This window comes from Ammodytes marinus (assembly GCF_949987685.1).
Source record: "Ammodytes marinus genome assembly, chromosome: 1".
NCBI classification, from domain to species: Eukaryota; Metazoa; Chordata; class Actinopteri; order Uranoscopiformes; family Ammodytidae; genus Ammodytes; species Ammodytes marinus.
Window position 1 is genome coordinate 13,493,675 of NC_137230.1, and position 228,648 is coordinate 13,722,322.

The 228,648-nt window shown below is 40.4% G+C and overlaps 14 protein-coding genes across 20 annotated transcripts; 6 read left to right on the top strand and 8 right to left on the bottom strand.

Annotated features, from left to right (window-relative positions):
• Positions 1-1,169: 1,169 nt before the first annotated feature.
• On the top strand, positions 1,170-32,611 carry cdkl5 (cyclin dependent kinase like 5; the record flags this gene model as incomplete). Its single annotated transcript, XM_080052722.1, has 20 exons — positions 1,170-1,212; positions 3,410-3,444; positions 16,225-16,270; positions 16,363-16,499; positions 16,941-17,061; positions 18,549-18,608; positions 19,556-19,646; positions 21,534-21,636; positions 22,811-22,897; positions 23,435-23,515; positions 23,638-23,813; positions 24,998-25,845; positions 26,223-26,569; positions 27,360-27,461; positions 28,092-28,197; positions 28,761-28,896; positions 29,422-29,527; positions 30,169-30,330; positions 31,437-31,715; positions 32,183-32,611. Exons 1-20 carry the CDS (start codon positions 1,176-1,178, stop codon positions 32,609-32,611), a joined length of 3,489 nt encoding a protein of 1,162 aa, XP_079908848.1. The 5' UTR covers positions 1,170-1,175.
• A 3,844-nt stretch (positions 32,612-36,455) lies between these two features.
• On the bottom strand, positions 36,456-42,388 carry rs1a (retinoschisin 1a; the record flags this gene model as incomplete). The annotated part of the gene is made up of 6 exons (XM_080041874.1): positions 36,456-36,608; positions 37,372-37,567; positions 38,484-38,625; positions 41,363-41,489; positions 41,885-41,910; positions 42,334-42,388. 6 exons carry the CDS (start codon positions 42,386-42,388, stop codon positions 36,456-36,458), a joined length of 699 nt encoding a protein of 232 aa, XP_079898000.1.
• Positions 42,389-50,302: 7,914 nt separating this feature from the next.
• Positions 50,303-60,570, top strand: ppef1 (protein phosphatase, EF-hand calcium binding domain 1; the record flags this gene model as incomplete). The annotated part of the gene is made up of 18 exons (XM_080024765.1): positions 50,303-50,366; positions 51,118-51,150; positions 51,469-51,596; positions 51,698-51,758; positions 52,878-53,041; positions 53,147-53,261; positions 53,737-53,783; positions 53,993-54,159; positions 54,257-54,293; positions 54,407-54,556; positions 55,348-55,499; positions 57,293-57,518; positions 57,823-58,008; positions 58,364-58,506; positions 59,157-59,263; positions 59,361-59,527; positions 59,985-60,069; positions 60,344-60,570. The coding sequence occupies 18 exons, from the start codon at positions 50,303-50,305 to the stop codon at positions 60,568-60,570; spliced, it is 2,259 nt and encodes a 752-aa protein (XP_079880891.1).
• Positions 60,571-64,382: 3,812 nt separating this feature from the next.
• Positions 64,383-80,143, bottom strand: LOC307271549 (phosphorylase b kinase regulatory subunit alpha, liver isoform). Of its 4 annotated transcripts, XM_080054054.1 has the most exons (34): positions 80,012-80,143; positions 79,811-79,906; positions 79,596-79,685; positions 77,315-77,473; positions 76,614-76,661; positions 75,811-75,979; positions 75,487-75,569; positions 75,185-75,265; positions 74,944-75,042; positions 74,636-74,782; positions 74,449-74,502; positions 74,173-74,295; positions 73,953-74,048; positions 73,289-73,396; positions 73,024-73,102; positions 72,690-72,824; positions 72,479-72,588; positions 72,246-72,390; positions 71,706-71,784; positions 71,432-71,580; positions 71,160-71,327; positions 70,859-70,968; positions 70,608-70,744; positions 70,334-70,496; positions 69,923-70,002; positions 69,739-69,817; positions 69,514-69,643; positions 69,329-69,430; positions 68,739-68,857; positions 68,420-68,443; positions 67,877-67,930; positions 66,184-66,417; positions 65,558-65,758; positions 64,383-65,101 (listed from the first exon to the last, which is right to left on the bottom strand). In XM_080054054.1, the coding sequence occupies exons 3-34, from the start codon at positions 79,671-79,673 to the stop codon at positions 64,928-64,930; spliced, it is 3,717 nt and encodes a 1,238-aa protein (XP_079910180.1). In that variant the 5' UTR covers positions 79,674-79,685; positions 79,811-79,906; positions 80,012-80,143; the 3' UTR covers positions 64,383-64,927. The 4 variants fall into 4 exon arrangements, with proteins under 4 accessions (XP_079910180.1, XP_079910181.1, XP_079910182.1 ...); XM_080054055.1 differs by lacking the exon at positions 68,420-68,443; XM_080054056.1 differs by lacking the exons at positions 67,877-67,930; positions 68,420-68,443.
• Positions 80,144-81,533: 1,390 nt separating this feature from the next.
• On the top strand, positions 81,534-85,567 carry LOC307248694 (AP-1 complex subunit sigma-2-like). The gene is made up of 5 exons (XM_080025149.1): positions 81,534-81,671; positions 82,172-82,350; positions 83,018-83,126; positions 83,245-83,382; positions 84,199-85,567. The coding sequence occupies exons 2-5, from the start codon at positions 82,172-82,174 to the stop codon at positions 84,244-84,246; spliced, it is 474 nt and encodes a 157-aa protein (XP_079881275.1). The 5' UTR covers positions 81,534-81,671; the 3' UTR covers positions 84,247-85,567.
• A 50-nt stretch (positions 85,568-85,617) lies between these two features.
• Positions 85,618-91,069, bottom strand: zrsr2 (zinc finger (CCCH type), RNA-binding motif and serine/arginine rich 2). Its single transcript, XM_080024793.1, has 11 exons — positions 90,825-91,069; positions 90,058-90,137; positions 89,864-89,945; positions 89,643-89,751; positions 89,125-89,211; positions 88,671-88,709; positions 87,871-87,992; positions 87,284-87,497; positions 87,006-87,061; positions 86,795-86,904; positions 85,618-86,676 (listed from the first exon to the last, which is right to left on the bottom strand). Exons 1-11 carry the CDS (start codon positions 90,866-90,868, stop codon positions 85,769-85,771), a joined length of 1,851 nt encoding a protein of 616 aa, XP_079880919.1. The 5' UTR covers positions 90,869-91,069; the 3' UTR covers positions 85,618-85,768.
• A 911-nt stretch (positions 91,070-91,980) lies between these two features.
• LOC307248693 (transmembrane 6 superfamily member 1-like) lies at positions 91,981-96,813 on the bottom strand. Its single transcript, XM_080025148.1, is given in 11 exon segments — positions 91,981-92,584; positions 94,198-94,317; positions 94,394-94,486; positions 94,679-94,774; positions 95,092-95,237; positions 95,444-95,526; positions 95,763-95,862; positions 95,958-96,042; positions 96,046-96,059; positions 96,333-96,436; positions 96,562-96,813. Coding segments are annotated over 11 exon segments (1,125 nt in total). The 5' UTR covers positions 96,654-96,813; the 3' UTR covers positions 91,981-92,392.
• A 766-nt stretch (positions 96,814-97,579) lies between these two features.
• LOC307248543 (BTB/POZ domain-containing protein 1-like) lies at positions 97,580-103,348 on the top strand. Of its 2 annotated transcripts, none has more exons than XM_080024954.1 (8): positions 97,580-98,165; positions 98,972-99,128; positions 100,233-100,338; positions 100,430-100,627; positions 101,122-101,314; positions 101,424-101,511; positions 102,304-102,450; positions 102,582-103,348. In XM_080024954.1, exons 1-8 carry the CDS (start codon positions 97,741-97,743, stop codon positions 102,738-102,740), a joined length of 1,473 nt encoding a protein of 490 aa, XP_079881080.1. In that variant the 5' UTR covers positions 97,580-97,740; the 3' UTR covers positions 102,741-103,348. The 2 variants fall into 2 exon arrangements, with proteins under 2 accessions (XP_079881080.1, XP_079881081.1); XM_080024955.1 differs by having other exon boundaries at positions 101,185-101,314.
• An 8,788-nt stretch (positions 103,349-112,136) lies between these two features.
• LOC307248539 (uncharacterized protein) lies at positions 112,137-114,597 on the bottom strand. The gene is made up of 3 exons (XM_080024950.1): positions 114,502-114,597; positions 114,058-114,249; positions 112,137-113,250 (listed from the first exon to the last, which is right to left on the bottom strand). Exons 2-3 carry the CDS (start codon positions 114,246-114,248, stop codon positions 113,040-113,042), a joined length of 402 nt encoding a protein of 133 aa, XP_079881076.1. The 5' UTR covers position 114,249; positions 114,502-114,597; the 3' UTR covers positions 112,137-113,039.
• An 884-nt stretch (positions 114,598-115,481) lies between these two features.
• homer2 (homer scaffold protein 2) lies at positions 115,482-142,728 on the top strand. 2 transcript variants are annotated; one of them, XM_080031005.1, is made up of 9 exons: positions 115,482-115,899; positions 123,891-124,047; positions 132,219-132,350; positions 132,662-132,754; positions 133,714-133,856; positions 135,264-135,420; positions 135,994-136,104; positions 139,274-139,354; positions 140,881-142,728. In XM_080031005.1, exons 1-9 carry the CDS (start codon positions 115,895-115,897, stop codon positions 141,067-141,069), a joined length of 1,068 nt encoding a protein of 355 aa, XP_079887131.1. In that variant the 5' UTR covers positions 115,482-115,894; the 3' UTR covers positions 141,070-142,728. The 2 variants fall into 2 exon arrangements, with proteins under 2 accessions (XP_079887131.1, XP_079887132.1); XM_080031006.1 differs by having other exon boundaries at positions 133,717-133,856.
• A 935-nt stretch (positions 142,729-143,663) lies between these two features.
• Positions 143,664-157,203, bottom strand: whamm (WASP homolog associated with actin, golgi membranes and microtubules). Its single transcript, XM_080033685.1, has 11 exons — positions 156,567-157,203; positions 155,244-155,417; positions 154,891-155,041; positions 154,119-154,288; positions 151,993-152,200; positions 149,582-149,766; positions 149,071-149,157; positions 148,854-148,949; positions 147,656-148,058; positions 146,702-146,844; positions 143,664-145,057 (listed from the first exon to the last, which is right to left on the bottom strand). Exons 1-11 carry the CDS (start codon positions 157,152-157,154, stop codon positions 144,899-144,901), a joined length of 2,364 nt encoding a protein of 787 aa, XP_079889811.1. The 5' UTR covers positions 157,155-157,203; the 3' UTR covers positions 143,664-144,898.
• A 751-nt stretch (positions 157,204-157,954) lies between these two features.
• fsd2 (fibronectin type III and SPRY domain containing 2) lies at positions 157,955-165,360 on the top strand. The gene is made up of 13 exons (XM_080030810.1): positions 157,955-157,992; positions 158,584-158,842; positions 159,328-159,423; positions 159,706-159,939; positions 160,066-160,088; positions 160,784-160,905; positions 161,381-161,545; positions 161,723-161,857; positions 162,223-162,376; positions 163,013-163,146; positions 163,548-163,680; positions 163,765-163,941; positions 164,734-165,360. The coding sequence occupies exons 2-13, from the start codon at positions 158,597-158,599 to the stop codon at positions 164,981-164,983; spliced, it is 1,869 nt and encodes a 622-aa protein (XP_079886936.1). The 5' UTR covers positions 157,955-157,992; positions 158,584-158,596; the 3' UTR covers positions 164,984-165,360.
• LOC307252819 (KH homology domain-containing protein 4-like) lies at positions 165,060-174,156 on the bottom strand. Of its 2 annotated transcripts, none has more exons than XM_080030620.1 (14): positions 174,018-174,156; positions 172,895-173,165; positions 172,619-172,789; positions 172,333-172,409; positions 171,884-171,936; positions 171,549-171,748; positions 170,931-171,139; positions 169,187-169,247; positions 168,874-168,931; positions 168,424-168,659; positions 168,049-168,153; positions 167,474-167,559; positions 166,853-166,971; positions 165,060-166,439 (listed from the first exon to the last, which is right to left on the bottom strand). In XM_080030620.1, exons 1-14 carry the CDS (start codon positions 174,044-174,046, stop codon positions 166,306-166,308), a joined length of 1,809 nt encoding a protein of 602 aa, XP_079886746.1. In that variant the 5' UTR covers positions 174,047-174,156; the 3' UTR covers positions 165,060-166,305. The 2 variants fall into 2 exon arrangements, with proteins under 2 accessions (XP_079886746.1, XP_079886747.1); XM_080030621.1 differs by having other exon boundaries at positions 165,132-166,439; positions 172,670-172,789.
• Positions 174,157-175,674: 1,518 nt separating this feature from the next.
• On the bottom strand, positions 175,675-219,525 carry pde8a (phosphodiesterase 8A). The gene is made up of 22 exons (XM_080053933.1): positions 217,999-219,525; positions 196,835-196,891; positions 193,684-193,874; positions 192,899-192,955; positions 192,593-192,647; positions 192,216-192,304; positions 191,912-191,990; positions 191,452-191,592; positions 190,494-190,582; positions 190,283-190,334; positions 190,154-190,190; positions 188,809-188,886; positions 188,546-188,616; positions 187,122-187,286; positions 183,901-183,952; positions 183,664-183,796; positions 182,837-183,035; positions 180,828-181,045; positions 179,877-180,009; positions 178,702-178,866; positions 178,469-178,598; positions 175,675-177,812 (listed from the first exon to the last, which is right to left on the bottom strand). The coding sequence occupies exons 1-22, from the start codon at positions 218,149-218,151 to the stop codon at positions 177,706-177,708; spliced, it is 2,451 nt and encodes an 816-aa protein (XP_079910059.1). The 5' UTR covers positions 218,152-219,525; the 3' UTR covers positions 175,675-177,705.
• Between the last annotated feature and the right edge of the window lie 9,123 nt (positions 219,526-228,648).

The following is a 228,648-nucleotide window of genomic DNA, read 5'->3' on the forward strand; positions in this document are numbered from 1 at the left end:
TTGGATCACAATTCTTATCACTGGATCAAAAAAGTACGTACGAAATGTCATGATAATCCATCCAACAAGTTTTGAGACATTTCCCCAAAACAAAAAAAACCTTCAAAACGCAAGTTGGTGTTGACGTAAGAAAAAAGCATTAGGGGATCAACAAAATTAAAAGGCTTTTGTTGTCTAGGAACCAAGATTGTTTGTAACCGTAACTGTGCCGTCATCTGGTAGATATGTTACTAAGTACGTGAAAACTTTGACTAGCTGCTGGTCCTGGAGCAATTGTCCAGAGATCCCAAAAGTCCTTATGATTCATCAGCTTGGCACTTCGGATAATGGTACCAAATTTTACAGCAATTCACTCAAGAGTTGTTAAGACAAGTCAAAAACAATTTGCAATCTCATGGTGCCACTAGAGAAAAAATTCAAGGTCTCAACAGTAGGACAGTTCATCCTCTTGGCACCATCAATGTCGGTACAACATTTCATGACTAAGCAACCAATTTTCATTGTGAAAGTTCAGACTGGATCAAAGTGAAGGTCCATCTGAACTACAGTGTGAGACCTGTGCAAAGCAGACATGGCTTGTTAGTTCTTTCAGTCATTATAGTATATTGACTCTCGACTGCCACCCTTGCAGCATCCTCCAGATTGAATGTGTGGCTGAGGGTAAAATGGGTAGTGTGTGGAAGTCATGCTTAAGTCATCCATGATTTAAATGTGTCCTCAAGGAAATTCTGCCTCTCTGTACATCCACATGTCCTAGTTAGCATGCCATCTGTGCCCGGAATAACACTAGTGTGCTACTGCTTGTGCAAGGAATGATGGGAAGTTGGACCTTGGAGTGACCCTGCATATTTTAAAACCTTGCTTCTCTTTGTTTTTGTCTTTGGTCTTCCAGATACGATCGTGTGGAGGTTTGGATAGATGTACGAAACGGACAATCTCAAGATAAAGAATAAAGGAATTTCTGAGAAAGCTGAAACGGCTCGAGTCAGAAGCGTAAATAAAAATAGAAAAAGAGAGTGAGGTACAAGAGGAGTGAAGATGGAATGTGGGCAGATGCCTGCCACATGTCTCCTGGACCCTACAGTTCGCTCAGTCAGCCACTGGTCAAAGCAGGAGTCTCTTTGCTAAAACCACCGTTTTCACCTGCTGGAGGAGCCCCCACCCTCGGTGATGTGATGAATAAGTTTGAAGTCCTTGGCATTGTGGGAGAAGGTAGGTGGTTTTTTACACAGCAGCTCTTACCTGCATCTTTGTAGAACGGGATACCTGAACGTATTGCTATTAACCCACAACTTTGAGCTGAGACATCATCTTCATAGGAATCTAAGTGTCCTAGCACCCTTACGTGCAGTTCACAACATATAGCTGACACCTATTACATCACTGCTGTCAAATTGTGTTCCTCCATTGCAAAGGGGACCGGAGAAGTTGAATAAGATTCTCACAGAGTAGTATGTAATCCTATCAAGACCACTCTCTGAAGGAAACCAACATTAGTCATTTGTTTACCATACATTCTCAAGTAGTTTCCATAGCCTTGGTTGACCTGAACTCTAGAGAGAACCAGAGGCCTTTATCTAAAAACAAGCTTATATTAGACAAGCCTTTATTACTATGCATTATATTTCTACGTTAATCTTAGTCAAAGGCATCCCTGTAACCCTTACCTTTTCCCATTTTACCTTGCTGTTGATGCAAAATATGTTTTACCTGAAGAGTACGTTTCCACAGCACTAATTTTATCTTTGCCATAACAGAGTTATGTCATTCTGACAGAGTTTTTCCTCTCTAAAATAAATACTGTTTGGATTCTCTCTATTCTAACAGTTGCTTCAATTTGGCCATTTTTGTAGTCAAGCATGGATAAGTCACCATTAATGAAACACCTGTATTGTTGTTTCATATTGAAAGCCCTCCAGCAGCTTAAATGTCATGATCCACCCCTAGGCTTTTAATCTGCCTGAAGTGTTGAGTTTTCTTCACGGACTGTAACTAACACGAAGCATGAAGTAGTATCTGTAACTGGAAATAATCAGTGAAATAAATCAATATTTTGGTTAAAGGAAAAGAGAGAAACTCGTAGCAGCAGAGTGGTGAGTGTGACATGCCTCTATAGTACTGATTAACTTAAGTGCTGTGGAAATGTTCAATATGGTCACCCCTTATTACTGTTTTTACCCAGCTTTTATTTGGCTGCCCCGATTATTTGAGAGACTGACATTATTTGAAAAAACGAAACTAAAGGAAAACAAGAGAATGACTCCACACACAAGTCCTTCACACATCCAACCGTGCTGCATTTCTTTATTTCAGTCTGCAGTATCTGTAGCTGATTTAAGCGAGTTGGACTGACTCCCATCCCTGGCATCCCTGGCTTCACTCTATTGTTAGATGAGTGCTTATTGTACTGTTGATAATTCTCACAAAACTGTGATCTACATCAGTGCACGTCAGCATACATGTATCACACAGTTATATACACATTGGCTATGGAAAAGATACTGTAAACATTTTTACTTTTTGAATTGTGGAAACTGTCTCATTAAATTTACAAAATGGGATAATTTCCTCTTGTGCTAATTTGGACTCATAAACAAACATTCTTGTAACCTATGAAAGAGCATGAGCTACGTAGAGTAGGACACATGTGACTCAGAGTAAACATGATTTGTGAAAGTGGTGCTATTAAGAGTTTGCAAATTACATTTCTGTTTAAACAACTCGCAACACTAACAGCATCAGTTTGGTCATAGAGGTCTGTTTAATAATTTCTGAAAAGCTGAACTGTGTTCCTTCCTTTCTATGCATATGAAAATGTGTATTTACTGGTTCGTCATAAAGACCTTGTCCATTTAACAAACAATTCTCAGTCTTCAACACATCGCACAACACAGCGACGATGAGGACTGTGGAAGGGAATACTAAAAATAATTGTTGTTTGATCTTATTATAAAAAGTAAAAGTACCGCATTAAGGAAAAGCCCTTTTGTTACAGATGCTAGAGGCAAACTAGGAAAAAGTGACCGTAGCATTCCATAAGCCAAACACAGCTTTAAATCCCAGAAGAAATACAATGGCTCAATATATTGCCTAAATGAATTGATGGATACTTGTCTCCAAGCTTTTAAGTCAAGTTAAGGAAAAACATTAAATGAACTACAGAATTTCACTTATCCCCTGAGCCAACTGGGACAATTACAAACTATACCTATGTGATTGATAGTATGAGGCTGTGTCCTCAAGATGATATCCATTTGTAAATTAGAAACATGATAACACTTGGGGAGGAGCTACACCTTGATTTGTGGTTTATTCATTTGTTTATCATGGACAATATCTCAGATTCTCTCACGTCACGGTCCCTCTTTTTAATGATTTTGTGTGTCTTTCACTTTGTTTCTCCGTGCAGGAGCATATGGAGTGGTGCTGAAGTGCAGGCATAAGGTAAGACCGCATTTCTCCTTTCTGTCATTTGTACGAAAATATTTATGGTTTGTTTAATTGTGGTATGCAGCATTTGTGTTGCATTGTATGTTAAAATCAGACAATGATGCAGAATCATATTGAATTATGTAGACAACGACACTAGATTTGGAGTGTCGGTCATATAAAACTTACATTTAAGGACAATGCTTTGTATTTTATCAAAGGGCATGTGAAGTGACATCGGCGGGTACTTCTGATTGAAGCTCTGTCATACTTCTTTTTTTTCATCAAGTTTTAAGCATACTTTTATCATGCATTTTTTATCTGTATACCGCCTGGAGACAGAAATCAGAGACATTTCTTAAAGGTGCTGTAAGCGGAATGGTTCTTTTAGCTAACTTCCTGTCAGTTACTGCAGTTAGCAGTCCCCTCGCTCGTTCCTACGTCACCACATTAATGCACTGTGGTCTTCAAGCAGCAAGTTATCTAGCATCATCTCAGATCCATAAGTGTGATAAAACATGATAAAAACCATCAAAACAAACATTGGGAAGGATTTGTACCTGCTCCGCCATTGTAGGCGCATACACATTCACCCATCTGTTGCTCTGGCGTGCACCGGCAGTGAGACCATGGAGTGTATATACTATGAGTGAGACGAATGTAGATTTGTAGCGTTCTCTCTTCTGATTGGATAAAAATTTCGGGATACTCCAATAAGTTTATTTGCCGATTACATGGAAAGCAGCTGACTGAGAGATCGGCTTTATGAAACGCGCACAGTATGTAAAGTGTTCACTGTATGAATAAAGAGCGATTTTACACTTATATTAACATAAATAAACCGCTTACTTCACCTTTAAGTATGCAGTTGTTGATTTGATATGATTTTCTACTTCTTTACATTATATTCATACAGTATATTAATCTAGACAATACTCATCATAATTTTAGATTCTGAAAATATTTGTCAGTTAGAACCCTAAATGAAAAAAAACGGACTGATGATATATAATTTAAGTTGTATGTGCTTCAAGTTAATGTAAAAAGTAAGTACTGTTTATCTCCAAAAAATGCATTGAAGCATTGACATTGGCATAATCTATCTTAGAAATAGAAAAGGTCTCTCTTTACTGATGTGTTAGATATCTTCTGTCCTGCCTTACTGTCTGGACATATGGGCATACTGTCTACAGTATCATGATGTCACTAGCTGCTTGCTGTGTGCGAACCCATAAACCGAAGTTACGTGGTACTGACCTACTCTCTCCCATGGTTTATTTATGCACATAGTATGCATGAATCTGAATGTTCTCGGAGGAAGACTAGTGAATAATGTGGGTTTCAACGGTGGCTCTCCAAAAAACTATTTAAATGTATGCCATTAATGTGCTTGGTATGCATAAAACTGAGGACTGCTGGTGTGACTCATCTGGCAAAACCTGCCTTACATGACTGCATGGTTCCCACTCCCAGCGTATGTATTGCTACTGTGTGTGCCTCTACTTGCGGTTCCCCTGCAGTGTTCATTAAGCAAAAGTAATGTTTGCAGTCTGTGAAGTTGCAAATCCTAAAGTTCCTAAGTGATTTATTTTTGGGGGAAAAGCTAAAGAATAGAAAAAGAAAAGAAAAACCTAATAGCAATGATCAAAATAGCTCTTAATATTTTATGTTTACTTAAAAATAATTATCCCCTGAACTTACTTGTGCTAATCAGCAGCCACTGTGTAAACTTGCGACAACTGTTAGATAACAAGCCTTTAAAATGACCTAATCCTTAGAAAGCTTCACAAAGTTCAACTATTCAAGAACATCAGTGAATAGACTTAGGAAGAACCTTGAATGCTGATTATCTTTAAATCCATCAACATTGTTATGACTGAAATAACAAACTGACAGGAATGAGGTTAATGGCATCTAACTGCAACTATTTTAGCAGCTTCATTCAATGCCCCATTACTGAAGTGATGTTAACTGAGGGTGTATTCACACATGCCGTGTTTAGTTCGGTTGAAACGAACTCAGATGCAGATTCTGCCTTCGGTGCGCATCTTTCAGGCAGGTGTGAATACAGCAATCGCACTCGGGTGCGGACCAAACAAACGCTCCGAGACCCAGCTGAAGAGGTAGTCTCGGTGCGTTTCCAAACGCACTCTGCTGCAGTTCGTTTGTGGTGTGAATTTGTTCGGACTCGATCCGACCCAAATGCAGGAGGCACTGTGCCTTTTCTTTCTTTTCTTTTTTAATAAATAGCCGTCAGCTTCACATTATGGGAAAGTGTTGTTGTCGCCATTGTTAGGAAGATTAGTTATGGTTTGACCGGGAGCCCAGAACAATATATTACATTTGATTGAGAGGACGCGTAAAAATGCTGAATGTGTTCAGCGATCAGATGAAGGAGAGGGTAGCGTCTCCCGCACAGTGCCAACAGGTTCACGCTGCGCAAGAAGTGTGTGTTTTTATTTTGCTCCCCATGTACGGGACCGTCAATACTGACCCCGTGTCAGTTTGGAGCTGAACTGCGCCGACCCAGCTGATACACAGCTTAATCAGCTGAGTGTCAGCTTGAGCCTATTCTTCTTGCGTGACGCGCGTCCAGCACCAAAAATACAGTAAAAATTATGTTTCACATCGTAGGATACAAGCCACATAACGTGGCATTGACATAGGGCTACACATTATAACCATATGAAACAACAATAATTTGATGTTTTTCCTCTTTATTTATATGTTAGATGTAGGCCCTTTTATTATTTTTAGCCCTATATTATATCAGTGTTTCCCCCAGCGCTTTATAGCTAAGGCGGCCGCCTTAGCAACGCCAGCCCCCCGCCTTGACTACCACCCACCCCCCCAAAAAAATAAAAATAAAAAATAAAATTATTAATTTTTTTTTTTTTTTTTTTTTTTTTTTGTGCTGCACAATTAATGTACTAGCAAGCGCGATGTGTACTTATACATGGTCATAACTGCGCGAAAGGTAAAAAGCATGTGTCTCCAAGCGTTTCTCTATCAGCTGCTCTGTGTCCGCGGCTTTGTGCGCGCGACCGTACTGCACCGCGCGACTACGGCATGCACGCGGGAGAGTTAAACGAGCAGAAGCAAACCGACATTTAACTGGTGGCGATAATAAACGCGGTGCAGTTCTATGGGGATATTTAGCTGAACAGAAAGAAGTGCTCTGCAAAGCTAGAACAGTTTAAGACTCCACATCACCAGGCCCGGATTAACCCCTTTGGGTGCCCCAGGGTGACTTCACATGAAATGCCCCTGTCCTTCAACTTTACACAACATTTTAAAATGTACTATGGCATTAAGGCCACAGATTTACAGGAAAGTGTAGCTAAAGACAAGTACAGACTCACCACACAGACTACTACAGAAACATTTAGATCCAACCAAAAATCTTGACACTGACAGGAGTCTCATACTAGCCTTGAACTGATGCTCAAATCAGAATGCAACACCCATCACCATGCAACACGTCATGATGAATATAAATATTTCCATAATAAATGACCTTAGGGCATACAAAGAAAATAATTAGCATGCAGGTTTAACTCTCCTGCATAGATTTATTTAAAAGTGAAGACAACCTAGAGTCACATTACTTTGTAGTGAAGTGATATCTTTATACCATACCATCATAGCCTAATTGACGTTGATCTAATTCTAAATGGTCTCTGGGAATTGTAGTAGGCTATGTTAAATGTTAGACATCAGCATAATAAAGTTCATCATGTTCATCTCTAAAAAAAGGGATCTTTTATTAGGCCTTGTATAGCCTACACTTCATCAACGTTACATTCTTATTACTGAAATTACTCTGTATTGAAATTTAACCTACTTTAACTTTCTTTAGGCCTATCATATTTGTTATGCAAAGGGAGAAATACTAAACCTCCTTTATTTGGATCGAAAAGTATTGTTTTATCACTTAAAAGTAGACGTATCTCGTGAAATAACAAGAAAGATGTGTGGGGAATGGGGATATATCTCGTTTCTTGTTTAGAAAATGTCCCTCGCTTTTGAATTGTTACTCCTGGTTTCATATTCTGCTTCTAATCGATTGTAGTAGGCTATGTGTAGCTCTTCTACGAATATGTTTCTAATAGGCCTTCAAAATAATACTAGAAAAATAACTGCATCCGCAATAAAGACGCTACTTCCGACGGCACATGCAAGTCGAGCCAACTCGGAGCTGTCGGGTTTCAGTCAGGCTTTTTGCTCACTCCCCTGTCTGGGCTCTAATGAGCCTAGTGTCTCTCTCTTTGCACCTGTCCATACCTTTGTGGCGTCACATCGGCTTATAAACTCACCACAGCTACACATTAGCAGATAGAAATAATGGCCGATAAGCCTTACCTTTTATAACTTATTCCTCCATTTCTTGCTGGCAAAAAAAAACTTCCGACTGAAGGAACATTTTGATCCGAGGCTTTTGTTTACATAAATTTGGCGCGGTTTGGCGCCGCTGCCGCCGTGTCATTGTGGACTGGTCCATGATGGGGGAGGGGGGCACTTTGCTTACACCCAAGTCAAAATAATAATAATTTTTCTCATTAATAATCTTTACAATGGTTCATTTTGTACATGTTTGTGTATCTTCCAGTATATGGCCGATATACAATTAGAAAAAAATGTTTAGGGTCTAATCATTGTCCTGATCATTTGGTGCCCCCCTAATGGCTATATTTGGCTGGTGCCCCAGGGCACTCGCCCGATTCTTTATATGGATAATCCGGCCTTGCACATCACCGTGGCAACACAACCTATCTATCAGCTCAGACAGCGCAGAGAAAAGTTTGATGAATGCATGAGAGTGATGGCCCAGCCAAGTTTCAGTAAGTGTTTACAGAAGTGCCACACTGTTACTGTCTTTGACCTTTGGAGAAATGTATTTAGTCATTTTAAGGGGAAAACACATTGTATTTATTATTTCAACTATTGAGTTATTTTTCAAACAGCATGCTAGTGTAGGCCAAGAAGATTTATTTTCTGAATTTTCAATGCTGCTTTATTTTTATGTTTTAAATTTGGAAATACATGTTAGAAAACGACCAATAAACTCTGTATTTAAAAAGAAATCAAGCAAGTAGGCTAAAAACAACCATTAATGAATTATAGGCTATCGCATCACAATAGGCCTATTGTCCACAATAATCGCACAACAGCCCCTCATCCAAAAAGGAACTTTAAAGTTGAATTTTCACTTTTATGTGCATACACATGTTGAGTGTATGGTCCATTATTTGTATTTAGTGTGTCTGTATAGTATTGCACCAAAACAGTAGAAGTTTTCTTTAATTGTGCTTTGTACTGCATGTTTGCACATCATTTGTACCTGCACATAGCAAACAAAATTGCACAACTGTAAGGTCAGTGTCTGTTGTATTCAAATTAACAGTTTATTTCTTTACTGCGCATTGGCATCTTTGAGCAAAATACCCCCCAAATTTTCGACGCGCCGCGCCTCCGATGACCCAGGGTAGTGACCACCTTGACTAAGCCATTTTCTGGGGGAAACACTGTATATCAATGATATATATTTCGCAGTTTTAACTTCGTGCTTCCTGTTTCTCTCCACCCCAGAATGTCTGTCCAATGAATGAATGACCTCAGATCACGTGTGGTTTTGCTTCGTAATGCTGGTTCACTTGCAAAAGGGGCAATATGAAAGTGGACCACACCAAACAAAAAAAATCAAAACTCTATTTGGTCTGGACCAAAGCAAGTGCACTAGCGGACTTTCCCAGTGTGAATACACCCTAAGAGTTTAATATGAATGAAAGGTTGTCCATCAACAATCATAAAAGCCATTTTTCATGATTCATCCTAGGCGTGAGCATGGCACACCTGATTTGAAATTAATCAATCCACACTGTGCAGCTCTGACTGTTAAACAGAAAATAAAGTCTGCACCAATCAGTTCTGCTTATTTCGTTTAGTGCATACTAATAATAAAAGGTGACTCATATCAACATTTTGATATACTCTGATCTGCGCTCATATGGATTAAGCAGTAAGGGAACAAAGTTCACAGAGACTCCAGTAAGAAAATCCACATTGAGACTATAAAGGGCGACAAAACATTTTTGTGGGGGGAATGTGAGGGGGACGTGTTCCCCCCATCCCTATTGGAATTGACACCCTTGGTTAGCTATAATTGGGTATTGTATTTGTAGGTGACAAGGTCGGTTTTGGCTCTTGGGTTCAGTCTACACTGAAGTCTGCGCTGAAGTCCCAACTTATTCATCAACCACCATGCACACTTAGTTATAACAGTTAGTTAATGCTTTATAAGAATTACTCTATTGTAATAGCAATTACTAAGCATTAATTTACAGTTAAATAATGTTCCATTATTGTAAAGTGTTACCGAAACACCTTACTCCACCAGCAGAGCGAGAAAGAGGACCTACATTTACAGCCACGAGAGAGGATAGCGTAAAAGATCGAGAGACATTTTTAAACATTGATGGTGCTGCTCTTTTAAAGTTGGTTTCCTTAAGGGAGGATTTAGAGGAAGAAAGAGTCAATCATATTTCATTCATGGTCATCATCATTGTTTACTGCACTCGCTTTGAAGTGAAAAACAATCTAGATTAATACCACCTCCATTGCATGGCAGATTAAAGGTAAATTCAACTAAATTCGTCATGATTCATAATTCATTACTGTAAGTGCTTGGTGTCTGCCCTATGGTCCTGTGAGTTCCATTTGTGCATGTTTTTTTTTTGGCTCTGCATTTGTCCCTAGACCAAGTTCTGTAATTGCTTTGCTTCATGAAAATTTCACACGAGACATAAATTATATACATTTGGAACCCAACAGATTCAGGTATAAGCTTAACTAATGGACTAAATGTGGAAATCCTTTTATCACATTTCCTAGTATCATCTCCCACATATGTCTTTCTGTAATGAGGGGAAAGCTGGGGTGTTGGTTTCCTGATTAAGGTCTTTGTTAGCTAAAGTTGACCGCTGCATTTGTAAAACACACTTTTTTCGATCTCTTGTTTAGAGAGGACCAAATGTATTGTGTATATTTTTAGATGGCTGACAAATGAAAGGAACAACCTGAATAAATAAATGGAGAAACCCAATGAATGCAAATACATCCAGGCAGGTGCATTGCACATTCAAATTAAGAAATTAACATCCAAATATACTCTCTCTGTGGCATCTAAAATGCTAAGCAGACCCAGTGTATTCTGATTTTGTATCAAGATGGCAATAGGAGAAGATTGTAAGAGGCTTTAAAAGAAGCTAAATTGATGTTGAAAGGGTGGCAGGAGCCTCATTCACAAACTGCTGAACTGACTCATGTTTCAATAGGAACAGTGAATTAACTGACATCTGCAATTAGATCTATGGGAAAGACATCAACAAATAGGGTCGGAAATTGAGGTCAACATCACACTTGATGACCATGATACTTGTGCATTAGTGCGATATGTCAGGAAAAACTGACGAGTTACATATAGCAACTCAGGTGACTGAGATTGTCAATGTAGGATGAGGTCAGACTGTGTCAGCAATAACAATCTGTCCACAATTACATAGAGAGGGATATTAAGTAGGATTGCAGTGCATACACTCTCATTTACAAAGATGAATGCCCATTTGAGAGTTTATTTGTAAAAAAACTGGAAAAAACAGGGGCACTTGTCTACAGAGATTTGGAAAATCAAATGTTATGTAAGATGGGTCATCCTTCACCTTATTCTCCACAATTGTGTGAGTGCTTATGTGGTACAATGATACAGGCCTGAATGCTTGACACCTACAGTGATGGGCACCATTGGTCCTGCTATGTTGGTGGGGGACACGTTGTTATATCTCGGCACCAGATGGCGCTGTCTGTGAAAATGTGGTATGGAAATATCCAGAATCTGGATCAGAGGTCACCTACAAAGTCCTCTTTGGAGTAAGACAGTTGTATTTGAGGTGAGACGACTTTATAGGGTTCTTACCCTAAGTGTGAAGGGAAAGTTATAGTTTAGCTTGTTGTTAGCTAGCTAACTAGTTGTTAGATGGTTGTAAACCTTGATACTAGCAAGAAATTCCAGTTGGGGTTGGTCGTCACATTCTCTTTGGGGTTGGTTGTCACATGTTTTCCAAAGGCTGCAGCCAGGAAAGCAACCCAAAACGAAAGAAAATGTTAAGCTGTATCCTATCTGACACCCCAGAGATGGAGAGCATAGAGCAGGAAAAGGCAGCTAGCATGCAATCCAAAAGACAAAAAGGGCAACAAAATAAAATCAACACAGTGCATCCCAATCTAGAGCTGCCAGTGCCAAGGCTACTGCACACCAGTGCACTTTACCCCAACTGGGGAAGAAGAAACAGAAGAGAAAGAGACATGATGAGGAGGAGTCTTCATCAGATGAAGAGGATAGTTTTTGTTTGGTTTGTATGGAAACGTTCTCCAACAGCCGTTCAGGGGAGGTACGGGAGAATTGTTTGATGTGCAACCAGTGGGCACACAAGATCTGCTTAGTTGGAGTGAGCAGACCCTACATTTGCCATCACTGTAACTCAGGTAGTGCATGTGTGTGCCTAGTTGAGTAGGCTATTGGTGTAAGCCCTATTTGTTTTGTTCTTTATGTTGTTACATAGGGTGGTCTAAATAAGGGTTTCCTGTTCGTCTTCCTTGCTCAATTTTTAAACTGTCAAATATAGTTCTGCCTTCTTTTTAAAAATGTTCCCATTAAGATAACATTGTGACATAGTATGTGGCAATCTTCCCAGGAATTCACACTAATGCCCTCAGGGCGGCGCTATTATTTAATCAGGGCAAGAACAGTGAAGTACTCCCACTCTTTTATCCCTGCAACCATCAGGTCACTAAATGATGACAAAAGTCAGGAGTAGGTGGAGAGCACACCACAGTGTTGCTGGGTGTTTCCAGGTGGTTGTTACTGACAGGCTGAAATGAATGTGTTTGTTGTACTGTGTTGTTTTTGTCTACCTCTTACAGCTATTTATAGTATTTATTAAATACTAAATTGCCCATCTTGGGATAAATAAAGTTTTTCTGATTCTGATTCGTGATGGGGTTGGTTGTCACAATGTGTCAGGGTGTCTTTAATGGTTAATTACTTCTTCATTACAATAATTTGGAAAATGAGAGGGATACACATTTCAAGCCAACATATTAAGTTTCAATTTAATGTAGGAATGACTATTGAAAGATGTCTTGGTGATGAACAAATCTCAATAGAGTAAAGAGTGTGCCTACTAACCCCGTTCTCCCCTATATTATGTATAAAATACTTTTGTACTTTTACTTAAAGCTGGGGTGGAGGATTTGGGGAGAAAATGGCAGTTGGGATAGAGATTGGAATCCAAATACCTCAAACGCTCCACTTCTCTTTGGTCCCTCCCCTATGGTCCCTCCCTGACACGCTCTACACCAACTAAGTTGTGCCAAAGTGAATGGACAGTCCCAACAGCCAATGAGAACAGAGAATTGGAGCCTCGCTCTGATTGGTCAAAGTGTACAGCTCTTGTTAACTTTGACCAATCAGAAATCACATACCTCAGCTTTAAGTAAAATTGTAAATGAATAATTTTTCCTTGTAACAGTAAGAGTGTTTCTACAGTAGTATTGCTACTTTTAGCTATGAGTACTCCTTTTATACTGTAGTTATTTATTGAATTCTAAAGTGCCAAGAGATGTGTCAAATTGTTCAATTACTGCGAGAGAAATAGCAAAGAACGTCAGACCCAGCAAGTACAATTACTTCAATCGTTTTAATAAGAAATGTAACACATTTAGGATGAATTTAATTCTCAGCAAATACATCTTCTTTGAATACCAGCTTTGAAAGTGAGGTTATGTTGAAGCCAGTGTCCTTTCTGATGCACTAAGTTACTACTAAAAGTGAGTTGTGACATGTTTCCAACTTCCACATAAGTGTAGGGGATTCATTTTCACACATAGAGCTAGAGACTCAGACAGTAGCAATAAAAGGTTTTTAGCTTTGCTGCAAGAGAGCAGTAGTTATTTTTACTTTTCTCCGCTGGAAGCAGGGCACAAGAGAAAAAGGGTGGCGGAGAGAGAGAGAGAGTTTGTATGAGTGATGGAGGGGAAGAGATGTAGAGGGAGGTATTGAATATGGAGCCTATGCTGATGGTAAATGGGTCACCCCATTAAGACTCTACAACAGACATGTGTGTGTGGTTGAGGGAATCTCAGACACTCTGAGGACTCGGCTTAAACCCAACCAGGTGGCTCAGAAGAGATTCTAACTACGAAGAAACTAAGTGCATTTGAAGATCCTGTATAAATGATGTATACCTTTATAGTACCAGTATGTGTTTGACAGGACATTTAATAAGCTGAGCGAATGTGTGCTAGCCTTTGTGCCATGTACTGCCACTTTATGGAAGTGTTTGTATTTGCGTATGTGGGTGTGTGTACGGACTGGAGGCTAAGGTTTTATCTTGAATTTGGGTTTTTGGAGAGACAATAGCTCAACCTACACGCTAGCCAGTGTTTCCTGGTGCGTGTACAGTATTTATATGCTTAAGCGCTGAAAGCCCATGTTAAGTAACTATTGGCAGTTGATAATTAAGTAGTTTTTAAAGTAAAAACTCAAAACAAAGGAAAAGAGACTGTGTGCATAGGATCCTCATATGCCGTTTTAAATCTCTTTTGTGAGGTTTGACTGATGTCTTGATTAGATCTTTGAAGAACAAATGGATGAAGTCTTGGTGGATCTATCATGGTTGATGTCATTTTATAGCACAATATTGATAAACATTTTGATAAAGTATTCTTTCTGGAATAGTAAGTGGATCTCAAACTTAAATTGTTTTACTAAGTTGAGAAACTTGAATTATAAAACAGATGGAAAGGTTTTACATGTACTGAATTAAATACAAGACAAATCAAGAAACGTCATCACGTTGATACTTAAATCCTGAATCCCCTTTTTTCCAATTTAGTATTCTCACAATGAAATCTTCTTAACGGACATTTATTAGATGTTGAGAGACATAATTGCAGCAGCTCTGCATTTCTAGGGGGCTTTTTTTGCATTTATTATGCAACACTATGGTAAAACATACATGGCGGACCTTTCTGTGGGGAAAAAAGCTAAATGTTCAAGTCACACCTTCAGTCACATTTTGTCTTGTTGGAGCTTTAAAATCCATTTAATTAATTGAATTTGTTCCTCGAGTGAAGAGAATGCATTGTATTAAAACAGCGTGTTCAGTCAAACAATCGCCTGTTGTCCAAAGCTTAAACAAAAGGACAATAGAGGAACATGAGAGTATAGCAGCGGACAGAGGACGACTGGCCTGCATGATGTAATTCCCTCTGGGTGTCTGTCTTTAAACACCCCAGCCTCAGCATCCAACAATGAGATCAAATAGATGTGGACACATGTCAGAGAAGCAGATGGATTCACATTTAAAAAAAATAGAATTGAACTTGCAAAACAATAACATTTGTCTTTTATAAATATATTTTTACAGGACGCTATATGACACACAGCACGTTGAAGCACGTCAGGCAGCTAGCAGCAGTAACTTCAACACAGCTGAAACAGTAAAGTAATTACTGCAGGTGATAAAAGAAGAGAGCAGCACAGATATGAATCAGAGGCTCCACTCAATATCAGAAGCGTGTATACAAATTTGCTGCTGCTGTCAGCAAAATATGCCAGACGTGAGATGCATTGTGACAAAAGCTCGTGATGTTAGAGCAGGCCTGCAGTGAACGTAGGCAAAGCTTCACTCACACATGAAAAGAGACTGTGTGCATAGCTGTGAATTACTGATAAAAATCATACCAGCATGACGCACTTTCCGATCAAGGCTCTTGGTCTCCCTCCTCATTTATCAAGGTATATATATAGCCTCACAAATATTTGCAATGTTCTTTAACAAGGCCATAAACACAGAGTTATATCCTCTTAAACCACATATTTCTTCTTTACCAGTTTATTTTAAAAATCTTCCGCTGCATCAATTTCCAGGGCTCTGACCGCTGACATGTACAGTATGTACATGTCAGCGTCCCCTTTTGTTGTAGTTTTGCACTGGTATCAGACAGCTTGTTGGGTACTCACCAAAACACAGTATATTGCATTGTAAAAAAGTATGGTTACAGTTGGTAGTTATTGTTTACTCCAGCAATGATATAGCCGGTAGGGATGTGTCCAACAACCTGATGTTTATTGAACACTCAATTTCATCTTGACCTGTGTTTAAACCCTGTGCAAAGTTGCTGCAAAATGACAAGTCTCCCCAGAACTAAACAATTTTTATGTGTTTTCGAGTAAACATAACAATAGATTTATTACATTTGTAAACTGTAGCTTTTCAGCAACTGCACAGCCTTTGATGCCATGGTGAATCTGCAATCCTACCAGCTTGTAGAACTCCGGAAAGGTCGATCAAGCAGGAAGAAGCTGAAGCAGAGCTAAGATGCATATAACTATGCCAAGGATGTGTTGTTTTTTTATGTGTGTAAGTGCCCTGTGGTTAAATCATTCAAATGAAAGCACCAGTATGGCTCTCCTGTCCGCATTGCCATCATTTGGGGACATGTTTTTCTCTTTATGTTGAGAATGGGCAGGAAACCAATTTTATTTTTTTAAACCTTTCTCTTTTTCTTATTTCTCCTTTTCACCTTTCGTTCTACAAATACTTTACTTACTTCTATTTTGATCTCCGTGTATCTTTGTATCCATCTTAGAAAGTGGCAGAGGCACTTTGTTTGGCTCTATACGTGGCTGTTCTTTTTTCTTAACACAGCTCACGTTCTAATTTCTTTTCACAGGAAACCAATGAGCTGGTGGCCATCAAGAAGTTCAAAGACAGCGAAGGTAAGTGAGGGAACGTAGGGGAGGGAGGGAGGTAAGGAAAGAGGAAGAGCCAAGCAGCCATATAATTTTCTGTCTCTTCCGTTTCTGCACAGAAAATGAGGAGGTCAAGGAGACGACTCTTCGGGAGTTGAAGATGCTCCGGACACTGAAACAAGACAACATCGTGGAGCTGAAGGAGGCTTTCCGCCGGAGGGGGAAACTCTACCTCGTCTTTGAATATGTCGAGAGGGTCAGCCTATACTCATTTATATTTCACTCACCCGTGCTCATGTTATTCACCCATTATTTCTTATATACCGCTGTATCCAGAGTGGAAGTTTCAAAACATCGAGCTCGATCATAAAAAAGAGGAGCATCACCATGGCAACATATGAACTATGCCATCAGTGAATAATGGTATTCCCCACTGTGTTGCCAAGGTATCCAGCCAAGTGCTTGTTTCACGACAGCTTTTTATTTCCATATTGTACTCTAGTCATTTTAGCAGTGTGTCCCCCTCTTGCGCCGTGGGCAGGATCATACCAAGGAGAGGAAATCCCCCCACTGTAACAATTATCTCAGAAATACTTGAAAAAAGGGGTCCACCACATTTTTTTGTATTACAGTTCAACCTGCAGCTACATGTTCTAGCTCTTTCTACAGTTTCTACAATATTTGTTGTGCTCTGCAGAACATGCTGGAGCTCTTGGAGGAATTGCCCAATGGCGCGCCGCCAGATAAAGTCCGCAGCTACATCTACCAGCTCATTAAAGCCATCAACTGGTGTCACAAGAATGAGATAGTACACAGAGGTGAGTTTTACTTTTAATTTTTTTTTTTAAATCTATTGCCTATAATCTTTCTGCTGCACAAAAATATCACTTATTTTGGTGTGGAGTCTCAAAATCACTTTGTTCTGTAAACAATTTGAGGTGTATCGCTCGTTAGCTGAGCACGCTAGCTCTCCAACCAGTTAAACGTTCCGAAAAAAAACTCCACAGTGCATAGATGGTTTCTATGAAGTTAAATGTAAAAACAATGCTTAGCAATAAGCCTAAAAAGAAAAAAAATCAACACATGCAACAGAAAGGAAACACTTACAGACGTTGCTTTAACAAACAAGATCATGATGAACAGCATCGTAATTGAAGAGCTGATGAAAGTGCTTATCTAGCATGCCTCCACTCCTATGCCGACACTTCCTGTCACCTGACCAACTGCCCCTGCCTAGGAGCATTCCTTTCTAAAGATGCAGGTACCTGTGCTACACACATTTTAAACAACATAAAACTTTGAATGTTTAATCACAGGGGCAGAACAAGGGGATTGTGAATTCTACAATCAAAAAATAATAATTGATTCGCTCTGGTGTTGTGCCCATTAGAGTAGCTGTTTACCCTCTTCAAAAAATGTGTAACACACATTAATTTGTTACATCTTGATTTTTTGATAAAATATTATTTATAGATATATATTGTATTTAAAGTACATTTTGTATCCTAAGTGTTACAAATGTATCAGATCTTAGTTGGCGAGAATATCAGTTGGACCATCCACCTCCTATAAAGCTAGCTAGCTACCAATGCAAAGTAGGGTTTGTATGAGATGACTGCAGCAAGAAAAGTTGATCTAATCTTCTAATCTTATTTTGACAGGCAGGTTATGGGGAAAGGATGGGAAGCGTGACACTTGATCATTATGAAAAATGTTTGAATGTCGACGAATATTCTTAGACTTAAGATAGATTTTGGATTTCATTATCGTAATCATTTAACCAAACTATTTCCCTGACATTTTGTTTTTTCTGGGCCGTTTGTTGGAGGCTTTGAAACAGCATTAAGATGTCCATGTAGGAAAATATTAAAACTAATTAAAACATTTAAAGAGACTTAATTCTTCTGTTACTTGTTTTTATTGGTTGTTGAATGCTTTATTTTTCAATTATACAATAATGACTTCTAAAATCATGGCTACAGCCCTGCAGGCCTGCATTGTTTTTGACTGACTATATGAAAGAAAAACAGATATTCAGGTCAACACTTGACTTACCGGTAATTACTTGTTATGGAGTATACTTTGTAATACATTAATAATATTTCTTCATGTAAACATAAAAGACATCTTGGAGTCTTTTTCACAAGATAATTGTGTTTTTTAAAGGAACGTTAGAGGATTATGAGGGAAGCGAAAGTCATAATTTTTATTTTATGTTTCATAACAATGCACTGGAGCAAGGTAGGAAAGTTTTGCGATTGAAACCCTGTTACTAAGAGCCTATTTGTCTGCATCTCTCCTCCAGATATCAAACCGGAGAACCTCCTCATCAGCTCGGAGGATGTTCTCAAACTCTGTGACTTTGGTGAGTCTTTGGTCTTGTCCTTGGGTTCTTTACACCTGTCGTATTGTCACGTTGAGTTGTAGAGATTAACATGTGCACTGCAGTAAAAACAAACAGCTCACTTGCCTTGTCAAATAAAGTAACTGCTTGTGAAATCAAGGAGTTTGTTTAACAGTCTCAATGGGCTTTTTTTACTGCTGATTTATCAGACATTGTACCATGTGTGTGGATGTCCATCGTAAAGCTGTCAAATCACGTGGGTTTCTCTGCAGCTATTCATTTTGGCCAGTTTGGTTTCTTGTGCTCAGTTAACTGAAAAAAAACCCACCATTAATTCATCACCTTTGTAAGCTGTGTATCAGAGTGTTGATCAATTCTGCCCCTGGGAAGCTGCCAAATCGGCCCTATAAAATGTTCTGCGGTGGTTGTTATCGCAATTAATCTGCCAAAGGTGTATTTCAAGGAAATCAGGTTAATGATGGGCCCCTTCTTCCACCTGTAATATACTTATATATTCTATTGAAACAGCACAGTTTCTTTTCTATCTTTCGCTGTACAGTTTCCCCCAGGTGTATATTCCACATTTGGATGAGTCTTTGCAAAATGACATGGTCAATTAGCTTTGCATAATTGGCTAATGCCAAGCTGGGGTGATATTGGTATGTTATTCACTGTTGGTGCTGGCATTCTGTTTATTGTGATTTTCCATGCCTAAAAATGGACTCTCATGTTCATCAGTTATCTGAAGCATGGTCACAGCCCACCTGCAGTGCATTTACTAATTAGAGTCCTGGTAACAGGAGATGATGGCCATGCTGTTACTGTAGTTGTCCAAACTCTTTCTAACTGGCTTTATACCTTTTTGTGAAAAACTGTAAACGGTCTGAAAATGATCACAGAGAGCTGGATGTCTGTGATATAGTATTAGGTGTGAGTGATTTATTCATTTTCTTGTTACTCTGGCTCAGGTTTTGCTCGTAACCTGTCAGAGGGAACAGATGCCAACTACACTGAATATGTGGCTACAAGGTGGTACCGCTCGCCTGAGCTGCTGCTGGGGTGAGTCTGTTTGTGTGTGTATGGGTGCACGTGTGGGTGGGTGGGTGTGTGTGTGTGTGTGTGTGTGACCATGTGAGAAACAAGGAGAGAGAGAATGGACCTCATATTATTGACTGTTGCAAATCATTCTCAGCATTAATATTTTTTTTTAAAGCATCCGACAGGTGGAGTTTTCACCAGTACCTAAATACAGGATATCAGCCGATACAGAGTACCCGTTCATTATCGGTGCTCTCATTTCCCCAATTTCAAAATCTGTGAAATTCACCGGAAGAACTCATTAATGTCTCTGCTTTGACAGGTAACATGAGGCTAGGGATCGCTGTGGCACTGGAAACTTAAGTCAAAGTGACAGCGGGAACTCATCAGAGTTTTAAAACGATTCCAAAGAACCTGTAAATAAAGCAACACACCAGTCATCGCAAACCCACACCCACGATGATGCCAAATCTTTCATGCTGAATTCTTTCCTAGAAATTGCGTTAGCATTGCAGAGCAATGCCAAAGGGCTCTGGGTTGTAACCTGCAGTCATTGGGTTTCTTCAGGGTGCATCAGTTTCTTCCTACAGTCCAAACAAATGCAGGTTTGGGAAAGTGGTGATGAATCGAAAGTCAAGGTGAATGTGAGAGTGAATGGTTGTCGGTCTCAGTGTGTGTCAGCTCTGTGAATTAATGGCCTGAGGCAATAGGGTTACTAAATCTCCGGGGATACATGAGGGAAATAGAGGAAGTCACTAAAATAATGTGCAGCAAAAGTTACCAATAGGATTTTCTATTGGCTGTCATTCCTAATACATCACCTATACCTTCAGTACAGCTTTACAGTTAGTGTCCGCTCCAGCCATATGCAAGATATTGGCAGTGTCTTGTGAAATCATGTGTGTCCAAAACACAAGTGAAGAGACCTGTTTTTTCAGCTTCATAACCAACTGGGCCATTTTTCTTCTGCATATAATACAGTGGATTTCCATTTGCTCTCTAGCTGTGATTGCTGTTGACAGTTCTTTTTATGCCACACAATAACAAAAACAATCTAATTTGTAGGATGACATATTGAACTTTTTTTTCGACTGGGAATGACTGTTCGGCTAAATATAGTATTCATACAGTATATACATATATTTGTTGAGTGTGGGATATTTCCTTATTTGATTTAATGACAACGCTTTATTGTCACTTTGGTATTTTGTCACCTTCATCCAATGTGCAAGAATGTCTATATTATTTAATGTATTGAGAGTTATGTTATTGTCAGGTCCCATTAATAATTTTTTGTGTAATTTTTGTGTTCAACCTTTTCATCCTCATAGTTTTAAAAAGATCAGATCACTGGTTAACAGCTTTACTCTTTTCCCCTTAAAAAGGGGGCTACTTCATCATGACAGTATAACCATCGTGTGCACACTGCATCCTGAGACCAATTGTCTGTTTCTACTGCAGCAATTGCTTTCCATTGCTTATGTTGTTTCAGATGCTTTTTTTGCTGCATTGAATGTCCATTCTAGTTGTGGAGACAGCTGAACGCCATGTAGCCTCACTGCTGTAGCCTGATTTAGTAAATGCCCTGGAACATTTATTGAGACAGCATTTGAATGCCGCCCACTCAAATACTCTCTCCCTCCAACACCACCGCTCCTCTGCTTCTCCTCTGCCAGATCTCTCACCATTTCTAACCAGACTCCTCAAGCTCCGATCCCTCAGACATAGCCATCTTCTTTATGAGCACCTCCATCAGAAAACACAGCATCTACTTCTCTTTATTTCACCGCGCACACACACACACACACACCACTAGTAATGTTAACCCCATTTGTCATCATTCAAATCTTCATCTGCTCTTCCAAATATAACATGAATAATATTTTTTTCTCTCTCCACCCATTTCAGCGCTCCCTACGGAAAGGCGGTGGACATGTGGTCGGTGGGGTGTATCCTTGGGGAGCTGAGTGACGGACAGCCCTTGTTCCCAGGGGAAAGTGAGATAGATCAGGTTGGTGAGCCCCAATTAGCCATGAAACAAGTTCAACATGAATGTATCATCAAGTCATTTAAATAAGTTTGTGTGAGTCATTTGTCAAATTAAAACCTCAAGTATTTTTAGATCCTAGCTTCTCCACTGTGATTATTTGCAGCCTTTTCGCATGAAGTTATACAGGGAAATTATTCTATTTCTCTATTGTAATTTTTTTAAAGTGCATTTTTGAAGGACTTTTTTAAAAAGTTGAAAGCCAAGGGCTGTCGATCTGAATTTGTCCTTGACTTTGACCTTTTGTTGGCAAAACAAAAAGTCCAGTCACATTTATTTTTAAACAGCCCAAAAAGTTTCAGAGCTTTTCTATCTGTACAATATTGAAAGGAATATTTTCTTTCCAGAAATAATGGTATGTGAAATGAATGGAAATAATATGGACAGGGTTAATACATTGGGACAAGCGCTCTCTGGATTTCCGTCGTAATTCTTTCTTTGCCTGCAATGACGGAGATAAAAAGCCAAAGAAGGGTTCTTGTTTCTAACTTCCCAAGTTACCTGAGTGAAAGTGTGCAATAGTTTCACATCAATATGATATTAATGTGTCACACATTTTCAGCCCATCGGCAAGTTGGTGTTACTTATACATTAAAAGAAACAAACTAGACATGGAAAAAAAACTTTAACACGATACACTAGTAGTGTGCACGTATATCGTAAAATCAACAATATATTTACTTTTCAATAAACAGTATAAATGAGCAGAATAATTTTTTTCTGTATTAACAATTGATCAAAACTATCATCTAACTCCGAATTTCAAGCCAAAGTCTCTTATAAATAACAAATGCTTCAAACAACTTGCTGGTCTATTGTAGAGCATTGAAATTAGGGACGGCTGTGCTTCCTCAAGGTACCGATGGAGAGGAAAACATAAATTAGCCTTAAGGAGAGTGACTATTGGACTTGTGCATATCCAGAACTGGACACAAACATGTTTGTCATATCAAAATCATACGGGGATAGTATGTCAGTGTTGTCTTTGCAGCTTGATGTGCTTACAAAAAAATCAATAATGAAAATGTTCAACTGGGGTTCATACATTGTCCATAACCCGATAGTCTTGTTGGTGAGCGAATGCAGTTCAGTCTACTGTCGCACCATACACTATGACACTGCTTCATTTTATCTCCAGCTCTTCACCATTCAGAAGGTTTTGGGGCCACTTCCTGCAGAACAGATGAAACTATTCTACAACAACCCTCGCTTTCACGGAATCAGGGTAGGGAACATTTTCGCTTTTCTCTTTGATCCTCTTCTTCTTTGCTTCTCCTTTCCTTCTACTCCTCCTTTCTTTCTCTCTCTCTCCCTCCCTCTCTTTTGTGGCAGTGTTCCCAGCAGCATGACTGAGTGGATTGGCTATGACTCATGAGATAGGTGGTTGGTGTTCAGTTTAGCAGCAAGTGAAAATGTCCCAGAAGGCTGAACGAGCCTTTGTGTGTGTGTGTGTGTGTGTGTGTGTGTGTGTGTGTGTGTGTGTGTGTGTGTGTGTGTGTGTGTTTGGCCTTTTGTTTAGTTTGATCGAGTAATGGATTTCTGTGTGATTTAAAAATAAACTTTTTTACGTGCAGTACATCTTCTGTATGTTGGTAATCCTATAATAAATAAATAGTAATTTTCAACGTACAAAAAAGTTCATTTTGGATAAGAATTTGATCGTGTGTGTGTGTGTGTGTGTGTGTGTGTGTGTGTGTGTGTGTGTGTGTGTGTGTGTGTGTGTGTGTGTGTGTGTGTCTGTGTGTGTGTGTGCGCGCGCCAGTTTCCCTCTGTTACTCATCCTCAGACTTTGGAGAGAAGGTACCAAGGCATCTTGAGTGTTTTGATGTTGGATCTCATGAAGGTAAAAAAACAAGGAAGCAGAAAAATCACTTGACATTGACGTGATGTGTAACCCATCCATATTCTATCCACTTACATTCCTGTTAAACTTAAACTATCCACGCACGTGTCTCTTCCCATCAGAGCCTGTTGCTGCTCACTCCTCCTGAGCGTTTTCTGACGGATCAGAGTTTGAACCATCCGGCCTTCCAGCCTCTGAGGCAGGCAGAGAGAGAGAGGCCTTCTCCTGCATCTCCCATCCCTCCACGCTCCTCCAAGAGGAAAACACACCATCACGGAGAGAACACAGTTCCTACGAGGTTCCACTCCTTTATTATCTTTCTGTGTCACAGCTTTTACTGGCAGTCATCTTACAATGAGCAGTTTGAATTTAACTCGGTAAACACTGGGACTGGTTTTGTTTTTTGTTAAAGAGGACCTATTATACTACTTTTCTGGTCTTAATTTCTTGTTTTACACTGCTATAGAGCAACCTGACACGAATCACATCACAAAAAAACTATGTAGATTTTTGGGAAGCTCTTTCTCTTATTTTGGCGATCCAGCACGTCCTGTCAACACTTGAGTGTGTGTGCTTCGGCAATCTCCGCTCCCTCCGCCTGTGCATCGGCCATCTCCGCTACCCTCCCCCCCCTCCTGCAAACCCCACTCCGTTGTGATTGGTTACCTTCCTTCCGGAACACTTTCAGTGGCGGGAAGCGCGAGCATGGACCTATAAGGGCGCGAGGCAGATGCGAACAGGGAAGTGACAGCATTACCATACATGGAAACATCCGCGTGGTCACGTCACAAAGTATGCGACGTCACAAATTATGAAAGGGTAGACAGCTTTGAAGACGTGACTTCTCGACTGGCTAGAATAGTGTTTAGTGCTCTGCACAGACACCCCAGACGGTCAGCAGGGAATACTTCGAAATGCATGTAAGTCATTATTTGATAATTTAGTATGGTTAAGCATGACTATGAATCATCATAACAACGTTTATAGGTCATAAAAGTCAAAAAGCATCATAGGTCCTCTTTAAGGGAAAGTTAAACTGACAAAACAAAAAACGTGTTTGAAGCCAAAGCTTTTGAACCTGTTTCACGAGCAGTCCCTTTTTTTTCTTTGTTCAATTTAAGAAGGAGAACAAGTGTCATGCCCAAATCGGCTCCTCGTCAGGAACAGAGGCATCATCATCATCTTGATGATGATATACTGTATGGGGAGATGTCTTTTAAAAGGATAGATTTCTCAATTTAAGACACTAACTCAAAGGACAGACGGACAAGAGACGTCTTCCTTTACAGAAGTTACATTTAACAATTTTTGAGGGACTATTTGAACATTTCTTAGATCAGCTGCAGTAGGATTGTTGTTATAAGTGCAGATTCTTGCAACACAAATAAAAAAGTTTTCTATCCAAAAACAAAAAATGTATGAGCATAATGCCAATACATTGTGAAACCCTAAACCCTTGACTAACCCTATCTGCCTGTCCAGGAGTCACACTAAGAGCACCAGCCGTCGCTCCAACAGCAAAGAATGTTCCAGCCTCCCTCGCCATGGTGACCTCCATCACCTCGGCAACAAGACTTTCCTCAATGGTAACAAACCGCCCCCGTCCAGTTTAAGTCCTACACTCCACCCCAAGGGCCAGTACATGTCTCAGACCCTCAATCGCTCTGCCTCATCCAGCAAAGACCTGGTCAACAACAACCTGCCACACCTCCTCAGTCCCAAAGAAGTCAAGGGCAAGACAGAGTTTGATTTCAGCTTGGGACCTTCCCCAAAGCTGCCAGACCAGGGACATGGGGTGAAGTATGGCCACAGCAAACCTGGCTCCTCTCGCTCTCAGCAGCAGCAGCAGCAGCAGCAACAGCAGCAGCAGGCCGGCCGCCACACCTTCTTGGAGAACAAGACCAACACACTGCAGTCTGCAGCCGAGAAACAACATGGACGACATTCCCACAGTATGGCAGACTCCGCCCACGGGTCCATGTCCTCCTCTTCTAAGAGTTCGGCCTCTTATCTCAGCCTGTCCAAGAGCCACAGCGCTCTGAGCGACGCCAAGTCTGTAGGAAACCTCAGCGATGTTCGACTGCACCCGGACGAGCCAAACTCCAACACGATAGCAGGGGTGGGACCCGGCGCCCGGTTCTTCCCCGCCAGCTGTTTAGACTTGAACTCCCCTACAGGTCCTCCGGGGCCGCCCGGCAGCCCTTCTGCTCGACACAGCGACCGCTCCGGACACAGCCCCGCCTCTCGTAGCAGCGGCAATGTCCGCATGGAGAGCAGCACGCTGGACTCCTCATCCAGACACAAATCAAGACACAAGTCTTCAGCACCAGGTAGGTTCAAGAGTCATTGTCCACTGAATGTAAAATTGCCTTTGGTTACATTCAAGCTATTGCCAAACGAGTTGACACAAACTTGATTAAGCCTAGAACACCTGGGCGTACAGCAGAAAGTATAGAATCCAGGCACGATTACCGAAGGGCGCAGGCTTACCTCATCTAGATGTACAGATGTCATGTCTTTCTTATTTCATCTTTCATCTTATGGAATTCCTCATGGGGGGGGGGGGGGCAGTAGTTACGTCCTATAGCTTTAAAGTATTTATAGCCAGTGCATCAAACACTAGCTCACTCACCCTCAATCATTCCTTGAAGCTCTTAATGACTTTGATCTTTTTTCAATCTTCTCCTGTACTGCGCTCTTCCCCCAGAGGAGGCCAATGCTCCGGAGCTTTTAGACCCAGGAGGAGCAGGGATGCCCTCCGCTCACACTCTGCCTTCTCCACATGAGTCTTATCACTACGGCCTGGGCTACACTTCCCCCTTCTCCTCTCAGCAACGGCCACAACGCCACTCTATGTACGTGAGGAGAGAGCGCCACCGACCACACGCTAACGAGCCGGCCGGCGTGGCTGGGGGCCTGCCTGCACCGGGGCAGGCCATACCCACACGCGCCAGCAGCCTGCAGATCCTCTCCCCTCAGCTGCAGCACAGGACCACCCTCACTGGACACTCAGTCAGCTCTTCCAGAGAGGACTGCACCGATGACATGACAAGGGTTAGTGGCAGACATTTCCTGTGGGACACTAGAACACGGATAAAGGGGGTCCATTATATTATATACATACATATAAATCTAATGTCCGTTTGTTTTCTGAGAAAAAAAATGTGTTAAACCGTTGACAAAAAATTCAAGCCAGCTCATTCCTATAAAAGCACATGCCACTGAATACTCCGACCACAGAATAGTATAACTCACATTGTAGAGAAGGTTTTAAGAAACATATAGCCTAAACTTAAATGTATAGTAGACCAAATAATTACAATTTTAAATTATGAAAATATGAAATTCGGAAATGAAAGACAATGTCTTAAAGGAATAGCAGCTGGCTGGTTTATAATTCTGGAGCTTATGCTGAGTTTACTTCATACAAGTAACACAAGTAATCATTAGGTTTAAAACTTCAAAGAGCAATTATTATTTATCATGGAACCATGATGCAATTCAACCACAAGGTGTTGAGTTTTATGAACCTGTAAATGTAGGAAATAACAAGGAAATAATAATGATAAATAAGAGGGTGAGAACGATGAGGTAGGTCGATGACTAATGTGTACACTTACCAACCATAGCACATTCCCTCACCAGCATTCAATCAAACACATCCACGATATTGATAAAGTAATGTTTAAGATGTGTATCCAAAAATGTGTGTGCGTTTGTTTGCCAGTATGAGTATTTTACGTGTGTGCAGGGACTGTCACTGTCTGTCTCTCATTATCATTGCCTCTGCTTCACCATGCTTCTCCAGTCTGCTTTGACCGTCGCCTGTCCGTCTTCTCAACAGAGTGAACCTTCCCCTAAAGAAATGAACCACCCTTGTGCAACCATCAAAGACTCTACGAGGGACAACACTGCTGCTTTTCATGCACAGCGCTCTAAAAACGAGGTCCGACCCCCTGAATGCTCGCTGGTTTCCATAGCTTTTTTTTTCTGTTTCTACTCAGGTCAACAGCTAAACTGCACGTTGTCGCTGGTATAAATGTAACCTCACTGAAAAGTCCTAAGATTGAAAGTTATAGCTAATGATGAGTAGGATTAAAGGGGGAGTCAGCTATTCTGGAGAATGCTAGTTGTCAAAGTAGTTTTGTTCAAAATGAGTGAATATCTCATCACGATCTGCTACCTGTCCTTACTGTGTCCGCGCTTTAAAAAAATCCATTGTTAATACACAGCTAATATGCTCTGTAAACGGGCATGTTGGCTAGCTATGGTGGCCCCCCTTTGTTTACATACCAGTTTATAAGGCTGTGTATTAAAACTGGATTTCCTTTTACAGCGCACACACAGCTAAGTAGGTTACAACTCTGACTTTGCTATGGAAAACAAGGGTTCAATTCTCAACAAATCCAGTTAGGGTCCTTAGGCAAGGCCTTTTACAACAAGCGTTCTCCAGAATAGCTGACTCCACCCTTAAATGGAGATCATCTGTCACCAAGCTGATACTGAGGAACTCTCTATGGTCCTGTGTCCCTGTGTGTACTTCTGGGTTTGCGTGTGCGTTTGATGTGTGTTTTAGGTCATTATGTACCACGACCCCCATGGAGAGGATGGAGGTTCCTCCAAGGAGAACCGGATGATCTTCACTGAGTCTATGCCTCGACGAGTAGGCAGCTTCTACAGAGGTGAGTAACAGGAATCACGAAAAACTGTGTATAGTTTGTCTTCACAACATGCAGAATTATAAAAGTAAATGTTCAAGCAAGGCAAGTTTACTTGTGTGGCACCAAAGGCAATTGAAAACACAAGGTAAAAAAAAAATCGAATGAACAATATAAAAAAAAATCAATCAGTCTGAACGTCAGCATGCTAACATGTGCTTGTTATTACAATGCTACTATGTTTATGTGCAGCAGTTATAATGTTAACCATATTCACAATCTTACAGTAGTTAAGAGTGGTAGCAATGTAACATCTGCTAACAAGCACATAATGCAAATAACCCTAAACAAATTATTTATGAAGAGGCAGTGGCAAAATGAAAAGTTTAAAGCCTTAATTTGAAAGAACTCAGAGTCGGAGCCAGCTTCTTGGTTTTTGAAAGTGGTGCATAGCAACTGCTTCTGCATGTTTAACTTTGTCCATTGGGACAGTAAGCAGATGTACTTACAAAATGTACTTAATAAACTGCAGCAAAACACATTTAATATCCCCCCACCCCATTCATTTTACTTCTTTTTTTCTCCAGTCCCGTCACCCAGACCAGATAACTCCTCGTCCTTCCATGACGGGGTTGGGCAGGCTCGAGGGCCGGTCATACCTGTTGTACCCGGCGACCCTGTTGCCATGTCCAACCACTCCAAACGGCAGACAGCTTTTGACTGGTGATTTTTTTATTCATTTTTATTGTCAAAACATTTTTCTGGGCTGTAACTTCCTGCAGCGCTGCAAAAGACAAAAGATGTAGATTCAAGGTTGTGTCAAAGAAACAGTTGTTGATTGTTGAAAAAGAAGCAACATGTATGGTCTGTATTATCTGTGTTCTTAGTTGTGATAAACCATAAGAATACATACCTAATGGTAAGGGAAAAAGAAAATGTATGACGGTTTCCACAACTTCCTTTTAAAAAGCCGCCAATCTGCTTATTTTTTTCTTTTCTTTTTTTCTTTTTTAAAAGAATGTTAAATAGTTGAATTCAAACTTAAAATTGAGAATTATCCAAACATCATCAACATACATTGTGCTACTGGGGTCTCTTCATACTGTATACCTGTTAAATTCATTACATTTTCTATTGTAGTTTTTGCACTAGAAAATGAGACACACCTGTGAAGAAGTCACGACTTAATCCTGAGCTCGTAATCACAAACATGAGTCATATGAACAATTTTCCACATTTTCCTCATAGGTCCACTGCGGAAGCGATGGTCATGAATCCTCCAGAGCCCATCAAAGAGAAGGAAAAGCAAGGCTTCTTCAGAGCCATCAAGAAGAAAAAGAAGAAGACACAAATAGTAAGAGCATTTAAGTCCTCACCTGTCATTTCATCCAGCACATGTAAAAATAGGTCCTTTGGTTTGATGTGTTTTAGTTTAGTGTGCAGTAAATGATGCTATGCTTTTTCAACCCTGTGCATATGAACATGATTGTGGAGCATTTTAAAAATAATAATAAAACAATAAAATCTGTGCACAATTTAGCCACTACTATGCAAATATGTAAATATTAGCTGTTGAAGATTAACACTTGGTAGTGCTTATGCCTTAAGTGTAAAAACGTTTTTGGGATATTACACCTTTTTTTTTTTGCATACTTGAAATAGGCATCCTGTGCAATTAAAGATAATTATCGAATTGTAGAAGCTTCCTTGATTTTACCTTGCTAACTTACCACTAATTACTCATTTTATGATGTTGCCCTGTCAATTCCTTTGGCTGGTAATGTTGTAATAACAGAAAGAGAGAGCATGAGTTGTAATAAGGCAGAATTATCCTTTAGTGCAGGTCTGAATTGCTGCTCTGTTTTTCAATGAAATATTCAGCCTAGTATTGATTTTGTTTCTCTCTCTCTGTTGTTAAGTGATATATGTCTTTAGATAGCTGTCAGAAAGATGTTGTGTTGAGCGTTGTGGTTGTGGCTGTCTTCTGCTCCACAGACCGACATGGAGGACAGGAGGAACCCGCCCATCAAGAAAAGCCTTTTCCCCCTCTTTAGCTCTAAGAATAGCTTAAAGCACAACTCAGCTGTCAAAGTCCTACCTGTAGTCGCCTCGCCTATGGTACAACACCAGCCACCCGCGCCCTACCCTGCCTCACCAGTAATCTAACCTCTAACAATCCAGCCGCATGTTAACTCACACTGCACTCACACCCGAATGGCCGCTTCTTCTGAAATCCTATCACGCGCATGTTGACTTTAAAATTCCAAATTGAAAGGATTTCAGATATGTTTTGAGTCTAATGCTGCACGCTGTTTCTGCATCCATTTTGTATGCCTGTAATATATGTCAAAAAGCAGTCACCTTGCATTCACCTTGCATTGTAAGTCATTGATTTCACGCCGCGGTGTGTGCTGTTTGTGTGGCCCACACGTTGAGACTCATCCTTTTTCAAACAAATCATCACTGTATCTCACACATTTGCAAGCACATGCACCCACACATGTATCCAAACTCATACTGTAGACATGTAGGCCTACGGAACCTGTGCTGTTTATTAGTTCTGATATGAGAGTTTATTAAAGGAATAGTTTAACATTTAGGGATATGTGCCTATTTACCTTACCGCGGAAAGTAAGATGAGAAGTTTAGCACCACTTTTATATCCGTCTGTTAAATAAGAGGCAGCTGGTTAGCTTAGCTTAGCATAAAGACTGGAAAAGGGGGGAAACTGCTAGCCTGGTTCTCTCCAGTTAACAAAATCTGCTAAAAACTCTTTTCATTTAGCTAATTGAGAATTTAAAACTGGTTTAAGTTTATTATTAAGGCATCAATCTCTCAAAAGTGAGAATGTGCTGCTTTTATTATTTTATTACTAGCATTTATTTTAAATGTAATCTCTGTTAGTCCATCAGCTTGAGTTCTAGAAAATGATAATGGGCATTTCTCACAATTTTCGGATGTTTCATTGATTTGATGTTCAATTAAACAATCAACAGTTGAATTGATAACAAAAATAATCGTTGTTGCCCTGAAGTAGGAACACTCTCAGACACAAAACATTTGGATAACTTGCATTTTTTTTCATATAAAGTCATCACAAATCACCGTCATCACTTAATGTGTTTGGTCTGGAGCTGCCAGAGGGTTGCATGAAGAACCTCTCCTATTAAAACAAATGAGTGTGCTAACCCCGCCGTAGAGAACAACATCTGAATAAAGGTATTTTAATGTGTTGTTGTTGTTTTTCCTCTGAAATGCTATAGGTCCCTGGTAACGGACAAGAACACCTGTCCCTGCAGAGGAGCTCCAAGTCATCCTCTCACCACGGCAACCGACGGAAAACCCGCGAGCGATCCCGGGACAGAGACCGGGAACGAGAACAGAGCCGGGACCGAGACAGAGAGAGAGAGAGGGAACGGGAGAGGGAACGGGAGAGAGAAAGAGATAGGGAAAGGGAGAGAGAGAGAGAGAGGGAAAGAGGGCGGGAGAGAGAGAGAGTCAATGACTGGCAACCGGACAAACCAGTGGACTCACACTCTCAGGTACGCACACACACACACACACACACACACACACACACTCACAGACGACTCTGGTGTGAAGATCATGGCCCAGAGCACATCTAGCGACATATTATAATTTCATCCGTGATGAAGAGGTCAATCATTTTTAAATGTTATTTAAGTCACAGTAGCTATTTGATAAGGCCATAGACAGTAGTTCCACTTCCACATCTCAGAACTTGAGCCCAAATTCTGTTCAATTAATACCGCATGAAATTTGAAAGACTCCGGATGTATACCGCTTTGTATATACAGTATAAAAATCAGACTAGTGCAAAGGCATTAATAATAACTAAAAATAGCAATGTTTTCGCTGATGGTCTTGTTTGCCGTATATTTATGGTCATCAGATACATTTTTTGTATCTGTTTCCTAAACATTTAAAGTCTCTTGTCATCATCATCAGATCATTGGTCAGCTGTGTCTTTTTCCTCTCCTCCTAACAGAGTCAACCACTCAGGTCCCTCCGCCGGCTCCTCCACCTCTCCCCTTCTTCCTCCAATCAAGGACAGCCTCCTCTTCCTCCTCCCCCTCCTGACCTGCGCTTCCAACAAGCCCCGCTGCCCAACCCCCCGCAGCCCTCCTCCAAAGCGGGCTACTCCGACGGTCGAGGGCACCCAGAGAGCAGGGGGCACCCAGGGGTGAGCAGCAGCAGCAGCAGCAGCTCTGCCCAGGCCAAGAGCCGCAAGCCCAGCTACCCCCTGCCGGGACAGATCGAGTCCAGCTGGCACGTGTCGGCTCTACAGCGGGCAGAGGGCGCTCAGTTCACCCCCGAACAGCTGGGCATCAAACCGGGCCAGAATGGACCCACATTCACCCGGGCCTCCCGCACCAGGATGCCAAACCTGAACGACCTGAAAGAGACTGCGCTGTAGTAAACACTCCCACACACACCCCCTCACCTCTCACCCCTCAAACCACACCACCTCTACTGTGTCTCCATCCTGGAAGTAAATTTGCCAGACGCAGACATCATGGTACTGTAGTAAAACGTTTACACGAAAGCCTATTTTCACTGGATCAAGTCCTCATTCAAAAACTTAGTTATTTTAATCGATTGCTCATGTCTCTGAAATCTACAAAGACTGGACGCTGACAGGTCAAACACAAACACCAGTGACAGTGTTGATTAGGGAAGGGATGCAAGTACTGTATGAGCTGTGTGTGTGTGTGTGTGTGTGTGTGTGTGTGTGTGTGTGTGTGTGTGTGTGTGTGTGTGTGTGTGTGTGTGTGTGTGTGTGTGTGTGTGTGTGTGTGTGTGTGTGTGTGTGTGATTGTGATTGTCGCTCTACCTAACAAGGTCAGAACGTCAGAATGAGCCGATCTTTCCTGTCAAGGAGACACTGCCCGTGTGGCGTCTTTGCTGCCATCTTCTGCTCATACTACACCACTGCAACACACCACCACACAGCCGCTGTCACACCAGTGGCCAATAAACTCAAATGTTTTTTCAAGCTCAGATATTTGATAAGAACTAAAAAAAATATATAATAATAAAAAAATATTTATATTAACATTATTTACTAGATATTTATTTGTTTTGAATTCAAGGATATAAGCTATAAATGACACAGTATGTAGGCTATATGAAAATAGTATAAGGTAATATAGAATTAAATGTGTAATTGCGAGAGCTTTAGTTTTCGACACAAAGAAATGCAAAGATATTAATGTGTTGATAATACAATATGTCAGGAGGAATATTTAACAATGGTGAATGTCCTTTTTTTGTTCAATTTGATATGTTATTTACAGATTTTCACTTTACATTGTGCCATTTTTAACCTTTTATTCTGTTCATTCCATCCAATGTAAAGAAATATTGATAATATACTTGTCGCCCGAAGTTGAAAAAAAGTGCAAAACTGCCCATAACCCCCCCATGACATTTTTGTGATGAGTCGGGCTATATGTCAACAGGGTTTGGTAGCAGCACAGCCAAAGTCAGACTGTTAGGCTATGTGATTTACATGCAGTAATTGTCGGTTCACTCTATGTCCCCACCATTTTGAAAGTAAGCCCCATTTTCAGTCTCTCAATTAAATGTGTTAGTGACAACAGCTTTCAAGCTCTGTGCTGCCATGTTGGTTTTGTCTGCAGCCTTAACAGCAAGTAACAGGCATCATGACTTTGGAACCCATCGATGGTGAAAAGTCAACTTTTCTATAGAGGCTGGACTAACTCAACATTTATGTATTCAAGATAGCAGGAGAGCACTCTGCAAAAAATGGCATACCTCATCTGCGACCTTTAAGACCTTAAATGTTAAGCCTGGTGGTATTTTTTTATCTTCTCTTTTAATGAAAAAAAAAAATAACCCACGAAAAGACTAAAACCAACTATGTTGAATTGAACTCACTAACAACTGCTAGCTTTGTATCCGCGAGCTGATACAAGTTATTGCTTGTTGTCTAAAAACGTTTAAAAAAATACACACACATTAGTGAGTCTTGCATGGGCACGTTGTTTTAAATTGATTGACCATAGTACACCATCCTGCTGCTGTAAATGCTCACTTGAGAAACAAATGTGTATTGATCTGCAGTTGAAAATAGTCCCCGAAAATTAACTTTTTTACCCTGTGGTTCCGTTAGGTGGAATAACACCAGACTTAACCTTTAATGTGTGTGTGTGTGTGTGCGCGCGCGTGTGTGTGTGTGTGTGTGTGTGTGTGTTTACATTTTTCTGTGAGCATTTTAAAAGCTGGCATTATCAAAGTTTTTGCAAATGCCTTTTGTAAATCTGGATTTTGGTTTGCCTCCACATTACTTTTACATTTCATATTAACAGTCATGATCAGGGATGACTTTACTTTAGCTAGGTTATTCATACAAGCATTCACTTGTCTACTGACTTGACCTGACCATGATGATGAAGAAAATTTGTTGTGTAAAAGAATACACTATTTACAGCCTAGGCAACATATACGGCATAGTTTTTCTTCCAGTCTGTCCTTCGTTCCCTCCTCTTCCTCTGCGGTTTGAAAGCTTAACTTAAAGGTGCTACGAGGAACTTTTAAATATTTCTGAAACAGTCTAATTATTCCTATGATAATCCTAAATGACATGCAACAGCAAACGAGACCATCAGTGCAGAGAATGCTATATTTTTTTATAGTTTTTCTTAATGCCTTTGTCATGGGTATGCTCACCCAGGAACAACAGATGACGTAGTAAAAACACTACCGCTTTTGTCCAAATTAACCTAAACTGAATGTTCCTATGAACACCTTTTAAAGAAGTAAAACCTTTATATCATAGGGAGGAGGGAAGGAGAAGGATGGACGCATTTAAGAAAAAAAATCTTAATTCATTTTTTGGCTATGTGGCTGATTGAAAGCAATAACATTCAGAAAGAGAGTGGGACTGATGCAGATTGTGCTAGCCAAATCAGTGGCCAGTTAATTTGGAGCCAAATATAGAATAGAGAAGGGTTTTCCAGTAGTAGACTGTGATTAAAGTGTCCATGTGTACATACAAGACATCGCTCTGCAATACATTTTTTTCTTTATTTTCAAACTGTCCTTGAACATGACCCTGGACAGGTAAATCTGCCCCATGCTGTGTATTATGGGAAAATCCTTGATCACTAAATGATTGTAAAATGACTGCTAATGTGGGTTTGTCTACATCATTAATGGGACAGAGTGATGACAAAGCTTGCCTTGCCAGTGACCCGAAGCCTTATATTAGCTTAACTGACTCAAGACTTAAGATGGAAAATGGAGGCTTTCAAACCTCCCTCCCCAGTATTCCTAAAACATTTTTTTTTCATTAAGCTGTTGCCCAATTCTTACAGGGTGTAAATACAAAATAATAAGAGTGTATCTATACTGACCAAAATGATAGGGTCTCATAATAAAAAGCCAACTGTACATTTTTGAATGGCTCATGTGCTTAGTTTTGTTGTTTGCACAGACACACAACATGAGAACATGCATTATACACATTCATTTAATCAAGGAATTACATTAAAGATACAATAAAGATTATGACAAGCACCATGGGTAATTGAGTTGAAATGTTAAAGAAAATAAATCAGGAGTTAACCACAGTACTAACCCACATCTTAATGTTAGTGACTTTTCCCCCCCTTGATATAGCACAGGGGTGATTTTTTTATTTTTCTAAAGAAATGCCTGAAGGAAGGAAGTGAAATCTTTAAAATATTTTAAAGAAAAATCCTGGCATTAATACTAATTTGTGTCATTATCAATTAAGCCCATGTAGAGAAGCAGACAGAATTTCACAGATCAGTCACAGAAGGACACAAATGTTTTGGAAGAGTTTTGTCTCAGACTGATGGATCCAACCTTCCATAGCAACACTGCCTCTCCCCCGTCAATGTCTAATTATTGCTTTGAATGTATGCCATTTCCTTGCCAATGAAACAATCTACTGAGAACACACATTACATTGAATCCCCCAGTGTGAGACCGGTTTTGACACAGACAATGGAGAGCGGAGTGAATGGAAGTTAATTGAGCATATCAAACAAATATTTGAATGAAATCAAACAAGTGTTTTTGTTTGTATCTTCAAAAAGCATTTTAAACAGGACAGTATTGTGTCAACCTGCGGTTTTATACATGTATCAGGAAAAGGGGGGGCCAAATCTGTGGCTTAAATAACGGGAGGACACAGTCTCACGATGGGGCTTTTAGGATATGGATGAAGTGTGTGGACAAGGCCTTTGGGGACAGCGGGAGGAAAGGTGCGTTCACATGCATTTGCTCATGCAGAGAAGCAGCTCCATGCGCAGGGCAATGCGCGTGTGCCACCCAAGGGGGATGATGCGGATGTAGCGCGCCACGATGGGCGGCCGAAGGAGGTTCTGCACGGACGAGGAGCGGTCCGAGTTTCCATAAAACACCTGAGGGGAGAGGGAGAGTGAAATGTCAGGGAGGATTAGTTAACACTGACACTAACACTGACTGAACCCAATGGAATAAACTGCTTTTCACATTAAAGCTCCAACTCATAACAATGCACATGTAATATTCTGTCCCAAGCACGGGTATTTCACACTTCATGCACTCTTGATATATTGTGGTCTTACTGTGTATTTAATTTTTTGTACAGCCACATTGAAAATCAGGGCTTGCCCTCAGTTATACCTCTGAGAACTAAATAGAGGTTGATTGGTAGATTAATTGATTGATAATAATGTGATAATGTAAGGCGGCAGTAAACAATTATTTTCATTGTTCATCTATCTATTAATAATTTTGAACACATCAGACAAAGAGTTCTTGATGCAATTTAAAAATAGTTTGTTCTGTCAGAAAAAAACAGGCCAAGAATAACCAACCAACCAAAAATAGAAAGAAAACATCATAAACAAAATGCATTGTCCAGTAACAAGTATCTGTAATGTATTTTAATATTTAAAATCTAAATTTGAAAAAATATAATAACTGCTGTAACTACAAAATATATTTGATGTCTTCACTGATCAAGCCAAGACAATAACAGACCATCAGATGTCATCGGAATATGATGACAAAACAGAAATCAATCAATTAGGCCATCCCCAGTAGGCGATGCTTTAAATCAAGTTCCATCAAAATAAGATCAATGGTGTCTGAGATCTTCCCTCATGCTTCACTTTGTGTTTGTATACTTGTTAAACTGACCCTGTTGTTTCCGGTATTGTCTTTGTAATAGATCCAGTTGAGTTTTTCTTCGGTACGGTACTGAACGTTGTACTTGGTGATCCACTCGTCAGCGTCGCAGCGGCCCTGTGTGAGGACCCCCGACACCACCTTCACCTCCCTCAGGTCAATCTGCAGCCACTGGTTACTGTCCTGAAACTTAGACAGCCAGGCACACCTGGAGGAGGAACACACAAACACTGGAGGTATTGCAGCAGCTTGTCTGCTTATTTTTGACGTGTTACAGAAAGAAAAGCACTTCTTTTTTTGTTGGACTACGTCACTGTGGGGAGGTGAGGACTGGAAGTCAGCAAACACGTGATCTCTAAGGGGTTTTAAAATTACTCTAAATATTGGTAGAATCCAATATATCGGGATGAGGTTTGATTTCCGGCCTTGTGCATAACACATAACAAGTCCTTTATGTGACTTCATAATACTGGAGGGAAAAAACAATTCAAGAACATACATTCTTCAGTACTGAACATAGTAGCTCCTCAGTGGTTTCATTTCTTGATAAACAATATACAGTGCTCTCCAAAAGTATTGGAACAGTGAGGCCAATTCCTTTATTTATGCTCTAGAGTCTAGACTGAAAACATTTTGACAATAGATCAACATTTCAGCTTTCATTTCCAGGTATTTACATTTGGATCTGATATACAACAGAGAAGATAGCGTTATTAACGAACACCACATTTTTAGTATTGGAACAGATAGACTTGAAATTAATTTAAGACTTAATATTGTGTCGCAAATCCTTCGCTTGCAGTAACTGCATCAAGCCTGTAACCCATTGACATCACCAAACTTTTGCATTCTTCTTTTGTGATGCTTTTCCAGGCTTTCACCGCAGCCTCTTTCAGTTGCTGTTTGTTTTGGGGGGTTACTCTCTTCAGTCTCCTCTTTGACAGGTAAAACGCATGCTCTATAGGGTTTAAGTCTGGAGATTGACTTGGCCAAAAACATAATTTTGTGAGATGACAGTAAAACAAATCTCAGCGAACGTTGCCAGAGATTCAAAACCTATGCAGATAACTCACTCATGTTCATTATTTTGAATAAGTAAGTCTATTGTGTTGGCGTTTACCTACCCGAAGCCCTGAGTGTTGAGGCGGGCCCTGTCCGGGAGCCATGAGGAGAACCAGCCGGTGTACTGGTCCTGGTTGGAGCAGGTGATCTGGTCTAGACCCACTGATCCGGCCTCGAAACCCATGGGCTTGTGGTATGGACACTCTGTGGGAGGATCACAGGCAAAGTTATATATAAGGTCACTACAGGACATGGTCTGCCAGGGGCTAAGCAGTAAAACACTGAAATGATCATCACTTTAAGCCAGGGGTGTCAAACATACGGCCCGCGGGCCGGATCCGGCCCGCGAGATGATTTGATCAGGCCCGCGACCTGTAGAGCATAAATTTCTGAGTATGTCAAAAAAAAAAGTAAGTCTCTAGCCCATTCCTGTGAGGAGTTATGAATTTTTAAAGAAATAACCGAAATGCTCACTCCTGCCGCTAGGGGGCAGCCTAAATAAAAAAAGCACATTTTAGCAACGTGGGAAATGGTAAATGGCAATCCTGCTTCACCGCTATTAATGTTTCCTACAGTGCTTTATGGCAAAGTAAAAACCAAAAAAAAAAAAACATTTTTATTTTTAGTACATTTATTTTATTACTTTTTTATAAAAATAAAACTATTTTTATTTTTAGTGCTGAACAATTAATGTACTAGCAAGCGTGGTGTGTCTGCGGCTCTGTGTGCGCAAAACGAGCAGGAGCATGCTAGTGTAGGCCTACAAGATTTATTTCCTAATTTTCAATGCTGCTTTATTTTTATGTTTTAAATTGGGAAAAACGAATTCCAAAACAACCAATAACCTCTGTATTTAAAAATAAATCAAAACAGTAGAAGTTGCACTTTTATTTAATTGTATTTTGTCTGCATGTTTGCACAAAATGTGTCCCTGTACATATAGTAAACAAAATTGGACAACTGTAAGGTCAGTGACTGTTGTATTTGTGTATTCAAATAAACAGTTGTTTATTTCATTAGTGCACATTGGCATCTTTGAGCAAAATACCCCCAAAATTTTTGCTGCGGCGCTGCGCGCCGCACCTCCTATTCCCATGGCCGGCAGCAACCTTTACTAAGACATCTCCTGGGGGGTACAGAGATCCCTTGTGATCCGTGATAATGTAGGTTACAAATGTAGGCTGATAAAGCATATTACTGAAAAACAAAGTTAGGGATTTGGAGTTATTTTGCCATTATTTTACTAGTCCGGCCCACCTGAGATCAGAGAGGCTGTATGTGGCCCTCGAACCAAAATGAGTTTGACACCCCTGCTTTAAGCCTTTCTAGGTGCTTAATTCTCCATCTCTATCTTTTCCACTCTCACCCCTGCTGACTTCTATCCTCGCATCCTCCCACTCCCAAACCCCCCCTGCTGTTAGCAGCCCCAGTGTGACCCATATCCCTATCCTAAAAGCCTGCAGTCTAATTCTCCACAGTGAGAGATCAGCGAAAATGTCCATTAGGGCGACAGATGGGCATGTTCTACTCTCCACAGCTTTATCTCCATGTTGCTTTCATGTTTTGATCTGTCCCTCTGCCCTCTCACTTACACTAAAATCGCCCTTTATCGACCTATCTTGTAGAAAATGTAAATATATCAATAAGAGAGATACGATGGCTGTGAGTATTTTTTCCCTCTTGTTTCAGACAAAAGCATCAGCTGTGGAAACATGGTGCCAACACCTGCTGTGCCTTTGTTTTACTACTGGCTTAAGCCTATCGTGCACAGGGTCACATCCTCTCTAATCGCAGTATTACAAGGTGCAAACAGAAGCCGCAGGAGCAGCGTCCGTGTGAGACAGGAGATAAGTGTTTGCATAACATCAATGTGAGAGACTCTGTAGTCCTCCCTAATATGTTTCCAGGAATAAAATAAGTATATAAATAAAGTATATTCAGGCAGCTGAATTAATGGGAAAACCCAAGAGGTGAGACACCAGGTACTGAGGCCCGAGCGAGAGAGTCTGTCTCACTCATCATTCCTAATCAGCAGGTCCATGTTGTGGTAACCACTGGTTTCTGTGATTGTGCGATCGGCACAGTCTATTACGAGCCCCATAATCTGTGCATCGTGGTCTGAGATAGTGATTATCCGCTGAAATGCTTTCTCCTCTCTGTCACCGGTTGCCATGTGATTTGTAGCTCAGTTGACACACACAGTGATTCACCGAGGAAAACCCTGTCACTACTGTACATCCATTCTGCTTTACTCATGCTCTTCAAAACTTGACACAATTCATGTCTGATCGTTAAATCTGGCGGACAGTGAGGCTGCCACCAGTCCTTGTTGTTTGCTTGTGTTTGTGTATTTGAACATGACATTCTGCTCATACTCGAATAAAAAACATCTATCCCATGACCATCTATAATGTGTGTACTTTGATTCAGAATTAGATCTAGATGCATACCACATTTTCTCTCAATGCAGGAGTGTGTAGCCTCGTTTTTAGGTATTTCTCTTTCTTTGTCATGACACCATCTGCATCACCTTCTCAGGGGATGTCCAGTGGACCATGTCCTCCCTGTGGCGTCAAATCTGGAGTCTAATGCAGTGATGCATGTGCATGTACATATAAAGATCCAAGCTTCTCTTCTGTCTTTGTTTCTATCTCACATTCAAACCCTTCCTTCATCTGCATTGTAGAGCGTAAGTAATGAAAATGAACAATCTAACATCTAATAAACAAATGTAATTCAATAAAAAGTCAAAGGGTGTCCTTGTGTGGTGAGGAAACGGAAAATCCGTTATAAATAGCAAGAATCCTTTAGAGATGTAAGTGCACTTAATGAACATTCATTTTGCTCTGAGTGTATTTTTAGGAAAGTTTACAGGCACAACACACATGTTTTAGTTATTTTTATTTTCTCCAGAGAGATGACTGTATTTGATGTTTCCTACCTGGCATGCAGTCCACTCCCCGCACCCCAGAAGAGCCAGACGCAATGGAGGAAAAGTCAGTCGGCGTTTCTCCTCCTTCACAATCACATTTGCAGGACCTGCTGGGCCACGTCTCAGACACTCCCGCCTCATGTAGAAACACACAAATTACATTTAGTAGATGCAACCCAAAAAATAGAGTCATCAGAAATACCAAAAAATAATCAGAGAGTAATATTGAAATGAGGCCTGTTTGCAAAAGAAAAGGATACGATAATCATTTCATTTCATTTTAGAGAGACTCAACCTTCTAGTTTTATCATCTCAATCTTCAAGCGTTTTTTCAATGGAATTCATTTGACATTGACCAATGCCATCAGCAGAGAAATAGCTGAACTCCAGGCTGATAAGAATCTGATGTGGCTGATCTAAAACTTTTCTTCTTTTTTTAAACTCTGAACTGCATGTTATGCCAACACAGCTGATCTTCACACTTTTAGAGTTAAATCATCTCTGGCGTTTTGCTAAGGGCTTTATGTGTACCTCTTGAGCATGACTGCTGATGAACACTGTTCAGGCAGATGGACAGAAAGACCAAACCAATGCCAGCAAGCCGACGAAGCACAGAGAAGAAAAAACAAAAGACTGTTAGGACACAGTATTCACCCATTGTAGCAAACAAAATCTGTGCATCAATCTGTCAGATTAACCACATTAGAAATAGGCAAATAAGCACAACACAGACAGAGAATCCAGTACGTTTTCCCCTTAAGAAAAACCCTGCCGATAATCTATAGGATTACTACAGGAAATCTGCTATATTTGTCTTAGACAGGAATTAGTTTGTCCTTTCAGATCGGGGTTTGAAAGGTTTTCAACTTGAGGTGACTTAAACTCCAAAGATTTCTGATTTTACAATTAGTTCTTCAAGTCCTTACGAATCTCACAGAGTGTGGGTTTACAAGCACAAGGAGTAAAGGCTGAAATCGTACCGTTAGCTCCCAGAAGAAACAGGGCCAGCAGGAAACGCCGCACGTTGAGAGCCATCTTACTACCTCCACCAAACCAGACAACAAGACTGTAGACTGAGCAACCAAGCCAGCAGTGATGGAGAGGATTACAATAATCCATGGGTCACTAATGGCCTTACCTAATGCCGTCCTTATCTGACAAAGCCCCTCCTACAGCTTTTCACCCACCACCATTAACAGACACCAGCATACGTTCTGGAAATCTCTCCACAGGGGTCAAGTCAAAAATCCTGAGATAAACCCCCTCCAAAAAAAAACAGTGTGGTCGGCCGTTATGTGATAGATTTGGATTGTTAACAGTCTTGTGTGTTGTAGTGCGTGAGAGAATGGGGGGGGGGGGGGTATATGCTGGGCCTACTGATCCAAATAATTGACCAGAAGGTCTTCTTTTGGCTGAATATACAGTATGTCTCTCCTTATGTGTGCTGCATTTCCCTTATGCATTATCATGTTCATTTTTAATATATAATAAGAAATTACAAGATAGCTTACTAAAAACAAGGCAGCCAAACATCTGTAGTTTGAAAAATAAATGTACTATATACAGGAAGCAACATTTAATTTCCTTAGGGGTGGTTCCTCAATAGTCCATCTAAAACGTGAGAAAAAAAACACGCTAATAAAAAAGATGTATGTGATAATAAAAAAACACATTATTTCATCACCAAAGAATATATATCATATAAGTCCAAAGTAGGGCGCAAGTGATAAAATTGTTATAATCTTTTACAAATATATGTCGGCCAATAATTAGCGAGAAGTTTTAGCAGATAAAGTTTGTTATGGAAATGAAAACGCTCAGACAACCTTCTTCTTGTATATTAAATGTCAGGAATGGAATGTTATGCTAAAAAAACTAGAAGAATATCTGCTGCTAGCAATTTGTTTAAAACTCTTAAATATTAAAGGTCACATATTATAATAATTTGCATGTTCAAAATTGTAATTTTGGCCCTGAATCTAACTACCGGTTTGAATCTAAAATAGTTAGATTCAGGGGTATCTGAGGGTTTGCTTATCACAGCTGGAGGAGGTAGGGCTAAGTTATTTTGGTAATGGGGGTGTGGTTTCTCCCCTTATGTATGTTTTCAGTTGTTTTTTCTCATACTTTAGGAGTCTCTAGTCACAGCGAAGACCCATATGAATGTTGAAAAAACATGGAAAAGTGCACTTTGAATAATAGATGACCTTTACTCTATCAGTATCAGGCCCAGTCATCCGTTATTGTTATTTTGACAAGAATCAAATAATTGGATTGTCACATGAAGATTTGGACACATAAATAATCAAAAACATGTCTACCAAAGTAATTGCATGGCAAAATGTGGATTCAAATGTGATGTTAAAAACTAAATAATGGATTGTCACATTCCTATTTTTATTGACTTTTGTTGGGACCGGTCAAGCTGCTGGTTCTTTTATTTTGACTTTTAATTCGGAACCTTAAGCCATTACTCTGAAGGTAGCATCTCTCCACTCCAATCACGTCCTGTGTTTTCTAAAGCCTGTTGGGTGAAAGTAATTAAGCATAATTAAGCAAACCTGTTGTCAATTTGTGTTCATATAAAAACAACCTTTTCACTCCTCAAAGTTATGAATGTCCTGACCTCGTTCCTGGCAGCCTTTAAAAAGAAAAACTTGTTATAAACTTCATCTGGTTATTTCTGTTTGAGGGGGCCCTTTTGACAAAAACTGAGCAAAATGAAGGCTTCTGTCCGAGCATCACGCAGGGTTCCTTCACAAACAGAGAAGAGGATTCAAGCTCACTCCACTCTCCTCTACAGAGCTCATAAAGAGGTGAGAACGACAGGACAAGCTGCAACTTGTGTCATGTGGTGTTTAGAATTCCTTGCTTTCCGTGGGATGCTTATAATAGTCAATAGGTCAAAAACATTGTCTTTCTAAGTGGACTTAAAGGTGTAGTCAGCAATTCTGGAGAAGGCTTGTTGTCAATCACTAAACATCTCTTTATGATCTGCTACTATACTATACTGTCCATACTGTGCGCTGGGGAAAAAAAGATCCAGAGTTAATACACAGCATAGGCTCTGTAAACGGGCGTGTTGCTATCTTATGGTGGGTCCACTTTTGTTACATACCCTTTGTTTACTGATTCTTTTTTAAGTACATTTAAGCACTACAGACAGGTAGTGGAACTTGACAAGATTTTCACAGAGTGACAACAAGCGTTCTCCAGAATCACTGATTCCACTTTTTTTTTTGTGCTATTGCAAACCTCCTGTGACTTTCCCCCTCTCCTGTAGGTTGGTGGGGCTGGGATGAGGAGTCCAGACTTTCTGACTGGTCGGCTCAGTTTTCCCAAACCAGTGCTGCTAAGACTGGTGAGCTCGGAGGCTTCCCGTTTGTCCAAAAGCAACAGGCTCAAAGTCATCACACTGCAGGAGATCAGTGCTGCTGTCACAATCGTCCGAAAGAGGATTCAAACAAGGGCTGCTGCATGAGGAGTTGGACTTGAGCTGAACAAGAATTTTATTATTTTATTGACTTTTATCATTAAAGAGATTTATAAATGTTTACCTGTCACTTTTATGCAAGATGCAAATTCAACATGATGGGTTTTGTTGCACAATATTGTTTGTGCATGCTGGGACTAACCATGTTTTCTCTGGTTGCATTTCTCAGATTTGGTGCACTTGACATAGTGAGCTCATTTTACACCCCTTTTAGTCCAGGCAAAATAGCATTTTACGACAGACAAATTGTAAAATAATTTTTTTCAGCTCAGATCATTTCTATGAGGTGTCCAGAACAACATACTAAAAGTCCTAAGAAATCCTAGTTGAGGAAATATGTTTAATTCTCATCAATCCATGGTGTGTGCCAATAAGGCGAGACACCAATAAATCCCAATAGGGCTATTTTTTTTCCTTTAGTCCTATCAAAATTAAACTTTACACAATGAAAGTATCCATGATAATTAAAAAATGTTGTATTACAAGTTTCTTTGAAAATTAATTTTAATATGCAAATGAGCTATACACTAATCGTACATGCCCAAAATCAACCCAAATAGGCTTAATTTTTTCCTTTACTCCTACCACAATACAACTTTACATAGTAAAAGTATACTAGAAAAGTAACTTTTTTTGTATTACAAGTTTATTTTTAAATGCATTTGAATATGCACATGAGCTCCACACTTATTGAATATCCAATCATCCTACTGCCAATGGGTGATGGCAATACTGCTTTTAGACTGGCCTCAAACCTGAAAAACTGCCTGGCTTACCTGCCAGGGGTATAACAGGTGCCTCTCATGAATTAGATTACTCCTCCCCTAGCTAGTGTAATTTTTTACTTTTTTCAGTGCCATTCCCTTTCCTATGCCAAATAGACGAGACTGAAATGGAATGGATAAAGAGGAGATTGTCACACACCTTGGGACCAAGTAACTCCTTTGTCTACTTTATGCAACATACAGTGCTGCTTGAAAGTATGTGAACCCCTTGAGCCTTTATGAATTTTATTTATCAATACCAGTATTTTTAAATGAAATAACAGATTTTTGTTTATCAATTCAACATTTTTATTTTCCAGAAATCAATTGTTAAAACAGATTAAAAAAAATTATTTGCCAACTTTTGTATGTGCAAAAGTTTGTGAACCCTGAGCTGCATTGGTTAACAATTTAACCAATGCAGCTCAGGGTTATGTTTACCTGCTCAATAGCAGGTAAACATAATCAGGTGGGCCAAATTGAGTGATGAAATGGACCAATGTAATGAGAGATCTTTAGGGAAGAAATTGGGTGGCACTAGATAAAACAGAGATCAAACCAGGTCAGTGTAGGCCCACCAAAGTGAACCCATACAGATCAGACTTGCCACAGATCAGACTTGCAACAAGAGTACTAACAAGTCTGTGTCATCACCTACTGAGACTGTGTCTTTTGTTCTGACAGAGGCAATGGCAGTTTGGACAATGAGCACATCTGCATCAGCTTTGCATGGTTTGTGAAACACCATTTTTTGTCTTACAAGTTTCTTTGAAAATGAATTTTAATATACAAATGAGCTATACACTTATCAAATATAGGCTATCCGCATAGGCTTAATTTGAACCTTTACTCCTACCACATTAAAACTTTACACAATGAAAGTCTAAATGAAAAGTAAAACATTTGTATTAGAAGTTAACCTATAATGGTCAAGGCTTTCCAGAAGGGGTTGGTCGAACGTCAGAACAGGGGTCACATCATGCTGCAGAGCTTGAGTTGCCACAAACCTCAATGTTGAGTATATGCAGGATTCATCACTGGGATCAAGATCAATCATTGGAAGGAATGTTACTGAAGCTCTTCCAGGGTGTTCATCTAGAAGATGCAGGATCTGCATCATACCAGACCACGATGGCCTTTGAGAGTGAAGGAGTAGGGATGTCTTCCAGAAAACATCCAGCTGTAATGTTTTGTTATCTGCTGGCAACAGAGCCAGTGGCTGATACTCAATAGGTTCACGTATGGGAGGAATCATAAAGTACTGAATGTGTATGCGACCAACCGCAGCAATATCTGCAGCAGTCACTTGGATCTTTAAAGGAAAAAATTAAGCCTATGCGGATATATTTTGGGTAGCCTATATTTGATAAGTGTATAGCTCATTTGCATATTAAAATACATTTTCAAAGAAACTTGTAAGATAAAAATGGTATATCACAAACCATGCAAAGCACGATGCAGATGTGCTCATTGTCCAAACTGCCATTGCCTCTGCCAGAACAAAAGACACAGTCTCAGTAGGTGATGACACAGACCTGTTAGTACTCTTGTTGCATCATGCTGATCTGAATGCACACGAGCTGTTTATGGCACAAGAACCAAAGAAAGCAACAAAAATAAGACGGATATGGTGCATAAAGTAGACAAAGGAGTTACTTGGTCCCAAGGTGCGTGACAATCTCCTCTTTCTCCATGCCATTTCAGGCTGTGATTCTACATCTGGCATAGGAAAGGGAATGGCACTAGCCTGTAAATCCAGACCTGCCACTAGGCGCTGGCAAATTAAATGTGCTGCGCCTGTTGGTCTGGGCACTCTCCATTGAAGCTCATTAAATATGTCAAGAAATCCTGAGCTACATTTCAATTGGTTCTATCTGATATGGGCGGGCCAGAGCCCTATGTATGGTGCTCTGGGGCGGACGTAAACGGATGACGACAGTGCGCCGTCGAAGCCGTGATAGTAAACATCAAAGATGGCTGCGGATATGTTGTTTGAGTTTGAGATGGCTTTGGCCTCGACCCTTAACGATTTGGAAGACGGCACTCAAATCTTTCATTAGCAAGTAAGTGGAATTTTCGGTTTTGCAGACGACCACGGCAAAAGTAAAATTTAACAGTTAATCCCACTGTTCGCTGAATGAACGGGGCTTAATACGTCACATTGTTCATTGCTCTGATTGGTTGTAGTGCTATCAAATTGCGTGCAGTGGCATTTGAAGAGACAAATCTAATTCATGAGAGGCACCTGTTATACCCCTGGCAGGTAAGCCAGGCAGTTTTTCAGGTTTGAGGCCAGTCTAAAAGCAGCATTGCCATCACCCATTGGCAGTATGATTGGATATTCAATAAGTGTGGAGCTCATGTGCATATTCAAATTAATTTAAAAAGAAACTTGTAATACAAAAAAAGTTACTTTTCTAGTATACTTTTACTATGTAAAGTTTTATTGTGGTAGGAGTAAAGGAAAAAATTAAGCCTATTTGGGTTGATTTTGGGCATGTACGATTAGTGTATAGCTCATTTGCATATTAAAATTAATTTTCAAAGAAACTTGTAATACAAAATGTTTTCATTTTCATGGATACTTTCATTGTGTAAAGTTTCATTTGGATAGGACTAAAGGAAAAAAATAGCCCTATTGGGATTTATTGGTGTCTCGCCTTATTGGCACACACCTCGGATTGATGAGAATTAAACATATTTCCTCAACTAGGATTTCTTAGGACTTTTAGTATGTTGTTCTGGACACCTCATAGAAATTATCTGAGCTGAAAAAAATTATTTTACAATTTGTCGTTTTTTTGGCCCAAAAATGGGTTACTTTGCCTGGCCTATTTTCGTTAGATGGGGAGACCATATCTGGCTTGTATTATAAGATGAATTGAAAACGGAGGCAGAAACTTAGCTCTCACTAAATTCCAGGTCAAACACAGTAAAGTTTGCGCTGCATTTGAATGCAGGGTTTCAGATTAGCAAAAAATGCTAATTTATTTTAGCTTGCTGTCAAATTGTTTTTCTCTCAAATCTCAACCTTAATCAGCTAGTAGGCCTATTGGTTTTCCAATCAATTTGTACATTTTAAATTAATCATAAATGGGCTACTTGGTTGTGTAACCTATGCATAAGAGGATGCTGACTTTGGATTTAGATCTCTGTATTTACCATTTAAAAAGGCTGTAAACAATAGAAAGTATTAGATTAAAAAATTAAACGACATAGAATTGGCATGGGGGCGGTGCCAGGTTAGAGTTAATTTAACTCTAAGGGTGTGAAAATCAAAGCCTCACTGGCTATATCACCTTGAGTGAAGCCCATGTCTGTCAGCCGTATTTGAAGGAGGACCAGCTAGCCCTCCCTTCTGTGTTGTGGTTTCTCTCCACCTGGTGGTAACGCCTCCTCTGTGCGCTCCTCTCTTCCTGCAGCGTACGCAGCTTCTCTGGAAACACTTGCCTGTTATTACAGCATCTTTACGCTCAAACCTTTTAAAAGTCAATTACAGGTGCTGTTGTGCAACCTTTTGCCTATTGTCGGTCTGATACCCAGACGCGTTTTTTTTTTTGCGCATCACACGTATTGTGTGCCATTCATGATTTCCGGATCGCGCTGACACAAGCAGGTAGGATAACTCATCAATGGATGCGTAAAATAAGCATGTCGTTGGAATACAATGTGTGGACGTGATGTGCAGTAGTCTAAGCAACACTTTATTCTTACTTTGGTTTTGTTCTTTACAGTAGCCACTACTCTGATCAGTTTATTGGCTGTTCGAGAGTGTTGAAGCGTTATGAGCAGCCATGACTAGGGTGGTTATTTAAGGGATTCGTGGCGTGATTGTGTCAAGTTGTAAACTAGCATAATTGTCATGCACGTTTGCTTGCCATCATTACAGAGTTGGAAAAACTGAAAATAAAACTGCTCTTAAAGCTGTAGTGCGTACCTTTTTCATATTAATGAATTGTGGTTACATTCAACCCACCACCAAATGACAATTGATAAAGTTGATTAAGCCTATTGGCTCCACAAAACTCTGTATTTCTCAGTATGGCAGCCTTTACAAACTGGTGTCACAATCTGACACTGGCACAGCCTGCCTACGAAAAATTCCAAGAAAGGTTTCAGTTGATTCTACTGCTAAGAAAATACGCTACCTGGACATAGGCTACAGCAGAAGGTATGAAATCCATGCACTATAACCTAATAAGGCTTACCTCATGTAGATGTACCATCAGTGTTGTTGTAGTTACTTAGAAATCCTCATGGGGGCAACAGAAGTGAATCACTATAGCTTTAAGCCTTAACCTTAAGATTTCTCCAATGATTGAATCAGTTTTCACTTTACATCTGTAGCTTGATCCTGCATGTTCATATCCCGACTACTAACCAGATAACCTTACTGAAGATTAAGAAGTGGCCCAACAAAAGATGATTGTTGTTGGAGTCTCCGGACTTAGGCTACTGGAGAAATCCTTACTGAAGTAAACCGTGTGTGTGTGTATGTGACTGACTGGAAGAAGTGTTTCCAGGACAATAGAGAACTGTGACATCTGATAGCCTCCACTGGCTGATGCAGCATGACAACACTGATGTTCTCACTACTTCTTGTCATAGCAGCAGTCACACAGCATTAGCCAGATGTGACACAGCAGGGGAAATATTGACTGATCTGACCTCGGGACATCCTTGTTGGTCATCATGGGATGTGGCACCTCCGTTGCTACGGAGACTAACCCTATCCCTGGAAAAAGAGTAGAGCCAGGTAATTATGCTATTATGGTCTCTTCAATTAAAAAAAAAAGCCTTACGCATGTTTTTCCATTTTGACATTAAAACCTGACGAGGGAGAGGTGTGAAAACAACACATTGGCATGAAATTAGAGGTGACATGTTCACAAACCTGTCATGTGAGAAGAACATAATAGGCTATCAATGCAGGGAGAACAAAGTAATTGGAGTGCAAGCTCAGAACTAACTTTAATGAGGCTTTAAGGATGATTGATGGTAAGCCTACAATGCTCTTACATCCCAGTTTTAAAGTGACCGTATTTTAGATCCTCACATCTTGTCCATATTTAAAATGTCGATCGACAGTTTTGATAATTTATTAGTCATTTGTTATATTTTGTTAAAGCAAGAATGCATTTCATGAGAATTGTGACCTTGTAATTAATAATGACAATTATTTGTTGCAGGCATCTTGTTGATCTACTTTGTGAACCATTTTTTAACAATCCTTTTTTTAAAGTGCTGCTTGAATAGTGAATTAGCAGCAACACACTTAATGGTTGTAGTTTTATGAGTTATGTTATGCATCTCAATGTCACACCTTGTATTTGTACGAATCTGATAGTAATAATTTTTTTCCAGTCCCACTCTTGCTCACGCTGTCCCCTGTGTCTTGTTATGTGTCTGACTGTGGGTGCGTGGGTGTATGTTTGTGTGTAGCCTTGCACACCATTCTATTCAATTACTAATTTCCTTATGTTGAATTGTAGTTTTTCTTCTCCCAGATGACCCAGTGAAGACCCCTAGCCCGGCTCTGAGTAAGAACCTGTTCCTCTCTAAAGACCAGTCTGTGACATACATGACATGACATGCATCTTTGCACGCATCCGTTTGTGTATATCTGTCTGCATTTTTACATTATACGTACAGTATGTATCTAATAAGAGCTATTTTATAAAATATGCTGTAGATTTTAGAGCTTTTGGACCAGAATCCGTTCTTGAAATAGAAATACAGACTTAAGGATATCCTGTAGAGGGCCTCACATGTCATATTCATGGACTTGAATAAGTGTGTTATTTATTTATTAAATAATAATGCAACAGCAGTTTACTTTGTTGATTTTTTTCTTGTAGCTATGAAGGCAGCTATTTTGATCCAGCGATGGTATCGGTGCTATAGGGCTCGTCTGGAGATGAGACGCAGGTACACCTGGAACATCTTCCAGTCCATTGAATACGCTGGGGAACAGGACCAACTACAGGTGACTGCTTCAAAACTCAGTAGACATGTATGCTCATGAAGAAGCAGCATAAAGCTTTAACACTTTTTTGTATCATGTTTTTTTTTTTTTTCTGTCCTCAGCTCTCCAGTTTCTTCAGTTTCATGCTCGACAACTTCACTCAGCTGAATGGAAATGGGCCAGGTGAGGAGTGGAAATATGTAGGCCTACGTATATACATCATATTCAGATTAGTTAGCTTTATTGACATTGAAAACTTAATTGATTTCATCCTTGCTTAGATGGAAATGTGTGAGGTTATTCTAAGCCATATATACGATTATGTATTTTGCACCTCCATCAAATTAACTCTGTATTTTAGTCTAGATTAGAGAACCCATTGACCCATTGCATATAACCTGTTGCCTAGCAACTACTGTGAATGTGGAGGCCAACGTGATACTGTGTTTCACTGACACAGCTGTGGCTTGAGTATGTATTGATCCAATTATCCAGCTAAAAAGCCCTATGATCCATTGACAAACTAATCCGCAGGTCAGCTCTTATTGCTGAACATCTACATTGAGTCAACAGTAGTGATGCAAACAGCACCTGTGTTTGTGAATGTGACACAGAACGGAGGAAATGAGATAGAGACTATGGGGGAAATAGACTAAAGGGTTACAAAAGAAAAATAGGCCTGTAGGTAGATGTCTGTCGGTTCATTAGCATATTTGAGTGGTCTTTTCATACGACAGTGAGGTCCCACAGCGCAGGATGTGGTGTCATCTCAAGCTTTGTATTACAAGGAAATACAAATTAGAATATTTATTTTTCAGTTCAGTGGGTAAAGATATCTAAAAAAAACAATTTCATCCATTGTTCTGATTGTTGCAGCAGTGCCCTTTTCTTTTTCTTTTTTTTTTTAATGAAAAACAGTGGAGACTACTTAAACTTTGAGGGCCATCATATAGTGTGTCTCTAACAGGCCACAGCAGGACAGCTTTATACCAATACTGGATTGCATCGAAACTTGATATGCCTGGTTAAGCTGAAAAAAAAAACGCCATTTCTGTCAGTGTCAGCAGTAGTATATCGTAAATCCTCCTAACCCTTTCGAAATTAAATGCCTGCATATAGAATTTCCGTGTTGGTCTATGTCTAATCCAGAACATATGCCATGCTGCACCCTAACACTGATCTTTCAACTACATAAAATGTTATGTTTGTGGACCTCTTAGCTTTTCATTTCGGTCAACAACAAAAAAGCATCAGTGAGAATAAGTCAAAGTGTGTCACATCTTCTCACTTTACTTCTTCCAGACTTGATCTCCCAGCTGCTGGACCCGGTGGTGGACCCCTGGTTGATCAGAGAGACCTGCTACCACTTGATCCCTGTCCCAGAGTCCTACGCTGGGCCCCGGCTATCCTTTCCTCTCTCCGTTTCCGATACCAACGCTCTCCTCAGTGGATTTAAAGAGCAGCGGGTACAGAATATGGATATTCTTTGGTGTTTCTCTCGCAGTATACTTTTGATTGTCTGGTTTGAAACTCGGATTGCTTTTAGGGCCTTTTTCTTTTCTTCTATACAGCCTCTGCATGCCAGATATGTTCTGCAGCTGCTGAATGAGACCAAAAAGCTCCTCAAACAGATGCCCAACATCGTCCACTTGTCAACGTCCTACACCAGAGAGATCACTATATGTGGTGGGTGACCTCAGTTCCACATAGTAATTCAGGACTCTTGTTTGTTTTTGTTTGTCGTATTTCAGTTCACATGAAAACATTGCAGTTACCTCAGAACCTTTTGCTGCGTGTGCCTGGTACATTGCATAGTACAGCGGGCTGCTAAATAGATACATGACTTCTTCTGCTGCTTAAATGATCGCTGATGTCTTTAAATGCTTTTGTAAATACAGTGAAGTTTATCTTAATGGCCAGCGTTCCAAGAAAGGAGGTGTTGTTTATTTGCACACTGATCAGGCACTTGACTCCTCCTCCGCAGCTGTCTCTTCTTCAATCGCATCTCATTAAAGTCAAGAATACTTGACTTAAACTGAATATCGGCACTGTTTGGTTGTTTAGTGGTTGAAGTTTAGCTATGCACCATCATTATCATACCAATCAAGCTAGGAATATGATTTCAATTTCTCCAATTGCTGTGATTTGCCTTTACGTACAGGTGATTTGCACGGGCGGCTTGATGACTTACTGCTCATATTTTATAAGGTAAAGCTATATTTTGTCATCATGAACTCCCATGCACTATTTTACAGCAAAATATGGTTTTATGCAAATACTCCTTATTGTTTATAAACACACAATAGTTAGACAAGCAAATGTGGAAGAAGCACACACCAAAGACCTCTCTGAGAAGTGGTTTGATTTGTTTGTGACATTTTCTTTTGATTTTTTATCGACATTTCGCTGTGGTTCAGAATGGCCTTCCCTCTGAGGAGACGCCATACGTTTTTAATGGGGACTTTGTGGACCGCGGGAAAAAGTCTATCGAAGTGATCATGCTCCTGTTCGCCTATCTTGTGCTTTACCCCGACCACATGCACCTGAACCGAGGAAACCACGAGGACCACATAATGAACCTCAGGTGGGAAATAATATGTATCCATCCAGGTTCAAACATGGGGGTAGTGCAAATAAAATATCTTAATGGAGTGCTTCTTTTTTTTTGTGTGTCCTAGCAGATATGGATTCACAAAAGAAGTCATGCAGAAGTACAAGGTATGGTGAAGTCCAGACACATGTCATTATTCAAATTATATTAACAACAGAACGCTTACTGCTCATTGTAGCGTGTAACTCCTATTGATATTTTTAACCATGTGTGACTATAGGTTCACGGCCGTGAGATCCTCCAGTTGTTCCAAGAGGTTTTCAGCCTTCTCCCCCTAGCGACAGTCATCGACGGAAAGATTCTGATTGTGCACGGCGGAATATCTGACCAGACCGACCTGGAGTTTCTCAGCTCCATAGATAGACAGAAGGTCAGTGGGAACATGAAACCTGCCTTCATCCTCCACCCGCCCTACTTTCCAACTCTTGAACCAGCAATGATCACGTTTGGCCAATAGGGGTCATCCTTTTTAAATGATGGCAAATACTCCAGCCTCCACACGTCACGGTATTGATCATTGAAAGATTCTTAAAAAAACTGTTGGCTGCATTAATATCCTGCCGCCAAGTAGCAACATAAACATTTTGAGGTATGTTTCTCTCCATTCAAAAAGTCCAGTCCGCAATTCTGGAGAATGGTTGTGGTCAAAATACCTTTTCGTCAAAATCAGTAAATATCTCTTCATGATCTGCTACCTGGGCCGTACTGTGTTTCGCTGGAAAAAAAACTGTGTTTATACACAGCCTATGCTCTGTAATCCTACATTTTGCTAGCTACAGTGGGCCACTGGGCCCCTTTGTTTACATACCAGTATACAGAGGCTTGGCCCAGATTATTGTACGGACAGGTAGCAGATCATGAGGAGATATTCACTGATACCACAAAAAAATTATTTTGACAACAAACGTTCTCCAGAATCACTAATTTCAACCATTAGGTTTGTTTTAGTTTGTGACTGTCAACTGCAAGGCCGGAGTAAAGCAATAATAATAGCATTGTGTGTCAGCTTGTTTGAAAATCACAAATTTCCCTCGAAGACCTTTTAAACATTCTGTACTCTTTATCCTTAGACACCCGACATACATCAGTTTGAACTTCAATTGAGAGAACAATTACCTTTGTTCCTATTTTATTGCTGCCTTTCCTTCTTTGCTCTTCCAGGTGAAATCTGCCCTGAGGTTTCCCAGGCGCAGTTTGGAGCAGCTGGACATCAGTCAGTCTTGTAGGCAGGTGAAGAGGATGAGATCCACAGACGGCTCTCGCCCCGGCAGCAGCCGCAGCCACAGCAAGATCCAAAAGACCCCGAACCAGAGGTCTGACAGCAGCACATGTTTCCAGATGTTACATGGTTTTTAATTAGGTCTGTGCACAATAAGACTCACTGTGTTTAAGGTTCAGACACTGCACGCGAATAGGGTTACCTTTCTAACATTTAGATAACACCATTCAACTTTGTCAGTCGATTACTTACATAAAAAAAAGATTGTGTTACCATTCTTTCAGAAATAATTGAATATATATAGGGGAGAACGGGGTAATCTGAGCCACTTTTTAAATTTGCTCCCCTCTAAGCGAGCTAAAATGATTTATCACTCAAATTTACACATTTCCCATTGATTCAGGACGTTTCCTAGAAATGGGCATTAGCAGAATTTTTTCAAGACAAAGGGCAGTCATGTGGCTCACTTTACCCCAGCTGTGGGGTAAACTGATCCACTTACTTTTTCCACTCTGAAACTACCATAAAAACGCATATTGTAACAGTAAGAATCCTGAAAGCTAGCCACACATTCCAGAACTAATGTCGGACTAGTAAAAGAATGACGGGGTTTGGTCAATTAAGCAAAGCAAATTTTCTAAACACTTGAAAGTAACTCTGAACAAAATCAAATACAACATATTATAATTCAAAAGGTTTTAATAAGATTCAAATGAAAGATAGAACCAGTTAGATTAGAACACAGTCTGGGGGTCAGAACACAGGACCCTTAGAGCCAGCTAGTTTCTGGGGGTCAAAGCATAGGAAAATCAGAACCAGCGAGAACAGCCTGGGACTCAGAACACAGGAGAAGACCCAACTGGATTATAACATCAGCCTGTCATACTCTGCAACTAGGCCTACTCTACATTCCAGTCCTGAAGGTTACATGGAAAGATTAGAAGGTGCTCTTTCCGTGTGGTTGCCCCAGGTCGTCTTCCTGGTGTATTTCCTTGGCATGATGGCTTTTCTACAATGTGTATGACATTAAAATAAAACACGTTATGTAATATTACATTAAAATATGTTTAAGACTAAACTTAACTTGTGCCTCATGGTGGGGGAAAGTGAGACAGTGGCTCACTTTCCCCCACAGCATTTGGCTCACTTTCCCCCACCACCACAATTTGAGAAAAAACTACCTCTCTTAGCATTTCAGGCTAATCTTCAGTTATCAGCATCACATGGTTTCATATGTTGGTAGTTCATCAACACGTATGATAGAAGTTTTTCTACGTGAATACATTTGCTTTGGCACAACAGTTGATTAAGTTGACAGCAAGAAAATGTACTTTTACATGCAAAATACCTATTTTGGTGAAAAAACATGCTTACCACAGCACCATCCTCTCTTTCAGGGCCATGGGGAAATGAGAGGGGCTTGAAAACATATATCTCACATGACCACAAATGTTTTCCGTTGCCTAGATACAGGGGGTGGCTCACATTACCCGATGCCTCAGATTCCCCCGTTCTCCCCTATGCAGATTTTGCGATATCTAATAAAGTATGCCACCATTTGCGTCTCTTTAAAAATAAATTGATGTTAGTGCTTGAGAAGTTGAGATTTTTGTTTCAAAGTATTGAAGAAAACTAATGTTGAGAGATAATGGCCGTTAAAGGTGGTTGTATAGGGGAACTATAAAGACGCAAACAAATAAGATATAGTAGAAAAAAAACCTTAATGTTCATTTTTGACCTTTTATCTATAGAAGTATAAAAGAAGAAATGTTGTGGCAAAATAGCCAAAAAATCTCAAAATTGACCAATGCTTGGAGAAAAATAATGTTTGTGCCAGCCGTGTCTCGCCTTCAAAGTGACTTCACTTCTGTCCCTTTCTTTGCGTAGAAAGAGGCAATGCAGTCGCCAGGACAGCGCCGTCTCCACTACCTCATCATCCTCGTCCTGCTCTTCCCTCTGCTCTCCTCGCACTCAGTCCTGCCTCACGCCTCGCCAGTGCCCGGCTACTCCCAGCATGCCTTGCGCCGTCAAAGTCCTCCAAGTGCCTTTCCTGGACTCTCTGACCTCTGTTCCCCCTCCTTTAGCTCAGGAGGATGATCAGGAATGGAAGCAGGTCAGAGGAGATGATTCAGTTTATTATCATTCTTCACCCACATTGATCTGCCTTTTTTTATATACTTTATTGTGGAAGCAGAAATAGGTTGTCATCTTACTGTTATTGTTCACTTTTTGTTCATTTACAGTATCCAACACAAATAAAAAATAATAAAAAATAATAATTAAAGAAGATAAATACAAATGAAGGAGAATAAAAAGTTATATACATACATATTAATATTAAAAAAAATATATATATATAATATAAAAAATATATGTCTTATTGAGCACTTTCATTATCCTGCTTTTGCTGTGTGCAGATAGTGGATATACTGTGGAGTGACCCTAAATCTCAAGAAGGCTGCAGTCCCAACACATTCAGAGGAGGAGGCTGCTACTTCGGCCCCGACGTCACCCAGAGACTGCTGCTCCAACACGGCCTCCAGCTGCTCATCAGATCCCACGAGTGCAAACAGGAGGGATACGAGCTCTGTCATGGCGGACGGGTAAAACCAGATGCAAATTAATCAGAAAAAAATCGGACTGTCCAAAACGTGTTTTAAGAAAAAGTCAGAGATTCTGGAGAATGCTTGTTATCAAAATCAGTGAATATCTCCTCACGATTCGTGTTAATACACAGCCTAGGCTCTGTAAACAGGCATGTTGCTGGCTTTGTTGGGCCCCCCTTCTTTATGTACCAGCTTACAGAGCATAGGCTGTGTATTAACACAATCATTCATTCACTGATTTTTTTTACAAAAAGTGATGTTGACAAGAAGCTTTCTCCAGAATTGCTCACTCCACCTTTGAATGTTTGAGGCTGGATGGAAAGATAAACCGGTCCATTGATTATTCTATTAGGTGATCACCATTTTCTCAGCGTCAAACTATTATGAGGAGGGAAGCAACCGCGGTGCCTACATCAAAGTGGGCAGAGAACTGGTTCCCCGCTTCTTCCAGTACCAAGTCAGCCGCACGACACGCAAGCTCACCCTGACACAGAGGTGCGGTTAGCCACAGCCGGGCATTTAGAAAATGTTGACGTTTGATTTTTTGTTTGGTTAATTTATCAATTGGTTCAACCTCTCCAATTTTCTACCAATCATCTGTTTGAAAATGTCATTGATTGCTTAGTTTGTTTTTTAGACTGCTTGCAAAACAAACACTTTGAAGGAGAAAACCTAACCTGTCTCACGGCAGTCTAAACCCAGCTCACGTTCCCTATTAGTGAGTGAACAATCCAACGCTTGTTGAATTCTGCTTCACAATGATAGGAAGAGCCTGCATCGAAAAAGTTACCACAGAGATAACTGGCTTGTGGCAGCAAATTGTTCATTGAGACATCGCATTTTGATCCTTCCATGTCGGCTACTATCATTGTAAAACAGAAATCACCAAGCATTGTTCACCCACCAATAGGGAACGTGAGCTGGGTTTAGAATGCATGCGATGGGTTAGTTTTACACTACTGATGATGTGTTGTTGCAATAGTAATACAGTAATTTTCCAGTTGTATAGACATGGTATAGCCTGAAAATTAACAGATTATTAGAATCGTTTATTTTATAAATGTATCAAGTTGAAAACGAATATCTTTCAATTGTGTATGAAGGCTTAATCTTTGGTAATGCCATGTGTGCATTTGTATCTGCAGAGTACGAGTGGCTGAAGGCTCTGCTCTCAGGGCCCTGAAGGAGAAACTGTTCACCCATCGCTCTGAGCTGATGTCAGGTTTCCAGCAGTGCGACCACAATAACACAGGTGAGCTCTTCTCACTGCGTTTGCCTTACTTACTTACCTATTATCCCAGGTAGACATGTGTAGTTGTTATATGTAAGCCCATGGTTTTTTTTATCAGGTTGTGTTTTAGTCAGTGAATGGGCTCTGGTGTTGGAGTCTGTACTGAGACTGGACCTGCCATGGAGGACACTGCTTCCGCTCTTAGCCCGACAGGCACAAGATGGCCGTGTGGCGTATCAGTCCTGCTTCGAGGATATGGAACCAGGGATTCCTCTGCTGCCTCAGGTGAGGGTGGAAAGCACCCTAGAACATTTAATCAACTACTGCAACCACTGTCCATAAGGCTATATTTTGAAATCCTCATTTTGTACACTTAACTTACATAGTGTTTTAAATTTTAAAACCTCCTAAAAATATGTCATCCTAATCACAGTTTATTAGTTGGTGTTTATATAGATTTAAGTCTGAGAATTTTCTTGAGCATGCTTAAAAAATTTAAATTTACCCAAAAACATGAGGGTTAGTGAGGGTCAGTAATCACATAAAGAAAATTGGAGGGGAGCATTTGAATGCAGAAAGGTGAAAGAGTATATACAAAATCAGAAATTAGTAAATTTTTATTTCTGCTGTTATTTCATTAGTACTTTTAGAATTCTAGTCATTATTCTTCCACCGCTGTTATTAAACAGAGCAAGTGGTTGTTGAGTCTTCTGTTTTATTATTTCTTATTTTCTCATTTTAGGTCACTCCAAACTTGGCTGAAACCCTGTTCAGATACAGGACTGACATTGAGATAATATTCAACATTATAGACAAAGACCATTCAGGTAAAATTACCGAAGTGTGTTCGAAGACAATGTGTCAATAATTCAAAATGTATTACGTAAAGTTGCTCAACATGGTGTGTGTGTTTGTGTGTGTGTGTGTGTGTGTTTGTGTGTGTGTGTGTGTGTGTGTGTGTGTGTGTGTGTGTGTGTGTGTGTGTGTGTGTGTGTGTGTGTGTGTGTGTGTGTGTGTGTGTGTGTGTGTGTGTGTGTGTGTGTGTGTGTGTGTGTGTGTGTGTGTGTGTGTGTGTGTGTGTGTGTGTGTGTGTTTTGGCAGGTCTGATCTCCATCGATGAGTTTCGTCACACCTGGCGTCTCTTCAGCGCCCACCTGGGGGTTGCCATCGACGACAGGGCCATCGATGACCTGGCCCGGAGTATCGACTTCAACAAGGACGGCAGTATAGACTTTACCGAGTTCCTAGAGGCCTTCAGAGTGGTGCACAAGCTGGACAGCAAGGATCAGCAGGGCAGTGGAAAGACTGATGGAGACAAGTATTCGTGAAAGGGAAGAATCCGAAGACTAGATCAGTAAAGTCCTCCATGATCAGCAGAGAAACTAATGGAGTAAAGTAGGTGTGGCGAGGCTCAAATATAGTTGAACAGAGCCTAGGACTCGCTTCACAGGTTATTTGGGTTAAAAAATAGGTCAAATATTTACTACAATAAAACCAAATAAAAAACCCAGGGCTAAGTCACGTCTTGGATCCATTGGAACAATCCATTGTCATGGAGCTTTTTTCAGACTTTCACCTTCCCCAGATGATGAATCCAATTACTTTGGTGATCTGACTTTTCATTAAGCCTCGACAAAGACGGGATGAATTGCCATGAAAATTGGTACCATCTAGAAGGATTATATTACATGATAAATAATTGCATGTATATAGTGCTTTTATCCAAAGCACTTTCCAATTTGCTTCTCCTTTACATATTCAAACACTCTCACTTGTGCACCTATGACAGCTACGTAGCTTCCATGCAAGGTGTTGACCTGACCATGACTAAGACTTTTGCAAGAGAAAGAAATGTGTTCAACTGTTCACCCAAAAGGAATTAAAAAAAAAATTAATAGTTATCTTGGTAGATTTTCTGAGTGTGTGTGTGTGTGTGTGTGTGTGTGTGTGTGTGTGTGTGTGTGTGTGTGTGTGTGTGTGTGTGTGTGTGTGTGTGTGTGTGTGTGTGTGTGTGTGTGTGTGTGTGTGTGTGTGTGTGTGTGTGTGTGTGTGTGTGTGTGTGTGTGTGTGTGTGTGTGTGTGTGTGTGTGTGTGTGTGTGTGTGTGTGTGTGTGTGTGTGTGTGTGTGTGTGTGTGTGTGTGTGTGTGTGTGTCCATATTCTACTTATATATTCTCTGCAGAGGGGTGCAGTGGTTTTAGACAACTGGAGAATGGACAGACGTTTTTCAGTTACAGAGGACTGCAGGTGATCTATCACTGTCGTCCTGGATACAAGCTCCATGGATACAAAACCAACAGTGTGTCTGGGCACTTGTCCCTGGACATCCCAGTCTGTGTTGGTGAGGAGCTCTAATTTTGAGCATTTCTGGAACCCTTTTCATTTTAGGATTTCAGGTTTTTGTAGATACATTTTGACTGTATTTGTATTTGTTTGTCTTCAAGTAGTTTTTGACTTTGCTTCTATACCACTGCCTGTGTTTGGCAGTGAAAATGTGCTCAAGTTTGGAGAACCTGTCCCATCCCTGGATGATGCAACCTCCTCTTAAGTAGTCACAGGCTCTTCACAAACTGACTACAAACAGACATTTATCTCAGTTTCACTTTCAATCAAGTTGTTTGGAGGGTTTTGTGCCTTGGCAGGAATCAAATACTGAGACACCAAACGATTTCAGGCTTCCTTCAACAATGCAACATACAAGTGAATTTATAACATTTTCTTATAGAGCAACATACAAGTGAAGAGACCCACCTGACACAAACACAAAAATAGTGCAAATACAATTTCAAATGTCTGTACAGATAGTCTCAGGTTGAGCCTCTACCTGCTGCACCAACTGAAACTGGTTCGGCTCCAGCCATCGGCCTATATCTCCCTCTGATTACATACAAGTTCTCAAATTCATTTCTGTCATTGTGACTGTATGAAGTAATGAAAAACATCCTCCATCTTTGATGTGCATCTCCAGAGTTGACACACTATCTTCAGTTAACAACGAAGGCTGTCCCCTGGTGTGTTCTCATTCTCAGCACTACATGCTGAGGGGAGCATATTTTAGTTTTCTTTCTTTCTTTCTTTCTTTCTTTCTTTCTTTCTTTCTTTCTTTCTTTCTTTCTTTCTTTCTTTCTTTCTTTCTTTCTTTCTTTCTTTCTTTCTTTCTTTCTTCCCCCAGAGCTTTCACTGTGACTGTAATGTCTTCCTGAATCCTTTGTCGACAGGCTCTTTCTCATGGCAACTCCATGCACTGAGGCATGTTACAGCCCAACAGGGGACCCCTCTTCACATGTTTTATGTGTTTAATGTTTCATGGCTCACAGACGAGCATGAGTGAACTGTTATAACTAAGAAGGTTCACTGTATCTATTGTTTCAAGTTAAAGGTGCCTGCTCACCTTTCATCCTATCAACACCTATCATTTGTGTACACGTTGACGGATAGTCTTGTCCTGACAATAATGGGTCAGCTGATAATAGTTACGTTTTAGTCTGAAAATTTCACTGCAATTAAATCATTTATGTAAAATTGTTTCAGACAAAGGAACATTTGCTTTGTTCCTCAGACCAGACTTGAGTGAGTCCTTTCCTACACATCCTTGTTTTTCTGTTTAAAAAATAACAAGAAGTTGGAGAAAACATCTGCCACATGGTTTACTCCTCACAGGCCAAATGAGCAACATGGAGGCACATCAATGAGGTTACAGACTCCAGCTTCATTCAGAGCAACGGGGTAGATGGCCACCTTTCATCTCTATCCTTTCATCTCAGTGCAGCCTGGACTGTGTGTTTTTTTTTGTCAGATGAGTGAACACGAGGATGAGTGAACACAAGAGTGTGTGCTTCATTAAATCAATGTCCATTAAAACTACTAAGATATACAGTATTTATTCTGTGATGTATGAATATAATAATCAGTATTGCTAACATTCACACCAAAGTTGTTGTCGTTGTGTGTGTGCAGATATGAATGAGTGCCAGGAGGAGACATGGTGTGAGTGTCAGTGTATCATTCTGCCAGGCTCACTGCTGCGTCTGTCCCCAGGGATACACACTCCAACAAGATGGGCGACACTGCAGGGGTCAGTGGGGCAATGCACACTCATGCACACACATCTGTAAGAGTAGGGTGTGATGTGGCCGATAATTCAACAATAACAGTTTATAGTATAAATACCAATTATAGATCATTTGGATTTATACAGAAATTATTTGAAAGGGTGAAAGAAATGTTTTTTTGGTGCTACAGTATTGTCTTGATTTCAGATATAGTTAATTGATAATTAACCATCCATGTTATGTGAAGACAAGTGTAGACGATATATTTGCTCATTTATTATGTTATCAGTGGCCGTTTATTCAGGTTCATGTTGTAGTGAGAAAAGTGAGATCATTAACCTTAAATTTGGGCCAATAATCTCACATTTAATTTCAGTCTGGCGCCTGGTGAGCAAGCACACCAAGAGCAACATAAAAATTCATCAGCATTTTCCTTTATTTCATAATTATGACTTACGACTTGGAGGTCGGCCTGTCTCATTTCCTTACTGGTCTGATAGAGGGATCCATATCATTTCTGATATCACAAAAGACTTAAATCTTGGCTCATTTCATGACATTCAGCAGCAGTTCAATGTACCAACGTCGTCCTTTTTCTTTTATTTGCAGTTGCGTTCTGCTCTAAATACCTTAAGAATCCCCTGGGGGCAAGAGTTACCAACACATCCAATACATTGTATATATTCATGCATTGCTACCCGAGGTCTGGTCTCAAAATTATATTTCATGTTGATAAAGGCAACATTAAATCCTTTGCCAATTGATAACAAATGGAGGAAGGACTTATCTTTAATCCATTCTTCTATAAATCGGCCTAGAGTCTGGTCCAATATTTTAATTTCTTCTAGAAACCCTAACCATCAGATGACACATTATAATTTTGTCTGGAGATCTTACTGTACGCCCCGGAAATTATTTTTGGTACAGTCTGAGTACTCGTCAGTAAAGATTTGAGGAATTTAACCTAGACATACAGGAGTAATACAAGATAAATACAATGTTTCCTATTGCATTAATACGCATTCCAACATTCAATATCTGCCACCACAATGTCAATGAGAGGGAGCCTTGAAGCTATCAGAGGTAAAATCTTTGTTTATTTATAGGCACATACAATTAAGTACATTTAGGTCACTCATTAGAGTAAAACAATAATATTATATTACTAAAAATACAGAAAAGACAAAAGTAAAAGAGGCCATAATAATCAATATATTAATTCTGATAACTGCCAGGCTGAGTAGAATTAAACATATATAAAATAATTACAAGACAGATAACTGTATATGCTGTATATTATTCTCACACTGAACACCTAGGCACAGAGACGTGCTCATACATCTAAAAATGTATCATTTAATTTCAATGTTAATGTAACAAATAAGTTCACATGTCAGACTCATGAAAAAAAAAAGATTGTTATATAGTGGTTTGCAATCAGCCGCCAAGGCTATGATGTTAAATAGGTGTACTAGAGCTACAGAGTTTATTGTAGAGTAAATACTTACAACCACCATTATGAAGTAGCATGAGCTGATAATGTGAAACTTTGCTGCCTTTGCCATTCCTAATAAAACATGTCTCTTTAGGTGTGTGTCAGGAGCAAAGAGACGCACACACGTCACTTGCTTTTTTCACTGCATCAGACAGCTGGAGCTTGGCAGGAAGTCCTGAACATAAGTAACCACGGCCTTGGACAGATAGGTCAGGGTACCGTAGCTGCCACTGGGGGCGCTGTCGAAGAAAAAGTTGCAAATTCCGGTCGCTGGATCCTTCTCCAGGAAATAATCACTGGCACTGTGGGATTTCTGAGGGATGCAGAGTTCAAACAAACAGAGTGAACCCGGGTTTAAAGGTGGAGGCAGTGATTCTGGAGAATGAATGTTGTCAAACTTTCTTTTATTCAAAATATTAGTGACTATCTCCACACTATCTGCTACCTGTTCGTGCAGTGTGTGCACTGAGACAAAAATCTGGTGTTAATACACTGTCTAGGCTCTGTAAACTGGCATGTAAACAAAGGGGGCCCCCATACCTAACAACATGTCTGCTTACAGAGCCTAGGCTTTGTAATAACACTGGATTTTCTTTTTCAATGCACATACAGGTAGCAATTGTAAGGAGATATTCACTGATTTTAAACAGGAAGTGATTTTGACAACAAGCATTCTCAAGAAACACTGACTCCACCTTTAACATGTAAAAAAAAACCTCAAAGTCCTTTCAAACAGAAGTGTATCCCTTGCCAGCAGTAGTATGCCTACCTGGTCATTTATGAAGAGGTCATTGGCCAAATGCACGATGCGGTCAACGTGAATGACGCCACCGATGCTGTCCACCTCCACGTCGGCTACCATGCCTAGAACCATTATAGTCTCCACCAGCAGCTGACGGTACTCTGGTTGAGGGACATGGTTCAGGACCGACTCCACCTGCACAGCAAACTTGATCTCTCCCTCCGTCATCTACACAGAACACATTGAATTAAACACACACACATGCACATGGACACACACACAAACACACATAGAAAATCCTGAATCCTGCAAGATTCTACTTCTCTTTGTGATCATTTATTTTTCACTCAGACAGTCGTGTTTGACAAACAAACAATAAAGGTTACATAATAGTAGGGTTGAGTAACATCGGTAATGCGAAATAATCACTATCAGCTCAATCTCAATAGTATGTCATGCCATGGTATTAACCGTGGCATCAACAAAATAACACAAAAGAAAAGACAGAGATACTGAAAGGAAATAGCTGGACAGCCAAAAACAGCCCCACAGAACATATATATAAATAAAAGGCTGACACCGATGTCTAGCCCTGCTGCATTGTTACCCAGACAAAACAAAATGAAATAAGAGCACAGGATGCTACTGCCTACCTCTCTTGTGGTTGAAGAGGGCAACACATATCCATCGATGGACAGGCCGTGACACTTCTGCAGGATCTTCCAGACCTTCTGGTAGAAACCCATGGGGACTCTGTTGATGGCTCCGTCCAGCCTGCGTCTCCTCAGCCACTGGCCCTGCCTCTCCTCCCACTGCAGCTGTCCGTCTCCTGGGCCAGTGCCAGTCGGGGACAGGATCCCACTGGGGGTAGAGGGGCTGCTGCACCGCTGTGGTGAGAGAGGACAGCAAGGTAAGGCCTACTGTTACAAAACATTTTAATAGATCCCCTGTCTGATTTTCAACCTTATCTCCATGTGCTTTACACGTATTCCTTCTACAAACTACAGTATTACACTTGCAGTTGTGTCTCCTGGGATTTAAAGAGGGTCCAATCGGGCCTTTTGTCTCCCCCTCTTTTTTTTACCACAGGATGGGCAGTTTTTCACATGTCACTTCAATCTTCACTACACTGTTACTACAATTTTTTCGAATGCACTGTTGAAGGTCAATTTGGACACATTTAATGCAGAAATATAATGCAGATGTCCTGGTTAAAAGAGTACTCAAATTACCATTGCACTAACACCGTTGTGTTTAGTGTGGAAGAAGTTTTTTGGTTGAAGAAAACTTCACAAAAGTCCAATATGAAAACAAATCTTTACTTAGTTCCAAAAGACAATACAGATGATTATGGTCAGCATTCATGCATGGAGAGAAGATCAGAGCATCCTACTCAGAGCAATGGCAGGGTCTTGACTGAGTTGTATACACAAAATGAGCTGCTTTATAGAGAAGGGTTGACATGGTCAGATAGGTAGAATAACAATGGAACAATCAAGTTTGGTTCTTGATGACATCAATGCTAATCTGAATCTAGGAGTTTCCAGGATGGCCCACACCTAGGGTGTCAGCCTAATTAGACTGATTTAATTACAATAGAAACTCCAGACAGGATACTTCAGTAGTTAAGATGAGAGGAAATACACTTCATACAATGATCAAACAATAAATGTAGAGACAAGAGTAGAATTAAACTAATCAATATAAATTGGCTTCTACATTAGATTATACTTATTTTTTAAAGACATCTTTTCTTTTTTCAACATATTCTTCTTCCTTGTCAAACCGTGATGCCCACAATACAACTCGACCCACAACAGTGGTGTTCGAGATTCAGATGTGTTGTGCCGTTGCAGAAATAACTTGACTACATCATCCGGTATATGATTAGTGGTGGGAAATGGAGCCTTTCTCAAAATATACTGACACGTGCAATAACATGTCACACCATAACAAATACATGTAAATAAGGTTGAAATGTTTAGCGTAGTAGTCGTCTTTCTGTCACACACAAACTCACCCACACATATGTGACAGTTTCAACACTACACAGTTACATATTCCATGCAATCATTCATAAATACTGATATCATAGACATGCTCCATCACACTTGGCAACCCAAGACAAACCAGCAAACATGCTTAATAGTGAAAAGCACAACCAGTGTGGTTTATCTACTGTATCTAAGCCTGTCAGTGTCAATTCACTACAGAGAAACCTGAATTAAACATGCTTTTAGGATAGGTTTGTTAAGCGTCTACATGTATTCTAATTAAAGCAACCCTAGGCAGCCTATTCAGGACAAATCATGTTAGTTGGACGCAGATGAGGCGAAATGCTTTTACCGTGGAGCGAGGAGAAGTGACATTGCTACTCAGGGAGTGACCGCCACTGATGATCTACACATGGACATGGATGACAAATGACGGAGATCAGTTTGAGATGTTTCACAACTTCACATGGGTGTGATACTTCAGTCATGATGACGCTGCAGCCACACAGATGCACAACGTTACTGCAGATGTTTGATCTGTATAGTCAAAGAGTGTTTTGCAACTTCACAAAATAAACAGGTGAGGAAAGATTATTGGTGACAAAAAAGACGTTGTGCATAACTGATTACAAGAAGCCAACTCTACGAACGAATGATGCCACACCTTGCCGAAATGTGTTATTATGACCATGGGCTACCTAAAAAAGCAGCTCAAACCAGGTCTGGCATTGGTTGCAGATATGTGATGAAGGAGTCATTCTGGTTATGGGGCTCACAAAATGTTAAGCACCACAGAGTGGTTTATGATGAGCAGGAGTTTTTTCAGCCGGCGGTTTTGTTTCTTAGACTGAGGTTAGCGACAGTCACATGCTAGATATTATCAAACCCAACCCACACTGAGAGGCCGAGAGTCATCCAGCTGCAACCAAAAGGCAAGAACACTGTTATTCCATTCTGATGGATGGATGGATGGATGGATGGATGGATGGATGGATGGATGGATGGATGGATGGATGGATAGATAGACAGACAGACAGACAGACAGACAGACAGACAGACAGATGATAGATAGATGGATGGATGGATGGATGGATAGATAGATAGATAGATAGATCCATCGATCAATCTGGATGGATGGATGGATATAGATAGAATATCTATGATGCTATTACATTGTTGTTTTCGTTGTTGTTATCTTAAATTGTGCTTCCCACCTGTTTTATCTCATTCTTTAGCCTGTGTATTCCTGTACGTTCAGTCTTGGTTGCTCCGGTGTGGCCTAGTTCATGGATGGAGATGGCCGGACTAGTGGCTGTTGACTGGATTGGGCGCACTGATAAAAATAGACAAAAGCACACAAAGATTTAAGGCCATATAACATGTATTGATTAGCAGGGACGGGCCAGCATGAAATGAAATAGTGATGGCATGATTCTTGTTCTTTGTGGTGTATCGGTGGTTGGCAGGTGTAATATTTAGCATTTTGTTCAGAAGGTTAGCTTCGCGTTTTAGCATGCAAACAGTCACTCACTGATGTGCACTCAAGACAAAATTGGCTTTTATCAATCTATTATTTTGCAAAGAATGTATTTAGCCTGCTGGTGATGTGCTAGAAGTACAGTCAGATCACCAGAGGCATGGGACTTCATGAATATCTGAAGAAAAGGTTTGAAATCTGAAATCAAGAAAACATTGATCTGCTGGTGGCCGCTGAATTAAAGAGTGGGGGTGTCTCAGTCAAAACTGAGGATGCAACACACACCCATACATTGAAAACTCACACATATATAATGTAAATACTCACCGCTTTTCTCCACTCCAAACTCTTTGCCACTGAGGATGTGATGCAGCAGGCTTTTCATGCCGAAAGGACTCAGGCTCATCAAACTCTCAGAAGCCTCCTCCCCTACAAAGAAGAAAATGTTTTGTATGTTATGTAGTTATGTGCAATTGTTATACTTGTGTTTGAGCATGCCTCTGTTGTCCTACCAGAGCAGTGCAGGCTGCGAGCAAGCTCAGTGGCCATCACTTGCATGATGAGTCCTATCCTGAGCCGAAGCATGTCCCCAAACAGAGCGGGCTGGGAGCGCACGTACATGGCTAGATAGACCATGATTTCCTACATGGCAAAAAATGCACAAATGTAAATAAATAACCTGTAAGATCAGTGTCTGGAAAAAGTCCTGTGGCAGTCCAAAAGGGTTATAGATTCACCTGAGTCAGTACAGCTACACTGATGTCCTGACCACTGGCTTCATAGATGAGAGTGTTCAACTCCTCGGGAGGCAGTGGGCTGAGAAAGAAACAGTTAGGAGGAAAAGTGATTTTATTGTGTTCTAATTCATTTCCCAGAATATCTTCAGCCACACCGGTTTGTGTTACAATGACTATGACTTACACTGTGATGACTCTTTCCCTGGGTTCAGGAGGTAGCCCTACAGTCAGCTGCTTGTGATGGGAAATCAGGTCCGTGCAGGCCTGAGGAACAGAGGATTACAGATATAATTGAATTATTGAATGATCTCATAATTCCTTATTTCTGTAGAGGAGACTCTTTTTGCCTTCCCATAGGGTCGACAACAACAAAAGTAAGCCATTCATTCAGGTATTCGGTGTGTTCAGAGACACTTCATCATGGCTAGGAAATTATGTCAATGTGTTATGATGCAGTTTTTCTAATGACCACAAGAGGGTGTCCTTTCCGAGTGTTATCTAGAGCCAACTGTACGAAAGTGCAGTGTAACTGCTGCTGTTATGTCTGTCAACATTTGCTATCTGCTGTGATACAAAATCCCTTTTTTCCACTGACCTCAGCGAGGACCTCCACTCTCTTGCGTAGTATTCCAGATATGTATCTGATGAGTCCCCACTCTTTGCTGACTCCTGCTTGTACATACAGCTCCTCCAGCAGAGAGCGCACAGTCACCCCGCCCTGCCCAGGACCTGACAACTCCACCAGCCAATCAGCTCCTCTGTTTCATCAGAAGGTGAATAAAAACAAATGACATGGTTTACTTATGAGTGTGCACATGCTGAAAATAAGCTCTTTGCTTGTGTGCGTATGGTTGTCTCTATGTCCGTACTTCATCACATAAAGGATGTAGAGTATGTCAGCCTGGTCCTGCAGAGTGGGACACTCTTTCAGCTGCCTCACCAACGCTGCAAAGTCTGTGTTACCGTGAGAGTCTCGAGGCAGGTGCAGATCAGCGACACTGGAGGCCTTTTAAAGGGGGCAACGGAGTCAAGACAAATACAGCCAGTACAATCAAAGCAAAACTAGAGTCACAAGAGAAAAATAAAGCCACTTGTGAAAGGATCTGCTGTAGTATCCTACCTTCTGTTGCTTTACATGTGGGCCAGGCTGAGGATGAGAAACATTGAGTAGGTTGAGAGATCTGCGGTGTTTGCTCTTAGCAGGAATCACAGGAAGATACATGGAAGACTCTGAAACACACATACACACACACATCAGAACAATGTTTTACAAAGTGTAACATCAGATTACAGAGATGCCATGCTCTCAAAAATAATAAAAATTAAAAATAATGAAATTATTTATTTTTATTATTATTTATAAAAATAAAAATAAAGTATGCAATGTGTAACACAGGGACATTAGCTTCCTGATCACTCACTGGGGATATTCAGTCCCTGGACCTGGGCCATAAAAGACAGGATGTCTCTGGTGGTGTGTTCAGCACTGAAGATGTGGTGCTGCCCCCTCTGGATGGGAGGGAGATGGCACTTGGTGGTGGTGGTGCTGTGGAGGAGCTGGGTCAGGTACTGGTCGAACATGGATCCGTCTGGAGTTGAATACATGCCCTTTGTTAGTTACAGCTTAACTTTGCTGATCAAATATGAATGAAGGGGAACACCAACACACAAGGCTCTTCACTAACTAACCTACCTAAGGGCCTGCAGTGGTTATATTCCTCTCCATACTCATCGTCATCCTCCTCATCTTCCACTAAGCAGTCATCGTTGTCTTCTTCCATGAAGGTGAGTTCAGTGTGGGACGATGTGGTCTGGAAACCAGAGAGGTCTGACATCTGCACCCTGAAGTCACATTCACACAAAGTCACAACACGCAAGAGAAGTCTCGTATAATGCTGTTACAGACATTTACCCCACAGATATTCTCTAAACAATAATGGTTAGATAAGATGTGCCCTGTTACGGACCTCGATCCAGCAAAATAGCCATCCTGGAGTTTCCTTAGGGTTGCCAGGATACATGGATCAATCCCATCTCCGTCGTCAACTGGACATAAAAAGGAAATAAATGTTGTGAAGTGCAGTGAAGGAATTTGAGAGAAAAAAACATCTATATTGAAATATAGATTATGTACATTTTAGATCACAGCAACATGTACAGAAGCCACACATTAAAGATAACCTAGAAGGTATTGTAGTGCATACAGTAGAGTCATTTCTAATTTTCAGACAACTTTTTTGGGCCAGATTAATAAATTGTTGCACCTTTAAAATGTCTGAGATTTCCCCCAATCATGTTTTTGGCAGATTTCAAGCGAGTGGGCGCCATCCAGTTCCCATAAAGCGTTCCATGATTGTGGGTGGTAGAACATCTCAGAAAACGATACACAGTACATTCTCTGTCTCTATGTTGAGTTTAGTTTAATAGTTGCATTTTAATGCTTGAGTTACATTTTTAAACATACAAGTTAAAGACTGATTTGCCTTGGTTTAAGAGGGTTATATTACCCAGCATGCTGCGGGTGATGGGGAAAGTGAGCGTGGGCCGTCCCGTCATCCTCCAGCTAGACGAGAGATAGGCCAGCTCCGTTCGTAACATCTCCACAATCATCTGGTTGTCCAGGGCCAGGTAGAAATGGTGCTGGTCCAGAAACTGGACAGGGCGCACAGGAAAGAAGAGAAGAGAGAAAGTATTAATGTATTCCAACAGCCTTCTACCTAACATCTCAAACTAGTTTTACCTGGGGGGTGAATATATAGGTGCGACTTCTGATCTCGTAGAATTTTGATGTTCCCAGAACTCCAATGTGTCTGTACGGCCTCCCGCTCAAATTCAGTTTCTTGCAGTTCCCTGTGACAATGACACAACATGTTAACTATTATTATACAAACACACAGACACACACACACACAGCTTAACACTGAGGCAATGAGTGTTTTCTGCTTGTTTACCCAGTCTAACGTAGACATGGCTCAGGATGCGAGCAGGCATAACTCTGATAGGCAGAACTTCACACATGGTCTGAACCGCGATCCCATGATCATTCAACAACTCCTTGATCTCCTCCGTCTCTGCTAGAACACAAACTGACACGCACACATATAAAAAAGAAAATACATTATACTGTGCCTTTTGTTAAGAAATCTGTACATAAACAAATGGGCATCATTAGAAATAAGTCTTGGACATGAGTGGTGTTTTTATTCATGCAACAATTTTTAAACATTTTTCTGGGATTCCAGTAATTTTCAATCCAACTTGTGGAGTAACATTTCTATGACCAACCTTGTAGCACCACGTCTGGCTTGAAGTTCGTAGAGAATCTCCTGTTGAGAGGATCTATCTCTCCAAGGGCTAAGAAACCCTTATAACAGCAAGAAGAATAGACAGAGATATTGTCTCCTTGTCTACTGAGCACATCATTTTTCATTTACACTATCAAATCTACATTATTCAGTGAGATTTGATACATAGTATATTGCATTGATAGTCACAGTTGTAACAGAAGCTGCCAAGTGCTTAAGAGGGTGTTAAATGAACCTGTGACTACCTCTGACAAAAGACAGCCCAAGATGTAGAGTGACTGTCCCCACATGTGCGGCAGCTGCCCCATGGCCACTCTGTCCACTGAGTGAGGGTTGCTGTACTCCTCCTCCACCTGTAGATGACAAGATATCGTCTCATTCTTATGTGGTTGCCTGATAATATACTACATTATATTGCCATTTGTAGTTGTACTGGTAATACTAGTAGTCTGGCTGTTGGGGATTAAAATTGTTTAACATTGTCAACAAATAAAAGTATTGGACAATTTTTGACCTGATTATGGTGCTAGCATGCTGTTAGCGGGGCTACAAATAGAAATAGAAGTAGTACTGAAGGGAAATGAAAATTGAGCGGAAGTAGGTAGGCGGGCGGTGCCAGGCTAGTAACAATTAAGAATAATGTAAAACTATTTAGTCAAACAAGAATAAACTAGGTATGGGGGCGCCCTTAGCTCAGTTAGTAGGGCGTCCCCCCCCCCATGGGCCTCGGCCAGCAGCGGACCCGGGTTCGATTCCAGCCCGCGGTCGTTCTCTGCATGTCACTCCCCTCTCTGCCCCATTTCAACTCTGTCTCTACACTAATAAAAGCATAAAAATGCCAAAAAAATATCTTTAAAAAAAAAAAAGAATAAACTAGGTTTCTGTATTTTTCCTCTGGAAATGATATACCTTGTCATATGGCACAGCATAAAGTTCAGGCAACAGTTTAATGCCGTTCTTCCCTCTGATCAGAACGCCTTCCAGTGCCTCACGGTACTCCTGTACCTGTAAGAAGCACAAAGTCATTTGTTTAACATTACATCTGCAACACAAGTCATTCCAAATGACTCCATGACAGTGTGAATACAGCAGGACATGCCTATGGAGCTGTGTGTTTTGGTTTTATTACCTGCACTTGATCTCCAGTGAAGATACCATCCAGGATGAGGTAAGTCCAGAACACGGGCCACTCACATTCGATATTCTCAAAAAGCTTGAGCTCTGCGGGGTCGTAGTGCAGCCGAGATGGGTCCTAGTGAGACAACAGCCAGGAACTGAGGTACAGCCCTCATAGCAGAATAAATTAAGTGCAACACTACACTTATGCTCACTGAGCAATCCCTGTCCCTGTACAGCAGTTAAATAGATTTTAAAACCAAACATAAATATATATATTATATCGTACCTCTTTAGGACAATGATATCCATCCCTTATGAAGCGGCAGCATCCATATCGACCCTGACATTTTACAATAGATAGAAATATTAGTATGTTTTAATGACTGACATGTATATACAGTATTTCAATTCACTGTATACCTTTTACCTTCATAAATAGTGAATTGTGTAGTGTTTCTGTGCTTTGACTGTACCTGCAGTTTTGCTATGATTTCAGATTTTGTGATGGCGACCAGGTCAGCATCTTCAATGGCGAAAGCGGGGAAGGAAATGATGGACAGAAGGCCGGCATCTATCTCCTTTGAAGTGGAAGCTCTTGGCAGCATGGAGCTCAGGATGGACTGAGGGGAAGACACACACACACACACACACACGCACGCACGCACACACACACACACACACACACACGCACACACACGCACACACACACACAGACATGCTGAGCAGGCGACAGACCAAGAAGACAGCGCTGATGCGGCTAGAGGCAAACGCCAAACGGTACCTGACAGTGTTCCACCTCATCAGGCAAAACATGGATGACTGACTTCGGCCCTCCGTGGGCTCCAAAAAGATCCAGCTCATCTATGGCCTCCAGAGCGGCCTGCAAACACACACGCACACACACAAATCAACACACCGATGCATACATGTATCTGATACAATAATTCTTTTTTTTTGTCTTTAATGTCAAGCATACCATACATGTTGAAAATAATAAAGTTAATCCGTGGTTAATCCTGTACCTTAGCAATTCCCACAGAGCTGCCGTTGAGCTCGGGGATGCCCTGGTTTGTCTTGTCACCTCGCTCCCACATCCCATAATCCTACAGCGAGAAAGAAAAGTTATTTTCAAACTTGTACGCTGCTTCTAGCCACATCACTTGAGCAAATGTATCAGACACAAAAGGCAACAAGTTGTTTTATACGTGAAGTAGTACTGCCAGAGATCTGAGAGAATTCCCTTCAACTTTTTACTGTGTGTCAGCCTCGACCAGTTGCTGTCTTAAAGAATACGAACTCCAAAATATGTGAAAATGTTACTCACTGCCACTTTGTAGGCCGCCTCTATGTAAAAGACCAAGTTCTGGATGAAGGCCACCTCGTCCAGGTTGGAGATGATGCGGAGACCTGCGTGGTAACGTAACATTGTTAGGAACTTGTGCTATGCTCAAGAGAAAAATGGTTAGGTACTTCAATTCTTCCCCCTTGAGGGCCTGCAATGCTTGACAAACGTAAATGTTCTATTATGTAGCTTAATGTCGCATCTTTGCCCTGACAATTTTCTTTGATGGTAAAAGCACATTCCCACTTATTTGACTAAGAGAAAATAAACAGCAATAAACACCACTCTGCATCACCCTGCATGTACCTGAGGCCGTCATCTGTGCCAGCATCAGCAGGTAGATGGAGGTGGCGTCCACCTGGAGGTGTCCCCACTGGTCGTCCCCCACCACCGTGGCACAGGTGGGGGTATCGTATTTGGCATGCAGGCAATCCTTAGTACTCTGGGTGTGTTTGAACTCCTCAACCTTGGCCACCTAGACACAAAACACACAAACACACACACCAACAGGCAGCTCAGTGGTGTTTGTCCTAAATCGTGATGAATGGTTGAAAGTTGTTTCAAATACATGGACATTGTTTTCATTACATTGGAATTAGTAGATCATTTATTTTACCTGAGCTTTAAAAAAATATGATAAAAACATAATAAAGGCTTCTATTCAGTTTTTGACTTTTTAACATCCCAGTGAGTCCCAAGATTCAAGTATGCAGGCCTATTGATTGGATCTGTGAAGCTGCAGCAGTAAACACATTCAACCTTTTGCCAGTAGAGTAAGGTGAGGGCAGCAAACAGTTCACCATGTTGCTTTCACAGCCAGGCTTTCACTATCACTTTCACATCAACATGTAGAACACCAACATGTTGTTAATCATGACAAAGTGTATTTTTCTGACAAACTGCTGAGCATACCGCGATTATGCAGATGGTTGCAGAACTGTGGTGGTCATAAATATTTACATAGTGTATAACACACTGGCCCGGATGGATCACATGTGTGCTTTCTCAGAACCAGGACGCTGGCTTATCCGATTTCATACAAAACAGAATGTAGATGATTTGCATGTGCAAAAACAAGTGAACGTGCGAACGCTCCATGATTCTCTTACCTGTCTCATCATGCACTGCAGCAGTCCTTGCATCAGCTTCACCACACTCTGCCAACAAACAACAACAGCTTTGTTAAAAAAATAAAACATCACTATCATACACATTAGTTTATTGTATGTTGATTGTGGCAATTACTAAAATAAATATGTGTATATTTGTAGATATATTCTTTAAAAAGTTTTACATTTGACCAAATATACCGATGGTAATGTTTAATCATTAAATCTATGAAAAGCAAAGTTTGCTAAAATTAATCATTTTAATTTGCCAAAAAACTAATTATGGCATTGATAATGATGTAATATAAAGGAATAAAATGCAAATGTTTTACGTTATGAAGATTCATTTGCTTCAATTTCATACAAAACTGTTTGGTTATTTGGTTATTTCAATCAAACAGCTGATTACTTACTTTCTTTTAGCACTGACATAATTGAATAAGATTTGTAACAATTGAGTAAGTAAGTAACTCTAATAGGCCAATTGTATCCTTCTTCTCCCACTGAGGTTCGGTGATTTGAGAATTAGATATATTTTTGATGCACAGACATGTACATTCACGTTGCTGCTTTTAAATATTTAACCCGACATGACAAGCAGAGCAAACAGTCACATTACACATTAACCCTCTCTCTCTCTCTCTCTCTCTCTCTCTCTCTCTCTCTCTCTCTCTCTCTCTCTCTCTCCGTCACAAACACACCTGCTCCAGTTCGTAGGCCTTGGCCTTGTCTTCGTCGCGGTCTGCGTTCTTGCGGTAGGCCATGCCCAGCGCCCACACTGCCAGGACACTGTAAACATTATCCCGCACCCAGGCGTCCTTCATTTCAACACTGGCAGGCAGAAGTCCAGTCACTGGGTTCTGAGACACACATAGACAGACAGACAGACACACATACACACACACACACACACACACACACACACACACACACACACACACACACACACACACACACACACACACCCAAGCATGCAAAAGATTCATTTTAAGTAACTGTACCACTTCTATTTGATTTTACTCATGAACATCTCTGCCTTTTCTATTGCCTTGTCGTGCTGTCTGTAAGCTGTATCTGAGAAGCTGAAACCTGTGTAGTTTTTTGTCCTTTTTGTTTGAAAACTTTTCAAACTTTTGACTGATCAATTTTCTGTTGATTAACCTGAAGATTCCTCCACTAGTAATTTAATCTGTAATATGAGTAACTGTGGACAGTGTGTACTACAGTATTATTAAATTAACTTACAAATACAAGAGTTGATGAAATAAATGGCAAGAAAGGACAGCTCTTTTTAGTCGAGACAAGATGCCTATCAATGAAAGTGGATTTTATGTTGGGTTTGTTGAATGTCAACTCATTCACTGTTGACATGCAACTGCAGATGGCTTGTTGAGTGTCAACAGTGGACTATCAAACTAAAGTGTTACCAATAAAACAGCAATTTAAATTGTTAATTTATAGGTTTTGATTACAAATATGTGACATCATCGTGTCTGTCCTCATCTGAAACCAAACCTGCATGCAGCCTTCTATAACAATCATGCTTTGTAAAACTAAAGAAGGTTGGCATTGTTTTTCTATCAGCTGTGAAGCCTCGAGGTCACAATTTTAAACTTAGACAGCTGTCAACTGTCTGGGCCTCAAGTGTTGATTGATAAAAGCGTCCCGGCACTCGGCCTATTCCAGTGGCTGAACTTTGCCTTGTTTATTCCTGTGTAGCTCAATCTGGTCAAACCTGAATAAACAGGCTACAACGCATCTGCATATTTCTGGAAGAGAACAGTACAATTCTGAGGTATTTGTTCTTTTAACTTGCTTAGCTGCTATATACTTCCACTCCATTGCATAATATATTTGCTCAATTTACACAGTTGCTTTGCTTTGATTCAGATTATTAAAGGCCTACTTCACCGGTTGGAATATGAAGGTGTATTGAACTCGGAGATCCTATGAAGTATAAATGTGCAAAAAAAATTTAAATCGGATCATCCTAGCCTGAGAAAAGGCAGAAAGAGTGTTTTATGGTCTCACTGTCTAACCCTACATTTCTCTTTCTGTGACATCACAGGAAGGGTTGTAAAATGCATGCAGTACTTTTCAAATCCTTTGAGAGAGAGACTTCCCAAAAGGGCTGCACTCGTCTTTTGCTTTGACAATGTAAGAATGTCTCCTAAATATAACCCGGCTGCAGGTTCTTTTGTTCACATTCCTACAGAAAGTCTTTACATATTTTTCCAGATATATGTATTGACAGCCACTGCTCAGTAGCAGCACAGCTGAGTCCTGGTAAATTCCAAGCACACAGAGTTTGGCTGGCAGAGGAACTGCTTTTCCATTCAATGACCTTCTTCCCGGAAGAGGTCTGCCCAAAAGCAACGCATTGTTGTAGGCTATGTATACTCTGCATCATGTATTAATATAAAATATAATCAACACATTTCTGATTTTTTATTATAGGCTACATTGACTTACACATTAGTATGTGAAGCAGTTAAAAGCTAGCTATTACAATTGTGTTTACATGGTAATGCATCAAATATGATATCATTCAGAAATGGGCCATGCTGCATTAAAAAGTAGACTTTTACTTTTTGAAACTTAAAGTAGTCTATATTTTGATGCAAATGCATGCACCTAGGTAGCCTTACATGTAGCCTATTATACAATAATAGCCTATTGACAAACTGTGCTATTGCTAATTTTTTTTTTTTTTTTTAGATATTTTTTGGGCATTTTTATGCTTTATTGACAGTGCAGAGAGACAGGTGAAATGGGGCAGAGAGGGGAGTGACATGCAGAGAACGACCGCGGGCGGGAATCGAACCCGGGTCTGCTGCTGGGCCCGGTCCGGGGGGGAGGGGGGGGGGCCTACTGAGCTAAGGGCACTCCTGCGATTGCGTCTTTTACTTGGGCAAAACATTTCCATGGTCCACTTGTGTCAGCCTATGCCTGACTTGACCCAAAGACTGTAAGAACACTCACCTGGTGGCACAGGATAGTCTCTTGGACCAGCCTGGCATAGCCATCCAGCCTCACTCCGGAGTTACTGCGGCTCCTCATATTCACTGATCACTACGAACACAACAAAAAAAACAAGTCATGTCTGAACAAGGAGCATACGAAGCGCTGAAAGCCTGGTTTTCTGCCTGTATAAACACAACGACTAAATACAGCATATAATCACTGCGGTAACTCACTGCGCAGCGATCCATCCTTGCAGTTCTGCGGCGCTGGTTTGATCTGACACCTTCTGCATAGGCTCCTGCTGCTGGTAAAGCTCGCTAGCTGTCCAACTGTGTTTGACGTAAAAAAAAATGTAACGTTAAGCAGACGTGCTGTAAGCTACTCACACACACACACTCCGGTAAAACTGCTTAACATCTTGGGTCTGGCCTTACAGATGACACACACGTGAGGTTTGACCATATGTTTGACAGCGAGAGTTTAGAGTGCAGGGTGAGGGTATGTCCGGTATGTCCGCAAATACATCCATTCTGAGAAAAATACATTATGTTCCCACTGTCTGATTATCTGACGCCAGGGGGCGACAAATGACCTCTGCCGGCTTCAAGCTCAAGGCACAAATCCCAATGCAAACAGGAAGCTACACTCCCAAAAAAGTTCAAGTTTATTTGTATGGCATCTTTTTAATAGATTATAGTAGCCTAAATTATCATTTTGAGGTATGTGTAGGCTAGCCTTATTTACTTTCATAGCCTACTTGTATATCCACTACATTTATTTGATAACTTTAGTTGCTATAGTCACTTCACAGAAATGTATGATTACACAATATAAACGAACTACTATAATATAGTCGGATTAACATTACAAATGTAGTCAGCATTTGAATGCAGTAACCGGCTATGGTGGAGTTTAGTGTAGGTGTGCAAGGCATTATACAGTGTAGTCGTGTGAAAGTTTGTGAACCCCTTGAGCCTTTTGGAATTTTATTTATTTTGACCATTATTAATTCATTTTTATCAATACCAGTATTTTTTATATGAAATAACAGATGTTTGTTTATCAATTCAACATTTTTCTTTTCCAGAAATCAACTGTTAAAACAGATAAAACAAATTATTTGACAAATGTTGTATGTGCAAACGTTTGTGAACCCTGAGCTGCATTGCTTAAATCGAGCAAGGTAAACACAATCAGATGGGCCAAATCGAGTGATGAAATAATGGACCAATGTAATGAGAGATCTTCAGGGAAGAAATTGGGCGGCACTAGATAAAACAAAGATAAAACCAGGTCAGTTTAGGCCCACCAAACTGAACCCATACAGGTCAGACATGCGCAAAGGGGAAAAAATCTCAGAGGATCTCAGGAATAGAGTTTTGATGTTGCACATTTGTCTGGGGACAGCTATAAATTCATATAAAAAAGTTTGAGCTCCATCGGTCCACCGTAAGGCAAATCATCTACAAATGGAGAGCTTTGCTTGCTCAACTTACAAACTTACAACCTGGAGTTGAATGTCTAAAAATTATGAATTTGAGCACAAATCCAGTCATAAACTCAACTGATTTCACAGTATAATTGTTTCATATTTTTTTTGTATTCCTAGGCTTGTACATTGCAGTGGGTCTGAGAAACAGTGGGGGGAATGCAAAATACAATAACTAGGGGAAGAGGAAGTATTCTCATTAATTTATTCAGTAAACGTAACAATATTAAATTATTCTTTATTTATTTTTTTGTTCGTTTATTAAATAATATAATTCCATTTAAAATATAATTTAATTGTTTTATTGTTATTTGTGCTACATTTTCAGACACAGAAAGCAGCTGTGCGCTAGGAACAACGTCACAAGTAACGGAATCTGTAATCCAATCAAGTTCCAGCTGTGTCTTTTTGGGCCAATCGCATCGCTGCTGTCTTGCACCGTTGTGTCACCAGCAGCCATCACCATCCGCTAGGTAGTTTAGCATCCAGCTGGCTAAAAAGCTAACCCGGAGAAAAACGTCTAAACATCTGCCCGCTCTCTTGGGTAATGTGTCTCGCTAGAATCTACTAAACTTGCTGGTCGTCCAAGTGACTTAAATCATAAGGTAAGGAGTCGTGTTTACTTCTCGTGTCTGCTGTAGCTAGCCAAGCGTCGCGGGAGGGGGCGCAAAGGACACATTGCGTATTATTGATGCTGTTGATAATGTGTGGCAATTTAGCACAGTTAGCTAACATACGCTTATTTAACTTCTAGCAGAAACCTCCTGCATGTTAAATGTACCAAACCTAAAATGTATTATTGGCTAGATCGTATACTCCTCTTAAATGATGCATGCATTTCTTGTACGGGCGTAATTTACATATTATTATTCAATAATAAAAGATGCGCTTTATTAAACCTTTTTCTTTCATGGAAAAAGAACGTTCATCATACAGGTTATATGATTGTTGATCACTTGCCGCCGACCCATCCGTCCTCTTACCTCTTATTTGTTTTTCCCCCTTGCCTTCTTTGTATCCTTCTCTCAAAAACTGTGTAAGTTAATATCTATCTCATCTTCTCGACTGTGGACAACTTGTAAGCGCTTTTAACTTTCTCCCTCAGATGCAGTTCATGCTGTTGTTCAGCCGGCAGGGAAAGCTGCGGTTACAGAAATGGTACGTGCCTCTGTCTGACAAGGAGAGGAAGAAAATCTCCAGAGACCTGGTCCAGACTATCCTGGCCAGGAAGCCCAAGATGTGCAGCTTCTTGGAGTGGAGGGACCTCAAGATTGTGTACAAGAGGTAATATTGTCTCACTTTATCTGTCCCAGGTCAGGTGACATCAACAGTGAACTTTGCTCTCATACTTGGATGCAAATGGGCTGCATAGATGTAGTTTCTAGAGTTCCGCTGAGTTCATTTGATAAACCAGGTACAATATAATACAATGCAATTTAATAACCCTGCAATAAACCTGCAATAAATCCTATCTGTGTAAGGGTTACAATGTTCGTTTTCCCTCTCATTGTTTTCAGTTCTTATTTATTATTTGATTTGATGGAAGGGTTGAATTGGCAGGGTTGTTTAAAGACGGTGGTTTTATTGGATTGCAAATGCAAAAGTACACAATGATAGTGCCGTGGAGTGCCATAAACCCGTACAGATACAGTTGTAATTCAGGTATCTAACATGGAAAAATAACTACATAACATGTAACTATATGAAAAAGTGTGTTTGTTTTACTGAGTGCTTTAGTGATAACAGGACAGCACCAAATACTTGCATACAATAACAGTTTTCCTTGAAAGACCAGCTGTTATGTGCCCACAGCTGAGAGCTTTTCTTTTCCAATATGCATTTGCAGTGTGGACAGGGATCAAAGCTGTTGCATTTATTCTTCTCGTATTTGTTCACATCACCTCCTTGTTAATCGACATGCTGCTTTTCTTTTTTTAATTGTGTGTTCTAGATATGCAAGCCTGTATTTCTGCTGTGCAGTGGAGGATCAGGATAATGAACTGATCACCCTGGAGATCATCCACAGATACGTGGAGCTGCTGGACAAATATTTTGGCAGCGTGAGTCTCTTCAATCATGTCACACATGCAACATGCTGATCTAAAAGAGTGTGTAGGGGGGAGAGGGGGAATCAGAGGTCTGATCTTCTCCTGTGTGTGGTGTCCTGTCCTCCCACAGGTGTGCGAGTTGGACATTATCTTCAACTTTGAGAAGGCCTACTTTATCCTGGATGAGTTCCTGCTGGGGGGAGAGGCCCAGGAGACATCCAAGAAGAACGTGCTGAAGGCCATCGAGCAGGCTGACCTGCTGCAGGAGGTACACACCATTTATCAACAGATAGCTGAACGCCTTAGACAGACCAGCTACTGTATTGTCTCAACAGTACTTTAGTAGTGCAGGAAGTTCAGGAACTAATGATTATACATTTTTACTACCGATTTAAATGAATTGTTTGGTCAGTCAATTGGGCAAAAATGGCCATTTCAATTTCTAGAGCACAAGATGATACAAACCAATAGTCCTAAAACAAAATAAATTCACTCTGTTGTCATTTGATACAACGAAAAGCTGCAAATCTCAACCTTTTTAGAAGCTGCAAACAGCATATTTATAAAATATTTACTTTAAGAAACACTGGAACGACTCCTCAATTATCAGAATTGTTGCCGATTTACTTGGTGTAAATTAATGAAAGAATTTCTATGATAAACCATAAGGGTGGATGCGTATTGTAGGTTTTTAGCTTTCTTCCCCTTTGGGCCCTCTACACGTGCCCTCACCTGTTCATTTTAAGCCTGCAGCATTTGATTAATACCTCTCTCTTGTGCCAGTGCGCTAAAGCAAGGGCTGTACTACATTTTTCTTAGCTGTTTTATCAGTGCGCCATGATTTATTTTAAGCAAGGCACGCAGCACTATTGTTACAAGAGCGTGGCTGACTGTGCGGGCCTATAAAAGGTTAAACTCACTTGGAAAAGGCCTCCTGTTCCCGTCACACATTTTAGTGACTTTAAACTCGTATGCAACATTTCATTTCTTATCATTTAATAGGATACTTAGTGCTACAAAATGTTTGACATATGAACAGACAGACAGAAAAAAAACCTTTATCTTTTAATTTCTTCTTCTGCAGGAGGCCGAGGCGCCACGGAGCGTTCTGGAAGAAATTGGGCTGACATAAATCATTGCATTTCTTTCTACCAGATGCACATCCGGCAACCTCCATGTCTCTATTCTGTCCTCTGCTGTTAACTGTTGTCAGTGTTGTATGTATATAATCACCATCTATGTGTTATGCTGTACTGTACCACCACAATGTAATGTTCTTTTTAAATGTGGGGCCAACTGTGGTTTCAATGTGTCTATGTGCAAGCTCCCTCACTTTATTCTGCAGTACTATTAGCGAAAATCACCCCTCATCACCGGTGGCAGAGCTGTATGTGCCGATAGGTTTAAAGTACTGTCTACGGTGCTGGTCTAGACAGTCGTTGCTTCTCCAATTACCGTCATATGGGAGACACAGGGCCTAGCATCCAACGGATGGTGAGAAGAGTCTGTGAGGACTCTAGAAGTACGCTCAGATCAGCTGTTTGTGTTGTTAAATAAGTCATACAATGAGGCATCAACTGAGGCTTACTCACACTGTTACAATCACGTATACACGGGCAAATTTAACCAGGCAATTAAGTGAAATTACTGTTACCCATAATCAGTATCAGTGTATACATTAGGTAGATTTGTACAAGTTTGTATTTGGCAAAATGAACCTTTTCGCATTTCCTTTTTTGAGGATAATGCTTTACCTTTGGTAAGCATGAGCTGTTTTGTTTAATTAGTGTCATGTTTGTTAAAATTGTCTTTCTGTTGTCTTTATTTTCCTGAAAAAAGCACTTGTTTAACATTGAAGCTTGTTATGGCCTCTGTATTTGTCTTAGGTGAGTATCGCCCTTAGTCTTAGATGAGGATAAGATAGTGACCCATACAAAGAAACACTATTTTATGTGTAATGATACTTTGGCTTACTCCTAAAGACTAACATATGACCAAAGAACACTGTGTTTTTACCTTCTCAATGGTGTCTAAGGCTAACATGGCTGAAAAGGGATCTAGAAGTGCAGGATGTTATTTGGCTACAATATACCAGTATTATGTAATTACTCCGATCCATTTAAAAACAGATCTATCCTGTGTTGCTTTATGGTGTAGGAAAGGAAGAAGATGGAACTGCACATATCAGGTTTATCATTAATAATTCATATTCATCATTGTCACTTGTTTACTTCTCTGTAGGAGAACGAGTAATGAATGCTCATCCCAAACCATATGGCAGTCACATTTTTTGATCTGCATTCTTTAAAACCACAAAGTGTTCTGTTAATCATCATTCATGAGTAATTAAAAAATGTCATCTTTAATTTGTGCAAAATAATTCACCTTTTGTATTAAACACTGCCAACATTTTTTTCTTATATTTGAAAGTTATTAACAATAAATGTATTCAAAAAGACAACTACAACTGTTTGTTTTTTTTATATCGTTTTACTCAGCCACAATAACCTAGTCGTGCCACAGCTCCAGCGATTCAGTGTGCAACATTAACCTTTTTCCAAAAGCAAAATATTCACATAAGTACATGATAGTGATGGATGCTCACTTACGGTGCCACTGCTTTGAGATAAGTAGGTTTTTAAATGTAGGAGAGGCTAAGAGCTATTAATGTCACCTTTTTCAGCAGACTCGCTTGATATTTCTATGTTTGACTCTTCACTTTTTACCTCAGGACTAAACTTCTCGCTGTCACGGTGGGGAGTCTGATCCAAGTCGTTGCTTTTCTGAATTGGCTCCATTTCGTCCAACTCCTGACTCACTGCAGTGACTTCCTCCACAGTCTCTTCCTTTACCTCTTTCTCATTCTCAGACTCTCCTGATGAAGTCTTCACTTCGGGCAAATGGCTTTTCTTCTTGTGCTTCTTCTTGCTTTTTTTCTTGTTCTTTTTGGACGACTTGTGGCGGCGGTGGTGAGTGCCGGTGTCGTCGTTCGGTGATTTGTCATTCTTGTCTGGTTTCTCGGGACTCCTTTCTCTTCTTGGCTTCTTTCTATTTTCCTCTCTGCTGGAACTCCTTGATCTTTCTCTGGCTTTGGAGTCTGTATCTCGGTTTTTGCTGTCTCTCTCTTCACTTCTGTTCCTATACATATCCCTGCTCCCGTGTCTCAACCTATCTTGCTCTCTGTCTCTACTCCTGCTCCTCGACCGGTCTCTACTTCTGCTGGAATACCAGTCATTCCTTCTGGACCTGGACGACCATTTGTCTTCTCTGTGCTGGTGTGTGGCCTGCCTTCTGTCTGGACTCCTGCTCCTCTGCCTGCTGCTGCTATCTCGTCTGCTGTGGGATCTCTCCGATCTGGGCGGGGTTCTTTGCCTCCACGATCGCTCTCCTCTGAACGATCGCTCCGAATTCCACCCGTCAGCGCGGCGACTACCCCTGACGCTGCGGTCCGGTGACAAGTGCAGGTCCCGGTCGGCCTCCCAGAATTCATTGCCCGGGTTTCGAAATACATGCAGGAAGTTACAGTGCTTCCCTTTAGGGCACTTCTTTCTGTCAAACAATCCTGAGAGGAAAATTCGGAAAAAAATTATTAATAAATACACTGCTTAAACTTCTATCTATGCAGAATGTTATCAAGCAAAATAAGAACCCTCATAAATCAGTATGATTACGTAACTGACCACATATAGCATTCTTCCACCGGGTAACAGGACACATCTCGCAATGAAGCTGCCGGCCTGCGTACCATCTCCCATTGAACTTGATGAAGGCTTCTTTACATTGCTCCTCTCTGGATGGACAACAAAGAACAAATAGATCAATCTAAAAATTCTAAAATCTAGAACTATTTATCCGGAAAAGGTTGTTGTGAAGCGGTGCGCGATAGCTTACTGGTCAAACTGAACGTAAACATTTCCTCTCAGGTGTGGTTCGTAATTGCAGCTGACCTAAAAAAGGGTAGACATCAGTAAAACCAAAACATATTTTTTTTGTGGTTATAACTTAATCATTCATCCAATGAGTTTTGTCCGTAACAGCGAAGAGGAACAAGGAATATTGTACACTTTAAGACAAGATGACATTTAGGAACAGGATTGCTTCAGAAGTATGATTGTATTTCGGGTAAATTAGTGCATGTAAACAACCCGACTGTCCAGATCTCATTTTACCTTGAATTGCAGCACCTTGCCGACACTCTTTAACTCTGGCAGGACGTCGTGGTAGAAGTCGAGGAAAGTGTCCTGGAGATCCTCCTCACTGTGCTCTAACCAGGCATCGATGTCGTAATCATCCCGGCGGGCCTCCTCCATACCAAACGTTACAAACATACCACGGATCAGCAGAGTGGGGCTCTCTGTGGGATGGACATGCTTCCGAGAACATCTGGACTCACAAAAGACAGTGGATGAGATTAAAGGAAAGACATATTTAATGGTCCCCCGTTAATGCAAAATACACTTTTAATTATTTTTATTTTTTCATCATTCATATGACTAGAGACTCCCAAAGTATGAGAAAAAACAACCCTCTCTCTTTTTCTCCACCTTTCTGCAAAGCTGTGTTCAAAATCCCCAGTCAGATTTCTCTCTTATGAAATCATAAGGGGAGAGAAATCTGAGAGAAACCCAAATAACAATTTTGAACCTGAAAATGTGCCTAAAATGTGATCTTCAATGCATTCTTCCAGTCACCACTCAAACAGTAGGCTTTAAGAATTATATGTAAAAAAAAGTTCACAAAGGCAAACAAATAGTACCTGTCTCCAAATCGACATGCTCCGGTCTTTAGGAAGAATGGACAATTGGCCACGTCTCGCTCTGTCCCAAAGTTCTCCTTCACTGGAGCCTCAGGATTCATCCATGGTCCTGGATTATCTAGCTGGAAGTGAGAACATAAACAAAGAAGTATATATACTGTATATCTGACTTAAGAATATACATTTCATATACCTCTCAGATTTTTGACTTGAGTCCTAGGGTTTACATCGCTAAATCCATGACGTTTGTTTCTGTATTTATGTTTATCAAGAGGTCTGGCAATATGCTTGTGCCATGGTCACGGTAAGTTTCTTTCCACAACAATTAACAGAATTTATCAAATCCACACTCTAAATGTGACTTATGCATGAAGAAATGCAGCCAAAACCAATATTGATATTGTTGCATATATAAAAGATATATTGTTGAGAAAATCTATCTAATTTGTGATTAATATATGAACTAAGGAGGACATTTTACAGAATAAAAAGTATCATTGTCAGTGCTCTGGTGAAATAACAATGTAATAGAAACAGCATTTCAATATAATTGCTAACATATCTTACCTGTAAGCCATTTCTTACACATAACGTATACCTACATACCATATCACTATTGCCCCATATATCTAACTGGCCGATTTACAGGTTTAACTGACATTTGACCAAAATATATATTTTAGTAAAACAAATAATGCTTCTCGATTGGTTTTTACCTATTGTTACATATTGATTTGGAATCAGTTAAAATGATCAGTGTAGGTTTATGTGTGCAACATAAAATTCACATGTGTTTATACCTGATTTTCAGCTTCATCCAACATTTTCTGAACAGCCTCCTAAAAATGGTGTAAAGACACGGCTGGTGAAAATGTGTAGAGGTCAACATACTGCAGCATATCTGTTCATTGTGTGTTAAGACCACATTCACAAGGACTGGCAATTCAACATTTCTGGACTCAATTGAAAAACAATTACACACACTGTTTTTCTTTTTTACACAAAGTAAAAGATACATCCTTGTTGCTGAGCTGACGGTTTTTTCTTTGTGTGTATCTTAGGTAAGGAGTTGGATGGTTGCTTGTGCCACTTGGTCAAGGAAAAGTGTGAAAGAGAACCACGTACAAAGCAAAAAAAACACATTTTTCAAAAGAAACAAGTATGTTGTCCCTTTTGGGTGGATAATGGAAACACTCATGATTAAGTAGAACAGGATATTTCTTTCTGTTTCTATCCTCCTGGGGCCCGTTTCACCTCTCTGCCTCGCTTCTCCTCCTGCCTCTGCTCTTTTTGGTCTTGTTCTTTTTTCTGCTGGGCCTCCCATTCCTCCTTTATCATCCGCTGCAAAGACAAAAAGACATGTAGCCAGTGAATATTAGGAATTCATTTAGAATAAGCGACCCAACAGGCTAAAGTTCACTTGTCTATTAGCCTTTTACATCACAACAATCCCCAAACAACGGCAGTCAGCCCGTTTGTCAGGCTCCAATTATTGGGGATTTTGAAAACAATGGAGCTCTATGAGCCCGGGCAATAGGCTATATCAGGCAATATCAGACATAGAAAATACTTCTTAGAAGGATCAATTCATGGTTTGTTTTTCATGTGGTTTGTTAGGAAACTAGGCTATACTATAGAATATCTCCAGACTTCTTGTGATCCTGTGTCCTCCCACAATAAAATTTAAACTGAATCAACAGCTGTAAACTTGCTGTGTTCACAAAGTGCCAATAGTACTAGTTCCCTGTGGTGAATATAAATAACACAATTACCTCCTCCTCCTCCTTTCTTCTCCGTGCAGCTTCTTCCCTCTCCCACCTTTGCCTGAAAACCTCCTGGGCAAGCCTCTCTCGTTCCAACCACTCTGCATGTAGCTGCAGTCTGAGAGAAAAAGACACAAATAAAAATAATCCATCACGGTGACGCTTAATATAAACTGTAAAATCAAGGTTTCTTTGTTGTCTATCATTGAATGGGCAGCTACAAAACCTACCTTTCCTTCTCAGCAATATCATTATCATCATCTTCATTATTTATTTCATCTTCTTCTGTAAAGCTTGCTTCATTTTTTAAGCCTAAAACAGAGTAAATTGTGTGTGTTAATGTTGGGGCGCCTGCAACGGAAGAGATTACAAGAATTCACATTTGACGACAAGGCCAACATGAAGTCAACAGCGATCTTCGTACCACATTCTCTGCTTTGGGCTACTGCTTGGCGTTTCCGTTTTCTTCTCTCTTTCCTCAGAGCATTCCTTCGTTGCTTTTGACTATAAATGGAAAATATGACATTTGACACAATAATCAGATCAGAGGAGTATAAAGAGTTATTACATTGTGGTGATGGGGAATGTGTATCACAATTAAAGTTGAATGGACCTTTCTTACACAGCAGAAAGATATTTCAAACACAGTTGTAATTAATATGACAGTACCAATTACTTGCTGCATTCCAATCACTGCTGAAATGGAGGCATTGTTAATATCAGTTACTTCTAACTGGGATTTTCCAACTAGGACAAGCTGTAATAACTGCTAATAAAAGCTCAAACATATAACTTTTTTCAAAGCTCCTCAGACATTGGTACAATCAGACATTGGTACAATCTTCTTTCAAAAAGAAGTATGACGTAGTATGCGGTATGCAGGTTTAATGTAATCAAATATAACAGCCCTGAAGGAAGTTCATCTTAATCAGAATGGCTATAATGCCTAATACGCTGAGATTTTAAGAGTCGTTCTTTCAGCTCTACATCGTTTTCACAGTACCATGAGACTGTACTTTCTTATAAGCATAGCTTTTTTCCAAGTGCTTAAAACAAAGATTTGCGTTGAGATCGTTAGCCTTAATAGCTATGGCCTTTATTATATTTCCTTATATTATTATGAAGGCCCACCATGCACAAATGAGAAGATTATCAAGTTGTCTAAGAATGATTGAACAAAAAGACACAGACCTTAACACAGTAGCAGTAACCAGTGGAGTCAATGCTGCAGCCATCACAGCTAACGGTGGCTAGTTAGCTAGCTTGTTCAGCTAACGTTAGGTTCTTCAGCCCAAGTTCATATCAGCGTTTAGTTGAACAAACTTAAGTCAACGTGTTCTCTGGTTTAACGAGTTACATCCGAAGTAACTGTGGTTAGTCCAGGCAGATTTATAACGGAATAATTCCTGTTTGTTGTGAACGTCATTTAGCAGCGTGTGGAGTTGTTTTTGCTAATGAGCGGAAGAGGTGGAGGGAACACAAAGTACTTCCGGTTTACATTTTTTTTAAACCTGCAGTGTGTAGAATTTTGGGTTTTATTTCCTAGCAGATTTTGTAGAATGTAATTATAATATCCATAAGTACATTTAGTTTAGTGCATAATAGCTGATTTATTTTTTATTATTATTATTATTTTTTCCCTTGGAAAGGGTCTCATATATGTCCATATTTCTGCATATTTTGGACCAAGGCCTAGTGCCGCCATCTTGAAAGTGTCATAGTTGGAATGTCATCAGGTGCATTGTTTAAAATTTAGAATTGTTCTTGTCCTTGAAGGCCACTGTAGCTTCTGTTATCATTCGAAAGGGTTGGGGTTACCCAGGGAGTGTTGCATTCTAGAACTTTCTAGAACTTTCTTGATGATGTCATATTACACACTGCACCTTTAAATCGTTTTTGATATTTCAAAACTCAATTTACAGATTTAATTTATTCATCTTGTATCCCTTTGAAAATTGCACTTTAGTGAGTAATTAATTACAGATCAAGTATGTATGCTAGGATAAATCGTTATCCACTTTTCCATATAAGAAAATGCTGCCATTATTTATTATAATATGATGATCTACTGTGTAGCTTATTTGCCTATAGAGCTAACAATATGTGTGTCAATTAAACAAAAAACCCTTTGAAAGTGATTAAATCTGCGGAAACTACAAAACTAATCGCATATTCTGTTTCAGTGGTTACATTCTAGGCTACAGGTAGGCTAATTCTGAATGACAACAGACAATTTTTTTACCAAATGCACTTAAAAGGTTGAATACTTAAGCTACTTATATATCATGGGCCATGATGAATAATACTGTAGGCCTATCACGAAACACTACGACGCATTTGAATGATTCCTTTATTTGTCAAACCTTAGCAAAAAGACAACATGGAGAAAATTCAGTTTCAGCAATAAATCATTTCTCACCAAAAAAAACCCTACCAAAAGTATAAGAACAATTAGCAATGTCAAGCAGTTTGAATCCAAAAGAGAAGTCTTAAAACACTAAAGTATCTGTGCGGTGACATAGTGTGTGCTTTACACACAATATTTTCAAGACAGGCTAAGCACCAGAATATTGTAAATGAAACAAACTGTTGTGATTATCCCGCCCTCATACGGTTACACATGGCAGCTCTGCTCCAAAAATAGGGGTTGCGCTAATAACTGCAAAACAGGCAGTAGGCTACGTAAACCTTTTATTTAGGCGGTCCCAACATCACTGGCTGTTGGTTCTCTCTGTCTTTCTCTCCATCTCTACCAACTGTCAGTCACTCTTCTTCTCTTCCATTGACTCGAGGGATAAGTCGGGCCGGGTGCAGCAACGGTAGCACAGAACCTGAGGCACCACAGTGTACAGGACATTGACCATCAAGAAGACCAGCTGGCCGTTAGCAGGCACTCTGTAAGAGAACGGCGTCCGTGTGTGAAGAGACGCACCGATGTGAGAGAACTGGGCCTGTAAGGGGAAGCAGAGAGCTATAAGTAACTCAGAAAATGACAGTGATCTACAATCTACACATTTAGAGTCACATTAAAAAGAAAATTGTGATTTAATTGTGAAATTTTGACTCTAGAATGAAAACCTCATACTAAATCCAATTGGAGCTGAAAAGGTGTGCTATTTCCTATGTTTATGTGTTTTACAGTTCATTCAGAAAATATTAAATAAAACACAAGTAAAAAAAGCATTAATTAATAAGCTCATGGAAAAAAATGTTAAGGGTGGATTATTCTTTGAATGGACCGATGATGAACCATATGACCTTGACATATTCTGGTACTGCCACCCCATCCTCAAATATTTTACAATTTTAACATATACTCCCACCAATTTGTAGTTGGTTTTCTGGTTGGTGTTTTTCGAAGTAAACATTTTGAGTATAACTTTTCACAGAAACCGTCATTGAAATAGGACAAACCACGTGTCTCATATAGCAACCATGGCTGTCGGAGCATCAACTTTCCTATTTATAGCGTGGGCCGAACAGCTGACATTACAGAGAATACCACCAATACCCCTGTACCTCTTGGCCTGAAGTCAACTCCTGCCCTTATCCCAGCGATGAGTGAAGCTCCAGCCTGTTAGCTCCTACACAATAGCTGCTTTGTGTCGTTGAGATGTAATTGGTGTACTTTCATTGCTTCCACCACTTTCTTCTCTAGATGTGAATGGAAAGTGTTTCTGTATGGCGCTTATTCATACCATATCAGTTAACGCAAAGCCACTGGTGTTTGTTTGCACTGAAGAATAACTCAAACAGAGACCTATCCACAACCACTATACAGATGAGAAAGTTAGGGAGCAGCCTTGACTTGGCAGGATGCCCAGTCTCGGTTTAGCATTGCCTAATCTAAGAGGAACGAGGATGTCACTACCTCTCGGTCTAGCATAGCCGTATCAGAAACACAGATGTTATGTGGGAAAGTTATGGACAGGACTTTCTTACTGGCTGTACATTTAAACTGCAGGAACATTCTCGCTGATAATAATTTCAGCTCTGTAATGGGGTGAGAGATTCACTTCGGAAGGACGATAGAGTGAGGAAGCTTAACATGCTATTGAATTGCCAGTGTTTATGTCATCGGACAACTTAAGAATGTTGTATGTTTACAGAGTTGGTCGAGCGAAGGTTAACTATACTTAGGATTAATATTATAGCACATTATCCATTATATTTAGATTTGGTTGCATGTATTGGCTGACGACAGGCTGAGGATAAGGCCAAGTCGGATATATCAAAGCTTTCAGAACAGCCAGACCTTCCCAGTCATAATACAGTATATGACTTTTATTTTCATGTCAACGCTATTTAAGAGTTTGAAACTCGTGATTGCAAAAAAAACTCCAATAGGACTTGAACCTCTTATCTGTACTGCAGACTTGACGTCTTTTTGACCCTCCAATTTGTTTGATTATGCTTAAGGCACGGTCAGACTGACTTGGACATGAGCCGGTCTAACAAGTCAGATAAGGTAAAAACACTTGTGTGGTAGCGCAAGGTGTCTGTCTGCTAAGCAAAGCTATCCTTGGTCGCCAGATAAGAGCAGGAATAATCAGCAGGCACATACCTGTGCCAGTGCTCCAGAGTGCACAAGAGTCAGGTCTGGCATCCACTCACATCCTGGGTTCATCAACCCATAGAGAGTAATGATGTAGTATGGTCCTGAATACAGCATGCTCACCAGCATCTGATAAACATGGATACCATTTACTGCTTCATAGATCAGGATGACAGTTTGGGTGTTTATAACTTCACTAGGTTACCTGTATTTTAGGATAGGCTGAGGGGTCTTTCAGGTAAGGCTCATACAGTCGTGTATAGTCTTCACACCATTTGCTGGAACAGTCCAGAACAATCTAGAAACACAAATACTTTGAAACAAAGTGGCATTCTACATTATTCTACGACCACTGTGTGTGTGTGTGTGTGTGTGTGTGTGTGTGTGTGTGTGTGTGTGTGTGTGTGTGTGTGTGTGTGTGTGTGTGTGTGTGTGTGTGTGTGTGTGTGTGTGTGTGTGAGTGTATAAGTGCATGCACAGGGTTCCTCACCAGGCCCCTGAAGATGCAGAAAGCCAGAGCAAGGATGAGGTAGATGAAAAACAGTACGTCTAAAGGTCTGTGGAGTATACTTTTTCTTTCAACCTGCTAGAGAGAAGGCAACAATGGGATTTTCAAACAGGGCTCTCTTACCACAAACGTGTGTGTGTGTGTGTGTGTGTGTGTGTGTGTGTGTGTGTGTGTGTGTGTGTGTGTGTGTGTGTGTGTGTGTGTGTGTGTGTGTGTGTGTGTGTGTGTGTGTGTGTGTGTGTGTGTGTGTGTGTGTGTGTGTGTGTGTGTCCACCTGTTGTATAGTATACCTTCGAACTCACTTTTCAAATAATGCTGTGCACACACTTTGCATTTCTCACATTTATCAGTCGATTAGTATGTATACTATAGTAATCTTTCGTAATATTATTTACTGTAACAACTGTAAGTTCTTGACTGTCTGACAACTGAATGTCCCGTGTGGATGGCTGGCTGAAGATGCGGAAGCAGGCCCAGATGGACACTGAGATATACAGCATGTGGAGGAGGAAGAGAGGACCAACTTGGGTCCCATATTTCCCTGTGAAAAGACAGAACACGATCATAATTTTTAGTGAGAAAGACGCGGATAAAAACACTTAAAGCCACAATGTCTGCTCTTTTTTTCTTCTTTGTTTTTTTCTTTATTTGTATTCTATGCTCCAAAAAGTATGGACCATTCACAGCAAGGGGGTTACACAGGCTTCTTATCATCTCAAAGCATCCCATTATTTTTAGTGTACTTACCCACAGCATTCCCAAGAATGTAGACTATGGCACGCATGAGAAAAGATCCCACCCAGTATAGTCCAATGTCTCGGTAATTGTCCCTGTGCAAATCACATAACACGGCCATTGTCAAAGCCACATGGACATACTACAGACGGATGGATGGACACAGACAGACAGACAGACAGACAGACAGACAGACAGACAGACAGACAGACAGACAGACAGACAGACAGACAGACAGACAGACAGACAGACAGACAGACAGACAGACAGACAGACACACACACACACACACACACACAGACAGACAGACAGAGGGATATTCGGCTCTTACCCCCAAGTTATCGCAGCAATCATGAACAGATACAAGAGATAGTGCACACAGCCATCCCAATAGGAGATCATATGCCCATGGGCTGTATTAATATGTGGATCTGCCTGGAACACATGGTAGATTAATACGTTTTTTGAAATGTGTGCAGCAGGTATGATGACTCACAATAAGGACTCATCACACACAAGTTACAACTTGCCTGTTTGAGGTAAAATGTCACAAATCCATCAATGATGTTGTCCTGCTGTAGCCCGATGATCAGATTCACCACACTGAGGAATTAAAACAGTCCATAGACTGCACAGACAGATGGATGCATTTGATTAACTTATTCTCAAATGTACACCATGCAGACATAATGTGATGTATAGGCCCATCACTTTTTTAATAATTATTTAGATACAACACCGCACACACATGTGGGATCATCCAAAGACAATACATATCAATAAAGCCTTTATCTATTTTGATTTAAAAGTTAGACAGAACCTTCTGTTCCCTATAGGCTATATCTCACAATGTTTTGCAAGATCGCAAAGAAAAAAGAAAAGTGCATTTGAGAAGTCATACCATAGAAAAGAGGATCTGCTGGAGCCTTTCTCCTAAGCATGAAATGGACTGAAATGACCAGAAGGATGACTGTTGAACACCCAGCGAAGAAGGAAGCTTCAATACTGAATTCAATGTTAAAACATAAAATAAAATGGTCAAATGATGGTATAGCCTAGTTCAAGTCCCAGTTGTTTTAGCAGACATAGAAGATATTTTACACAAATGATGCAGCCTCGTTCTCACTCACCTGTTCATGTAAATGAGGGAATTGATTAAACAGCAGGCGGGGATGGACGTCATGGAAAACACAAACACCCCCGTTCCTGCAGACGCGCTCATCGCGGACAAGGTTTAAGCGAGTTATATTGCGTGAGATCTGATACATCAAAATATTTCAGACGCAGAAAACTCTCATGTTTATCCAGCGAGACATAATTCAAGAAATGCCTGAGGAATGTTACAGTGTAGCCTAGTAACAGCGACGAGGTACGAAGTTGCAGTTTAGCTCTGTAGCCTGTCCTTCTGGTCTTTCTCGCTTGCGTTCCCTTTGTAGTCCTAATGTGACACAATCACATGCACACGCAAACGCAACCGCACGCACACACACACACACACACACACACACACACACACACACACACACACACACACACACACACACACCTGTTCAGACTATCACTTTGAAGAACAAGGATCTTAAATCAATGATTTATGTTTATTTAGCCTATTAATAGGTCTACGCAAGCTTGATCCAGGGCTAATATAAATTGTTTATTATTCAGTATTAGCCTATAATCTATTAATAGTTAGGCCCTAGGCCTACTGAATGTTTTTTTTAGTAGCCTACACACAGTGACATCTCGTGTTCAATTGGACCACTTGAAGCATGGCCCCTCAGGAATTTTATTATCCTTAGTCCACAAGTCAATTCAAGGTAGTGTCTAGGCTACATGAATGACGAATGTCGCTCTATGATGAACTTGCTCATATGCGCTCTTTGATGCAACGCATTTACAGCATTAAATAGCCTATTGTAGGAAGAAAGTCACTATCTGTGTGACTTATAAATATAAAGCTTTACTCCAACTATTTTCTTTTTATTTCTGCTGTATTATTTATTGATGTAGGCTATTTTTACTTAATTTGAGTTTTTTTTTCTAATTTTATTTGTTTTGTTTGAGCCTACTCCCGCAATAAAGTTTAATTTGAAGAAAAAAAAAAGTGTTGTGAAGGAAGTTTGCGCATGCGTCATTTCTGGAGAGGGACGCAAGCTAGCAGGTACCTAGCTAAACAATAACGAGAGATGGCGTCCGCTGCGATGGATACCACGTAAAATAAATAACACAGACGGTGCGGTCGGTTGCTGTGTTTGTCTGGCACTAGCGGTACTTTGTAGAGGCAAAATTAAACTTACAGGTGGGAGGTTATGGCGACCGGGAGCAACGGCGGTGGCGGAGGCGGCTTAACGTCAAACCATGACGGTCAGGAGGCAGCGTCCAACTCGGCTCAGTCCGGAGCTGTAGTCGTAGTCTCCAACGGGCCAGCCTCCGGTGCTGCCCGGTCCGCCTCCCCGCCCGTCCCAGGCCCTCACCGGGAGCCCATGTACAACTGGCAGGCGACGAAGAGCTCCCTGAAGGAGCGCTTCGCCTTCCTCTTCAACAACGAGCTGCTCAGCGACGTCAGGTTCATAGTGGGGAAGGGCAGACAGGCCCAGAGAATACCGGCCCACAAATTCGTCCTGGCCGCGGGCAGTGCCGTTTTTGATGCCATGTTCAATGGAGGCATGGCCACAACCTCCACTGAAATTGATCTGCCTGATGTGGAACCAGCAGCCTTCCTCGCCCTGCTCAGGTAGGAAAGCAGGTGCATGTCCTGCAGCATTCAGCTTCACTCACATTAAGGTTTAACTTATTGCATTGCAGTGCACACTGGGAACAATAACGTCGTGAAAACAGTCTGAGTGACAGTAACATAAGTTAAATGTAATGGGACTGTCAGATCATCATCATAGACATATATTCAAAAGCATTAGCTGTGTACAGTGTGGAGCTGAAACAATCAGTTGATTACTGGATTAGTAGTTCATCAATAAACAGCTAGCTAATATGCAACCATCTCTTCTGTAAGTATTTGCTTCTTTCTTGTGATAGTGATAGTGATTGTGTCGCGTAGGATGGCCAGTAATGAATATTATCATTACTTGATGAGTCTTTGGAACAGATTGTAAATAGAAATCCCTAACTACGGCTCACTAGAAATAACTCATGTTCAGACAAATGTATTACCGGCGCTATGGCAGTATTTTTGGGGGATTTCATTTTGTGTCTAATGTGAAGTGTGCACTTGTACACGCATGACTCATCTACTGCACTAGTCACTGCATTTTTTTAGAAAAGAATTCGCACCTGCTTTTTAGCATAGTACCTGGTGTCATGCCAGACTTTTCAATACAGACATATTTCATTATCTTCTTAAGCCATAGCAGGGTTTGATACTTAGCTCTGGTGCTCTTTAAAGAACTTTACATTTTTTGACACAGCCTACCTATTGCAAATTCATTTCTGTTTTAAGATTTGTCAGCCTTTTTAAGAATGATACTGTTTGTTACATAAATACCTGGCGTACACATTTTTCTGCTGCCTGTTTCCTCTGTGCAGGTTCCTGTATTCTGACGAGGTCCACATTGGTCCAGAAACTGTGATGACGACTCTGTATACGGCTAAGAAGTACGCTGTCCCTGCTCTGGAGAGTCACTGTGTGGAGTTCCTCACCAAGCACCTCAGGGCCGACAACGCGTTCATGCTCCTCACTCAGGTTATTTTCAGTCATACCCACCGTAAAGTACAACACAGACACTTGAACTCTTTAACCAGCTTTAAGGGCATCTTTTGATTCGCCACTTCATATTTCCTTTATCCAAAATATATCCTCCTCTAATCTCTGGCTTCGATTCTTACGTTTTATTTTCCTTGTAAAACGACATTTGACAACAACATGGATTTCCAAAAAATGGTGAAATAGGGGCTTGGATAATTCATAGACCTTGGAAGTTATCAGTCTGCGCTGGATTGACTTTCCCCATGAAAACTGTAAAAAATATATATTTCCGGTGATTAACCACAGCGACTTAGACAGTCTTTATGGAAAAACACATCACTCTTGAGTTTTTCAACATGTAATTTTTTGATCCTTTCAGCAGCAAAACATGAAATTCCATTAACCTCCGCTGAATTGGAATGGTGGCCGAAATGTTTCCGTTTTCTTCTGCCACATATGAAATAATGTAATAACAGTTTTGGATTGTTCTTTCTGTCTGCCACTTACAGTAAAGAATGAGGTCATTTGTGTTTTTTTGTGTCCACACCAGACCATCCTGCAGCCATTGCTGGCCGAGTTTTTATGACATAAGGTGTTTCATTTTTGGTTTATGCTGCGCTTTGTCAGGGTTCAGCATTTTGTTTTGCTGCTGTTTGCTAAGCGTTCAGGCTGCATGCAAAGCTGCTTTCTGATCCAAAACCAGTCCTTTTTTCTGATCCAATGTGGCAACAAAAAGAATCAGCAAGTATACAACAACTTAATGTGTCCCAGAAGTCTACTCTTATCAGTGGCATTGCTTGCCTACTCACTATAAATTTATCAAGCTTTTGTTTAAGTTTTAAGGATATTTTTTTATCTATTAGTTAAATTTGTGATAGGATTTCCTCATCAGATCATTTTAGGATTACAGATATGGAAAAATATACTTGATATTAACTAAATAAATATATATCTTTTAGAAATGAAGAAATTGTCATGTTTGACCTCCAGTTGTAGGTCTGCTAAAATGGCAATAATGTAAAGGAAATGACCAGTATTGACTGGATACTAGACTTGATGCTAGATACTTATGTGGCTTCTTTTGTGCTTTTTTTTTTACAGGCAAGGTTATTTGATGAGCCTCAACTCGCCAGTCTCTGCTTGGACACCATAGACAAAAGCACTGCGGACGCTATAAACGCAGAGGGCTTCACAGATATTGACCTCGGTATGTTAATCTTAACCCAATATTTCCTTCAGTTCTACACCTTGTTTGGATGTGAAATGATGAACATGCTGTGTATTTGTTTTGTGTGCAGAAACCTTATGTGCAGTGCTACAAAGAGACACACTCAGCATCAGGGAGAACCGCCTGTTTGGGGCGGTGGTACGCTGGGCAGAAGCTGAGTGTTACAGACAACAGCTTCCCCCGACGTCAGAGAACAAGCAGAAGGTTCTGGGGAAAGCCCTCCCGCTCATCCGCTTCCCGCTCATGACTGTTGAAGAGTTTGCTGCAGGTAGGCACATCACAACGATATACCTTGTTTATCTCATGCTGCAATGGTACTTAAAGGTGGAGTCAGTGATTCTGGAGAAGGCTTGTTGTCAGAATTATATATTTTGTCAAAATCAGTGAATATCTCCTCACAATCCGCTACCTGTACATACTGTGTGTGTGCTGAAAAAAAACCACTGGTGTTAATACACAGCCTAGGCTCTGTAAACGAGCATGTTATCAAAGGGACCCATGGTAGCTAGCAACATGCCTGTTTACAGAGCCTCTACAGAGTTTTCAGCGCACACACAGTACAGACAGGCAGCGAATCCTTAAGAGATATTCACTGATTTTGACAAAAAAAGTGATTTTGACAGAATCACTGACCCCACCTTTAACTTGGAAGCTATACCAACTCCTACTGCCATTACTGAGCATATTCGTCATGTTTCTGATGTGTCCATACAACTCAGAACCACAGAAGAAACCAGCTTGATATTCTTTCTTGTGCAACAGGGCCTGCCCAGTCTGGAATATTGTTCGATCGGGAGGTGGTAAATCTGTTTTTACACTTTACAGTAAACCCCAAACCGCGTGTCGACTACAATGACAGGCCCCGCTGCTGCCTCAGGGGGGAGGAGTGCATCATTAATAGATTCCAGCAGGTTGAGAGTCGATGGGGGTACAGTGGTACCAGCGACAGAATCAGGTGAGGACACAAACATTGCTGCTTAGTTGTTGTTAATCTGTGCAAATGGCCCTGAAGTTGAAAATGTTTTTTTCTTATCTTATCTCCGTCTGTCTGTCTTCATCTCTAGGTTCAATGTTAACAAAAGAATATCCATAGTGGGTTTTGGCTTGTATGGTTCAATACATGGACCCACGGACTATCAGGTCAACATACAGGTAACTACGGTAACTTCTAATCTGCTGATATTGTCAGCGTGTTTGTGATTGTAACAATGTGGTTGTAATTGACACTTCTCGGTAGGGCTGGGTATTATTACATTTGGTTATATTAGTTACAAGTACAATACACAGAGCAGATTCAATAGTAAAATAAAAATCATTATTTCTTTATTTTTGAGGAGTATAGGCTTTTCTTCTACAAATCTTTTATTTCTTTTATTTTTACTTCTCAGAGGTAATGTTGTTTTGACACAAGCTAAAATGATCAATTATGTTTGACATCAGTCATATCACTGATACTCATTGCTGAAAAGCATTGAGGTTTGATACCCAGCCTCCACTTTCTGGTGAACCTATGTTTCCTCATCCTGATGTGTAATTCCTCTGTATTTTCCCACAACTTATTATTAGTAATGTTACTGTACAACTGTTACTCTAACTGATTGACATCATAGAGAAATCAGTTTATCTGCCTTTAACGATAATACAGTGGATTTTTCTCTGTGTAAAGTGGCTGCTTTTACAGACACCAAACCTCGCATTTATGGTCAGGCTTTTTTTTTTTTGGCTAGAAAAGTACTTTTAAATCCAACTGAAGTTGATGAGATGACTTTTGGCTATATGGGGTAACCCTTGCAGAGCGCTGCTGTGTACTATGTAACTGTCACTTAATCAAAAACGGTACAACAACTCTCTTTAATGGAACTATGCATGGCGATGCTTGGTCATAGTCCGGTCAGATTTTTTTCTTGTTTTCCAGTCAGTAAAATACATTATTTTGTTTGACAGATTCTAGAGAGCGACAAACGCATTACACTGGGGCAGAATGACACAGGATTTAGCTGTGACGGCACCGCAAACACCTTCAGAGTGATGTTCAAAGAGCCTGTGGAGATCCTACCCAATGTCAGCTACACTGCATGTGCCACCTTAAAGGTCAGTCTGAACGTACTTGCTGTTTTTTGGGGATTTGTCCCAAATATTGCATGAATGAACATGATCCGTTTTAAGCCAGATAAGGATTAACTTATTTTTTTATTCTTTTTTGATTTTAAAATAAACCTCAGGGCCCAGACTCCCATTATGGCACAAAGGGGTTGAAGAAAGTGACCCAGGAAACACCGACGGGGACAAAGACGACGTTTCTCTTTTTTAGCTCACCTGGAAATAACAATGGTACATCAGTGGAGGACGGGCAGATACCAGAGATCATTTACTACAACTGAACGTGGTGTCATACAGGAACACTGAACCAAGAAGACCTTAGACTGCTGGAATGACTGGACTGCTGGAGACATATTTAGTGCCTCATCGTCCCCTGGAATAAAGTTTGTGTGTGCGTGTGTATGTGGGCGCGTATATGTGTGCTGAATTTGGGTATCTGTCTATACAATAGTGGTGGACAGACATGATTATGAGTATGGAAAACTATGGAAGTGGTGGCAAAATCATCCATACCATCTCTGGTATGAAAAAATAAATAAAAATCGCTTTTCAGGCCTAAACTCATTCATCAGTTGTAAATACTGAAGTGCTGTCTGTGTGTCGTTATCAGTAAGCTTCCAGTGCAGGTGTTAATCCTGCCCAAGTGAAACTACAAAGACAGTCAGCTACCATTCATTGACCGATGCCATTTCATTTTGTCATTTTTTTGCTGATGTATTTACCGAAAAGTATAATATTTGCATATTTTTTATTGTGCACTGTTATCAGTTATTCAGCAGGTGTCTTTAAGTACTTTTTTTTTGGCATTGTATTAAGGATCCATGGGTTTTATGTAACTTTGCCAGTGGTACATAATGTAATTTATGACTTCAAGTTTGCTTAGCATGTCATTAAAATGTATAAAAAGGAGTTAAAAAAAACAATGTTCTATCACTTTTCTGGGAAAAAATATAAACTATACATAAATGATTTAGGCTTACAGTATATGTATCTAATCCTCTATGTGTAGTTTATATAATTCCTCTTCCTGTCACTAGGTGATGCCATACAGCCAAATATAAATCTACTCAACAGAGTCACTGGGGTGGAGGAAGGATGGAGCAGTAGTTCCGAACTTGGGGGAGATAATCAAGTGGACTGGATTTTTTTTTTTTTCAATGAAAACATTTCATTTGCCTCTTTAGGCATTTTGTTATTAAAATGAAATCACCTAAGGGAAAGAGAAAGTAGCTTACAATAGTATTGCCAGCAAAACATCTAACCAGCCAAACTTACGGTAGAGGCCATCTGAAAAGCAATTATAGCTGTAAAAAAAATAGACAACTTAAATGCTACATGTAAGGAGAGATGGAGATTTTATAAGTAATACATATTGAAATAAGTATTTGTAGGGCTTTATTTGAACCATTTCAAAGTTGCAATACCGTAGAATAAATAAACCTACCAAGATTTGCAACTTTCATTTCTAAATGTTCCTCAATTAGAAGTACATACAATAAGTACAACATACAATGGCATCTTCAGATGATCAGAGCTTCATTAGAGAATACATTAAGTACATTATAAAGTAAGGATTTGAAAGTAAAGCAATAAATGTATGTATATACAAAATGGAATCATTAAAAATGTGACTGCATATTATGATTACTCTAGCTACTTATACTATACAAGTAGCACTTACTGTTGCAGCTGGTTCAGGTGGAGCTATTTCGACATGTACTGCTGGGTCGATTATTTACTGTATAAACTGATTCAATGAGTCATGAGTGACATTTTTAATTTGTAAAGTAACACGTAACTGTAGTTGTCAGAACAATGTAGTGGAGTAAAAAGGACAATATTTGAAGTGTAGACACAACATTTGAATGTAGTACATACACATACCTTACAATAAAAATCTGATTTGAGTAGTTGAGTAAATGTACTTCCACCACTGATGATGGCTTTTAAGAGTCCAAAAAGGTTTGTGATAGAAGACCAGCTTCTTAATCACAAAGTGTGTAAAGAACAAGAATATGGGGATTACTTGATCATGGTTGATATGTCTGGAGCTGACATTTAATTGTATTTGATTATTTCAATTGAAGGATTTAAGGTGGCAAAAAGGCAGTAAAATATTGTGTACCTACAATAACAGACAGCAACTACAATAAAAAGGAAAATAATAAGTATGGTCTCAGTTGTGTCCTCCTTAATCCTGATGCAAATCTCATTAATGCCACGTTATTTCTTGATGGATGTGCTCTGTTCTTTTTGGGAAGCTGTAAATCCGTGAGGTCTGCTGAAAGTCGCACCTTCACAGCTATAGAGGAGATGGAGTGCTCTTAATATTACACAATCCGCACATTCATATGAGCATAGCACGGCCACTTTAGGCGACTGTGAGTGGGCTTTGACGAGGAGAGTGATCCACGGAGGCTGTCAGGTGATTCACTGAGAGCTTCTCTCGCTGACTGCCCACTTAGACAGCCTTTCTATCAGAAAAGAACCAAGAAAATCACATAAGGGACAGGTTTTCACCACCCACCCACCAGACACAGAATGCTCCAAAAGCAGGAGGACAAATAGAGTACAGCGTTGACAGTATTCTGCTCTGATACCTGGGCTTTGTTTACCAAAAATGTAATTCTTATGAGACCATAGGAACACAAGCTCCTTGTAATATATTCAGAGGTGGATGGAGGGAAGGCATTAAAGAGACAAAATATGAAGCTTATGGGGAATAAATCAAGCGTGTGGATCTGTCTTTTACAGCTATTAAATTACAAATCTATGACTTATTCTCTGGTGTGTGTGTTAATATTTCAGTCTGTTTATCTGTGTGTGTGTGTGTGTGTGTGTGTGTGTGTGTGTGTGTGGGTAGATGGCAGCAGAATGTGCTGGTTCTCTTGTTTTGAGCCTTCTACTGGAACACTGACAGCCTGGGCCAGGATTTATGCCTCTGCTGTTTCGATACCCCATGACATATAACCACAGGACTGAAGCATTGCAGAGTAAGACTTACAGACTTGCACTGAGCAATACCGATTACAATTAAAGCACACATTGGTTTGTTTCCTCATGGAGGCAAAGCATCATATTTGAAAGTGGTCTTAAAAAAGAAAGCTTCTCATTAATTTGCAGACTGATTTATGACTGATACATGCCTCTGCATGTTATGGTTTGAGGCTTTTTTGTGTTTGTGTTCACATAAATTATTTTCATCATACATTAAGAGAATCTGATAATCTGAAAACAGTGATGCATCCGGTTGCTTTAAACAGCCAAAAAATAATGATTCAAAGGAAAAAAAAAAGATTATGTTTGAAAAGATGTAGGCTGCAGCCAGAGCGCATTACGCCCACCTTTCTCATAATATGAAAATTAGAGTGTTTAGGAACAACCTACATACACATCCCAGCACTGAATAAAAAAGGTAGATAATCCTATGAAAACATATTTACAGTATACACACATGCCTCCCCATACTATGGGAATATTGACACAAAGATATTATACACACAGGGAAAACACAATACTGTAAAGTATAGTATCCACGTATCCATGCACTATCCATGTATGGATATTTGCTTGTGTTTGATACGTTATCTTTAAACTGTCTTTTGTATTTCATTTTCAGATCAACCTGAAAATGTTTTCATATTGATTCACATACTGTGATTTTTGTGAATTATTATTCTTCATCACATCTTTGATTAATCAAACATGTTGATAAATAGAAATAACTGAAATCTTGTTGGTTTAGGAAAGGTAAGTAAGAAATGTAGGTCTGACAAAATATATTATATGTACAATAGCCATACCATTACATTTGGTATAATGGCTTCTGGGGTAATGCAATTCACAATTGCATGCCCTGAACATGATCTCTAACAGTCAAGGGACCCGGGGTGAGACACAGATATAGGACATACATTTAAATGGACTTTAGCAGAAGAGTTGATGGTCAGCAAACAGGCTAACATTCAACAACATTCAGCCAGAGATAGTGAGCAGGCCAATAGTTAGAGGAAGGTGGGCAGGGCAGGGACAGGTGCAACATTACAGGATGACTAGAGCAGGGTCAAGGCAGGCATCGTAATGACGAGTACCAAATAATCCAGGATAAGGCACAAAGCGTACTAGGGGGCTTACTGTGTAAAAATTAGGATCCGGTGATGAGGTAAAGGTTCTAGGGCATTTGGGTGGAAAGGTCTGGAAAGTCCCTTAGAAATGCATGGGACTGGGGGATGGTAAAGTGTCTCAAGGCTGAGAAAGAGAGACAGAAGAATGTTCATTGTGACAAAACCATCTTATCAAAAGCATTTGAAATTCACTATGACGTGAGGCATTCTCCGTAAAAATATATCTTTCAAATATATATAAATTGAAATCAGCGAATAGGGGCGCTTGTGACAGTCAAACCTGTCTACAAAAAAAGGACTCATCCGGTTTGAAATTGCTTTCTTAAAACATTACCGGACTCATGATGGACAGCTATCTACTGCCAGTATTACCCACAATGCAATGAAATTCACCTGTGTTATGTCAGTAACTGCTCATGTAACCTGGAGCCGCTAACATCAAGTAGATATCAGAAGCAGACTTTAAGGTCTGAAACTGTCACTTTTTTCTAACTTCCCAAAGCCAGATTATTTTATTTATTCTTTTCAAATTTGTAGCCTTCTGCCTCAAGCTATCATTTGTAAGATAATTTGAGGCATCAAAAGGCCTTCAACTTCTCTAGCATATGCAGGCTTCATTCAGTCCCGTTGTATCTGCAGGTTTGCTTCATGCAGTGTGATTAACTAAAACCACATTAGGCCATTTGCGAAATCCTTTTAGAGGATGGTCCTGAAAACTGAATAGGATTAGTCTTGAGACAGCGTCATTGAGCAGCCTATCCTGCCAGGGTGATTCATTTTAGCTGTTTAATTTATTTAAATATTCTGTAGGCCAAGTTCGCATGACACATCCTCAGTGGCTTTATCCTTCTAAAAAAAACATTCACAAAGAATGTTCTGATGTGAGATCCAGCTCTGGGGGTGTGTCCAGAACACTGCACAACAACATCGACCTGTGGGGATGTGGGGTGTGTGTGTGTGTGTGTGTGTGTGTGTGTGAGTGAGTGTGTGTGTGTGTGTGCGAGTACTTGTCCAGCTGGTGGGCGTTACGCAATCTGTATTTTAATTATGTAAGGTTAGGTAATGACAGTTGGGTAATTAATTAATACCTGCAGTACATTTATAGGACTTTGTGTTACCCTCGAGCCGAATCGCTGGGTGTTTTCTTGATTCATGTCAACTGAAACTGCTCGTTTGTTACTTCTCCGACTTTCTAGTTCACAAAAGGAATGAGAAGAGGAACATTACTGTTGTTTTCCTGTCTCACAGTATAAATTACAAGCTTTACAGAGGTTTGCTTTTTGTGGGTGTAGATTGGATAACAACAGTGGAGAGATAGCAGTATGATGGGAAAAAAATGATGCACACCTGGTAGACAGTTGGTGCATGGGAAAATATGATTGAAATCCACAACAGACCCATATCTTGTGTACTATAAGACAATTGAATGCATACCTCCTTCATTCCATTCATTCAGATGATTGTAATGTGGCTCCCCTATGATTGATTGTTGCAGCCTGTGGCCCCAGTATAAAGAGTTTGTTCTTTCAAATTGTGTGTTCGATGCCTGACAAAAGAATTCCTAAAACATTCCTTTCTCACTCGTCTGTCCGTACGTCAGTCCGGGCCATTCTAGGAGAGCAATATCACCTGAACGCTTTGAGGGATTTTCTTTGCACAAATGTCAACTCTATGTCACAGATCTACTAATTAGATGTTGGAGGCCAAAAGGTTAATGGACATTGTGACCTCATGCCTCATGCAATATTTCAACACTTTCCTGGATTTTCGTCAAATTAGGCACAAACTCACACTTTGACTGTATGAACTGAATACATGTTGGAGGTCAAATGTAAAGTGTAACCTTGCGTATTAGTGAACACAATATCTTGAGAACACTTTGTGGGATTTTTTTCAAAGTTTGTACAAATGTCGATTCTGACTAAAGATGAACTGAATAGATCTTTGGAGGTCAAAGGTCAAAACGTAGTTCAACCTTATATGTTGTTGGATTGAGGGGACCTTGTACAGTATAGTAGCCTCTTAGGAGCTTTACCTTCTTTACAGCATTGCCCACAACCACCGTACTTCCACCGTCAGAAATTGTATGCCTTCCAGAGGCATATGACCGCGCCAGGCGGCATTTCTAGTTTAAAATGGAGATGATTTGTATAGCAGAATTTCTTATTTTCTCTCCCATTTATCATGTCAGGAGTCAGGACCCATCATGTATGTCTTGTGACCCTTTGAAGGGCCCACTCACACGTAGGTCTGGAACCACTGGACTAAACTACCTAACTTTATTGGTCCAGACCCAGCTATACATGCTACAACAGTCAAATAATGTTTACACAATTGAATCTGTATTAACAATCTAATAATATTCATTCTCACACTAGATCAGCCATAGGGAGACTGTAATATATAACTTTTACTTTTGATACTCTGAGTATATTTTGGTTATGTACGTTGACTTAAGTAAACTGCGGGACATGCAATGAGCTCTTGTTGTTGGTGCTGTTTTGGTTCCACCACTTAGTATTCTTACAGCTTGCCTGCATCTTCCTTTCGAGGTGCCACTGTGATATAATCAGACTAACAAGCTCCCCTCGGCAGCAGACTCCACTATGGATGACCTGAGCGGTTCCAGATTAATTTACAGAGCGTGTAGATGGATAAGCAAGAGACAAGATGTTATCAAACCAGATCGGCAGCAGCAATGGATAGGGTCTATTCTTGACTCTTTTATGTGCACGTACGAGTGCATGCTTAATATCTGCACGTGTGTGTTAATGTGACAGGGTGCAGCTGTATACAGATTTCTATGTATCATACAAAGCTGGGGGCCTTTATTTCAACAGAAAGAGCGGAGCATGAGAGTACTGCGAAATACACACGCGTCACATGCTACATGAACATTCCCCACTGTCTGCTGGGGGCTGGCTGGCCTGAGCCAACCTTACCCCCCTGCATTCTGCAACACCAGATGTAGGTCGCCGAGTGCTGTAGGGGCTGGGGGATGTAATTTCTGTGTGTGTGCGTGTTAGTTGGGAGGTTGTGGTGTTTTGTGCTTTGACTTGTGTGTGTGTGTGTGTGTGTGTGTGTGTGTGTGTGTGTGTGTGTGTGTGTGTGTGTTCTTGGACGGGCAGGAGGAGGGGTAGAGCGATGATTGTGTAGTGGATGAGTTCATCATCAAGGACATGGCCCCGAGCACAATGTCTCCATTGCTGTCACATTGCATCGTCACAAACGGGGCACATGAAACTTGACAGCCCGGCAGACCAGGCCCAGGGGACTTTTTATTTTATCTTTACCTCCGATTTCACTTATTGTATTTATGTAGCTATTTTCATTTTTCACTTTAATTATTACTATCTTTTTTAAGTTTTTATCCATCTTGCCTTCTGTCTGCTTGAACTGTTTGAATTCAACTCTGCTTGTGTCTGGGGCTTTGTGTCTCGATTACATTAGCTTTGTCTGTCAAAGCACTTTGTAAGCTCTGTTTTTAAAAGGTGCTATATAAATAAAGTTAATATTATTATTAAAACTTTCACTTGTCCCTCACTGTGGCTCTCTCTCTATTGTTTTCATTCTTTGATCTCCAAGACTTGCTGTGATGTACATTAACAGCTTATTAATTAGGCAATGGATTTCATGAAGCACTGAAAGTTTAATGAGCTGCCCTCCAGACAGCAGTCGTATGCATCCCCAATCCAAATAGAGCTGTAGTGCTGATTTCGTTTTCATTAAAGGTGGAGTCAACGATCCTGGAGAATGCTTGTTGGCAAAATCAGCCCGTTGGTCCCACATTTTTAAGTAATCTAACTATATAATGGAGAATAGTATGTCTATCTGTGTGTGTGTGTCGGTCTCACTCCTATTCTAACCTCTCCCTGTCCCCTTACCCTAACCCTAACCACCCAGCTGTGAATCATGAACTTAATCGCCAATTTCAGGAAAATCGGGTAGTGGGACCATCAATCATGTGGGAACAAAGGGATGATCCCGTTTACAGAGCATACACCAGTTTTTTTCTTCTTCAGCGCACACACAGACTGAACAAGAAGCAGATTTTGAGGAGATATTCTATGATTTTGACAAAAAGTGATTATGACAAGTGTTTCCAGAATTGTAAACTCCGCCTTTTAAGTAGCAAACATAAAACATTTACTCGCCCTGAAATCAAAATGCTTTTTTCTCAGAAAGAGTATAAGAGATACCTAATTCTCAGACACTCAAAATAGTGGATTAACATATTGACCCCTGGATTAGTTGTACAGCAACATTTGTGAACTTTACACAGGGTTGAGCTCCGGGGAATCTTTATGGGGGACCTTTTCAGGTTAGCCATTTCCCCTTGTTTACAGTCTTTGTGCTTAAATAAGCTAACTGTGCCTTACATTTAACTCTCTGCAAAGTGTATACACATCTTTCCAAAATATCCAACAGTTTTTTTTAACTACAGGCCTACATTTTAATTTCATGTTTATTCCCTAGACAATACTCAAAATCATATTCCATGCCACCTTTTACTGTCTGCATCTCTGTCTGGCACATCACAGCTCTGGTGAGGCGCAGCGATATAGGCTGAGGTTTCTGAATAATCTTAACTGATTACAATGGTGATGGCAGCCGTCCTCGCTGTGTGCCAGTTTCAGCACATCCCCCACACGCTTATACTCCCTGACCCCCTCCTCCTTTATCATCACAGCTGATTGCACTGCTGAGGTCCAAATTAACTGTTAACCCTGTTTTCCTCACGCGGCCACAAAAAGGAAAGCCACAGACTGCCACTCAAGCAGCGAAGAAACAATGCAGGATGTCTTTGCTCATATCGAGGATCAGTGGAGTGACTGCCAGTGCGGCCAAAGTCACCATGTTACCTAATTTAGATCTGCTGCAAATGGACGGAGAAACACAAGCACTGACATCTTTTGGCAATCAGCTACATCTGCCAAAGCCAGTGACGCATGCTGCAATAATGCATTAATGATGCATATGAATATTTCAGTAGCTTTTGCAAATGTGAACTATTTGTCTGGGGCGTCATCTGAGTCATTACGTGTGGATCCATCTGGTTTATTGTGTCATCCGTTAGAGATTAGACATAAGAAAAGTACATTTTTGATTTCTGAGCCACATGGAGAATTTTGAAACAATATAATTATATATTTTAGGAAATACTTTGTTGATCTAGATGTTTAATACATTCTAAGGGGAAATTCAATGAGGGTGCAACAGGACCATGACAACTTTTATCAGAGAAGATTACATATTTGTAACAGTATGACAGTAAAATAATTTGAGTTCATTTGGGTCAGAATGTATCATACCCAATGTGGTATCAATGGTCCCAAAATTAAAATTAACCAATGGTAATTTATTCTCTCCAATGGAGGCCACTTGTACCACTGAAAATCTTATCACATGATCGATTCTGAGACAGCTGTTTTAACACATTTCCAGATGATATCTGCCCCTTACTCTTAAGCAATATTCCCATTTAAATCATAGGTGTCTAACCTTTTTGGTTCTGTCTTGTCACAATTTAAGTCTAACTATGAACATGAGCTGTGAGGAATTGGATGGAAGAGTGATTTTTATTTTGTTTCAATTGAAGGATTTTTAGTGGTTTGAAGATGATGAAGTATCCAATATTTCAATAAAAAGGGCACAGCAACTGAATTTATGAGCTCATATACCAATACGGCATTTTAAAGTTGTTGCATCCCATCAAACCACATAAAATACTTCATTTAGATGTTTGTACATAGTTTCATTATGTTTAATATGAAGTTCAATAACCTCACAAAACAGAAACCACTAATTAAGAAAATACATGTTTATTGATACATGCTCAGTTCATAGGTATGCGCATATAATGTTGTGAGACAGAAAAAATACATCTGCATTACAAATAGATTTCTCTGGAAATTCAGATTCACGGTTCGAAACAAAGGTTATGTATAATTCATGGCAATCCGATATCAAAACATGTAAAAAAAAAATTAGCGGCTAAACCATCTGTACAACAACTCAATGATATTCGATTTGATAATCAAATTTTGTTTTAAAAAATAGCCCAAATATCTGAAATATTAAGAGATGCATGTTATTTCCAGTGTTGTTTTAAATGAGATGGAGTATTGAAACTACAAATATGCCCTTATTATCAATCCTGAAAATGTAACAGGAGTACAGTGCTGAGCAATATGAAGCATAGGGTATGGAAAAGGTATTTCAGAAATAAGTCTGGGAGTATTTGCATTGACTTTCTAATTGATACAATAAAACTATCACAATATGTTTTAATACCAGTAAGTTATTAATTGAAATACTGTTCAGCCCTTGCTTATGAGACTGTGGACATGAGAGTCAAATCACTAGCTGCACATTGCCACATATGGTATTGCAGTGTAAGTTATAAGACTGTGAAAGTTGTAAATACTGACGACCCCTGAGAGGTTAGAAGAGAGATCAGTAGCGGTCATAATGTGGTCTCTGCTGTTGGGAGTTGTATCCATGGTGTGAGCCTGACTGATTCCCACTTCCGTGCCCCCAGTGCCGGTCTCTGTCGTGCCGGTCTCTGTCGTGCCGGTCTCTGTCTTGCCAGTGCTGCTGCCCCCGTTGGTCCCCTCTCCAACCCCGGTCTCCTCCCCAGCCACGGCCTCCACGACGGTCCTGGTACCTAAAACAAGATACAACTGAGCAATTAATCTTCAACAACAACATCACTTACATCAGGTAATGGTGCATGGATAACATGGAAGATGTAGAAGGACAGCTAGAACCTCAGATACACATTTCAAAATGTCCAAGAGTAGAATCTAGCAGTGTCCACAGCATTTCTCTTTCCTCAATGAAGGAAACTTGATTTCCCCTTTACATGATGGTGAAGAAATTAGGTTATTAGACAAAAGTCGACAGTAACCTACATGGTTATAACTAAAGCAGGTCAGTAACCAAAGGCGACTCTCTCCAGTGAAAGAGTATTTTATCGTGAATTGCTTTATGTTTCTACTATAGAGACGTGCACTTTTTGTAAAGCTTTTATTTGTAACTTGCATAATTTTAAATCAATAAACCTCACCTGAAATGGAACCTTTGGTTTTAGGCCAACAATAAAATTACATTTCAGAGATTTAAAAAAAGATGATTGCTGAATTTAAAAAAAAGTAAGGTAAAAAAGCTTTTTCCGACCAAAAAGCTACATGAACTGTCAAACAGGTTCCCCAATTACATAGTGAAACACTAATTCACTTGACTATTAATTTAATTAAGCGTTTAATTCCTTTAAACTGCATTACAGTTGTTATCACTTTATCAAATAGCTCTACACAATCACACTTTTGCACGTTTGGATTACTGTAATAGACCGTCTGTTCTCTGCTGCATCATACCACAATGCAAACAGCACTGACCATGACATTCTATTTAAAACCCAGATTATGACGATGGGCACCTCTAGTGAGCAAACGTGACATTATTAGCCTACCTGTTATCCCTGCCTCTGTGGTTTCCTCCTCCACGACTCCTCCAATCCTCGACTATGGGTGGGGGGTCAGGTGGACGGTCCACATACTGCTGGAAGTCACGGTCCTCCGATGTGTATCTGTGGGCGAAAAGCTCCTCGTAGGTCTGCAGGTTTTCCTCGGAGGTCTGCAGGGTTTCCGTTTTTTCGGTCATACTGCAACGACACAAGAACAGTCTGTTACCACTAGATATAACGGCAAAGCTGCCTGCAAAGTATTTATTAATTCTACCGGTGGATATTTTTTTGTTTTGATGCGTGATTAGTTTGCTCTGCCTTAGCCAAAAGTCACACTAATAGGTCCATGGGAAAAATAAAAGCTCGACTGACCGGATGCGATTTATTAATCAAAGATGCACGCACAACACAAAATACTTGTTGAATTTGAATTGAATTTTGAATACAAACCTTTAAACGACGTAAATGCTTGTAGAGTTAGCTACGGACTAATAATAAACGACTTGTCTATTTGTTCTCTTCGCAGCACTCGTTCCTCGTTGAAATGTGTTCCCCCCAGAAACACTGAACATATTTTAATGGTTCCGGGGAGCGCGCGCACACCTGAAATCTCCATGCCTGAAATTGATTGATAGCTGTTTCCTGAGTGAGTGCCAGCTACAAACTGGACCCCAAATGTCAACAGTCATTAATCAGTTAAAAGTCCATTTTTTCAAACCAACGGTCGACGTAAACCGAAGTTTAACAGACATAATTTAAGCTGAAAGTGAAATGAGTAGCGAATCTTATTAGGCTTACCCCTATTTCGCATTTATGAGGAATTGCTGACAGCCCTCGTTGTCAAACATGTAAGTAGCCTGAATTTACAAAACGTATACTTATTTTCTTTTTTTAAATAAGCTATAAGAACGTGTTTTGTTAATTTATTGTTTGGTTTTAATAGGTAGCCTTTCAGTGGTTTCAGAACTCAGTTTGGACTATCCTTGCATTCCAGATCACATATCCTACTTTTTCTTTTTACAGAAGAGTAGGCCTAGCCTATTAGGGCCACGGAAGACAAAACGCAGATGAGGAAGATTTTTCTTTTATTATGTCGAGAAATGTCAAGAGCGATGAATACTGCAAAAATGCAATTGGAGTTAGTGGGTCAACTAAAGCCTAGGTATTTTGGCATACTGCAATTGACATAGGCTATGTAGGCCTAGGCCTATTGGGATATCCTAAATCTTTTTCTGGCATACTGAATAGTATGGAGGTATGGGTATTGGAACGCAGGGTGACTTAAAACCCACTGATTAGGCTACCGCAGAAACCACAAGTTTAAAAAAAAACCGTGTGGGTGGGTGGCTCGAGCAGGAGCGCGCGAGCAGGTGGAAGCCGCTCCGTGTCGCTGCTGCTGCCCTTTAATGAAACACGAACCCGCAGGGGGGAGGACGACAGAAAGTGTGGGCAGCGTCCAAGCGGCGGAACGCAAACATTAACTTAATTCATCAACGCCGAGGAAGAAACGGTCCCGAAGTGGAATTTATTCTACCTACGGCGTATCTGAAAATAAAACTAAAAGAAACTTCCCGGAACGAGCTAGTCGAGAGATCTGTGAGACTGAGCTTGAAGACCCGGTGAATCGAGTTTTACGAACAAGTGCTCTCACATTTCAGTTTGTCTCTGACAGCAACGAGAGCGACTTGTTTCGAAGCTTGCGGACGGGATATGAACTCTTTGGACTGCTGATCATCTGTGGACTTTGACCGCGCTTTGAAACGCAATTTCTTCAGCTCAACCCGCAGCCACATAGAGCCCACATAATATATAACAGAAGGAGTTGTTCCTCAAGTCCGCGGCAATGGGGTGAGTAATCTATCAAGCGCTGCCCTTCAGAGCGCCTCTAATGACACCTGCGCTGACAGGAATGTTGTGCGTGCGTGCAGTGAAAATTCAGCAAAAATGCATCTCCAAACAACTGTCTAGTTTGCATGTAACCTCAGAATATAATTACATTATCGACGCTGTTGTTGTCCAATGCTTACCATTGGAAAAAAGCGTTGGGAACAGAGGAAGAGCCCAATTTTCTCTTTTTAATATTATTTAATTTTTTTGCCAGATTATTTGACTGTGTGGGAAATTGTAAGTGGTGACTTCAATTGGGCTGCTGTGAGATAATCGGATTTGATCCGTGAACATGCTTGATACCATAGCCTATTTGTAATTGTTCATTAGGTCTACTTATAATATTGTTATATCAGAAAATCAGTGGGTTCAGAATTATTCATATTGAAGTAGCCTACTGCTCTTAGTTTTTTCTGCAGGAATGGTTATGATAGGTACTGTACTTGAGTCGACAAAGCCCTAATAAGTGTGTGTGTGTGTGTGTGTGTGTGTGTGTGTGTGTGTGTGTGTGTGTGTGTGTGTGTGTGTGTGTGTGTGTGTGTGTGTGTGTGTGTGTGTGTGTGTGTGTGTGTGTGTGTGTGTGTGTGTGTGTGTGTGTGTGTGTGTGTGTGTGTGTGTGCGCTACAGGAATCGAGGTAGTGGTGTTCTCCCACAGTTGTTGACAGGACAATGTAGGCTACATTATTTTGCCTCCACAGTGTGGCGTGAGTGTTGGCTCAATGCCATAGTTATGCTATATCACCAGCTCTTTTCTCATACAATATTGTTTTTTTATTCAGGAGTTCCTACTCTTGATTTCAGTTTTTTTTATACTAGAAATAGAAAAAATATCAGCTCCTTGTAATCCTTTTCAGAATCAAACCTGCCCCTGAAGGATTCATGTAAACTTTCTGAATACATCTATTTGTGACAGAGGCCGTCATTTATGTTAAAATATGAGGCAAGGTAGGAATAATAATAAGCACCAATGTAATGATGTTAGATGTGCCACTCCAAGCCAAAGTGCTTTTCATTACCTTACCAGAGCAGACATGATTGTTTTAATGTGTAAGAACCAGTTGAACAGTCCTCCTTGTCAAGGGTTTAGCCTTAACTCGCCTAGCAGGTTTGAAAACTGCAGGGAGTCAGGAGTGTCTTGTCATGAAACTGGTCAAGTGGACCGGCAGCAGCATGGCAGGCTGTCACACCCACCGCACAGAGAAACATGGCAAAACGTTTCCTTTTACCAATTCCCTGCTGTCAGGGCCAACCAATAGTATCAATTGACAGCTAAATGCCTGAAGGAGGAAATAGGAAATTGAATCTATATAGATATAGTAAACTGTTGCCGGTTTATAATTTTCTCTCAGTTGAATGATCATTATCATTTCGGTTTCACAAGTCTTTAAAATGAAGAATTAACTAAATGAGATGTCATTAAATTGCTTGTTTTTCCCAAGCTTTTAGAAGGTGCAACAACTCGTTTGCAGTTTTTTCTAGAAAAAATGAAAATGTACTTATAAATTGTTTCATCTGTAATCAAAAATCAAAAATGTAATTTGATTTGTGTTGTTGCAATATATTAGCTCTTGATTACACTTGGTGTGTGTGTATGGCGATGGGAACTTTAGATAGTTTGCTGTGTTTTGTGCTGGATTTTTTGCAACTGTCCCTTTGTCCCTGAAGCTTGTCTCTGAATGGAGTTACAGATTGACTCGCGCACACACACACTTCCTCTGTATCATCTCATTCCTATATGGGTAGGTATTTGATCAAGTGATCTATCAGTACCCTGTTGACCTTGACACATTTGGTATTGATCATGTCATTTCCACATGATTGATACAAAAAAATGCTATTGCACTGGTCCAAACTATAACATTGTATGCGGCTTGGCCATTTAATTAAACAAGTAATTACAGATTACTGGATTTTAAGTACATATCAACAATGCATCTCTGGAATTATTCCAAAATAAAAATCCAATTGGCCAAAATCCCTTTAGTACTGAGTGAGCAGTCACATAGAGCAACACAATCAGCATATTGCTATTTAAAAGAAGCCATGCTGGAAGCAGCCCTAGCATAGGATAGATAATAATCTCCCGCATGGCCAAAGAACCACACTTACAGGCTTAACACGCATTGATTAGGCTCAGTGACATGTGACAGTTGGCTGTCCTGACAGGAGAGTGGATTGTCAGCCTAATTAGGGTGTGTTCCCCTTGTCTGTGGCTGGAGGGTAATGGTGTAGGTGTATAGGAGCAGGTCTTACTGTTAAAGATACTAGGTGAATGAAAGGGGACAGACTGACAGCGGATTGGACGTCTCTTCACCAGATGGTTGAGGCCTAGGAGGCCATCTGCTGCCATGCTGTGCTTCTGTGGAGACATGCTTACTTCCTTTTTCTCTGAGCTCTCAGATGAAGTTGGGCTCTGCATCCTATTGCCTGGGTGTGATGGAGAAAGACTTGTTGTGGTTGCTGGTTAGAACCTGGCCTGATGCCTGTGTTCCATTGGATTCTAGCTCTCTTTCCAGTTGATGAACTGTACTGGCCTGAGGTACAGTTCAATGCAATCTTTGATGCCAAAAACATAGCGATTCAGAAGGCTACTTTTAATAATGGCAGTGACAACATAAAATAATTTGAAACCGACAGTGATAAGTGTTTAAGTGTCACAAAAGTATACAATACAAAACCAACAAAGTAAACATGTAGAACAACATTACAAGGCTCTTGCCTAATCATTGATTAATCTTGTTTATTTTTTGGTAGGTATTCATCTTCCACTTCCTTGTAGTGAAATACTGCAGAGTGAACCCCCTCAGGGCTCAGAATGTCCTTTGTAAATAAAACAATCTGAGAAGGAAAAACACTTCTCTGTTAAACTGGCACATGTCGTCATAAACAGACATGGCATTATTGTTATAGCTAACTGTCTTAATAAGCTGAAATACCTTTTTAAAAACAAACATTTTACATCATTAAGAAAATCAGCCATGAACTAAGATTGGCAACAGTCCTCTTTTAACTGATACATTCATTTCCTATACTACACAGCATTTCAGTACTAATTATTTGTGTCACTAAGCAGGATCTCAGACTCTAGCTTAGTGTCTAGTCTAACAGTTTCTGTGTAAACCTTCTTTGGCCTCTTGACATAGGGCACCAAAAGCTCAGGTGGTGGTTTACTTCTGATCCCACAGTGCTATTCTGCTCATTTACTAAGACAAAACTCCATCCTCATGATGCAGCTCTGCTTCCAGCAGGCCTCGCAGGTATCCCACATACCGGCTAATTCAAGTTATATCATTCTCTTTATATTCACACAAGTGCTTCTTTGGTGGCCGCAGCACATTTGTTGCTAATTTGCCATGTTCTTATTGCCTGAGTCACCCGATCTGTGCACCGTATGACAAAGATATGAGTTTCTCACTTTCCCTCTCTGACAGATTTGGGAGAAGATGTTCTTTTCTTACTTGGCGTTCGAGCCAATTGGAAAATGAGGAATGATAAGTGTCAATGTTCCTGCCCTATACTGTTGGACATATTTGACAAGTGACAAATTGCACCCATCTACACTAAAGTTACTTGAACAGTCAGAAATGCAAATTCAGACCACTTAGGTTTAAGGACAGCATTTTATACATATTCTGCTTGCTAATGATCTTAAGTTATTCATGTTCCTTGGTGATCGTCCTGTCTCCTTGTCTGTCTCATCCAGACAACTTGGCCGTTGTGAATTTGATGGCCCTTAAAGTGGTTGAGTTATGTACAATGTTCACTTCCCGTACTTCATGCACATCTGCGTGCTTCTAAATGCTCCCAAAATTTTATATTTTTGCTCTTTAGCCTGTTTGCTGAGTGTTTTTTCATTAGGTCACTGACAATAATGCATTGCATTTCACTGAATACTGTATCTGTTCAGGTTTGTATTTCGATTCAGAAGGCGGAAACTTTCTTATGAAGAGATCTATTAAAGTGTCACAGGTGCATTCATATCATTGTGCCTCTGGGTCTTCATCCAAACGTACCCGGATGTACAGTTGACTAGTCCAAACATGGTGTAAAGCCCAGACATTGTGTGTTGATGCTATCTCTCTGTTGACCCATTTAGAGGGAGACTTGACACCTCCATAACAATAAGAAAGTTTCACTGCATTGTACAGCATTCATAAGAATGTATTTGTGTCTTTAATTTTTGAACATTACTGCACTGTAAGTTTCAACCCTTACATTCATAATGATCTAATTGTGTAATAGTGCTGCCTTGTGCGTTGTGTCATTTCAGGAGCTGTTAAAATAACATTACGTTGACTCTGTCGGAACGCAAAGAATGTTGCAGTGCACGTATCTGAGACTGCTGACTCCTTTTGAAAAGGGCCTACAGACCCTAAGTTTAAACTGTTCCAACTCAGATCCACAAATCACTCATCAATATCTGAACAGCTGACATGTGTCTCTGTGATTGGGACAGACGAGATTGATGGGGAATGGGCCCAGAGGGAATGAAACCCAAGAATCTAGATGAGGCGGTTGTCTTACTCGCTGGGGAAACATACCTGAATGCTACAGGTGCAGCACAACACAAATGCAACATGGCTAGAACCCCCCCTCACATTAATACCAGCAGTGGTGACAGAAGACATCATGTTAAAATGTCCGCTTTAAGCATCAGGATAATTCCTCTCACGGCAAACTTCCCCTCAAACTCTGGAGGATGATGTGTTCAGGTACACACCAGGTAGTAACATTTGAAAGGATTTCAGGGGACAACAGGCAGGCAGGCTTAGTTGTGCATTACAATATTGCTGCTCCATATTCCTCACAGTAACTGTAGTGCAGTGCAGTTATTTAGCATCCTCACCTGGCATTCCATTGTCTGTATTCTTTTACGGGACACAACACACTTGCTACATCATCAGTGCGGATGGGCCTCAGGTGAATGTGTAGGTGTACGCAGGCATAGACGTTCTTGAATGTGCCTACTCTCTCACCCCCTCCACACACACAGAAACGCTGCTGCACACCTGTAAATTATTCAGAGCTCCAGATGGGGACGGAGCACCTGACACTCGATGGGGCCAAGAATTCAGTTATTGTAAAATCCCCAATGTCGTCTTCTGTTATTGGCCCGTAATATCAATCAACATAATGCTTTTTATCTCGCAAAAGCAGATTCACTGGATTCCACCAACAGTTGTGTGAGTGCATTCATGTGTTCAGCAGTGGCCTTTCACTTCTCTTCTCCTGCCAGTGTGAGCTGGCTCCAGACACTGTCCCTGCAAAGGTCTGCGTGTGCGTGTGCGTGTGCGCGTGTGCGTGTGTGTGTGTGTGTGTGGAGTGCGCTTGGGTATGTATGAAAGTGACAGCAGTGATCTGTAAAATGTGTTTTGTTGTTCCCATAAACAGATGAAGACAGAGATTAGGCTTAAAGGGGACAGTGAATTTATTAGGCATTCATTTCTGTGACAACCATAATCCCACTGGAAGTAAAAGCTTTATTAGCTCATGAATTTTTGCTGCGTGTCTGTCTGACATTATTTTCACCGGAAACCTCAAGTACATTAAAGTAATACCGAACTGAATGTCCTCTTGACAATTTGCTTTTGCCAATCGCTGTAATGCATTACAACAACAATGGCATCATCTGTACTCTGTTAATAAAACATGTAGCCTTGCTATACAGGAAGAGATGGGGTGTGCGTTCCTGCTAGATTTAAGAGACGTTTTAGTTTTTTAAGCACACCCCTGTGCTCTAAAGAATGCATTATTTGTAATGGTTTTTAATGTGCATGAATGATTTTCTTGCTGCATTGAGCAAAATGTTTCTGTGCCACTTAGTCCAGCTCAGCGCCTTCCTTCCAACTTCACACATTTTGTTGAAAACCTTCAAGTCATCAAATAAATAGCAAACCCAGAAGTCAAAGCAATTGTAAAAGACAGAAAACTAGAAAGTATAAGGATTCCAAGATTTTTCAACAAAATCTAGTTTGCTAGAAAAGCCTTCTCCTCAAAGCATGTTTGTAAGCAAGTGGTAAGACCATGTGATCTGTTATCATGCAAAATAATTTGCATATAAGGGAAAATTAAATTAGTCAAATCTAACCTAATTTGAATATAAAGCATACAAACGAAACAAAGTAAAAGCATAGGACACAAAACACCTTGGTGAAAAGACAAACAGACCATTGTAGCATAACTAAGACCACCAGCTTTAAGGGCTGTTCAACATGTCATCCAAAAATGCAAACAGTGTCAGGCAAAGCCAAACCAATGAATTGCAGGGATAGCATCCACAACACCTTTTGATTTCCAGCAAGATCCGTACTTCTGATCTGTCTTCCCATATTCTTCATCTTCATCCATAATTGAGTTTTTTAAGGTGTCCTCTGATCCCTCTCACCCAGCCACTCCAATCAATTATTCCTCACTCTTGGAACTTTATAGTAGAGCATTACAACCACCTGTACTCACCTTTTTTAAATGAGATCTAGTGGGGGATTTTAAACCAGGCTCCAGTCCCTTCGAAGCACTACCATTAAAGACAAGTCCAACCGTTTTTTACTTTCACTAGAGGCATTAATTCACTGTTAAATACCTGTGTGGTTTGTATGGACCTGAACATTTGAGAATATGTCCGAGAAAAAGTCCTGGATGTGACAATATAGATCTCCATGTCGAATCTGATAAAGCAGGTAAAGTAGTAAATTCAAATAATAGCTACAAAAATACCAAGCTTGTGACCTTTATCGAGATTTGAATAAATCTGTTGCTTTTCCATCCATCTGCATGACTGTACACTACACCAGACCACCAGAAGAACAAGCTTTTCTTTTGATGCTTTAAACTTAAAAAGTAGAAAGTGGAGAAGAGGATTTTCTGAACATATTTCACAACAGCTTTCAAAGCTCTGCATCCGCATCAGGCTATGTTTTTTTTTAGGGGTGTGTACAAGTGACAGACAGAGGGAGGATAATCACAGTGTCTTGAAAGAGAGAGAGATACATGTCTGTGTACGTCATGCAGAGGAGGAGCATCATTCAAGTTCTGATCCTGCTCCTTCATCCTCACATTGATGCTGGTCTGACTCACCGCTCACTGCTGGGGAGCAACTTACCCTCCTCAAGGATAGATGACGTGATTGTGTTTTATAAATTAACCCTCAATACATTTTATGAAATGATTTGGATTCAGTAATGGGATTCAATCAAACGACCAAACAACAGTAACACTAGGAAGGTCAGAAGCTTGAGTCATGTGAACACTGGCTAAAATACAGAGACGACTCAGAAACTCAGCTGAGTTGCCATTCACTTATTCCCTAGATGGTTGGAATGTTAGCAAAATGTTTCCCAATACACTTTTAGTTTGCCCCATAAAGGTGATTCACCAATGGCTTTATTCAGGTTTAGTTTCAAGGTTTTAATTGAAAACTTTATTTGACCATTCATGATGATAGCTTTTAAGATGCCTTTTTAATCTGCAAAAAAATATTTGTAAAATGTAAGTGTTGTGATATATAGTGTTGTGTTTTATCCTATTTTCTTTATTATACACCAGCGACATCATAGTTGATTCTGACAGACATAACTTACATGTTTTTGTTTGTTTTCCTCTTTGATAAGAAGATTTTTGAAGGAGGTGTTTATTTACGGGATGACAGTGAGTCTTCTCTTGTTTGTTTCGACTGCATTTGGTGCACAGGGGAAATCCTCCATAAGACAACACACAAACATACAAGTGCACATGTCTTACACAAACACCAGATATGTGTTACTGTCACCTATGAGAAGGGTAGGGGGTGTTGATGTGCTAATGGCGTCGGGTTGCTATAAGGATTTAGAATGTGTGTTACATTATCACCTGCCAGCCTGCGCTGAGACTCTTAAGGACGTCAGAGAAATGTTAAGAACTGTGTCTGGTTGATGTGAGTATATTGTCTCATATCGAGCCTCTCCTCTGCTTTCCAGGGAGCAGCCGATCTACACCACCAGGGCCCACGTCTTCCAGATTGACCCCACCACCAAGAAGAACTGGGTCCCTGCCAGCAAGCAGGCTGTCACCGTCTCCTACTTCTACGACAGCACACGAAACAGCTACCGCATCATCAGCGTGGATGGATCCAAGGTGTGTGTGTGTGTGTGTGTAAATAGTGCCTGGACAGAGAAATTATGGCAAACGTTTATCTGCTCTCAGGTGAGGCTGGGAGAGCACTCACGCCACAATTGAACAAAAGGATTGATAAATGTCATCCTTATATTGGTCCATTTGATTAGCCTGGTTCTACCAGACCATCGTACTTCATTTAATTTGTACAGAAGGTCTGGAATCGCTCAATTGACAAACGTATACTCTCTTGAAGGCGGGTGTCTGTTGAAGTTTAAAACTATTTGATCTGCCCAGTGTCACTCTGGATCTGCCAACCAATCGCATAGCGATGTGCCGGCTTTGCAACTGAAACTAGCGCACGTCATTGTTCTCAGCCACTCCCTTTGTTCGCTGATTGGTCATGTAAAAATCTATCCTGAGAAAGCCCACGAATATACCGCGGACCCAGACTGACTACTGAAGGGAAATTAAAATTGAGCGGAAGTAGGTAGACAGGCGGTGCCAGGCTACCATTTGATAGTTGTGTGCTCTCATTCTGATGAGAGGAAAGTCATCTATTGTTGGTTTCCCTTCAAAGACCTGACTTATTAAAACATTGGAGGAATTCTTAATGGAAATCCAAGTGACTTTTCATATGTGTAAAACAGTAACTTAATTCATTGAGTTAAGCTTCTTACCTTGAGGTTTCTTTTCTTGCTCAGAACCATTTATCTGAATCTTTCCTTTGTGGAATAATCAAATAGCTGTTTTGCTTTTTTTAACCCATTGATGACTATGGCAATCTAGGATGCATGTCCTTAATGCCTGAGGGTTTTCTGAAAAAATAGTATGAATTGTAAAGTCTACCAAAACCTTAATATCTAAGCCTGTGTAGCACATAGAAACATGAAATAAAATACATTTAAAAGGTAAGGTTCACAGGTTTTATTTAAACATGCTCCCTTAGCCCTTACAAACCAACACATTTTTCAAAAAATCGTCAAAATTAGATGAATTAGAAAATTATTAAATATTGTTAATAAATAGATGCAATGTGTTGTGTGATTTTCGTCAGTAGTCTATAGTAGACCTTGATTCTGCGCATCAAACGCCACTAACTGTTCTGTCGCCGACATAGCTGGCGTATCTTTTTTATTATTTTGTTTTATTTTTTATTTTTTTGATTGACATGATTTTCGGCAAACCACACAACTTTTGGGTGGTCACGTGGTCTTAAAAAAATCAACAAAACCCACCTCATGTGTATTTGAACCAATGACGGTGCATTCTATGCTGGGAATGCCATGAAAATTAGATAAAGTAATAATGCTGCGCGACGCAGCATCAGGCAGGAGAGCCAATGTGGCATTGCGCAGCAGCCGTCATCAATGGGTTAACTGAGAAGATACTGGAAAAAGCTGAATACAGTCTAAAACCAAAAGATAGTCAAATTTACTTACAGCGTAAAATGTTAATAGCGAAGTCTCAAACATTTGTTTAAATGACATACACTTAATTGATCAAAATTGTTGTTGATACATTGGTTGTTTATTAACTAACTGATTGTTCAACTAATCTTTTCAGCATTGATTAGGAAAGAAATGTGTTGGACAATAAAGATATAGAGTCATATCCATGGCACTACTTGGCTAAAGGTCGATATATGATTTTAATTATCACTCATCCACAAGTGTAATGATACATGTTGCTCCAATGCAGGAAGATTTGTGTCACAGCAGCACAACCTGATGAATATGATAGGATAATACTATATACATTGTGAGCATATGCTGCATTAGAAAGCAACTAATACTAAAAGATACTGGAGTTAACATACAGCATAAACAATATCATAATGTCAGAATTTGTACATAAATACACATATTCCTATTTAGGCTCACAAAGCATCACTTTAAACGCAATTTAACCCGCTGCTGCCTACCTACATTGGCCTTCATTAAGATGGATCTGCTATTATGAAAAGCTTACAAACATGTGTGAATAGTCATATAGTAGATGACAGAACAGTAACGTGTGGGTTGAAATCAAAGTCTGAACATCAGAAAAGATTCCATCTAACAAAATAAACCAGAGCTGCAAACCTGTTGTGCTACAATGAAACACAATTATCTGTAATTTGCTTTCAACCAAGAGGCAGTAATCGTGCTTCAAGGACTATGGATATTTGAAATCGTTGTAACACTGAAGAGCTTTTCTTCATTTCAATTCTCTCTGCACCAATTTTTTTCCCGTATTTAATGTGTGTTTTTTTTTTCTGAATTCCGTTTCACCCATGTGTGTTGATGAAAAAGGAGTTGCTTGGTTGTAAAATATGCACGGTAGGCTTGGTGATCTATATATGAATGACTTGTAAAAACAGATTTTGATTTGACTTCACAAGAGCATGGTTTTGAGACTAGATCATGCGTGTGAACATAAAAGTGTGCCTTATCCTGTACATTTTCACATTCTTCCACTGCTGACTGAAAGAGTAGATTATGCGTTTCCATGGCGATTAGAGTCCTCTCTCTGTGTGAAAACTGGATGAGGGTTATGACAGCGGTTTCCCTCTGCTGACACTGACAATCACCTGCACAGTCTAAAATCACAACGATTACCTGCAGAGACTGATCCAAACAGCCCTCTTTACTTTATGCCCTCAGAGTTGGTCTTTTCAGCGTGAACGCTTCTGTAGGTACATGTAGGATTATCAACCCAGCACTTAAACAGTTTATTTTACTGGAACCCAACATAGATGTATCTGAATGTAGAGTATTTGCCTGGAAGTCCTTTTTGCTGCTGTTGATTTAAAGGTGGAGTCAGCAATTCTGGAGAAGCTTGTCTAGCAACATACCCGTTTACAGACCTAGGCTGTGTATTCAGGCACAGTATGGACAGGTAGCGGATCGTGAGGAGATCACTGATTTTGACAACGTGATTTTGACAACAGGCATTCTCCAGAATCGCTGACCCCACCATTTATTTGCTATTCTTTTGATTTGGGAAAATAAATACAATCCACAAAAACCGCATAGTGTGTTAGTATGTGAGTGTTCGTACAACTTAAGGCTTTTCAGTACAGTTTTAAGTAAAAATATATATTTTTCAAGTTATTTAAAATACATCATTTCTCTGCTCCCGCTTTGCATTGTTGAGTCAATCTCTGTTAGCTTGAAAATAGCTCTCTTCCCACAGCTAGAAACCAGAGAGGCCAGAGTCTAATCAGTTCTGTCATCAAGCATGCACTTATGGAGCTACAGCACTGACACTGTATTTGCATCTTTTATCTCTCAAGGCTTCTTATCAAAGAATCTGTTTTCTTTGTCAGAAATAGATTGTAAAGCTGCTATATATCTTGTTGAATGTGAATTTCCTCAAGGCCAGGAGTCCTCCCTGCTCTCCCACTCCTGTCAACCCCCCTGTCCTCCTGTCTCTCCACTCTCCTGTAACCTTGAGTGTATGTCACACAATGTTAGCAAGCAGTGCTTATATGTGACCTATGTGGATTAAAATGTAGGAAATACCATTTTATCTACATTTGAATGGAGATGACTCCTGTTAATTACATTTTTTTTCTGTTAATTTGAGCATGTCAAAGTAAAGTCGGCATGAGCAATTTAACAACGAAAGCCAGGAAAAAATGAGTCATATCCAATAAATGTTGAATATAGTTTTGGTTTGTCCTCTTGCTGTGAGGGAGACAAATCTGTCTGGAATAATAGTCTGTTCTGCTGTACTCACCAACTCTGACAGACCGTCAGATTACATTTGTCCATGAGGAATGTCTCAGCGACTCGCTGAGGATGATGATGATGAGAGTAAAGGAGCATATCAGCACTTTTGACTCTTGCTCATCCTCAGTTGTGCTTACCAAACAGCGATGTATCAAGTCTCCATCTACTATGACAATTTCTGAATTAGTCTGTTAGCTTTCCCACATGTAAGAAATAATGATAATTCAGCTCTTATTCTAAGTCTCTTATTCTTCCCGTAATGTTTTCTGTCTCTTTAACTAGTAGCTATATTTTTTTTTAAGTTTTTTTTTTTACTACTTCTTACTCAGCCAGTTTCTATAATTAACACATTGGATCATGTGCTGCAGTCTGTTGAGCTAGAATACATGTATCTGCCAAGTATAAGAGTTAAGAACCCGCTAAGTGAGCTAGTTAATATGGTAGGTTTTCCAGTTGTTTTATTTTTAACCAGTTTTAATGTGCACACAGTATTGATATATAGCCAGGTCCCCTTTGTTATGGCTGTATCTGAGGCACACCATTTATTTACCCGTATATAGATAAACCATTAGATCCACTAGGAATGAAGGTGACTTTCCCTCCCACACTTCAGAATCCAGTATTTGCCCCTCACACTTTTAGGTTGGTGTATGGATGAATCACATGAATGATAGAAGTCCCATTATAATAATTCATTAGGATTATGGTAATGAAAGTTTATGAACTAGCTAATGTGAATCTCCAGTTTCAGGACCTTCAGTATTGAGTACAGCGCTGCAGTCACTAACTTTTTTGCCAGAAAACTAACGCAAACCCATTGAAGCCGTAAAAGATTAGTTTCTTGTTAGCTATAATACTGTGTTTACTGTGACTGAAATTGGCCATCTGTTATCTATTCTCAAGATTGAATTATAGTTTTGCAAGATCCATGTATGTCAGGGTTAGATCTTAGTCATGAAGCTGTATTGAATGTTATGTAAGACCGGAACCTTAATTATAGAAAAATGAAATAATCCTTTGTAACTTTTATATCAAGCTTACACTTTTATGATTATGAAAAACATGATGGCCAATAATGCGAGGAACTAATGAAAAAGCGTTTGGTTTAAGATTGTGATGCAGTGGCTAACTAAGCTAATGGCTTTCCCCCCTGGAAAAAAAAAACCTACGTCATTGCCACCAGTGAACTGTGCGTTTTTGCAGTCTTTAAATAAATGGTGAAATGAGATGTATCCGATCAGTAAAGCGGTTGGCAGGCAATGGAATACAAAAAATATTGACAATTTCTCCCTCCACATCACACCTCTGCTAGATGAGCAATAACTATTTTAATTTTGTCATCTGCTTTTATGAGACTACACAGCAACCACAATATCTTTTGGCAGAGTTGCAGTTGCACTGCGGCCAACTCCTGATGTTTCCTAATCGTTACTATGCTTGCTGCCCATTTGGCCCCATCATTTTGATACATGTCATTAAAAAAAAACAGCTTGTGCTTTACATTCAGCTGGAACTCACTGAAGTCTACAAATATGGACCGCAGTAAAATAGTAAGGTACTGAAACATTATTATGAGTAATATTGTTGGCCCTCGGAGATAACCAAGACATTCAAATTTTCATTATCTTTTAAAAAAGCTCCCACTCTGTCATGGCTGAAAAAAACACCTGCTACACAAAGTCTTGTGGCATGTGGGGCTTGACAAGTGATCCCAGCTTTCCTATCTTACATACTGACTCTGCAGATTCTGGACTCTGCAGACACATAATCATGCAAGTTAAGATTTCTCCTCCAACCCCGTGGCCGTATAAATGACCCTCAGGCTGCTACATGGCCCAGCACGCGCTGCGTCTCCTCTGCCACTTGATCTGCAGCCCGTCTCACCAGCCGCCCAGCTGCCAGCGTCACTCCACTCTCCCTCCCTCTGTCACACTCCCACACTCACTTGCTCACTCACTCACTGAGTTGTTCACTCATAAATGCCAGAATACAGTCACACAGCCCACACAGATGGGGAACAACCAGGTAGTTCTATATGTTCATTTAAAAATTGGATTTGGATTCCACATAATTCATCTTTACTTTTGTTTACTTTGTGTGTGCTCATATTTATGTAGGTGTTAATAATACAGGATCAATAACCTGCTCAAAGATTTCTTATGTATAAGGCTGGGTGATATGGTTAAATAGAGGGTCAGTGTCATTATATTTTCCTTTTTCAATATATCACAATATTAATCATGCTATTGCAAAAATGTAAACTATTATGTAAGGTAATGTAATTGGTAAAGTAAAAAGTATTTTCCGAACAGATCAAAATGAGCTTCAGGTGTTCAGAGCAAAACGCTGGTGCAGGCTGTAGTGTGGGGTGTCCTTATCCTGTTACACACAGCAGACAGGTGGCAGCTCCAGTTACTGTCGCTTTACTTTGAACATGTAGGATAATAAAAGATCAGGCTTATCTAGTCTTATTTTACAAATTCCATTCATTTTTACCAGCCAAATTCTATATTCTCAAATATAGAGTTGGTTACAGTAGCTTTCTAGTCATAAAGCAACAAAGGCATACCAGCCCAACGAGATAAAGGTTAACTTTCAATGTTACTCCATTCAATGTCAGTTTTCAATTTGAAGAGATACAACTTCAAGCAGAAGTTCTGAACACAATCTGTAAAGAACTCTCAGACAGGGTTTTTGGCAAAAAAAGATAGATGAAAGTGAGAAGGAATCTGATTGCTATATTCCTTGACGTTTTGCTCTAATGTTTAACTGGTTGGTTACCAAGTTAACCATCTGTTTAGCTAAGTATGACCTTTCTATTACTTTGCTTTATCCTGCAGCAATGGCCCAGTTTCCCCCCACAATGATCATTAAAGTTTCATCTTATCTTAATGCTTGTCTTTCTGCTCTGTTAAATATTCACTCAGCTGCTTGAGATGAGGTGAAGTGTAAGTGTTGTTTAAGCTTTGCCCAGGTTCCTCCTCTGAGGAAATTGGGTTACATTAGTTTTGATGGAGCCTCTGAAAGAGTGATTTATTTTGAAATCAGATCACAGGCACCTTCGTAAATTGCCCCACTCCTTTTATGAACCCATGATGTGGGAATAAGGCCCTGCATCACAGGTTCCAACTGTAATAATTCCAGTAAATGACACAGATAAATCAGCTGTTTTGTTTATGTGCTGCGATCTCTCTCTCTTTAAGAGCCGATAGCTTTGTTCTGAAAGAGACATAAATGTCTAGGAGGCTATTGTTCATCCTGTGAGCTCAATCTATGCTGTTTTCCCCCCTTTGTCCTGTACTGGTGCAGTGTAAAGTTATTAACACCTCAGCCACTGAACGATAGAAGGACATGGTGGGGCCATGGAAAAAGGACAGTAGTCTGTCAGCAATTTAAATTCTCCAATCCTGTGTTCGGAGTCATGTTGCTATGAAACAAGGTCTGCGCTGTGATTAAACTGTCTCCTATTGTTTCCTAATTGTTGGGGTGATTTTCATGCGCTGTTTCTACGTTCTCTCTCATATCTTTGTAGTAAGAATTGCTTTGTGTACATTCAGAGTAGTACATTACTGCTGCTTATGTTTAAATGCGCATCTAGTTGTTAATATAGGATTAAACAAGTATATAGATCTACAGCGATTCAAGGCACACAAATGAGTGCAGTCTAGTCAGGCTCAAGTAGTGTTTTAAGCCTCTATTTGTTTATACTGCAACTGCCTCATTCACTTCTCGTAATTTTAGACTGCAGCAGATGTAGCTATGCAGTAAATCAGCTGCTAGAAAACAACAGGTGAATGTGTAGAGTAACAAATATGGAAATTGTTACTTGAATACTTAGAGGTTAGTGGGTCAGCAGCAGTCACCACTGAAGTGTTTTAAGGCACAATTTAAGGCAATTTTAAGATTTGTCTCAATAACATGTCTTCTTTCAAACTAGTATGAATTAAATGTCCAACATACATTGAGATGTTTATTTTACTAAACCTTGTCTGTATGCTTATTTCTTTTCCAATTTTTCATTCATAATGGCCATTATCTCAACATTAAAGATGATTACAGAATGATTGTCTTTGTCCATATGCTGTTAATCGTCTTATCTATGATACATTTGGTTCTTAAAACATGCAGAAAAGACCTGTGTATGATTTTTTTGATTTATAAAATGTAATAACATAAATATTTGCACTGTTTTAGGCCACATCTAGATTTTAGTTTTTTAATGAGATGCAAATTCATGCAGAATAAGTTAGATATTGCCACATTTCCATATGTATTCAAACATTTCTCAAAAAAATATAATAAATGTATTTTGATGTAAGTAATCAACTGGAAAGCAGCAGGAATAATCATGAGGGAGTTTGCCAGTTAGATACTGCAGAATGGAGAACTGTATGCTGGAAGTCTATACTATCTGTTTTGATTAGCATTAGAATCTCCTATCTGGCAAAGGTAATGAAGTTGTTTTTGTTCCAACAGGTGATCATCAACAGCACCATCACACCCAACATGACGTTCACCAAAACATCGCAAAAGTTTGGCCAGTGGGCCGACAGCAGGGCCAACACTGTGTTTGGACTGGGCTTTGCCTCGGAGCAGCAGCTGGCCAAGGTGAGAGGAAACCTTTCGGCAGCATCACATGAAGTCACAAAAGCATCAGTGTAGCCAAAAGGCAATGGATTTATGAATTTGTCCTAAAACTTTTGTCTGAGTTTGGACAATTTGCCATAAATTGAACATTGGATGGAGAAATGACTCAATCGGAGAAAGAATTTAATGGTATATCGGATTCTTAAAATCACTAGATAATTGGCTTCATGATCTCCCAAAGCATTTTTAAGTTGAGCCATGCTACACATGACATTTAAGCTTGTATTGTCACCATCATCACAGCTCTTTCCTGCTCTCTCTCTTGTTTTCAGTTTGCTGAGAAGTTCCAGGAGGTAAAGGAAGCAGCAAAGCTGGCAAGGGACACATCTACAGAGAAGGTGGAGTCGTTGAATTATAATTCAGAGGTAAACATAATAAATCAGTACGACACTTCTGCTATCCAACTGTTTCCTCTAAAGTTACTGACGGCCTCTAAAGAGAGAAAATTAGCAACACTACAGATAAAATAAGATTTTTTATTTTTTTTAGTTTAGATAACTTTGTTGACGTTGTCGTCAAAATCACTTTTTATCATAATCCGTGAATATCTCTTCAATATCCACTAACATTTTCACTACGAAAAAAAACTGTTAAGACACAGCCTAGGCTTTGTAAATAAAGGGTATGTTAACAAAGGGGGCCCACCGTAGATCGCAACATGCCAGTTTACAACCCAGGATTTTCTTCAGCGCACACACAGTACATAAAGGTAACAGATTTTGAGGAGGAAACATTCACTGATTCTGACTAAATATGATTTTGACAACACACACTCTCCAGAATTACTGCCTCCACCTTTTAAGGAATGGCTTTTGGCACATCAAATATTTATTCAAACACAGGTCTTTGAATATTGCATGTCAACACAACAGAAAACAATCATCTAACAGTGTGAATTGTCATCCAGCAGATCATTTAAGAGGGTAAGAAAGCAAGTGAGAGAAATAAAACAAAAGTTTCTTGGTTCTACGCAAATGATCTCAAATTAGTCATTTTGTCATGAAGTAAAACAGCATCGATTGGCATTGAATTGGTCATTGGTTGGCATGCCTGATCTCTGCCTGCTCTGACTACAGATGGCAGGAATCAGAGTCACAAAACTGTTGGGCCATATGACATGATAAATACTGGCAACAGTTTCCCTTCAGCCCTCTGCTGTCATAGCTAACGTGTTCAGGGTGTTTACGGTGTTTCTCTGAAAAGAAGCTCAGGGCCCTTTTTGTCTGTAGGATTTATGAGTCACAGATTTCAACCCATCAGACCTTTTTAGAAAGTTCCAGGTAGGCTTTGACTGAACCATAGCACGTCTCCCTCTGTCTCCTAGCAGGAGTCTGGACGTGAGACGCCCACCACTGAGGAGGTGTCCAGCATCAATGGGACAGATGATGAGAAAATCTCTCACGTTGGTCCAGAGGCTGCTCTTCTGCAGGACGAGAACGATCGCCTCAAGAGTGTAGTGGAACAGAGGTAAGGTTGCATCACATGGGAACCTCAGAAGCACCTCTTTTTCTGAGTTCACACACAAATTAGACTTCAGCCGGTATTTGTATTGTATGTATTTTCTCTTGACCAGCGACGGAAAGTGCACACAAATCTGGTTATTTGAATGAAACCTTTAGCAGAGTGGATACTGGTTAGGGAGTCATGAACCCTTTCTTGTTTTCTTATTGTCTCTGCCCCCACAGTAACAGTGCTCACATGTTCTTCCTCTTCATTTTATTGCTGCTGGGATGATATCACATCCCCTAAGGGTTTAGAAATCATCTGATCTAATCAAAGAGTGACACTGCTCTCCATTCAACCATTTGGTTTGTAGGCCTTTTTATAATCCAGGTGCTGGCTATATACAAATCAGTAATTGCATAAAACACCAGATGTGATTCCAGATGGGATTGAAGCGACTTCAGGGCCTTACATGGAATTACAATGATTAAATTAAGTCATGATTAGTACTGAGTAACAAAAAAATAAATAACTGACATATTTCATCCAGATGGGGTCAAAGGCCTGAGGTTTAAAAAAATAAAAGATTAATTAGCAGATCATTCCTGGAAATGCTTAAGACTTACACTAAAGAAAAATAAGCATGAAATGAACATCTGCATGAGTGGTGTTGGTAAAGCTGAGAAGAGAGCTGATGATTCATGTTATTGGGCCGGAAAGTGTCATTTTGTACTGAATTATACAGAAAATTACTAACCAAACCTTTTCTTACGTATTTTCATGGGTGGAAGTTTACCTTGACTGTACAGTTTTATCAATGGTGTTTTAAAACACTGATTCAAAAGAAAACGTCATTAAAGCAAATGCATTTGTTTCATAGCAGTGCATCATGCTTACATTTATGGTTGGACTTTGCTTCACTGTTGATGGCTGTCTTGTGTTGTTGGCCCATTTTCATGCCTCCTGCAGGCTTTGGGTTGAAGTGTGTCACAGACGGGAATCAGCAGTGGACTGCAGAATGCTGCGGTGCAAGTCTGTCCACATTCTTTAGAGCATGGCACACTTCAACCCAGCCATGCATAAGGAAGAGAACAGCCATGCATACTAAATATACATCACAATCTCTCCAACCTTATTGATAAGACAGACACATACTCTTTGCTATGGGTTGGTTTATGTCAGGGCTACAGCTCATTAGACCTTTGAGGCTTTTCCAACTCATGGGATTTTTCTAGACCTTATCAAAAATAAACGACAGTTTGATGTACACCACGGCTAATGAAATAGCAATGACTGGAAGGATTTTATAGCATAATGTGTCATGTCAGTGGACACATGCCCCAGGCATTTCAATACTAACCTGTCCACAGTTTCCTTCCATTACTGACTCCTCTCCCGGATTTCTTTTTATCTTTCTCTTGTGTCTGGCAGCAACACCAACGCCAAGAAGTGGGAAACGGAGCTGCAGACCTTAAGAGAAAATAACGCCAGGCTGGTGGACGCACTGCAGGAGTCTTCAGCTAATGTAGAGAGCTGGAAGAAACAACTGGATGTCTGCAAGGCAGAGAGTGACGCGCTCAGGGAAAAGGTATTACTGTCGCACACTCATACTGGGAAGTTAAATAATGTACACAAGCCCATAAAAAGCTGACAGGTTAGACACGCTGTAGCATCTTCTGTAAAATGAACAAAACTGCACCAACAATGGTCACAAAATGGATGGATTCCCAGTCCTAGTTTGGTTGAGGGATGAGTGAATCCCTCAACCATTTTCTTAATGTTCTCTACTCTGAGAAAAGCAAACTAGCCTAATGTTCATTTGATCATCTTCTGTGTTCCCTGAGTCTCAGTTCTATGTCTACTATAAATAGATTCATTTTAGTTTCATAATCAATGTGGGCTGTTGCTGTAGCTGGGCTGGTGTTGCAACTATACTTTCCATCTTGAAACATTCAGAAAGTAGTTTTTCCTTGTAAATACTAGTGTCAGTTTTCACAATAACACAACGTTTAATATACAGCATATTTAGGGTTCCACAATTACAAATCAACAGATGTATGATTGTGTCATAAACAAAATGGGAACATTTAAAAAAAAAAACAGTTTTCACAATAAAAACATGAACAGTAATACCTGTTGTCCTATTTTATTCACTATGCAGATCGCAGACCTAGAGGCTCAGTGTAACGAAGCCGATCAGGAAAAGCAGAAGAACGCCCAACTGACTGTGAGAGTGCAGGAGCTGGAGGCTGAGCTGCACGACAAAGAGCAGGTGAGGCGCCGCAGCCCGTTGGTCTGAAACTAGTTGGTCTGAATGAGTTTGAAAAAACATTTGTAACGGAGGATGTATTTTACCTTTTAAAGTGTACTGTTCACTCAGTCCCTTCATCAAAGAGATCCAAAGTCTCATTCTCTATCTCCTGAAGTGACAGATTTCCCTTCTCTTCTTGACTCCAACATTTCAGTGTCTCTTCACTGTACACTCTTTGCCTCTTGTTGTTACTGGGTACCACTCCTCTCTCTCAGGAGCTGATTATGGCTTAGTAGAAAAGGTTTTGTTGTGGGCTTTGGGGCTTTCTATGGATCGATCTTGTTATTTTCGCTTACCCGGCTAAACCCAGACATTTATACTGTCCACTGTTGATTTCTTTCTCTCATTTCTCTTTTTTTTGTTACTTTCTGTGATGCTTATTTTTTCAGTGATTTTATTTGATATGTGTCCTGTCTCAATACAAAGAACTCGATTGTGAAAACAGATCGGACTGGGGGTATGTAAATTCCAGCAATGGCTTTGTGGCTAGTTAGAGCAGCAGGGGATTTTGGCACCAATGCCATTAGCAGCATCACCTTATGTCTCCTGCATCAGTCATCCATAATCCAAACTAGCTGACTGTCAGCTCAGCGTGGTCTAATGGTGCTGTTATTTCTAATAAGGATGAAACCTGTGCAGCCACACAGTCTTTTGACCTTTTTGTTCGTTGCTGGTTAAATGCTGATTCTGTCTGCAGGCAAATGATTAGGACTGTATTGTGGAAATCTCCGACAGTCTCGCTGCTTTTTCGCTGCAGAACTGACTGTGTCTCCCCATCATGTTATGAAAGGGAGACGCGCATAGCCATGTGTGAAGCAGACACACTGATGAACAAAACACATTCAGTTACAATACGAGAAAAAGAATGGATACATTTTTCAGCCTTGTTTCTCTAGTCACAGTGACTTTTTCGTGTATGTAGTGGAAATATGGCTGAGTCTTTATAGATAGTCCCTCCATTGATTGAGTCTATCAATTTAAAGAAACATTTGAAACAAAAGAGCGTTATAATTTCCAAAAGCTTAAAGGCCTACTTCACCGGTTTGAATATGAAGGTGCTTCAATTAACAATTATTTCATCATCATCATCATCATCATCATCATCATCATCTTCAACCGCTTATCTGAAATCGGGTCGCGGGGGCAGCAGCTTGAGCAGGGAGCCCCAAACTTCTCTTTCCCGGGCCAAATCAACCAGCTCTGACTGGGGGATCCCGAGGCGTTCCAAGGCCAGCGTGGAGACATAATCTCTCCACCTAGTCCTGGGTCTTCCCCGAGGCCTCCTTCCAGCTGGACGCTCCTGCAACACCTCCCTAGGGAGGCGCCCTGGGGGCATCCTTACCAGATGCCCGAACCACCTCAACTGGCTCCTTTCAATTATTTAAATTATCATTTAATCTGCAGAATATTTTCTTTAATAATTGCTATTATAGTAAATAAAACAACACAAAAAAATCCAAGTTTCCCAGAGCTCAAGATGTTGGTTTCTTGTCTGACATAGAGTCCAGTTACTACACATTCACTATAGTACAAGAAGGAAAAGCAGCAGTTTCCCCACATTCTGGAACCTGGAACCATTGAATGTGTGGCATTTTAACTTGAAACATTGACTCAAGGGTCTATGGTCCATATTGGTTGCATTGGTTAATTTTCCGCCAATCAACTAAATAATGGTGTCCTTTGGAGGCTTCTGCGCTTCCACAGTCCTGTGCATCAGCCATAAAACAGTGAGCGAGGGGCCTGCTGAAGGACGTCTCATTGTTTGATCAGAGTGTGATCCAGCAGACAGCCCACAGAGGCTCGTCTGCTGAGTGACTCACCCAACTTCTCCCAATGCACAACGCTCAACTCCTCCAATTTAAAAACCTGGCTATGAATTATGAAGCATTCAGTGGGGCGTTGACCCCAACGTTTGGCCAGCCATGAAAACTAACGGAACAAAGCTGCTGCAGGTCTCTACAAAGACTCAGCCAAATACTACTTGTTGTGGAAGTGCTGGAAGGGATAGCAGGTGCTATGAAAGATAGTGGGTGCTATGAAAGTGGATGTGGGGCTTTTGGGTTTAAAGCAGCTGGGCGGGAATCTTGTTCTTGTTTGTGATGTTTGTCTTTCATTTACCTGTTGATCTTACCAGCTTCGCATTTCCAAAATCTTAGTTTATATATTTTTTTATTTAGAGAACAGAACACACGTAATTTAAAAAAAACAAATATAGCCCCCCAATAAAGGCTCATTCCTCAGAAGCAGCAGACTACAGGTGCAAATCTGTGGTCATTCCCTTCTCTGCATGTCATTCCCTTCTCTGCCCCATTTAATCTCTGTTGCTCCTGTCTATTAAATGTTTTTTTTAAAAGCTTAAAATGCCCCAAAAAAAAATCTTTAAAAAAATATATGATATTAATAAATGCACCTGGGTCAAGCCTAGATATTTAAAGGTGAAGTAAGCGATTTATTTATGTTAATACAAGTGTTAAATCACTCTTTATTCATACAGTGATAACTTACATAGTGTGCGCGTTTCATAAAGCAGATCTCTGTCACCCGCTCTGCATGTAATCGTCAAATAAACTTTTCGGGGGATCCCGAAACTGATATCCAATCACAATAGAGAACGTTACAAACCGGCACCTGTCTCACTGCCTGTGCACGCGCAGAGCGACAGATGGTTGAATTTTTATGCACGTACAATGGCGGAGCAGGTAAAAATCCTTTCCAATGTCTGTTTTTGATGGTTGTTATCATGTTTTATCACACTTACTTATCTGAGATGATGCTAGATAACTTGCTGTTTGAAGACCGCAGTGCATTAATGTGGTGACGTGGGGACGAGAGAGCGGACCGCTAACTGCGGTCAGTGACAGGAAGTTAGCTAAACTGACCATTCTGCTTACTGAACCTTAAACATTTAATTCATACTGCCTGAAATGTGTCTGTTGCCAGAGTATCCAAAACTGTCCCTCACTAAAAGCTGGCATTGTGAGAGCTCGGAAGAGTTTGACCTTTTAGGAAACTTGGGATTTGAATGAGTTGATTTTGATCGATAACACTGTCATATCTTTTGGATAACTGTGAAATTTAAAGGAAGTTGGCTTTTGATTAATTGGTTTACGAAAATGTTTTTGCTTCCCAGGAGCTGGAGAACATGAGGAAGCAGGCAGAGATAATCCCTCAGCTCATGGCAGAGTGCGAGAGCATCACCACAAAACTGCAGGTATGTTCAAAGCACCCACAAATCCCACAAACTCCACATAGGGTGTGATGCACAGTGGTAGTAAAAAGGCCCGGCAGAAAGCTGTATAGCTTACATAACACGTGAGGACACGACGGCTGTCACAGCGAGGTAACGTGAGCTCTGAGGCGTAAAGCAGTGCTTTCAGATGGAGGTAAAGAATGAGAAATCCTATTCACCGCTCTGCCTACGGGCTGGTGACACAATGTTCACAACACGTGTCTCACTAACGCACATTGTGGATACTGTATCTATTAATAAAGGTCCATCGCCAGTACAACACTGAGGGGATTATTTCCTCTTCCTTCATCTGAGACTCGGTGATACCATATCTCTGTCACGGCTTATTAGTTTCCTAGTGGTGTGGATTTCATCTGTTTTGCTGACTCAAAAGAACAGCTGAGGTTGTTTTGAGAGCTTTGACATCCAAGTCTTCCAACCGATTTTGAGAGAGAGTGTGTGTGGGTTGTGTCTTTGCAGTTTAGTTTGGTGTGAGAAACTACTGTTACCAGAAACCCTGGAACAATTCAGATGCACGCCCATCACCTCCCGTCTGCCACTGTAACAAAGAACACCTGTTCTTCAAGGATGAGTAATGTCAGTCTCTGTATAACCAGAAGTGCCAGGCTCTGACATTAGCTGCCTTGATAGTGACGCTTATCTGGCCCTGTGTATACTGACTCAGAGTATGTCATCATCCAAGCTGTCACGCATGTGCTGCCTTTCAAGCCAGACAGAGGGGAGAATTAAACCAACAGTTGCATGCCTAGGGTTCTGGACTGCCTGATTTGTTTCTGCAGCAGCCTGTTGGATGAATGAACGTGACAACAGAACCAGCTAAAGCAGGAGTTTATCTAACCAGCTATCCAAACTGAGGAGAGGCATACACAATAGCATTTCTCAAATACCTCTGTCTATCAAAAAGCCAAGGGTAAAAAAGGAAGTGAAGACTTTCCTGTTGTAGTTTTCACCTGATATTAATGTTTTCTTTCTGTGGCTTTAAGAAAAAAAAATCCATTAACTCTACTTGTGTGTTTGTGGTCATAGCTCCCCTCTATTAAAAGACGACACCCCATGTACAGATCAGGTTTCAGGAGTCAGCTGGGGGATACAGCCATGCAGGCGCAACACCCTTTTAGCACTCCTATTTTAAACCCCTCCCTTCAATGGTATCTTCAGCATTAATGTGTCACTCTTGTCGCCTGCTTGTCTGAAGGACCTGTTTTTATCCTCCATTCCTCACACAAAATGATGTTTACTGAAGAGGTAGATCATTGTTTTCCCCAGCATTCTGGATAAGGTTTCACAACAAAAAAGTTTTTTTTTTAAATTACTATTATTGAACCTGCATATATTGAAGTGAAACTGCTTTTTATTTTCTGTTTTTAAAATGGCTATCAGAAGCTCTCTGGTTTTTGGTTTGGACATCCCTCTTATGAAATGACGTTTACCCTGTATCTATCATTTGCTGTAACGTCACGACTGTTCTTTTCTTTGTCCATCCCCAGGTTGCAGAGACGCAGAACAGTGAACTGGAGGGGAGGATAGGCGGTCTGCACGTGGACATCGAGGACAGTCGACAGAAGCAGGGCAACATGAAGGGCGAGCTGAAGAAGTTCATGGATATTCTGGATGGAAAGATAGACGAGCTGCATGAGTTCAGACAGGGGCTCTCCAAGCTGGGCGTGGATAACTGAGGAAAGTGGCACCGAGTTGAAAAGGGTCAGAGGTCAGGTACGAAGGATTCACTGCAGTATGTGGCACCTACTCCCCCCAAGGTGATGTCCACTCAGAAATAAGCTCTGGCTTCTAATAAACACTACCACGCGAGAAAGGGAATATTTTGAGAGGGAGAGAGAAAGAGAGACTGGCAGGAGGAAGGCCAGCATGCTCCGCCAAATGGCTGCATCTTGTGTGCTGGCCTTCTGAAACTAAATCAAGAGTCACACTTTGAGCTTGCTTACCCGTTTCTGTGGGGGGAAACAACTTTAAAAAGCTGGTGGTGGGTTGTTAGATTATGTCCATCTGTCTTTTTTTCTGACGGGTGCGGCACTTCTTTGCAGGCAATCTTGGCTTAGAGTAGAGGAGGGGACTTAAAAGGGCTAAAATGAATAACACACACAAAGACAATGCTGTTCAGCATCACTCAAGTAATAATTGGTGTTAATCCTTGCGGCCCCTCTCAGATAATTAGATGAAATGTTTCTACAGACAGTCCTTGCTGTTGCCTCTCGTCTATCTCAGGTGTGTTTGAAGACAGTTTGTACTTGATTAGATTATATGCACATACATGACGAACGGCCGTGACACAAAGTGCCTCCGGGTGAGTCAAAATCCACCTGGCAAGGAGAACTGGCCAAGTGATGACCATCACCATAAGAACAACTTGATGATTACTAGGAAAGACAAACATCAGATAAGATGAAAAGAAAACACAGAGAGCCTTTCCAAAGATGTTGTGATAATGGTTATCAACATAAAGACAGATTTAAAGGTGAAAATCATGTGTCTGCACAACAACCACTTCATCAACTCAACTTCATCCTTTTGATTTACATTTGCATAAAAAAGGAAAACTCTCTTGTCTCAGGAGCTTTCTTTATACAAACATCCAGAAATAATAGGAACCCCATTTTTGCCATGAGTGTAGTGTAGTGCTCAAGGGACTCTGTGTGTGCAATAGCATTGTCGTCCATTTGTAGAACAAAGAAGTATGTCTCTAAGGCTGTTGCTGGGCTTCCTACACACTCGTTTTTGTTATGGTGGTGGTTATTTTTGGGTGAGGGAACTTGGTGCTGCTCGATGGGTGAACAAATGTGAAAGTGTACTTCACTGAAAACATGGCATGGGCCTTTTTCACTACAACCCTGTCGGATTCTTGGTTTTTGTTTAACATATTTATTTATTTTGGTGCCTCTCTGCAACTTGTGTTTCTAGAAACTACTAAGTAAATCAACTTTAACCTAATGTCTCTATAGATGTACAATAATATAAAATATACCAAATTGTCAGGATTCAGAGGTTCTGTTTGCAGGGTGGTGTCACAGCTGCTTTTTGGGAGTTTCATCTTGAAACAATGGTACATTTGAAAATGTTGTAGTGGCATATTTCCTGGGTAATACTATAGTGTTATTATTCTATATTTTTACATCACTGTTTTGATCTTGTAAGATAAGATTGAGATATCTATAAAGGGACAATTTGCTTCTCTCTGTTTAGCCCTACTATTCATGTCATCTGAACCTGGATAACACAACGTATGATCCTTCATTTTGAAACCAATGCCTCTTGTGCACTTTTGTGACTTTTGTTCATCTTGTACAATAGAACTTAACAATTGTTAAAATCTAGTTTAAATACAATGCTGAGTTGGTGTCTTCTTTTAAGTTCATCTCGTGTACTACATGTCGGAAGAGACCCAAATAGAGGAGAGGGGAGGTTTCCCTTATCTACCGTCAGTCACAGTAGTGATCCCCTGACTTCTTGACTTTCAAAATGTTTCAAAATTGTCCTGTCCTGTTTTTCTAATTACTAAGTGTTTGCAAGGTAACCTGATAAACAATGACGGATGACATCGACAACCTACTACTTGCTTCAACACCAGCATTTTTTCAAATCTCACTATGTGACTGACTGGTGATGTGTGGGCGAGTTGGTGAAACATCAAGAGATGATGCTGCTTTGTACATGTGTCAGAGAGTCAGACAGAGGGAAAGAGACATAGAGAGATATATAGAGAGATGGTAGTGCAGGCCACTACCACAAAGACTTCCTGTTACCATAGTAACAGGCAGGGGAATTTCATGTTGATGCTCGATCGGTGGGTTCTTCTTAAGTGCCCACCATGTGTATTCCCCAAGGCCAATGAACCCGTCTTCCACCTGATACCGATAAATTACACACACACACATACACACACACACACACGGGCGTTTGAAAACAGCCAGAACTCCCTCTGCTCTCCAAACACACAGAGCTGAACAAACCCAATCACATCTGGCTGGGGATGTGTGATCCGTCACTGCAGGAGAGATATAAGTGTGATAGCGACGGCTGCCAGGATTTGATATTACAATATGACTCATCATCATGTGGGCTACAGAGATCCGCCAAAGCACACTCATAGGCACAGGTTGATAAAACCCCTCTTCAGATGATGTGACTAATAGAAAGAACAGGGGGATCAGTAGAGCTAACCTGCGTAGATCCGGGAACAGCATGAGAGTTCCCCAGGGTCAGATGGTAAGGAAAAGATCTCACATCAACAGATTTTAAATTTATCCAATGCGTCTTGTTTTATTATTAAAACAGCAGTACAAGTGTGTTTGAGCCTCATCAGACCCTCTAACACACTGCAATAAGTTTCATATCTGTGAACATTCAAAAGTGCAGTAATTAATAATTTGCCTTTGCAAACCATTTTAGTTCCGTTTGACATACAGTACATACACACAGTATTGTATTTTTTGCACATAATACATCATAGCCTTCATCTTTTTCAGGTAAGTCAAGTGCTTCTGTGTCACTGGTTCAAAAGGTCTTAAGTTTGCCCTAAACAACAATAACCTGTTATATTAGACCATTAATAGACATAGATGAGTACATATGAGCAATTATGTAATCACAAGGGGGTATCGTTTACTAGAAAGCAAATTAATCTAGCATTATCTGTCACCTCGTTTATTATGGCATGATAGTAGAAGAAATAGTATGCTGTATGAAGTATAAATTGCACCTAAAAAAGTCGGAACACATTTCTGACACGAAAAGAAAAACAAGGATAGGACAGTGCATCAAACAGTAAAACAAACGCAACGCATACTTTAGACATGTGGGCTGTGATTAATTAACAGTGCTGCGCCTCAGGACATCTCCCTTTGTTTAATGTAAAATGCAACAAAAACTACAAAACTCAGTTTGCAGAAGCCCTTGTTGAGGAGAATTCAAGTTAAAATCTCTTATCAGATTTAAATACATTCAAAATAATATAAGTCAGCTGAGCTTGGACTCAGCAAAGCCTGAAGAATAGTGTTTGCGACAGCGGAGTCGTGTTGTGTAGTGTGGCAGTATTCGACTGCTGCAACTCCCCTGCTGTTGGACAGACTCACACGAGTTGGGAAAAATTCAATCATTTACATTTTGTTGTACAGCACTACTGCTGGGGCTTTTTCTTCTTAACGAGCGCTGGAGCACAACGGCTCGTTAGCTCAGTTTGAGGTTTCTCAGCAAACCCAACTGCGTTAGATCATGAGACTGATTCTGATTGGAACAGTGTGGGATGTCATAATTGCCCAACTCTGGGTGCTGTTTTGAGCAGACCAACATGATTATTTCTGACTCCAACAAACTGCTACGTTGAAGTCATAGGTGGCGTCATTCCATGTTTCGTCAAAGAAGAAGCCTTTTGGGGGAAAATTTGGCAGCAACGTAAGCCATGAAGAAACTAGCAGGGGGTAATGTATGAGAAAAACGTCGTCGGAGTGTTTATGAGTGTTTCTGCCTCTGTGTGTGTGTGTGTGTGTACTCTTAGCTGTCCCAGTCTGTACTCTGTTTGTCGTCGTCGTCGTCTCTGTCGTCAGAGTCAGAGTCGGATGCCACCTTCTTCATTCTCATCATGGCGGCTTTGATGCTGCGCTCCAGATCATTGTCTTCACTGGTCGGCAATTCTGCACGGCCAGCAACCACCTACAGCAACACAAAGACTCAATTTAATACCAAATACCATGTTAAATGAAATAAATACTACAAGCCTTGGATCACAAACAGACAACTTGTTAGCTGAAACATCATGCCATCATGACTTACTGGGACACATGGATAGAATGTGTCCCAGTAAAAACTAACTAAATATAATTTTTCTAAATTGCCAACATTGTTGTAGAATTTCAGAAACAAATGATCCCCCCTGGGCTTGCACGTGTTTTCTTTCAGTTATGAACATGCAATAAAACCTAGTATTCACAAATGCAACACGTCCCAATTAAACAACAAATAACAAAACAAGTGTTAAACAAAGAGCTGGCCTTCAGCTGGTTAGACTGAACGAGTACTTTTCCTAACATTTGTAATTCAGTACTGCTCCTTTTATGATGTTAATGAACATCATTTGAAAAGCCTGAAAAAAGAGCCTGTGGACATTTCACTTATTTGTCTTTCAAACTGAATTTGCCTTCTGTTATTCCTTGTTTACCAATTAAAATATTGTGATGAAATGTCTCACATGACACACACATTCACATAAACCATGCTAGAGCTGCAACGATTAATCGACAAATTGATTATTAAAATAATCGACAACTATTTTGATAATCGATTAATCGTTTCGAGTAATTTTTTAATAAAAAAAAATCCAAATTCTCTGATTTCAGCTTCTCAAATGTGAATATTTTCTGGTTTCTTTAATCCTATTATGACAGTAAACTGAAATATTTTTGTGTTTTGGACATAATATATTTGAGGACGTCAACATGGGCTTTGGAAAATTGATCAACGTTTTTCACCATTTTACGGACCAAAACACTAATCGATTAATAATCGATTAATCGAGAAAATAATCGACAGATTAATCGATTATCAAAATAATCGTTAGTTGCAGCCCTAAACCACGCACAATAAAATCAAACTCTTCTATGGTAAGGATAATACCGGTTATCATTGATTTTTTTGTTGTCGACAAATCCTCCCACAAAAGACCAAAACAAAGCGTTCCTACTTCTCCGGTCTAAATTTTAGAGATGAAATCTATAAAACGGTGTCACAAATGTATATAGACTTTTAGTTTCAAAAGGCGGAATCAATTCCTAAAGCTTCTGCTCATTGTAGGTTTTAGCAAACGTTATTCAAACAGGAAAAAATAAATAGGATTTGCAGTGGTTGGGGACTCTTTTCAGAAGTGTAATTAGTTGAACGTTTGGTGCAATAATAGGGATTTACAGCAGGAAGGAGGCGTATTGATCATTTTGAGACTGACTCAAAATGAACTACAGTTGCCAGCAATGACATCATTAAGCAACAAATACCATGCTTCAGGCCTACACTTAGAATAATAATAATGAATTTCACTCAACTGAGATTTTTTTAGGCCTATTCTGATCAATTTGGGGAGTTCGGATAATGAAATATCAATGTTGATACAGATCTTTAACATTTGTTTTTTTTCAAGAATCTACTTTTCAGTGCTCTCATTGAACAAACTAAATATTGGTGACACTGTTTCTGAATTACCCGGTTTGGCATTTACCTATCAGATGACAAACACGATACATTGTACCGGAAATGAACTATATTGGTCAATATATTTGCCTAGCTTAGTCCAGCAGAAAGTCTGACCTTCTTTAAGGTGACTCCCATACGGATGGCAGACATCAGAGAGCTCCTGGTGTCTCCAGCAGGGGGTCCTGTCCTGGGAGCTGGGACCTTTCTAAGCTGACTCTGTCCACGCTGCAATGAGGCCAATACTTCATCCATTGATCCTACAGTGATACAACAAGAAAGAGAGAAAAAATACACTTTTACAATGATGGAAGAAGGTGCACTCATTTCATGTCATTTCACAGCTTATGAACATGTTCACAATAAAACAGACTATCACTGGTGTACAATTCCAAAAAAAAAAGAGGTTCCTCTTGAATGAAAAAATAAATAAATAAATTTAACAGTTATTGGATGTTCCAATCTCCCTGGCGCTGAGAGTGTACATCAGCAGGACCACAAGTGACGTGAAAAGCCTCCTATGGCCTCATGGGGGAATATGGGAATTGAGGGCAGAACACCATGTACAGGCTTGAGCAAACACACATTCACTCTCACATACTCTCTGCAGTTAGATAAATTCACATATCTTCATCTGTTGTGTTTTTCCAATAAATGAACATGAGGATATTTCTCCCCAAATCCAACATTGTAATTTATTACAGACACTTAAAGGCGGAGTCAGCAATTCTGGAGAATGCTTGTCGTCCAAATCAGTGAATATCTCCTCACCATCCGCTACCTGTCCGTACTGTGTGCGCCCTGAAGAGGAATCCAATGTTAATAGTAGCCTAGACTCTGTAAAATGGGCATGTTGCAAGCTACGATGGGTCCGCTTTGTTTACATACCCATTGTGTACATACCAGTTTACTGAGCGTATTAGGCTTTGTATGAACAGCATATTTTCATACATAAAATGACAGGTAGCTTGCATGGTGAGGAGATATTCACTGTTTTTTACATACATTTTTTTTTGCCAACAAGCATTCTCCTGAATCGCAGAATGAATCATGCATGTATCCCACTCTCACCTGTATTCTGTTTGAGCATGTTCTTGGCTGGGAAAGGAGGGTCCTCTTTTTCACTAAGAGCCATCGGCGTGTCTTCAGCTTGTCCAGGTGGAGGAGGAAAGGCATGGGGCATGGGTGGAGGAGGGGGTGGAGGAGGAGGAGGGGGTGGAGGAGGAGGAGGCACAGTAGGACAGGTTAATGTGGAAGGCAGTGGTGGAGGTGCAGCGTAGATTTGGACAGGGATGTCTTTAGGCCGCTGTTTCCTGGGTGGTTTAGTGCGTCTAGGTGCGGGACGGACGGAAGGCGGTCCTTCGGAGGGACCCAGGCTGATGATGGACAGAGGCTGGGAGGGACACATGGAGACTTCTGAAGACGGAGACGTCCTGGACTGAGGAGTCTTCAGTATATACTGGCCATGTCGTTTCTTTAAAAAAGGTGGTAGAATAGTGGAGAATGAAAAAAAAGGCTTTTAGAGATAAACGACATTATCTCTCCTTAATGTTCTGAGAGAGACGGCAAAAAAACACATGACGCAGCCCAAGCAACTAATGTGTCTAATGTGATTGTTTCCCCCCTTTTTAAATAGAGCTCAGTGATTTAGGATTAAACTGGAGTGACAGAGGGGATATGCACAAAACACATACATATTCACCCACAGAATAACAAGCACGCGCGCACACACACACACACACACACACACACACACACACACACACACACACACACACACACACACACACACACACACACACACACACACACACACACACACACACACACACACACACACACACACACACACACACACACACCCCTTATTATTAGTGGGCTTTGTCGACTCAAGTACAGTACCTATCATAACCATTCCTGCAGAAAAAACTAAGAGCAGTAGGCTACTTCAATATGAATAATTCTGAACCCACTGATTTTCTGATATAACAATATTATAAGTAGACCTAATGAACAATTACAAATAGGCTATGGTATCAAGTCTGTAGTCTTATCATAAGCAATCACCTATGTAATCACACTAACTTCCTACAGGATAAAGACTCTGCAGTTTTTGGAGCTTAATGCCAACATGCTGAATGCTTAGCAGGTATAATGTGTTCCATGTTCACAATGGCAGTTTAGCAATTAAGCATGTATGAAGCAGGAGCCTCTTGAGGGGGGGGGGGGATATTTAATAATGGAAGCGGAGACAATGAGTGAGCCTGACCTCTCTAAAGGATCGTAATCTGCTCAGAGTCTTCTCCCGCTCCTGGTCCACAAACTGTTTCCTGGTCTGCTCCTCCACTTTCTTCTGTTCTCGTTTCTAGCGACAGAGGTGAGAGTATTAAAAGAGGTTAAAACGTCCGATCCGCTTTAGTTCTACTGTGTCTGCCGGTGCGAGAGCGACTCCATGGGGCTCGGCTCTTGTTACCGTGGTGACGTACCAGGTGGATCTGATGATGCTGATTGAAGAGTATGGAGCTCTGCTTGGCGGGCAGCTGCTTCTGCTCGTTAGCCTCCTTGCACTGATCCTAAAAATTAATTAAAAAAAAAATACATTAAAATACCCAACTACAGTTTGAAATGTACACAAGCCACAGTCACATAAATGCAGCTAAAATCCCTTTCGTCGAGACACAGTGTCTGTAGCAGCCAATAATGTAATACAGGCTGATAAAGTTATAATTTGTCTGTTCTTAAAGTAATGAAGAGCCGATAATGCAGTCACTTGCCCAAAATGTATATAATAACATTTTGCCAATAATGTATAACATTACTAGCAAAAAGTTATAACATTATTGGTTCAAACATGTTAGCATGTTATTGTCAAGTAACTAGAGCTTCTTTTATTACATTTAAATTGTTTTTAATTATTACATTATAGACCAATATTACATAATTGGCTTCAACAGTGTCCTCTGAAAGTGAATAGATGTCAATGGTACTGGCACAGACCTTTTTGTTGCGGAGATAGGCTCTCCGGGCACATATGTTGCCTCTCTTGGTCTCCAGGGTCTGAAGGCGTCTCTTGAGCTGAACGAGCGGTGGAGGTTCTGCCTGTTGAATAGCTGTGTGGACCAAGCTCTGCAGCTCCTCTTGATCCTCACACACATCGTAGTACACCACCTCATCCTTCAGTTCTAAAAACACAGAGCGCAGTCCACCGAAAAACTAATCAAAAAAAGTGCTCCAAACATGTTTAAAATCTACATTGTCAGTCGGGCTTGGACATGATCTAGCAGAGATTCTTTTTTTTTTTAAGATATTTTTTGGGCATTTTTATGCTTTATTGATAGTGCAGAGAGACAGAGGTGAAATGGGGCAGAGAGGGGAGTGACATGCAGAGAACGACCGCGGGCGGGAATCGAACCCGGGTCTGCTGCTGGGCCCGGCCCGGGGGGGGACGCCCTCCTAACTGAGCTAAGGGCGCCCCCTATCCAGCGGAATTCATTAGGAAAATCAGCTTCAATGATGTCACCTCAATGTATCACTGATGTAAACATGTATGTACTGTGTGTTTGACTATGTTAAATGCCGTTTCAGACATACAAGGATGTGCAGCCTCACAACAATGGAAGTTCACACAAAACAGAGCTCAGTCTGATGACAACTACAGACGTCATATAGTGTACATGATGCACCTAAGAAATCTGATTATTTCTTTTTCTGGTGGTAGTGAGGGACAGGGCCGCCCATTAGGGGTAGAAAGTGGGAAAGCTATCTAGGGCCCAGCCACCAGGGGGGGCTGTTTTTTTTTAGCAATTACTTAATTTAGCCAACCTTTATTATGAACACTATATTTGCAAGAGAACTTTCTATAATAAAATAAAATATTTTTTTCATTGTTACTTGGGTAAAATATATCACATTTTATATTGAAAAACTAAAAGTATCATGGGTCGTTTTTTCCCCCTCAAAACTGTTGCATGCAGCAGCTTTAACCAAACAAGCGTTAGCTATGTATTGATGGTGAGCAAGCTAACCTAGCAAGCTCAGTGATGCCAGGACCTGGACATAAATCAGGGTACCAGAAAAGAAAGGAAAAAGAGAGGGAACTTTCAAGGGTTTTAGACCCCCTGAAAATTCCTTAATATCAGTATTTTTGCTAGCAGAAGTGGATATTTTATATCTATTCTATATCTATTTTATCTATTATTTTCTAAGAAAATAAGAAAATTACATATTTAGCCTTTAAACGAAGGTAGCAGATGGTTGTTATACTGATGAGGAAAGCTTCTGGTAGCAGTGCTATCATGGTAAACCCCCCCTACAGCATTGGTGTGTCTAAAAGCTTACATTACAGTAAATGTTACAGTAAATGTGCCAAAAAGCAGGTGCAGAGATCTTGCAAGAGCAAAGAAATTCCACTCGCGCGCTGCTATCTCTGCCTACTATTATTTCCAGTAGCCCACCCTAATCTGACTGGCTAGAACCGGCCCTGTGTACAGGTGTGTGTTTATGTAGGAATAAGCGCATCATGCACATTGATACAAGTTCAGTATGAGTAAAGGGGGCCCAATGACTGGACCTTTTCAGGGGCCCAGTCATTTGTCTGGGCAGGCCTGGTGAGGGAAAGTATAGTTGCAGCAGTCAATTAGATATAAAGGGAGAAATTCCATTGCTGACCATTTTTTGGAGTTGTCTAACTAGTCCAGCTTATGTAAATACACAATTTAATTTCTTGTTTTAATGCCTTAAGCAAATTATTTGTTTGTCATAAAAAAGGGGTGACCCTTTGTCAGTTGTGAGTCAGAGCTGGTGAGTCTCTCTGCGGGTAAAAATATTCATATATTCTGACAAGGGCATAAGGAATGTTCTTACCTACTAATGAGTGTTTCATTTACATAATATAATATAAACTCATATAAACGTTGAACTCTACTCAAAGACCAGGTAAACTCAGCAGCCTCCTTTGATTTTCAACGTGTCATATTCTTCTGTGACCTCTCGCTTTCTTTACCGAGACACTTTTTATGGTGCCAATTTACTAAAATGTGAATAAATGTAAGCAAAAGAATAATAATCACTTATATGAGCTAATATTTAATGCAAGGCTTTTAGGCTGCAAAGCATTAGCTGTTAAAAGTGTTTTGTATTTTTTGCAGACATTCACTGCATTAGCGCATTCATTTAAAACACAGGCACACAGACGGCAATTTGTGTGAGGACCTTTATATTCCCATCACGGCTTCACAGTGTGAGACAACCTTGTCCTTTTTACTCTCCATATCGCTATGTATTACCTAACCCTTCTGGTACCGTATTATGATTTCTGAAAATTCTGATTATACACGGACATCCTTTTCTTCTCCGTCTATAAATCAGACGTAGCCTTCACGTCTGCCGTTCACCACATGTGAACGTACCTTTCATTTGCCGTCGCAGCGAGTCTATCTGGGCCATCAGCAGCTGCTCCTCGTTCTTCAGGATCTCAAACTTGGTGTCGTACAGTTCTAGCTGGGTTTCATAGAAGTGCATCTCCAGCTGGTCCACTGTGTCCTGCTGCTGCCCGTCCTCACCGGCAGACCTGGGGTCAGCTCTGTGGCTCTCCTCACTGCCAGACAGGCTGCTCATCTGCACCACAACAAAAGAAACAAAATGTCACTCACGGCAACATACTGGTCTGCATACTTATTGTTGACCACTTTTTGTCTTTGAACATGACCACAAAGAGTTTTCAAAACAGTAGCTACTCAACTAAATTACCAATTCTTTAAAAAAAAAACATTTTGGCATAAGAAATTGAGCCAGTGTGTGCGTGATGGATAACCCATTCAAGTTTTCCTCTCTGCATGTTGATTTTCATAATGTGATGAAATGTGCTGAAACTAACAGTTACCTGCAGGTAGGACTGGTAATGTTAAAGAGGACCTATTATACTACTTTTCTGGTCTTAATTTCTTGTTTTACACTGCTATAGAGCAACCTGACACGAATCACATCACAAAAAACTATGTAGATTTTCGGGAAGCTCTTTCTCTTATTTTGGCGATCCAGCACGTCCTGTCAACACTTGAGTGTGTGTGCTTCGGCAATCTCCGCTCCCTCCGCCTGTGCATCGGCCATCTCCGCTACCCTCCCCCCCTCTTGCAAACCCCACTCCGTTGTGATTGGTTACCTTCCTTCCGGAACACTTTCAGTGGCGGGAAGCGCGAGCATGGACCTATAAGGGCGCGAGGCAGACGCGAACAGGGAAGTGACAGCATTACCATACATGGAAACATCCGCGTGGTCACGTCACAAATTTTTATGCGACGTCACGAATTATGAAAGGGTAGACCGCTTTGAAGACGTGACTTCTCGACTGGCTAGAATAGTGTTTAGTGCTCTGCACAGACACCCCAGACGGTCAGCAGGGAATACGTCGAAATGCATGTAAGTCATTATTTGATAATTTAGTATGGTTAAGCATGACTATGAATCATCATAACAACGTTTATAGGTCATAAAAGTCAAAAAGCATCATAGGTCCTCTTTAAGTATAGTTGATGTGTGGTGTGTGACCTCACAGCTGACACACACACACACACACATACACACACACACAAAATGTAGGGGTGTCGCCAACGTGTTATGTATCTTCCTGATGTCATTATAAACACTTGCACACCGCTGTCTTGGTAAAGGCTCATGTAAAGGCTTTTTTGCTCAAAGAGCTTAATGAGATGAATAATGCAGCCACATGAAGTTACAGATGCTGAAGGTGTTGTCTTCCTGAAAAGCTCATATGTGAAGACTGACGCCCTTCAGCCGACTACTCTGATACTGACATTAGAAATATGCCCACAGCCTCCATGGCCCATACACTCACAGATGTAGTGTGCATGTTTAAGTTACAAATATAAACTGAGGAGAACTCACTTATTAACACATGCAGGTTTTGGGGCTGTATCCAAGGGATTCTCTGTGTTTTTTTGGAGAGGCTTTATAAATAGATCAGAGGGCTACAGCAGCCAGCAGAGATCCACATCGGACTGGAATACCAAGTGAAAGATCAAATAGAGCAAGAAGGGCACCATTTCTGAATGCACCTCATAACTAATGCCAAAGCAGTGTCGGCTCTGGCACTGAAAATTAAGATGTGAATGACAACTACATCCTTACCACAGTTTCAACAAAGTCCAACACAGCATTAAAGGTGGAGTCTGGACTCCGGAGAACGCTTTTTGTCAAAATCACTTTTTGCCAAAATCAGTAAATATCTCCTCACGATAGGCTATCTGTCCGTACTGTTTGTGCGCTACGGTGGGCCGCCTTTGTTTACATAGCAGTTTACAGTGTCTAGGCTGTATAAACACTAGCTTTTATTTCAGTGCACAATGCACACACAGTACAGACAGATAGCAGATCACGAGGAGATATTCACTGATTTTGACAAAAACTGATTTCGACAAGAAGTGTTCCTCAGAATCGCACACTGCGCCTTTAAGGAATGTGCCGACTAATTACATAAATTTATTTAAGTTGTGCGTTGTGGTAACAAGAGACGCACCCTTTCTCTGATGCCGTCCTTCTTGCGGTTGAGACACATCTCTGTGGTTCTCATGTGCTGCAGTGTTTCTTTGGCTAACAGGAAGCGCAGTTTCTCCAGTCTGGGAGCAGCAGACGCCCAGGCAGCAGCACCAAAGCGACTCTTATCCTCCTCCATCTGCTTTGACATAGCTGCACACACAAAGCACAATGTATGTTAACACACTGTAGGTACAAATCACAAAAAAACAAGCAACAAAGGAATAACAGCCAGGCATACTTGTTAAAAAAAAGGTGGATGTAATCAACGTGTTCAAAGGTGTTGAAATGATTTAAAAGGTCATAGAATACTCCTATTTGAGTGTTGTCATTTCAATTTTATTCAAATATGCATTCCATTAGCAGCCTCTTTTATTCAGAATACTTTACAGCAAAGCAGGCAAACAGGTGTATGTGTGTTACTTTATATAAATGGTGGGTTTTTGGGAACCTAAATATAGCTCCAAATGCCAGTCATATAGATGGTAGAGAACGTGTATCCATTAAATGTTCCTGGATGTTGATTGCCTTCGGACCAAGGAGGTAATACGCAAAATGCCCATGTTAAAGATGGCTGCCAATACAAAGCGAAATTCTTATCCAATTTAAATGAAGAAAGGGCTGAAAATGATTCCTTCATTTTTCCTCCATCCAGAAATACTTTAAAAAATCCCTCTGTACGGAGGAATTTCAAATAAAAGTTATTCAACAATACACAAATGAGAGAAATAAGAAAGCGAAAAAGCGACTCATACCAGCCAGAGCCTTTGAAGTCTGTGCAAAGTAGGTGACCGTGATGTCCTGAATAGAGGCCACTGCGTCTTCTGCTTTTGTTCTCCACTCCTCTGCCTCCTTCTCCAGCGCTGCGATTCTCTTGGGACCCAATTCCTCAAACTCCAAAGACTTCTGCAGAGAAGAACCGCACAGAATTATCTCAGACGCTTAACCAAATGTACACCACAGATACAAACACAGAAGCAGACACACACACACACACACACACACGCACGCACGCACGCACGCACGCACGCACGCACGCACGCACGCACGCACGCACACACACACGCACGCACGCACACACACGCACACGCATGTCTGAGTTGTTTACCAGGATCTCCATCTTGTAGAGGCAGGCCAGCTCTCTCATGTCTCTGAAAGGCTGCAGCAGATACTGGAAGAAGGTGGTAGCCACGGTGACCAGGTCCTTATAGGCTTGGTCCTCGTCCTCGTAGATGTCCAGCAGTGCCACCATTCTGCCTGCAGCGCCATGACTCTGCAGCAGCTGCAAATATATGGAAAAGACAGAAACAACATTGTTACTGTTAGTTTTCCTCCCAAAGAAATCCGAGAAGATTAATGTGTTTGTTATTACATCACTCCTGTTCGAATTACAACTTGACTGCAGCACGATCAATAACTGAAACGCTGTCAGTCAGGTATAAAGGAGAATGAGGTGAGTTGATGTAAGCGATAGTGGACATAGAGAAAGCAACAAAAAAATAGATAGATATAGGTAGATAGATCTGATCTTTGACACAGTCTCAATAAAACATCACATGATCTTAATAAAGATGGCATTTACCGCATCGCTCGATTGTAAAGATGTTAATGATGCTGCTGCTGTATACACTGTGTCATATGTCTGGGTTTGAAAACGTGGAGTTGCTGGCCATCATTGAACCACAAGGCAGCTCTCACATAGTTCGAGTTACAGTTTTCTGTTCAATTGCTTTAGTTGAAATGTGTGTCACAGGTCAGGCAAAACCCTACTGGCTGAAAAACAAAACACCATCGCTGGTGGTGTTTTGCAACATGCAGAGCTTTGACAGTAACACACAAACAAACAACAGTGTATTTTGCATTTTTGTCATAGCAGGCCTGATTTTAGACTTGCGACACCACTGTGTGTTTGCTACTAGTCCACCATCCTACATGTGTCTTTTCCACATTGGAGTGCTTCAAAGACAGATTTGAAGACTGACTCTGTGATGCAGAGTACAAGAGAAGAACATACGTTTGTTTATTTTTTTTATGAGCAAAACAAAACAATAGCATAATAGTAATACAATTTGTAATGGCATCGCTCAGTGCACAAATGATTTAAGCACAGTTGACGTAGGCCTAAATACTCGCCTCCACAAACACATTTAAAACCTCTTTGACTTGTTAATGTTGTAAATTCTGTAGTGTCTCCTTAACACCTTATTTGTTGTAATGTTGGAGGAAGCCATAGGTTTAAGAATGTCATTTGCCCTGCACATTTATTTGTTGTGTTGTGCAGATAAATAAACAAACTTTGATAGCTACAGTTAAGGTCTTTGCACCTATGTGAGCACCTGTGGTTAATTGGATCCCTCTCTCCCCCCATACCAGAGCCAGGTGGTGAAACCATGGACGGACGTATTATTAGTGGGTGACACCCCTCACTCACCTGTCTCAGCTGACCCTTGGCTCTTGCCATCTCGTCCTGCATGGTCTTCCTCTTGAACTCCTGGAGGTTTTCAAAGTACTCCTCCACATCCCGCTCGTCCTGGGTGAACAACGTGTCGAGGACAATCTTTCGTCCGCAGATGTCAATGGCCGTACTGAAATATTTCTCGAGTTTTCTACACGGCGTCTCGAGGTCTCTCTCTTCGTCGCCATCGCCTTGGTGGATGTGTCCCGACCTTCTGCTCAGAAAGAGCAAGTCCCAAATGTTGCCCTCCTCGAACTCTGACAGGTCCGGGAAGCAGGAGCCCAACACGTCCGCCACACACGTGAAATGCTGGTGGATGTTTTTCAGCTCGCTCACGGAGAAGAGTCCGGCCCAGCTCATGTCGGGGTCGCCGGGGGACACCTCGGCTCTCCGTTTGTTTCGCTGTAGCGTCCGGTTGTGGCAGGTGACGGCGAACTTGGACTCGATGACGCTCCATTGCACGATGAAACCGAGCTTAAACGTCTCGGTTTCTTCGAACAAGTTACTTTTGATGGCCACCCACCCCTCCAGACTGTCCAACCGCTCGCACTCTACGTTATTCATCTTAATAAAGGACGTTTCACTTTGGCATCGGAGGAGCTGCTGGTTCTGTTTACAACGTCGGCCATTTGCGTGACGTAAAGGTGCCTTCATGCGCCTGAAAAAAGGCGGAACTTTTAATACACAACATTTTAACGGGTTAAAAACAGTGATACACATCTAACATAAAAAATTAGTTTTTATCAAACTAACTCAAACTAAATGTAAAGCTAGAGGAAACAATAAAATCCCTGCAGTTGAATAGCTAATACATTAAGTAGCCCACCAAACCACCAATTTTAACTCCGTAGTATAGCCTACCTTGGAGTGTACAGGCTCAGTGTTGCTTGATTCCCACCTCAAAGCAACAGTCACTAAAAAAATGCCAGTCCCTTTTGATCCCCGAGCTAACGAAACAGCATCCAATTTCCTAATTTTAGTTATTCCCGATCAAATGCTTCAGAATGCCCGTTTACGAGGGTCCGTGAAAGCACCACAAAGTCTCTGGCATGGTGTCAAACTTTGACCTTTTTGAATCACATGTTCGGGGATTTCCAATAAACAAATAATCATGAGTAATGCTGAATAGGAAACTGGCACTCATTAGCTAAAAGTGTGTTTTAGTTTTTGTACAGTGTTAACTAAACTCAGGCTTCTAATTGCTATAAACTGTGCGTTCTGTTCAATGACTGTCTTCCTGCATGGATGTTTGACATGCCTTTGACGTCTGAGCAATCTGAGTCCCATCTATTTTTGTCACAATTTGTTGGTGAGGGTTGGACTGCTTACAGAGTTGGCTTGTCGACCACTGTTGCCCCCTGAAATGGTGGTTTAGAACTGACTGGTTCACTGAATTATCCAGGTAAATTTGCTACTCAATGATCCACAATTAATTATTGAATCAGACTGTTCTGCACCTGAAAGTTGTTTTTTTCTTGAGTGAAGTTTTGAGATCTCATACTTTGTTTTAGATATCATTTGATTCATGGTTTTTAGAATATTATTTGAAGTGTTCTTCAAGCTATTGATTTTGTTAAAGGTAGAGTCAGCGATTCTGGAGAATGCCAGTGTTGTCAAACTTTTTTTTGTCAAAATCAGCAAATATCTCCTCAGGATCCGCTACCTGTCCATACTGTAAAATCTATTGAATATTCAGCCAGAGGCCAAGATGGGCCTCCTTTGTTTACATACCCTTGGTTTACAAACCAGTTTACAGAGCCTAAGGTGGGTATTAACACAGTTTTTTTTCCAGTGCACACACAGTACGGACACGTAGCGGATCGTGAGGGGATATTCACTGATTTTGACAAAGTGATTTTGACACTTGAGAACAAGTGTTCTCCAGAATTACTGACTCCACCTTTTTAAGTCAGAAGTGGTGAATTAACTTGGTCGGGGATTAGAAACTTGAATGACAAATGGATAAGCCTAACCTCTTTCCTGCAACTGTCAGTTCCCACCCTCCAATGGACCTGAATGAGATCAGGGAAGGCAGACTGAGTGTGATTGCAGAGGAAGCTGAGTTAAGCAGAGAGTCGACCACCATGGAGCCCTACAACATGCCCACCAGAGGCGTCTCCACCTTCCAGAGGTTCTCTGTGGACACTAACGAGTCCCTTCGCTTTGAGCCGTGTGAGGACAGCTCTCCATCTCCCACCGGGGCAGAGGACGGAACTGATGAGGAGGATGTGTTTAAGGAGGGAGAAACAGAGGTGGGGACACTTAGATGAACACAATGATTCATGAACTGACACGTTCAATATTCTTGGATTTCTATCAGAGCACTGTTCAAGCAAAATTAGATTTAAATGGCGATTTTTCAAGAGGGTCTCGGTTGGAATGGTAACATGAATACAAAACCAGCAGCGCTAGAAAGAGAAAATGATTAGTGAAAAATTAAAAAATCAATTAAAAACTAATTCTAGAATTAATTCTCTCCATTTATGTCCCTAGAAATGACCCTCAGATAATACTTCAGGACTTGGACTTGCATGCATCATTTCAGATTTCTTTGTAGCTATACCACCCAGAAGATGGAGCTGTCCACATGAAAGCTTTTTCTTCACCACCAAGCCACAGACGTGAGCGGAAAGTCCTGACATCACTGGCTGGAAAAAGAGCTTTTGTTACTGGTTTGAATTAAAAAAAAGGGAAAGTGCTACAACTTAAGTCTTCTAAATTGTTTTTGTTTTTTCAGATTGAGGTTGTCGCAATCAGGAGTCAGTTGCAAGGGAAGGTCTCTGAGATGGAGAGCTTTGCAGGTCACCTGGAGGAAATCTTTCTCACTGTGGAGGTAAATGTCAACTACTGGTGACTCTGTAGTTTAGTGAAAGAGATTGTTGGAATGTATTTCAACTTGAGCTTGATTCTTTGTTTTAGTGCCATGTGAGCATTTGGGAATACTTTTTTTTTTTAACTTTTTTGTTTTATCACACTCAAAGAAAGAAATACAGCTCAAGATGTAAGAGTTCTGTGTGTAACCAAAACGTCTAATTCCCATATTGTTTCCTTGCACATCTTAAACCTCTTAATTGCTATCATCATCATCACCATCATCGTATACATGTATGCACAGGAGAACTTTGGCCGTCAGGAGCAGAACTTGGAGCATCACTACAATGATGTGCTGCAGACTTTAGCTCAGCGCTATGACGAGCGCGCGGCCAGCCTGGAGGAGGAGAAGAAAGGCAAGCTGGAGGCCTTGTACACTCAGCTTCTGTCCTGCGGTCAGGCCATGGATTCATCCAAGGAGCTGATTGAGGGGGCCCAGGAGATCTACCGATGTGAAGACCAGAGGCTTTTCCTCAAGGTGTCCACTGTGACATTCCAATGTGCTTATTACGCTTCTAATGTGATTGTGGCTATAAAATACTCATTAGTGTTTTTTTTATATTAACTTTGTTTTTCAATTGCTTTCTTTGACCTTTATTGACAGACAGTTATGCCCACCATTAAAAGGTAATTATGATGATTCTCAGTTAGAATATGCCACAAGTTGGGACTGCAGTGTGAGTTCAAAAGACTAACCATCATTAACACAGCAGGGCTAATAATGCGCATCCAAGTGTTTTGCCTGTCGTTTCAGACTAGTATTTTGTAAGTAGATGCATGGAAGACGTATTTAGATCCTTTGCTTAATTATTAGTACTAACACCGCTTCTAAAATACTCTACAACAAGTAAAAACCCTACAATTAAAACCTCACTATCCGCACATTTTGTTTAAAAATGTTTAAAGTAAAAGTGCTCATTATGTAGAAAATGCTCCCTGTTAGTGATGTAATGTTACCACTGCCTCTACAAAGTGAAGTTAATGAGCTCAGAAGAAAACAGCCCCATTTTCCGATTTTTGCATTTTCCAGATAATCCGATGGAGGGGGTTGCATATTTTAAGTGATGACTCATCTCGGCCCATAATACTTTATCCTTCAGTTTATAGGCTATACTTTTGGGATACATGGTTTTCCCTGGACATGAAGGGAATACAAATTTGTAATCTGAAAAGTAACTAGTAAAGAACACTCGGACAGTTCATGTATCAATTTGCAAGTAATATAAATACTCCTACAAACAAATGAATGCCGGAATACAAGCTTCTTCACCTTATGGTCAAATCTTTGTATTGATAGTTTCTTTGTTTTTGTCTGTCACTAGCGTCGAGGAGTTTGCCAAAGAGGAGTTTGACTTTACGTTGGCTACCAGTCTTGAGTTTGACACACCACTCGCAGACATGTCAGATGTCAAAACCATGATGGACTCCATCAACGTCGTTCCAGGTCTGATTTACAAAGCGCTCAGCCAGGTCACCCTCACAGTGTTAGAACAGTGTGCAGATGAAGGTTAGCTCTTTGGTCCATTGTTTTTGGACACTTTGGACTGTCCTAACAACATCAAGAAGATATGTGATGTTGTGGGTAGCCCTTTGACCATTACCACCTCTACATGAGAAATCATTTGAAAGTGTAAAAAAATATTTATTGAGGAAAAATAGGGACTACAGTGATTAGAGCCCATCAATTTAACGCTTGGTCCCACATTAGATAGGAGATAGGACATAGGCTGGTGGTGGTGTAGTAAAGCCAGCAGGTGGTGGTAAAATGTGTGAATATAGGGGCTTTAAAGGCATGGGAAGAGCAGTAAGAGACAGCAGAATTGGCAATAACTGCTCCTGTAACATTATATTTGCACTTTTGATGGTATGAGTTAAAAAAAAAAAAGTGTCGATAACATATTCTCCAATATGAAAAATAGCTCCGTCCGCCCCAGTGATCAACCCCCAGATGGCCAACTCTGCCAGCCAGACTTTCCTGCGTGTGTGCTGGAGCTTGTTCTCAGACGACACGGTGGAGTACTACGAGCTTTACTACAGACCGGTGCTGGAGGACACACCGGCAGACGGCACCTGCGCACCACCTGGTAAAATAACAAAGACAGGCTGACCGCTGATTCACACTTGCATGATGACACCATCTGCTGTTGAAATAGTATCCGCTGATATGTGGGAATCACCGGAACCTCTGAAGGGGCAATGCCGATGTGTTGCCATAGGTACAGCCACAATAAAATATGTGGTTTTTTCCTTTTTTTCTTCAGTGAGCAATGTCAAAGTTAAGGAGACCCACTGCACCGTGACAGGTCTGCTGCCCAATGCTCAGTATGAACTGTGGGTGACGGCTACCAACACCACAGGCATCAGCCCGACCAGCGAGAAGGCCTTATACATGACAGGTAATCATTGTGCCCATGCAGTACCTACCGCTACACAAGGAGTCATCGAACTTGTGACGGTTAATCGTTCTGTTGCCTCAGGATTTCCCATGAAATCACTTTCATGTATGTATAACTGTGTTTTGCTGTCACTCTGGCCCTGACTCTGATTGGTGTCTGAGAGAATAAATGTAGTGTACAATAATTGCCTACTCACATATTTTCCTTACATTGAATATTCATGTACAGTGCTTGAGTAAATGTACTTCAGTTTTTGCAGTTTGAGCATGAACATCAATGCTTGGCCTAGGAAATAGTGTCGTCACATACAAAAATCCATACCCCATGCCCACATACTTGCTTTTAATATATATCTCTCTTCCTAGTGCCGTCGCCTCCTGTGATCAAGCAAAGGGAGTGTAGCAGCTGTCCAGAGGCTGCTCTGATCCGCTGGGAGTCGGGCAACACCAACCCTGTAGACTCTTACACTGTGGAGCTCAGTGAGATGGACACCGATGGCACACAGAGCGGCATTACGGAGTAAGAACTGTGTCATTAACATGCACACACAGATCAGACAAATTCAGCACAGGGAAAAAAAAGCCTTAACTGTGCTTCCTTTCACACATACAAAGATAAGGTTAAAAAATGACAGTAAAAAAGCAGATGCGCCCAACGGGATATGCAGAGCTTCAAGGATGGACTGCGCCCCATGATATTTGTCTTCACTGGCCTGTCCTTTTATTAGGGCGTTTAGCTTCAAAACATCCATAAACAAGCCTCTGTTAGTGCTTGCCTGGGATTCTTTAGGTCCCGTGGTTGTAGCGATGCTGTATCAAGACACATGCTGTCCTGGAAAAAATCTATTCTTAGCCTCAGCTCGAATGCTTTCCCCACATTTGGGGTCACATCAGTGAACAGTCGAAACCATTTATTTGAAATGTTATTGTATATTCGCATAGAGGAGACGCAGTTGTATTAATGCATGGGTCCATGATTCAAAATATGATAAAGTTCCTACTAGTTAAGTAGCCCAATTGGTATTTCAGGAGTTGTAAGACAAGCTGTTGTTTCATGGCTTTACACTCTGGTAGAGGGATTGAATCAAAAGCCAAACCAGATAGTGTTCATCATTGTGCAATTAACATATTTTAAAAGAAGTTATCCCCCTCCCAGGTCTATAGTAGCTGTGCCCACCTGCCAGTGTCTGATCCAGCTGCAGGCAGGACACCGCTACCTCATAGCTGTGAGAGCAGTAAACATCGGCGGGCCCAGCGACAGGAGTGATGTCATAACTGCCTCCACAACAGGTGAGTAGCATCAGCCAGGTGGTGGAAGTTGTACTCAGAACATGAACTGATTTATAGAAATACTGTCAGTGTTATTTTATTGGATCATTATTATCGATGCCTTGACACCATGGTCGCCAGACTTTCTCGTCTCTGACCGAATAATATGTCGACTTTTTTAGTTTGAATACATGCTTGAGTTGTTTGTCGAATTTTTGTTAATTGAATTTTAAGCTTAATTCTTTAGTCTGTAACTTTTTTAAATAAAATCTGAAAAACAATGAATAATTAATTGGTATTAAATAATTGTAGTATAATGTAGCATCAAGTGGAAATTGGCTATGATATACATGCGAGTACATTACTTCACTCAATCAGTGTTTTTGCACATTAATATGACAGATATTTGTTAATCTGTGCAGGTACATTCTTTCATCTCCTGGAGGACACTGCCCATCCGTGCCTGTCCATGTCTGAGGATGGCTTTACCATGTTCTATGGAGATGAGGAGCTTCCAATAAGCGCTATGGCCTTGGACGCTAACACCTTTGCAAGGTAAATTAGACAATGGGTACTTGTGTGAAAGAAGATAATAAACATGATACTTTGTGTTAATTAGGATTATTTCTGTGTGCACAGATGTGTTGCCGTCCTGGGGGATCTGATTCCAGTGCGCTGCAGACATTACTGGGAAGTGGAGGTGGATGATGTGACAGAATATAGGATCGGAGTTGCCTACGAGGACACAGAGAGAAACTCGTACCTGGGAGCCAACAATACCTCCTGGTGTATGAGACACATCCTCACTCCAACCAGGTAACAGTGTGCACCAGCTCTGCTCAAATAGCATCACTGTGTGGCTATTAAGTGTCTGGAGACCCTAGCTGTAAAACATAATTAAATACAATGGATTTTAATTTGCTGTTATTGTCTTGACCACCACTCCTTCTAAATCCCAACTAAAGTCTATTAGGAAACTTTACTACAGTTTTACTAAGACCAACTAACAGTTTAACGTAAGCAACATCATACCACAGGATAATGTAGCCTACTGTACATTTGTCTGAATGGCTTCTCATCATATCACTTCTTAATCATAAAATGTGTACTAATTTGATGCGAGAACTATTTTCATTTTGTTGCAAATGGAAGGTTATTGATAGGATCAGAATGAAATAGTAAAATGTTACAAGGAAACTTCATTTAAATGCTAACAACAGCAGCAGGGTCTGTCAAACAATGAGGAATTAGCAGTTTCAACAAAACAAAAAATTAAAGTAGCCTTGGTTTGCCGCTCAGTCACTTATTAATAATCAATAGTTACTCAAGGAGTATTCTTTTTCCCCCCCAAGTGTTGTGCAAGCCGGTAAAGAGAAACTAGCTCTCATTTCACACAGATCACATAAATGCAGATGTGTTAGCCAATCCGATACAATTGGCATGCTGATCCACCGAGGGACTTCTACTGCAGTTCATGGAAACTGGGCCAATACTTTTTTTTAGCCCCCCCCCCAGAACTTTTCCTTTCCTCAGCAAATCCTTCTGCATCCAGAACAGGATGAGGGAAAAATCTTTATATTTAGAACTTCTTTGTGTTTCTTCTTTTAGGCATAAATATGAGTTTCTGGAAAGTGGTTGGAGTCCTGACCTGAGGATAACAGTGAACCCAGTGCGGATAGGAGTGGCTCTGGACTATGAGAGGGGGACTCTATCCTTCTATAATGTGGATCTGGAACAACACCTGCACACCTTCCACTGTCATTTCCGAAATTATGTCCATCCCTGCTTTAGCCTGGACAACCCAGGAGCTCTTACTGTGCACAACGGCATAGAGGCTCCCGCATATACATTCATCTGACAAAATAACAGGAAATAAACCCAGGGCTAGTGGAAAGTGAAATACCTTTTGTTTTGAATACTTACCAGCATTCTGATTGACATCCCAAATAAAGAAAATCCTTACATTGTGAACCCCCAGCTGCTGACCTTCCTGAGCAGGACAAAATGTGTGCCATCTAAAGACAATACTGGGTTTTCAGTGTTCTTTTATTATAGTATTCCATGGGAACAGGCAAACAACATTTTCCAATATAAGAAAAAGTTTCACTGAATTTTACAATATGTATTCATACCATCAGTAACTGCAGCAGACCAAGTGTTTAAATTTGAAATAAGGGGGCTTTGTTTTTGATTAAATGATTTGAGAAATGAAATAAAAGTATTTTAAGAAATCCATCAGTTTTCATACAATTGTATTCACATCTCATAAAAAAGGAAAAATCCACCCTTAATACTTTCACTGTTAAAAATGGCTATTTGGTTCAAAAAAGGTATACATTTAGTCAACAGACAATTCCTCTGCCATTTAAGAGATTGGTAAGTGCATATTTTAAGACTGAGACCCTTTAGAGTACAAAAAGAAAAGATTATCCAGACAGCAATAACACAAGGGAGGTAAACACTGTAGACCAGATCTATATTTACTAAAACCATATCCTCAAATTTCCCCAATGGTATGTAGCCACAAGATGTGTTGCATTTTAAGTCATGTGGCTACAAACATTTATGCAAACAATGGACAAGATGGCAGGCTATTTCTATTTACATTTGCTTTTTAGGTGGCCATACATTTAAATATGCCCCACCTCTGACTAAAACTAAAAAGGTGCACACCCATTGTGTAAAAGGGAATTTAGAAAGACATTCAGTGAGGAGAAATAACGAACTGAAACAAAAAAGTACACAAAGCAAAACCACACCAGGACAAATAAAATCCAGGAGTCCAGGAGAGCACCATCAAACATCAAACTGGTTATTATACAAAGACCTTACCAGTTTATTTTCTCCAAGTGCTACGATCTATGATCATCTGTACTTTCCATAACTGCTATATTAAGTTGTCAATCTGAAAATGTGTCTTTCAAGTCCTACAATTAATGTTAGTGTATTAAGTGGTGTCAAATCGCAAAGCATACGGAGATGAAGGAAACCCATGTCTACTTGGATGTAAATGGGGTTAAACGTGGCAAAACACTGGTGTCCTAAAACAGCGTATGATAATGAAAGGGGTGGATTTTTCCTTTAATGGAGTTTTAAGTTTGAAAACTGTGTAGCTATAGTGAATGTAGAGACTTTGGGTCTGTGGTATCCTGGACAGTGGGGCATGGGGCAGGTCGGGTGTTAGGATTTATATGTCTTACTGCTGCGTGACCTCTCCTCCTCTTCATCATCGGAGGAATCTCCTCCATAGGGCACTAGCCCTGATGCATCTTCAGCCACTTTAGACTTCTTCTCCAACACCTTCTCTTGAACACCTGGAAGGGCACATTAGAAATGGAGAGAGACAAAGTAGAAAGAGAAAGACAGGGAGGGGCGGGACAAAGAGAGAACAAAACAAAAAAGAAAAACCCATTGAGGAGCCCCATGTTAGCGGTGGTTTTTGAGTTGGTTTGATCCACAGCCAGGGGAGGGAAGATATCAAATGAAACGGCAGCAGAGCACACATCCATAACAGGCAGGTCCGAGGACACATGTTGAGAGAGAAAACAAGGGAAAGACAAAAAACATATACAAGAAGAGCCAGTTAGTGGGTTTTACCAGTGGAGAGGATTCACACAGGTCTCCACTCCTCTCCCATTCCTCCATGGGGGGAGATGACAAACAGACAAATCTACACAAAAAGAAAATTCTGAGTCCTCAGACTCTCAGGATATAAAGAAATGCATACCCAATGAGGCGGGGCTGACGGGCAGACTGTATGGATCTTCTGGTACCACGTCTCTCGGCCTCTTGCGTGCCACAGGGGATGGAGCCACAAAGGAAGGTGGTGGTGGAGGCATTAGAAACCTGAAGAGAAAAGAAAAACAATCAATTTCTACACCTTAGAAGTTTCATGAAGAACTAGAAAATGCATTCCTTTAAGAAAAAGTCTAGCTGAAATTATGAATTAGTGGAAAATAAAAAATGTAAATGCTTTAAAAGAAAAGAGTGGTGGTACTAATAAGAATAGTAGCAGTAGTTGTGACAAAGAGGCAGAAACAGCTTGAGATGTAATCAGCTGATCACAAACGCCTGTGTTACTGTATCTAGGGTCTGAAAATGCTGAGTCATGGTAAAGCAGAACTGGCGATAACACAGAGCGCCCTACAGATGTACCACTCCAACAAGACACCAAAGTTTGAAAACTGTAGGTTGTTCTGTTGAAATGTCTTCCCTGTGAGCTCCAAAGAAAAGTTTGAAGGAGTTGCACTGTGCTAAAAGAAACGTACGGGACATTAACAATAAGTAAAAGGGTTGAAAAAAGATTTGAAGAAATATAGTGTAAAGTTCTTCCAAGATTCCCACTGACCTTTCTCCTACTTTCTCCCCTCTGACGCTGGAGGCAGGAAGTGCAGACTCATGATGCGCAGGAGCCTCTGGAGAGCTGCTGGCAGGCTAAAGAGAAGAGTACAAAAGATTTGAAATAATTCAATACATAAAACAGATGTATTAAGATTTGGTTAGGTCCATAGGAAAATGTGTTGTTTCGCATTTGAAGACCTGTTAAAATGCTTAGGAAGTGAATTTGTATCTTTGAAAAAAAATGTTTTAAGGGTGAAAAGGCAAAAATAAATAAATAAATTATAATTTTTTTTTTTTAGAAAAATCTAGGTATCAACTGGAGTATTAGTTTTATTTATAATTCTAATTTGGGCTCTTGAATTTCCTCTTAACAAAACGTTTACTAAGCCTCAAACAAGAGCCGGCAAACATGTTTATTTATGATGTCAGTCACTACTCAAGTAGTCTAGAAAATAAATAGGCAAGAGGCAGCATGCAGGACAAATTGAAACAAGCATAGTTTACATACAATTATTTCTTAAATGATGAGTCTAATTGTAAAAGATTTGGGGTTTGGGCTGTGATTGAAACCATTTTGCTAACCTGTCCTTCCTTGACCCCCTCCTGGAAATGACGCTTGGGACTTCCTGAGTCAAGGGGGGTGTTTAAAGATCCTCCAGGCTCCACTGTCGCACTGCTGCCAGGATCCTTCAGAAGAGCAAAACCAACACATACACAGTGATGCTGCAGCAACTGCTCAAAAGGCCACAACTGTTTTAATGTGTCTTGACAACACTATAAGGTGGACTATTATAAACCTATTAACATCTAGTTATTAAAACATACTTGGTGGCTGATTAGCTTGAGATAACACCTAAGCTATATGACTTACTACAAGCATTGATCTAAATCAATCAATAAAATAACTAATAATAATGACTGCTGAAAACTATTATTAGTCGCATATGTAGCAATTACCTGGACCAGATAGGGACGCGGTTTCCTAGGACACACTGGATACTGAACCATTGCCTGAGAAGATGGAGGGTTTGTCGAAATGTTAGAATGACTTGGGGGACCATTTGCCTTACTCCAATAACCACTGGCTCCTGGGTACGCTGAATAGCCACCAGCATACCCATTTGCTGGGTAGTTATACCAGGATCCCTGGTTAGAGTAATTGCTATTAGGAGGAAATCCATGTGCTGCGTATGCTGAAATGAAAGTATAGAACGTGGAGTTAATAGCATATATCACATGAATCGATAACTGTGTTTTGACAACTGTGACCTACTATTTCAACCTATTGTTGAGCAATTTAAGACGCCAAGGGAGGATTTATCACCACAAGAAGAATGCAGTTAGCTAGTACTTGATATATGCGTTCACCATGTTGGAATTGGTTACAAGGTGTAAAAATATACTCACGTTGTGTTGAGCCTGTGGCTGTGTACATCGACACCATGCTGGCATGTTCAGCTCTCACCTGGAGAATGAGAGAAAAATTAAAAAAATATATGTAAAGAGCAAAATAACAATCCACAAAGGCTGTGTTGCTTGATTTTCAGTTGAGTTGTATTGTGGGTAGGTGCAGAGCACTCAAAACCTATTTCTGGAGATCCGGTGGCTCACACTACTGCTTTCACTTTAGGAGGTAGGTATTGGTGAAATGATATGCTTTAATAGTTTCACCTTCTTAAACCTATCAACTGTATTTGTAGAGACAATATTATAAACTCACTGTTTCCAGCAGACTCTCTGTGAGTTTCTTTGCTGCCTCCAATCCAGCTGCATTTGGATGGCTGTAATACACAAATGACCAATGTTAAATATGATGAAACGGACTGAGAACAGGAATAATAGAAAAAAAAGAGGATTTTGCTTGTATAAGCATCTTTGATGACTGTCACAAATTAAAAGGTTAAAGGTCTCTTATTATACACTTTTCTGTCAATATTATATGGTCTTAGAGGTCCCTAATACGTTTTTCTTTAGTTGTTTGCTGAAAAAAACCGTTCAGATCATTTATTGTAGTATGCCTCTATACCCTGATTTTCAGCTAATCTCACAATGGCCTATTTTTGAAACCGAGCTGCAGCTCCCCTCGTAAATATACAATCTATGAGCTCCCCCCGCCCCTGTCTGGAAGCGAAGCCATTGGCGTCGGCCCATAGGTCCATAGCTTGCCGTGCCTGTACTGCATGTTACCACGGTTAGGTTTACCCTGAGAAGAACCATGTCTAGTGCTAGTAACGCAGGAGCTCATCCGCACTTTGAACAGTTTGACATGACCGATCCTTGTCTACATGAAAGACTATGTTCATACAGATGCACTGACAGCCACAAGCTAATGGAAACGGCATGTTCACAATAAAAATGCAGCAAAAGATGGAGGCTACTGCGAAGCTAGCTCGGAAGCAAACGGCTAAAAATATCACTAAAATCAGTGAAAAAATTAGCTTCAAAGTTAGACTTCGACTCTATTACCTTCCAATGCTTTGTCTTGCTAAAAACGGGGCATTTTCAGACTGCTGTGGGGAATATAAACAGCTTGTTATGAGCAATATCACAAAAATCTGTGAAAAAATTAGCTTCAAAGTTAGACTTCGACGGGGGCGCCTTTAGCTCAGTTGGTAAGGCGTCCCCCTCCCGGGCCGGGCCCAGCAGCAGACCCGGGTTCGATTCCCACCTGCGGTCGTTCTCTGCATGTCACTCCCCTCTCTGCCCCATTTCACCTCTGTCTCTCTGCACTATCAATAAAGCATAAAAATGCCCAAAAAATATATATAAAAAATAAATTAAAAAAAATAAAAAATAAAGTTAGACTTCGACTCTATTACCTTCCTATGCTTTGTCTTGCTAAAACGAGGCATTTTCAGACTGCTGTGGTTAAGATAAATTAGTGGAGTATGAGCAAAAGCATTCTGTGTTGGTGTATGTGACATTCAGCATGCTTTGCTGTACTACGGGCATCTGGTCGCTTAGCGGGGAAAACAACATGGCTGTCGCTCGGAAAATTTTCCATCGGATCTCGGGGCCGTGGACCAATAAGAAATGGGGGCGGGGGTTATCATAGACTACTGCACGGTGGAAGTTTCTGGTTACTAATGTGGGGGGGGAAGTGGCTGTGCCGACTGTGACGTTACAGTCGGCGAGAATTCTGACTGGAGTATATTGGAGAGGTTTTCAGAAAGGGGGAGGGTGAGGAAAGGAGAGATTTTTTATTTATTTTTTACTTTGGCAGTCCCTAGGCACACCGTGGACCCAGTTATGTTCCAACACATTTAAAAAGTGCGTTTTGCATAATATGTGACCTTTAAGTTAACTTCATTAATTCAGAAAAATAAAGTATCAATAAGAATATATTCTAGTTAGTATTCTAATAATTGTTTTATACATAAGGAAATGCAGTACCAAATAAATATGAAGCTGAGTTCTTAAGACTTTTTGTTTCTAAAAAAGGTGAGCGTTTGTTACAAACATACCTGATGTAGACATAAAGAGGCTCAAAGGACTCCCGTTTTGATGCTTGTTCAATATAGCCAGAAGTTTTCCCCCTGAGAAAGACTCGAGCGCCTGTCTCTGTCTGGATGTGACCAAGGTATGTACCTCCAGGACCTTCCACCTTTTCATTCACATTGAATGAAGGCAACGCCTGGTCCAGACCCACAAAAATCTTTATGTGCACAAAACTCTGTGGATAATGGACAAATGGGATTTATTTGTATCCCCTGCACATGTAGATTGTTTATTGACATTTCTAATTATTGACAAAGTCTTGACTGGAAGAACAACAACTTTGTAAGCAGATGCAGCAATCCAGGGCTTTCCCCTGTAGACCAGGATGTTCTCTCCGCTACTTAATGTGAGAGGTGGGTATCAGTAAATGCAACATGGTCTTCATTAGCCTCACTTTATTAAAGCTCTAAATCTGACATATATAATAAGCTATAATAAGCCACAGACAAGCATGTTAAGAAATGATTGCATTTGCTAGTGTTACACACCCACATGAAGGACTAACAACACTCATAAAGCAATAAACAGGTTTCGTCACCATTTGGAGTGTGCTGCGCTTCAACACAGCAGTCATGTCTCCTTACCCCTGAATGAGGAGCGGCAGGCCGATGTCCTGGCACTGAGTTGGTGTTGGCCGTCCGTAGCAGAGGTGTGGGAAGGAGGGCCCGAGGAGGCTGAGGGTAGATGGTGAGCGGAGGCACTACAGGCACATGAAGTCCTCCTGATGCTGCTGAAGCCCTTAAGCAATCCTCGGAGATGATCTCCTTTATCCTCAGGACAGCCTCTGATGTTACACAAGTCAAAAATATTTAGACTTCGGCCATATATTCAATACCTCGACGCAAAGAACAGGCTTCCAAATGTTTACGATATTTGTGAAATATATTTGATGAAGGCAATGCCAAAATGTGCTACTTACTATTAACCTGATCTTGGTTCTTTCCCTGGACGTGCAAATACAAAGGTCTTTGTCTTAAAAAAAAATAAGAAAAGAAGCTAAATCAGAAATGTTATGGACAATACAGAACTTCTGCACTCTTTCAAAACATATGTGCTTATTAGAAGTATTATTGTAACACTTAAGGATTAATTATAGAAACATATTTATTTATTTTTTAATTGATGGACAATGCAGTTCTGGTAAATATGTTGAGATTTCTCTGACAAGCAATAAGCAATGAGACGGTTTATCACTACAATTGCAGAGATCCGTATGACAGCGATTCTAGTCAAAACTATGATAACATGATTCTTTCCCCGTGTACATATTAAGTTAACATTTAGGTAAATATTAGTTGAATACTGGATTGGTACCATATATCAAAGGACTCGGATTAGAATCTGGCCTTCAGTAGTATTAGTACATACCCTACTATTTTTCCCTTGTTGGCATCAGTCATGTAGTAACCTCTTGTTGAGACGACTGCTCCACTACACTGTCGAATCTGGAAAAGGTATTAGGAAATTTGATGCAGACACAAGAGGGAATACGTGAATAATATGTGAAGAGCGTATTCACAAAACAGATGGATAAATGTTTAAATGAATAAGGCAAAACACAGATTAATTGCTATACTGGGAGTTCACAAAAATAAATAGTTTTTTTGAAAATAGTTTTTTGCAAAGTAACACCTATTTTCTTAACTTTTCTTACTTTACATATTGTCTTTACAAGTGCGGTGTGCCATAGCCAGTTTCCACTAACCTCCTCCTGTGTCTTTCCTTTAGTAAGGAGGTCCCTGCAGGTTAGCGGTACATCATTTATGTCGACCTCTGTGACCACCATCTCTTCTGTGGTATTTGGCACAGGCACACATGGAGGCGTCTAAAAGACAAGTGAAACGACAGGGGAAACTGTAAGCACTCTAATGAATGCTTAAACAAGACACATTTCAGTTATATTTGCTCCAACTTTTTAAATCATGTGCACCTTTGCAAGTAATGGTGGAGGAGTCAACAGCTTTCCCTTAGCCATTAACATGGCGTTTATTTTAGCAGCCATGGCCGCAGCCATTTCAACTCCTCCCTGAGGCGCTTGCGTTTCTCCTGTTGGCGGCTGAGAAGCTGTACTGTTTGAACCAGCAGAGCTGACGACTCCCGATAAGGAGACATGGTGTGGCGTATTTTCACTACTCCTCTGTGTCCTCACATCTACACTCTGCTTAGGTTGCGCTGGCTGATCCCATCGGCTGGGGAGGCACCTGAGAATTAAAAAAACACAACCACCGCCAAACAAATACAAACAATGATATAAGTTCATAGAAAGAAGAAGAACCTACATTTTATATAGTAGGAACACACAATAGAACAGATACAATAATAATTTGGCATGTCATTATTGTATTTTATTTCAGGTCATTCAAATTGCACAACTACAAAGTTTATGATAATAAAAATGTGTCACACTAAATATCTTGAGGTGACCATATCGGATCATGCCATGCTGAGGCATGTGTTAATTATAAAATAAAAAAGATTTTACAAATTATCTCATGAAAGTAAATGATGGTCCTCGATATGTCAAGATTAGTATATGATTTCAGACCTTTAAATAGCATGAGGGCCTTACTTTAGTGTGAACGTATTTAATGTTCTTTAAAACTTTTAAATAGTCTGCCGGGATCCGGTTGGTTGGCAAACATTATGTCTTTTTAATGAAGCCAACATTAGTCTGTACTTTGTGCCAACAATGAATAACTTGTCAGCTAAGCTAAAAACAGCATAAGATTGCTAGCTCGCGCTAATCGACAACGAAGCTAATGCTAAGCCATCTAACTTAGCATGTTAATATCTTCTCTTTTAGACGATTGTGTCACCAATAGTTTCAATAAATACAGGATGTAATACCATTTAAGAGTATTCTGGGAACGTACACTACCAGCCTACTGATGTTGACGTTAAGCGCACAAATTATTCCTATCAAGCTAATATTTATTAGCAGGCCATAACCATGGAAGCTAACTAGCTGTTGTGTACAGTGTTTTGATTGCTCTTGCAACGTTATTCAAGTTACCGCATGTATTTACGACAACCAAACTTCACGGAAAACTTACGGTGTTTGCCCAGTCATTCCCGAAGACATAGCACCACTCCACTCAATATGCAGCAAAAATTAAAACAGTTTATAATGTAGTTGAACGACGGGAGCCATCGGGTCTCTCTCTCTCTCTCCCTCCCTCTGGCGCCGGCGACTTCTTCTGACGACTCGTCGCGCAGAGTCTGACCCGGCGGAAGTTAAGCAGATCTGTTATGCAACACTCTTCTTAACCATGTTCTTAACACGGTCTTATAATAGGTCCTTGAACACTACCTGAAGGAGCATAACAGGTTCATTTTACAATATAAAAACATATTCTTTTAAAATAACATTGTTATTGTACTGCATCAGAAAATAAAGGCCACCTAGTTTACAAAATAGACTACATAAAATTAAGTAAAACGTTTCAAATTGACTCAGGATCTTTAGCCATTTTATTTAAGACCTATTTGTATGAATCCATGGCCAGAGTATTGCTATGGAGCTCTGGGGCAATACAGAAAAGCTGGGCACTCCATTAAAGGTACAGTCACATCACATTACATTACATAACACCTTCTATTAGGTATTCAATACCATTGATGTCAATATTTCAAGCATGTTTGCTGTTTTCATGCAAACTCGTGTCATCTAGGCTAATTTATTTATTTTATTTGTTTATATGATAAGTGTACAAAAAATCCCCAAATAAAGTCCTCCATTTCCACAAGATGCAAGCCAGATACACTTTTACAAGAAGTAAAAATGTTTGTTCTGAGTTGATCCATTGTGTGGTAAATGGGAGACAAGGTGAATACTAGTAGGGCGTAACGGTAATCTGACTTTTTCTTTGGTACCCAGCATCGGTTTCCTCTCCCTATTTTTGTTTGATTTTGTTTATTGAAAACTTTCTAATACGACAATGTATAAAATACAACATAACAGACATTGACATGGATAGTAGCCTATAATGAATTGGACTTGTTTCCATTGATGTACCAGTTTTATCCCAGTCCCCCAACCTTCAATCGGACATTACGAAACAATAGAAAATATGAATATACTGCAAGAGTAATATGTTCTATGTTTAAATATAGAAAAACATGTTGCATGTTGTATCACCATGTTTGAAATAACATTACACAACCAACCTACAAACTGTAGCCCTTTCTCCCTGAAAGGAAATCTGGTGTTCACTTCAAAACTGCATCAAAAAAGGCAGCCACTTCACACTTTGTTCATACAAATAGTATGCCACGAAGTGTGAGAACATGTATTATAAAGTGTGTCCTTGTGAGAAAACTGAAAGTACTATTTTAAAGGCTTAAAATTATTTTTCTGTGTTTAGTTGACTGATTCTTGTTTGCCACAAATAAAGGTGATAGTTATTTGGCTTTGTCTAAAGCAACAGAAAAGGACGGAAGGAAGGTTGTACTGGACAGCTCAACAAAATGAAATATACATGAGGAACAGTTGTTTATTTCCCACCTACCTTAAACTGCATTGAGATGTATATTCGCATCCATTCATAATACTGGAAAGCTTTGATTCCCCCAAAAAATTAAGCTAGTTTAAAGTAAAGCCAGTAACCATAAAAGGTATAACATAGCTAGACAGACGAGAAAGATGACATCCGTAGCAGGATAGACATCTAATCAATGCAGGAAATAGACAACAAATTTATAATTGACATTATTTTATTTTTCATTGAATAGTTTCTAATTGTTTTTCCGTGCCTTCAGTCCAAGATGTGATTCAGAAGGAACAAAACAAATCCCCTGATTGAGTGTACAATTCTGTCATAAGAGAGAAACAAAGATAACCACGGTCAATACATCTTATTAACCATCATCTGCTTAGCTGTTATGGGATTTATATACTGTTTAAAGAGGACATAATCTTAATAAGCAACAATCTTTAACATATATTAGTATCCTAATCTGAAACCAGCCTTAAACAAAAAGCTGTTCCCTGGGTCTGTGCATAAGGATGTTGGACAAGTGGCCAAAATAGAATGATGTTTGATCAAAAAAATCAATGCAAGCTGGCCTCTAGGAGACTGCTTAAAGACAGTGATAGACAACTCTGCGATCCACATCCTTCTTAACCATTTAGTTCTCTGTATACATGCTCTTCGTGTCCGTCCAATTCACAGGTATCCAGATAGCTAGAATGGTTGATCTCATTTGCTGCAAATCCAGTGTAAAATTCATTGTCTATAAAAATATTGAGATTTACTTGAACATAACCTTCTGACTATGTTATAATAAAAACCCCAGATGTCCGTTGCAGTTGCACAGTGGGATGTACTGTATAAATATTGTATAAAATAAGGCAGTCTTTTCAGTAGGATAAACCAGATACAAAAATTTCTGGGAGAAAATTTTTTCAAGTCCAAAATGTTTTTTCACATATTTCTGCTGCTGTCAAATGTCAAGCGGTTTACAGCATTAAACCAAGAGTAAGGGATTGTTGCAACAATGAATACACCCACACACCCACAACTACAGCTCTAACATACTCACATACACGCATACACACACACAAACACACACGCACACACAAACTCCTGATGATCAACAATAACAGCTTATTCTACAATGCAACATCCCATACCTTGACAAATCACTGAGACGTAGACATTTCTAATATTGTTTACAGTGCAATACAAAAGTGTTCATTCAAACTGGTACTGTACTTTTGATAAGAAAATAAAAATGTTTAATATGGTAATGCTTCATACGAATAATAATTGTGATTTTTTTTCGAGAGGTATAGTAGTATTTGTCTTCATCAGCTTTGGCTTTTCTCTCTTTTTTTTAAATCAATTTTTTTGTTCGGTTTCATCCACTAATTCACTTATGAGTTTGAATATAGAAAATATGGAACATCTAGGAAAAATTTAAATACCAAATCATCTGTAATTACTTAGTTACCTATGATCATGACGTTGAGGTTTTTGTCCCTCAGCAGTGGCCTAAAGTAAAGATCCACTCCCTGACCCAAAGAATAAAGCATCCCCTCCCATGTGTCTGTTGTGACAGCCAACTTGGATGTGTCTCCAAAGTACACATGAATATATTGCCAAAAAAAGAAAGAAAAAAAAGCAGTGGAGTGTTCTTTCATGGTGTGGCCTCTGGGGGCAGAGGGAGCTGCCCTGCCTTGCTGCCAGCATAGGGAATGGAGGTCAAAGGTAATTGGACACCTTCATATCCAGACCAATTTCATCCACTCCTCCAATGTTGCTTGCTCCTTCAGTAAACAAGCAGTTAAAAAAAAAACTCAAACAGCAACTTCGCAGGCAGACAGGAGAGCCCACGTGGTAATTCGAGGACGGATGCTTGGTCTTGTAAGGACCCTCTCTCAGTCATAGCACTTGACCGGCTACACTGTGAATGCCTGAGGAGGCACGACAAGTTCATAAGGATGCTGTGTGTCTGTGTCTGTTTGTCACAGTTCTCTCGTCTGATAGGTTCGTAAAGCCGGCAATGTTCACTGCTGCCAAAGGCTCCAAGTCAGGAAGTTCCTCTGTGTTTTTTTTTTCTGTATGGACGGACATGTGGAACGCTCGCTGTGCTACAGAAGCAGGAGAGTGAAGGCGGAGGAGTAGGCCCCTATTGGCTGGCAGGGAGAGAGACACGCCCCTCCCCCCCTCAGCACCAGAGCAGAGAGGAGGGCTGTCCCCCCGGACCGCACAGTCCCAGGTCAGGACACCGCAGCAGGGCCTACTCTGGAGGCGGTCGCAGGCTGTGCAGCTTCCTGTCGTCCAGGCCTTTCCAGTACTTGAAGTTGTTGTCCAAGTGCTGCATAAGGTTGGGGAGGTCTGCGAAAGCTGGAGAGATAAAAAAAAAGACGTTGAAGTTCTGTATTTTGTAATTAATGAATACATTTGTATTTACTTTAACTTTTTTTTGTATAGCATTTCTACAGAAATATTTGAAGAAATGTGCACATTTGGCAATATCTAACTAATAATGTGTACATTTGCATCTCTTTAAAAAAACTAAAATCATAGCTGCCAAAAAAAAAGGCATAGTTAAATCTCCATTTAGTTTTTTAACATATTAGTATCTAAAGATTTTACAAAACAGATTTTGGATTCAGCCTTTTTTCATTTCATATATCAAATGTACTATGTAAAGGTTTAAAAATGCATTTCTGGCATGTTTTTAAGAACAAAATGCTGGCTATCATAAATCAGACAATTAACAACATATGAACAAATCCTCCTGTAATAACCTTTCAGAATGAATGATTATGGAAAGTTTAGTTGATAGAAGTGAAGTTTCTCATACTTTTTAAAGATATCCAAAAATTCAATTATACTCAGACACTGGACATGCCACTTATGATTGTCATCTTTAGTGAGGAAATTATTGTTATATGTGACTTTGAATAGTCTGTCTATGCTGCTATTGTCCACAGGTCTCTCTTACTAAAGAACAGTGTATGTGTCTCTATTGTTTGCGTCATGCTGTGTGGTCTTACCATCCCATGCATCAAACATATCCGTAATGAAGTAGTCTATGAAGGAAATCTGGGACTTTGGGATGCTACACGTGTTTCTGTCAAACACAGGCATGACCACTGGTAGAGCTTGTCTCTTCTCCTCGTCCGTCTGTGACAGAGACAGACAGTCATCATCACAAACAAAAACATTGCTTAATTCCAAAAAATCTCCACACACCGATTATGCCACGTTCTATTTCTTTTCTAATTACCTGTGCAAAATACTCTTCCGAGATGCGTCCGGCCCATTCTATGCAGAGCTCCAGAGGCCTGCATGGATTGGAGATATCTGCACACTTAATCAGCATTCGCTTGACAAGGATGCGATTCTCGGGGGTTGTCAAAATACTTTTGACAGATTCCTCATCACCGTTTCCCTAAAAAGAAAACACACACACACACGAAGGCAACTGAAGATCCGCTTGATAGTGGCAAAAGACAGCTCCTCAACAGCTTTAAAAATAACTGACCAAACTGAGAAGATAAAACATGGCACTGGCAGCAGATGATGTTTAGGTTTTAGTCGTATGTAAGGAGAGGGAGGGTCTGTACTCAGGGCTTGTTCATTATGAGCTCTAGCAACACTTAAATGTAAAATAGTACGGCATGGCAAAAGCTGTCACATGATTTGCAGCCTTACCGTATGTTTGATGATTGAATTCACTGACAATTATGTTAAGCAGGAGTACAGAAGGTCTATTTAGCCAAGCCGAGATGAGTGGGGTCTCTTGTTTTATTTAGACCGAGGAGTCTAAAGGTTAACTATCACATGAAAGCATGTGTGACACAAAGGCCCAAAGAGCTTTTTTTCTTTTCTCCAATCAGCATAAACTTATATACCACACACTTACATGTTTAATCCGTGGGAAACTGACCCATATGTTCAGTGTAATTACAACATATTCAGGGAAGAAATCTGTATCAAATCATTTGATCATTACGGATAATTCCTGCCTTTAAAAGGCAAGTCAACTTTAAAATGTCTGTGTGGAGCATTCCACACACAGATGAGAAAGATGGTACCGAGTTGTAAAATTCTCTCCCCACAAAGATATCTGTGCCCCATGCAACAACAGGCCACAAGCCCCCCTGAACCGGTATCATCATTCTCTCAGGCTCGTTAACTATTGCTGCTTTATATACTGTAGGACTGAGGATGATTCTGTGAAAAGAATGTGTGTGTGACAGAATGAGATTTCAATAGGGGGTTGTTTATCAAGAGCCTGACCCATGCGTGTCCCTCCTGCTTCTGACGCACAACACTGATCTATTTAAGAAAAAAATGCTAAAATTAGAACTTTTTCTACGCAGGTATGCAATATAGTATATACAAAAAAAAACACACATCGTAAAAGCGCTGCAGCGTGATTCCACTTTTCAATCTCACCCCATTCTCCTCCAGAGCAGCCAGCGGTTTGTTGATGCTGTTGACAAATTTGTTGACATGTTCAAAGTGTTTGGTCATCTCGGTGGCGAGCACCATGTCAATGATAGCCTGCCGTAGTGTTCGATATTCATTCCTAGATGTGCAGAAATTAGACGGTAGAAGGGTGGAGGTGGGGGGGGGGGGTGAACAGAGGGAGTTAGTGAGACGACAGTGTGGTAAATAGCATGGAAACCCGTGTGAACAGTTTTCCCCTTCTGACTGCAGTGACAGTGGCGATGAATAGATGCTTTGTTCACCTTCCCCCTCTGAGGGGACCAGTACATGTGAGCTATTCTGCTTTGGGACTCAAATCACATTACTACCCCGTTGCTGTCCGCACAGACGCACGCACACAAGCAGACGCACACACACACACACACACACACACACACACACACACACACACACACACACACACACACACACACACACACACACACACACACACACACACACACACACACACACACACACACACACACACACACACACACACACACACACACACACACACACAAGGTGGTGTTTGGATCAAAAAAATTTTTTAGAAGACCTTTTAAAAATAAAATGTAAATTTCTTACATATTGATAACTAAAAATAATATGTTATACCAATAAAGCAGAGTTAGCAAGACATTGTCAAATCAGACAAAAGTCAGCAAAATCACAGAGGAAATTAAAGAAATCAAGGGGAATACTTAAGCCCAAATAGAAAATTTAGCAACTAAACTATAGTTTGTGAGCATTGCTATTCAGATGAATATTTACATGATATATTTTGAGTACTTATTCAATTTCACAGCTTTTTGTTAGGTGCATAATTCTACCTACCTTTAATAGTGTAAGAAAATGGCTCATTTCAGCTGTGGGGGCAGAAAACTTAAATAACTAATAAAGTAATGCATGTCCCACCTTTCAATGTTTTTGAAGATGTTGCACTTGTCATCTCTGGTGCTGATCTGGAAAGCCAGTGCTGCGTGGTGGCTCTCTAGCACAGCTGTGTCATTGTAGAGGATGGCCAGCTCGCTTCCTGCATTGCACAGGAAGCTGTTGGTGCGGCCTGGGTGGTCCACATCGTGCACAGTAGCAGCAATCAAGGCAGCAACCTCGTCAATGGGATCCAGACTTTGCTGTTGGGGGGGGGGGGGGGGGTACATGAAAAACTGTGAAACTATGAAACTGGACAGACTGTTAGGCACTTTGAATAGTCTGGTATATTACAGCCTTGGTCTTATTGGTGTCAGGGGTGGAGTTTGTCAGTTTTTGGATGATAAAGTCGGCCAAAGCCTAATGCCATATTCAAGATGTCACATGTCTCATCCCACTATCAGCATCACTGTAACGTGCATCCAGTATAATAACCTGCAGGTTGAATCAATAAGTAGCTGCACATTGTCAAGGACAAGTGTGATTCATCAATAGGAAATTAACATTTAATGTTGGCCTCAATTTAAGATACCAAATACATGCAAAAGACTGATCGTAAAATGTAATTATTTCAGATGTCTCCCAATATACGGTTTATGAGCATTATGCCGTTATAATAAAGCACTGGATCAGAAAAAAACTGAATTCTTCATTTCGCTAAATGCACATAGAATTTTGAATTATTATTATTTTATTCTTTTGAACTTTTAAGGCCATCGTTTTAAAATATTGACTTTAATATCAACAGAATGGACTGTGCACATAGATCCCACAGCTGTGCCCAATGGTTATTCATTTGAGATCTTATATTTATGAAGTCATTTATTGTTTTTTATAGGTATTTTTTCATTATGTGTCACAGGAAATAAAAAAAACTAAAGAAAAGGTAACATAGACATAATTAAAACAAGTCCTCATTCTTAAATGATGTGCCACATAACAGACCTACAAACCCGTCTGCAGAGTTCCAGAAATTGATTAACCTTGGGTGATGTAACTTCACAAGTCACAGGCTAAGCCAATGAAAGATCACTTCACTGATCCCAGGAATAGACAGTTTGGTAATCAGCCTAACCAGTGCATGTCCTAAACCAGTTACTGAGCTACTGACACACTTGGGCCAACACCACAACTCTTGGAAAACGCAGGCTCAGGTGGGACACCTGGCACTGAGGACTGAGCATTGAGATGAGCTTTGGTAGTAGAAAATCCCAACATGTAGAAAGCAGTGGTAAAACACTTGTAAAGACAGTAATGCTAGCCTCTAACACATGTAATGTACTTTCAGCAATATTTCTAAGTTATTGGCCATGTTTTTCTCTCAGATAAAATACAAATAGAGGAATTGGTGTTGCATTGACTTTGACATGACAGCAGAGTGGTCTCCACACACTATGCAAAGTTATGTTAAAAACAAAAAGGCAATGTAAGGATGTGAGCATTTGTCCAGCACATTGACATATAGCCAACATAAAAGGTAAATGCTAATCCACTTATTGGCAATTAATAGGAGGGATCACACTATAAAAACTAAAGTATTCACTTCCAATTTATTCTCATATTTCATATTTAAAACACAGATAACTGCTAAGGGACCCAAGACTTTTTTTAAAGCCTCCCTGTTAAAAGCTGCACAAGGATAATAACTAACGAATGCAACTAAATATAGAAAATAATAGACACTGAACCCAAAATTGCTCACAATGGTTCCGACCATGCTTTGCATGGCAGCTACTGCAATCGGTGTATGAGTGTGTGTGTGTGTATGAATGGGTGAATGTGGTAAGCAATGCAAAGCGCTATATAAGTTAAGTCCATTTACCATATAAAACATTAATTGATTTTCTGTCCAGCGCTTAATTGACAAACCACACCTTAAGCTTTAGCTAAGGACCATAGAAATATTCTAAAATAAAAACATGCAACTTTGTATTTGGATGTATTTTCAATTAATATGCTTTATTATAAATTATAGCTTTTTTTTGTTAATTTACCTTGACCCTCTCCTTGCAGAGAAAATATGCCGTTGCGTGCAGGACATCAGCCGCATGGGAAGAGTTGTGGTAGGAGTTACTGGAGTGGTAGTTAGCTTCAATCAATTGTAGCCAGGAGCGCAGAGTGGCCTCGGGGCAGTTTAGGAACTCACAGACTCCAAAGCGGGAGAAGATCTTCATACCCAAGAAGGTCAAAGGCCTGTGGAAGGATTCAACATGGAAGTTTCAAATAAACTCTCATCCTGGGCTCTCTCACTTTCAAACTTAAGAAGATTACACAGTCCCTCAGTAGCCCCTTAAAAGTCCAATGTGTAACTTTGGGTGGGTCAGAGAAGTGTCTTCTAAGGTATATTCTCATAACTATCATAAGCTACCTGAAAAGTTACTGTTTCACTGTTGTTGTTTAAAGCAGCAGGGCCCACAGTTTTGTTCACAACATACAGCTCTGGAAAAGACCACTCCAAATGTTCACTGTCTCTCGTTTGACTCTTCAGAGGCATATGTTTGAGTAGAAGGAACATTTTGGTTTTATTATATAAACTGCTGACAACATTTCTACCAAATTCCAAAACATGTTGTGTAATTTAGAGCATTTTCAATAAGTAATGTAGAGATGAGGATTGAAGAAAAATCCAGACTGGTCTCTTAATCTTTTCCGGAGCTGTATATGTTTGGTTCCAGGTGCCTCAAAGCTACTACTGTTTTTTGATTTATGATGATAGAATTATTCAATAATAATAATAACATGTAGAGAAATATTTATTGTTAAACAAATCTCCTTCCCCTGAAACTGCACAGTGCACCTTTAACCATGATGGTTGCCTCACCGTTTCACACATGCAGCCTCCAAGTTGAAGATGTCAAAATCCCAAGAGTCCTCGTTCTCCATTGTCTGGGCGATACGAGGGGGGATGTCATTTAAAGACAGGGGAGATGTCAGACTGGGTATGTGATGGGGCTCTGTCAATGCAGCGAGAGACAAGAAGGAAGACATTTAGTTAAATAGGGGGGGAAGGTTAGAAATGTGGTTGTTTGCCCATCCTCTATGCGCTATGTAAACTTACGTTTTGTTGTGGACAAGATGTATTCATTTCCTGACAATCTACGTAAACCATCCTGTGAACAAGAGAGAAAGAGGGTGTCAGGGGACTCGGGTATCAAGTGTAAAAAAAGAAACGACTGAATTAATACCACAAATATATCACTCATCCTTTTTGAACAGCCACATAAAGAATGTAGCTCTGCGCTAGGAGCTTTCTGATGAAAATGAATAAATAATAATAATAATAATTTAGACTGTGAAATGGTTTGGATACTTTGGATTCAGTTGTTTAACTGAGACGTGTACATTCCATCTAATATTAAAGTCATATGTGCTAAGTGAATCCGCTAGAAGCACAGACATAGATACACACTTCCATTTGGACTTTACGGTTAAGACAGCTGGTTGAGACCTGTCATGTGACTTTCACATGGGTATTAGTCATCACTGATGTTTCATTCAACCACACAATAAGACTGATAGTCACAGGTTTGGCTCAGACTGAGACAGACGTCAGAAGGAATTTCCACCAGAAAAATATAAAGGAAAACATGACCACCTCAGAACTTCAGAAATTTCTGGACAGATTAAGGTGCAGTACAACTAAATTGTTATCATTACTTTGTTCTTAACATTTCTGAGGGAGCAAGCTAATGAACATTTCCAAATTACGAATGGAATCTTAAACAGCCTAATGTTTTTTTCTGTCAATCTTAAAAAATAAAAAGCATTTTGGACTTTCTGTCTGTATGCCTTGTTGCAGAATAACATGCATTCTGAAAAGATCGTAAAAAAATACAACAATTGAATAAACAAGACATGGATTTTTCCAAATTGACACTTTTATGAGCGTTCTTTCATCTGTGCTGTGACACAATATTTTGGAGCCTATGTTATGTTGACACCTCATATCGCTTCCCCACTGGCATAGAGAGGGGATGAGGCAGCCAAGCTGAGCTTATTAATGAAACCAATATGCAGTTTGGAAAATGATTACCATACTTATGAACTGCAATTGTTGTGTCAGAAATGACACCATGGTAATTTATGTACATACAGTATGTCAGATAATCCTCAGTGAATTATTCCATTATGTCACTCGGTCTCTCTGCGTGCTGTGGTGGTAAATGGGGCTCATCAGCGGGGTAACACTTCACCACCCAAATAATCAAAAACTGCTTTCTCAGTGGTTACAAGTATAATGAACTGGGTCTTCGGGGAACTGTGACTTGTGTCAGTGGAGAATAATATACTACATATATGTAAATATTGGGAAAGTAAAGGTCAATCAAAAATGTTTTAGTCACATTAGCAGCTAATGTAAATTGGTTGATCAACCGACTTTGCAGCCGTATTTCTTTAACAAATATTGGATAAATCAGTGTATTATCTTACTGACATTTGCGATCCACAGAGGATGAATCCTAACGACAAAGGGGATCCCTCGATGTTTCAGCATGAGGTTGACTTTTGTGGTTTTGAGTGAGATGTTGCAAGGAATCTGGTACTGACATTCATGTTAATGAATTTAAACTTTAGGGGGCAAACGTACTCGAACACGGTACAGATGGCCTAGTGTGAGTGCGCCCTAAGTGACTTTGTTTATACCTCTAGTGTCAACATCAGGACAAACATCCCTAATTACCCAATGTTCCCGAAATGTATATGACACCAAATGGGACGTTTAATATACGTTTTTAAACCAGTGGAAAGGAAAGTGGATACGGTTTTGAGGATAAAATACAGTTTTAAAGAAAACAACACTGACTTAGTATTCATTATAGATTCATGATGTGTTTACTTTACCAACCACTTGGTTGAGTCATGTTACATATTATCCTGTTGAGCCCTGGGAAAAATACGCTCCTGTCACCATGGTAATACACTCAACTTAGACATCATACATTTTTTTCTGGCAAACAAAATAGCATGAATCAAATCAAATCAAAAATCAAATGAAAGTATGAATACTGGACTTTTTTTTATGTTAGCGACCACCATTGAGGTAGTTTAGCATCCATTGTATGTGTCAAAATGTTATAGGATCAAAAAAATAATAATAAAAAAGATCAAAAATAAACCTAAAAATAAAACACAATTGAAAAAAGGAAGAGGAGACTGGCTCATCTTTGACCCGAGCATTGTCTCTTGGTGGCGCTGCCTCTTCTGTACACACACTGGTTATTTTAAGAGCTTCTCCCAAGAAGGATGACAGCTCTTCCCCTAATGTTCACTGGGGTGTCCTGAGTTCAGTCCCAGCACACCTCACCAAAACAAAACTACAAATACAAAGCTTAGGAAATATTCATTATAATAACATATTATGGTACCGCATAAACTAAATTATGATTGTACAGAAATTAAATCTAAACCCTGAACTTGCACCTCATGCTTTTCTGCTTTCATCTCATCAGCCTTTCGTCAGGCATTCAGAACTAATCTTTCGGGTGGGGGGGTATATGTTTAACAATTCGCTGCCTCTGTGTATATCCAGAGTGTACATGCATAAGTAAAGCCGCATGCTTATTCATCTGATCCAAAGAACAGGATGTTTCCAGGCATGTGGAGTCGACGGGAAGAGGTTCATGTGATTGTGACTGTGTGCAATGTCTGTGCAGAGAGAGAGAGAGAGAGAGAGAGAGAGAGAGAGAGAGAGAGAGAGAGAGAGAGAGAGAGAGAGAGAGAGAGAGAAAAAGAGTGAAGAGGCAGAGGGGAGAGAGAGAGAGAGAGAGAGAGAAAGAGAGAGGAGGCAGAGGGGAGAGAGAGAGAGAGGAGGCAGAGGGGGGAGAGAGAGAGAGACAGAGAGAGAGGGAGAGAGAGAGGGTGGGGTGGGCTTTCCTCTCCAGCCTACAGGAGCACAAAGGACAATCTAACACTTCCTCTGGGGTTGTTGCCAAGACTGCCAACTTGGCACTCTTTCTAACTTCTCTACTTCACCATTGCTGTCTGTTAATCTCTCGCTGTGTGTCTCCCTCCCTCCCTCCCTCCCTTAAATATGAACCCTGAAATCCTCACAAACACACAAGACAAACCCGACTCCGTCTCTTGTGTTTCTCTCATTTGAACGCACCGTCATGGGGGGCATTCATGTGTAGACAAGGAGTGTTATCAGTGTTGGAATTCCGCACTGTGACGTGCGTTATCATATGCGAGTCGATTCATTGGGAGTAGGAAGGAAGCTGTTTGGGTGTTTCAAGCTTCTCAAAACTAAGCAAAAAAAGAGACCCTGATGTTGCCTCTTACCGTCATCAGCCCCCCCACCAGGTCATTGGTGTGGGGGTCTTCATCCTTGGTGCCTAGCTGTGGGGAGTAGAGCTCAGTGGTCCTCAGAATCTCCAGTACCCGATCCAAGGCCTCGGCCACAGGCATAGGACTGCTCTCCTGCGCTGCATTGATGATGTTGATGACCTGGAAGTGACATGAGTCATAAAAAATTAAAATTGCATAGGAATTTTCAAAATCTTCAAGATTCAATATTAAAAGCAAACTTATATAACATACAAACAGACATTTACTGCACAACATATAAGTAGTTGAATAAAGTAAAATGAGGTAAATGAAAGTAAAATGTAAGATATAACTTCTCAATGAAGGTGTGTTCTGCCTATGGGTCTATCCCCTGTTCTTTTGTCCATATACACGTATGACTAAAATGTCACAAATACTATAGGGCCATGCTATGAAGTGCCCTATAATAAATCAGTGAAGATATTAAGATCAATCCTAAAAACACACTGAGAGCCAGTTTGAAAGAGATTTGAACAGGTGAGATGTGATCAAAATTCACTCTGCTCAATAGTTGAGAGAGAGAGAATAGCAATACCACTAAAGTTTGTCCGTTAAACATGAAGCTACAGTGCCGAGAAGGTTAGCAATGCTTAGCATAAACATTGAATAAAAAGAAACAGCATTCCTGGCTCTATCCAAACGTTCCGAAAAAAGAAATCCAGTTGACAAATTTGATTGTAATTTGTATAAAACAGAAATGTGAAATTAGTCTGGCACATAACTGTCTGGAAAACCACACATTTTATTCTTCATACATTTGTTTTTGTACGGGTTAAATACACACACACACACACACACACACACACACACACACACACACACACACACACACACACACACACACACACACACACACACACACACACACACACACACACACACACACACACACACACACACACACACACACACACACACACACACACACACACACACACACACACACACACACACACACACACACACACACACAGCAGCTCTATCAGTGCTTTATATTCTGGAGAGGATGATGCCTGCAGGGATTGACCACATAGTCAAATGATACAGCAGTGGAACTGCAGTGTGTCATATGACCCATGCCTGGGGACTCTCTCTGTTTCCGACCAATCCAGCCTGTAAACTACATCAACCACTGAAACAGCAGCTCATTCTGTTCCAACATGCTTTCCCTGTCTTGTGCATGAAATGTGGGATTTGATCTCCTCTTGACACGGTATGCGTGGCCTCTAGCCTCAGTGAGCTAGTAGCAGAACAAGAAGCGCTCATGGCCATTCTGGCATTTTTTTATAGCTCAAGAGTTCAGTCATGAGATGTCGGTACAAAGTGCTCATCATATGATGGAGGCTCAGAGGGACGATGGAAAAAGGAGAGGAACCCACCTTGGTGATGGGAGCTTCTATGGTCATGGAGTGGATGCGAGCCATTGAGGAGTGCCTTCGCTGTGAGCTCCCTGAAAGAATAGAATAAAACAAAAAAATCAATCCCATATTATAATTCAACAACAAATTAAACTGCAGTTTTCCATAATCTTTTTTTTTCTATCCAATCAACACGATGTGCAAACAGAAAAAGTGTGAAGGTTTCATAGGCTGACAAGAAACACCCAGAGTTTCCTCCGTCATCCATCTCCCTGCACTCTCACCATCGCTCCCCCGAGACGTTGTAGATCGTACGTCCAGAGAGCCTTTCCTCCGGTCTTTGTGCTTACTGGATTGGATGTCTATAGGGAGAAGAGAACAGCTTTACTTTAACACGCACACAACACAAACAAACAATCACAATTTAATTTGAGTGAAAGGGCTGAGTTTACTTCCTCTATTACAAAAAACCTTAGACACATGGATGAGAGCTCTATGGATTCAGAGGTTTCTCATTAGGTTTTTGTTTTGTGTGACCCTAAAGACTCACCCAATAAAGTGGAATATTAATATACGTGTGAAACTGTTTCTGCACATGAAAAGAAGTTCCTGAAAATACTACAATTCCTGAAAGAAGATTGGGATTGTCAAGTCAACCCAACAGTAGATCTTATTATCTTATGATTACATGGTAAGATCTGGTAAGTATAAGGTTGACATAAAAAATAAACTTTATGTTAGTCCATCTCTTAATACCTTACAGGACTTAGTTCATACTGAGGATGTAAAGCTTTAAGGACTGTTCAAAGTTATAATTCAATGAAAAAAAGTTGGAAACTGTAAGTTTTTGTATAATTAGTTGTAGATGACAGACTTATGGAAAGTAAATTGAAATAAAGCACAACAATAAATATACACAAAACAAAACGTCAAAGTAAAAGGAAAAAGGGAAGAAAAGTGAGCTTTTAATACTTTATTTTTTTCAATATAGCAAATTATTATGCTGGCCTAACACGTTTAGTTGGGCTGTAACATTACATTAGTCAACCTAAAGCTTAAGACATAGTTGACATAGGGCGGTTTTATACAAGTTACTGTGAAATATGCTGTACTTTATGCAGAGGTTTATATGATTTCAAAGTCACCATATTTTTAGTGAGCTGGCAATAAGGACGCCAACACAGGAGGGATATGACCCCAGATTTGTTTGCCTCTCAGGAGCTAGCTGCTGTATTTTGAAAGCACTTGCAGCTGTGAATTGGCCTTTTGGCTGATACTACAGTACAATACAGCAATGACCAATAGTCCAGTGAACAGGAAATAAAAGCATTTTAATTTACAAAGCTCAGATTCTCCAATGTATATCTCCAAATATTTGGTGTTAAGAGTAGACTAAGATTAAAACTGGAACCGAATGTTGTGTTTCCTAAGGACAAACAAAATGCTGGCCCCTCTGATGCTCGCTTCAAATCACAAGTGACACGGAAATAACTTCCTTTTGAGAGGTTTATCATAATAAATCACAAGGAACGTTATTCTAATACAGAGAAAAGCTAAGACTAGGGATAGGGTTAGGGTTAGGGTTTAGGAGATTGTATGGAGCAGAGAGGATTTCAGTCTGGGGTTTACCTGTCTGAGACTCTGCCTGCACACTGGGTTTTTCACTCTGCATGGACAGAGGAGAAAGGCACATTGATGTATGCAGGCTAGTATGCTCCTTTCATTCATTATTATTCAGCAAAAGTTCTAAACACTCACCTTATTATTATCATTTAAAGGCCAGTTGATAGACACATAGTGTCTGATTTTTCTATGAATGACAGAAGCCAGTTAGTACAACAGAAACAATAAAGGGATACAATCATCAATCATGTGTTATCCAGTTTAATTATTCAATGGGACTGGAACTGTAATTTACATTATCCAAGGCAGAATGCGCCAGACCCCAACATACTGTACTGTCACTCACCCTCCCTGTCCAAGTACAGGTGTGATCTTCACATTTTGCTGAATGCTGTCTCCATTCTTCTTTTTGGCATAATAAATCCCCTGCCACTCCTGGAACATAACAAGCCAGAGCCGAGAGAGAGAGGGAAGTGAAACATGCAGAAACACCGAACATATTTAATAAAAATTAATCATAAGAATTGTCCAAATAGGAGATTTGAAAATGTTCTTAAAGTGCCATTGTTTTGTGGTGCATGCGGCATGTTGCTTTAATGGGTAAAGGGAGCACTCGCAGAGCACCCCCCCCCCCCCCCCCCCCAACCCATCACCCTTACAGACTACTGTGGTGACTTTAAAGAAATCCTTCCCTGCTGTTAGCCTGTCCGGGAATGACCTTTGCGCTCTGTGTAGTAAGATTACAGCACAGCCTTAAAGCACTGTTCTTACGCACATGAAACAGAGCTGCTGGATGACCAGCGGTGCAGATTTACAGCACACACACACTGGACAGACACAAAAGCAGGACCATTTGCCCACAGTTCTAGCCCGGGTGATCTGATGGTGATGTGATTGTCTACCACGTCAAAACTATTAAGATAAGAATGTCAACAACCACAAGAACGATTCTGGACAATGCTTGTTCTCAAAACCTCTCCTCATGATCTGCTACCTGTCTGTACTGTGTGCTCTGAAAAAAAATCCAGTGTAAAGAGGCATGTTGCTACGGTGGGCCCCTTTGTTTACAACCGTTTACGGAGCCTAGCTGGGTATTTACCGAAAAAATTCAGCGCACACACACAGTACAGACAGGTAGTGGACCGTGAGGAGATATTCACTGTTTTGACAAAAAGTGCTTTTGACAACAAGCATTCTCCAGAATTGCTGACTCGACCTTTAAGCAACCCACGCTGAAAGATTATGTTTGTCCTTAAAATGTATAGTGTAGATGAAAAGTTGATTTAATTAATGGCATATATTACCTTTCCTTTCCGTATGCAGGAATTTATTGTTTCAAGGAGATCAGGTTTATTCTTCTCACTTTTAGGCACTTCTATTATTTCCTTCCCTATTAGCTCGCCTTGTTGGTAGCCCATAATGGACTCATAGGCAGGGTTCACGTACTGCAAACAAGAGGAAACAAAGAGTGTTCAGACGTTTTTTTTCTTCCGAGAAACAGGCAAGACACATTGCTTGTTTCATGGAGTTTGAAAATATACTTTTCAAGTGAAAACACAACGTGATAAGACAAAAAACAAAACAAAAGGAGCCATTCAGAGGGACAACGACCGAGACTATCACTACTGACATCTTGGATCACAAGACATGAACATGTCCTTTAACAGGAGAGAGAAAGAGAGAGGAGGAGGAAGGGCAGAGAGAGAGAGAGAGATATGAACTGCTCATTGCAATAAAGTGCCTAGAGGTTTTGAGGTTGCCTACCTGAATTACTTGATCTTCAGATGTGATCTCTATGGCCTCTTGGCTTTGTTCTAGAGCTGTGAAAATAGCATTTCCAGCCCTAGGTAGAAAGACAGCACACGTAGCATTGTTAACATTAACAACAGCAACTCGCAGCGATTAGCATCTATTTCAAAATAAAAATGTATACACATATGCACCCCCCCACACACACTTCTTTTTAAAGACTACTGGTGTCGTGCCCTCAGTGCAACAGCTTTGAATAAGGGTACAACGGTACATAGCTAATCTAAAATGTAACATCACTGTTTAGTACATAACCTACCTCAGTTTGAACTGCGCCCGCACCTCTCCATGTTCCAACTGTAGCAGCTCATTATAGCAGGCCATCATATTGGCATTCTCCACATATCTCTGAGGGTTAGAGGACAAAACCAAGCCGCACGGATCAATTAAAGACCAATAAAAAGGTATCCATCACAGGATATCCCATAATGCATAGCACCGTGAATTACAATGATTCAGGTATAGGAAACTCGATGCACATGACTCTTGAGCAAACAAAAAGGATCAGTATAACAGAGTGACAGAGTGACTGTTGACTGTAGGGATGTAAAAAAACCACATCAAAATAAATCATACAAATACAAGCAGCAGAAGACACAGTGTGCAGTGCACACATTCACACATGGCGTTGCTCACCCTGTTAAAGCCGGCATTGATCAGGGGCATCACAGAGGCTTCCTCTCTGTCCGGCCTTAAACAAAAGAGAGAGAACACATGTTGTGTAACCAAACATATAGCCGTCGGCCGGGACGACAATGTTTAGAGATAATCACAGGTTTCCTCCATATGACATGCTGCAGGCCTATACATACACAACCTCCTCTGAGTTGGGCGTTTCAATTCGGACAAAACTCTTAATTATCAGCTTTTCAAAAAAAGACAGGGAGGAAAAAGGGACAAGAAAGGGCAGAGGGAGAATGGAGGTCAGCGAGTTGAACGTACCTTTTCACAACGGCGACTATCACAGTGTTTTCTGAAGAGTTGACCGCCCTAATTGACCTGAATGTAAACAGAAGGAGCCTTTTAGCCAGTCAGTAGGCCGGTGGAAAAACCTGTGGCATCAAATCAATGTATTTTTCAGTATTTTTTCTTTTTCACGCTCCGATTCTCCCAGGCAGGGCAGAACCCAGTGGTGGAGCTCTGTGAGCAGGCCTAGGCCTCTGAAAGAATACAGTGTACAGGGCCACTCATCCGCCTGTGGTTTCTCCCAGCCAGTGGTCATAAAGGCCCTTTAGTTCCCCGTCGGAGCCCGTGCGTGTACACTGAACATATGGATTGGCCAAAATGAATAGGGTTAACATACACGCTGGCCAGGGCAAATTAATGTTTGTAAATGTGTTTTTGGTTTGGGCAGAGGCTAAAGATAGAGGGTGGTATGGGCAGGCACCGCTCATTTCTCGTTGACATGACTCCGCTAGGTAGCATGCGCTGTAAGCTAGTGAGCCCACAGTGAGCTGGCCCTTTACCACCACGGAGTCATAATCACACGTGTTACCAAATGTACTGTAACACATAAAAGAGGAGAGCCATAATTGAGCATGACAAGATGGGCTGCTCTGGATTATGTCATTTGCCTCTGATGACATGTCACTAACCAAACTCGAATCCACCCGGCTCTTGAGTTCATCCGACAGGGCGCTACAATGTTCACAGAATCTTTGAACAAAACATAAAATACATTGATGATTTACTTATATAAGAAGCGAGAAAGGCAGCAGCTGGCCTACCGGCATAGTGCTTCAGCGTCAAAGTGTCTGGAATGTCTGTGGTCAATGATGACGAGGTCGTGATGCTTCTCCAAGAAGCATTCAAGGGCCGACTCTGGTGTTCGTGCAATGCTGCACCTGAAGTTGGCCTTCTCACATGCCCAGCAGAAGCCATTACTCTGACTGTCCTCTTTGGCAAAAACTAAAAGTACCTGCAAAAAGGAGACATGACATAGCACATATATCCCATTGAGTTACTTTTTTAAATGATCTCTCACAATCTCATGTTACCAATACTACAACCCAAAATGTGTGACTAATCTAAAATGGCGGTTACAGAGGGATATTAATATATTTGGAGCTTAAATATTCAAAGTTAATGATGTCTTAATGAAGCGCAGATACAAAGGCAGGAGTAAAAACACAAAGAACATCAGGAAAGTCTGACACTTAAACAGACATACAAAACAGTTATTGAGATGTGCTTTAAAAGATGCACCGAGGGGGTCCACAGACTAGTTGTCCAGTGAATATTTGTCATTACACAACATTAGAGTTACAGGCCTTATTGATATGTAACCGTGATCTGTTCAAGATTTTTTTCAAACAGCAGAACTTATCACAGGTGATCCGCCCCTTACCCTGTGCTATAGAGTTAGTTCAGTAAAAGAAAAAAGAAAAAAAAGGAAATGTGGATTTGACGCTGCATTGTATCAACAGCTCATGGGTTGTCAAGTCATCATTGGTGCATTCATGCTCATTTGTGCCTGTCGCCCTAATCAGCCTGCAGTGTGGGCTCCACTGTGACCTCAGGCCTCCGGTTGGACAGGCCCTGATTGATCAGGCCCGGCTCGTACTCTGGGTGCGTCACAGATTTTATTGTCTGCCGCCATGATCTATGACACAATTAGTCGAGGTGGCCTTGGACTGGCTTTGGCCCCTCCCACCGTTCTGCCAAGGCTGGGGCAGAAACTACCGTCAAACCAGCCATTGAGAGTGATCTCTCTCTCTCTCTCTCTCTCTCTGCCAGCATACTTTCATATAACCCCTCACTTGCGTAAATACTGGACCAGAGATTTAGGCCCGCCTCCAAGAGCAGCGCTGCACTAAGAGTAGATTCATGAGTCACTCTCTCAAACAGACGTCATCTCCCCAACTGTTGGCAGGCAGCAGAATGGACGTAAAGAAGGGAAAGTTTGTTCTGCAGTTTTTAAGTTTGCATCACACCTGTAAAATTGAGTTAGGGCACACAAAGAGCCGACTTTATAGTGAGAAAACTAGAGCCTCTCTGTCCTGCACACAATAAGGGGGGGGGGGGGGCGGGGGGGCTGGGTAGAGGATCGGTTGTTTTGACAGTTGTCCATTTGATTCAATCTGACGACTGGTGCTGCTTTATTTTAGTACCAAAATGCAGCTCCGGGCCTGGGGCAGAGAAGCACGTACGCCTGCGAGGGGGTGTTGCTAATGCAAACCATATTCCACATATGAACATTTTCCATACGAGAGCAGCAATAAGTGCCTGAGTCATAAATACATCACCACTGTCGGCCTGCAGCTATGTTCGGTATGGATTTAGATCAGAATTCCAGAATTCCACATTGGGATGTTGGTAGAAAAGTCAACATTCCCTCAGAGGCGGAGGACAGGGTAATATAGGCCGAGATAAGGTTTTTTTTTTTTTTCAAAGGCCAGTGCTCAGACTAGATAGATACGCCTCACTCACTCAGTAACAACACACCCAGTTTGCAACACACAGACAAAAAAAGTAAGTTCAAGAACTATCAAGAAAAAAAGTTTTTGGACTTGGGGATACACTGTTAATTCTCCAATGAAACAGATGGGAAAAGGCAGAGAAAGTAACACAGAGACACAAAGATAGCGAGAGGAGGGGGGAGAATAGTTTGAAGGGGGTAGCAAGCTTTTTTGGCAGCGTCTGATTGCTCTGTCTAGAAAACATCATTGTTGAAAACAGAGAGGGCCCGGCCAGATCCTGAGAGCGGCGAGAAAAGAGGAGGAGCAGAGAGGAGGAGGGCATGACAGGATCAGCTGTGAGTGACAAAAACAGGAAGGGGATATATCTCTACCTCGTTTTCCTACCACGGGCACAAATGGAGCACATCGGACAATAAAGACCAGTGCAGTCACACACGGCATAACATTACAGGACTGTCTGAATGTGGTGCCTTTTTTTGTGGGGGGGGGGGCTCTTCGATAGCATTATTGTAACACAAAGTTTAGCAGTTATATTTTTAACAAAAATGTGCATTTACTTCGAGGTGTTGATGTGCTAGGGCTGCAACAAACAATTATTTTCATGATTGATTGCTTTGTCAAAAAAAGGCCCATGAGAATTTTTTGAACATTGGCATCCTCAAATGTCTTATTTTGTCTCATCAATAAAACCTGAAGTGGTCAGTTAACTACTATATCTGTCGACGAAAAGCAGATATTTGCTTGAAAAAAGTAAGAAATAATGCAATTATTCGATAAGAAAAATAGATGACGTTTCATTTTAAAAGCTCTGTGATGCACCCTCGAAATGTTGTACTTTCCTCTTACAATACATTAAGACATTCCTAAAGAGGAGACTTTTTTCAAAGACTCACACCACAGCAGCAACACATGCCAAAGGAACAATCACTGCACCCAACTGTATAATGAACCATTCAACGTCATAGAATGTCATGTCTGCAGTGACCAAACTGGAAGAGCTCTCTGTGCAGCTCGTCCATAACGTACATTGTTCATTATGGTATGTTCTTGGTCATAAATGTTTGGCTGTGTTGCCATGACAACCCAAGGCTGCACCCGCACACAATACGTTCATTAACAGTTTTTTTCCCCCCCTCCGTCTTATTTGAATGTTTGCACGGGGACTGTTTTTTTTTCTTTCTTTAATCTCTCTGCGAGGTGTGGTATCTTTGAGAAAAATTCAAGATTAGTTCTAACTGGAAACAATAGCGGGTGACTTTTTGAAATATTAATCTCAGTAAAAATGCTACCAAATATTGACATATCACACCAAGTTTAGCCCCATGGTTATGCTAAAAGCCCTTCAGTAATACGGAGGTAAACATTTCACCGGAGAACCTGTGTTGTTTCCTGGAAAGCGTTAATGCGTTCAAGCACACAAGCATCAATCATTCAGATGTTTGCCATTGTTTTACAATACCTGAAGTGGGTCTTTAAATAACTTCATTGGTCCAAATTGCACCTCTGTTAACGCGGTCTGAAAGATAACAAGAAGAATGCAAGGATTAGGGAAAAAAAAATTATTTCACAGATGTGACATTGAATTACCCAATATTTGCGCGCACGACACACACACACACACACACACACACACACACACACACACACACACACACACACACACACACACACACACACACACACACACACACACACACACACACACACACACACACACACACACACACACACACACACACACACACACACTTATAGTACAGTAGGATCGTTCTCCTAAATAGTGCTTATGCATGTACTGTAAGTTACTTATGTTTAGGGACACTTAGAAGTGAGGTCTTATGATTAAACTCTAATGCAAGACCAAGAAGACTTAGTTGGGATTTGGAAGGATCCAATCACAGATATGAAAATATTTTTTTATCCAATACTGTACTTACGCACAATTTTGTTCATCCATTTCATTCAACTTCATAAAATATTTTCCTTTATATTACAGATGGAAATATTGTATTTGTTTATGCTACTACATACATGTATTTAACATTCGTTCTCATTAATTACTAAAGTAATTAAGATTTTCAGAGACAATTCAAGGCAATACTTAAACTGCAGTATTGCTTATTTTACTTAAGTAAAGTATTCGAATAATTGTTACTACACTGGTTTTATAAGGGTTTTAACACAGTATAAAGTTGTTAACATGAGTTGCATCTTGACCTGTTACAACAGTGAAATGCCGCTTACACATAATAATCCCATAATATAATCTTCATACAACAATGCAATGTGCCACTGTACTTTTACTTTGGATACTTTCAAAAGAAACAAATATTTGCAATTTGATCTCCTGGTTTGTAGTTGTGGAAACAAAATAATAATAATAATAATAATAATAATAATAATAATAATAATAATAATAATAATAATAATAATAATAATAATAATAATAATAATTAATAAACAAATAAAAAGATTCCACACAGACAGTTTTTCAACTCATTACACTGTCCCAACATGAGCTTATGCTCTTTTCTGTCTGCAAATAATTTAGCTTCCTTCCTGCAAAAGGGAACCCAGCTCAGGGGTTAGTAACCATAGCAACCAAGCCCCTTGCGGACCGCCATCCCTCTAGAATTCCTCTTCCCCGTAAACAATCTACACATGTGAGGAGGAATACAGGGAGGAATTTCAGAACATGCCGGGCAGCAGTAAATCACTTCTTGCTAAATTTCAGGGCTTTTGAAAGCTCTGTGAAGCAACAAAAGGAGGCTGGTGGGGTTTAAAAAAAAAGAAAAGAAAGCTGATTAGCCTTTGGTTGTAACCAAATTGACGTCATAGTGACACTAGGCCGTTTGTTTTTAGTTGTCCACAAACAAGGAGCATGGCATCAGTATGGCTAGAAGCTGATGCTCTGCGCGATCATCTGATCTTTCACAGACACGAGGACCTGGTCGCATGATAAGCTCATGTGCACTGGAGAGACAGTGTACATGTGTTACAGTGTGTGTGTGTGTGTCCATATAATAGGGGGTATCATATGGAAAATGCCACAAACTCATGCTATTCCAAGACCTAGCTTTGCTGTTGTCAGATATGATTTCAATAAACCCCCACCACGTGTCAGAACAAATAACTCAGTTATTACAGTTATATGAACTCTGATTAGGGATTCAAACCACCCATTCGTTTTTGTCTGTGGAGGTGAAACTAAAAATTCTCTCTTCTACCAACTATACAAATGTCACAGATGGTGGGCCGCACAGAAAAAAGACACCATACATAAAAATTGTGTTTCCACTTCCAATGTCATTTGTTGGCAAACTAGTTGAGGTCGGGCCCTTGACGTATGTTGTTTGGCTACAGAGCCTCCAGCTAATGGAGGCCTATAACGAGAGCAATACACAGCGCTCTGCCTCCACCCAGAGAGACTTCCCTCTTTAACTGACACTGACACAACCAATGCAACTGCAGCTGAGGTTGTGTAACTCGAATAACCAGCTTGACACACACACACACACACACACACACACACACACACACACACACACACACACACACACACACACACACACACACACACACACACACACACACACACACACACACACACACACACACACACACACACACACACACACACACACACAGGTCTACCAGCCTCTTTGGGCAACATACTCCTCTTGTACAGTACACACACGCACACACAGCAATGAATCACTCAGCCAAGCATTTGCATCCCGCAAACATCATGCTGGCACTCAACCAGAGGCAAACAAAGCAAGGGAAGTGAGTGAGCATGTAGGCTAGGCAGGCGAAGAGTACGGACGTGGTGGTGAATGCCTACGTCATCCAAGTCCCTGCCCTCTTGCTATATGCTGCTGTGTCGTAACAGTCACAGCGGAGTCTCTCTTTCTCTCTCTCTCTCTCAATCTCTGTGCACAGGCCCACTTGTTAATAAGACAGCGAGTTTGTTGAGCAGCAGGGCATAGTGCAGGTGTACTAGTGTCCAGCGCAGTAGAGGCTTTAAAAAGAATTCAATGCAATGCACTTGTACTCATCTTTTTGAAGTTAAACTGGGTGATAAACCAATATCACACCGTTAGCTAACTTTCAGTACAATGATGTGATTCTATTTCTATCATGTTGTACTACGCATTTTTTGGTGTCCAATAAATTATTCAGAGCAAGATTTAATAAAAAGTATTTTTTTCCCCGTTCGACTGTAATTCATAACGCTGGAGCACAGTTATATATATTGATATTAGAGAAATGTTATATTTATTATTAATTATGTCACCCTCTCCTACTGCATAGTATCTAAAATTCCTAGTTTCCAGAGCCAAATCACCCCTACAGACCCCCAGGACATAAAATAAGCTGTAGAGTAGACCCTTATTGACCTTCCCGTTGCTCTCTGTTTATTTTGTACATACACCGAGTTGCCAGTGCATAGGAACACTGGGCTAAAAACAAATGCTGTCTATGCAACAGTCCCACAATATCTTACCTTCAAAAATGACCGGTTTAGAACTATTGGTTCAACTATTGGTCATTTTAGAGGAAATAGTTTGTGTTGCTATTATATGTGTTTTCACAATATATTAGAATTTCTATTATGTCTCATATATGCCTCATGTTTTGAATAAGTAAACACATATGAATATGCACCATGTGAGCTCAAACTAAACCAAAATAATTAGGATCACTCAACCTGATATAACATGGTTAATAACTCACAGGTCCACATACACAATCATAAAGTGACATACATGTGAAATGTAAACCCATCCTTTATGGCCTTTATTATTACCAGTGTTTATTCTGCTTAGTTATAGTATACAGTGTTACCAAACATATTTACAGTTAATTTAGTTCAGGGTGTAAAAAATGTGGGCTTTTTCCCCGCTAAATCCAGCGCCTCTGCTCAGCGCATCTGCCAATACTGATCACCATACCAAATGTATACCAACTGGTATCATTGTCTTGAAAGAGATACATTTATGCTAACAGCCCGCAGTGATTAAATAAATGTAGCTGATAGTAGAGAAATGTACAATGATATTGACATATATGAAAGGGTGGATCGGTCACACAGCATTGCCCAAATGACTATGTTAAATAAAGTCAGTATCTCTGCTGATACCGATCCGGTGTATCCAGTCTACAACTAAATCCCTAAATCTAATTACAACAGCCCAATTTCCTAACAGTCAACCTGAAGAGGGGCCAAAAATGCTGGCAAACAAAATCGCAAGCGTAATTTGATAAAAAAAAAATAATAACTTCACAAGTAAATCTTTGTCGCTGTGAGGAGGTCAAAACAGTCATATCCACACCTTTACTCCTTGTTTCAGGCCACATTCAGGGACCACTGGGTGTCTACTTTTAAATTAGGTCTGAAGACTTTACTGTTTCCGTTTTAACCTGTAATTTTAAATTTTTATTTGTTTTTATTATTTTTAAATGTTTTAATTATTTTATGTTTTATTTATATTCATGTTTCTCATTCGCTTTTTAAAAAAAATGTGTGCTCTATTCTTGATGTATTTTGTTTTTGCATCTGTAAAGCACCTTGAATGGCCTTGTGTCCGAAATGTGCTTTAGAAATAAACTTGCCTTGCCTTGCCTTACTATAGGTCATCTCCAACAGCATTAAGGGCCGTCTCCTTCTACACTCATTCAATACACCTAATGTATTTACATAGAGGAGTTGCCTCTGACCCTATATCCTGCTCCCAGTGTATCCGGCCCTATAGATCTCCTCGTCTCCTCCAGCTTCTCTGTCTCACACACGCTAACACACACACACACACAAACACACAAACACACACACGCTAACACCATACACACTGGGAGAGTGGCTTTTCCACTAAAGTGAAAAACAGGAAATTGGATGACATTGTTCGGTGCGCCGACGTCAGCAGTGAGAGATAGAAAGAGTAAACAGCTTCCTCCACCCCAGAGCTGGGACCAGGATGCAGGGAATCTTGGGATGCCTGCCCTGCCTCTTGCTGCTGCTGCTTGGGAAAACGTGCGTGGCCGCCCCATTCACTAACAATCTCCAGATCCCTCGCTCTCTGGCGAACATGCACTCCCTCCCTCCCTCCTACCTCTTCATCTTTAGTTCCCTTGCGTCACGTTGCCCCCCCCCCCCCCCCCCCCCCTCCTTAAAACTTCTCCACATGTGGCAGAGTATTATATGATGACACTACAGCAACATGAGACGAGATCAGCATTTCTTTCAGAGTCAAAGTGTCGGTCTCATAACAAGTGGTGGGGGGTGTCCTGAATGCAATTTTGTACGTGTATTTCTGTGTCTGTGTTTGTTTCTAAAAGAGTGAATCAAATGGAGATGAATCAATGTTCTTCATTAGGTCTGATTAAGGGTAGCAGACAGCTCCAGCCACAGGTGTGGAAGCACACCATGTACCAGACAGACAGACAGACAGACAGACTCTAACACACTGAGCTAAGTGAGGGGCTAAATGGCACTGAGTGACACATCGGTCTGACCGCATGCTGAGCCGCTCAGATAGGGGTGCTATCTGTCCATTCTCTGTGTGTTACCTCAAAGAGAATAAGTCCTTTTCATGCGCGTCCACTTACAGTCGCTGCCCATAGATAGATCTGCACCGAAGCCATTGATAACAATGGGGTTTCAAACGTGCAACCAGTTCTAATGCTGACAGATCAGTAACCAGCCTTGCAAACATCACAAAAATGTAGAACAAAGAATTAAATTGACTGGCTTCATTTCATGAGCACATCTTTCTGAAAGCAAAATTACAAAAATAATACGCAAGAAGAAAGATGAATCCTAGACTATACTTTCCGATTAAAACCACATATCTTCATATTTTTAGATAAGGATTACTTGTTCCTTTATTGCTCCTTTTCAAGATAAATACACAATTTGAAAACCCACTGGATTGTAGAAAAATGTCAGTATCAAAGCAGAAAACAGGTCTGTTTTTCTTATCCCTTGTAAAGTTGACGTTAGTTGATACACAAATACAAATGTGTGTGTGTGTGCGTTTTTGTACATAAATCCCTTTGGATATAATTGCCCGCCAAATAAATTAAATTGAAATGTCATGTGTATTGTAATATCATGTATATTATAAGGACTGCATAGTTAAAGCCTAACTTATTATCCAACATAACTATGGCTGACTGTGTTGGAAGTCATTCTTTTGACACCACTCATTATAAAAGTGAACTATTTAGTGTGTTGGTGTGGCTAAATCAATTAACACTCTTGGATGCTATTCAAGTCCCTCCTTTCATCCAGCATGATGGCAGTTACAGTACTGTAGATCTCAGTCAGCGAACGTCAATGGTACACTACATTGACTACATTGTAGTTCATTATATAGGCATGCATAGGTACAATAACTCTCACAAGACGTTTGGACAAAAATGTCAAACACACTATTGAGTGGAATGGTGATACCTACCTCTACAATACAAACAAACAAACAAACAAACAAACAAACAAACAAACAAAAAAAATACAAAATATGACTTGTTGTTTTTGAAACTGAACTAATCAAGATGTACTATTATTTCATAATCTTCAAACCCCACTTTGGTTCTGAGCCCAGGCTGAAACCAAATTATGGTAAAGTGACAAAGTGATGGTAATGTGCTGGAATTCAGAGCTGAATGTTTTGGTATTTTTCAGTCGTCTTGCGGTGGGATTTGATATTACTACTTACCGTACTTTTCAATATAAAAAACACCCTCCCCCACCCACGTAAAAAAAATCATAAATTTGTCTAATGCGTTAATGTAATTGCTGCTCATCCTTTTTAGAAAAACAACTGCAACCATGTGTATTCTGGCACTGTCCACATGTCCACAGTCAGCCAGGCAGAAGACTTTAGTTGAGTCACTGGCACGGCTGAGGGAAACTAGGCCACCGTGGATCGGTTTGTCCCAGAACATCCTCGCTTTCTCTGTATTTCTCTCTCTCTCTCTCTCTCTCTCAGCCTGTCCATCGGGTGTAACGCATTAGAGAGGTAGGACCATGTCTTGTAAAAATCATGCTATGAAAGAAACATTCATGAAATTTCTTTTTTTTTACACAAATCCACTCAATGTTTTTGGTCTTGTTTTTTCTTCTTCAGAGTCGTGTAATATCTCCATTTTCCCTATTATCGTGTCAGATGATGCAATGTCATGAGATGAACACTGTGCCTCCGTTCACTTTTTTATGACAACTGTTCGACTGTGTGCACATCACAGGACAGAAAAAACCTGACGCGGTAAGCAAGAACACAATTCAAATGAACTCATCTATATTTTATTTGATCTGCATTCATACTCTCCTCCTTTTATGTTTGTCATCTTTCCTACCGGCATAACTCTGAATGTGTAACTGTTCTTAAGTGGTCTGATTACTTTTGCATGGAATGTCAAGCACATGACATCTAACAATTATTTTCATTATTATATATATTAAAAAAAAGTAAGATCATATAAACAATTGCAGATAGGGGTCAAAGCAACTGAAAAAAAAAGATAATCTCATACTCGGCAAAGATCATAAGAGATGGCACTACTTTTCAGGGCTGGGAGGTTCTTACTGGGCATCCTGACAAAGAGCAGATCAGTGGTATAGAGCACAAATACAAATATTTGCCATAATAACAATAATAATACATGAAGTTATGCTCAAAATCCCAAATGGTAACTGAACCCACTCAGGCCCCCCTATAAGGTAAAGTATCTCACAAAAGTGAGAACACCCCTCACATTTCTTCAAATATTTCATTATATCTCTTCATGGGACAACACTGGAGAAATGACACTTTGATACAATGTAAAGTAGTCAGTGTACAGCTTGTATAACAGTGTTAATTTACCGTTCCCTCAAATTAACTTGACACACAGCCATTAATGTCTAAAGTGCTGGCAACAAAAGTGAGTACACCCCTTAGTGAAAATGTCCAAATTGGGACCAAAGTGTTAATATTTTGTGTGGCCACCATTATTTTCCAGCACTTACAGAGCTGGTGGATATTCGAGACCTTGCACTCCTCCACCTCCATCCTCAAACCGAAGGTGGAGGAGCGTAAGGTCTCTAATATCCACCAGCTCCTTGATGTCTTCATGAATGACTGGAAGAGGATTCCAGTGGAAACCGGTGAAGCTCTGGTGAACTCCATGCCCAAGAGGGTTAAGGCAGTGCTAGAAAAATATAGTAGCCACACAAAATATTAACACTTTGGTCCCAATTTGGACATTTTCACTAAGGGGTGTACTCACTTTTGTTGCCAGCACTTTAGACATTAATGGCTGTGTGTCAAGTTATTTTGAGGGGACAATAAATTTACACTGTTATACAAGCTGTACACTGACTACTTTACATTGTATCAAACTGTTATTTCTTCAGTGTTGTCCCATGAAAAGATATAATGAAATATTTGAAGACATGTGAGGGGTGTACTCACTTTTGTGAGATATTGTATGTGGACCACCATTCCACTATGTAGTAGAATTAGTTACCGTTATTCTTGTCATGTTTTATTAAAAAATATATAGGCTATATATCTACAGTATATCTTCACCAAGCCTAAACAAAGTCACAGACCAATAATCAGCAGTGTTATGCCTGACTGTCACTTCATATCATATCACAAGCTTGACAACAGTCAACCCATTTAACCCCTAACATGGTCACCATACAAACTCTCATGATATCACATCTTGAACTGTAGACATGAGACCATTTGGTTTTTGATGTAATAACACTCTGTTTCCCCCTTTGAGATGCATGAGAGAATCATTATGGCTAAAATGATGATTCTTAAGATGATTTACATCTTGACAAATGCAAGCTGTAACACAGGGGAAATGGAAGTTGTTAAAGGAGCTAGGAGGAACTTTATGAGTTATGTCGATTGTAGTGGCAATTCTAGAAAAAAGTTTAGTTTTTTACGAAACTAGCGGCTAAGAAAGTTAGAGAATACGTCCATGAAGAGAGACCGCAGATGTGTTGTGGTGAGGTAATGTATTTATACTTGACGTAAGATTAATAATGATAATATGACGATTGGTGAAGCAGATAACTTTGATTTATTACCATAAAAAAACACAGGCAGTTCAGTTCTGCCTGCCGTAAATTGTTCCCGGGAAAAATCGGACCCGTAAAAATGCATTAATAACAACTATATCAAAATAGCGTTGTTTTTGCTGATGGTCTTGTTTGTTGTTCCAGGTCATTTATGGTCATCGGAGGAAACATTAGACTGTTTATTTAATTGTCTTAGTAACGGTTAAGTTCAGGATTTGAGTAGTATTAACTTGCAAGGCTATATTGCTGGGTATACAGTATAACCTGCTGCCAGTGCAATATAAATAAATCATAATGGAAATGGTTATAATAATGTAAAATTAGGAAAGAAAAAACTGAAGCCTGAACCAACAGTACACAATCAACAGAGAAAGTTGAGGAAGTGAAATATGATGAGCTACTGATGTACTCCTTCCACTTGCTGCCCCCAAATACAGTGATTTCCAATCAGTTGTGAATAAATACTTGCACAAATAGACCTACACATTCATTGTTTTGCGAGCAGCACTACCAGATACGCCCTGACCTTTATTCTGTCCGCGGTGACATCTCTCCTACCTCACCAGATAGTGTGGAAATTCAAGCATACGGGAATGCGCACGTGCACGCGCGCACACACACACACACACACACACACACACACACACACACACACACAGGGAAGACACAGAGTAACTCGCAGGAGACTGAACTTGTCCTGGAATTCAGTCCCAAACGCCCTTGAATGACGTCCGAAGTTTAAAAATACAGTGTTTGCAGAAAATGGATAGGTTCCATCCTTGGCGACCTGTCCCTGTTTCTCACTGGCGTCCCACACCTTGCAAGCATCACCTCAGATATCACGCACAAAACCATCAAATGTAATCTGCTGCTCTAGGGGCCATGTCTGTTTTAAGCAGTATATTTACCCACAAGCCTTTGCATACACAATGTAGGCTACGCAAGAAAACACAAAGAGACCCAAGAGAGAAGAATACAGCACACAGGCTTGCAACATGTTTAGTTATTCTGCTCCTACAGAGAGAAATCTGTATAGTGTGAGTGTTTATCTTTTCGACAAAAATAAACTGTGTATTTGGATTATATATAAACACGTGTGTGACATCAGAGCACATGCTGCATTCCCTCAGATGGTGACGTTTGCCTAGGCCTGTATGCAGACCCCGTGTCTGCAGTGGCGCGAGTGTGTATGCAGTCCGTGCGTCACTGTGCCAGGGAGAGTAACTGAGGCCTGGCAGCGGAGCCAGTTCCTGCCGACAGGCCGAGTGACGCGAGTTAGACACTGTGCTCAGAGTGCTCACACAAACACACACACACACAGACACACACACACACACACACACACACACACACACACACACACACACACACAGGCCTGCGGGGATATGAGCCCAAGGAGCAGGGGAAGGAGATGCACTCATTTAACATGGAGAGAAATACATAAGGCGCTTTGCTACACTGCTGCGTATACACTAACTGTGGGAGATGAAAATGAGACCGGGATCTCTGAGGTTCTGAAGTCGAAAGACATGACATTTTAATGAGATACCATTTGTTTGTACTTTTCCCCAATTTCAGGTCTTCATCTTTTCAAATTACTTGCGGTCGGGAGTGTTTCCGACCTGTGGTCTTTCAACAGGACCCGGGCCACTTTTTTTATTTTAACTTTTTTTAAACGAAATTCTTTCCAATTGCAATTTCAACTTTCAAATGTGAGTATGACATCACATGAGCCTATAGTGATGGAATGCAGAAACTGCAAACCAAACAGCAGCATGCTTATCCAGTTAAAAGAGTAAGGCAGCGTTTTTTATTGCACTTTTTTGTCAGAGACAGATAATTGGTCAAAATAAAAGCAACATATGCTAAGACATCCTCACTTTTTGGTCCCCAATATAATGGGTAAAGCTCCAAAAAAACATTAAACCTTCCCTTCATCCTAAATGCAACTCCTATCAGCTCTCACAAACTTCCAGTTTTGTAACGCTGATGTCCTCTGTATCCAATCACTGGTGTGCGTAAAATAATTAAAGGCAGATCCACAAGAAGCTGAGCACTTTCTCCAATGTTCACCTTCAAGGTATTTCTGTCCTTATCCAGATTACCCTGACAATCCCCATAAGACCTGGACAATCCTAAGCCACCCAGGGCTCTGGAGCAGCCCCTTACTTAAACCTCCTCCTCTTCCTCTGACCCCAGCAGCACGTTCTACACCTTCCCTTTTATTCACACCTTCTCATCCAAATAACAACCAGCTTTTACTCTATACAACCCATCCAACTAATACTACTAATACCTGTTTTCATTTCTGTCTTTCACTGTGCCCCCCCCCCTGCATTTAAAAAGCTATAAATCCTGAGGCTGTTTTCTATTGCTTCATTGCCTGCCATCATAGTGTCATTTGCACTGTGTGCCACGGGCAGCTGTTGATCAGGCGCATGCAGTCTGCATTCTCCTTTCCGCTCTTACCATTCCAGGTAAGGTCAAAGGGCATTTAAGCAAAAGGACAAGCTAAAGGAGCTTGGGAAGTCTAAGTGGGACACACTGGCTGGTCCGATGGCCCTCTCTAGTGTGCTGTAATCTTACCGGGAACCTTTCCATCGCAGTCAGCCACTCCTCCCTCTCAGCGTATCCAAATGCATGACGAAGAGACAAGCAGAGTCCAAACAACAAGCTGCACATGAAGACCGCCTGGCCTCAGCTGAATGAGAGACCATTAGTCCACAGAAACAATAGTTTCCAGTGCCATACCCCAATTGTACAATCGTATTTACCCCATAGCTCTGTGGCCGGCCTAAAGAGTGGGGATTAGAATGAGCCGTACCCCCACAGCAGCCGTGCCACCCTTCACGCTCTATCTCTGCGCGGCTCCACCTCTCCGTGACAGCTCAGATGTTTATGAAAATATCAGACGCGTTTCTCCAGGGCTCTTTGAATGGCTGCGCGAGCATTAGCTAATCACCGGACTCCCCCTCCTCTTCACCTGCTAAAAGAGGAGCACTGATGTCACCGTTGCATGAGGGATCAGTTGAGTGACACGAGCCGGGGCACCAGGCTTGGCACACATTTTATAAATCACACACATTTTAAAAACACAAGCAGACACACACAGGCGCAGGCACACACACATGCACACTAACAAGGAATGGGGATTTGATGACCGCATGCCAATACACACATTCATGGATGTTTGTCAACATATACATAAATAAAGCCCTGATTTTTTTGGGGTGCCAAATATCCTACAGCTGTAATACATTTTTTGAAAATAAATGCTAAAATTAGTAAACAAATATTTTGAAAAGGTCATTTCAAATTAACTGAGTTTGCAAACCCTAAGGAAAATTGTTAAAAATCAGGCTTGGGAAGCTTTGCGCAACTTCAAATGACCATATGGAAAATCTAATTCTAACCAATTATATCAAAACCTCTGCTATACTGCAAATTCATTGGTATTTGAATTTCACAATTCAACAAATGTTTCAGTACTGATTACATTTCTCAGTTACGTATTAGGTGGCTTATAAGATTCAAACCATTAAAGGCTCTTTTTGCTTTTGCACTAACCAAGAGAGGTTGATAAAAAAGTGGGACACATTTTAACAACTTATGAAACACACAGAGAGACAGACAGACAGACACACAGACACACACACAGACAGACACACACACACACTATGAGGATATAAATGTAGAAAGACCGTTTGTGAGGGACATGTTTTCAAGGGATTATTTTCTGGCAAAGGCTTCCAGTTTTCCTTTGGGTTTCAGATGACTGACAGTAATTAGAAAGTAATGTGACGTATTACTGACGTGAAACACTCGATATGGATCCAATAAACAAACGATGAAAGTATGCAGACACTAGCAGGAATACTGTGATGAATGAGGAAATCAGCTAAACTAATCATCAAATACAATACTTAAACTATGCCTAAAACAATATGTCATACAGTGACACGCAGCTGCTCCGGTTACACAGCACACAGCTGAACCAGGTGACGTTGTGTGAGGAATGCCATCAGACAGGTACAACAGGTACAATAAATGACAAAGGTGCTTCTGATAGACATGCAGGAATGTTTAAACCATTCATTCACTATGATGAATACATCACACACATTGCATACGTCTTTCATTGTTTCCAGTGTGCATTACAATTATTTTGACTGGGGTATGTACTCTTTAAGTTTCCCTTGAAACATTTCCTGCTCTCTTATGGCTTACAAAATGCCATCTAGATTACAGGTTTGCTACTTGCCACGGATCACACCCAATGCAATGGCTGAAGGCTCCTTTGTGCTTGATAACAGGATAAATGCAACTGACTCAGCTGTTTGTACAGTGCCACAGTGTAGAATGGGGTGTTAGCATTTTTTAAACAAATATAACGATATTTGACTGAAGTACCATCATCTACGTCGGGTCAACGTCATCAAGTCCAGTATATGAGGTAGTATAATCCTTCTCAATAACAAAAAAGGCATGTCAAAGATGGTTCTTTTCAAATGCAGTAAATATCTTAACAACTTGGTAGAAGAAGCAAAGATCCGCTTCAATTGACTTCATTATAAACACATATATCAAGAGGCCCTAACTTTACATTTAGACTATTTGGATTTTCCACAGACATGTTTTGATCATGATTGAGCAGAGCGACGCAGGCAGGCCCACTTCCTGTTCCGCATTTTACTTGCATGTCACATCCAAATGGTTCCGAGTGTTACAATTCTGTTACAGTTAAGAAGTCCCAACGACAATATTTTCTTTTGCATACAGAGAAGCCTGATCTCAGCAATAGGAAAAAATAATTGCCAACAATGTCCAAGATGGGGAAGTGAGCCGAATATATTTATAATAATTTAAAGTTGAAAAAGGTAGAAAACGTGAGTTGAGCTTTGAACTGAATTGTTTCCCTGACCTCATACAGTCTATTGCCCATGACCCAATAATGTGTCCTTGCGACCACAAACTACAAAAAAAAGTGCACCGTCTGTCCTTCTCCCCCTCCCCCCATTCAAATGTTAAGGGAATATATATATATATCAACTAAGGGTACAGTATATCTTCAGAACAAAAAGGCCCAGGCCCAGTACGGAGGGACTTTTGCGTCATAGTTGTGTCCACAAAACCAAGGAAGGAGAAAAGCACTGCTGGCTTAATGCGGTGTTCAGCAGGTGAATGAGCGTCTTGCGTGTTTACTATAGCCAATAAGCTGCAGGCCTGTTGATTTAAATCCAGTGGGGCTCTTGTCTACTCAGCGCTTCCTTCAGTGGAAAAAGGCAGTGAAATGAAGTCGAAGCCTCTGGAGCATTTTGATTTTAAAATGGTATCAGATCAGCTGCCAAATTTTGCAGTGAAATACCCATCAGGTTCATAATTGAATGTTAAACCTGCCAATTTCTGGTGCCTTGTAAATCTTGCCTAGGGAAGAATCTTTCAGCATACTATGCTGAACACAACAGTTCCTCAGTTTATTCTGGCAGTGAGGACAGTGGTGTGACGGAGCGTGAAAATGGCCAAAGTACTCCAGTAACCAGATGCTGTTAACATGGCTGTTAGCATTGTAACCACGGTGTATTCTGCATGGGTAAAGCGGTCCACAATTGCCACATACGGCTCTCTTCCAGGGGGAGATTAAAAACACGCCTATGGACACCGACACTATGACACCATGCAAGAGAGATGACTCTCAGATGAACTCTGTCCAGTGGAGGAACAATGATGGTGTGTTCTGTACATGGTGTACTTTTCAAAACCACTCTAAAGTGTGGGATTAGGACCTCCAGAGATCTTAGTGGGGAGAGAGGGTATGCATATGACATCACTGCAGTATCTGAAGGGTGCATTCACATGAAAAAATGGGAGAAAAAAAACTGTAACTGTAAATAGTTGTGGTGCTGCCAACTGAACAAGTAGACTCAACTTCCACGTTTTTACAGACAGCCAAAGGCTAAACAGAAGACAAGAAATGCATCACCAAAATCAAACTAGACAACTGGAAACATGGTGCAGAATTGTGGATAAATTACACATTACATTCTGACTCACAGCAGTCGTAGTCTGACTAAATCAACATTTTGAGAAAATGCGCCTATTTTCTTTCTTGAGTTTCTTTGAGAACATCAATGGCACTCATGTGTCTTTAAGGTAAGCTTAGCATAAAAACAGGGGGAAACCGTTAGCCTTGCTCAGTCCAGAAGGTACCAGTCCACCTTCGAGCACCTGTAAGGCTCATAATAAACATCTATATTTTAAACTGTTCTAAAACAAAAAAATAAGTTGAGTTTTCAGGAAGTCAAGACTATAGGAATTCCCCACGCCAAAGAAATAATCAGGAGTATAACCCCCAGCAGATTGTTCAACCGCCGTGTATGAGAGGTGTCAAAAATAAGTTTAAAGTATGCCAGGAAATTACATTTCTGAATAAATATGTTGTGCAAATAATATTTTAGTAAGATGGTCTTTACTTAAATATATTACATATTATATTATATTAATCATGCTGTATCACATTGAAAAGTAACAGCTATTACAGCCAAAACTCACAGATATACAAATCTTTGCATCACCTCATCCTCCTCTCAATAAAATAATGGTTAGCACCGGGAATTCGAAAAATTTCTTATGCTTCACATTCTGCCCCAGCAATTGCTGTATAGAGACAAATACAGTGGCCGATTGATTGATGAACGTGTTTCCAGCAGAAAACTCCAACAGTCAACAGACAGAAAGAAAATTCAGAAGGAGTCCACACCTAGAAGGCCATTTGACACATGATGAGTTTCATATGAAAGATCTCCTCATTGTCTACTTCCTCTCACTGACCATCTCTTGTCGAGTTGGCCTTAGAAAAAAACGTAGATGCATGGACCTGTAGGCCACATACAGTAAACACACATCGTTAGCATGATATCATGACCCAAGATGCTCAGAGCTTGGGAAAAAAGCCCAGAAATTGGGCGCGGCACTGTCAAGGAGGAGCTTTTAAAAGGCCACCAGTGGACCTGGCTGGGCCCACTCACATCTGCATTCCTGTGAGCTTCTGAAAGAGAACAGCGAGCGCTGCTACATTAAGTGCCTCGTTTGGGAAGAATATTATTTCCATAATCTCATGAAACTATCACATGCTGACCATATGATACTCAATTCTTAACCTGGAGGGGCCAAGCTTTGAATGCGGCCTTATTTGTTAAGACTATTCCAAAGACAATGGGAGGTTCTGTTCAATATGTACACAACGCATACAATTGACACTTCATAAGTGAGCGAGCTCCCGAAGATGAAGAAGAGACCCACTGTATCTACAGTACACTCAAGGTGACAAAGGGAGTTATTGTATTATCCTACATGGGATCAACGTTCACGCTATCAGCAGTTGAGCCTTGGGTGTCATTACGTCAAGTGTCTGAGCTGCCTCAAACTAAGCTAAAAGATAGGGCATAAAATGTATAAATACTGTAGCAAACACATGTTTCTCCCTGAACTCTTAGGGCCCCGCCTGCAAAACATCTTGTGGGGTGATAAGCGCTAGAGCTGCCAATACATCCATCAGCTGACTGGGGGCTGCTCCATGGGCCCCATCTCGCTTCCTCTAAAACGCCTTCTGCTCATGTGGAGATAAATGACACTGCAAAAAAAATATGTAAGAAATTATCCCCCACAGCCCCTGCAGACACGCCAGACAGAGCGGGAAACACAGAGTCACCCCTGCAGCTGACGTTTTGTCTAAATAAAGCGTAATGAACAAGCTAGTGTTTAAAGTAGTTTGTGAAGTTTCTTTTGATGTTGGTGAAGAGAAAAAGTATTGACAAATCTCACAATCACTGTAGCAAAGAAGAATGTTTCAGTCTAAACAGGAATAGTTTGAAATTTTGTGGAAATAAGCGTATTCACTTTCTTGCCAAGACTTTGATTAAAGAGAATACCACTCTCACATTTGTCAGAGTGAAGGAATATGAATCTACAACCAGCAGCCGGTTAGCTTAGCTTTTGGAAACAGGGGCAACAATTGTCTGATTTACGATTTTATGGAAACTACCACTAGGCCGGAACCAGTAACAGTTAAGGTGAAACTGTCAAAAAAAACTTGCTGTAAGAGCACCAAAAGCTTTAGAGATGTCGGAAGGTTCCTTTTGTTACCATTGGACGAAGCCAGGCTAGCTGTTTCCACTCTGTATGCTAAGCTCAGCTAATTGGCTGCTGGCTCCAGTCACATATTCACTGTATGACCAAGCCCCAACCTCAGCTAGTTCTAGCAGCATCCAATCCGGAAGTGAAAAAAATTGCAGTTCACCGAGTGACCGCTAAGACGTGGAATCAAAACAGAGCAATTTCTCATTGACTCCCATGTTGAATAGGCCGTTTTCACAGCATTACTAAACCTATTTAAGGCCTGATACAAAAAGGTGATATCTCAGCAGGCTAGTTTTTATTCTATTGGAGGTTAAAATGAACGAATAATTAGGGGCGCGGCCTCTTGAGTGACAGCTAGCAGCCCGTTGGCCCTCACTTCGCCTCAGAGATACATCAGCTAGATGGGCGTATCTCCCTCCCCCCTGACGTCATATCCCCGCCTTTTTCGGTAAGAGGAAATGAGGCGGAGTAAAAATCTGACAAGATGGCGACGTGCATAGGCCAGGACTATTGGATGCAGTTGGAATAGCTGAGGTCTGCCCGGATGCTACATCCATTTTATATACTATCTATGGTAATGATGACACAAGAGTGGTATCAATATTCTCATGTAACGCTTGGCAAAACAGATTCAAATATACTGTATACAGTTAAATATATATATATTTAAACGATTCCATGTGTTATGTTTTGGTTTTACCCTTATCGCACCAAAACTTTGCCCCAGTGGAGAATCAAACTGCCAAGCATGGCAGTGTGCCAGGGGTTAGTGCCATGCTCTGGGCTATAAAAGACCATTGTACATATACACTTGACATCCTTGATAGACATAGATAAGCACAGTGCATGACTCGATCCAATCAGCAGCTGTAAAGACAAAGGCAACAGCACAGTCGTTGAAGTCAGACGAACACGAGCATTTCTATGGGTGCACAGAGGGAGCCTGCTCCGACTGTGTGCATCAAATCATATCCATCATTGTGACTCTAAAAAGACCTGTCAGATAGATGGAGTTAAATCTGTTGACTTTGGACACTCGAGCGAGTTATATCTAAGAACAAAAGTGTGGTAGCACAAGAGCAAGGGATAAGGGGAAAGGCAGAGAGAGTTTGTTGGACAAATATGATAAAGTGAAACAGAGAAAGAAAAAAAAGAGCCAATATCAGTCTCCCTCTTCTCAGCCAGCAGAAAAAGCACAGTGGATTAATTCATCACCATGCTGAGCCTTTGCCCTCCTCTGGAATAAATTACCCAATGACTCTCAGCTTAGACTAAACACACACATACACACTACTGACCAGAGAGCACACACAAAAACAGACAACACTGAAAAAATGGAGAGCGAGAGAGAGGCTACCCCAGTCAGAGGTGTGTTATATCCGCACTTTTTCCCCTTTTTTTCTAGTGAGATGGATCACATGATGTGTTTGGTTCAGAGACTTTTAAAGTTTTGTTAGCAACAGTTGAGCGTTTCCCAACTGAGCTTCTAGTTTAGAAAAAGAAAAACATTGCGTGCCATGTCACTTCTGAATGGCTGAGTGATTCCACCACTTATGTTAATGCATGGCAGAGGCTGGAATCAGACAGCGAGCAAGATGGTATTACTCTCCAGACACTTATAAGCTTAGCACCTTTTATTGCCCTTTTCCATTTATAGCGAGAGGTAACGGTAACACTGATTCTACATTTTGCCGTCCACGGAGGGAAGAGCTACTTGATTTTTCTTGAGTGGGGGCAATCAGACTGGAAAAGTCAAGGCCAGATAAATGGTGTTGTGTTTGGCTGAGGTCTTTCTTCGTCCGTTTGGTCCCTACACATGCACACACACAGACACACACAGACACAGACACACACAAAATACCCACTATCACAGGACCTTGTACTTGAGCCTTATCATTGCCAGAGCAGCCCAGATGGTAACGTACCCTTGACAAAGACTCACATCACACTCCCAAACTTCTATTGAATCTTTCTCACACTTCAGATGCCTGTGCAAATGTTCTCTCCTCGTCTCTTTCTCTCTCCCCCTAAGTGTAAAAATAAAAATATATGCAAAGATTCAGCATCATCTTAATATTTGCTTAATTCAGTTTTTGTGATACACCAATCTGTATTATCCTCCTTTAGAGACACACAAGCTATTTGACTTGATGTGATGTGATATAATATACTCTCTGCTGGGCTGCGACCAACAATTTCATTATTGATTCATCTGCCCATCATTTCCTCGTTGTTCAGTCTAAAAATAGTTAAAGAAAACGTCTCATCTCATACAACTTCCTTCAGCCCAATGTGACATCAAAATAGATCTCCCGAAGTCTCTTTTCCCACATACATCCCAAATGAAATAATTTTTATAGATGTTGTTTTTATGACAATGAGTCACAAAAGTTCAATCTAGTTTGTGCACGCACCCAATTTGAGACCAATCAATGGCCGTTATTGATCTCTTACTGGGAGAACAAAAATCAAAAAGGGAGCAGCTGCAGTGGCGTGTACCCTTGAGCATTGAACGCATCACAGGGATGTACAAGGGATTGACGAGAGCAACTATATAACTTACTTTTCCATAGATTTGCAGTGAATAAGTACGTCCTATGGGATGACACCTTACAGGACGGGGGATTAACCATTTCCAGCCGAAGGAGATGTATACCATTAGTCTAACTCAATCAGGGCACTAATTCAATCAAAGGCACAGTGGGCGTCTTGACGAGGGGGCATCTGTCACAGCGACTTCTCACTGCATCCTGCCGTGACATTTGGCCACAAAATTCAGCCTGACAGAGGGCCCTCAAATAGCCTGCGGTCTGTCAAACCAACTCATAAGAACATCTGACACACAAACACAGCTCATGCATTAATAAATTCACGGGATCATACTGTGTGTGTGTGTGTGTGTGTGTGTTTACGCACGGCTGCAGATGTACATGCCAACATTACAGTACGAGCTGCCTTTGATTTTAATATCGATGTGCCATAGCTTGAGGCTTCCACTTCATTACTGTGCATTTTGAGGAACAATAATGGTCCCCACCTCAATGTTGCTTCATTATTGAGTTTACTGCACACACTAAGTTGGGGGCAAAAAAACAACTCACTAACCTAAAAAAGACACACATGTCTGTTCATCTGAAGAATAGTGACAGGTGGTACTTATGTGCACATGTACACTTACACAAGGCGCGCATGCGAAAATAACAGTAGGAATTATCAACTTGATTAGAAACACCTACAGTCCCAGTATGTAAGCAGGCACGGCACATTTTGTTATCCTCCGTTAGTGTACTTATTTGTGGTCCAATACATTTATTTTTCTGCAATGACGTGACACAATGATGGCAAACATTTTGCTGTCAAAAGGTGGAGTCAACGATACTGGAGAACGCTTGTTGTCAAAATCAGTGAATATGTCATCATGATCCCCTACATGTCAGTGCAGTGTGTGCACACAGTGCGCTGAAAAAGAAAATGCTGTGTTAATACACAACCTAGGCTATGTAAACTGGTGTGCAAACAATGGGTATGTATAAAAAAGGTGGCCAACAACATACATGTTTACAGAGCCTAGGCTGTGTATTAAAACTGGATCTTTTTTTTCCGGCAAGAACACAGAACGTAAAAGGTAGCAAATCGTGGGGAGATATTCACTGATTTTGACCACAGTCAAATCGCTGACTCCACCTTTAAGTCACTTTCCATTCAGATATCCCCATCCACTATACACTCACAGTTAACTGTTTCAATAGACAACTTGTGTCATTCTATTGAGCCCCATAACTACTGGTAGAAGGGTGAGGCAGAGGCTTTGCCAGCTGAGAGGAGGTCCACACGTTTGACAACAGACGTCAGAGCTTCATGCTTAGACTTTTGGTTCTAAAGAGTGCAGCACTCCAGCAGTAACATTGTGCACGTATTTGTGAACGTGTGAAGCTAAACTAAAAAAGGCTACAAAATGTTTGCTTTATCTTGACTGTTCCATAATAACTACCAAGACAACAATAACACAGGTTTAGTGGAGGCCCGTGTGACCCCAACGCCTTTCACCGAGTGTGCATCAAGGCCTAGGTCCTCTGATATAAAAAAAAAGCAGCAACGTTGTGATGTCGAGCATGGAAATATTTCGTTTGAAGAGAGTAAACATGAAAGTAATGCAATATATCTAAAAATAAGCCAACTTCAATGTAGAGGTTTTGTCTGTGTTGTACGTACTATCTGTGATTACTGTGATATCTACTTATAAATAACATTTCCATAAAGAAGTTTTGGAAAGCTGGTTAGATGAACGTCCTAACAGTATTATGGATGGACCTCTTTTCTGATGGAAAAGCACACACACGCACACACACACAAACACACACACACACACACACACGTCTGTGTGATTGTAATGAGTGTGGTTCCCTCACCTTGCAGTTGGGAGGTTTTAGGGGTAGTCCCGAGGCAGGATTTCCTTGATTCTGAGTGGTATTAGTCTGCTGGGGTGAGTGGGAATCCTCGGACTCTTTTCCACTGTGGTAGACCACCCTATCAGAGATATGAATACTTGAAGCACAGCCCATGCTTCAACCCACTTCAGCCTTTTTGCTTCTTTGCGCAAGTGCTTCACTTTTGAGGCTACCCGAGTGTCATTCACCCTCTTAAGTGTTTTTATTAAGGTCCACTCTTCCTCAATGTTTCATTCCTTAATATAGGCCTATAAGTAAATACATCTGTATGTATCATCCAGGCCACAGAAAAGCCAGTTATCCAATTGCTCTGAGACAAGGTATGAATAATATAGGCTTACTATCTTCCTATCCCCCACCCCCTCCTCCTGACCAGGAAGCTGGTTTCCTCCCTCTATTTTTTTCACATGAAGTTAATTGGGGATCTTTGATCAAAGCAGCTGTTTTATATCGTGGAAAACTTGGATTCCGTTATTCCTCAGATGATATCCCCCCTTCACTCCGGCTCATTCATCAAGCCTTCTTCGTACCACATCACCAGTTTCTCATTTCCCCCCCCCTTAACTTCACTATTATCAAGTAGCCTAGGCCTTGAAACACATACACACACACAATCACACACACATAGACACACACACCGTGCAGCCCCCCTCTGCCTGCTTCATGCAATAGTTTTATCCATTTTTTGTGTCCAAGGTTTCATGTGTAGTCTTCCTCCCCCACCCAGGAGCCATCAAAAATGATGATTTTTTTCTCTCTCGCCTTCTCTCCCTCTCTCTTAAACAATCTGGTTGCACACTTCAGCCGAAGAAGACACGGGCCATAAACCGGTTCTCACGACACTTTGCTCCAGTCCTGAGCGGTTCATCATCAACAGGCTGAAATATTCATCCTGCGGGCTGTTATTCTGGCCAGTCGCTCCGATGTCAAACACCCCAAGTCAAACATAATGCCGTAATGTAGTCCACCGACGAAACGCTCCATTGATCAGATCCCCCCGAATTCACCAATTTAGGAAGCGGAGAGATGTTGGTGGATGGCTCGCAATCTCCATTCAGGCATCCGCTGCCCGGTTGAGGATGATCCGCCTGATATAAGAGGTCTAAACCAGGGTGCAATTGGCCACCGCGTTACCAGGATCCGCGTCTTTTCTCTCTCATTCTGAATCAAAGGATGTAGACGCTTGTCAGATTGTAAATATGTGGAGGTAGCCCTACCACCCCTGGAGAATGCAACCGCTTGAGAGAGACACACACAGGAGGAGAAAAAAATCAGAAAAGAAAAAAAAGAAAAGAAAAACAAAAAAAGGCAACAGCGCTCCGTGTCCACAAGTTTCGGATCTGAAATGTTAGACGGCAGGGTTTTGTTCGCGGTTAGACGAGAGCGGACGTAAGGCAGAAATCGAGCTACATAATGCTGATTTTGTGTGTGTGTCTTTTCTCTGCCTTTTCTGGCGTTTGCCCTTCCAATTCTTCAGCACTGCTTGACAGCGGCACATCCAATAAAAGCACCCGCAAGGATTGACCTACAGCCTTTACTGACGTTAATGCAAATGAGCTCCGTGCAGCTAATCGGCGTCGTGCTCTGCGCCGCTGGGTGGTCCTCAGCTTTCCGTGGGAACTTTGAAAGCAGGAAAAGGAGCTCGCGCTGGGCAGACTGGGAGCTGGCTGCTGCTGCAGGGACGCTAGTCTGAACGTTTTCCGCAGATAGCTCGTGCAAAACCCGGTGAAAGCTGTTAGTTTTTCTTTTGGTAAGTAATCACGGCTATACCCTCTCCAAATAGTTTCATTAACAGTGGTGGTTATCCCTTTTTGAACAACCAGTAAAACGATTCAAGTCCTGTCTCACATCTAAGGGATGCCATTGTGGACAACATTTAGCCCATGTATTTTTTCTTTAAAGTAGGCCTACAAAACATACATAAAATAGATAGATAAATGAACTAATAGGATGTGTATTAAACGTTGTTTAAAATAACAAAATTGCCTATTTTTATGAAAACTGACTTTTCTATCAGGTTGCAACTGATGATTATTTTCATCATTGATATAGGCTATCTGATAATAAGACTACCCTATCAGGAAATAGTGTGGTAAAACATGTGTCATCATAATCTCACACATGTTGCTTTAAAATGGACTAGGAAATGCTATTTTCCAACAGATTCCCCGAAATCCCAAATATTCAGTTTACTGTCACATACAGTATCATAGAAAAAGAGCCTTATGCTCAAATTTTAAACGCTGGTATAGCTACTATAGGCTACGTTTTTTTGCATGTAGGCCTACATTATATTTTAAATATGTGATTGTGATTTATGTAGCCTTTATATAAAAAACTCTCAAATCCAAAAAAAGTTATAAACATGTAAAATAATCAACTACTCATTTTTTTTTAAGCTTGTGGAATTTTCATAAACTTTAAAAAAAATCACTTTTCATGCATATTTGAAATTCCTCTAATCCTATTTTCATTTGTTCAGTTTCTCAAGTTACCAAAAACAACTAAATAATTTGGCATGATCAGGCAATTCTTAGTTGTGTAGTGTCAAACCGGATAGGAGCCCACTTGGAAAGTAAAGGCAGTAGGTTGATGTGTAAACATTTGAATCAAAATAGGTCAGCCTCCCTTTATTTATTTATTTATTTATTTATTTATTTATTTATTTATTTATTTATTTATCCCTTTTCTTTTTAAACAACTTGGATAACATAAAGACATTTTAAATTGAGTTAATGTGACCAAGAAATGTACTGAGCAGAACATTTTGTAGTTGAGAAATGAACCTGTCATTTCCCTCTGGTGGACAAACTGTGATAGCAACATTGTTTCTAAAATTCCACAAACATAACATTTCCTGTTACTTATTCTCCATCATGAACACCAAGACCAATATATATGTTGCGATCTAGGGCTGCAACTAACGATTATTTTGATAATCGATTAATCTGTCGATTATTTTCTCGATTTAATCGATTATTAATCGATTAGTGGTTTGGCCCGTTAAATGTCATAAAATGGTGAAAAATGAGTTTTCCAAAGCCCATGTTGACTTCCTCAAATGTATTGTTATGTCCAAAACACAAAGATATTTCAGTTTACTGCCATAAGAGGATTAAAGAAACCAGAAAATATTCACATTTGACATTTGACATTTTTTATTAAAAAATGTCTCAAAACGATTACTCGATTATCAAAATAGTTGGCGATTATTTTAATAATCGATTCTCTCGATTAATCGTTGCAGCTCTATTGCGATCTATTACTTTAACCCATAATGTGGGCTTGGCTCGTCTTCCCAACAGTCTAAAGTGTGGCATCAGATAGCATAGTCTCACCTGACGCTTGTCATTTAGTGGCCAGAGCAGTCTTTAGATGCGCAAGACAAAAAGAGGGGGTGCAATAGAGTAGTCAAGGTTCTGTAGATGGGTAAAGTTTTTTGATTTTGACAAAATGGTCAGTGTTGTATCCAGATGCACAGACATGGAAGATCTTCAATGATAGTGCATCCGCAACCCAGTTTGGGTTGGTATCCCTGCTTAGAAAACCCTTACATAGAAAATAGAAGCAGTGGATGTTTTTAAAGGGGTTCTCCAACAATCCAGTATTGCACTTGCAAGAGACAGATATAGAAAAGGAATGATCAAAATCAAAGACGCTCTACAAATGCTGGATCCAACATTTCCTACAATGCTAATAATAACTTTTCATTAGGCCTCTTCCCTCTCTCGTAACCACTACTCTTTTAAATATAAGGTGTGTAATATTAGAGTATTTAGCGATATGTAGTGGTGAGATTCTAGATTGCAACTCTCCCTTGCTAACCCCTCCCTTTTCGGAGAATTTACAGAAGCGACATTGGCCTTCAATGACAAGAAGCTATAGTTACTAAAGATGGCATCATCCACCACTGCATCAAATCTTTCCACAATATTGAGTGATGAGGTAAAGATGTGTTAAGTTATTTATTCTATAGAACGTCTTCTTGGTCTTCCAACAAGTACATTTCCGACAGACACCCACTATGAATAACCGTGAAAAGCCTTTAAGTTTGTCCATTATGTGTTATAGAAAAATGGCGGCACACCCCGCTCATATGTAGATATAAAACGCTGATAAGATAGTAATTTTTATTTTTATTTTCCAAACAATTATACACCGATCAAAACATACTTATGAATATATATTATATGGCAATACATTCTACACACTGCACCTTTAAACGTGATGCCTCTAGTTTGTAATTTGGACTTTCTGTTATAAATGTCCTCTTGTTTTCAAGGCCAAATTAAGATTAACTTGGGATCATCAGGCTTGTTTGTGCAGAAGTCCTCTTAGGCAGAGTTCTGTTCCCCATGACACGTAAACTGACCTTTTTATTTTAAAATTGGCAGAGTTCCCTTTTTAAAGTATGTCCAACAGAATCAGTGCATTTCCCCTCTTGAGGACATCAAGCTTTAACAGAGCAGCAAAATTGTCTTTTTTTTTCTCAGCGGGATATGCAACATCAACAATGCTTACACATAAGCAGGGCCGACGGACTGCGGGGGAAAGTGCGGAAGTCTTGGGGGGGCCCAAGGCAGAGGGGGGCCCATAACATTTTTTTTTAACAAGCTAAATGTGGGGCCCCGATCTTCGAAGGCCCTGAACAATGCCATTCCAAAAAAAGAAATAATTGACTGGCTCATGATAGGCCCCTGACCCTTGCAAGGAGATCAGGGGCCTGCGCATGTGTCACTGAATTGAACTGGTGGCGAAAATAAACGCAGCAATGTTTATATGGGGATATTTAGCTGTACAGAAATAAGTGCTGGCAAAGCTAGAACAGTTTAAGACTCCACATCACTGTGGCAACACAACCTATCTATCAGCTCAGACAGCGCAGAGAAAAGTCTGATGAATGCATGAGAGTGATGGCCATGCACAACTTTAAGGTCAGTGTCTGTTGTATTTTTGTATTCAAATAAACAGTTGTTTATTTCTATAGTGCGCATTGGCATCTTTGAGCAAAATACCCCCAACATTTTCTGTGACACTGGCCAGCGACCACCTTCGATGAGACATTTTCTGGGGGAAACACTGGTAAAAGTAATGATTTGGTAATTCATCAAAACAAATATTGTGGAGTTGTCTGGCTCAGAGAGTCATGTGTATTGGAAGACCGCCTTTCAGGGGGCCCATCAGGACTTTTTGCATAGGGGCCCAGAATTTGGTGCTACGCCCCTGCACATAAGACTAGTAATTTAAATTGAAATAAGTTCTTATCTTTGGAGCTTTGAGCAACCAATCATATGAGTTTGTTTAAGTTACTTAAGGCAGGGCATGGCACTTTAAAATCACTGTAAAACACAGCAGCTCAATACAAATAATTTAAAGCGTTGAATAAAGCCACGTTAGTGATGTGACCGACGACGACACATGAATGAATCCACTGACGGATCATGCTAAATTCTTTATAGGTTTTCTGTAACACTGCTGCATTATTTATAAGGCGATGACATGTTTACTTTTGGCTCATTTCCACTTTTGTCATCTGTGTGTTTGGCTGTCACTTATCATCATTGTACGTTGTACTGCCACATTCTTTATCTGGGCCACTGAGGAAAAGTAGACTTGTAATGTGCTTATGTTTTTCATCTATAATATATGTGAAGTTTTGTTGTGCCAGTAATTGTAACTGGCATCAAAGTGACCTTAATATGTCAAGTTTGAGTGTTCTTAGTTTTTCATTTTCATTTCATTTAACTTTTATTTATCCTCGAGAGACCAATTGAGGGGTGACCCTCATTTTCAATGACGTCGAGTCAAAACAAATTCAAAACAACAATACAAACAAAATATTCAATGCAAAAACATCAAATACACAACAAGTGAAGAGAAGAAAAAACAAAACGATTGAAACATTTACAGAGTGGGGAAGAGTGGCAGCAATTAAAAGGCATACAGTACAATATAGTCTAATTAAAACAGTTACAAGTAGAGTTTGGCAGATCCAAGATAGTCTGTTTAAATTGGCCAAAGGATATGAATGTATTTAGTTTAATTTTTAGCTGTAAGTTGTTCCAGGAGTCAGGTGCACTGAAGCTAAAAGCTGTCTTTCCCAGCTCAGACCGGGCTTGTGGGACATAAAGCATAAGCATGTCAGTGGAGCGGGTCTGATAAAGCCCATCTGAAACAAGCAGCATTTCTGTTAAATAACGAGGAAGCTTCCCAGTCAAGGCTTTGTAAATAAAAACATGCCAATGTGCATCACGTCTCTCTTTAAGGGAGGGCCACCCAACCTTCTCATATAAAAGACAATGGTGTGTGTCATAAGCATCTCCTGTGATGAACCTTAAAGCAGAGTGAAAAACTGAGTCTAGGAGTTTTAGACATGAATGTGATGCATGCCGGTAGACCACATCACCGTAATCAAGGACAGACATAAAAACTGCCTCAATAATCCTTTTCCTACTGAACAACGGGAAGGTGGCTTTATTCCTATAAAAATATCCAATCTTTTGTCGCAGACGACAGACAAGATTTTTTATGTGAAATGTAAAAGAGAGTTTTTCATCTATCCAGATGCCAAGATATTTATATTCAGTGACTCTTTCAATATGAGATCCATTATTTGTGTGAATAATAAGATCATTAAAATGTATAGTTTTTGCTCTGGAGAAACACATATATTTGGTTTTGTCTGTATTAAGAACAAGCCTGAGGTCCACTAGACAGTCCTGCAGGGTGTTAAAAGAGCTTTGTAGGTTCTCAATAGATTGGTGCACCGAATCGGAAATGCAATACAGTACTGTGTCGTCAGCGTATAGATGGGCGTGACAGTTTTTTAGCGATGAAACAATGTTATTTATATTACACCTAAAATACATTTTCTCATGATTAAACAGACAATTCTATGAGGTTCAAGGCTTAACAACATAATCCAACCAACTTTGCGTTTAAAGTCATCAGTTTTACATGCTGTTACAGGCATTAAAATCAACAAAACCACAAGGGTACCCATATTTTTGCACAGCCAGTTTTTCACATTTTATTTTATTTCATACAACCAAATACTGCTTTTCAAAAAATCTTTGTTTGGAAAACATCCCAGTACTTAGCTGTTCCTGGTAAATTAAATACATACCACTTTTATCTTTTTTTTGTGAAAGCAGAGTCAATTATAATGCCGACTGAGAGGGGTTCCCAAACTTTTTCATATGACTGTAAATGGATTTGGAGTTGTGGTTGAAAGATAACGAATAAAAAAACTAACTTTTACACATGTTAAATGTAAGATTTGAAAAAAATCCTTGTTCGGATGTTACAGGAAATGGCGTTGAGTGAGAGCAAGTCTTTAATATTATCCACTCATATAAAACAATGTGTAATCAATCCCTCATGCCCATATATGCTACTCACTGTATCAACTCTTGCTCATCAGCGCCACACTAAGCAGTGCCACACTTTTCTTATGTTAATCTGCAACTGTACAGTATAAATGGTTCCATGTTGGCCATATTTGTTAACCGCAACTGCTCTTAATTAAAATGTGTTCTCTTTATCACTATTGTGAGTTTGTCTTTTCTGATAGTTCCACTAGGGGGCGCCAAATGAGTGAGTTTTCAAATTCTACAAATTTGGCTTCAAATGTATAAATGTTTTCTTTGTCAATGTGCATATACTTACAATAATTCAAAATAATATGTACAATCATTTCACTCAAGTCATATAACTTTTAATGGGTTTTGTACAAATATATTATGACAATTGAAAAAGGATAAACTTTTCAAGTATGTATTGGGTGTCCAGTGACATGGGCTTTTAAAAAGGTTTTCTGTTGCTCTCTTCTCTACAGCCAATTGCTTACAATATTATACAAAATATAGTTTAAAAAAAGGTAAAGTCAATGTGGTTAGACATTGCATGCATTAAATGAGGTCCAATTTCTTAACAATTGTTCCACACAAACAATTTTCTCTTGGTTTTCAAGAAGTCCAAATTATTGCATGTTAAGAACGTGTATTGACACACAGTTTTCAGTGTAGTATTGCTGTTTAAATACAGACGATGTAAACTGGACAATGCAGCAAAAGGCAGGTAATCCATTTCACGTCACGAGTGCCTATTGAACAATTGATCTTTTTAAACAGTGTGTGGCACGCTTTCCAGACGCAACACAGAAACCCTAAGCAGCAGTTTTTTTTGCTGCACTACCATGCCATGTGTTATATATTGTCTGCACACGTTGCGCTTACAATATCCTAGTTCAACACGCAATTTGACCATGATCCAGTTCAAAACAGACATTTAAATTATAATGGAAAAGTTAAAGGACAAACCTTGTTCAAAACATTAAAGCCTGTGCATGATGTGGATGGACTCAATCCCCTATATAAACTCCTTTCTTAAAGAGGACCTATGATACTTTTCGACTGTTATGACCTATAAACATTGTTATAATGATGTATAGTCATGTTTAAGGTTCCATACTAGAGTATCAAATAATTACGTACATGCATTTCGACGTATTCCCTTTTGACCGTCTGGGGTGGCTGTGCAGAGCACTAAAAACTATGGCAGCCGGTCGAGCCGAACTTGTTCAAATTTCCGGGTAGTTTCTGTCACGCTCGTGTAGTTTCTGTCATGTTTCCATGTATGGTAATGCTGCTCAGGCAAGCTCCGGCTGCATGCCCCCACCTTCCTGAAAATTTCCCGCTGCTGGAAGGAAGGTAACCAATCACAACGGAGTGGGGTTTGCAGCAGGGGGGGGGGAGGGGCGGATAAGCTCAAAGCAGTGTGTAGAGAGAGACTGCTGTGCTCGCTAGGGTAAGAGGAAGAGTGTCCCGAAAATCTACATAGTTTTTTGTGATGTGATTCGTGTCAGGTTGCTCTATAGCAGTTTTTAACAAGAAATTAAGACCAGAAAAGTAGTATAATAGGATCTCTTTAAAAATTGTTGAATTAATGTTGTTTTTGAAAGTCCCAACACATTAAGCTTTTATCAAGTCCAGCATATCAAATATCAATCCAACTTCCAACTCCTTTAATCCAAACAAACAAAAACGTAAACAGGCATTCCAGAAATTAAAGATATGTGTCATGAAGAGAGTGTCACTTTATGCAGCAGTTGTATAAAGTATTCTATTTTACTTGCTGTATCTGTTCTTGTACTTTAGATACGGAAACACTTTAAATTCCCTGTTTGAGATCAATAAAGTTGATCTTATCTTATATTACTCATATCACTATACTAACACCACAATGGTTTGCCCCAAAATGGATGACAAATAATTTCTACACGTTCTCAGAGACACCTTTTTATTGATACACTGTATACATATGAAATGCTTTTATTTACCAGAGATTTGAACATTTGGATCCTTTCTGACTGACTGTTCTGAACCCACTTCAGACAGTAAAGTCACCATGAGTCAAGAGAATCCGGGAAGAGACGGCTGCTATTAACCTGCAGTCAGACATTGAGGCCCGATCATTACCAGAACCCAATCAATTCTCCTCCTTTGAAGACAGTTGCTGAGGCAGCTGCAGTGTTGCGCAATTAGGCAGCTGTACAAACAAGCAATCCATATGTGGAAAACTGCGTACGCAGACGCAGGAGAGAAGGGAGAAAAAAATGAGGTGCGACTGGAACAGCTGTGAATAGAAGCTTCTTGGCATAGAGTGAACCTGTCCTGACACACATGGTCACTTTCATTCCACACAGTGTGATTGTGAATGTGTTTGATCAGGGCAGGCCCCTAGCTGTAGCCTGATAGCATTCACTGTAGAAGGGCCCGATCCAGGCCACAACTGTGACAAAGGTGAAGTAGTCCAATAGGCAGCATACTTGTGCCAAATGTCAAGAATGCATGCAGCACATAGTCGAGGATTCTTTCTACTTGAACCAACTGTTTTGGTCCCAACTGAAGTCATATGTAGCGGCAACTAAAGATTGAAGAAATGGTGAATTCAGAGCTCATAGTTTAAGTATGTACTCCTCAAACCTCAAGTAGTTTGTCCCAAATCAAAGCTCTTTAGCTGAACGTTTGAAGTGTCCACTTTTTGTCACATTTCATAAGACACTTCAGTGTTTGGCTTTTTCAAATGTTTCTATTTTTTCAAGTGATGCTCTCATCTAGTAGTGAGGAGCATGTGGTTGTACAGCGGATTTCATTTATGTGAGACTATATAAAAGATTGTGAATGTGCAGTGTATAGAAAAGAAAAATCAAATAAGGACCAACAACAAAGATGGAAGCATTATGAGAGAGAGAGAGAGATGTTGCATGAGTTTTGACCTTTTTAGACTTGGAGCTATGACCATACTGTCACAGCAATTAGAACCAAGTGGACAGTATTGGAAGAATGCCAGCATGAAGTAGTTGACACAGCATATGCTTTCAGTATGTTTGCCATCTCAGTGCAAATGCCACCTGTTAAATGACTTTTCTTGCACCCTGAGGGAAACAATTAAATATGCTAAATGTAAAATATTACTTTTTAAGTTCACGGTAATGATCTGCATTTTATTTTTACATCATCATCATCATCATTTTTTGATGTCATTCAAAAACGTTACTTTTACTTCAACTAGAGTTTTCGCGCGCAATTCGCGCACGCTCAACCTCTA

Excerpts from the sequence above, each read along its gene's own strand:
- fsd2 (XM_080030810.1), top strand. The coding sequence starts at position 158,597 with ATGGACCTGAATGAGATCAGGGAAGGCAGACTGAGTGTGATTGCAGAG. Across the intron at positions 161,546-161,722 it reads CGGCACCTGCGCACCACCTG|TGAGCAATGTCAAAGTTAAG; the intron begins GTAAAATAACAA and ends TTTTTTCTTCAG. Across the intron at positions 163,942-164,733 it reads CACATCCTCACTCCAACCAG|GCATAAATATGAGTTTCTGG; the intron begins GTAACAGTGTGC and ends TTCTTCTTTTAG.
- LOC307252819 (XM_080030620.1), bottom strand. The coding sequence starts at position 174,046 with ATGTCTTCGGGAATGACTGGGCAAACACC. Across the intron at positions 171,140-171,548 it reads CTGCCGCTCCTCATTCAGGG|AGTTTTGTGCACATAAAGAT; the intron begins GTAAGGAGACAT and ends CATTATCCACAG. Across the intron at positions 168,660-168,873 it reads AGCCACAGGCTCAACACAAC|CATACGCAGCACATGGATTT; the intron begins GTGAGTATATTT and ends CTTTCATTTCAG.
- LOC307271549 (XM_080054054.1), bottom strand. The coding sequence starts at position 79,673 with ATGAGGAGCCGCAGTAACTCCGGAGTGAGGCTGGATGGCTATGCCAGG. Across the intron at positions 75,980-76,613 it reads TGCAGTGCATGATGAGACAG|GTGGCCAAGGTTGAGGAGTT; the intron begins GTAAGAGAATCA and ends TTTTGTGTCTAG. Across the intron at positions 71,785-72,245 it reads CATCACCCGCAGCATGCTGG|TTGACGACGGAGATGGGATT; the intron begins GTAATATAACCC and ends TTTTATGTCCAG.
- LOC307248694 (XM_080025149.1), top strand. The coding sequence starts at position 82,172 with ATGCAGTTCATGCTGTTGTTCAGCCGGCAGGGAAAGCTGCGGTTACAG. Across the intron at positions 82,351-83,017 it reads CTCAAGATTGTGTACAAGAG|ATATGCAAGCCTGTATTTCT; the intron begins GTAATATTGTCT and ends TGTGTGTTCTAG. Across the intron at positions 83,127-83,244 it reads TGGACAAATATTTTGGCAGC|GTGTGCGAGTTGGACATTAT; the intron begins GTGAGTCTCTTC and ends GTCCTCCCACAG.
- zrsr2 (XM_080024793.1), bottom strand. The coding sequence starts at position 90,868 with ATGGCTGCAGCATTGACTCCACTGGTTACTGCTACTGTGTTAAG. Across the intron at positions 89,752-89,863 it reads GATATTGCTGAGAAGGAAAG|ACTGCAGCTACATGCAGAGT; the intron begins GTAGGTTTTGTA and ends TTTTTCTCTCAG. Across the intron at positions 88,710-89,124 it reads AGGAGAAGCGAGGCAGAGAG|GAGGCTGTTCAGAAAATGTT; the intron begins GTGAAACGGGCC and ends CACCATTTTTAG.
- pde8a (XM_080053933.1), bottom strand. The coding sequence starts at position 218,151 with ATGGGCTGTGCTTCAAGTATTCATATCTCTGATAGGGTGGTCTACCAC. Across the intron at positions 191,593-191,911 it reads CTGAAGATCAAGTAATTCAG|TACGTGAACCCTGCCTATGA; the intron begins GTAGGCAACCTC and ends TCTTGTTTGCAG. Across the intron at positions 178,599-178,701 it reads CGGAAGAGTATTTTGCACAG|ACGGACGAGGAGAAGAGACA; the intron begins GTAATTAGAAAA and ends TCTCTGTCACAG.
- whamm (XM_080033685.1), bottom strand. The coding sequence starts at position 157,154 with ATGAATAACGTAGAGTGCGAGCGGTTGGACAGTCTGGAGGGGTGGGTG. Across the intron at positions 149,767-151,992 it reads GCTGCGACGGCAAATGAAAG|AACTGAAGGATGAGGTGGTG; the intron begins GTACGTTCACAT and ends CTGTGTTTTTAG. Across the intron at positions 149,158-149,581 it reads CCTATCTCCGCAACAAAAAG|GATCAGTGCAAGGAGGCTAA; the intron begins GTCTGTGCCAGT and ends ATTAATTTTTAG.
- LOC307248539 (XM_080024950.1), bottom strand. The coding sequence starts at position 114,248 with ATGACCGAAAAAACGGAAACCCTGCAGACCTCCGAGGAAAACCTGCAG. Across the intron at positions 113,251-114,057 it reads CACAGAGGCAGGGATAACAG|GTACCAGGACCGTCGTGGAG; the intron begins GTAGGCTAATAA and ends ATCTTGTTTTAG.
- homer2 (XM_080031005.1), top strand. Across the intron at positions 132,351-132,661 it reads CGGAGCAGCAGCTGGCCAAG|TTTGCTGAGAAGTTCCAGGA; the intron begins GTGAGAGGAAAC and ends TCTTGTTTTCAG. Across the intron at positions 139,355-140,880 it reads GCATCACCACAAAACTGCAG|GTTGCAGAGACGCAGAACAG; the intron begins GTATGTTCAAAG and ends GTCCATCCCCAG.
- LOC307248543 (XM_080024954.1), top strand. The coding sequence starts at position 97,741 with ATGGCGACCGGGAGCAACGGCGGTGGCGGAGGCGGCTTAACGTCAAAC. Across the intron at positions 98,166-98,971 it reads GCCTTCCTCGCCCTGCTCAG|GTTCCTGTATTCTGACGAGG; the intron begins GTAGGAAAGCAG and ends TCCTCTGTGCAG. Across the intron at positions 101,315-101,423 it reads GGTACCAGCGACAGAATCAG|GTTCAATGTTAACAAAAGAA; the intron begins GTGAGGACACAA and ends CTTCATCTCTAG.